The sequence below is a fragment of the Micromys minutus genome, assembly GCF_963924665.1.
Source record: "Micromys minutus genome assembly, chromosome: 2".
Classification (NCBI taxonomy): Eukaryota; Metazoa; Chordata; class Mammalia; order Rodentia; family Muridae; genus Micromys; species Micromys minutus.
In genome coordinates, this window is record NC_137971.1 from 53,039,442 (window position 1) to 53,300,014 (window position 260,573).

At 44.6% G+C, this 260,573-nt stretch overlaps 7 protein-coding genes and 2 pseudogenes across 15 annotated transcripts; 6 read left to right on the forward strand and 3 right to left on the reverse strand.

The window, feature by feature from the left end:
• Nucleotides 1-5,575: 5,575 nt before the first annotated feature.
• On the reverse strand, nucleotides 5,576-15,126 carry LOC308417214 (RNA-binding protein 4B). Of its 2 annotated transcripts, XM_080912373.1 has the most exons (4): nucleotides 15,045-15,126; nucleotides 14,010-14,433; nucleotides 8,792-9,464; nucleotides 5,576-6,159 (listed from the first exon to the last, which is right to left on the reverse strand). In XM_080912373.1, the coding sequence occupies exons 2-3, from the start codon at nucleotides 14,419-14,421 to the stop codon at nucleotides 8,803-8,805; spliced, it is 1,074 nt and encodes a 357-aa protein (XP_080768499.1). In that variant the 5' UTR covers nucleotides 14,422-14,433; nucleotides 15,045-15,126; the 3' UTR covers nucleotides 5,576-6,159; nucleotides 8,792-8,802. The 2 variants fall into 2 exon arrangements, with proteins under 2 accessions (XP_080768499.1, XP_080768498.1); XM_080912372.1 differs by lacking the exon at nucleotides 5,576-6,159 and having other exon boundaries at nucleotides 6,289-9,464.
• A 4,909-nt stretch (nucleotides 15,127-20,035) lies between these two features.
• SPTBN2 (spectrin beta, non-erythrocytic 2) lies at nucleotides 20,036-51,997 on the reverse strand (the record flags this gene model as incomplete). 2 transcript variants are annotated; one of them, XM_080912377.1, is made up of 36 exons in its annotated part: nucleotides 20,036-20,263; nucleotides 20,583-20,625; nucleotides 21,108-21,281; nucleotides 21,533-21,753; nucleotides 21,945-21,995; nucleotides 22,069-22,144; nucleotides 22,233-22,375; nucleotides 22,673-22,869; nucleotides 23,135-23,219; nucleotides 23,578-23,716; nucleotides 23,821-24,065; nucleotides 24,865-25,239; nucleotides 25,778-25,982; nucleotides 26,190-26,320; nucleotides 26,407-26,667; nucleotides 27,124-27,213; nucleotides 27,429-27,653; nucleotides 29,054-29,317; nucleotides 31,495-31,641; nucleotides 31,812-31,902; nucleotides 32,180-32,382; nucleotides 32,715-33,471; nucleotides 33,818-33,955; nucleotides 35,975-36,845; nucleotides 37,071-37,224; nucleotides 38,194-38,496; nucleotides 38,785-38,943; nucleotides 39,502-39,619; nucleotides 41,561-41,748; nucleotides 41,876-41,988; nucleotides 44,531-44,646; nucleotides 44,998-45,078; nucleotides 45,221-45,312; nucleotides 46,249-46,422; nucleotides 46,821-46,972; nucleotides 51,841-51,997. In XM_080912377.1, the coding sequence occupies 36 exons, from the start codon at nucleotides 51,995-51,997 to the stop codon at nucleotides 20,036-20,038; spliced, it is 7,167 nt and encodes a 2,388-aa protein (XP_080768503.1). The 2 variants fall into 2 exon arrangements, with proteins under 2 accessions (XP_080768503.1, XP_080768502.1); XM_080912376.1 differs by lacking the exon at nucleotides 51,841-51,997 and adding an exon at nucleotides 49,211-49,388.
• Nucleotides 51,998-70,461: 18,464 nt separating this feature from the next.
• TOP6BL (TOP6B like initiator of meiotic double strand breaks) lies at nucleotides 70,462-138,991 on the forward strand (the record flags this gene model as incomplete). Its single annotated transcript, XM_080912440.1, has 15 exons — nucleotides 70,462-70,491; nucleotides 72,355-72,493; nucleotides 78,022-78,075; nucleotides 97,714-97,823; nucleotides 106,027-106,110; nucleotides 109,200-109,255; nucleotides 109,648-109,719; nucleotides 110,246-110,435; nucleotides 117,058-117,214; nucleotides 119,192-119,338; nucleotides 123,864-123,985; nucleotides 126,362-126,472; nucleotides 130,927-131,025; nucleotides 137,616-137,697; nucleotides 138,669-138,991. The coding sequence occupies 15 exons, from the start codon at nucleotides 70,462-70,464 to the stop codon at nucleotides 138,989-138,991; spliced, it is 1,776 nt and encodes a 591-aa protein (XP_080768566.1).
• Nucleotides 95,136-95,500, forward strand: LOC308417264 (ubiquitin-like FUBI-ribosomal protein eS30 fusion protein; annotated as a pseudogene). The gene has a single exon. The product of its transcript is annotated as a ubiquitin-like FUBI-ribosomal protein eS30 fusion protein (transcript).
• Nucleotides 119,364-121,315, forward strand: LOC308416945 (ATP synthase F(0) complex subunit C2, mitochondrial-like; annotated as a pseudogene). The gene is made up of 2 exons: nucleotides 119,364-119,370; nucleotides 120,957-121,315. The product of its transcript is annotated as an ATP synthase F(0) complex subunit C2, mitochondrial-like (transcript).
• Nucleotides 138,992-139,162: 171 nt separating the features above from the next.
• RCE1 (Ras converting CAAX endopeptidase 1) lies at nucleotides 139,163-143,032 on the forward strand. Of its 2 annotated transcripts, none has more exons than XM_080912617.1 (8): nucleotides 139,163-139,429; nucleotides 139,569-139,671; nucleotides 139,764-139,847; nucleotides 140,101-140,179; nucleotides 140,674-140,841; nucleotides 140,960-141,031; nucleotides 141,295-141,357; nucleotides 141,641-143,032. In XM_080912617.1, exons 1-8 carry the CDS (start codon nucleotides 139,245-139,247, stop codon nucleotides 141,874-141,876), a joined length of 990 nt encoding a protein of 329 aa, XP_080768743.1. In that variant the 5' UTR covers nucleotides 139,163-139,244; the 3' UTR covers nucleotides 141,877-143,032. The 2 variants fall into 2 exon arrangements, with proteins under 2 accessions (XP_080768743.1, XP_080768744.1); XM_080912618.1 differs by having other exon boundaries at nucleotides 139,401-139,429; nucleotides 139,768-139,847.
• A 137-nt stretch (nucleotides 143,033-143,169) lies between these two features.
• Nucleotides 143,170-237,037, reverse strand: PC (pyruvate carboxylase). Of its 4 annotated transcripts, XM_080912613.1 has the most exons (21): nucleotides 236,943-236,992; nucleotides 233,260-233,296; nucleotides 162,730-162,865; nucleotides 162,430-162,614; nucleotides 162,101-162,266; nucleotides 161,855-162,000; nucleotides 161,612-161,729; nucleotides 161,260-161,411; nucleotides 159,789-159,907; nucleotides 157,088-157,250; nucleotides 154,674-154,856; nucleotides 147,090-147,234; nucleotides 146,754-146,843; nucleotides 146,286-146,664; nucleotides 145,619-145,859; nucleotides 145,263-145,512; nucleotides 144,808-145,052; nucleotides 144,538-144,717; nucleotides 144,220-144,468; nucleotides 143,870-144,010; nucleotides 143,170-143,790 (listed from the first exon to the last, which is right to left on the reverse strand). In XM_080912613.1, exons 2-21 carry the CDS (start codon nucleotides 233,260-233,262, stop codon nucleotides 143,542-143,544), a joined length of 3,540 nt encoding a protein of 1,179 aa, XP_080768739.1. In that variant the 5' UTR covers nucleotides 233,263-233,296; nucleotides 236,943-236,992; the 3' UTR covers nucleotides 143,170-143,541. The 4 variants fall into 4 exon arrangements, with proteins under 4 accessions (XP_080768739.1, XP_080768740.1, XP_080768742.1 ...); XM_080912614.1 differs by lacking the exon at nucleotides 233,260-233,296 and having other exon boundaries at nucleotides 236,943-237,037; XM_080912616.1 differs by lacking the exons at nucleotides 233,260-233,296; nucleotides 236,943-236,992 and adding an exon at nucleotides 222,572-222,589.
• On the forward strand, nucleotides 148,834-152,962 carry LRFN4 (leucine rich repeat and fibronectin type III domain containing 4). Its single transcript, XM_080912165.1, has 3 exons — nucleotides 148,834-149,777; nucleotides 150,219-151,577; nucleotides 152,113-152,962. Exons 2-3 carry the CDS (start codon nucleotides 150,229-150,231, stop codon nucleotides 152,672-152,674), a joined length of 1,911 nt encoding a protein of 636 aa, XP_080768291.1. The 5' UTR covers nucleotides 148,834-149,777; nucleotides 150,219-150,228; the 3' UTR covers nucleotides 152,675-152,962.
• Nucleotides 237,038-249,427: 12,390 nt separating the features above from the next.
• On the forward strand, nucleotides 249,428-250,404 carry LOC308417599 (uncharacterized protein C11orf86 homolog; the record flags this gene model as incomplete). Its single annotated transcript, XM_080912961.1, has 2 exons — nucleotides 249,428-249,700; nucleotides 250,306-250,404. The coding sequence occupies 2 exons, from the start codon at nucleotides 249,428-249,430 to the stop codon at nucleotides 250,402-250,404; spliced, it is 372 nt and encodes a 123-aa protein (XP_080769087.1).
• Between the last annotated feature and the right edge of the window lie 10,169 nt (nucleotides 250,405-260,573).

The following is a 260,573-nucleotide window of genomic DNA, read 5'->3' on the forward strand; positions in this document are numbered from 1 at the left end:
AAAGCAGCCAGTGTTCTTAACTGCCCTAGCAGCTGTCCTGTAAAAATCTGAGCGTCAGTCCAGAGATAGATTCTAAATTCTGGTGTGGTACCACAGGACTTAAGAAAGGTCACTTTGGGGCTAGAATTGTCCCAGCCAATGAATTTAAGAGTTTAGCAACTGGGGCTAGAGAAAGATAGCTCAGTGGTTAAGAGCATTGGCTGCTTTTGCAGTGGACCTTTTGCAGTGGAAACAAACTTAGGCAGACTGCTTCCCATTTGGGGGAGCCATTTTGTAGACAACCAACCTCTTTCTGTCCTTGGGGAAAGTTCCGTGCAGTGCATTGCATACTTTTCTGTTCCTGTCTTCACTTTGTAGCTGGAAATCAGAGGGAAGGAGGTCAAAGACTGTCACAGGCAGACCTAAAAGATTAAGCAAGGCTTTGTTACAGGAGCAGAGTTGAGTCTCAGTAGTTCTGTGCTTCTCCCTTTGACAAAGGCATTGCACTAGCACCAGGAAGTTTTCAAGGAGTCTGGCCACTTTTCTCCCAGCTACTGATATTTAAATCAGCATTTAAATCATAGTTAAATTTACTTCCTTTGTATTTACTTTTTTGTAATTCTATTTCACAGAATTCTGCTGTTAGGGATATTCCTTGCTTGAGCTTTGCCCAGTCCCTAGGTAGGGCTTTGCCTCACACAGGCTCACACAGCACAGGAAGAAAATCATGGAGGCAAAAGGACAGGAATATTATTTTCTCCCAATTTTCCCAAACTGGGCCAGCAACTTACCTCAGTTCTCACCATTCCCCATACTTGCTATCTCTGTAGACAACTGATAAGTGTAGGTTTGTTTGTTTGTTTTTGAGACAATCTATATTCTGGCTGGCCTGGAACCATGTAGACCGAGCTGGCTAGCTTTGAATACATAGGGACTTCACCTTCTACCACTGAGATTAAAGAAAGACATGTGCCACCACACCTGACTAGTGTAGTTCTGCCTTTAAAAAAAATAAAGTGTGTGTGTGTGTGTGTGTGTGTGTGTGTGTGTATAATGTTTTGCATGCAAGTGTGTATGTGGACCACATTTGTGCCTGGTACCTATGGAGGTCAGAAGAAGGCATTTGATCCCTGTAGATGGGAATTATAGTCATAGGCCACCATGTGTGTGCTGGGAATGGAATCTGGGCCCTCACTTCTTGAGATAAGTACTCATGTAACCCAGACTATGTAGTGGAAGATAACTTTAAAGTCGTCTTTGCTTGTGTGAGTGCTCTATTTGCAGGTACACCTGCATGCCAGAAGAGGGCATCAGATCCCATTATAAATGGTTATGAGCTTTACCACTGAGTCATCTCTCCAGCCTAACTTTAAATTCTTGATCCTCTGCCTTTACACTCTGAGTGCTAGGATTACAAGTGTGTTTCATTCACTTCATCAGGCTTTGCAGTCTTTAAATGCAAGTAAGTGGTTACAATGCAGTATATAGTCTTAACCCTACAGCTTTGATTTTAGACGTACGTTCCTAACCTACCTGTCATGTTCAGTTTTCCAAGGGACTGTGTTCTGTACTATTCAATTCAGACATGGCCTGGCCCACAGCAGGTGCTCAGCCACTGTTGAAAAGAAGAGCCAGCTTGATCAATTTCAGAGATTTAAGCCCTTCATCCAGACTGTCATTTGAATGCATCTGTGCCTATGAATCATATTATATCTACAATGTACTTTTAATCTCCATTTTACTGACTTTAGAACAGTAAGCACACTAACCTAATCTACAGTACTGTTAATACTTTTCCATCGGTGATCTTTAAAGAAAAATTGGTTTTATGAGAAACCTGTATCTTCCAAGGTGAAAGTGAAGTTCCTTCAGTTTGCTATGGTTCAGTGTGAGTGGCTCCCATATCTTAACTCTGTGGTTTTCCCCCACAGCTTTGCTCAAGCCTTAGAGCTGCCTTTTTGGCTAATGGGTGTGTCTCTCCCCCTCCATTTGGGACAGCCACCTCTGTAGACTTTTGATGTTTACATATTAGCTCTTTATAGTGCTTAGCACAGCTGGATTAAGGTTTATTTCTTTAGAAGGAATACATTGATCAGCATATTCTGGTATGTAGCAGGAGTTCAAACAGCAAAGGAGTTCAGGAACATTAGAGAAATTTCATAGGGCTCTGAAATAGTCTTAGGTAGAAGAACTTTATCTTGGTAAATGAAAGGAATTTTATACCTACAACGTGTAGCTTCTCATGTAAGAACTGAGGTTTAGAAACATACATTTTATTCTTTGGCAGTTCTAACTAGTTGAACACTTAGGTTTTTCCCAGTATTTATTTATTTTGGGCAAGTGAAAGAAAAAGAAATTCTTTATATAATATTTTCATCAAAGTTGTAGTGACTAGCCACTCAGATTATATAAAAGTTCATGCACTGGCAAAGATGGGTTAGCATGCTGCTCTTGGAAAGGATGTGAGTTTAGTTCCCTCCACCCCTGTGGTGGCGAACAACACTCTTTAACTCTAGCTTAATAGTATCAACACTGTCTTTTGGCTTCCATGGGCACTTGTCTACACGTGGCATATAACAGTTACATAGATGTACACACAAATGTGGAATGCCACCAGAGATTTCTGGGGCGGTCAATACCCGTTCATTTTATTGTTCTGTTATTTTTGAGCCAAGGTGTCTCTCTGTGTAGTACTGGCTATCCTGTAGCTCAGACAGAGATCCTCCTGCCTGTTTCTGCTTCGTGGGTCCTGTGACTTAAGGCATGCATCACCGTGATTGGTTCAGTCCCTACACATCTTAGTTTTGTCTGATGTGCATACCAGTCACAAAGAAATCTTTCTTAGTGGCTTTGTCTGAATTTCTTTTGTGGGACAACAGGGACAATCCCACTTTCTGGTGAAATGTTGGAATTAAAATGGGCCTTTTGTACTTCATTTGTTTGCTTTGTACTTCATTTGCTAGTTGGAGTGTAGGCATGGACCTCTTGTCATTCTGGCTTCTATTCAAAAAGTCAGAAAATTGTAAGGTATATGTGGAGTTGGAAGTGGTGGTACATTTCTGTAACCAAAGCATGTGAGAGGATGATACAGGACAGAGTTTGAGGACAGCCTGGATAACAAATAAGCAAGATCCTCCTATCTCAAAGGAAAGTGAAAGGGAGTGGAGGGATGGCTCAGCAGTTAGGGGCACTGGCTTCTCTTATGGAAGACTTGGGGTTTTGATTTTCCAGTACCCATGTGGTAAAAGTGTCTGTAGTATCTGTGCAATGCCCTCTTCTGGCCTCCATAGGCAAAATAACCATTCATATAAAATAAAGTCTTACAAAATGTGTTGGGTGGGGTTATATAACTTAAGGGCATTTGGCATACATAAGGTTTTGTGCTTTGTCTCCAGTACCCTCAATCCAAATGAAGAAAATTTCACATGTAATCAAATGTTCATGCCACCATTTTCAAACGGGCCAGTAAACCTTAAGTAGGGTTTAGTTCATCGTTCAATTTTATATACAGGAGCTCAAGATTTATAAAATATTAATTAAAATAATTTCTCATTGTTGGTTGAGGCTCATGCCTGCCTATAATTTTAACTTTGGGTGTAGAAGCTGGAGGATCAGAGTTCAAGGCCAGCCTTAGCTATAGCAAATTAGAAGCCAGCAAGGGATAAATGAAATATCTCAAAACAAAAAATGAAAATAGTTTTGGGTTGGGAATGTAGCTCAGTTGGTAAGGTGCTTGCATACCATACATGAAGCCTTGTGTTTGATCCACATGACATAGAACTAGACAGTTGCATGCATATAATCCCAGCACTCAGGAGGCAAGATGATCAGGAGGTGAAGGACCTATTCAGATATAAAATAAACCTGAGACCAGGTTAGGCTACATGTGACCCTGAACCAAGAACTAAAATGGTTATGGTTCAAGCATAAGACCAGAGGTCAGATTCCTAGGACTCTTGGAGAAGCTGGTTGCTTAAGTGAACACCAGAGTTGGGAAAAGTAGGACAGGGGCAGGAGGGGACACTAGGACTGGTTGGCCAGCTAGTTCAGGTGGATACCGTTATGGACATCTCAGCTTTTGCACGCACGCACACACACACACACACACACACACACACACACACTCACACTCAAAAAAATTAAAAGGGCTGAGATTTGGTTTCATAGCCCAGGCTGGCCTCTAGCTCCTGATAACCCTAACTATTGTGAGTCTTGGAATTATAGGTGTATGCCATGGACCCAGCATATTTGTTTCTCTGTACAAAGTACCTTTTTCTGACCCAGCATTACTGTGTTAGTGACTCAGGTGTGGTGCTTTATACCTGAACACTAGCACGTGAGGCATTAAAAGGGAAGGATCAGTAGGAGTTCAAGGAAAACTTCAGCTACATAATGATGTCAAGGCCAACATGAGCTATGAATGCTATCTTAAAAACTAGCTTCCCTTAAAACAAAAAGACCCATCACATTCATTTTAACCAAAGCCTAATCCTTTCAGAAATCTTAACACTGAGAAGAAATCACTTTTAAGAACTCATAAGGGAATTTTGCACTTGGGAAAAGACTAGGGAACTAACCCCAGGCTTTGTGTTCTATATGTCTAGCCTTTTTTTTTTTTTTTTTTTTTTTTTTTTTTTTTTTTTTTAAGATTTTAAAATTACGTATATGGATGTTTTGCCACATGGATGTTACACTTACCCTTGGAGATTAGAAGAGGACATCAAATCCCCTGGGCCCACCAGTATTCATACTGGGAGTTGAACCTGTCCCCTCTGGAAGAGCAGTCCATGCTCTTATCTGCTCAGTCATCTCTTCAGTGCTCTGCACCCCCACCCCTAATTAATAAAGGATAAATAAACATCTAGGAATGATGACTTATGTCTACTCCCAAGAATTGGGAGGCAGGAGTATCAGCACAAGTATGAGACTGGTCTGTTCTACATGGCATGTTCTAGGTCCAGTAGGGCTACTAGGGACAATTTGTTTGAAAATACATAGAAAAATGAAAAGGAAGCATGAATGAGAGTGTCTATCAAGTCTATCAGGGAGGGCGTTAACAAACCCTAAAATGCTTATTCTTTAAAAAATTTTTTTACCAAGTGTATGAGTACCTGATTAAGTCGGAAGAGGGCATCAGATTTCTTGTAACTGAAGTTATATAGATGGTTCTAAGTTATTGTGTGGGTTTGGGGAACTGAACTGGGTTCTCTGCTTGCTCATTGAGCCCCCAGTCCATCCCCTTAGGTTCATTCTTTACACTGGTCCAGAACAGTGTGTTAAGTCCATTTGACAGGATTTAGGAGTTACTTTATGATGCAGGATTTTCTGTAGGACTTCTATCACTAGTGCCTTGGCTCTTTGGATGGGTTAACCTTTCAGTTGTAGAATAGCTCTGGTTATTTTGGAGAAAGGAGCTTGATCAGATATACCTAAGTGTCCAGTGTTTCAAGATTCTAGCTAACCTCTGAAACCATATTGCTGTGCTCAATTTTTTCTTGTACATTTTAGGCATTCACACATTTGAATTTGTGTGCTCAAGCATAAATAGTTAAGAATCAGAAGACACTAGTGGTAAATAATGGTCACTCAGTTAAGAAAAGATTAAGTGTTAGAAACATTTATTTAAAAAAAAATGGGGAGAGTGGAATAAAACAAGGCTAAATTTCAGCAAATGCTGTACCACGATCACAGGTCAGACAAAACCTAAAACAAAATTAAACCAAAACAACAACAAAATCCCAATGGTCCTAGCAACTTTAGAAGACTAGCTTCAACGTTAAGAGTCCAGAACTAACAGAAGAGATAAAGGCTGCTTGCCACTACATGGTCATTTTAAAGGGAAAGAAGATGCTGCAGGGAGGTAGGGAGAAGGGCTCAACTCCTAAGAAAAGCAAGATTAAGAGGGGCTTCCACTGTACAGGAAAAGGGGGGATGCCAGCATAATCCTTACCTAGGGCTGTTCAGAGGCTGAGAATATAAGAGTGAAAAGCTACAGACAACTATCATCAAGGAAAGAAGTCAACTTAGAAGAATTAAATTAAGAAAGAAAAACATAGTTGGTCACAAATTCCTTTGTTTACTGAAACATGAAGCAATGGAAACATCCTGGCAAAGGGGACCGCGAGGACCAAGTTCTCATATATGACCGCAGCCCGAGGGTTCAGTCCGCAATTATCCTACCTGAAAAAAAGCAGAACACAAGAGGCTTATACAATGCCTGGAGTGCAGTCTGGTTCCGAGTACATGGACCCTGGTCCTGTCCTGTATTCCAATGGAGGTGGGGGTGGGGTATGGTGACACAAAGAACAAAACAAAATCAAGCCAGGTTTTGGGTTGAATGTATATCCCACAAAACACCCCAAAGTAATGGGTACAGCTAGGAACCTACTTAAGCTACATGCTGCATGAGATGTAAACTGCTGGTAGTATAAACCTGGCATTCTCCTTGACTCAGGGAACCCTTGTAGTAGAAGGTTTCAAAGGAAGGTGTACATTTTCAATAACTACAGATTAATTTGGGGATACAGGAAAAACAAGATTCTGAGATACCAGATAACAGTCAAGTTCTTTTTTTAAGAGATGGGATCTAAGTATGTTGTCCAATATGAGCATAAACTTCTGTTCTGAAGCAATCTTGAGTGGCTGGGACTACAGGCATCCACCACCCATGCACGCCCAGCCCAGTCTTACTATTACAGACGTTCCAAAGAAAACATTTAAAAAGCAGAGTCACAAAGAATACCATTAAAGAATAATTGTTCATTCACCCTTTAAGGTGTCTGCATGTCACACTGTCAATTGAGAACCATAGTTGCAGTAGTTTCCTAATTGACCAAATAACCCTTAACAAAGCAAAAGAAGAAACCACTGCTAAGACTGTCTAATTCCTCCATTGATGGTGGGAACTCCAGACACCAATGGCAGGGGGGAAAATTAACTCACACCAAATTCCTTTACTTAATACAGACACAGGGCCAAATCTTGGTCTTGATCTGTGCTAATCGACTTCAAAAGCTGTGATGTTCTTGCATCAGTTCTGTTAGGGTGAGACCCGAATTTGGATCCCCAATAGTTGTGTAGTATTTCATCCTGGCAGCCTCATTAACATCAGGCTCTTGGGACTGCAACCAACTCAGGGTTATTCAGTCCATTTGAGGTTCACACCTGGAAGGTAAGTTTCTTTAAAAGTCATCACTAAAAAGAGGTTAATTGAGCACCTACTGATTGAAGTTAAAATGTCCTAAAAACACCCTTAAAGGCTATAAATATACTAATTTAATGTTTAACTTTGAAACGTACTTGAGAGAAAAAAGTTATCCAGAAGATTTATACTAACTTTATCAGAGGTATCTCTCAAAGTAAACCCAGGTGTAAAATTAGCAAACTCCATTCACATGCTGAACACATGGCTGGATGATGTTTCTAAGAAATCCCAAGTCTCAGACACAACTGTATAGCATACAAACTTAAGAAAACATGCATGCCATTCTTAATACATATATAAACTCAGGGCATAAGAGGAGGAGAATATTGAAGTGTCAGTGGTAACCACACTGCTGGAGTTTTAACTCAAATGATGCTCAATTTCAATGCATAAGGAAAACCAAGAGAGAACTATAAATGATAAATGCCATTTCCATTCCAGTGAAATTTACTTGTCTTTGAATATCCCCAATTCTTACCATCCCGATTCTATACACATTTCTTGAAATAGGGAAACATTAAACTTACTGTGTTATCATCACGTATAAGATTTTGGCACATCAGAAATTATTTTATCAAATTGAATATTCCCTCAAAACATAAAACTGTCCCAGAGAAACAGGAATTTTATCATAGGCTACAAAGAAATAGGGCGTAAGTGCCTATATCAAACTGATGGACACTTTGGGCTAAAATAAGGACTTCATAGAACACAAATATGAAAGTATTCAATACTGACGTGTCTTAGACTTTCCTTTGATGAAGGCTAATAACATAAAATAGTTGGGTTTTGTTTTCTGTAAGTTGGGGTATTGCTATATTTCCTAGACTTTGCTGTGTAACCTAGGCTTTCATCTAACTGGCCATAATCCTTGCCCCTTATCCTCCCTGGTACTGAGATGAAAGATGTGCATTACTCTAAGAAGTGTTTATTAGCAAACTGGAAACCCCTGAAGTTAGTTAAAACTCTCACTATGCCGTCCATTACTAGCTCCCAAATGTACCCTTCACCTTAACCATCACAGCAGTTTAGTAGTATCATTTTATTTTGGTTTTTAAAGACAGGGATTCTCTGTGTAACCTGGCTGTCATGGAACTTTGTATATCAGTCTGTCCTCAAATTCAGAGCTCTGCCTGCCTCTGTGTCCCAAGTGCTAGGATTAGGTGTGTGCCACCACCAACTGGCCAGAATTTAGAGTCAGCTCTGAGTCCGAATTTTGGCTCTAACATGAGATACCAGATGATCATAGGCAAAGTACTGATGCTGAGCCTTAGTTTTTCCTAGATGAGAAAATAACTACTTATACAACAAAGAGCCAACATGTTAGCTTTCCCTACCTTTTTTCTTCATACCAAGCATCTTTTTGCAACTAGTCAACTGGTTAAATAAAATTCTTACTGAGCATATTCATGTTTCAGAAGTAACACATTAGAATCACAATAACCCCTTAACAGGCCAAATAAACCTGTGGCCTGGACTACAGAAAATACTTAAAACATGTAATTTTTGCTTTTTGGTATGGTCCTGTTTGGTCTGGCTCCTCAGTGAAGCAAAGGTCTCTTGTAGGGAACTAAGTGCAAATTTCAACCACATCCACCCCACTCTCACCTCCAGTTTTTTTAAAAGGCTGAGTACCGTGCTCGGTCCACATACTGCTCCCGCTCATACCGGGCCATGTCATACAGAGAATTCCGTGTAGCTGCTGAAGCCTGAGACATCTCACTCTCTGGCCCATAACCGTAGCCCTCTCCAACTGTGGGGAGCACAGCTGCATTCCGACGTAGTGGGCTCCTGTCCCTTCCATAATAGGAAGAGGAAGCAGCAGCAGCCATTGCAGCAGAGGTGGCAGCAGAGCCAGAGTTCTGCAATAGGTGTCTGTCATAAGGATCAACAGAAGTGGAGTTGAGATGACTGGGCACAGCTGAGCTCTGGACTTGAGGAAGATGAGACATGGTCTGCTCTGCATAATTATATGCGGAAGCTGCAGCTGCCGCCGCCACAGCTTCATAAGATCGGACACGGTAGCGCTTATAGTAGTCGAGTGCTCCATAGGCATCGTTGTAATACACGGACTCCCCATAACCCATAGTATAAGGTGTGCGTACTGCTCCATACTGTTCATTGTACTGCTCTGTAAAGTCTGCCACACGCCCTGTACGGTCTACTGGGCACTCTTTGGACCAGTGTCCTTCTTTACCACACCGATAGCAACCACTCTGGTCTCCCATCCCAGGGGCAGTCCGAAGCCGGCTAGTTGACAACTGTACATGCATTCGTTTGCCTTGAGGAAACAGATTAAAATTATTACTCATTAACACTCTTCACTCAAATAAAAGTAAACATAAAATACAGACATACACACTCCTGGGCCTCTTCAGCAATCCTATCCAAAAATTTTGTTTCAACAGAAGTAAAACTCAGATAGTTGGAGTCCCTGATCAGTCAGATCCTGTTTATACCCAGTAACATAGGAGACTCTCCTAGATTTTTATCTCAGTAACTTCTTTCCCCAATGCAAAGATTGCTGTCTTTTACTATGACTGTTACTACTTTCCAAATCAAACTATATATCTACCAAAACCTCACTAATAATAGAAGTTTTAGAAGACATCTTTTCTATCTATGAATTCAATTCATGTTAGATCTGAGAAAAACAAATGCCCCTTAGCATTTATGTAGGACACCATGGTCAACAGCGATCTCTTATCCACCATGTCTCCTCCAGGAATTTGTCTATGTGTTAGGTTGGATACCCAAATCATACTTATTAGCTTCATCTGTGACTGTAGAATTAAAAGACCCTCTATAGATTTCAACTCCTTTCCTCACAAGCAGAACGATTTGAACAAAGCCCCTTAGAATAGATACTAAAAATTACCAGGTTCTGGGTTGGGCTCAGTGGTTTAATTAACACTTGGTTACTGTATGAAAGGCCACGTTTGATCCCCAACAACAAACAAAAATAAAATGAAAACAGCACTAACTTAGGAACTGTGTTCTCGTGTAAAAGAATGATCATTTATCCTACCATGCAGAATATAATTCTTCATGGGGATTTCTCTACAGTTGCCTAAAGAACTCTGAGCACCCATTCAAGCAATACACATATACATACTTCTAGAAAATTACCACTGAAAAATAGCTAAGAACTCTTTTGCCCAAGAGTTTTCATGTACCACCCAATCCAGGGACCCTTGTCTCCAACATGAAACAAAGATGTTTAGTGAGAACAAAGATGCTCAACCAGACTGTGGTGGTGCATACCTTTCATCCTAGCACTCAGGGATCAAAGCAGAGTCAGGTGGATCTCTTGAGTTCAAGGATAACCGTAACTATGGAGAAACTGTCTCAAAACAAAACAATGCTCAAGCTTATGACCCCAGATGCTAGTCTTCATCATAACCACTGATGCTGTCAATGGATAGATGGTGTTGATTCTCTGAAAGCAGTATGTGCTACATGTACTTGTCAGAAACATTTCTATCCTTATTTATACCATATATGTAAAGTTCTTTATAGAGAGTATAAACCACTTGGCTTTCAAACAGACATAGTGACATTGAACTGTGTAACTGCCACATTACTCCAATTCTGAAGTCAGAATAACCATGCTAATCTAGAAAGAAAACTGTGGGTTGGCTCATACATCTAGAAGTCTACGTTTAAGGGGGAAAATGCAATTGAATTTGTTGACTTTCATGGATTCTGAGTCCATGAAATACTTTATAGATTGTATGTGATGTTTCTGCCCTCTTCATGCTTTTAGTGTGGAGGATGGAAATGCTTTAATGTGGCAGTCTGTTTCTACAATTGTGAAAAGGATTCCAGTAATTTTGACTTAGAGCTAGAACACCTGTAAAATAAATGATAGATGGCTTCCTTGTTTTGCATTCTTTCCAAAGATATGTGGGCTTTCATTTTAAAAATCTCCAAAATTCTGTGCTTTAGAAACAGGTAAAATTTTACCACTCTACTAGGTACAGGCAGACCAAATTCTTAGGATTTTGTGAAACCTCTAAGTTACTGAAATTTTCCGATATTTACCAGAAGATCAGCCAGAAAAAGCATTTTTTCCTGAAAGCTGGAACAAAAGAGACTTAAAATAAAGGTGGGAAAGCTTAATCCTAATTCTGAAATTCTGTCTTGGATCAGGGTCCACAGAAGACTGGAGACTTAGGTAACAGTAATGATCCATTGATTTGTCACTGAAACAACACCCCTAAGTTTTTGCATATCCTTCCCAATTCAGCTGCCCGGATGGTTACTTGGGAACAGCTTCTTTATGGTTTCCAATCAAATTGCATTCACTGCTGCCTGTGGAGAGGAAAAATCTTCAAAGACCCAGGTAAACTCAGTCTATGTTTAGAAGTTATACAGTGCAGAAACTTAAAACACAGATTCAAAAGATGCTCAAAATGGTACCTTTTAGATCAAAAAGGCATTAAGTTGGACAAGATGCCAAGTTGATATCTAGATTGTAATTTCTAGAAGATACATGACAGTCTTTTATGTACAACCTTAGCACCGAGAAGTCTGAAGCAAGAGGATTATGATTTTGAGGGCAGACTAAGCAAAGAAACAAAACAAACAAAAAAAAAAAAAAAACCAAAACAAACAAAAAAAAAAAAAACCCAGTTACTCAATACTAAACTTTATATTACATTCTGGAAAAAAGAATTAGTTAATTACAAAAATATCTGCATATGTATGCAAGAGTAAATCACTCTTCAGAAGAGCCAGAAACAGAATGTGATACCAATAAATGATTCTTCTTTTTCAACTCAGTTTATTGTCTGTACTTTCTATCGAAATGATTTTATATAATAAAAATATGTCCATTGCATTATTCAGTTCCCTGTTTCTTATGTAATTATATCTATTAAGCAAATACAAGGGAAAAGAAGCATAACTCGTACTGTGTACACAGCCATGTTCAAGATCCTGGGTCCAATAGTCAGCACCAAAATACAAGCAAACAAAATCCCATGTACTCATCCTCTTAACTCCCATTTCCCTTAAAAATAAGGGCATATAATAGTATACATTGAGAATTTATTTGCAGATTTAGTACTTTTTAAAATTTTGTTACCCTCTTCAGGGATGGGAACACACAGAACTCATGGTAGAGCACTTGCCTAGTATTTGTGGAGCCCTTGGATGACCCCAAAACTGAGGGGGTTGGGGCAGGAACTCCTTCCTTATTCTTTCTCCCCTGTCCATTCATGACCTTCCACATCAAGTGAAAATAATTGTTTTGAGAGTTGAAGTGTTGTTCCAAAATAAAAGAAAAATATAAATGAAAAACAAAGTTTAACTGTCACATTTTTGTTTTTTTGTTAAAGATTTGTTTACGAATGTGAGTACACTGTTACTCTTCAGATAGAAGAGGACACTGGATCCCATTACAGATGGTTGTGAGCCACCATGTGGTTGCTGAGAATTGAACTCAGGACCTCTGGAAGAGCAGCCAGTGCTCTTAACGGCTGAGCCATCTCTCCAGCCCTGTCACATTTTAAGTACTTTCCTAACCAGAGTAGAAACAATCATGGTTGCAAATAGTATTCAACTTTCATTATACATTGCTTTTATTGTCAAAAGGCACTAAATACCTTACTATCATCCTTTCATGAAAGATCATTAGTTTGTAAGAGGAAAAGCATAGTGAGTACAATTGTCAACTTGCTGGTTAAGGACAGGAATTAGCTACAACTTTTACCCTAAGTTTTCGATAACTAGAGGCCTGGGTATTAGTGAAGTAGGTACATGACAGTGAGCCTCCAGTTAGCTTCACCATTTGCATAGTTACACTTTTCTGATTAAGTTTCCCTTTTCCCACCATTGTTTTCTAGGTTTAGCAGAGGACCTTTGTATATTCAACTTTTAGGGCACAAAAAGATGTTGACTTAGGAACTAGAGAGTAGCCTTGAATTGTGGTTCAGCATGCCAGTACCACATAGAACCATGATAGCCAATGAACTTGCTGAAGTGTGGGTTTGACCTGTTTCCTAACACAGTAGCCATTCCCTCATATGACTCTTGCATTCTTGAAATGTGCCCACACTGGGAAAATCTAATTTGAAAATTTACTTCAATAAATTTAAATTTAGTAGTCATATATAACTAGTGGTTACTACAGTAACATGATTCAAGTGTTTTCAGACAAGCTCCTATGGTCTTGTTGATAATACATACACACTTAATGGTCAATATAAACAATACAGTAAGCTCTATAATGTCCTCACTGGAATTTCTCCAGAAGCAAGACCATCATTCCTATCCAATTTCTAAAGAAAAAAAAAATTAGATGGAGCAGAAGAGCCAATGACATGTTTCCTGGCTTTGCTTCTAGTCCACATACTGAACAATTTTGAACATCCCAAAGATACACATCTACCCAACCAGACTCACCATAGGTTCTCTTACAGTGCTTCCTCTAGATACCCTTTTTCCTTTTTACTACCATCATCCACCGTTGAAAGCAGCAGGGTGTAAAACTCTCAAAGGCTTCTGGGTCACAACAAAACAGAAACGAAGTCGTAACCTCTAGCCTTTCTCACACTAGCTACTTATCTGCCTAGGCAACTCCGACTTCTGACAGCACTCAAGTTAATGAAGACCAAAGAAAGGAACTCACACAGTTGTGGAGAAACATCTTGGCAAACACAATAGAAAATGTTTACTTCCCTAAGAATAAATTAAGCTCAAGAGTAGTAAACATGATCTATTCTTTTCAATTAAAAGAATGGTAGAGGCCACTCGCACAGCCTCATGGTCTTGTGTTCTTGCCTCTGCCTTGAGCTGCCACCCAAGCCCCAGAACAGTTCACCTTGAAACTCTGTGTTGTCAAGGCCCCTGATGGCCTCCACCGCATCCTCTGCCCGCTCCATGTGTACAAAGGCATAATCTTTCACGATGTCACATTCGATGACAGGGCCATACTCCTCAAACTTGGCCCGAAGCTCTTGGTTGGTACAAGTGGGGCTGATGTTGCCCACATGTAACTTGGTTGAAGCTTTGCTCTTATTCTTGCTGGCTTCCACATTGATGTTCACTCCGTGCAGCTTGTAGTGGTGCAGGTTGCGTATGGCATCCTCAGCGGCCGTCTTGTCCTCTATGTGCACAAAGCCATAGTTCTTAATGATGTCACATTCCAGCACCTTCCCGTACTGCTCGAAGAGTGAGCGGATCTCCTGCTCTGTGGCCTCCCGGGGCAGATTTCCGATGAACAGCTTCACCATCCTGACAAGAGCCTGGCAGAGAAGAAACAAGATTTCAAAAGTCAGGTGTGAAGTGAGAAACTGACTAACACTGCAGCTTTTCTTGACCCTCAGTAATTCTTTTTGAGAGAGGAACAGCAGTTTGCTCCTAAGTAGTGAAGCTGTGTGACAATGCCAGCAGAAGGTCGGGGGTCAGAATGCACAACAAAATCCAAGATATATATATATATCCGTGAGGTCAGGCACATTTAATGTACAAGGTTAGCTGCTTTTCGGTTTAGCACAGGGATGAAAAGGGCAAGCGGAAGGCATGAAGTATCTGAATGTCCCTAGTTACAGGATTTTGGAGGGAAATCTGTGTACCTATGCACAGCGCGTTATCACCTCCCACCATACTCGAAGAACGAAAGCCCACTTTCCTCCAACACCTGTACCCCTTTCCTCAGCGACCCAACCTCCGCTCCTACATCCCAACAAAGACTCGGCCCGACCCCTGCCCCGCCCCCTCCGGGGACACGGCCCCGCCTCCTTTCGTTGTCTTCCCGGGACCTTCCTCAGAAGATGAGTGGCCCCAAACCCGGCCCTCCCGAGGTCCGGCCCAGCCGCTCCTGGGTTTCCCACACACCCACAGCATCCTCTCCTACCTCCGGGTGGTGCCGGCGGTGGCGGCGGGTCCCGCGTCAGAGAGAACCCTACAAAATGGCGACGGCCGCTCGAGCCTCGGCGCGACCGGGCGCTTTCTCGCGCGCCAGCTCACGCACGCGCGAGTGCGCGCTGCCTGCCTCCCCTCCCCCTCGCAGGAGCGGGGCGACCAATCCTGCGGCCGCACACAACTGTCCGCCCCCCCCTGCGGGGGCGGGGTCACATGGTGACGGCACTGCGGAGCGAAGGTCAGCCCGCCCCCAGCCCGGGCTAGCCAATCACCGCCTTGGGAGGGGGTCGCGGCTTGCGCGTCAAAAGGGCTCAGGAAGCAACCATTGCCTTGGCAAAACTGTAAGGCCCGGGGGAGTCTCTAAGCATCACAATGGATCGTGGTGTTAGGCGCATTGTGGAAGGTGCTGATGACAAAGGGTTGTCTCACTGGGCCTGCTCGAAGGGGGGTTTCTCAACCTCCGGCTGCTGAGAGCGATACTTCAGAAATCCAGGCGCTACCACATCTTAATCTAATCTCTCCCTTGTTTGGGTGGGAAGGGGTAAGACTTCCCTTAAAAAATTTAATTTTCACTGCAATAGTGTTGTTCATTGGTGAAGAAACTGAGACTGAGAGTCGAGGAGTAGAAAGTGTTAGAACTGGTTAGGTCTGAGGGAGGCATTTATCCAAACTATACTTTGTCATGTTTATTCATGAATATACGTGGGCTGGGCTTTCCCTCTCTCTTGTGTCTATCGTGGTTCCAGAAATGTGGTGAGCATTATCGAGGAATGCGTTGTCCAGAGGTCCAGAGAGAATTTGGGGATGTGAGCGACAAGGGTTCCACATCCATTCCAAGCTGCCTAAGGTACAAGCAATTGTCAAGCTCCCGACTCTCAGTTGCGGTCCAAGGGCACCTCCTGGTGGTAAGCAGGGTACCAGCTTGATGGATTACCAGTCCTTTCAACAAAGCAGAGCTGGTTTACAGAAATTGATGGATTGAATTTATCTCCTAGTAGAGGCACCAGGATGGATGGTTGTCAGACCATCTCCATTGTTGTCAAATCAGTTCCCCATTGTGGGTAGTTCTAACACCAGCTCCTCCAGTAGTACAGAGACCAGTTCCCTACGTTGACTTCCTCCACTCAAGCTACTTGTAAACATTTCTTTGCCAAATCCATGTTTCCCACTCATTTCAGAAGCCATTGTCTAATTGTAAAAACAGAAATATTTTTAAAATTTGATTTTCTAGATGGGGTTTCTCTGGTAGCCTTGGCTGTCCTGGAATCTCCTCAGGGTCTGCTATCACCCAACCTTGTGCATTGTATTTTGGGATCTGTCCTCTTTCAAATTCCCTGAGGTCTCCACAACTAATGCTCCACTAAGAGTTTCCACCTTTCTATACAATTGCATTTCACTCCCCCACCCCCTTTTAGACATGGATTTTCTCTGTAGTCAAGGCTGTTCAAGAACTGGCTGTATAACCCAGACTAGCCTTGAACTCAACAGTCCTTCTACCTCAGCCTCCCAAGTGCTGGTAATTTCTGGTATGTGATACCATTTCCAGCCTCCAGTTTTTTCTTTTTTTAATATTAAAAAAAATGTGATCTGGGTGGTGGTGGGTACATTCCCTTAATCCCAGCACTTGGGAGGCAGAGGCAGGTGGCTCTCTGTTAGTTTGAGGTCAACCTGGTCTACAGAGCAAGTTTCAGGACAGCTAGGGCTACACAGAGAAACCCTGTCTAAAACAAACAAAACAAAAACCCACCTTCCAAAACAACCAAACCTTAACAAACCCTAACATAAGTAGTACGAAGTTCCCAGAAAAACTACTTGAATATCCTCCTACTCGAGGGACGTTTGTTTTTTTTTTTTTTTTCCCATTGCTAAGGTTTAGCATTAACTTTTCTAATTTTTGTCAATTGAAGAGATGTAAAGTTTTATTCACAACTTGCTTTGGTTTCTTTTTGTCATCTCAAATGAATTTGAAAATATCTTATCGTTTGTGCTCATGTAAATGTCCTGCCTGATCTTCTGGTATAGATTTTGTGAGCTGTAGGGTTTCCCTGCAATTTCTAATTGGTTTTTGATATCTTGTCATTGCACTAATACCTGTTTTTTGAGGGAAATACTTTTAATGTACCCAAATTAAGTATTGTTCCATGAAGCTTTCTTTTTTATGTTCTCTAAGATACCCTTTCCTACCACAACTCATGTAGGTAGTCATTCTCTTCCATTCTTTTTTAAATTTTATATATATATATATATATATATATATATGTATGTATGTATGTATGTATGTATGTATGTGTATGTATGTATGTATATATATATATATATGTATATATATATGTATATGAATACACTGTAGCTGTCTTCAGACAACACTAAAAGAGGGCATCAGGTCCCATTACAGATGGTTGTGAGCCACTATGTGGTTTCTGGGAATTAAACTCAGGACCTCTAGAAGAGCAGTCAGTGCTCTTAACCACTGAGCCATCCCTCTAGCCCTCTCTTTCATTCTTATTACCTTTCACTCTTAGAGCTGTGGTCCATTTTGAACAGTGCAATACAATGAAGATACAATAAGCCATATAAGTAATTTATGATAAACTGGGTTCAACTCAATAGTAAACATTAATCTAACATCCACAAAGCTCTGGGTTTTATAACTAGCACCACAGTGAATAAATACAAATTTCCAGAAAACATCAAATTATTAAAAACTTGAAATCTACTTTAATATTTTTGACATTTTAACATGAGATCAATATAAAATTGAGATATTAGAATTTCCCTTGAAGTCCTGAAAACCTGTTATTTCATACCTTCAGCACATTACACTTGCCACAAGTTGGGTGCTCAGTAGTCCATTGTGGCCAGTGGCCACCATGTGAGTCAGCACAAGCAAAACGCACCCTTGATGGTCAGTAAAAGTGCAAAGTATAAGCCCATTTACTTGTTTTCTGTTTCCCACCAGTTTGCAAGGCCAACACTGGTGTTATTTTTGTCCTAACCTCTTTCGTAGCCTTCAGGGCCCATCCTATAAATCTCTTCCACCAATATTCAACTTTCCTTCCTGAAGACTGGCTTCCTAGCCCTATGTTCATCCTCTTCTCCGTCCTATATGGAACCCTATCCAGAAGTGGCTTTAGCTACCACATATGTGTAGACTCTCTCACCTAATTCCTGTCCTTTCTTTTCAGTGACTTCTACACAGGGACTTAACAGTCAGTGGCAAGGTAATAATTCTCCAAGAATCCCTCTCACACATAATACATCTGCGTCTAAACCTTTCAATTACTGCTTTTTCCCCAAGCCCCATAGAATGAGCTCTCCACAATTATGCTCCCATGTGTAACAGGGCAGGTTTCACAGCTGCACTTGGATTATGAGAAAAATGTCTGTGTCCTGATGATTGTTTTGCCTATGAATGGGCTGTTGCTGTTGCATTGCTGCATGTGGGATAACTGAAACCACTTGAGAAAGGACATCCTTAGGAAAGACAACACTTATCCTGTGAATCTGCTGTGCCAGATCTGATATGTGGAGCCCACTCTGGGGCTGTGTGGTGCTAGTTCCTAGTCTGTGTACCCATGACTCTGCTTGTCTTTGTTTTGACTGATGGTAGTCAGGGCTGCTTGGGGGTCCCTGGCCAGTTATGCTGAAGACAGTTGTTTTCCTGAGTCAAACAGACCCAAGACTTCCAATTTTAATACCTTCTTTTAAAATAGTGCAAAGTTTAAGAATAAATACTTCTCTCTGTCTCTATAATATATTATGTGTTTATCTACATATTCAGGATATATACCTATGGCTTTCTAGGGTGACCTTCTAGAGTTCAGGAGGTGGGAACCTGCCCCTCCTCTGATTCTGTGTGAGCTCCCTTGATTCTACAGGAAAGACAGAAAGGTGCTCCCCTTTCCCCTGTTGGCTGAGCAGTAGTTAAGACTAGGTTGTGGTAATATCCCTCACTACTCCAAGAGTGAGGAAATTATAGGGGCTAGGAGTGTAGTTTAGTGGTAGAGTGGTTGCCCAGCATGTACAAGGCCAATGTATCACCTTCAGCACTATAAGAAATTTAACATTTTTTTTTCTAGACAAAAAAGAATAAGTGTGCACCAGGAAGAGTGACTTGCTTCCTTTTAACATGAACACTGTTAATTATCAGCAGCTCAACTCACAGTGGATATCTTTGGTTTAAACAGAGGCTTAGCGTAGGTCAACCCAGTGAAACATCACTATCATGGGGAGATTAGGTAGGGAGCTCTCAGGATCACATAGATTTGGGAAGTTCAGAAGCTGGGTGTACAGTGGGTATCTGACATGCAGGAGACCAAAGCTGGAGAGGCTATGGTTAGAAAAGCAACAACACCAAGAGGCAGTGAGAGAAGCCGAGCTGTTTAATCACCTCCTTGGATAGACTCAAGGATGTGGCTACTTCTGAACAACTCACACTTGGGAGCCACCTAAAGTGGCTGGAGACAAGCAGCCCCTTGAGTCAGAGGGTGAGGCAGGATAGGCAGGGAAGGCTTCAGTGCCTCCGACTTCATCATCTGGCGCTCCTGCCCTCAGGTCCTGCCTGCTTCAGCTCTGAGGGTCCTGACTGATCCCAGAGGCAAAAAAACTGAATGGTGGATGGCACACCCTAGCTGTGGTGGCACAATGACCCTGAGGCAGGGACAATGGTTCCCACATAGCCCACATTGAGGGTGACACTATCTGCACCATGGTTGGGGGGGGGGAGTATAAGGCTTGGGAAGAGGTGACAAAGTAGGAAAGAGCGGTATTAGGGGTTGCCTGGGTCCCACCACCAGTTGAATTAAATAGCAGAAGGTTGTGGGAACACTCATCTGTCCCCCATGACAGTTCCTGGTGATGGGTTGACCTTTGCAGCAGACCCTAGCAGCAGGCAGTTGTCCTGCCAAGAGGGTGGTCTCTGTCAACAGTCCCTGGCAATTTCCTGAACAGAGGGAAAGAGCTGGCCTGGGAGTCTTGCCCCAACTACTTGTTCTTCTTAAAGAAGCTGAATCGTTTTTCTCGCTCTCTTTCTCTGCCATCCTTGCTTCGAAGCACGACGGAACCCTCAGGCTGTGACACTGGGGGCATGGTCATGGCCCGGGTCAGACCCCGGCTGGCACTGGGCACCGCTGGCTCTTCTGGCTCTCCAGAGGCCGAGGATGCAGTGGCAATGGCTGCATTCACCACTCTCAGCCATGAGCTCATCTCTGCCTGCAGGGACAGGGAGACAGAAGCTCATACACAAGGACTTTGACTTGGGGCAGCCTGTAGCAGACAGACGGGGAAATATGATAAGAGGAGGTAGAAAAAGAAAGTGAGTTTTTCATTTTAGAAAGAGAAAAAAGACCCCATTGGGATTGGACATGGTGGCATATACCTGTGAGTCCAGACTCAAGAGGCTGAGGTAGGAGGATTGGTATGAGTTCAAGGCCACTCTTGAGTAGGAACCAAGTCTACAGAGTAAGACCCTATCTAATAAAACCCAGTGCTGGCAAAGAGAGAGAACACAGCGGGGCAGGGGAAGGCTCACCTCATCCTTGGCCTGGAATAGGTATTCTTTCCCGTCCTGTAAGCTGTTGGGAGAGAAGGCACAGGGAAAGCTAAGAACCTGAATTTGGCATGTCAGTGGTGCTGTTAGATGAGAATTCTCCCAGGACTTAAGGACTGGGAGGATGCAGCCCTCAAGGCCAGATTATATTTTATACATTCTTCATAGTTTCAGAATTCACAGCAGAAGTGCAAAAGCAAATTCTTTCTAATAGACCACAGAGAGCCATGGTAAGCTCATTTCCAGCCGAGGCTATGTAGGCTTTTGCTAAAGTGAGCCAGCATCCTGCCCTTATACTTCCCATGCAAGATAACTTGTCAGCCTTTGTTCCTTCATTCTTACTATGATTCAGGATCCAGAATCTCCACTGTCTTCTGCCTACAAATATACCCAAGCACTTATCATGACAGCTCTGTTCATGTGCTCTCTCCAAGTAACTTCCTTTCCTCTGGACTTGCTTATTTCTAACTCCTTCCATCTCAACCTGAGAGTAGCCCTGGTTCCTACCCCAGCTTGAAGACATGTTTGCGTTTCCGATAATCAAAGGCCACACTGCCCTGGGCCCTGGCCAGACTGACAGGCACTTCTCCATGGTACGGCACTCCTGTACTAGCTGCCCTGGCATCCTTGTAAAAGCCGAGGCTCCCACGCCGAAGTACACAGTACACATTCTGCCAGGACCTGGGGGAGATACGTCAGAGTCAGAAACCCGGCAGGCAAGCCTTTTTGAGACCTGTAACATGGGCACTGTGAGCCCGACAATTCCACTCTTGTCTTTGGGTCACTTGTTGCCATCCTTGGAGTCACCTTCTCAAAGGACAAACTCCTATAGAGTGCCCCCCCCCCCCCTCTGTCTAGGAAGTTTCCAAGAAACCCTCTTCAGAAGCAGAAACCTGAGAGGCCCCAGGCTCTGCACAGTCAGGGCTTGATACCTGTTGGCAGCTTTCTTGTTGAAGGCTTCCATCTCTTGTTTTCGGCACAACATCCCTTCCATCTGTTCCTGAGCAGAGAGCTCAGGCCCTCGTGTGGGCAGGGTGGCAACATGAGCTGATTCAGATGATCTGCTCTGGGGCATTGGAGAAGGGGCAGGGCCCCGGGGCAGGGTCTGCCTCTCCCCCCGGGGCCCACTAGACTCGTCTCCTTTGCCAGATCCCTGTGGGGGAAAACAATGTCATTGCTAAAAGATGACATGGATGGTACCCTTCCTTGCAGTTAGGAGGTTCTATGGTCAAGAGCTGGTTTCCCAGTCTAAGCTTCTGTTGAGTTTCATACCCAGGATCTCTACCCACTTTTGTCCCTTCATCTCCCAGGCACCCACACTTATATCCCTCTACAGAGACTCACAGGCCCTTCTGGGACATTGCTCTGTTCAAGTCTTTGCTGTTCCAACAGGGGCTGCAAAAACAAGAAGCTGTAAGGATTTGGGAGCTGGCCAGGTTGAAAGAGATGTTCAGGGACATGAATTTACCTGTGAGGACTCTGTGTCTGTGCAGACCCCATTAATACTGGGTGCTTGTGTGGATGGTGGCAATTTTGACTGGGTCCTAGAATAATCAAATGTGACACAGGATAATTAACTAGTGGCTTGCTTAGGCTTAGCTTCACATCCTGGCCCAGGTATCTAGCTCTTACCCATCCCAGGCAGTGTCAAGAACTCTCTGGCCATCTACCAGACTCCCTTCGGGCTGACCAGCCATGGACTCTGTAGTAGGAGGCTGTTTCCTCCGCTCCTCCTCCTCCCTCTTCCTTTTCCGCTCATTCTCCCGCTCTTCCAGCTGTTAAGAAATGCCAAGATCAGCAAGCATCAGGGTGAGGTGAAAAGCTGAACTGTCTCAGCTCTAGCCCAATAAAGCAGGAAAGATGAACAAGAGACTCTTAATAAGCAGGAAGCAGAAGGATCTCAGTGGCACCCAGGCTAACTGACATCTGTGGTCATGTAACAGAAGAGCACTCTAAGGTCACATGCAGAGAAGCAGTGCAGTGGGAAGGGAAGAAATGTCTTCTCAATGGGAATAAGAACAGGTGTGGGGCAGCAGTGGGGTTGGGCACCTTTGAGATCCCACAGTTCTCACCGCTGTGAGCTTCTCCAGTGCACTGAAACGCTCTTCCCAGGCCACGGCTGACTTCTGGAAGGCTTCATGCCGCTTGATGAGGCTCTCTACTTCATCCACAGTGCAACCCAGCTCTGCACTTCGCACCAATGGCTCCTGACTGCATAGCCAGGCCTCTGCCATCCCTGCATCTCTCCCAAACACAAGCACCTCCAAAACTGCCATGATTGGGGTAGGGGTCATAAAAAGACGGAAGGTTAGAATGCATAATGGCAGAGCATGGTAGCAGTGGCAACCTCAAATACAGGGACAGAGACCATCATTGTTCCAGAGCACTGTCAGGACGTACCAAGTATAGGACCCTGGGATTCCACACCCAGGGTTCCTGGTATCATCATGCACTGTGGCTACTACACTGTGGCAATGCCCAAGCTTTCCCTCACGAGCCCCCTCCCTCCTGTTGGCATTCCCACAGTGGCTCACCAAGCTGTAGCCAATCCATCTTCTCCTGCCACTTGTCAGCTGTCTCCTGGCGCCGGGACTGTAGCTGAGACAGCTTCTCCGAGATCTGGGGAATAGGAAAAGGAGGGCATGACTTAGGACCTAATAGGTGGGAGCCACCAAGATACTGCAACAATTTTTAATGTCAAGAAGCGATAAAAATACTCCTGGGAGGGGAAGTGAGATTTTTAGAAACCTATGGACAGCACTGAGAGGAGAGGGGGAAAGAATCCTTGCTAAGAGAGCATGACAAAAAGCAGAAGACAGGCAATATCAAAGACAAGCATGGTGGTGCACACCTGTAGCCCAGCACTTGGCAGGATAGAGCAAGAGAACTGTGGCCAGCCTGAGCTACGTACTGAGACCCTGTCTTAAACGAAATTGCAGGAATGATCCCTTTTGGTATAGCTCCAGGTCTCATGTACCTCCTCAGCAGCATAGTGGCTCCGGGCCAGCAGCTCCTGCCCCATGTCAATGCAGGAGGAGAACCTGTCTGCTCTGGCGTCTATCTCTGCTTTGATGCCTTGTTGGTTTTTGATGACTAAATCTGCAGAGGACACATCCCTAGGCCGAGACAAAGGTGGTATTACTGACTATCCCAACCCCACCACAGCCACCAGTAGCATCACACAACCTGTGAAGGACACCAGGCACTATATGGGTCTCACCGGGGCCGCTCCTGGGCATCCATCTGCAGGTTAATCCCATCCATCCATAGCATCAACTCCCGGACAGCCTTGAAGAATCGAAATTTGTCCGTGGTGTCTAGTAACAGCTGACGACGGGCAGCAGAACTTCCCTGTAGCTGGGCCCAGGCCTCAGCCACTGCCTGCATGTGACGGCCAATTTCCTCAGCCTTGTCTCCAGCATAGGCCTTTTGTAGCCTGAGGCCATCATCCTGAACCTGCTGGACCTGAAGGTGGGAACAAGGTCCAAGTCAGGCAAAGCTGGGAGACAGCGAAGCTGAAGACTCTCATCCCCACATCTCTTTCTACTTCCTGTCTGCTCCACCAGCCAACATTGTGGCAGGAGAAACCAAGGTTCAGAGTCCTACCTACCACCATTTGTGTTGCCGAACCTCACCTGGGGCCCAGGCCTTGCACAGGGGATCGGGTTCTAAAGCAAGTTGAGCTATTCCATCCAGGGCATAAGGGACATTGAAAATCACTAGAATGAGATGTGCAGCCTCCAGAGTAGATTTGGGTTGGAGCTGACTGGTCATGTGGGGTTGAAAGAATGATCTGTGTTAAACTTATGAATCAAGAATTCCTGCCTGAATGGCATCAAGGTTTGGGCATAGCACAAGGGATCTTGCAGCCATTGGAAGAGGTTCTCATTAAAATCGTGAACTTAGCCAGGGAGATGCCTCAGTATGTAAAAAGCACTTATTCAAGGCTGATTACTGGAACCTGAAGTGCAAGGGTAGAATCGTTAAAATGTTGCCCTCTGACCTCCGTATACAGTGTAACACGCTCTGATGCATGTGTGTGCACATACCACATGCTACCTGAATGTGATAGCTGATATCCTTCGTCTGGAGATATCTTTCTGGAGTGATTTTTAACCTCATCTCCAAATGCCCCTTTAGAGGTGCCATCTTCCCCCCAGGTTCCCAGAGACTTTCTCTAGCACACAAAATCCCTCCAGTCCTCCCACCCCCAAATAGTTTCATCTCAGCCTTTACTTCCCAACTTGTTCAGCTAGGGTCAGACCTGAGTGCTGAGGGCTTGGATGTCGTGCTCGTAGGCACAGTGCCGGCGCTGCAGAGCCTCAGCAGCATTGAGGTCGCGGCCGGTCCCATCTGGAAGCTGCTGCTGCTTCTGCTGCACCCGTGCCAGGGCTTGGCGGGCCCCATGCAGGAACCGCTGCAGCTCATAGGCAGCAGCCAGCACCTGACCTCTGGTGTCCAGCAGCTCCAACAGGTCAGCCCAGGCCTCATTGAGACTGTCCTTCCACTCAGCCACAGTGGCCCGTGCTGCGTGGCCCCCAGCAATGAGCCCATTGGCCAGTGCATTGGCACCGTGTACGCGCTCCTGGCCAATGGTGCTGGTGTCCCTGGAGAACTCTCGGAATTTGTCCCGAAGCATCTGATGGAGGAAGCATTTGCAGAGTCTGAGATGAGACCTGTATGAGGTCCCTGCCTCGAGGAGCAGTCACCTCTCTCTGAGAACCCACTGGTCGGTGAGCAGGTATAGTAGCTTGAAATTTATACTTGTGAGTTGCTTAACAGGACACAACCTGAGAAATGTCACCGGGGTGCAAATGTGAACCAAGATGGCTAGGGTAACAATACCACAGTCCTGTGTGACACCTGACATCCTACAAAAGGTATCTAGAGACACTCCAAACCTATAGCCCTTAATAAGGATACCCTAACTGTGGGCTATATTTCTGCACCAGAGGACCCAAACCTGTTTTGTTGAGGTCTGTTGGAAAAGGGTAGAAATTTCATTTTTGCCCCCACCTATGGTCATCCCTGTGCCTCTCTGCACAACTGCTCAAGTTGGATCGCTCAAAACCCACCTACTCTGGCTGTGTCCCCACCCTTATCACCCTGCCTGGGCCAACACTTTGGTCTCCCTGTGGGCCCTGATTCTTTCTGGTGCTGATCTGCATGGCACTCACAGTCACATGCTCATAGTCCTGGCCCAGTTCATGGGAGGCTGCCACGACTTCACGCTCCTGTATCCACTGTTCCAGGTCATCCAGCTCTCTGCGGAGCTGGCACAGCCGGAGGTGCTCCTGCAGACGCTCGCGCCGCTCTCCTGCCAGCTCCTTTAGGCTGGCGTACAGCTTGTCCACCTGGGCTTGGCGTATTGTTAACCTTGTGCTGCAGAGGTAGAGAAGAGCAGCTCGTTCTGTGGAGCTTTGTCATCTAACTGCTCGGTAGGCTAACTGCTTATTACGTACGTCTCTGATTCTCCCAACTTTCTATTCTGTATGCACATAGTTCAAAAGATGCCACAATCCCTTTACTTTCCAAGAACCAGCCCTCCTCTCCTCCAGGGTCTAGGCTCCTTGATACTCACACACTCACCTCTCTGGATGCTCATGGTCAATCATATCTTGACTGCTGGCTGCTAGTTGTTTGATGGTCTGGGCATAGTCAGCAAGGGCTTGTTCCAGTACCTGATGCTTCTTCACTTCTGCCTGGGCACTCAGCTCATCCTGGGAGAGGGAAATTGAGTATCAGGCAGCAGGGGCCAGGGGCAGAAGAACTGGCCACACGAACTAGCCATTGTTCTGACTCTCACCTTGGCCTTTTCCTGGCCCATCATGTGCAATTCCTGCTCACCCATCCAAGCCTCGGCCTCTGCAGCATCACGATAGAATTGCTGGGCTCGAAGGGCTTCCTCCAGTCGTTTACCCCGAAGCTCTAGCTCATGGCTCAGGCGTTTCCACATTTCCTGGAGCTCAGCCAGTTCTGGACCCGCTGCTGCTGTTCCCAGAGTGCGCTGCCTCTCTTTGAGGTCTGCAATCCGAGGCTCATGGCCCTGGATCTCCTTCTGCAGAGTCTATCCAGAGCAATAAAAGGTACACTGAAAAGATTGCCAAAGGAATGGCAAGCCTATATCCCCTGCTCCACCTTGAGCCCTCCCTATATTCTCTTTCCCGAATCCTCTCGAAGGCTCTGGATGCAATGTGATACCCTTCAATGCTTTCCTACCAACAGAGGCCACTTTCCTGTGCTAGAGAAAGGTAAATCACCAAGTCTAGGGCTCCAAGCAACAAGTTATTGCCACGGACACTCTACCGTAGGGACAAACAAAGGAGCTGGATATGGCAGCATACACACACCACTAATTCCAGCAAAGTGATCTCTTTGAGTTCAAGGCCAGCCAAAGACACATCATAAGACCTTATCTCAAAACAATAGCACTCATCTTCCATTTCCCATCATCACAAAAAAAGGGGGTGGGAGGACCAAGGTCTCTTGGAAACTTTGTTTTTACCTTTGCCCTCTGCCTCACCTGGTTTTTCTTCATGAGAAGCTGAACGCTGGGCAAGTCCTTGCCGTGTTCCAGAGAGCTGGCCATGGGAAGCCGCTCAGTCACCCACAACTGAAGAGAAAGAAAAGGTTAACAGAGATTCCAAGAGGAGCTACCTACAGCGACAACCGTGATGTAAGGAATAGCCATCTCATTCTAGGGTGGGGAACCTTGCAGAACACCCATGAACATCCTTAGAGGGGATGGGCCACTTCCTGGGCCACTTTCTCAGTGCCCAGGAGAACCACACAGCCTGAGCAGCTGGCTGTTTTATGCCCATGACTCACTATTTCATCCTCCACATCCCGGTGGAACTGGTGCTGCTCTCGGGAGGCTTGCAGGCGCTGGCAGCGTTCCTTCATGGGTTGACACAAGGCCCGGAACTTCTCCTCCACAGCCCTTGAGGTCCTTTCTACCTCTCCTGCACTCTGGTCTTCCTGGGCCAGGGCCTTCGCCTGGGCCTGGATAGCCTCTACCTCCTTCTCTCTCACAGCCATCTCTCGCTCCAGCATCTGCAAATGTAGAAGAAGAGACATCAGTGCCACATTTCTACCTTCAAACTCATAACACATAAGCCTGGATCAAACCAGCCATGATTTCTGATTCCTGGGGTCTCCCACACACACTTTTTTTCATATAAATGCCAGGACTGTGTGACAACTGTGCATATTATGAACTCACTGTGTCTCAGCCACAAATCCACTTTAGCCTCACTTCTGCAATGCTGAACTAGACCCTCTAAGCTTTATTTTCTCCCAGCTAGTACAAATGCCAGCCTTGTCAGAAGAGGGCGCTAGAGGAAAAGCATAAAACAATGGAGCAGGCATGCTCTGCTTTTTGCTTGGGCTTCAAAACCACCATCAGAATCCAAGGGATCTAGTGGCCCTTTCCCTTCATGGAAAAGAATCCTGCTATTTTGGGACTCTCAGGGTCAGGGAATCAGCAAATACAGCCTATTTCCTAAATTAAGTACATTAGCGCACAGCTCCATTCTTCATAGTATTATGCATGGCACTATTTATTTATAATGAAGCTGAATTGCTGTGACAGATCATATAACCTACAAAATGCAAAGTATTTATCATTTAGCACTGTTGAATTTTTTTTACATTTTATTAACTTGTGGATGTATGTGGGTCTCTCTCCTTCTACCATGCAGGTTCTAGGAACTGACTCAAATAGTCAGGCTTGCTGATAAGCATTTTTACACACAGCTATTTCTTTGGCCCTACTGTCTCTCTACAGAGCAAAGGTTTTCTGACACCAACTGTAAAATTCTTCTTAGAATTGCTCTGGCTTAAGTTGTAATTTGTTTTCTCCAAAACTTATGCTGAAATCTGGTCCTCAAAGTAAAGTGCTGACTGACAGTAGAGAGGCCTTTACAAGATGAGAGTAGACCATTAAAGGGAATTATGTAGTTCCCGTGGGACTGGATTAGTTACAAGAACAGGCTGTAAAGTGAGGCTGCCTCTTGGGTTTCGTCTCTTTCACACGAGCTAATTTCCCTTCTGTCATCTTACCACACGGTACAAGACTCATCAGAAACTAAGCAGATACTATACCTCCAAAACTGCAAGCCAAAATAAACTTTTTTTTAAAAAAAATAAATCACCAAGTCTCAGGTATTTTATTGTAACAACAGAAAACAGATTGAGATAACACCTTTAGTAATAACACCTTTTACTAATGAGTATCTTTTTTCAACTGAAGTTTCCCTGTCCAAGTTATTAGTGTGGCCTCTCTCCTGACTTCCCTGCCTAACTAACACACAGCCCTGTAGACTGTGATGGAGTCTCTAATTAAGCTCAGTATCAGAAATGCTAAAAGATGTCCTCTACCAGGCCTCCTGAATTTCAAAAGCACCCTCTTCCATTGTCTGGCTGTTCACTCTTCCCTAAGGTCCCTTGCATACCTGTTGCTTCTTTAGCAGAATGTTGACACTGGTGAGGTCTTTGCCATAGTCATCTGAGTGCAGCTGGGCCTGCAGGCTCTCCAGCCAGCTCTCCAGGGCAGAACAGCTTTGGGCAAATAGCTCTGCCCGGTTGGCATCAAAAAGACTGCGGGCCTTGGCTTGAGTAGTTGTCTCCAGTTCATCCCAGCGCCTGTGCAGGTCTTCCAGCTTCTCTGACACTAAGACTTTGAGTTCTGGCTTTTCAAGAGTCAGCTCCCGCCCTTCCTAGGTGACAAGCAAGACAAAGGAGGTGTAAGTGCCAAAGTCAGACTCCACTGAAGGTAGACTTCACTGAAGTAGACCCAGTGACTACAGGCCGGGGATATGAGCAGTAGAGCTGAAATGTACCAGGTAGTTCTAACGTCCTGTGTGAGACGGGCTCATGAATTGACTTTCCCAGAGGTTTTGAAAGCCTTCCATACTGCTCTTCACTCCTGACCACACCCCATTCCCTTTTCAAGATCAATAATGGCTTCCCTTAGGAAGCCACTGCAAGCTGGGCCTGGTGGCTCATGCCTGAAATTTTGCACTTGGGGAGCTGATACAGCAAGGTTGCTATGAGTTTATTGCCAGTCTGGTCTACACAGCAAGGATCCTGTCTAAATGAAACAAATTTAAAGCCATTTGGAATCTTCTAGTATTTCGTTGCACATGGACTTCGATTATCAGTATTACTCAGTAACTTGGTGCTTTGGGTTAGGTAATACTGATTCAGGCTCTAGTCTCTCAGGGTGCCCATTAGCTCTGCGTTTCAACTCTGAAAAGCCTGGCGTGATGATAGTTTATCTCCTTCTCTCCCCTGCTGTGCTACTGGGGATCAGACCTGGGCCTCACACATGCCAAGCACATGTTCTCTACATCTCTACCTAACAAGTCCTGACTACTCTCTTTTCTGTCTCATTACCCACTTCCCCTTCCTGGTGTTTTGTGGGATCACCTCTCCTGAAGTTGGGCTGCTCCAAAATTCTGGTTCGAGAGTCTGCTTCTGAGATTATGACCTCAGAGGCTTTCAGGCCCTTTATAGGACTGCTGGGTGAAAGGATCAAAGGCTGGCTTGTCATGTGTGGCTTCAAAGCTCCATGTTAGCACGCTCCTTGCACAGTGACTCATACTCTTCCTACATTTGCTTCCAGGAGCTCTGTCACACTCTGTCATACAGTGGCCTTCTGTGCTCCCAGCAGGTTGACTTCCTCCTTGCTCCAGGTCCTCCTCACACTTCTGATTTTCTGCTTATCGTTCTTTCCCTAGGACGTACTATTTCTGCTTGTTCACATTCCCTTTACCTTCCACAATGGCCCCAACACATTCCTTCATCTCTGCTCAGTGTCCAGGCTTTGTGAACTCTACATTTTGGCACCCAGTGTATTCTACTCTGGATCTTTTCACTTATTTCTGCAATCCTGGTCATTGAACAAAGAATCTTATATATGCTAGGCAAAGCTACAACCCCATTTTAACTTTTCATTTTGAGACAGAGTCTCACTAAATTATCCAGGATGGCACTGAACTTGGGATCCTCCCATGTCAACTTCCCCAGTAGCTAGTATTACAGGCCTCTGCCACCAGACTAGCCTTTTGCTCTGGATATGACATAGCTGTCTGTGTGGATCTCACATCCTGGCTACAGTGCTTTTCCTTTTTGTCTGATCCAGTGGTAGGACCACCTCCTTTCCCTCTCAGTGACTTACATGTGGGACTACTACATACATATCTCCTGAGCAGATGCAAACACCTCACACTGCTCTCCTCTCCCTAGGTACTATGCTCTTGTGGGAGAGAAAGCGTCTTCTGATATGCTATGAACCACCTAGCAACACGCTAGCTCACATCACCATCTCTAGGAATATTTGCTGAGTAGAAGTAATAGTACTTGTCCCCAGCAATTGAGACAGAGCTGTCAAGGAATGGCAAGATTAAAAATCAAGGGTTATCAAACTATGGCAGATGAACAAAATCTGCCCCTCCCCCACTGCCTGTTTTTATAAAGAAAGTTTTATTGGAGGACAGCCATGTTCACTGGTCTCTATGACAGCACAGAAGTGTTGTGACAGCAGGAGGAGCTGGAACACAAGGTCTATGGCCGACAGAGCCTAAAGCACTTCCTATCAGCCCTTTACAAATGTTTGCAGACCACAGCCAGGTGAAGAGGGCTATGGTGTTGCAGATCCAGAAACAGTTAATGACATGGAACCCAAGTCACAGCAGGCTCTCTAGTCTTCTCTCTCTCTCTCTCTTTTTTTTTTTTTTTTTTTTTTTTTTTGAAGTTCTGTCTGACAGAACTTTATCCTTAGGCCATAGTACATGTCCTGGAGTTAGGTCCTTCAGCCTATACTTTGTCCAGGATCTGCCCAGAAGCACCCCCAAAGGCTCAAGCATCGTGTGGCTCTGGCCGCACTAGTTACCTTGTCCACTTTGTCCAGCCAGTCCTTGTTGGCTGCCAGCTCAGCCATGAACGCCTGGTGTTTTTGCCACTTGGTGTGCAGGTTGCGTGCCTCGTCATAGGACACATCCTGAGCTGTCAGCATCTTCTCGTCAATCCAGAGTTTCAGCTGGCCCAAGCATAAAGTAAGAATGAAGGAGATCTTTTAGAGGAAGGGGTGCTGGGGCAGATGGTGTAGGAGATACAGAAGACTCCAGAAGAAGCCATGAAAGGCTTCTGTGTGTGTAAGGGATGAATGGCAAGGAAATGCCACAGGGGTACTAGGGAACTGAGCCTCACCTCCTGACAGTCTTGCAAGAAGTGCTGCTGCTCTCGGTTGTCCCGAAGGCGGCCTAAAAGCTGCTGCACTGCCTCCTGATTTTTTCTGTGCCTGAAATGACAGCCCAGGATGAAACCATCCCCTTAACTTATCTGGAAGGTCCAGACTTCCTCCTATGTGAATACTGTCTCTCGGGGGTCCTGAAAGGAATCTGACTTCCAGTCCTGCCATCCTAGTAGGTTCCAATTTGCCTTGATGTGACAAGACTTTTGTGAATCCTGGCCCAGCCTCTATAACTACTCTGATCTTTCTCTGTTTTGCCCATACACAGATAAGCTCTATCAGTCATCTTTCTCTAAGTTTCACGGATCCGCCATCTTTACCACACCTCTTCTCAATGGAGTCTGCCTTCTCTTGGATCTTCTCAGCATGGATATTGCCCTTGGACACCAGCTGCCGTCCAGCCTCGAGGAGTCCACGGATACGCTCTCCATTGGCATCCATGGTGCTCATGAAGTCTTCCAGCTTTTTAATGGCTGCATCCGCTGCCTGGAGTGTCCCTGGCATCTCCGTGTGAGACAGAACATATTCCTGGGTGGCAGAGAGTATGACAAGCTCACTTCTCGTAGCATGTAGCGTCTACCCTTGAGATTACCCCCTTTGTAAATATTGATTTATTTAATATTTAAAGGACTAGCCAGGCTTTCCATTTCTTTTAAAGTCAGTTCATATTTACATTTAGATTCTGTAAGAAGTATTATATACTAATAATTGCAGTCTTCAACAGTGGGTCACAACCCCTTTGTTGGGTCACGTATCAGATATCTTGCATATCAGATATTTACATTATAACTCAATAACAGTCCTTCCCCTGGTCCCCATTTCCTCTTCTTCCTAGTTGGGACTGCTTTCTGGGCTCTTACCTGGCTGCTGAGAACGCCTTCAGCCTGGCGAGCATCTCTCAAAAACCCCTGGAAACCATGGGCCTGGGCCAAGCGGCCTTGCCGGCTCTCCCACATTCGACCCAGCTCCTCCCAGCCGGTTCCAAGGGCTTCCAGCCTCTGTCTGAGGAAGAGGCACTGGGGATCAGCCTGGTCTCTGGTCACCTCCTCGCCCAAGGTCCTGAGGCGGCTGTACTCGCTCTGGGCTCTCTCCACCTCTCCCCGCAGAGCTGCATGCTGGGCTAAGAGGGCTTCTGCCTCAGGAAGCGTGGCTGGTCCTTCCTCAGAGGCCACAGCAGTCTGTGTGCGGCCTAGCCATGCCTGGAAGTCATCTAAGCTGCGCAGGAAATCCTGCAGCCGCCGAGCCTCACCCAGGGACTCTTCTCTCCGCCTCATGGTTGCCCGAAGATCCTCCCATCCAGCTTGTACCTCTCCAAGCCGGGTGTTGATGGCAGGGGCTTGGGCTGGGTGCCCAGCAGCCAAGGCATTTGCCTCTTGGGTCAGCTCACCCACCCGGGCAGAGATGGCTTCCAGATCTCGCTCAGTGCCTGCCAGCTTCCGCTGCAGGGCCAGCACACCAGCTAGATCATTGCCCAGGCCCTGGGTAGACTCAATGACCTTGGTCTTTTCCCTCATCCAGGCCTGGGTCTCTGTGCACTCTAGGTGGTAATTCTGGATGCTCAGGGCTGATGTCAGAGCAGCCTTTTTGCCATCTGCCAGGGACCTAAACTGCTGCCACCTGTAAGTAAGAAAAGGTCTACATGTGGAAGGGCTCAGCTTCCTTGCCCTGGCCAGGTACTTGGAAGCCTCTTCCTACTGCTCCTTTTTGCATACAGCTCCTGCTTCTACTTTCCCAAGGGGTTGCTCAGCCCTGCTCTTTGCTTCTTTCTCTGATAGTTCCCAGCCTTTGCAGACCGCCCTGATCTTTTACTCCTTCATAACTTTTCTCCCAATGTATTCCAGTCAGGTTTCTTTCCTCATCTTCAGTCCCCTTCCAGGCCCTGCCACATTTTTCCTCTAAGTGCCATCTGCACTGCTCTTTTTAAAAAACCAGTCCCCGGGGCTACCTCCCACCTCAAGCCCACCTTTGGTTGAGTTGCTCCTGGGTGCCAAGGATGCGGTCCTTGCCTGGTGGACTGGCCTTCAGCAACTGCTCAGCTATGTCATTGACAGCAGTAACCCGTGCAGCCAGGGCATTCATTTCAGGCTCCAAGGTCTCAAACCTGAGGCAGGGGAAGAACAGGCCCTGAATGATGTGACACACAGCAAGACACCAACCCAGGTAGCATCCCTGAGATGCCCACAGAAAAATTGTCCCTTAAACATGAAGCTCCCGTCCCAGCATCACCGTGCCTCTTGGCCTATAAGGTCTACAGTACCTGTGAGTCAGTCCCCAACTCACTCAAAATGGGGAGAAAAACTATCCACTGTAGGGTTGCTCAAAATATAGTGGAAGGCGAAAGCCAGAAATATCTACACAGTCAATTTCAACTGTAGCACAGGGGGTCCTCACCTTCACCAGAACCTCAGTGTTCCTTTTGGAGCTCTTACCTAACTACCTACCTACACCTCACCCTGCTACCGTGAGCAGAAAGACAACAAAAAAGCAAATGTCTAAGCATAAAGATGTGAAATACAATTTGGGGGGAGGAGACACCCGACATTTCTGTAAGGGCCAGGTGATTAATACTTGGCTCTATGAGTCACAGTCTGAGCCACACGTCCTCAACTCTGCTGGGGCTGGGGGTGGGGTGAGTACAACCACAAAGATCCATAAAGGAGGGAGGTGGCTCGGCTCCCTCCAATAAAACATTATTTACAAAACAAAAAGCCACCCCAGGCTGCAGGCTGCATTTAGTCCACTGGCTATAGTTTATCAAATCCACATTGTAACAGATCTTAATAACTCAAAAAACAACCAAAAAAAAAAAAAAAAAAAAAAAAAAAAAAAAAACTTATATTTCAAAAACTGCCAGGAAATTTGATTATAGATTGACAGTAGGTGACATCTAGGGGTTAACTGATTTTGTTTTATGTGGTGACGGTATTAAGTTCAATAAAAATGTCCTTTTAGCTGGACGCGATAGCACATGCCTTTAATCCAAATACTGGAGCGGCGAATCTCTTTAAGTTCAAGAGCAGCCTGGTTTACATTGCAAGTTTCAAAACAGCCAGCGCTAACAGTAAGAAGCTTTCTCAAAGGAAAAAGAAAAGAAAAAAGATGCCCTTTCCAAATGATTATAAGGTTCTTTGGCTACAGCTCTATTTTTATTTTTATTATGTGTAGGGGGGGGCAGTCTACCACTGTGTGTGTGTGTGTGTGTGTGTGTGTGTGTGTGTGTGTGTGTGTAAAAGCAGTACACTCTCTTAACTGCTGAGCCATCCCATCTTGTTCTTTTAAGTCAGGGTCTCACTATATATTCACAACTACACAGCTCAGAATGGTCTAAGACTTATAGAGACTGCCATTGCCTCTTGGATGTTGGCAATATAGGCATACTCTATGCAGCTTCCAAATATGTAGCTATTTCAAGTTCACACACAACTAATATGTATTATTAGTCTATATAAGGATGCTTCCTCATCTTTCTCAAAGGGGCCATCTTGAGGAATCGTATTAGAGAAGTCAATCAAAAAGAGCAACATATTGATAATAATGGAGTCTGGGGGATGGACACACAGATTTGTTGTGACATGTTCTCTATGTTAGAGTACACTTAACATTTTCATTAAAACTTTAAGTAGTTGGGCATGGTGGCACATGTCTGTGATCACAGTACTCAGGAAGCTAACACAAGGTGACTGTTCCACAGTCACCAAGTCTAGGCTACAGAGCAAGACCTTGTCTCAATATTCTAAAAGCCAAGGGCAAGAGAGATGACCCACTGGTTAAGAGCACTAGTTGCTCTTGGAGAGGACATAGGTTTGGTTTCCAGTACTCCCAGTACCCATGGAGTGGCTCATGCAGCCATTTGTAATTCCAGTTTCAGAAGCCCTAACGCCCTCTTCTGACTTCTGCAGGCACAGGTAGTATATAAACATACATATAGTCAAAACACTCACACAAAATATACATACATACTAACTAAAAGAAACAACAGCAGAACCTTATAAAGGGATAGTACTTATGACTCAAAGCAGTAAAGGCTCAGAGAAATGTAGCAGGCAGTTGATCGTGGTTGCACCCCTGTACCAGGCCCCCAGCTCACGTGATACACCTCAGAGAAAACAATGGATCTTACCTCTGTTGGACCACCTCCAGGTCTTCCAGGCGCTCAGGCAGGGCCAGCCCGTTGAGCCATTGCTCCTTCTCTTCTACCCAGAGCCCACAGGCCCCAGCCTCGCTGAGCATGGTATAGAATGCCAGGGCTGCCTCCAGGGCTCGTGCACGCTCACCGGCCCGGGCCTGCAGCTCCTCGTAGTGCTGCTCCAGAGTGGGCACCCTGCCCTGTACCTCTGGTGTGTGGCTCAGTGCAGGTGGCAGGGCTGCAGCCTGCTCCCTCAAGGCATCCAGTGTAGGCCGGTGGGCTCGGATCTCTTCCTCAAGGGCCCTGTGCTGCCTGGCCAGGGCCTGTGTGGAGAACTCATCGTGCCCTACCTCAGGGCTAGATACCAGGCGTAGTGCGTCCACCAACCAGGCCTCCATGTCATTTGCATCTGCCTGGAATTGGTAGAGGCTGGCAGCCTGTGCTAGCCGCTGGGCTCGCTCCTCGGCCAGGGCTTCTAGCCGCTCCCACTGGGCCTGGAGCTCTGCCGCACGTGTTGAGGCTTGGTTGGCTCCAGGGTGGCCCTCAGCAACTAACTGCTGACCTTGTTCCAGGGTGAGCTTCAGGGGCCCCAGACGGCCACTCATCTCACCCCGTAGGGCTGTGTGCTTGTTGAGCAGGCGGAGGGCACCAGTCAGGTCCCGGCCTGTGTCAGCTGAGGCCAGGAGGTGCTGCTGCTCCCGAACCCAGGCCTCGGTCTCACCCACTTCCCAGAGGAACCTCCAGAGACGACGTGACTCTTCCAGTCGGGCCCTTCGAGTTGCTGCCAACTCACACAGGGCCTCATAGCTCTGCTCCAGAGTGGCTACCCTCTCTGACACCAGCTGTGGGTCACATGGTTTATACTCTGAAAACAAAAGAAAAGCCAGAGGTCCAGGGTTTTAGTCGCTACCCAACCACCCTTGTCATGAATCACCCCAGCTCACTGTGGTAGGTCTCCCTGCAGGATTTATCACCATTATCTAACCATCAGTGATGCTGCCCCCCAAGTTTTCCCAAATGACAAGCAACAAGCCTATCTTCCCTGTTTCCTAGTCCTTCCAGATCCGGCCTCTCTCCGCCCAGTTTTCACCTTTCCCCGGGTCGCAGAAACGCAGGGCAGAGGCGCTGACTGCTCGCACTCTCTCAGCCTGAACCGCGATGTCCGCTTCCACCAGTTCGTGTAGCTGCAGTAGGTCTTCCACTCCAGCCAGGTGCTTGCCCAGGTCCTGAGACTGCAGCCGGCCCTGCCAGACACACACAGCACGTCAACCTCACTGCACTGTCCTGCCCTCTCCGGATAGGTCCATGTTACAACTGAGCATTCTTGTGAGCATGCAGACATGTGCACACACAAGCGTGCACACGCACATGCTCACACACACACACCCTGCTCCCCCTTCTGTCCTCACACTTGGGTCTTTATCCTCAATTGCCCTCCCATGCACGTTTTCTTATTAAAGCCTGCTCTGGAACTTTTGCTGTGACTCAGCTCAGCCCCAGAATCATAAGATACCCACTACTATCTCGATTCCATTCCAGCCCCCTTCAGAGTTGCCTCCCAGGCACACCCTCGAGCCCACCTCTCCCCTAGAAGATGGCAGTCTGTTTCTCTACTCCCACTCCTGCGGCCCACAGACCTTCTGCACACAGTAGCCCAAGGGACCTTCTTAAAACAGGAGGTGGAATGATACCTCTTCCTTTCTTTGAAACCCTTTAAACACTTGAAATGCTCTGTTTGAGTAAAATCCAAATTCCTTGACCAAGCCTGTGGGATTCTAATGGAGTCAGCCATTCCTCCTCTTTATGGCTCCTGGTCTGCCTTTGCAATCCCCACGTGCCCCACTTGCACAACCCAGGGCCTTAACCTCGTTATTCCTTCTGACCAGGACCTGCTCTCATCAGAGCTCTCTGGGCTAGCTCTTTGCCTCAGTTCAAAAGGCCTTCTCTCAGAAAGGCCTTGCCCACTGCCTGCTCCAGTGCCTGTAGGCCTCAGAAGCACCTGCTGTGGTATCTATGGTTGTTTTTATCAGACTCTCTCCCCCTTGGGCTGAGAGTCCCATACAGTCTGTCACCTTCGCTGATCGGAACTAGGAGGGATTGATTGGCTTTGCATTAGCACATGCTAAAAAGAGATGGACAGAACGGGTGAGTGAGGTGGACAGTCACAGCCCAGGACTCCTGCCCAGCTGAGTCACGCCACAAGCCACTACTACCTTCATCTCTGCCATCCAGTCCATGAGGTAGAGCAGGTCCTGAAACACTTTCTGCAGCTCCAGGTTGAGAAGAAGTCGCTCACGGCGGGCAGCCACCATCTGCCGTAAGAAGTCCCAGAGCCGGGCCACGTTGTTCTGCCGTGCCGCAATACGCTTAATGTCATGGTAGTGCTCCGCGGCCAGTTCTGCGGCTACAGCGTCCACCGCCTGCACCCGGCCACTGTAGGCCACGATGTCTGTCTCAATGGCCTCGTGCTTCCGTACCGCAGCCTCCACTGCTGCCAGCTCCAGCCCAAAGTTGTCCTGTGACAGAGGTGGGGAGGGTTGAGAGCCAAGGGACAAGACCTCTGCTTGCTCCCCAGAGCACACTGTCTGCCAGAGCCAACTCTAGGTAGTGACTCTGTCCCTTCTGTATCTTGCATCCTGCCTCGCCGTCTTTTCTCCTGGGCAAGCCTTAGGCCCCCGGATCCTGCGTTTCCTGCATGTCAGATACGGTATTTTATCCTCTTGCCACTCTGCAGAAACCCTTCCCTGGTACTGTCTCTCCCCCACTTCTCCTACCAGCCTGGATGTGTCTACAGTGAGTCCTACCTGGGAGACGAGGCGCTGGTTCTCGCTAAGCCAGGTCTCCCGCATGGCGGCCTTGCGGTCGAAGCGAGCAGCCAGTTGCTCCAGCTTCTCCTGGCGGATCAGCTCTGTGCGCAGGGCCAGCTCTCGCTCGTGTTCGGCTTTCTCTAGCCGCTCCCAGGCCTGTGAGGTAGAAACTGGATTAGAACAATGGGACCAGGGGAGAGGTCCGAAGGCTGTGTCATAGAAGCACAGATCTGCTAGACCCAGGTCAATGCCACAGAAGCTGGGTCTAGTGGATCCATGGAGTGGCCTCAGTGAGGCTCCTGTACCTGAAAAGGGAGAAGTTCCAGGCACATTGTGAAGCCACATAATAACTGTTTGCTTCTGGACAAGATATGAGGTCATCTATGGAAAATGTCTGATTTGTCTACAGAGGTTGAACTCTGTGGGCAAACCTTAGTTTCCCTGCATTAGTCTTATACTTCTGTTTGTGAAAAACAGAAGTAGAGACAGTGAAACGGGACATGTTGAACATGCCTTGTGGTCTGATTTATTTCTTGGCTCTGTATGGAGAGTGAGGGGAAAGAGACCACAATCGGATGAGAGGATGCCAGAGTCAGGTCTGGGCACGTGGGTAACAGGGCTTGGTGGAGGTCAAGAAGGCCCTGGGTCACAAGAGGCCTGAAAAGTACATAAGCCAAGGACGGCCGTCTGTGAATGTTAAGGGAGGCCACGGACCTTGTTGATGTCCGAGATGAGCCGGCCTTCACGTGGAGTGTAGACTTTCTGGTTGTTGGCCCGCAGCTTGCTCTGGATGGTGAAGAGCAACACCTCCAAGTTCCCTTTCTCTGTGAACCTGAAGCAGAAGCCAAGTTGAGATCAGAGGCAAAGACCACAAGGGACCCAAAGCCTCAGCTCTAGGACACAGAATATTCATGCTGCTTTTCTTCTTATCACAGTGACATGTGTTTTCTGTGTGAAAGTAAAAAAAACACTAGCAGATAAGCCGGAAGGACACACTCTAGTTTTCTTTTCTGTTTTTTTCTTGGAACTTACTATGTAGACCAGGCTAGCCTGATCTCATAAATCTGCTTCCCTCTGAGGGCTGGGATTAAAGTTGTATCCCACCCTTACTTTGCTTTTCTTTCTTTTGGGGGCAGAAGTCTTGCAATGTAGCCCAGGCTAGCCTTAAACTCATCATCCTCCTGCCTCAGCCTTTAGAGACCTGGGGTAACAAGTTAGTATCACTATGCTTGGCTTAAGAAGATTATTTATCTTTCTTTTATTTATTTATTCATTTATTCATTTACTTACTTACTTAGTATAGCTCAAGGCCTCATGCATGCTAAGCAAACGCGGAAACTTTGTTTCATCAAAGGTCTCACTAAATTATCCAGGTTGGCTTTGAACTTGTGATCATCCTGTCTCAGCTTCCTGCATAGCCTCAATCATAAGCCTGCAACTCCAGCCTCAGAGGGAATATCATTTTAAAGCAGCTAAAAGCTCTACGGAAAAGGTGACTGCTGCAACCATGCAAGTGCTAGTTTCTGCCTCCTACAGCTGGGAGCTATAGTAACCAGAGCTCAGGGACCAGCTGAGTAGCTGTGACCATGGCCTTGGCACTCGCCCCTTCTCAGTACTTCACACATGGTAACTTCCCATCACCATCTACACTCTCTGTTTTCCAGATGAGAAAACTAAACACAAACATGCTCTACAAGTTCTCCAACACTCACAACTGCAGGGTGGCAGAGCCAGGATTTGAACTCAGGCACTTGGATGCTTCTAACTTTGCTCTGGCTTATGAAGACCTCTTTCCTTTCTTTTTAAATGAAAAACTCCTGTCGTCTACTTCTTCAACTACAACTCCCGTAGCCTACTTCTTCAACTACAACTCCCGTAGCCTACATCTTCAACTACGGCAATCTTTTCATGTGTTGGGGGGGTCTATTTTCTGTTGGCTGCTTTGTGAACATGACATTATTACTATATTACAAAGGTCATGTTAGAGAGTATCCTTGAGATTTCATCTTTGCTGAATGCCCAGAAGAGTATTTTACAGGCAAAGGATAGACACACACACACACACACACACACACACACACACTCATTCACACTCATCTTTGTCTGTGCTATACAGCATTGCGAACAGCCATCTTACACATGAAGAAACAAATAATTATCTTTGTGATGCTCCTGATATCAGCCACACCATACTGCTAACTGCTGACTTGCCTGTCAGGTCCAGTCCTGTCTATTCCTACACTAAGAGTACACTGTTGCATGGCCCCTGCTTGTCTGTCTCTCTCTTTCTCTCTCTCTCTCTCTCTCTCTCTCCCTCTCTCTCTCTCTTTCTCTCTCTCTCTCTCTCTCTCTCTCTCTCTCAAACACCCCCCCACACACACACTTCCCCTCCCCAGGTTGGAATTACTCCGATGCCAGGTTGGAACTCACTATGACTGGCCTCAGAACTCAGACTCCCAAGTGCTGGAATTTGCAGGTATGAGCCACAACAGCTGGCTTACAACCAGTCATTTTTATCTGATGGATTTCACTGACTTGACATGCCGTGGCAATCATTCTTCCATGGCACGATTTTTAAAAATGGCTAGTCATTAGAAAATGTACTTTGGAACAACTGTGCTGTTTGGATGCTTTCAGCACTTTGAGAGGAGGGAAATGAGCCTTGGCTGCATTTCTGTACTGCCAAGTGTCCCTCCCAAAAAGCAGCCCTCATTTAGTGAGCACAGCTCTGGGCAGGCATGCTCTGGCAGGGAGGGGCCCAGGGGACACCTACTTGGGTGGCTTCTCCACAGTTCGATAGGAATTGAAAGACTGCAGCTGGTTCTGGACCCCACTCAGGGAGTTGGCCAGCTGCCGGTCATTGAGGGTCACGATCGTTTGCTCAATCCACTGCAGCAGTTCAGAGGCCAGGGACTCATATTTCTCTACTAGGTGTTCTGCCTCCATGGCATGGTCCAGGACCTGTGGGACAGGAAACAGGCAGGCAGCTATCTCACCAGTGTGATGGCTCTACCCAGTCCCGTTTTACGAGTAAGACCTACACAGGCCTCCTCTGGCCCTTATGCCCACTGTCTCACAGTGAGGGTACCTTGCCAATTCTTTTGCCTTCCACAGCCAGGGCCTTCATCTTAGAGAAGTAGTGGTAGTAAGTGGCCACGTAGGTGATGATGGACTTCTCATCCGGTTGGTCTACATTCACATCTGAGGAAAAGGACCACCTGGGTGAGGCAGACATCTCAAACCTGCCTTCCTTCCAGAAGTAGCCCAAAATCTGACTCACCTCATGCCAGGGGCCCCCCAGCCCTCCAAACCTAACACATCTTTTCAGATACCTTTAGAACAGTGGTTCTCAGCCTTCCTAATACTCTTTAATACAGTTCCTCAAACTGGGCAGTGGTAGCATACACCTTTAATCCCAGCACTAAGGAGGCAGAGGCAGGCAGATATCATCTGAGTTCCAGGCCAGCCAGAGCTACACAGAGAAACCTTGTTTCGAAAAACAAAAACCAAACCAAACAAACAAACAAAATATAGTTCCTCGGGTTATGGTGATCCCAAACCACAGAATAATTTTCATTGCAGCTATGAGTCATAATTACTTGTCTAATATGCAGGGTATCTGATATGTGATCCCCGTGAAAGGGTCGAACCCACAGGTTGAGATCCTGTGCTTTAAAGCTAAGAAACAATCATTCCAAATTTCGCTTGGATATGGTAAAGGGCCTGCTAATCAGAGGCGGGTAGGGGTGGGACAAAAGCCCAGGTGGCATTTTACTCAGAATACTTGATTAACAGTAAAGCTGGCTATTTATGGAAAGAAAAGCAAGCAAAGAAATACCACTCCCAGGTGATGGATCGTGGACCCCTAGGCTAGAGAAATGTCTAAAAAGTTAATGGGGTTGAGGAACATTGGTACAGCAACTGTAAGCTAAGCCTCCTGAGCCTGGGTGCAGCACAGCGGGGACAGATACCAGAGCTTAACACCATCTTGGGGTATGGTCACTCTGCTGTTGTTTTCTGGATCCCAAAGTTCAGCCATGGGTATAGCCAAGGAAGTAAGTATCCTTCAGACCCAGCATTCCCTCCACTCAACCACAGCCGACGAGGACTTGGGATCCCTGAGCTGTTGGATTTGAGCCATAGATTCCTCCTCTCAAAGGATAGACTATGGGACTAGAAGCCCCTCACAGCTTTCAGAAAACACTCAAGCAAGCTGGAGCTCCTGAAGTCGCAGAACCCTTCATTTTGCTCCTGAGTTCTGTAGAACAGTCGTGCTTTGTAAATGTTCTCCAAGTTTGCACTTAGCCTCATTCCGTGTCTAAGTAGCCAAAAACAGAGTGACACCTGGGTGTCATACCGGTCATTCTAAACTAAGGGCACAGGAGACAGGGCTATCAGGGGTTGGGAGGAGGCACAGGATAAAACTCAGGGAGAAAGAATCAAACCAGCCAGACAAGCTAAGAAGGAACGCTTCCGACAGGGGCTTGTGGGCTGGCTCTGCCCTTTTCTGGTTGCACCCAGATTGCTCTGCCCTGCAGAGGCAGCAGGGAAACAGGCTCTAGAGCTGGGCTGAACCTGAATCTTAGTTATAACAGGTCTACGACCTTCAGCAGGTCACCTGACCTATAAAAGGCCCCATCTCTTCCATAAACTGAGGATAGTAATGGCAAAGGGGTGTTGTTGGGATGGGTAAGGAATATCAAGTGTAGGGCAGCACCAGGTACAAAAGTAAGAACCCTCAAACCTTATCACCACCAGAGGCAGCCAGCAGGAGTATCTGCCCATAGTTCTTAGAACCAAAGGTCTTATAGCTTAACTAAAACCCTAGAAATTTAGAGTAAGTCATGCAAGATCATGTGAACTAAAGTCCTCTCATTTTACTTCTTAAATTTGTATGTATTTTTGTGGTGCTAGAGCATGGTGACTGCTTTACCTCTGAGTTTCATTCCCAGCCCTAGTCACTAGGCTGTGACTGGCTATAAGTCACACAGATGATCTGGGCTGAGACAGAACCTACAGCCAGAACTCTTTCTGAGCAGGATTCCCTTTGTTTTGAAGTAGAGTCTGATGTAGCCCAGGTCGGCCTCAAACTTGCTCTATAGCAAGGCTGGGCTTAAATTCCTAACCCTCCTACCTTGGCCTGCTGAGTGCTGGGATTACAGTATAAGGCACCACACAGGATCTTTTTTTTTTTTTTTTTTGAGACACAACTTTCTTACCATAAAAGTTATCCTTTAAAAGTATACAGGTCAAGCAGCTTGGAGTATATTCAAGGCTATGGAAACCATGGCTACTACCTAAATCCAGAACATCTGCATCTCTCTGCTGCTGTTGGCCTCCTCTGGCAACCACCAATCTGCCTGTCTTCCCTACACCTGTCTCCCCTGGCAACCACCAATCTGCCTGTCTTCCCTACACCTGTCTCCCCTGGCAACCACCAATCTGCCTGTCTTCCCTACACCTGTCTCCCCTGGCAACCACCAATCTGCCTGTCTTCCCTACACCTGTCTCCCCTGGCAACCACCAATCTGCCTGTCTTCCCTACACCTGTCTCCCCTGGCAACCACCAATCTGCCTGTCTTCCCTACACCTGTCTCCCCTGGCAACCACCAATCTGCCTGTCTTCCCTACACCTGTCTCCCCTGGCAACCACCAATCTGCCTGTCTTCCCTACACCTGTCTCCCCTGACAACCACCAATCTGCCTGTCTTCCCTACACCTGTCTTACAGAGCTCTAGCCCACCTTCAGGATCCAGGAGCTTTGTCAGGCCGAGTTCCTTTTCAGCCAGATTGAAAGCATTCTGCAGATTGTAGTGTGCATTACACTTCTTCAGGGACTCAAAATCCAACAGGTCTGGCCTGGGGGGGCGGGGAGGGACACAGAAAACATCAAAAGCATGTCAGAGCCTAAGGGGGGAAAAAGTGAATTTATTCCTGGTTGGAAACACCCCACCCTCTCATGGTACAGCATATATTCCTGGTTCCTCTCCTACAATCTTTTTTCCCCTTCATTCTTTTTGAGACAGGGCCCCCCTTATGTAGACCAGACTAGCATTGAATTTACTATACTTCTACTTCTGCTTCCCAAGGACTGGGATTTTCCTTTATTTTTTTTTCCCTCTATGGGTATATTATAGTTCAGCCACTCTCCTGGCCTAGCTGTGAGCCTCTGGGTCACAACCCACGAGTTCACTAACACAGCCTTCTTACCGGTGCTTGTGTACAATGGCATTAAAGGCCAGCCCATCTCTCCAACTGGTGGTAAAGTTGTGCACATTGACATTGGGATACCTATAAAGAAAGACCAGTAAAAAACAGCGAATGCTCTGTGATATACAGACAGGGCTCAGGCTGTGAATCCTAGAGCCCATCCCTCCTAGACTGTCCAGTCTGGGTGTGTCATCCCCTATGCCCATGCTCCTGGGCCTCTCACCCTGCAGTCTTCATCTGGCACCACAGCAGCAGGGCATCCTTGGCTGACTTCTTCTCCTTGTTGTCTTCTGTCTCCACACTAATATCTTGGATCTAAGAAAGTAAGCAGGGCCTTTATTCCCTAGTGGTGCCTTGGTGTTATTCTCAGAGAGAATCACGGAAAATTGGTCTTTAGGAATGCTGTATGAGGGGTCAGACCTGGGCCCTCATATCCTGGGGTAGTGACATGCATTATCAGGTCCAAGAGAGTTGAAGTGGGACATCAGTGTAGTGGAAATGCCTACAAGTGGAGGGAGTTGGTTCTGTGAAGAACACTGGAATATGAATGAGTGTTCTCTGAGAGCTGGCTTTCAAAGGTGGAGTTAAAAGAGCTCTGCTCAGAGGTAAACTAGGAAAGGAGAGGTCCCATTCAAGGAGTTGACATGACACTGGGTATAATGAAAAGTGACAAGACCTTGGGTCAGATGCATGGATATTGCTTCAAAGGCAAACTGACAGAGAAAGTTCTAGATGCTCCCTTTTTTTTTCCTTTTGTTTTTGAAACAGGGTTTCTCTGTATAGCCCTGGCTGTCCTGGAACTCCATCTATAGACCAGAATAGTCTCAGACTCACAGAGATCCACCTGCCTTTGCCTTCCAAGTGCTGGGATTAAAAGCAACACCACCACCTCCTGGTTTAGATGTACAATTTTTAAGGTTTATTTATTACTATTTTATTTTTATGTGTATGGGTATTTTGCCTCAATGTTTGCTTGTGCACCATGCATGTGCCTGGTGTTCACAGAGGCCATGAGATGGCATCAGACCCCCCTAGAACTGGAGTTATAAGTGGTTGTGAGCTGCCATATGGATACTGGGAATCGAACCCGGGTCCTCTGGAAGAGCAGCCATTACATTGCTCTTAGCTGCTGAGTCATCCCTTCAGCACCTCAGTTTTTGTTTTTATCTTGTCATGGACCAACAGTAACAGTGTGGCGGTATAACACTGGTTCATGCCCAGTTTACACCTCAGACACCACTTGGAGGATACCTGAAATCGGAGGATGATGGTCCACACTAGCCCAAGGGTCAGACGGTGGTTTCCATCCACAATGTCGTGGGAGCCCATGTTTTCCAAGTGTACCTTCTGCTCCTTCAGGAACTGCAGTGCTTTATCTACATTCTCCAGGCAGTGAATCCGCATTCGGCCCTTGGTGGGCTTTGGCTGTCAGGGGAGGGGAGTACAGTGGCATGAGACCATGACATTTCTCAGAAACCTGCTCCATACCTCCCATTATCTCCTTCAGGGATCCCAGGGCCAGCACAGAGGTCAAGGAACTCAAACAAGGTTACAGATGGGGCTTGGGCAGATTAAGATTCCCAAGGGAATTAATTGCACTCAGAATGGGTGGGAGAAGAAATGTTTTCAATAGGGTCACTGTTCCTGTTTCTGCATAGCATGGCTGTCTCCTGTGTAATCCATGTAGCAAAGCCCCTTGGAACGAGACCATCCTCTGGGCAGAGGAGACATTGTGTTTTGCTCTGCTTTCTATGGCCCCTCCTGTGATTTGTTCCCTTGGCCAGTCTCTGAGACTCCCTCTTCCATCCATTACCCCAGCTCACCAGGGTCTCTCCCGAGAGCACCTCCAGGAGCCTCAGGAGGTTGCGCCCGTCCCGCAGGTCGCTGTACAGGTCTCCCACCCGGCATGTCACCCGGGCCAGGTGGGAGTTCACCCACTTGGTGAAGGTTTTCTTCTGCACGGCTTCTCGCTCATCTGCAGTGGCAACAAGGAGTCATTTCTGTCCTTCAAGGACAGTATGTCTGCTCTGAAACACCAATAGGCAGGGTACAGGATGGGCTACTTGGGATGCCTGAGGTCAGAAGTGACACCTGGGGTCAAGCAGGGTAGGGGATGGGCAGGAAAAAAAAAAAAACAACACTAATCTATTCAATTAAGAAAAGGCAGGGATAAGCTCCAGAGCAAAGAAGTAAAGCAAGACAAACAAAAGACTGGATGAGGCTGGGCAGTGGTGGGTCACGCCTTTAATCCCAGCATTCCAGAGGCTAAGGTAGGTAAATCTCTAAATTCAAGGCCAGCCTGGTCTACAGAGTAAGTTAAAGGACAGACAGGGCTACACAGAGAAACCCTGTCTTGAAAAACCAAAAAAGGAGGAATAGGAGAAAGAAGAATAAGAGGAAAAGGAGAAGAAAGGGAGGAAGAAGAGAATAAAAAAACTGCCCAGGGGGAGGGGAGATCCGAGATTAGGATTCATGCTGTAATAATATTGAAATACTGGGCAGTTTACTCAGTGCTTCCATTTCTCCATTTGTAGGATGAGCATATTACTTCCTATTTTATTGGGTAACTGTGACAATTAAATGAGATGCATCAGGCAGGTGCCCAGTGCAACATGGCTCCCTACTGGAGAGGCTTCGATAAGGCCACATCCTCTTCCTTTCAGATGTGGACAGGAAGGTGTAGCCTGTAAATATGGCAGCATCTCTCATAGGTAGCCTCAGTGCAGAGGTTGTGTGGGTCTTTAAGGCCCTGAGTCATGTACAAAAAAGGCAAGCTACTCCTATCCTAAGGTAAGCTGTAGAGGATCTAAGTCAAGAACACCAATACCCCAAGATTAAAAAATAATGTATAAGAATTTAGACAGGGCATGGTAGCACATGCCTTTAGTCTTGGGAGGCCTAGGCAAGAAGATCTCTGAATTCCAGACCAGCTAGGGTGGATCTCATCAAAAAGTGAGATCACATCTCAAACAAAAACAGAAGATCAAAAAGAAATAAGAACTTGCAAGTTCACTGGAGCAGTTCAGGCAGAGTTGAGTGCCAGCCTTCAGGAGATGCAGGCAAGGTGGGGTAGCCTCATCCTCAGGGGAGCTCCTGACAAGGGATGCTGTCAGGTTGCACAGGAAACTGATGATTACAGACAGGGAAGCCTTGCACTGCAAACTACTTTGGAGGCCTGGAATTCTGCCAGTAGAGAGCCCCAGGTAAGAACTCAACCCAAATGGGGAGTGTGTGGAGTCCTACTTGTCTCCACCTCGGCCTGGGCACCTCAGAAATTTAGACTCATCCCTTAATTTCACATTCCCGGGCACCACCCCCATAGAACAACCACACACCCAAGTCTAACCCCGACTTTCTCATCTCCAATTCCTGTGTCGATGCCAAATCTGGGGTCCTGATTACCCATGATAATTCTGGGCCTCTTTTAGGATCTCAAGGCCCTATATGAGTTGAAGACAGCTTATGCCATCAAGCCATTACTGAACACAGGGAGACCTCCCTGATACCCAGCCCACTGGTGTGAGACACACAGGTAGAGTAAAAATAGAAATAGTACCTAGAAAGACTTAGTAAATCAAGTAAAAATAAAGTGCAGCACCACAAGACACCTACAACATCCCAAAACACACATACCATGAAATAAACTTATTTGGGCCAAGATGAACATTCCTGCTCAAGCATCTATGGAACCTGTGAGTACAAACCCTCTCTCTCCTTTGACACATGCTCTCCCATTTTCCACACATCCTCCCTTCACCCATTTAGAAGCCCAGGAAAACACATAAAAGCTCTAGGTCCTAGGCCTCTGGGCCACTGCCCTTCTCTAGTTCCTTAACAAGGCAAGCATGACCAACCTATGAGGGTGAAGTGAGCAGCCAGGGGAGACTGCTGTGGCTTCTCTAGCTGAAGACATTAACCCTCTATCCACACCACCTTTGCACCCAGCAGGGCACCTCAAGGTCACACCCCTGATAGCACCCAGTCTCCCACCCCAGTTTCACTCAGTGGGATTCCAGTTGTCCACATGCCTGGATTCTCTGGCTACTTCTAACGATTCTCTCTAAGCTTTACCACGTTGTCCCTCAACATAAACATTTGAGTCACAGAAAGTGGTAGGTAGGCATGGGTTCTGGGTCTGCTAGTTCTTCCTGCCCCACGTTGGGGGGGGGGGGGCTTTGGCACAACAGGCTCCCCTCTACCCAGGGAAACTCACCTTGAAGCTGTTTGAAGCGTCCTTCCAACACGCTGGCATACTGAGCAGGGTTGATGAAGGCAGCTGGAGAGAGCAGGACGCCCCCAGGGTTCTGAGACCCTTCCAGAGCCTCATAGTAAAATTCACCAGCCCCGTTCAGGCCATTTCCATGTGCCCTGCCCACTCCGTTTGTACTCATGGTGCCTGCTGCCTCCTACTCAGCCTGTGGCCCAGAGTCCATGCTCCCCCGCCGGGGCAGGGCCTTTAGTGTGTATCCCCTGAGCCTGCGCTGGGGGCGTCCAGAAAAAGGCTTCCTCCGTACCTGGTTGGGTGGAGTGGTTTCAAGGATGCTGGGAGTTTCAAGGAGTGGGGGAAAAGTTATGGGATGCCTCAGCTTCTGAGACAGTGAGTGGGACACACCTGGCTGTAGGGAGAGGAGACAGAGGCAGCTCCAGACAAACAGGTCGGACAGTGGCGGGGGAGGGGCAGGCTACTTAGGAGGCGGAGCCAGTTGGGGCGTGGCCAGGCCCTGCAGGGGCGGAGGAGGGAGTTGCCAGAACCCAGAGACTTGTTCGTCAGGCTACTAGTTGCCCAAGCCTAGGGAAAGCCTGCCAGAGGGGCGGCCCCAAGCAAACCACTGCTTTTAGAAGGTCTGCAGGTGGGCCAGGCACTCAGGGCATCTCTAGGTGGGCTTGTTCCGGGACGCCTGAACTTTGATTTAGCCCTGAGAGCAGAGAAACACGGAAACAAGGAGATCCTGAAAAAGAAGCCAGGTGTTGACTTCTATGGCCTCCTCTGGGGAGTAAGTACTGTGACTGTCCTCCAGTACCAGCCTTTTTCCGCTGCCCACCAGGCTCCTCAGTCAATGTCTCAGCCCCTGTACACCCTAATACTGGGTACATCTATCAGGTGCCCCCTAATACTGGGCACGCTATCAGGTGCTCCTCCTACCTCTTCTTGGGCCTCTGCTTCTGCCACTCTTAGCCTACACTTGTTCCTTCTTGTCTTTAATTACTTCGGGTTTACTTGGCACCTACTGAGTGTGTGGCACTGTACAAAGCAATGCCCATTCACAGACGCTTCTTCGGGGGATAAACTCGACGAGAGCATCAAGTGCCTGTGCTGTGACAGTTCCGATTGGCATGTGCAGAGTTTGGTAATATTGGGAAGTATGTGTTAAATGCTCAGGCACAGTAGCAGTACTGTGGTATACTCACAGACACGGTCAAAATTCTGGGTAGCACCTGTCATATGAACTAGACCTGGCAAAGTTATTGGGTGGCATGTAGCATGTGCACATAGATACCATGATCACAGTGGTTGGCATGTGACCTGTACAGACACAGTGACAGTTCTGGGAGGTATGTGTCATTGAGGATACCATGAAAGTTTTGGGTAGCATGTGCACCATAACATCAAGGATAGTTAATAGAGAATACGTGAATCTAAATTCAGGGGACCAGACACATTTCTCCACCAGAGTTGACATTTTCCATGCCCCACGTTTTCTGTCGTCCCTAAGCTACTGAAGTACTAATATGAGCATTTCATCAACCAGCCTCCAATTCCAGTCAGGAAGATGCCAAGAGAAAGTGACCCATGAACCCAACAAGCTGGAACCATTGTCTGATGCTGGGCTGGCTGACGATAACTTCCTGTGAAAGCTTTTAAGGATCCTGAGTTTCTGAACCACATGTCTAAAGATTCTAAAGTTCATCTTTCTTGAGAACTGATATTTGTAAATAACAATAATTATATAATCTAGGCCTCCAACTCTCTCCTGCTGGGAGCTGCCTCACTGGGAAATCACTCCTTAAGTGGAAGTAATGAGCTTTCCTATTGGAACTGGCTAGGCCATGGGCAGGTCAGTGGGAGGGTGGGATGAATGTGGAAGGCAGCCTGGGTGGGTGGCCTTAGGGTGTGTAGGTGACTCAATCCCAAAACAGCCACTGGCGGTTGGCGGTGTCAGGTGGCAGCTGCACTCCTGTTGCTATGACCACTACCCCTCCACCCCCACGCAGGAGGCCAGTCAGACTGGTTTATTTGTCCCAGCTCAGCCAAGGGGAGAGCCCTGGCCATAGGGGAGGGCAGGGGCTGAGGGGGTGTGGTGGAGCACAAGCCCTGAGAGAATGGGAGGGCAGCTGCTGAGAGAACTGCTTCAGGGAACGGGTAAATAAAATAACTGGAGTAACAGGCAGCAGGTAGACACAGGGGCGGGAGAGTGCGGGGAAGATAATAGGCCAGGAGGGGAACAGGTGTGGGAAATGAGGGAAGGCACTTTGGGAGGAAAGGTGAGAGAGAGGTGGATGAGGACAGAAATGACAATTAGAGTAATAAGGCAAAGCGTTGCAGCGACAGAGACCTGATGTGGGGCTAAGGTCATGAATCTAAGCTCATCTATTCAGCAGGCCTCTTCCAGGGGTTAATGTGTGTGGCATCTCTAGTTTGGAGAGAAGGAAGCTAGGGGGGTGTTATACACTGCATGAAGTTTGTCCTTGAGGCTGGATCTGGTAACCAGGGGTCTGTATCTGTTTCTTCAGTGCAGCAGCTTAGAAAACAGAAGCAAGTCTTCCCATAAAGACAAAAGGTTCTCCATCCCAAGCTCATAAACCCACCTCTACCAATCTCTTCACCTCCTGCCCCTCCCTTACCTGCCAGGGCCTTAATTCTGGACCTCTCAAAGAGGCGGGCTGAACTGCTGTCATTGTCCCAATCTGAGTCGGGCAGGTCCCAGCGGTTGTTGATGTCACTGTACTGGCCCTGAATCTCCAAGCTGTCGAAGTCAGTGGGTGACAGAGTGCTGCTCATGGTGGTGGGTGGCTTCCTGTTCCTACAAAAAAAAAAATGTGGCTGGTGAAGAGCATTTTGGGGAGGCTGAGTCGTCATTTACCAGGCCGTTCTTCTTTTTGTTTGTATTTTTCAAGACAAACCCTGTCTGTAGCTACTCCTGTCCTGGAACTTGCTTTGTAAACCAGGCTGACCTTAAGAGATTCCCCTGCCTCTGCTTCCCATGTGCTGCAATTGAAGGTGTGAGCCACCATGCCTGGGTTACCGTGCCCTTCCATCTGCTTGCTCCAGCTTTCCTTTGCTTTGCTGGGACCACCGGTTATAGCTGGGTGAAAATCAGCCCCCAGTCGTAAGCCTCCCTGAGGGAGTGGCTAGACAGGAACAAGGAGAGACAGATGCACATGAAGGAAGGCAGAAAGGACGGAAGGAAGGAAGGACATGCCAGGAAGGACTTCAAGGGCCACAGGCTAGATAGAGTTCCATAGGGCAGAGAGCAGGTATGCTGAAGGAAGCATAGGTAATGCACGCAGCAGCTATAAGTCCCCTTGGGTAGGAAACAAAAAATGATGTTTTCAGTCTCCAGCTCTACTCTTGTTCCGAGTCTTCTTTATAAGTACCTGGAGATTAGAGACCCAGATTCTGCTCTAGAGCTGAGATAACTCCACCACAGATACAGAAAGACTGCACTGAGACAGGCATGGACCAAATGTCTAGGTGTTCACAGGACACAGCATGGCTCTTCCCTCTGGGGTCCTTTGTGTTGCTTAGAAAATGCTTTCTATGTTCTTAACAAATGCCAGTCATGAGCAGAGGGCCTTCCCTGATTCAGAGATGAAGGAGCCATGTTGCTGTCGTTAACCCCCTCACTCAAGGTTATGTGGCTTGAAGCTACAGTACGAGCCTTTGAAGCAAGATTCTTTCTGACCTTTAAAAAGAGCTTCTTGCCCTGTTTTTCAGTTTTGTTTTATGGACATGGAAGTTTTGCTGCATTTGTGTGTGTGCCCATGTGTGTGCGTGTATACCATGTGCTTGCTTGGTGCCCAGAGAGGCCAAAAGAGGGTGCTGGATTCCCTGGAACTGGAGTTACAGATGGCTGTGAGCTGATATGTGGTCCTCTGAAAAAAAAAAAAAACAACCCTGCCTTTGACCACTGAGCCATCTTTCCACCCCTTTCTAATTTCATCATGGCCTCTGACTGATACAGAGACCATCTATCTCTCTGACCATCCCAGAGCCCTTTAACAATGCCCTGAGGAGCCAGCACTCCTCTTAGCCTTCTATGGCCAGGACATGGTATCTGGATCAGACATGCTTGCCTGTACTGTTTATGACCTTAGCTTTAAACAAATATGCTCTGTCCTCAAATGAGGTTCAGATTAGCTGCTGGAGATTTTTTTTTCTGAAAGTCTGTTAGGTTCAAAGTTCTTGTGTAATACAACATTTAGTAGCCAATCAAGGGAATGGGGGCAGAGAGTTGTGAACTTTAACAGAACTCTAAATCCTACATTTTTCACTTTCCTAATATCTCTTCAACATGGGCATTTTAAACTCAGAAACCACTTCCTAAGCAAGGACTATGACACTGGCAATACCTGACCTGGGAAGAAAGGAGAAAAACTTCTCAAGTGGCCTGGGGAAGGCTGGGTGCTGAGATACTTGGTGGGGAGGATAGCATCTTCACATGGGCACACAGAACTTGGCTACTATGATTAGCTGGTTCCAAAGAGCTGAGCCTGGTCTTTAAGAGCAGGGCTGTCCACCTGATTCACAGCAGGATTTCCCTGGGAGTGGCAGGAAGAATGTACATTCTAGTTTCCTTTCAGTTGTTGTGATAAAACCCTCTGACCAAAATCAATTTATGGGAGGATTTATTTGGCTTATAAATTTCAAGTCACAGTCAATCACTGAGGAAAGTCAGGGCAGCAACTCTTCCCACCCCCACCCGCTATAGTTCAGGACCAGCTGCTCAGGGAAAGGTGCTGCCCCCAGTGGACTGAGGCCTCTTACATTAATTCATACAGTCCCACACACACATACGCACAGGCCAGTCTGCTCTAGGCAATTGCTTAGTGGAGGCTTTCCTCTCACGTGACAAGGCTTTGTCATCGACAGTTAAAGCTAAGGAAGCCACGCTGTAAAGAATAAAGATCTCTAGTCCCTAGATTTGGGTCTTCCATTACCCTACAGACCGAGAGCTTAGTCTCCATTAGGCCTGGGTCTTCTTTCCCATCATTTTCTACCAATAGTCACTGGCTCTGCTCTGTAAATATTTATATAAAGCTAAATTGTAGGGCAGAGTTGAATCACCCTGAGCAAAGAACACTATGAGCCAGGTGTGACCTGAGCCAGTTACCTAATACTTCTGGTTTTGAACAAGAAACTATAGTCTGGCTCAGAAGTACTGCTGCCCTCAGCCCTACTGTGTTTGGAGTTGAAGCCTCCCAACTAGAGGCCACTCAGCTCAGCTAAGGTAGGCCTTCCAGCAAAAGCACTCCCATTAAGACACCAAGTTTTCCTCATTAGTTTTACTGTTTTCCTTTTATAGGAAGAAAGAAAAAAACCCTCCTACAAACCTACTAAAGCCAGCCCCCAGGGCTGTTTTTTGTTGTCGCTTATTTGTTGGCAGTGGATTCCTTTAGGTAGGGAATTGCTGCCAACTTCTCTGCAGACCCCACCATGCCCCTTTGCTCCTCCCAGAACCTACTAGTATTTAGGCCTAAGGTCCTGACCTTCCAGGGATATGTGGCTGGGAAAGTCAGCTGAAACCAATGCTCAGCCAAGTGCTGCTGGGTAAGGACTGCTTAGGTATGGGTTGGTCCTGCAGGCGGAGATGACCCTCTCTCACCTTCCTCCATTGACACTGGTTTGAAAAATTAGAAACCCTATTTCCTGCCCTGGCTTGCCTTCTGTAATTTTGGGGAAGAACATCTGGAGCTAGAGTCTCACTAAATGAAAAACAGAACATTAGAATGCTTTTCTTTGCAGATCAAGGTTAGGACTTTACATGCTCTGGCATCCGAATCTCCAATCATGCCATTATACAGATGAAGAGTTAACATGGCACCAGTGACCTCAAGGTCACAGATCAACCCCCAGTGCCATTATTTGTGCCTCCATAAGGGTTTATTCCAACAGATCACAAGGACAATACTAGGTGTATTCAGCACAGTGGCTCTGAGGCCCTATCCCTGTCTTGACCGTTATTTTCTAAGCAACTGCACCTCCTCATCATCCTCTTCAATATGTTTCTTGTGTTCTAACAATCACCATCTCCAGGGCCTTATGGTTTTCTGCTTGAATCTTCCTACCTAGATTGTCCCTTACATATGACCTGGATCTCCGTGCTCACACATCCAGCAAATCCCAAGTCACATAACTGTTTTCCCTCTTCAATAGGGAATCTTCAATTTTACTCTCCTCCAAGGATTCGTGAACTCCAGCAAAAGGGAGGAGCCACTGCTAATCCAGATTACAGCTCTGCATTCCCTCATTCTTAGCCACTGACCTCAGCCAGGCCCAAGAAGCTTATGTGGTCAGTGTCAGAACACTGTTAGCTCCCACAGCTCCAGGCTGGAGCTCTTTGCTGGAACCTATGCCCACCCAGTAATGCTGGGGACAGACTGCTTAGCTATGGGTTGGTCCTGCAGGCAGCAGACCCTCTCTTACTGACACTGGTTTGAAAAACCAGAAACCCTGTTTCTGCCCTGCCTTGCGCCTTCTAACCGCCCCCCTTACCTCCCTCCTCTGTGCTTCATTTAGCACTCCACGGGCCACTGTAACTGTGCTTACCACAGCTGTGGCCATTAGTTGTCCACGTGTCTCTGCTTGTTCCATGTTTAACTTCCTGAGAACTGGAGTATTAGCTGTCCATCAAAACAGGTATTCAATAAAGATGTATCACAGGAATTCCCCATAATTCTTATTCTGGTCACTGAATCAATGTCTTTCTTAGGGATGAAAAGAAGGCTCATGGGAAGAATGAAGATGGGAGGAGGAAGACCTGCTTCTCAGCCGGAGGACTTTTGGGCCTAAGCACTAGGATGGACCAAGAAGTCTCAAATACAAACCATATGACCTGACCTGAGTGCTAAGCCACTGAGACAGATCAGGTCTGGCACATCTGGAATGGGCCTGGGGTGTTCATTCCCAGGCAGCTCATGGAGGGCCATTGAGGTCCAAAGATGACAAGCAAACAGCTGGGACCACTTAGGAACTTCTGAGAGCTGAGAAGGCACAGAGTGTCTGGAGCGAGTGTGTCTGTGGTTGGCTTCTGTGCACGTGTGCAGACCCTATCCCAAGCAAAAGGAAATACCTCTTCTCACTCAGGACAGGAGCCAGAGCCCCAGGCCAGGACAGAGGAAGATGAAGTGGGCTCTAGAACTCATCAAACTGAACTGACAACTAGAGGAAGGAGTGCAGGGCTTAACAGCCTCTGGAAGTCAAAGCTGAATAAATGACCAGAGGGTGAATAATACATTAGGGCAGATGGGGACTTTGGCAAAGTAAAAATCTCATTTGACTCAAAGTATAAATGGATGGATTGGCATGGACAAAAAAGAAAGAAGGAAGGAAGGAAAGAAAGAAAGAAAGAAAGAAAGAAAGAAAGAAAGAAAGAAAGAAGAATCAGTGAAACCCAGGGTGTTTTAAAAAGCAAGAGAAAGATGCATCTGGGGGAAAAAAAAAAAAAAAAACAGGAGGGAAAAAAATCCCCAGGCAGTGAGAAATTTGGAACCTGGACTGAAGACACTGAAGATTTGCATTTTCTCCCTTAGAATTTGCTATTTAGGCTGAGCATGATGTTGCACACATGTGATCTCCATACCCAAGAAACTGGCAGGAAGATCATCTGGTCTAAAAAAATAAATAAATGAAAAATCCTTCACCGGGGGCATAATTATTCAGACTCACTTCCCCTCGCTTACCACCCCCGTCCCTAAGCTTGAGCTGACATCAGTTTCTTTACCGGAAAAGTCTAAGCTCCATCTTAACGTTTCCTTCACTCTCCCCCTCCATCCTGTGCTCCTCTCAGCATGCCGAGAGGTTGCCCCCACGCTCAAGCCGAGATACGCACGTACACATTTGAAACTCACTCTTCTCTCTTCACCTTCAAGAGAAACTGGGTTGTGGATATCGACTGACAATACCTACAAACCCAGGCTCTGAAAATTGGAATTGCAATGGGGAAGACAGCTGAGGAACAGCTCACAGAGATACATGTTAGGACGGGCAAACCTGCATCTCAGACAAGCATGCAGTGTCATGGGCTCCTGGAGTGCAGGAGGCTGGAGCCAAAGTGGATGGAATATGGAATGTGTATATGGAATGTGGAGCTTGAATTGGAACCCTAGCCAGGCAGCCTTGCTGGAGAGTTGTGTGACAGGCAGAATCCACAGGCCTGTAAATGTGCAGGGCCCCAGAAACACCTTACACAACGCTTCCTCACTGCCCGAAGAGGTTTCATCCTCTCGAACAGCTACAGCCATCTCCACCAACCCTGTCCACTTCTCTTATCAACGAGAACCCAAAAAGGCAGCATGGAGCTATAGCTACCACAGTGGAGATGAAAAGCTCACGCAGCCCCATAGCCAGCTGCCAACAAGCTGCAGAGCTGAATAAAGCTGGGTATTCACAGGCCCCAGGCAGACCAAGTGTGTCCCCAGTCCCACCACCAGCACTAGCCGGTCCGCTGCAGGAACCGACGCACCGCTAAAAACATGCGCTGCCAGAAGCGCTTCGAGCCCAGGCGACCCCGATCCATCAGCGCGTCTGTCAGCCCAACTCTTCCAGACTCTTCCATGCGCTCCATAGAGGTCCGCGTGCCCCAAGCCTCGACCCCCAGTCTTCACAGCCGTACCTGACTGGCCGGCACAGGACCCGGGCACTCGGCGTCGCGTCCCCCCTCCTGTGCTCCCCAGGACCGACCCCGCCGCCTGCACGCGGCCGCACAAAGCGCGCCTCCTCGCCGGCCGGGACAAAGCGGGCCGGGGCGCCGGCTGCACCTACCTGGGTGCGGAGCGCCTGCGGGGCAGCGGGAGCGCGGCTGGCGTGGGCGCACTGGTCACCGCCGCGCCCACAACCGGGTCGTGAAGGGTGGTTGCGGGAAGCTACTGGTGGCGGTGGCGGGGCGGCCCAGGGCGCACGGCAGGAGGGCGCTGTCACAGGGCGCGAGCGGCGCGGGGGGCGCGCGGGGCCGGCGGCCGCGGGGCGCGTGGCGGCTGCGCGCGGGCGCGAGCGACGGGACTGCGGCGCCGCGGAAGGAGGACAATAGCCTCCCCCTGCCGCAGGCCGCCGGCTCCCGCGGGAGGCCCGGGACCATCTGGAGCTCGCGGCCCCGCGGGGCTTGGGGCGGGGCGCGAGTCACCCCCTCCCCACCCGGCGCCATGGCAACCATGGCCCCTCTAGGTTCCTGCTGTAGTTCTCCGGTAGGGGGTCTCTGACCTTCCTCCGGGCAAATGCAGGACCGCCGCTCCTTCGCCAGTTCCCGACCCCCCACTGTCTTCCGCGTGGATGCCCTACTTGACCCCCACCTTCCGGTCCTGGCTAGCCCCGCGACACCCTTGGGCGCCTGGATACCAACCACAGTTAACCCGGCTTATTCTTCCCAATTTGGACATTCCACCTTTGTCTCTGTCGAGCCTTTGCCTGGATGCGCAACCCTTTAAATGTCACTTACCTCCGAGGTTTCCCCGAGATGCGGCCTCCGTTTCCTTTTCAAATGTCCCTTTTTGGGCACCTCCAGGCCATCTCGCTTAAGCGTTTCTTTCTGCCTTGCCTCCTTTCTCTCGTCCTCTTTCCGGCAGGTAGACTGGCCCGCTTTCCAAAAGCATCTCCATGGTGCTCCTGGAGATTCGCCTTCTCACAAATCAGATTCTCGGAACCGTCATCACAGCGGCTCCTCAGCTCCTCTCATTTATCAACCAGGAGAATTCTGGCCTAGTCACTGTCTTAGGGGGGTTGGGGGCAGGGATGGACATTTCTAGTCCCGGCACGGCTGGGTTTCTTCCTGGTTTATTAGCAGCTGAGTGGTCTACGGTTTAATGGCATTAACCAAGGTGAGCTGCTATCTGCTTAGGCGAGGAAGGAAATATGCCCAAATCAGAGCAAATGCACAGAGTGGGTGCTAGCAGTGGGTGCTAAAAGTGTGTTATGTCATGTGACACTCCCACCCCCACTTCAGCTCTGAAAGTACTGTTCTTCCAGATTGGAGAGCTAACTAAGCTCAGGGAGGAACCAGAAGGAAAAAAAGGATGGATTTTGTAGAGAGCTTTTAAAATATCTACTCTTGAGAAAGAGGTAGGCCCTTTCATACACTAGGAATGCCTGAAATGGACAAGTAAGGGCAACAAAAAGAATGTTCTTTCAGTGAATTATTGCGCTTAGGGTATTAAAATAGCATTTTGCTTCTTTCTGGAAAGGTGTGCATAACTAAAACAGCTACATGTAATCTTACCACTTTTCAGGTGTGTTCTTCACAAAGTGAAATCACTGTGTTTAAGGTAGTTTTGAAAATATGCAACGTAAAACAAAATCTTGCTACCACCACCAAACCGTGGTATTGTTGCATTTATCTGGCCTTGGTTTCCTCATATATAAAAAAGTTGGGGAGGGACTGGGGAGTTTTGTTAGACTGCTAATCAGATCTGAGATTCTATCATTAAACCGGAATTTAACCTTCTGTAAACTGCATCTCAGGGTGTTTGTGATTTTTAAAAAGTCATTTGTATAGAATGTGCTACACCTTTAATCCCAGAGTTCAGAAAGAAGGCAGAGGCAGGCAAAGCCCTATGAGTTCAAACCCAGCCTGCTCTCCATGGGAATTCCAGCCCAGCCAGAACTACAAACAAAACGAAAATTACCTCATTCCTTCCTGCAGTGTAAACACGCTGCTCCTGTCACCAGAATCAGAGTGTTCAGGATGTTCAGGAACAGGCCAAGGTGTGTTTCCATGAGGAGCATCTTTGCTCCTCATGAAAATATGGCCAGAAGACGTTAAAACTGATGACAAGATTGGAATCAGCTCAGCATCAAACAAACTGCAAACCAAATTCATTGCTGCTACTCACAATTCTGGGAACTGAAGGTCTCAGAGACAGCCTGTTAAACTGTGATTAGAGGAGGCAAGGGTGATATTAGGTCTTGTGTTGGACCCAAAGATTAGCTTTTATAGATTAATTCTTCACATAATCTTTCTAAAGGCCTTATAAGCATTCTAATTTCCATTATAATTTTCATTCTTATTAATAAAGTGACATTCAGACACCCAAGTGGAAATCCAAATTTACCAAATTCACCTATGGCAGACACCGTTTCTTCTGACTCCTAGTCTGTTCTAAGAAAGAGTCGGGAAGAATAATTAAAGGTGTCAGTTTGGGGTCTGGGGTAGCTCAATGGTAGATCACTTGCCTTGCACACACAAGGCCTTGCGTTCAGTCCCTAGTATCAGAGGGGTGGGGGAGGGCAGCATTGGTGTTGGAGTTGGATGCCCTGAGATTAATATCTAGCTGGGAACTGTGAGTGGTGGTTCATATATGAAGCCAAGCACTCAGTAGGGCTGAAGCTTGAAGGTTAAAGGATCAGCCTGGACTACAAAGTAAGACTTGTCTCTAAATAAATAAACAAACAAATAAAACCTGGTTTTGTAGTATGACCTTAGGTATGTACTTCTTTGCAACTGGGTTTCTTCACCCACAAGCTGAGAGGGTCAAGTGGATTATTACAAGTAAAGTAACTAGAACAGCCTTCCACCTGTAGCAGGCACTCAGTCCACGGCAGCCATTATTTTACCAGAGTCCTACTTTACTGTACTCTTTCCCAATTTGGAAAGGAAGCATGTTCAGTAAACAGAATGCTGAGATCACTTGTCTCAGCTCTGTGACTGGGTTGCTTTGGAAACTTGCTCCTTTTCACTGTAGTGAATCAGTACAGTCAATGACAGAACCTCTGCTTCCTTCTCCTGGGAGTCGCCCGAGTGAATGGAATGGTACCCACCTATCGTGCTGAGCTGCTCAAAGGATTCAAGTTTCCTACTTAGGCTAACACTGTTCATGGGAAGATCTTGGCTATACTGTCATTACTAGAGCTAGAGCTGGCATTTCAGCTCTTTCTGTACTACAGAAGAGGTGTCTCTGTTCTTCCCTCAAATGATTCTTCTGGCTCCTGCTCCAAATCTCATTCCCTCCCACACCCTCGTGGCCCCCACTCCTGGTGAGCACTTAACATGTCTGAGTGCAAGCTTAAAAAGCCAGCAGTGTTGATGGCCTGTTAGTGTTGTCATCATCCACCTTCTCCCCCTCCTTCTCCTTCCCTAGGTTGGAACTGAACCCATGGCCTTGTGCTTGCTTGGTTGGTATTATACATGGAGATAGAGCCTTCTTGAGTCAGTTTAGCAGAGAGCAGAAACCTGGTTAAAGAGGGATAAAAGAAGAAAGACTCTCATGTGACTGAGGTTGGAAATGAGGAGCACCGACAAGCCAGGGAATGGGGAACAATATTAACAGTCACAAACATAACTGAGGGCTTGAAATTTACATGACACGCACTTCTCCCTCTCCTCCCTTCCTTCTTTCTCTCAGTCTCACTGTGTTGCCCTGGGAAGCCTGGAATTAACTAAATTACTATGAAATCTAGACTTAAACTGCTCCTAACTTATTGGGAGTCTCCTGCCTCTGCCTCCTGAATACAAGCCTGTCTTATTTAATTTTTTTAAAAGATTTTTTATTTTATATGCATGGGTGTTTTGCATATATATATGTATATATATGTATATATATATATATATATATATATATATATATATATATATATATATATATATATGTCATATGTGTGCCTGGTGCCTACAGAGGCCAGAGGATATTACATTCCCTGGAACTGGAGTTCATTCTGAGCTACCAAGTTGGGGCTGGGAACCAAATCTTCATGTTCTGCAAGAGCAGCAAGTGCTCTCCTGAGCCACCACTCTAGCCCACCCCCTTTGTAAACATTTTTAGGAACATGGGGAAGTAAACAAGAAAAAGGAGATACTGATAGAACACCTTACCAAGATCACCAAAATGGGAAAGAATAGAGATGGGCCTTTAACAAAATATCTACAGCATTTAAAGAATATATATAAAACCTTCAGTGTCCTGGAGGCTTTTAAAGGGTTAAAACAAGGATATCGATTGGATGGCTTTATTTTTCCAAAAGGTTAGCTGGTATGTGGGGAAGTGAGGAAGAGGGTACCCATTTGGAAAAGAAGCCAGTTAGGATATTACACTGGTGCTGGGAAGAGAGAAACTGGAACTTGGGGTAGCAGTGGGGACGAGATTGCATAGTTAGGGAGAATTGGTCAGATGTGGATAGAAATAAATTTAATATAGCTATGTTGGAGAGGAAAGGGGCTTGCTTGTGAAGGTTGTAATGAGCAGGCAGAAGAAGGGAGGAAAAACCATGTTTAAAGGGGCGCTTCTGGTTTTGGAACATTGGATTTAAGGTGTCTTTGAGTCAAGTAGAGATATTAGCTAGTCAATTTCACACAGGTTTGGAGTAATCTGCATTTAGAAAATCCATATGAAAGACACCAGTGTAGAGATTGGTGTGACCCGTTTAATTACACACACATGCATACAGTCTTTCTCACCAAATCTAGTCATACTGCATATCAGAAAATGGCACCAGAACATGGTGGGGGCAGCACTTGGACCTGCTATTTCATCTAGATCATTCCCCATCCTTTTGGTGTTTCCTCATCCTGTAGGTCTCAACTTTGATGTCACTTTTTGGGCTTAAACAAGATCTTAGTATGTAGGCCAGGTTGGCCTAAAACTCACTGTGTAGATTGTGCTGGGATTTGAAGTTGTGATTCTCAAGCATCTGTCTCAATTCTGGAATTACAATGGTGAATCATCCAAAGCTCTATACCAGATCATCATTGCCTAATGGTCACATTCCCTTTCAAGCAGTGAGCACCATGAAGAAAGATAACACCCTCATTTCATAGGCTCATAGATATCTGTGCAACAAACTAATGCATGAGAGAGAAGACCTTGGGAGGGAAGAGGATTCTGTATTGGAACTAGATGAAACTGAATTTTTTCATATTAAATGGTATGACCCCATTGTTTGTGTTATAGTGATGGGGATGAAATTCAGGGACTCGTGCATGCTAGGCAGATGTTCTACCACTGAGCCATATCCCCAGCTTCTTTCCCAGTTATTTTATCTCCAATATATGTGCCATCATTTAAGCAGCAGAAAGCTGGGCTGCTCTCTGAATGGGCTCACTACCAAGATATCGAAATATCTGAGTTAAATTCTTAGTGTTTAAAAGCTATACCATAGCCATGTGAGTTGTGCAGTTCTAGCTGCTCAGGAAGCTCTGAGACAGAATTGCTTAAGCCTAGAAGTTTGTCTCAAATCAAATCAAACCAAATCAAATCTACAGCAGGATTATATTCTTGAGACACTTGGCTCTTCAGTTGTAAGAGCCAGGTGCTTCAGAGAGATTTTAATCATTTCCCCAGAAGCTTCCTTTAAATATCAAGAGACAGACAGATCCGGTAAGCCTAAAGTTCAGAGATTATTCCATCATCTGTTGATTGGGAAAGGCATGTGGAACCTCACATAGGAAATATGACAGTTTCTGGGAATGGAACAGCACTGGCAAAGCAAAGGACTGAAGAGCGAGAGTATCCTGATGCCCTTGGCACAGCCAAGCAGTGGACAAAAGAGTCTTGGACTCTACTTCATTCCTGGAACTCTAAGAATACACAGTCTGTCAAGATACCTGATACAGTAGTAGGCAACTGCCTCAGAGTTTCAGTAGTACTGTCTGGTAGTCCATGCAGGCAAAGGTCTGGTGGAATCCTATTGACAACCCACCCCCCCTTTCATCTCATCCTCTCTTGAGATTTGGAAGAAAATTTGAAGTTCCTTGCTACCCATCCCCTTAGAGTGTGTTGGGGCATGATGGGAACGAAAAGCCAGGATGCTTGTGGGGTTGGTGTGTGGATGGCTCAGGCCAGGGTCCAGATGGGATTTCAGCAGTGGCGGGAAGAGCTGTGGTGGCAGTTAGAAACATCACCGTGCTTCAGCTACTAAGACCACAGAAGCCACCTGGTAGGGATCTCAGCTGCAGACTCATTGGTCTCACCATCCTGTGGTCAAGCCCAACTGAAGGAAGCCACACTTTTATCCGACAAGAAAGACAGAAATGTGCTACTTGGCCTCCGTGCTCCTTCCTTGGTGCTAGAGCTACATAGAACCTCTCAAGTAGAAAAACCTCAAGAATGGAGCTGGTGAGGGGACCCTAAGAGACAGAGTTTAAAGCTCAAGACTGTGGGTTGTCTTGATTTTGTCAGCTTCATTCTTTTTCTGCCATTCATAGACATGGGGGCTGAGAAATAAAGAAAATTACATTCTTTCCCTCATGAGTCTTTGATTTGAGATTCTAAACAAGCCTGCTGCCCAAGGAAAGGTCAGGAAGGTGAGTTCCCAGGGGAGCACACACCTTCAGAGAATAGGCTTAATTAACTGTGACTAGCATATACCAGGATGCCAGCTTGCCAGCTTCAGACACAATTTGCAAAGGATCAACATGTGTTGGAAAGCAAGTTTGCAGGTAATGAATGTTTTAGTCCAATGTGCTCTTTTGATAGATAGGGGGAGTTGCCAAAGGGCACAAAGGACTGAAAAGAGTCCCACCTTAAGCTTTTTAAAAAAAACTAAGTAGTGAAGTTTGGGGTCCTAGGAACCCCAAGGCTGTGTTCTGCTCTAAGCAATGCTTTGAGTTCATGCTGGTATTGACTAAATGGAAGTAGAGGACACTGAGATATTATATCCATCTATCTCTGCCCACTTTGGATTCAAAACAGCACTTACTTATTATGTTCCATCCCTGCCAAACTATTTTTAACTCGAAAACCTAAATGCCATTAAAAACTGGGCTCACCTGAATGATCTTGACCCATCTAAGAACAGGCTGGGATCAACCATGATATCCAGCAACTTTTACCAGTCAATAGTGAACCATTTCTTCCTTCTAAAGAGCTCATGCCATTAACCCCTGGGAGTACAGAGACTGGGGTAAAGGGTCCTCTGTCAATCATATCCAGGAAATAAATTTGGCAGTATCTATTTACTAATAGTAGCTGAAGGGAAGTTGTTGATGGCTTCTCAGTTAAGCTGTACTGACTGGAATTTGTGAGTTGTTCTGGGAAACCTATAGTGCCCATATACAAGAAGAGTCAGTTTTATGTATATCTTTGAAGCTGGAAACATTTAGGTCAGTCTTCAGTATCTTAGCCCAATTCACTCACACCGTGGTATACTTAGTCATTCTGCTACCCGAATCTGAAGCTTCTCAATGGCAAGGGCAACAGCCTGTGGTCTCAAAGGCCCTATGTGACCTCTGGTCTATCACTTTCTGAGTGACATTAGAAAAGAAATGAGCTTGTCTGAGCCCGAGTTTCCTCATCTATAAACAAATTGGATAACTTTACAGAAGGATGTTGTGGTGAGAAATCAAATAAAACATGGCAGGTATGAAACGCCAGGTGCCAGATACATACTCAACAATGTTTGCCTATTATTGTTATTTTGCATATGGAGGCAAAATTTGCCTTAAGGAAAAAGTAATATATGAAAATTTAGATTTGTATGAAAGGCAAATAGGGGAGGTTTGTGTATTAGATAAAGACTGTCCAGGTATACCCTGGTGGATCTCAAGACTGTAAGACCAGCTGCTTGGGAGACTGAGGTTAGACAAGAGGCTCATGGCCGGCCCGGGGAACTTAGTAAGACAGAGCTTGTTTCAAAAATAAAAAGTGAAATGAGCAGGATGCAGCTCAGGGGTAGAGTGCTTGCCCAGCATGTACGAAGCCCCATTCAGTGCCCAGCCCCCACTTCCGTTTATGAAAGAACTGATAACAGGGTTTTTAAAGGAGTCAACTTCTCTGTCTAAAATGATTTGATTCACACAAAACTGGTTTATACAATGTTTTAGGGATGCCACATGTGTGCCAAGCTCAGGCCATCTATAATACAATCATTCGGGCCAGGTCTGAACCACTGTGACAGGTTAACAATAACCACCCCAAGTATTCCCCAGGGCCTTTTATGAAGGGATTAGATGGATTCTCTGTGATTTCAAAGGACAGATCTGTGACTAATGAGTGGAAGACATGGGGCTAGGGAAATGGGGAAAGATGGTAGCTCCTATGATGGAAAAACACTTCCAAACCACTGTTTTCCAAAGTTTTTGGTGGCAAATTCCTAACATAAGACATTCAAGTAGATACTAGATATCAACCTGAGTGAGGGATGGCTTAACTATTGTAGGAAATGGGGACATATAGTAGGTCAAGTGTTTCCCAATCTCAAGTGCACTGTACAAGCTAGCGGATCCTCTGCCTTGGATACCAGGAATAGACAGGAAAGTGTGGATGCCCAGAGGAGGGAAGGAATTAGAGCAAACATTGCTTCTCTGGCTAGGAAATACTGGACTGAATGGCCTCTAAAGTTGTTTGTAATTTGAACATCTTAACTCTCACATTGGTCATAGATGCTATTTTAACTATATTCCTTGGACATATTCCAATTTTAATTGTGGGAAATTAGAACCTAACATCTGAAGTAAGTGGTGAGATGGAGAGGAGGTAGCCATCCAGACCCTTCAGGGTTTTGATCCTGTGACCTCTTCTCAACTTGTGAAAATGACAGCTGGGAAGGGAGAAGACAGCCGTGAAAGCCAGAGAGGAGGAAATCAAGTCACTCTTAGAGTGGGTGAAAAATCAGCTCAGCTATGTTCCAACTTATCGACTTTAGATTGTGTGGGCCCGAGTTCCTGCTCAAATGTTTTGGAATGCTGGCCTCAAAGACTGACCCAAGACTGAATTTAAGGCACCAACATCTTTTTAATGAGACTCCTAGAAGATGAATCTTCGTCCCTATTTGCCTACTTGTCTTCCAAATCTAGCTCATTGTTTTACCTTTAGACCAATAGGCTTGCATGGGACCAGATTACCCAGCTATTTCCACAGGCTTGGCCACAAAGCCAGCTTCCTTTCCAGTGTGTATCAGCTGGCAGGGCAAATCCAGCTCTGTTTACAGAGGAGGTAAAATGCCAATTGTGGAGGGAGGAACCTTTTGTGCCATTGTGATTTTGTAGGTTTTGTTTTGTTTTTTGTTTGTTTGTTTGTTTTGTTTTTGTTTTTCCAGCAAAGGAGAATTGATAAAAAAAGCAAAGGCCTGAAATCTCCCAGCTGGCCTGTTACCTGCTACTGCTGCATGAGAAATCAGACTGTGTGAAGGGTGACTCAGCCGGGAAAGACAGGAAGCCATACTGTACCACAGCCAGTCATGGTAAGAAGAGGAAGAAAAGCATAGGGAATGGGGGCCAAGAGGAGACTATTTTAGTTATGTATTGCCCTTTGCCTGAAAATCTTAGAGCAGATTCCAAAGCCATGAACTGGTATGGAAGTCAGCACTGCTGTGACCGCTGGTGCTCCCTAACCTATCCCTCTGAGGGAGCATCCCTACCTGACCCCTGATGGGAAGTCAGTGGTGAGGTTGCCCCAGATTCTATGCTCCAGGTGGAGAAGGCCTCAAGAAGGTGAAGGAATGAGCTAATCTGAGCTCCTGTCCCCATTTGTAAGGATGTGATTAGTGGAGAGGCACCTGGGACCTGCTCCATTTCAGGAAACCCGGTTATGGGAACTGGTGGGGGACAGACATTTCTTAGGACCTGAGAGTAGTAGTTAACCCTTTCTCATTGTCTATATGGGAAACAGCCTCTTGTAAAAAGTTGCTTGCTTCCTATGGGAGTGTAAGTCCTCAAATGAACCCCCCCCCCCACTTTTCATGACAGTTTAACAAGGTGGGGATTCCAGGGATACTTCTCACCTAAATTCCCAATGTTGATTTCTTTCAAGGCATGTGAATGATCAGGAGGAACTTGAGAGTAAGGAACAATCTAAGAAGTGTCTGGAATACATATAGAGAACATACTGAAATGGTAAAGGCACCTTAACAGTCCCTAAAATGTCACTACCTGGCAGCATTGTTTATGATATTCTGAATCCATTCAAGCTGCCTTTTTGTCTTTTAGGGATTTCAGAGGCAATCTGGAACTCTTTGAGCAGGGTCTTTACTGTCCAGGCAAGGGTTTGTGTCTCAGAACAATCAATATCAAAAGCAGACATGAAACACAAATCCAATTTCTGAATAGGCAGAGGAATGACAACACAACCAGCCAGACAGTCTAGGTATCAGTGAGAATTGACATGAAAACATGTCAAGGAAGGCACCAAAGGTCAGGACTGTAATATTTACAGTTATATACAAAGACTTCTCAGGTGACCTTGTTGACCGTGTGACCTTGCCTTAGTCAGTCACTAATAAAGTCACATACCTTAATCTATTGATGATAAGTGGTCCCCTCAGCAGTCCCTTCTGACTGTAGCATTTACTGGCCTGAGGAAGGAATCTGAGTAGACGTGGTTCCAAAATGTGGTATCCAACAGCCTACTATGTCCGAACAGGTTGGAGACACAGACTGATGAGTAAGAAATCTCATCGGAAGCCCGGGTCTGTGGGAGATGAGGATATCACTTGCCTTAGTTCCTTGGCTCTTGTAGATGGGGATAGCATTTTATGGTAACATCAATAATCTCACACTACAGAACTGCCAGGCTGATAGGTGGATCCCATCCAGAGGGAAAGACACTGGGTAGCTGCAGAGAAGTTTGAATGGGACTTAGAAAATGCTTTTGTTTTAAGATTCTGGCTTTACGTTTATAAACTGAGTGTTAAACAGCCAGTCCCTGGAGCCTCATTTTAGTTGCTTATGATACCTGTTACATAGACGATTACTTTTAACAAGTGGAGCTAAAAAGAAGTGGAGTGTTTATAGCACAGAGTCAGGGCTCAGCAAATGTATCAAACCTTGCCTAATTATAAGAATAAAAGACAGGGAGTCCTGAAGGTAGACCCTATCATCAAAGGCTTCCCCCAACTTTGGTCTAGATTCAGTAGTGAGAGCACTTTCTCCCCAGCTACCTTTGTTAGGTATATGCCTACATACAGAATAGTGTTGGGTGTTCCCTGTACCTTTATCCCTGAGGCTCATTCCAAGGAGGAGGGCTGGAAGTCCAGGCAACCAACTCATCAGAAGTACTTTGCCATTAGCTATCGTTCCTCCGCCCTTCGTCTCCAGTGGTATTTCAAGGCGGAGCATTTCTGCTGAGCTGACATTTTCAATGGGAAATATTGAATATTAAAAGAGATGTGGAAAGGAGGGAAAGACTCCAGTGACTTTCCAAACGCTAGCTTAAAAAAAAAAAAAAATCAATTCTGATGATTAAAATGAATAGTCCAGAAGTAAAAGCCACCTCTCCAGTATGTCTAGTTGTGAATACCTAAGATGGGGACCAGGAGTGAGAGCTTTGAGTGCACTACAAAGGGATGTGCTTCGGGTCCCAAGAGACATGTTCTTTAAAGGAGCACCAAGGTTGTGTACTGGGCAGGCAGTCTGCCAGCACCACAGCCTGTTCTGCCTAATCCCAGTTTCTGCAGAGGAAGAATTTTCTCTAAAGGAAAGCGGCCAACGCCCTGTTCCACCCTTCTCCTTGGGTAACTCGTTGCCAGGCAAGAATCTCTCAAACCAGCATCTTCTTTTGGCAGCCCGAGGAACAATCTGTCAGATTCCCGATAGTTGTGAGCCTAAATCCATCTCACTAAACCCGTTCTGTGCCTGTAAGGCTATCTCTCTTCCAGCTAGAGACACAGAGCTGCTTGTCAGCCACATGTTCTGTGAAGTCAAACGTGGGGAAAGGAAGGGTCTGGTGGGGGCTGAGAAGCTCCCAGGATCCTTCTGGAATAGACTGGGGACAAGTTGCCAAATACAATAATACCTGCAGTTTTGAAGTTCAAAATAATTTTTCTTAGTATCTGTTCCAAATGTTATTGCATGGTACACATAATACGGGGTAAAAAGATCGTTCACCTAAAATTCAGTTTTAATTGGCCACCCATATTTCCCTCTGTTAGATGTGGGAAGCAGAGTCTGGTCCCAGGCACCGCCCGCAGAACAGAAGGCAAAACCATCTGGGGTCTAGAGCCAGCTTGGGAATCCTGCACTACGCAGCCGCAGCTTTCCAGGGACCAGCCCTGGAAAACGCCGAGGGCGGTCAGAGAGCTCTGAAAAGGGCCGAGGGCCGCGTCTTGGCGAGACCGTGGGAAAGTCTCAGGAGTCGCCGCCGCCCGGCCTCTTCCCGGCTCGTCTCCAACCTTGGCAGCTGCGCCACCTGTCCTTCCGCCCATCCGCCTACGGATCCGAGCCGCCTCCGGCAGCTCCGCAGTGCGCAGGCGTGAGGGCTGGGGGCGGGGCGAACGCACGGTCTGGCGGGAAGGGCCTGCCCGGCGTGGGCGCTGTCCCCACGCCCGAGCTGAGGAGGAGGTTGTGACCAACTGGCAATCCTGAGAGCTGCAGCCGCTCTCCTCACAGAATGGAGAGGACGGCTTTGGCTGTCTGCGAGGTGATTCTGGGAAGGGAGAGAAAGAGACCCTCAAAGTTTGGGCGGAGGGATCTGGCGATTCCTGAGGTAGAGGAGAAAATGCCATGAATGGCTAAGAAAAAGAAAATAAAGTCCCGCTTTCTTTGGGACTGTGGGAAGGGCTTGAGGCCTGATGTATGAGGTGCAGGACCACCCATCAGCCTCGTGGGTCCTTTGTGAGGAGCCGGTGTGTTCCGGGCTTTGCCTTTATGTCCGTTAACACCACCACCCGAAGCTGAGAACCTGGAGTCACCTACTATGGTGTTTGCCAAATCTGAGGCGTTTCTGAGAAGGGGCTCAGAGGTTGGCCAACTTGATTCTTAGCGTTTCCTACCCACCTATGATGAGAGGGGACTTGGAAAAGTGAGAAGAAAATGTGCAGTCATGAAAGGGTGGATCAGGGAGTTAGAGGGTAGACAAGGAGGCACCAATCTATAGGATAAGGTGTAATATACCCTCGGGGCAGCCACCGTGAGGTGCAAAAGGTTGAATCCAAGGGCTCATAATACATACATACATACATACATACATACATACTCCTATCCATGTGAACAGGGAACTGTTTAGCTCTGGAAGATGGCATTGAATGAACACCTGGTGCCAGCTAGCAACATGTGTTCACTCCATTGCTGAACTTGGCAGCCATTACCTAATGGAACACTTAACTCCAGGCCTTCTAAATAACACTGCATAGACGAATACAAAATCATAGGTTCTGAGATAACTTAAAATATTCCCGGTCCTTGGTGTCTTTGTCATCGTCAAAGGAAGTTGGGGGATTAGATTTTTATAAGATGACAGAACTGGGGATGGAACTCAGGGCTCTGACTCACTTGCCAGTCAGTATTCTTTTCCTAGCTGCCATCATTACATATAAAGGCACTGGAAAAATCTGAACAGAGAGAGAGCATAGGAAACCAGGCGATAACGTGAAGGAAGATGTTAGACTGTAGAAGTATCTGGAAACCATCTTTATAATTTCTGGTACAAATTGGGATCTTAGTTCCAAAGTTTGTTTATTCAGAACTCCCTGCCTTTTTTTTTTTTTTTTTAAGGGGGTGTTAGCCAAGAGAATTTTTTGTTTTGTTGCCCTTATAGAGGACCAAAGTTTGATTTCCAGCGCCCTGGTGGCAATGCACCATCTGACCTCCATGAGCAGCAAACATGTGGTATGTCAGTATATGTATGTAATATATGTATATACTGACAAAACACTTATACACATAAAAGTAAGTCTTTTAGGCCAGTATGGTAACTCATGCCTTTAATCCCAGCATTTAGGAGGCAGTGGCAGGTGGATCTGTGAGTCTGAGGCCAGCTTGGTCTATAGAGCAAAGTTGTGAGGTACCTTGTGGGTGCTAGGAACTGAACTCTGGTCTTCTGCAAGAACAGCCTATTGCTCTTAACCTTAGAGCCATTTCTCCAGCCCCTTTCCAGCATTCTCATATAACATAGTTAGGTATTTATCTTATTTTAACCTTCAAAAATGTTGATTTAATAAATACAAAGATAATTCATAACTAGATGCTACTCTTTTTATAGCTGGATTTTATTTGGGCAAGAAAATAAAAACAAACTGCTGTTAAATTTTTTTTTAATTTTCATTTCTGGGTGAACTTACCCAGCAACTTATTGTCATAATTTCCTGTCTTAATGTGCATTATGTTAAAATTTCTGTCTACTTACGTATTTTTGTGTTTCAATGCTATGATCTGAGCAAATGTAAATCTGTCATTTCATAAGCAGGAATACAGTGTTGGATAATATAATTTTAACTGTATTATACACATTTGTTAGGACCATGATTTTTAAAATTATGTTTTATTTGACTTGTACTCTTTTCAGATTTTAAGATATTTAATTATTCACTGGAAGTGTAAAGCAAGAATATCAAAGAGAGCATTGCTAGATGGGCAGCTAGTGATTTCCATAGAAGCATTATGTTCTAAGCACCTGCCAAATTCTCTACATTGTATAATAACTAGTAAGTAAATTATCTCTTTTGTTTTGCTGTGATGCATATTATAGTTTGTATAAAATTTTCTGTTTGCCACAGTCTCATTTCTAGTGCTAGTGTAGCCATAAAGTGAAATGACTTTAGCAGGTCTTCAGTAATAGATTTGTAAGTATACAATATAGGGAAGAAAAATAGGATTATTCTTATTGTGAGAATATATGGCTTTCTTTAAAATTGCTCAAAACAACTTTACTTTTGCCTTTAGTTTTATCTTTTTTACAACAAAATTATATTGATTTTACCTTTTTTTCATGTTTAGACTTTGGCAATTGCAAAAAAAAAAAGGCAAAAATTAAAAGGGGTAAAAAGAAGAGAAAAATGATGAATGATGTATATTCATTTGTATCCAGAAACCAAATTTCATGGGCATTTTGAGCATAATGGATTTCTTCAGCATGTCTGGCATAGATGTCATTTGCATCTTCATGTAGCTATGCTTGTGATCTATCAAGGAAAAAGGGGACATATACACTTGACATAGTGTCATTATAGAAGCATATTAGGGAGTGAGGCTTCTAGTTACATGACTCCTCGAAACAATTATTAACATTCAGTCTATATTCTAGATTTTTCTGTGGATGTGTACACAGTTACTGGCTTTTTAAGGAAACAGTGGCACATACCTTTAATCCCAGCATTTGTGGGGTAGAAACTTCTCTCTGAAGATCTAGGCCAACCTGGTCTATAGAGTGAGTTCCAAGACAGCCAGTGCTATGCAGAGAAACTCTGTCTGGAAAAACACTTTTAAAAGAAAAAAAAAAAAAAAAAAAAAAAAAAAAAAAAAGAAAAAAAGAAACAGAATTGCTATATTATAGTCTCATGTGCTCTTTAGTAAAAGTGGTCAGTGTTTTGTGTCAGCATGTTGAATTTTACTTCATTAACTTTTGAAACACACAGACTTTCTTTGTTTTTAGATTTTATCAGTTATATAGGCACAGAAATTTAATGGTGCAATAACTCAGTCCAGGCATGGTGGGTCACAACACTTGGGAGGCTGAGGAAGGAGGACTGCTTTGGATTTGAGGTCAGCCTGGTTTATATAATGAGGGCCAGATCAGCCTAGGCTGAGAGTGCCCATATCCAGAACTTACCTAGATGCTGGATGGGTGTGGTGAACTGCTTATAATTTGAGCCTTGGAAGGCAGAGACTAGGAGTGCCAGAAGGAAACTGGTTAGCGAGACTAGCAATATAGGTGAGCTCTGGGTTCAAAAGACCCTACTTCTTAGAATAAAATGGAAGAGCAATTGAGGAAGATTCCTAACATCAGTCTTGGTCCTTCACGCACATGCACACACATACACATACATATACACATGCTCAAATACCATATACACATGAGAAGAAGGGAAAGATAAGGTAGAGAAACAAGGAAGAAATGCAATGTCAACTTCTGGCCTCCACACAATGCATGCACACAATTTCTTGAAAACATACCCAGATGTACAGTATAGATACACAGATACCCCAAAAGGGCTATATGATGGTCCAGCCCCCTGACTTATTTCCTCCAAAAGACTAACACTTTTAACTATATTTATTGCTTTTAATTACCTGTTTCTACATTTATTTGTAATGTATTATCTTTTCCATTAAAAATGTGTATTTTCAATTTCATGTTTGCTTCTGTGTGAAGGAATGTACATGTGAATGTCATGCCTAGGGAGGCTAGAGGTGCTGGAGCCTTCTGGAGCTCAAATTGTAGAAGTTGTGAACTGCCCATTTGGGTTCTGGGGACTGAACTCTGCTTCTTTGTAAGAGCCCTAAGCACTAGATGCTGAGCCATCTCTCTAGCCCCTTACATTTCTAAACAGGCATCATTCTTACTGGCTTTTGTTTGTTTGTTTTGTTTTTTGAGACAGGGTTTCCCTATGTACCTTGGCTGTATTGGAACTCACTCTGTAGACCAAGCTAGCATTGAACTCAGAGATCTACTTGTCTCTTGAGTGCTGGGATTAAAGGCATCCACCACCACCACCACTTAGCTGTTATTATTGGCTTTTGAGGAAAGTGTCTTGTCTGGTTCAGGTTGACTTCTGACTCAACATATAGCCAAGGATAACCCTAAACTTGGGCTCCTCCTCCTGTGCTGCTGGGGGTCCACAGTTGTTGTTTGTACTAGGCATTCTACTAACTAAGCTATAGCATCAATCTCTTCTTTTGATTTTCTAAGACAGGGTGTCACTGTGTAGCCCAGATTGCCCCTGAGCTCATAGCAGTACTATTGCCGTAGCCTTCTGAGTGGTAGTTATGGGGATAAGCCACCATGCTGGCCTCCATCATGTTCCAGGTTTGGTACTTTCTGTATCTGACATATAACTCTTTATTTTGAGGCCTTCTCTCCATCATTAATCAGAGTGTGTCTTGCTTTATTTTTCTCTTGTGTTAGATTTTGTTTTCTGAGTCCCAATTTCTTTATTTCTTGGCTTACTCACTGTTGTGATGGCTGTTGGGTTTTAGCAGCTTCCTGAAAAAGAGGGTTGGGAAGGTAAATTTCTTGAGATTTTGTATTTCTGAAAATGTCTTCACTCCATACCTGTTTAATTCAGCGGTTGCTATTGGAAATTCTGAAGTCTTTATAATTATCCTTTACATGACCTACTTTTCTTTTTCTCCCTGTAAACTTATATAATACTTTTTTAAACATTTGTTTTATTAGATATAATAAATAATTTTGAAATTTCAATGAGTTAACACATTAAACGTTTGTTTTTCCTTTATTTTACCACCAGAGGGTGTGTGCATGTGTGTGTGTGTGTGTGTGTGTGTGTGTGTGTGTGTGCATTCTTTGTTTTAATGTAGAATACAAGATATTTCAGTCTTCTGGCTTCATGTTTCTCTAGACCCTCTAATATCTACCCATTCAGCTAAGAATGGGGGAAGAGTACAAGGTTTATAATTCAAATACTTTTAAGAATAGGTTTGGAAATTACATAGATTATTTCTGTTCCCATTCTTTTAGCCTAGACTTAGTCTTACCATCACAATTGTTCTGCATTTGAAAAGGAGCCTATAAAATGTAATCTAATTGTGCTTTGGAAGAGAAGAATGCTGTCTTTTTTTCCACTGGATGGTTTTAGCTCCCTTGTCAAAAGATCAAGTGACCATAGGTGTGTAGGTTCTTTTCTGGGTCTTCAATTCTATTCCATTGATCTACGCGCCAGTCTCTGTACCAATACCATACAGTTTTTATCACTATTTCTCTGTAATGCAGTTTAAGGGTGGGGATTGTGATTCCCACAGAAATTCTTTTATTGTTGAGAATGGTTTTTGATATCCTGGGTTTTTTGTTATTACAAATGAATTTGCAAATTGATTTTTCCAACTCTGTGAAGAATTGAGTTGAAAATTTGATGGGGATTGCATTGAATCTGTAGATTGCTTTTGACAAGATGGCCAATTTTACTATATCAATCCTGCCAATCCATGAATATGGGATATCTTTCCATCTTCTGAGATCTTCTTCGATTTTTTTCTTCAGAGACTTGAAGTTTTTGTCATACAGATCTTTCACTTGCTTGGTTAGAGTCACACCAAGGTATTTTATATTATTTATGACTATTGTGAAGGGTGTTGTTTCCCTAATTTTTTTCTCAGTCTGTTTATCCTTTGAGTAGAGGAAGGCTACTGATTTATTTGAGTTAATTTTGTATCCAGCCACTTTACTGAGGTTGTTTATCAGGTGTAGGAGTTCTCTAGCGGAATTTTTGGGGTCACTTAAGTATACTATCATATCATCTGTAAATAGTAATATTTTGACTTCTTCCTTTCCAATTTGTATCTCTCTGACCTCTTTTTATTGTCTAATTGCTCTGTCTAGGACTTCAAGTACCATATTGAATAGGTAGGGAAAGAGTGGGCATCCTTGTCTAGTCCCTGATTTTAGTAGGATTGCTTCAAGTCTCCATTTAGTTAGATGTTGGCTACTGGTTTGCTGCATATTTTACTATGTTTAGGTATGAACTTTGAATGCCTGATCTTTCCAAGACTTTTAATGTGAAGGGGTGTTAAATGAGATGATCATGTGTTTTCTTTTTTCCCTTTGAGTTTGTTTATATAGTAGATTAAGTTGATGGATTTCTGTGTATTGAACCATCCCTGCATCCCTGGGTTGAAGCCTATTTGATCATGATGGATGATCATTTTGAGGTGTTGTTGGATTCAGTTTGTGAGAATTTTATTGAGTATTTTTGCATTGGTGTTCATAAGGGAGATTGGTCTGAAGTTTTCTTTGTTGGGTCTTTGTGTGGTTTAGGTATAAGGGTAATGGTGGCTTCATAGAATGAATTGGGTAGTGTTCCTTCTGTTTCTATTTTGTGGAATAGTTTGAAGAGTAATGGTATTAGATCTTCTTTGAAGGTCTGATAGAATTCTGTATTAAATCCATCTGGTCCTGGACTTTTTTTGGTTGGGAGATTTTTAATGCTGCTTCTCTTTTTTAGGGGTTTTGGGACTGTTTAGATAATTTATCTGATCCTGATTTAACTTTGGTACCTGTTATCTGTCTAGAAAATTCAGCAGTCCCTGCTCTGTTCTAACAATCCACAGTGCTATACCTTGTTGCAGGTCATTTTCTTTCCATTGCGCCTGGTGCTCAGCCTTTGTCATGTAACTCAGGTTCTTTGGGTGTGGTAAATTTTGCTTTCAGTCTTCTATAGAAGTTTCTATTATTTAGATTGTAGGTTTGTGGAATTTACTTTTCTAAATTTTCTCCCTTATTTTTGTGTTTTCTATTTTCTTCCAGTTTTTTTCCAACTCTTTGTTGAGGAAACCTCAATTTTGTTCAATATCAGTCTTGTTATGTCTTTGCTTTTAGAATGGTCAGATCTTCCACCTTGATGGGTAAAGACCTAACAGCTAACATTTCTGAAGCAAAGAAGAGATGAGTGTTAGTTATCGCTGCTCTGTGTTTAGATTCACTAAGCTTCTCCCTGCATCAAGGTTAGGGAGGGCCAGCCTCTGTGATGCTGAAAAGAGAAGGGAAGTTCTAGTTAAATTCAATTTTAAAAGAGAACAAAACATTGTCTCTTCTTTGAAATTTAGGTACAAGTAATTCTTAACCCAATTGACTGGCGAAATGTCTTCTGTTTCACAGTGAAATTAGTTCAAAGAAGGTTCAATATTTTAATTAAGCCTTAAATTCAACATTAGTTACTGGCATCATGTACTCTGGTCAATAGTTGCAGTTTGGAAAGTCATGGTCTTTCATATAGAATAGCATCTAAAGGAACAGCCCTTGTGTTGATTATAATCAATTATATAGTTGATTATAGGTGAGGAGAACTGCCTGTGGCATTGCCAACCCCCACATAGTCATTGTACCTTAAAATACCTCTTCTGCCCTCTGTTTATACTGAACTCATTAACAAGATCTTCCTTTAATATTCTCTATCTAAAAGCAATGTTTTCAGAGACCCACTGATTTGTTTAAAGTCAAATCTTTGTAATTGTCTTACATTGTTTTTTTTTTGTTGTTGTTTTTTGTTTTTACTTACAGTTGCTTCTACAGGAAGTGTTTATGGTGGCTTGGACTTCAAAAAGTTTCTACAAGGTAAACAATTACCTAACTTCACTGAGACTAAATCTCTTTCTGTCAATGAGTTTGGTTTTTTCTAAAATAGATATATTCTGAAAGAGTTTTCTGGTTTAGTAAATAAAAATGTAGGATACCCACTTAAGTTTGATTTTCAGAGAAACAGTAGGTTTTTAAAGATAGTTTATTTTTCAATTATGTCTATGTTTCTATGTGTATGTATGCCACATGTGTGTGGGTACGTGCAAAGTTTGAGGAAGAAGTCAGATCTGATGCTGGTGATGAGTTGCCCAACAGAGGTGTTGAGAACTGAACTCAGGTCCTCTGAAAGAGCAGTACATGTTCTTAACCTCTGAGCCATCTCTCCAGCCCCAGACACTCATGTTTCAGTGTAAGTGCTCATGTATTAATACTTCATCCTACACTTTATCTGACTATTCCACTGAATCAATAAAATAGGATAGATGCAAGAATGGGCATGATATTCAGGTAATTGTAGCTTTTCTGACTATTCTCTGTACATCTGGGGCACATGTTTCTCAGATATTAAAGAGGATTTGTTCCCATATAATTTAGATAAGGAATGTACCATAAATGTTTTTTCCTGTTAGTAATATAGTAATATTTTTCTCTATATGTCAAGATCAGTATGTTTTAGGAACTTAAGTCTTTTTTTTTAAGTATTCTTTTTTTATTGTATATTTTCTTTACTTACATTTCAAATATTATTCCCTTTCCCAATTTCCCCTCTGGAATCCCCCTATCCCATTCCCCCTCCCCTTGCCTCCATGAGAGTACTCACCCACCTCCTCCCACCTCCCTGCCCTGGCATTCCCCTACAGTGGGACATCAAGGCCCTTCACAGGACCACGGGCCTCTCCTTCCGTTGATGCTCAGTAAAGCCATTCTCTGCCACATGTGCAGCTGGAGTCATGGGTCCCCTGTGTGTACTCTTTGGTTGGTGATTTAGTCTCAGGGAGCTCTGGGGGGTATGGTTGGTTAATATTGTTGTTCTTCCTGTGGGGTTACAAATCTTCAGTTTTTTCTCTAACTCCTCCATTGGAGACCCTGTTCTCAGTCCAGTGGTGGTTGGCCGAGAGCATCCACCTCTGTATTTGTCAGGCTCTGGCAGAGCCTCTCAGGAGACAGCTATATCAGGATCCAACTTTATTGTGGGCACACATGTATGTATGTACATTCGTGTGTGTGTGTGTGTGTGTGTGTGTGTGTGTGTGTGTGTGTGTGTGTATCAGAGAACAACTTGTTGGAGTTGGTTATTCTCTTCCACTATGCAGGTTCTGGAGACTGGACTCGGATTGTCACACTTGGTAACAAGCTCATTTATTCACTGAGTAGATTAGTCTTGCCAGCCTCAGTTTAGGAACTTTTGATGATTGTGGGTTTAATAAATTCTTCTTTCCTTTGACTTAATGAATAATCTGTATTTATTTTAAAGAGACCAAAATGATCTGAAAGCTGGTGTGCTTCTATTTTTATCCTCTGTGGTTGTCTTAAAAATATTAGTCAGTGAACATTTTTTTTTTTTTTTTTTTTTGGTTAATTGTAAAAATGTAAATTTTAGTGAGTTTGCTTTTGGTGTTGGGCATGCAAATTGTAGTGGCATACATGCTAGGCAGATGCTATTATTACTTTTTGTGGTACTAGAGATGGAACCCTAGGTTTTGCATATACTTAACAAGTATCTCACCACGAGAAGCATCACTAGCTCCTGTTAATTTGTTTGGTTTTGTATTTAATAACATACAACATTTTATCAGTTTTATTAATAATTTGATCATTATAATTAAGGTGGTTTGAGAATTTTACTTTTAAGACTGGAAAGATGGCTGAGCAGTTAAGAACATACTGCCTGCTCTTACAGAGGACGGAAGTCCAGTTCCTAGTACCCACATGATGGCTCACAACTATCTGTTATTTTAGTTCTAGGGATCTGACTCCCTCTTTTGCCCTCTGTGAGCATCAAGCATGCATGTGGTACACATACATACATGCAAACAAAACATTCAATAAAATTAAAAAGAAACTAAAAATAAAAACCCAAATCTTAACAAAATAGTTTTACTTTTAATACTCTAGTTATGTGTACACTTTAGGTGCTTTTAACTAGACACACATGTCTCATCCTGTCAGCTACATTTTGATAATTGGAACAGATAGTTGAAATGACATTAGTGAAAATATTTCTATTTGAATTACAAGTTAAATAAAAGTAAGCTTTCATTTAAAGTTCTCATGGGAACTGATCTGTGACTTTATGAGGAAAACATTAAGTTTTTTTTTTTTTTTTGTAGCTCTAGTAGTTATTTTTTAGTTCGTTATGAGTGTTATAAGGCACCTAATTTTGCCTTTCTCCTTCCCCTTTCTAACAGCTTTCTTGAGATTTGAGTTTCTTAGTGCCTGCAGTGCATACACTTTGGGGGACAACTGACCACACTTGTAGAGCCAGACCATACTTGGCCAAAGCAGCAATACCCTGGAGAGCAGTATACCTGCTTATCCTTCAAGGTTGGGTAGTAGCCAAGCACTGCTTTTAAACTTTATGTTTACACAACCCAGGTTCTGATTCTTATTTTTATTTAAATTTTTGTTTATTTTTATTTTATGTGCTTTGGTATTTTGCCTGCATGTATGTGTATGTGAGTGTGTTGGGTCCTCTGGAAATGGAGTTACAGACAGTTGTGAACTGCCATGTGGGTGTTGGGAATTGAACCTGGGGTCCCTGGTTAAAGCATTCAGTGTTCTTAATTGCTAAGCCATCTCTCCAGCCCCAAGTTCTAATTTTTAGAGAGATAATGAGGAAAAAATATTCTTATGTTAATGTGATATAACGTATTTTATTGAGGCAGGGTCTCATGAAGAAGTTGGTCTTGAAGTGATTTCTTTCCTTTAGCTCCTGAACTCTGAAAGTTTGAGAAGAATGTTCTTCCTTTAGTGATAATCATGGTAATTATTCCTCTGAGCATTTATTACACTTTAGGCCTTTGCTTATTACAAAGGAGTTTTTGTTTGTTTTTGGTTTCTTGAGACAGTCTCTTATGTAGCCCCTTACCTGCCTTTGCCCTCTGAAGGCTGGGATTAAAGTCGTGTGCCTGGCTCCCATATATTTATATTTCTTTGTTGTTGTTTTTGAGGCTCTGGGATGGGACCCATGGCCTCTTGCATGCTAAGCAAGCATGCTACCAACCAAGCTACATCTGCAGCTCAGCTCCCATTTACACTTCAGTCATTCTGTCTTGAAGCAAAAACAAAGGGCATCAACTTACTGTCCTGAAGAGCTGCTCTGCTTCCAACACTATGGGGAGTGTTGAATCCAGTTAAAAAGTTGTGGGTTATGACTGGAAATCATGGTACATGCCTGTGATCCCAGCACTTGAGAGGTAGAGACAGGAGAGTGAGAAGTCTAAAGTCGTCCTTGGCTACTAATGAATTTGAGACCAGCAAGACTACATAATATCCCATCTCAAAAACCCAATCACCGCCCCAAAAAGAATCATGGACCAGTTGCCTCAAAATCATCTCTCTTAATTATTCTTAGTTGCTTTTCTTTTGGGGATTGTTTTATGGGATGATAAAGAGTGGAAAGATCATTTTGCTCCAGTTGATATGTTATGAGCAGTGGGAAGGTGATACTGTTTCCTGTAATATTAACTCATAATATGCATGTACAAAGAGTGGTCAGATTATAGGTAAGGCTACTTCAACTAATATTTGTGAAAGTGCTTTGAAAACTGAAAAGCCCATAACAACAAAGGAGTCATTTTATTGCATTGTTATTAGTAGGGAGGAGGCATCATGTACTACTTATAAAACAATCACAGTTTTACGCTAATACAAAGTTTAGGTAGTGTCATGGTGACTTAGATTTAACCATTATTTGTAAAAGCTCAAACACCTTTGTTTAATGTATTTTATATGATTGTGATACAGAATGAATGGCTTGTTCTACAGATATGAAATATTATTGATCAAGTATACAGTAAAAATGGAGTCATTTGTTCATTGCCAGTTATATTTAGTAGCCAACTTCAACTTCATTCTTCAATTGCTAGGGTTCATAATACTAACCTCCACTCCATAATGCTATTTATTCATACTAATTAGTAGCATAAATTGCTCACTAAAGCTCACAAAGGAAATTGGCTAAGATTAAGACTTGAATCCCTTAGCTCCCTGGCTTATGTGCCATTAATTATGTCTTTATTACTATTATTATTTATTTAACATTCCTGTAACACTGTTAGCAAACTGCTTTAAATTGGTCCACTGTCCTTAAACTATTTAATTAGCTTCATCAGGGAGCTCCTGGCAAGCTGTTAATTAGTCACCAGGGTCCAGAGTTGTGCATCTTTACAAAATTAGAGGTATACCTCTGAATTCAGTGTGACCACACTGTCATCTTCATCCCTTACTTGATTTCTGTCCCTGTCCAAATAAAGCACCTCTCTTCTTTAAGGGAGCTGGACGGTTGGGAATAACGCAGCTCCCACTGTCCACTCTTGGGCTTTTATCTGGGTGTTCTCCTAGTATTTCTCCAAATAGACTCATGCTTTATTCTAGGTTAAATAGTGGACCAAGGCAACTCCTTAGTGTGCTACCTGTTTAGGCTTGTTCTTTTTATCCTTTTTTAGTTCCTAATGATTCATGCTTTAAATCAGTAAACTTTATTGACTGCCTTGCCATGAACTGATAGAAAGGAAAGACAGCTCTGAAAACAAAATGTGGTATGACAGGGCTCTAGTAGAGCTGTGTTCCCAGAGCTTTTGTGGTGACCCAGATAGTCCTCAAAGGTCAATCACAGTATGCCTTTCTTCCTTTAGTTAATATGCATCATTATTCTATGTTAATTCAGACAGCTTTCCTGATTTTTTAATGTGTGTGCGCATGCACTGAGGAAGAGATGCACATGCCATGACATACATGTGTAGGTCAGAAGATAACTAACGGGAGCTGGTTCTTCCCTTCCAGCATGTACATACTAAAATTAATCTCAGGGCTTCAGACCGAGCACAGACATCTTTACCCACTTAGCTGGCTCACTAGCTTTTGCTGTCCTGCTTTTAAACTTTTTTGTTATTTTTGTTGTTAGAGGTGGAATTATGTTTATGTGGCTATCCTCTTTTGGGTTTGTTACAAGAAGATTACTTTATTGCTTTTTCTAGGGTGTAGTTTCCCTCCTTGTGTTAGAGATTTCCATCTGTTATCCTTTGTAGGGCTGAAGACATTTTTCCTTTTTCCATCACTGGCATGTCACTAAACACCAATGGAAAAGCTTGTCAAGTAAACTACTCTGAAATATGTGTAATTTGCTTTCCTAAATTGTTATTTGATGTATTCATTCCTCTTTAGAGAAGTCAGCGCTCTTACAATTCTCCAGGGTTTTACAGATCTTGCCATTTTCCCCCAGAGGAATGAGTTTCTCAGTCTCTTTTCTTCATTATATAACAAATTAATTTTTTGTTAATCATGTCTGTAATATATTAAGTTTATTAGTGCTTTTTGTTCCTCTCTGAATGATTTGCTATTTACTCATTTAAAAAAACAAAAGAAAATCAAAGATCAGATTTAATTCCACCCATCAATTAGAATCATCTCTTTGACTTTTAAGAGTACTGGACACTCACTGTGTTGGATAGTTTTATGTTAACTTGATACAAGCTAGATTGATCAGAGAGGAGGGAGCTTACATTGAGAAAATGCCTCCATAAGACCAGGCTGTAGACAATTACTGATTTTTAAATTACTGATTGATGTGTGATAGCCAAGCTCATAGTGAGTAGAGCCACCCTTGGACAGTCCTGGGTTCTATAAGAAAGCTGGCTAAGCAAGCCATAAGGAACAAGCCAGAAAGCAGCACCCCTCCATGGCCTGCTCCCAAGTTACAACCTAGTTGAGTTCTTGCCTTGGCTTTCCTCAATGGATAGTTAACTGCATTATTTATGTAAGCCAAATAAACTCTTTCCTCCCCTTCAACAGTGTATACTTATTATAACACTTGTGTGTCATTCTGCTTTATCATTTATATATATATGCAGCTGAATTACTTCTATAATATATGTCTGTTTGGTAAAACATTATTTTTCCCAGTTTGTCCAACTTCCTAAGATCTAGAAACTCCTTCTTGTCCTGTTGTTCCTCAGATGAGAAGGAGTGGTAAAATGGTTACTGGAAGGAGCCATATTTGTAGGTCTGGTTACTTCACTGCCTGTCTCCTCATACTGTATTTCTTATCTACTTACCTATGTGTAAGAGCTTGTTTGAGGTTCTCAAACAACCTTGGCTGAAACAGTCTTGCTATATCAAGGATGCACATCAGACAGATGAACCCTGCCAGTTAGTGGCATGACAGATAGCAAAGACATTCTCACCTATATTTTGAAAATACCTTCTCCTCATTCCTATGTTTATAATTAATTTCATTTAAAATGTTTGTTGCAGTCTTGGGATGGATGGAAGGCCCTCAACATGCTAAGAGAAATACTCTTGAACTACATAGCCAGTCCTCCATTTTTTAATTGGCAGAATTTGACTATATCCAGTTTGGTTAAATATTTTAAAAGATTTATTAATTTATTATATATTAAGTACACAATAGCGGTCTTCAGACACACCAGAAGAAGGCATCATATCTCATTACAGATGGTTGTGAGCCATCACATGGTCGCTGGGATTTGAACTCAGAACCTCTGGAAGAGTAGTCAGTGCTCTTAACTGCTGAGCCATCTCTCCAGCCCCCCTTGGCTAAATATTTTAAAAATAGTTTTTTTCTAAGTGTGAAACTTTTTATCTTTTAAATTTTCCAAAAATGTAGATAAGAACACTCACCTTTCTAAGTAAAGACTGTTTTGCTCTGCCATAAATGTGACATTTTTCTCCTATTTTTGTGGTGCTCAGGATTAAATCCAGGACTTCTTATGAATGCAGCTGTAGCCTCTTCTCTCTATAACAGAAGCTCATAACTTAGGGTCTTTGATAGAATTTTAATATTTTTGCAGTTTTGTAGATATTTATTTTTCTGGTGAAAAGATGCACAATTCAATTCAATCAGATTTTAACCAAGTCTGTTACGGAAATTAAGATGATTAACTTTCTCTTGTTCCTTTTATGTTTTATTTTCTTGGGTGTCTCAGTCTTACCTGACATGAAATATACTATGTCCTGTACAGATGAGGCTGGCCTCAAATTCACAGAGCTCTATGTTTTTTCTGCCTCTCTAGTGCTGGGGTTAAAGGCAAGAGCCACCAAGCCCAGCTCTCCTATTCTTTAAGCAAGACATGACATCATTCATTTTTTGAGAGGTAGGTCAGACATGTTATCTATTTAAGAGATGAGGAAATCCAGACTTACCTCAGTGTATTACCCAAAGTTTAAAGAGAAGAACTTGTGGTTTTATAAATCACTAGTTATCCATTAAACCAGGTGAGACCAAGATTTTGATACATTCTAAAGAGTTTCTGGCTGCCTAATTTGCCTTACACTAGGGAAGATTTTATAAAGGTTGACTAAAGACCAAAGAAACTAAGATGAATAGGTTTCTGTGTTCTTTTGCTTCCCTTATTATTTTGTATATTTTGTCTGTGTATCATTTGTGTACAAGAGGAGGCTAGAAGAGGGCATTAGATTTTTTTTTTTTTTTTTAAGAGTTACAAACAGTTGTGAGTAGCCACATGGGTGCTGGGAACCAAACCCAGATCCTTTGGAAGAGCAGATAATGCTTTTAACTGCTGAGCTATCTCTCTAACATCCCCTTAATATTTCTTATTATCTCTTCATTTTTTATTTTTGCAACTCTATGTTTGTGTGTCAGGTTGACAAGGGGTCAATTATACTGGCTGGTTTTGTGTCAACTTCACACAAGCTGGAGTTATCACAGAGAAAGGAGCCTCAGTTGAGGAAATGCCTCCAAGAGATCCTGCTGTAAGGCATGTTCTCAACTTGTGATCAAGGGGAGAGGGCCCAGCCCATTGTGGGTGGTGCCATCACTGGGCTGGTAGACCTGGGTTCTATAAGAAAGCAGGCTGAGCAAGCCAGAGGAAGCAAGCCTGTAGGTAACATCCCTCCATGGCCTCTGCATCAGCTCCTGCTTCCTGACCTGCTTGGGTTCCAGTCCTGACTTCCTCTGGTGATGAACAACAATGTGGAAGCATAAGCTGAATAAACCCTTTCCTCCCCAACCTGCTTCTTGGTCATGATGTTTGTGCAGGAATAGAAACCCTGACTAGGACAATAGCTAAATGGATATTAATAGAAAAATATCTAACTCATGATAACATCTTTTTTCTTGTTTTTCTTGGTACTGGGGATTAAATACTGAGTGTGATGTTCTACTATTGAACCAGCCCATATACATCTGGTAAACAGTTTAGCTAGTAAAAATAATGACTAGATGACTATGCTATAACATGAAAAATGCATATAATATGTTAAATAAAAAACAATATTGCATACATTATGAATACAGCTGTATCAGAATACAAAAGAACGGGGATTCTAAAAAGAATACAGCAAGATGCCAAGATTTATCATGGTGGGTACACTTATAAATGATTTTGATTAATGTCTGTATGTTTGTGGCTGTGAACACATGCCATAGCATACATGTGGATGTCAGAGGACAACGTTCTGGAGACTGATTTTACCTTTCACCATAGAGCATGGAGACATACAGGTCCAGGTCATCAGACTTGTGCAGTCATGAGGTTTAACCCGCTGGGCCAGCTTGCTGCTCCCAACAAGTTTTATTGTTGTTCTTGTTTCCCTTTTCTCTATCTTCACCTTTTCCTTCTGGTTTGCTTTGAGACAGTCTTGCTATATAGTCTAGGTTGGCCTTGAGCTCTCAATTCTTCTACCTCGGCCTCCTGAGTGGGGACTACAGGTGTGAGCCATTATATCTAGCATCCTTTTCTTAATTTTCTAATTTTCCAAAATGAGCTATATTACTTCTGTAAGAAAAAGATTCAGAGCTGGGTCTGGTGGTGCATGTCATTAATCCCAACACCTAGGAGGCTGAAACTGGTGTATATTTATGAGTTCAAGGTCAACCTGGTCTACATAGAAAGTCTCAGGGTAGCATGGGCTACATAGTGAGATCTGTGATAATGGCAAAGTTGGGACCCAGTTGTTATTATGATTTGGTTTCTTCAAGAGACTCAGAAAACTAGTAACTATTGGCTTTGCTGGGGCTGACAACTGTACTTTAGCATGATACCATAATACCTGTAAAGAATGCACCAGTAAATTAAGTGGAAGTGTCCCTGCAGTTCTAAAACTGAGGCTAATTAAGACAGCACAGGAGAAACACTTTTGGTGACTGCGATTTGTGTCATTTATATTGGCTCTTGTTCTATATTGTAAAACTGTAGAAAAGGAAAAACAGCAAGAAAAGTAATTGTTCAGAAATGTTGCATCAAATTTTCATCCAAGACTTTGAAATGCATATACAAGAGCTCACCAAGCCAAGAAGCCCATTAACCATGATGTGTTCAGGTATGTTTGTGTGTGTGAGCAAGTGTATGGGTATGTGTGTACCTTAGTGTGCTTGGAGGTTGGATATTGCCATATATTTTCTCAACTTTTTAATAAGGATTTAACCTCTCCTCTAGCCCACCACCCACCAAAAGTAGTGGAAAAGTAAAGCTATTAGGACACGGGGAAAGTAGACCTTTCTAGAAATAGTTCTTTGGGAGCGAGTGCAGTCTTTGTTGTTAGGACATCAGCAGTCAGCCTTCTAGCGAACACCAATACAAATCAGCAGTGGCAGTTCAGTCCACTCAGCAGACCACACAGGAATCAGCAAAAGCTGTTCAATCCAGAAAAAACTGCAAGGCTCACCAACCAGTCTGGGTTGCAGAAGCGGCAAGAAGCTGCAGGAACCTCATGAGAAGTTCTTTGGTGAGTTTCTATCCAGTCACCACCAGCAAAGCTTAACAATGAATGCAGTGTAAGGTGGACCAGTACGTGTTGTCGTGAAGAGTATTGAAGTGAAGCAGAGCAGACCAATGCTCCTGCTCCCACTGTCTGTGGGACCATGTTTCTATTCCCTCTACATATCAAGTACGTGTCCTTTCATGTAGCTGCCTGTCACCTGTGTCTGCTTCAGCAAAACATTCTTTCATGTGTCTGCTTTAGCAAGACATCCTTTCACCCTGTATCTGGCAAAGCATCATTTAACATAACTGATTTTCCAAAGAAACCAGAAGTTTCCACTTTAGTCAGAGGATAATTTACAGGAGGAGCCCATTCTTTTTCTACTTCATTGATTCTGAGGATCCAAGTCAAGTTTTGTCAGGCTTGGCAGCAAGCACCTTTATCTACTGAGCCATCTTGCCAGCTTCCATATTCATTTATATCAAAGCTCTGAGGAATTCTTAAAGACACACACACACACAAACAACTTTCAGCCTTGTGTTATATATTTATTGTTACATACTTATCTCAGTGAATCTTTACAATACAGCATCCTTCCAGTTTCCCAGATCCTCTTGCCCACACTTTCAGGCAATGAAGTATTGCGTCATGCATGGCAGTCAGGATGCAGCTTCTGGAGCCCTTTCATTTGTTTTTCATACAGCTTTTCAAGCTGGCTCAGGCAGAATTCTCCTCTGAACAGAAGGACTACATGCTTTCCACAGAATGTTCTCTCAAATCATGCACGAGTTTTACTTGGGTTTTCTGAGATTTCTGTTGAGGAGTAAAATGATAAAATAAAAATGAATAAAATAAAATAAAATGATAGCTTTCTGACTACTCCCAGATGTGAAAACCTTGGCTGCTGTGATGTTGATGATGCTGTGATGGCTCCTGCTGGACCTTGAGGTCCAGGTGTGTCTCTAGTTTGTCATCTGGGAGATACTCAACTCAGACTTGTCTGTTTTCTCACTTGGTAGGGCTTATGATCTTGGCACTTGAGCATGACTTGGTCTTTGGAATGCTGGCTTAGGAAAAGACTCATTTGATTTTCGACAGTGTTCATTTCTCTGCTGACATTCCCTATATCAGTTCATTCCTCATTTTTGAGTGAGTAGATTTGTTTTTGTTTCCTTCTGCTCATGTAAAGTAATGAAGGAACCAAAAAGAAAAGTAGGAAATAATGACTTTGTATCTTCAGTTATTTTGGTGACATTTCTCCACCATCAGAATAACCCAGGATCCTCAAAAGTGCAGTCATAGGATAGACAAGTTTGTTAGTGTGTCACTTGAAAAGAATAGTGACAGAAGTCAAATGGTGGTGGCACACACCTTTAATCCTGGCACTCAGGAGGCAGAGGCAGGTGGAGCTCTGATTTCAAGGCCAGTATGGTCAACAGAATGAGTTCCAGGACAGCCAGACCTACACAGAGAAACCCTGTGTCAAAATAAAACCCAAAAGCATCCTTTGCTTTTGCTTCTGAGTCCATGCATTAATTAAGCTAACATTTAATTGGAAGTATCTTTTTATAAATGAACACATCTATAATAGAAGCTTTAACATCTGCCCTGAATTTAGCATGTCTTCTGAGCCAAGAACTGCTCTCTTGGAGAGTTCACCTGTCTTAGGGTTTCAATTGCTGTGAAGAGACACCACAACTAACTCTTATAAAGTTAACTCTTATGAAGTACAACATTTATTTGGAGCTGGCTTACGGTTTCAAGGGTTTAGTATATTATCATCATGATGGAAAGCATAACAGCATCCAATCAGACTGAAGGAGCCAAGAATTCTACACCTTGATCCAAAGGCAGCCAAGTGGATACAGTTTCATACTGGTTGGAGCTTAAGCACTAGGAAACCTCAAAGCACATCTCTAGAGTGACATACTTCCTCCAACAAGGGCACACCTCCTAATAGTGCTAAGCCCCATGGGCCAAGCATTCAACCTCATGAGTCTATGGGGGCCATTCCTAATCAAACCACCACATCACCTGTGCCTCATGCAAAAGGATTGATTATCACAGGTGGGCAAGTCTTTTCCTAATTGCATGAGGCCTTAGAGAAAGGCTAGAGTATATAGGAAGGAAAGACTAGAGAGAAAGAACCTCCATTCCTGCTGGGTAAATGCTTTCCAGGAGCACCCACACTCCTGTAAGTAACCCCTCATCTTTGCTTTGTAAAACAAAACAAAACCAATAAACTCATTGGTTCCCCAGAATGAACTTTGGTAGAATCATGGTTCTGTTATTCAGACCTGGGGAGAAGGGGTAGATACTGTGTAGAACAATGGTGTGTAGTCTCTGATATGATAATATGATAAATATCTAAAGGCGTGTGTGTGTGTGTGTGTGTGTGTGTGTGTGTGTGTGTGTGTGTGTGTGTAAGGGGGTTGCAGAAGGAAGTTTTATTTTTTATTTATTTTAATTTTTTTTCAAGACAGATTTTCTCTGTGTAGCTCTGGCTGTCCTGGAACTCACTTGGTAGACCGGGCTAGCCACGGAGATCTGCCTCCTTGCCTTCCTAATGCTGAGATTAAAGACATGTGCCACTATCTCCCTGAAGAGGGAATTTCAACATGGTTTGTCCCTAAAGGTTTGTGATAGTATAGATATTAGCGATATAGTTATTAGTGAGTCATGTAAATAAGGTAAGGCTGCATTTATATACCTTCTCAGAGGATATATAAATGTCAGGGCCCCAAGAGACAGTTATTGGGTTGTTGGTTGGTCGTGGTTGCACGCAAAGAAGAAACAAGAAGAAATTTGATATCCTGATGTCGAAGATTAAGCTTGCAGGTGCAGATGGTGGTAATCAGAGAATATTCAGTCCCATAGCTATGGAGCTAGGAGGAAAGTCTTCCAGACAAGCATCAAAGGAACTCATTAGGGGCATCAAGTTCTTTAGGACAATGTCTGCTCTAGTCCCTAGAATAACAAATGTCACACAATCACAAACTGTCTGCAGCTGGCAAAATCATGCTCCTGCTAGAGCACGAGACAAATCATAGTCAGTTGCTTAGGACAAGCTGAAACAACTCATATCCTACATCCATATCAAAGCAAAAACATTCTTGTAATAGTTCTGCATTTTTTAAAGCAACCAAAATTCCAGAATTCTTAGTACAGAGGTCTCTATGGATATTAGGGACTGGAAAACAAAAAAGGGTGCCACTAATGACACAGGATGTTGGAAGCAGTGTGTGACCCCCCCAGTTCTCAGGTTCAAACTGGACAGAAACTGATTCAGCAAGAACCATGAGGCTGGTGTGGAACTTTGGTAGCAATGCTGAGCCCTTGGTAGGGGCTTTGATCTATACTGTACCAAGCCCCGTTTCTGTTGGTCACCTCTTTATGTCTGAACCTGTCTCTCTGCGTGTGTCTGTGTGTCTGTCTCGCTCTCTCTCAATTACACATGTCTTGTTGATCTGAAACTCATGCAATCCTCTTGCCCCGAGGTGTGGTTACGGGTGTGTATCACCACTACTTTCTTTGACTTGTGATCACTACTGTTTTTCTCGTTTATATTTCCTTTTGTGCATATTTTTAAATTATGTATTTATTTGTTTTGTGTTAGGTAGGGTCCCACTCTACAGTCATGGCTGAGCTGGTATTTACCAAGTATGCCAGAACGTCTTCAAACCTGAACAAATGCTTTGACCTCAGCCTCTGGCGTGCTAGAGTTACAGCAGTATTTCTCAAAATTCCTAATGCTGCGACCCTTTAATACAATTCTCATGTTGTGGTGACCCCCAACTATAAAATTATTTCATTGCTACTCCATAACAGTAATTTTGCTACTACTATGAATTATAATATAAATACCTGATACTTGATCCCAGCGAGGTCTCCACTCACAGGTTGAGAACCACTGGATTACAAGCATGTGCCACCACATCTGGATTGTACAATTTTATTTTATATTAGGCTGTGCACAGCCATATTCTATATCCTGTTATCTTCCTCTAAAGGATATTGATGTTTTATTTTATCAGTCATGTCACCTTGACCTTGTTCAGTCTTGCCTTTATACATTTTAAGTCATAAGTTTAAGGAAAATCCAGACATTTTCCACAGTCATCTGACTTAGTGTCATTCTGTGCCTCCAAATTCTGTACCTTCATTGCTGGAGAGGTCCCAAGAACTTGTTTTGGTGAATGTTTATACTGGAACAGAATTAAAAATTTTCCATCAACCTTAATCATTAAGGACCTGTATGAAGAGATAGTTTAATATGAATAGTCTCATGTTCTCCCTCTATATGACCTGCAAAAGTGTCAAGTCTTTTTTAAAGGCAGGATTTCTCTATGTAGCCTTGGCTGTCCTGGAATTCACTCTGTAGACCTCTCCTCCCACGTGCTGAGATTATAGGTAAGTGAGCACCTGACACCACTGCCTGACAATATCAGTTCTTTTTAAATGGTTATGCTGGTTGGTTTGGTGTTACTTAGAATAAGGGCTTCTTAATATAAACTTTTAAAACATCTGTTTTGTGTAAGATGTACGTGTGGAAGTTAGGGGACAACTTACCAGAGTCTATATTCTCTCTATCTACCATGTGGGAATCAAATCAAGTCATCAGGCTTGGCTGCAAGTGCCTTTACCTGCTAAGCCATCTCTTTCACCCCCTGATAAATATTTAAAATCAATCTCTTCCTCTCCTCTCCCCTCTCCTCCCCCCTCCTCCCCTCTCCTCTTTTCTTCTATGCTCTTCTTTTCTTCCCCCTCTCTTACTTTCCCTTTCCCTTCCCTTCTTTCTTCCCCTCCCTATTCCCCCTTCCTTCCTCCCCTCTCTCTTTCCTTCTTTCCTTCCCCTTCTCACCCTCTCTCCCTCCCTTCCTTTTCTCTGCATGGGCTATAAACTGAACCAAGGACATTATACATGGTAATCAGGTGTTCTTCTGAGCTCTTGTTGCCAGATAAGTTTTTTTGTTAGTTGGGTTTTGTATATTTGGATGTGTGTTTACCTTTAATGGCTGACCCATCTCTCCAGCTCAAGTTTCTTATTTTTTTAATGGTAGTCACCTATCTTAAAAGTCTATATGGAGCTGGGGAACCTGCTCCATACTAAGAATACGAAGAATAAGAAGTGGAGGCTGTTGCTAGTGATAGAGAGAGCATCTGCATAGCATCTGTGAGATCCTGAGTTCGATCCACAACACTTCAAAAAAGAGGTGGGGAAGAGAAGAAGGTCCAGAATCAAAGGTAGTTTTCTTATCTTTGAGGGTGCAGGTACCAGGTCATCTCTTTGCACTAAGTCTTGCTGATAAGAAATCTAACATTCCTCTTTATCCCTGCCTCTCATATTACTGTGTCTGTTTCCAGGTGGGGTGAGCTGGTAGGGGTAGAGTATGCAATGCCATAAATACAGAGATCAGAGTACAAGGTTGTGAAATTGGCTCTCTCCTTCCACCATTCTTGATAGAACATACAGTCCTGGGATCAGACTCAGGTTACCAGGCTCGCACAGCAAGTGCCCTTATCCACTGAGCCACTGCCCTGACCCTAACTTATGTTTCTTTAATTAGTTTTATTTATTTATGGTCCCTATGGCTTTTGGGGGTTCTTTCTTTATCTTTGTTATTCTGAGTTTTGTTGTGATATGTTTAGATATGTGGCTTTTAAAACATTTTATCATATTATTGTATTTTTGTATGTGTGTATTATGACTGTTCTCCAGGCCAAGCAACTGCCATCTTGGGGGATTCAGCTGTGCCCTCTGCAAAAAGATTGTCCCAGCTGGGCTTGCTGACTGTTAACACCCCCTCACAGAGGGGTAGAGAGAGTGTCCTGAGACTCTCAGTTGAATGTCCAGCTGCTCCCACTACCCATTGTAGGTAACCCTACCTTAATGGCACTTGGCCCCAGGGAGGGGCTATAATATGTAGGTTGAGAAAGACAAGGGGAGAAGGGACCTCATCTGGGAGGACATAGAGAAGTCTTATCCTTGCTAGGTAAAAGCTTTTCCAGGTGTGGCCTGTTGGTGGAGGTCAGAGAACAACTATCTAGAGTTGGTTGTAAACTTCCAATGTCGGATCCAAGGATATAACTTCTGTGGTCAGGCTTCCAGGGCAAGCCTGTGGAACCAGTCCACCAGCCTTGTTTTGTTTGTTAGAAAATTAGATTTCTTTGTACCTGGCTAGTGTGTTAAAATAGTAACACACACATACACACACACACACACGAGTGCACACACATATTTATTTTATAATAATTTGTCAGTACTTCTTTTGGATTTTGCTGTTAATTGATATAAATTTCACAAGTCATAATATGCTCTTTTGATGCTTTGATGTTCACCCAGTTTTTTTCATACATTTCAATATTTATCTAATTCATTATCTAATCACATGCTCTCAATTATTATCTAATCATAAATATTATCTAATTCCAGTATTTTCATCACCTAAAAAAATATCCTGAATCAAGAAGTAATCATTCTTCTTGCCCTCAATTCCTGTGCCTTAGCAACATTAATTTGGTTTTTTTTCCCCCTTTATTGATTTGCCTTTTTTGAACATTATGGAGTATGATACATAACCTTTTGTGTCTGGTGTTTTACTTAAGCATTTTTTTATTACAGTGTGTCTTAGTGTTTCTATTGATGTAATGAAACTTCATGATAGTTGGTTGAAAGCAAGTTGGGGAGGAAAGGGTATATCTGTCTTACACTTGCATGTCAGTGTTATCACTGAAGGAAGTCTGGACGGCATCTCAAACAAGGCAGGAACCTGTGAGTCAGGAGCTGACATAGAAGTCATAAAGGGATGCTGTTTACTGGCTTGCTCAGCCTGCTTTCTTACAGAACCCAGAACCACCTAGTCCAGGGATGGCACCAGCCACAATGGGCTAGACTCTTGCCTATCAATAACTAAATAAGAAAATATCTTGTAGCCTGATCTTGTGGCAGCATTTTCTCAATTAGGGCTCTCTCCTTTAGATAACTCTAGTTTGTATGTCAAGTTGACTGGCCAGTGTGCACTTTAATTTCTTTTTATGGTTGAAGTGATATCTTAGATTTTGTTAAGTCCAGTATTTATCATTTGGTAGATATTTGAGTTCCATTTTATCTTATAAGTATTTGTATTTTTAAAGATTTATTTGTAGTCCTTCTTTGAGGTAACAGCAGTGGTGTCCATGGGTTAGCAGCCAACATGCAGCTCTTTGTCCAAGCCCAGGAACTATATACCCTCGAGGTGACTGGCCAGAAGCCCAGATCAAAGCTCAGATGACCTCACTGGAAGTCATTGATCTGAAGATCAAGTCATGCTCACTGCTGGAGGAAGAGGCCACCCTAAGCCAGTGTGGCATATAGGCCCCGACCACTCTGGAAGTAGCTGGCCACATGCTGGGAGGTAAAGTTCATGGTTCCCTGGCTCATGCTGGAAAAGTGAGAGGTCAGACTCCCAGGGTGGCCAAACAAGAAAAGAAGAAGACAGGCCAAGCCAAGAGTATAACCAATTTTGTCAATGTTGTGCCCACCTTTGGCAAGAAGAAGGGCCCCAATGCTAATTCCTAAGTCCTGTTGTGATCCTGCTACACTAATAAAGCCACTTTTCCCAGAAAAAAAAGGTTTATTTGTATTAAATTTATTCATTTTATGTGTAAGTGTTTTGTTTGTATGTATTATCTGTATCTCATGAGTGGCTGATGTCTGTGGATGTCAGAACGCATTGGAACCCAGGAACTGAAGTTTTAGATGGTTATGAATCATGGAGATGCTGGGAATCAAATCTAGACCCTCTGTAAGAGCAGTAAGTGCTCTTAACTGCTTAGCTATCTCTCCAGAACCCAGTTAATCGAATTAATTTAATTAATTTAATTAAATTAATTGAAATTTAATTTCAAACCTTATATCTTTAAATTCCAAGATTTCTTGGACAGTGGGTTCTTGTTTCATGGCTTCTTCTTATTCTTTGTTAAAGGTATAGATATTTATTTTGTAATGTCTCGTTATTAACTCAGGAACAGTGTTGTTTGCTGTAGCTTTGTTGCTTGGGAATTTAGAGTCAATTGCCCACTATCTGTTTACCTTAAAAACATTTCAAGTTGACAATTGGTAGGTCAGAGGTCCTCAGGTTGCTGAGCTCCAGCTTGAATGGTGTATGTCTTGAATTGTACTTTACCTTGGTAATGGCATGCACAGCTTCTACATCTCACTACCTGCATTGTATAGTTCTGAGTCCTGTGGCTGCTTACATTACACCCCTAAGGCCTTTGTCACACAGCAGTGATGTTGCTACCAGTTTCTTTTGCTCTAGCTATCCCTCAAGTGAGCAGGCAATGTTTATTCATGTCCTGGTACGTGTGTGGATGTCAGAGGGCAACTTGTAGGAGTCCATTCTCTTTTTCCACCATGTGGGGCCCAGGAATTGAACTCAGGTTGTCAGGCTTAGCAAATAAGTCTCTTTTTTTATCCATTCTGGATCATTACATGTTTTTCTTTTTTTTCCCACCATGAATGTGTCTTTATTAAATTTGAAAGTATTTGTTTTATAGTGTATGCTTGAACATGAACATGAGATTTCAACATAGGTTCAGTTTATCTTGAAATAACGTTTTTGATTCTTTCACCTTTATATACTTTACTCAGGCGTTCGATCTGTATCTTGTTTGCTTGCTCACTTCCTTTTTGGTGTGTAGATTAGGATGTTTGGAGTAGACTTTTTTAAAGTACTTAGTTTATTTTAAATGGTTATTAAGATTAATCTAAAGAATTCAGAGACATTTACAACCCCTTTTCTCCGGCATACCTGTTCCCTTACTATCTTACTGTTTTAAACAGTTGTTCCTTATTTTACAGAAGTAATTGAATCAGAAAGGCGAGGTTTCTCTAAGTAAGGCAGTCAGTACTGCACTGGTAACCTAAAGATTGATGTAAAGTTCAGTGGCAAGGTCACTGAGTTTCAATGTGGTGTGACCTTGCTGCCATTTTATTCCGGGCTTTGTGGACTGAATTACATTAGAAGAACACAATGATCCCTATTAAAATGAATGTCTAAGTTTTTATCTTGGGAAAACACTTACTTTTTTTAATAGTTTAAACATTATTATTTCAAGGTGAATTTATTGTTACTAGACTTTTAAAGTTGAATTAACTTGGTATAGTGGCTTTATTCTTTATCGTTTCTGTAGGGGACTGTTTTATTAAGAGGAAGGTTTTTGTTTTGGTTTGGTTTCGGTTTGTAACTCTAGTCAAGAAATAAAGAAGAAAGATAGTGTGTACTACATTCTCTTTGTTGTGGATAATCTATGCCCCTCCCAGCTGCTTTGTGGAAAGCTAGCTCTGAGTCAACACTTAGAAATACAAAGAAGTTAATCCTTAAATAAAAATGGTAAGAATTTGACTCTTGTTAAGGGCTACAATAGTTTAAAAAGCACATGCCTGAAACAGTCATTATTGAACTTTTCAGTTTTCAGCTCTAAATTAATTCCCTTAATGGACTTGTGTTTATTAAGCCATAAGCTAATTTGTCAAAAAATGTAGGACTATCAGCTAGAATGTCTGGCACTAGACATGACTTTATCGAAACTGAAATTTCATATTGGTTTAACTAATCTAAAATATTACAAAGAGCTATCTTTCCACTAGAAAGTAATTCTAAATGTTGGAAAACTTGCTGATGTATAACCAGTTCCCATATTTTGCTTTTTGCAGGTAATCTTTAGTCAGGTAAAGGCCTTCAAGGTTCCTGATGCTGTTCTGATTTGTTGACATTCCTTCTCATATAGAAATACAGCCTGTTCTGCCCAGGCTCTCTACAAAGCTGACTCTTACTTCAGAGCAGGAGGGCCGTCCTCAAGATACATCAGTCACAGCACCCTACCAGATGACTTTTGAGGCAAGTTTTGTTGTGGTTCTATATACTCAGATCATTTGGCTTATTTTTATGCAATTACAGGAAAGAAAGCCTGGTTCCATTATAGTGTGAAGGTAAAATAAAGAAGCTGGGCAGACATTAAATGATCCCGGAGCTCCCAAAATCCTGCTGTCTGTGTTCTCCTGAGAGACTGATAATTAGTTGACCTTGGGGGCTGCATTAGTCTAAGCTTCTATACAAATTACCATAGGCTGGGTGGCTTAAGCAACAAAGATTTATTTTCTCACAGTTTTGTAGGCTGGAAGTCCAAGATTAAAATGTCATCTGGACCAGGTGTGATGGTTTGTGTCAGGTGTGATACTTTGGAGGCTAAGACATCAGTATCAACTGAGCACTGGAGACAAGGCTGGTGGATTTTCAGTCAAATAAAACTTGAGTTCTAGAGTCAATTAGATGACTCATTGGAAAAGGCACTTGTCACCACACCTGATGACCTGAGTTTGATCCCTACGTTCTACAAGATGGAAAATGAGAACCAACAACACAGAATTATCTTCTGACCTCCACACATATGATGTGATGTGGGAACACATGCACATATGTGATAAATAAATGTAATAATGAAGTATTTTTATCAAAAATCTCATTTGAACAAATTTTTATTTAGTTGGCTTATAGATCTCTTTATAGTCCAGATTTCTGAGGCTAATTGCCTTCTATGTTATCTTTAATGATTTTCTGACCTCCCATATTTCCGTAGTTGAATGTAATAGAAATCTAAAGAATTAGAATAATTTAATCATTCTTCCTAGGCCAACCTTGGTGGCATACATTTGCAATCCCAGCATTTGGAAGGTGGAGGCAAGAGATCAGTTCAGAGGCATCCTTAGCAACATTGCAGGTTCTGGGCTAGCTTGAGCTTTGTAAGAACTGGTCTCAAAACAAACAAAAACCAAAATCTTCCAGGAAGTTCTGGGAAATATCTTTTCATGTTTGAATAACTACCTATTCCTTGGAGAAGGAACTTGCACAATATCAGGACTGCTGATACCCTGGCTGTGCCTTATCTTCTTTAGGGGAATGAAAAGTAAACAGTCTGGAGCAATTAATGGTTAGTCAGCTCTGAACTGCTGATGTCAAGAAGCAATAGCAAGGTGATTCCAGTGAACCAAGGAGAGCAATGCTAAGAAACAAGAGCACGAGAGCCATTTGGAGCAAGCAATAACTCGCATGACTAACATTTACAAATACTCAAGGCTGACACCTCTATGAAACGGGTAGAATAAGGATTATCACTCCACTTTACAGATGACAAAATTGAGATCCAGAGAATTGGGCTGACTTTTCTAGTGTCATATGAAAGTCGAAGAATTAGAGCTTAATCCGTCTGATTCATGCAGGTCAATGCTAGTTCAATATTTATTCATTAAGAAGCCAGTGTCTGTTCAAATTAGTCACACTGATCTAAGTCTCATGGGTACACATTCTTAGAATGTGGTTTTGATTCTAAGGAACTTGGAATGTAAAGGAAAGATGCACATGTCAACAGCTATTACAAAACAGTGTGATGTATGCCATAATGAGGTAAGCACTGAATGCTGCCTTGCACAGAGGAGGGACACCTAACCCAGCCAGAAGGGGTCTCAGTCTAGAGATCTTGGTGATACTGAAAAGTAGATTTGAATTTAGATCAAATAAATTTGAGACATAGGAGGTTATGACAGGTGAATGAATATTAAAGTTTCCCTTTTTTCCTATTGCAAAACTGTTTCCCTAAGAAAAATCTACATATGATTAAATCAAATATGTAAGAATACATATGTAATATTTAGAGTACATATAATTTGGTTTATCAAGGAAGCCACTGGTGATATACTGCTGTGTATATTTTCCAGTTTGAGCGAGGCATCTGGTTTAAAGCAGTGATTCTCAACCTGTGTAGAAACACATATTGGTGCCAAGCAACACTTCACAGGGGTTGCCTATCATATATTTACATTATGATTTATAAGAGTAGTAAAATTAAAGTTAGGAAGTAGCAAGAAATTGTATGGTTGGGGCATCCATAACATGAGGAACTGTATTAAAGGGTTGTAACATTAATACGGTTTAGAATCACGTTTTTTTAAAGTTTCAGAATCAGTTCTAAGATGTTACTATGGAAATAGTTAAAAATGAGTGGAAATCAGGATCATGGTCTTTGAAGAGGTCATGGGATTAAGACTAAATTGTTGCTTAATATGTTAACAGGCAAAATACTTTTTGTATGCTGGGGTTTGAACCTAGGGCCTCAGGAATGTTGGATAAACAGTCAGTCAGTGAGTTACACTCCTTGCTCCTTGGTCAGGTATTTGAATGTGAAATTCAAACTTGAAGCACAGAGGGGATCTGCAAGCTTAGTGACCAGGAGTGCGCCTGCGCTAGAGATAAGAGGTAAAATAGCATCCAGGTGGCATTTTCCTCGAAGGAGCAAGAACTTCCTAAAGCAACATTTCTATCACATCTCCATGTCTCTAATATCTTATAGCTGTTTAAAATGTATTTAAATAAAGAGAACAATTGGGAATGCTAGAGATTTCATTGTGGGATTCAAGGAATGTGTGTATGTGTTGTCAAGTACCAAAATTTACAGCAAACAGTTGAAACACTCATGAAAAAAACTACACTAAATGATCTATTTAACTTGGTCATATAAAGAAAATTAATCCCTGGGAAACGTCTCATATAATAGAGTTTGTGACTTTGAGGTTTATATGACTCTTTGCATTAGGCTAGGTAAAATATTCTTCTAATGAAGTATGATTTCATAAAACCTTCTTATAAAGAAATTTATTCAGATTTAAACCAAATATGGTAGTCTGTTCTTTTAATCCTAGCACTTGAGAGACAGAGGCAGGAAGATCTCCGAGTTCAAGGCCAGCCTAGTCTACATAGTGAGTTCCAGGACAGCTAGGACTAAACAAACAAAACCAACAAACAAAAAGGAACTTTATCCAGTTTTATACTTATTTTTTAAATAGTACTGAATGATAAAATGGATGGAGATGTATATGTGTACCTACAAGTATACAGTGGGAAAAAAGCATCTTCAACAAATGATGCTGGTCAAACTGGATGTGGCATGTAGAAGAAGGCAATATATCCATATTTATCACCCTGCACAAACTCAAGACCAAGTGGATCAAAGACCTCAACACAAAATTCAGATACATTGATTCTGACAGAAGAGAAGGTGGGGAACAGCCTTGAATGCACTGGCACAGGACACAACTTCCTGAAGAGAACACCAGTAGTACAGGCACTAAGGTCTATAATAAGTGGGACCTCATGAAACTGAAAAGCTTCTGTAAGGTAAAGGACACTGTCAAAAGGACAAAATGGCAGCCTACATAATGGGGAGATTTTTTTCACCACATCTGCTTTTAATAGAGAATAAATATTCACAAGGCATAAAAAACTCAAGAAATTAGACATTGACAAATAACCCAATTAAAAATGGGATACAGGGCTGGAGATACGGCTCAGCAGTTAAGAACACTGGCTGTTCTTCCAGAGGTCCTGAGTTCAATTCCAAGCAACCACATGGTGGCTCACAACCATCTGTAATGGGATCTGATGACCTCTTCTGGTGTGTCTGAAGACAGCTACAGCATACATGCATACATACATACATACATACATATATGTATATATAAAATAATTCTTTAAAAAAATTGGGTACAGATCTAAGCAGAATCCTCCCCCCAAAAAAAGGAATCTCAAAAAGCTGAGAAACATATAAAGAAATGTTCAATATCCTTGGCTATCAAGAAAATGCAAGATATAGAGTCCAAGGTGCATGGAAACAGGCCAGAGGGAAGCATAGATGCCACGGCCTTATGTGAAAAAATGACCCATTGGCCTACCCCAGTTGGCACCTGCACAGGGCCCGGAGTAAGGAGAAAAGGGTTGATCAACAGTTCCAAAATTAGGAGGCACCTTATCTTCTCCAATACATTCTAGGACATTCTGGTCTCTTTGGTCCGTCTTGGGTTCCCGAGAGTCTTGCCAAACACTCCCAGGTTACAAAAGTGATGGCTACATCACAGGCACCAGAAGTTGAGGAAGCAGAAGGTGATGAGTTTCAAGGCATAGCAGAGCCCAAAGCGTCCTATCCAGTCTACCCAGAAGCGTCTGCTCCAGGCTTGGAAACAGAGTAAACACTTTACTGCTAAAGGAATTTGAATGGTCAAGGACAAAGGGCAGCTAACAGTAGAAAATATGGGGGTCTATTGGGCTTAGGTACCCGATCCCACTTTGGTCTACCCAGTCACTTGGGAGGATTCAGCAACTAGGGTGTTTACTAATGATATAGTGTTTCTGACAGTCCTGATATTTCTCATGGGCTGCCTTGCACTGAGCTGTCATCCATCATTCCTATTTGTCACTGGTGGGTCACTATGGATGTGTCTCTCTAATCCAAGTTATCCAATAAACTTACGTCTTTGAGGTACAGGAGAGTTTTTTAAACACAATCAGTTTACCCATCATTTTAGCTTACCGGTCTTTAATCATCCCCAAGTTACCCCACTGGATGAATGCTTCCAAGTATGCAGTGAGAATCCTGTGCCCTGGTTTCCAGAATGGAATTCCAACTCCATGGTTCTAAAGAATTCTGTGCTTCTGAATGGATGGCCTAAGGTGCTTGTCAACTTGTCTTGGAGATGTCCACCTAGTCTGGATGAAGATAGCTTCTTAGGTGCTGAGGGCCATGCAGGAGGAATGACAAATGGCTTTAGGACTCATGGAATTTGGCCCACAGGTTACCACAGCCACATGGGTGAGCCTTAGTAAGGCACAGCCCCAAGTACCACGTGTCCTGAGGACTTTCCTGCGGTTACAGAGTTCTGCTCTTCTTGCTGCACTCACATCCCTCTTAATCTAAGAATTGTATGAAAACTCTAAGGGGGCTTCCAGCCCCTCATTGGGCAGTATCTCTGTCACTCACAATACTAATGTTTAGTCTCTTTCAGGCATTGTTGATGGAGCAAATTAATGATTCAGTAATCACCCTAGGAAAGAGTTTACAGATGTAGGTTGTCAGCAATGACCAACCACTCTTAGAAAGCATTTGGAAAAATAAAGTTGTTAGTGAAACTAGGTTGAGATATTTTTGCTAGTGGCTTTGGTGTAAAAAATTTTAGGGAACAATCTGAAGTTCAGAAAGGCCAGTTTTATTAGTTATGCTCTAGACCCTTTATGGTCAGGGAACAATGGCAGCACTGGCTAACGTGAGTCTTACTGGGGCTGGACTGACTGGGATAATTGATTTCTTATACTCATGTTTGCCCTCAGCTTCCTGATACAGTTTATTAAGAATTGCTGATGAGTAGATACACATTTTAAGGATTTAAGGTAGATATGACTTATTTTCATCTAAAAGTTTAGATTTGTGATTAAAAGATACTTACATGATTACTTTTAGAGACAAATAATAAAATAATTGCTCCTTTCTTTGTAACTGCAAATTACTGCCTGCCAGTCAGAGAAACTGGCTGAGAAAATTATCTTGTTTGCTCGCACTTTGTTAATCTATAACAAGTTGCTTAGTTAAGAATATATGTGGGTTTTGGGGAATAATTGGTTTTCTTTACCTGTACTATGTAGTGTTTCTTGTAAAGGTATTGGAAAACACACTTTTTCATAATTGTTCATCAGAAGAAAACTGAAAGGTAATCACATTGAGCTTCATACTGCTGGGATATATAAGTGGTGGAAGAAAGAATAAAGTTATTAGAGTTGGAGTACCCATAAAAAAAAGGAAATGCAAATTAAAACTACTTTGAGGTTCCATCTTACAACTGTTAGAATGGCTAAGATCAAAAACACAAGTGACAGCTCCTGCTGGTGAGGTTGTGGGCAAGGGGAACACTCCTTCACTGCTACTGTGCAGTGAGTGCAAACTTGTCAAAACACTTTGGAAATCAGTATGTCAGTTTTTCACAAAATTAGGAATTAATCTACCTTAAGACCCAGCTATACAACTTCTGGGCACACACCCAGAAGATGCTCCAGAAGAACATCAACTATGTTCAAAGCAGCCATATTCATAATGGCCAGAAACTGAAAACAACCCAGTTATCCCTAAACTGAAGAATGGATTTAAAAAATATAAATTTATATGATGGAGTCCTACTCCACTGTTAAATAATATCATGAAATTTGCAGGCAAATAGATGAAACTAGAAAAAAAAATCATCATGAATGAGGTAACCCAGACTCAGAAAGACACACATAGTATGTACTCATTTATAAGTGGATATTAGCTGTTAAGTAATGATAATCATGCTACAATCTGAAGACCCAGAGGGGCTAAGTAACAAGGAGGACTCAAGAGGGGATACATGGATCTGCTGAGAAAGGGGAGTAGAATAGATTTGGCAGGTGGACTGTGGGCAGGTGGAGTTGGGAACAAGAGGAATGAGATAGGGGTGGAGCAAGAGGGGGGAGGGAGAGAGTGAGTACTGGGAGAGAGAACTAGAAGGAGGGGGCTTTGGGGGATGAAGTAGAAACCTAGTGCAATGGAAACTCCTAGGAATCTACAGGAGTGACTCAAGCCTAAGACTCCTAGTAATGTGGGATATGGAACTGAACCAGCCATCTTCTGTAACTGGGCAAGGCTTCCAGTGGATACCTTCTACCTACAAGTCGTCCTACCTGCTGAATTTGTAGGAGTGACAAACCAATGACTGATCCAACTTGAGACCCATGCCACAAGAGGGAGCCCATGCCTGACACTGCTTGGAATGCCAGGAACCAGAAGCTAAAAAAAACATGACCTGAAAAAGAAAGTCAATGAAATGATTCCAAATGATAATCTGCTACACTTGTAGACTGGCACAATCATCATCAGGGAGGCTTCCTTCAGCAACTGATAGGAGTGCATGATGTGATATTCACAAAGAATCAATAAAACACTAATATAACTTTTTTGCATATATGGGTCTATAGAAGTCAAACCTACAAATTAGAAAGGTTTGTGGTTCAGTAGGAGAAATAAGTAATTTATATGACAATGTAAATAGTTTTATAATTTAGATATATGAGATTCTAAAGAAACATAAAACAGGTACTGCATCTAAATCAGACTATAAGCACCAAGCAAGTTATATTAGGTCAACAGAGAATAGTAAATTGCTTTCTTAAGGGCTGGTCATAGGCTGTGGACTGCACTCTGCTGTGTTGGTAAAAGATCCTAAGATGGCTGGATATACACTTTCAGGGGTATGGGTCAGGAGTTACAGGAACAAAAATGACTCAAAACAGCTGCATCAGCAAGGCCCACCTCAGCATGGGTAACAGCTCACAAAAGCTGAGAACCTGGAGCTCATTGTATAAACATGCAGGCAGCTCAACTGGTTGGAGAGTGTCTTTTTCCAGGTGGTTCAGTTATCTTAAACCTCTTCCAGGCAGCCTGGCTGGTTTACATTTTTTTCAAGTGACTGGGCTTGTCCTACAGTGACTCTCAGCAGTCTTTTCTGTTTATTCTTGGGGAAGAAGGGGCCTAGTGCATCTGATCAGTTTCAGGGACTTCCTGAAGCTATTTTGAGTTGCTTACTTCTGTCTTGAGGCTCTTCCCTGTACAGTCTTATATCCTGCAGTTTCAATCTCCAGAAAATTACTATAGAACATTCTCATGTTTACAAGGCATTCATTTTATTAACTGCTCATCTCCCCAGCTCTTTACTTCTCTTCTTAATATAGATCATTCTAAGCACATTAGACAATAACAATAGGATTACTCATCTCCAGTTTTAAATACTTCACATATGTTCCAAAAAAGCAGTTTTGACATTATAGGTTTACACTAGTCTTTTATTTCTGTGTCTCTTGAAGTTACATGAAGTAGGTTTTCTTTTGGAGGGGTGGGAGTTCGAAACAGGGTTTCTCTGTCTAACCTGGGCTATTCTGGAACTCATTCGATACTCTAGACTGGCCTCAGACTCACAGAGATTTGCCTGCCTCTGCCTCCTTAATGGTGGAACTAAAGGCATGCACTACCACTGCCCTGCGAGGTTCCTATCTGTGTCAATTCCCTATCTTCCCTTTTTTGTACATTTCTCATTTTCTAAGTTATTTGTCCATGAATATCCCAAAACTGACTTAAATATCCACTTTTATAGGAGGAAATGCCTAGTTGACTCATTTTTGCTATTGGGGTTAAAGTTGTGTTTTCTTGTTATAGGTTGATGAAAATCCTCAAAGTTTGATGACAGACTGTTTGGTTATAAAGCATTTTTTGCGGAAAATCATCATAGTTCATCACAAGGTTAAGTTATTTATTCTTTAAATGTTACCAATTTATCTATGTTTTCTTTAAAACAAAAACAAAACAAGAATCTGAGTAGCCCTGCCTAGCCTAGAACTTAGAGGTCTTGCCTGCTCTTGCCAACTAAAGGTATATGCCACCACACCAGCCTCACCTTGGTTTAATCTTGTTAGATCAGGAGCTTTAGGTGTTCTAGTTTAGAGGAACGTATATACTTTTAGATAAGACCTAATGATTACCTGAATTGCACAGGGATCTGTTGTATGGTTCACTTTTCATGTCTAGTGTTTTTAATTTGGGTCTTCTCTTTCTGTTAGTTAGTTTTGACTAGGGCTTATCTATCTTGTTTACCTTTATTTTTCTTTCCTTGTAATTAATATCTGCCCTGATTGTGAGTGACTTCTTTCTGTCAGTTCACTTGGGGCTTATTCTTTCTCTGGAGCTCTAAGATATGTTATTTGGCCACTTCATTTCTTAGCTGAAGGCACTTGGAATTTTACACTTCTCTCTGAGGGCTGTATGCATCGTACCCCATACTTGTCGGTATGCTGTGTTCATTTCAGTTTGTCTCAGGAGTGTCTTTAGCTCTTCTTGGTTTCTTCAAGGACCTTTTATTATTCTGTAGTGTGTTGTTTGCATCATGCTGTAGTTGTGTGTTCTGGAGTTTTTCTTATTGTTGGTGTGAAATGTTAGCCTATTATGATCAGATAGAACACAAAGTTACTCTGATTTCCTGTATTTGTTAAGACTTTCTTTGTGTCCTGATCTGTGTTGTATTTTAGAGAAAGTGACACAGGCTGCTCTGCACCCTGCAGGGTTCTGCAGGTTTCTGTTAAGTTCATTTGTCTATGATGTCATTTGATCCTGATTATCTACCTTTGTTGGGACTGGCTGTCAGTTGGTGAGGATATTGACAGTGCCTACCACGACTGTGCCGAAGTTATCCGTGACTTTACATCTAGTCACATTTGTTTTTGTGAGATTGTGTGTGCCTGTAGTTGGAGCACACAGGTTTTAGGATTGTTATATTCCCTTGACAGATTTCTTTCCTTAATCAGTGACTGCCTGTGTCTTTTCCCACTAGTTTTTTTGAGGTCTGTTTTGTCAGATATTAGAGCAACAGCTGCTGCTTCTTTCCTAGAATCACCTACTTGAATACCTTTTTCTGTCTTTCAACTTAAGGGTATAGTGTCTAGATTTTGTGGTGAAGTAAGTTTTTGGAGCCAACAAGTAGATGGTTTCTAGTTTTTTGTTTAATCTACTAGCATCTGCCATGTGTGGTGAAATTAAGATGATTAATATTCGTCATTATTGAAAGATGTATATTGATTCCTGCCATTTTGTTGATTTTATAGTGTTTGTCTTTCCTATTTCTTTCTTGCTTAACTGTTTTTTGGGCATGATTTCTGTCTGTCTGTCCATCTGTCTGTCCGTCTGTCTGTTTTTCTCTCTCTCTCTCTCTCTCTCTCTCTCTCTCTCTCTCTCTCTGTGTGTGTGTGTGTGTGTGTGTGTGTGTGTCTGTGTGTGTGTGTGTGTCTGTGTGTGTCTGTGTTCAACTTTATGGTCCTTTCTTTTTATTTTATCTCTGTCATTGTTGAATTGTTCCAGTTTCTCCACTTTGTCTTCAAACACAAATATTTTGTTTTCCTCTTGACCCATTTATATTGATGAGACTCTCCAGAGTTCTTTTATTTGACTCACTATGGTTTTTCCCTCCACTGCTTCAGTTTGTTTTAATTCAGTACTTCTGTCTGTGGAATTCCTCTTATAATAACCACTGCCTTCCTTATTTCATTCATTTGATTTGTGTCTTTGAAAACTCATAATCATTCTTTTGAGTTCTGTCTGGGCTTTTATCTATCACACTTTCCTTAGATAGAATTTCTATATGATTATTAATTTTGGAGGAGTTATATTGTCTTAGTCATTTCTGTTTCTTATGTTACTATACTGGGACTTACCATCTGGTGTTGTTTCATTGCTTGGTTTATTTGCTTTAATCAGCTGTATTACTTCATTTGAAGTCTTCACAATTTTCAAGTAGGACTTGGATGTGAGAGAGTTCAATGTTTAGTTCAGAAAAGAATTCTTCATTCTGGGAGCTCAGGGTGCCTGGTGTTAAGTTCTGTTTTTTTAGGAAATAACTAATGCTTGGCTGTTTTATATTGTATACAAATACAACCAAGAGTAATATGGATTCTACTCTGACTTTAGTCAATAAGATGAGGAGTTGGGAGCAAGAAAGATGGCTCAGTGGTTAAGCACACCATTGTCTTCCTTCCCATTCCTAATCTTTTGTAAAACAATGAACAATATGTACTTTTGCAAGAGTACCTGGGTTCAGTTCCCAGGACTCATGTCAGGTCCAGTTCCAAGGAATCAGATACCCTCTTCTGGGCTCTGGTGACATGCACCAATATAAACATATACAGATAATTTAAAAATGTAAAAGTCGATTTACAACAGATGAGAAACCAGAGAGAAGAGTGGGTAAGGGCAGGGGAAGTTGGGATTGTTAAATGTGTGGAAGATTAAAATTGCTATGTATAGTGAGAGGATGCAGATGAGAGGAAGAGGAAGAGAGATAAGAGAGAGAGCAGAAGAGTTGCAGGTAGAGAGTGTAGGAAAGGTACCTTGGAGTAAGCTGAGTGAGAAGCATAGTCTTAAAACCTAACTGAGTCATGCAAAGAAAAACAAAACCATCCCAAGACGTGCATGCGAGGCTGAGAAATGATAGAAAGAAGTAAGAGTCCTTATGGACTGAATTGCTCACACAACTGTGCTGAGTTGAAAATGAAGTTCTCAGATCCCTCTGACTCTAGCAATTCCGTGTGGTGCTGTAGTGTCAGGGGTAGTGTTGGTCCCAAAGACCTTTAGTGTTAGTGGGGTTCTGGCTGGTGGGGGAAGGGATGTTGTAAGTCCTTTTCTGGTAGTTCCCTGGGACCCCTGTGCACTCCACTGAGACTTCTATTCCTGCGGGTTGGGTGTGTGAGCCACAGTTCTTGCAGTTTCTACTGCTTCTACTGTGGGCATTCTGAATTTCTATCCTGACTGGTGTGAAATCTCACCCTTCATTTGTTGTTTTGCAGCTCAAGTTTAATTTCAGTGTAACAGTGAATGGAATCCTCTCTGCAGAGATTTTTAGGTCTGTAAGCAATTTTATGGCTTTGGATGATTTTTAAGCATTATTGCCCTGTGTTTCCAATAGGTTTATAATTTAAATTTTTAGCTCAAAATCTCCTTGAAACTAATCCTGAGATCCACCCCCACACACGCATACAGTTTCTTTTTCTATATCAGCTTTTAACAAATAAATATGTTCATCTAAATCTTACGTGTTTGTTCCTTACATTGGGGGAAATGAACTTAAAAGTTGTAATTTCCTTTTGGTTATGGTTGCTGAATTCCAGTTATCTCTGGGTATTTATAGTCATACATCAAATCGAGATTGATTTGAGAGATGGCTTAGATTTATTTATTTATTTATTTATTTATTTATTTATTTATTTATTTATTTGTTGTGTTGTTGGTTTTCAGGGCAGAGAATGAACCTATTTTGAGACTATCCAATGGAATCTCTCTTGTTGTGGGCTTTCAGTATTATGTGAGGTAAAGGCAAGCTTCCTGCTTTTCTCTCCTATTTTGAGCATGAATATTAGTAGAAGCTAGAAATGGTCTGCCTGCCCTTTCCTTTCCTCTTCTCCCCTTCTCCTCCCCTTCCCTTTCTCTTTTCTTTTCTTGTATATCTTCTGTTTGGAAGAGAAGTGTTGGGCAGTAAATAAGTCATCTTCTTTGTTGGGATGAGTGAGGCCTCATTGTTGCCTCAGACCCCAGGGGCCCTTTCAGACCATCTGCCCACAGTCGTTACACACAGTGCTGTTCTTTGAGTGATTTTGGAAACACATGCTTGGAACCATAGAATATAATTGTAATGAGAAAAATATAATTTGAGAGTAAGAAACTATCAGAGAGACAACAAAAACAGGAGCCAAGATATAATAATCTTTGGGATGCCCATTTTTCTGACCATATACAGATAAAACAGGCTATGTGTATACTGAGAAGGTAAGGAATTTTAAATGCCTATTAAATAACTGCTTGAAGAAAATAGTTAAATTTGTATGTTTTTAAATAGTAAACCAAAATTGAATCTGACTGAAGCACACTGCAGCAGAATCCACCCTGTGCTAGGACATCCAGCACCACTGTCCATCCCTGATGCCAAGGCTGACATGGGCCTGCTGGGTGAGCTGACACTGACTCCAGCCGCTGCTCTGTGCCCCAGCCCCAAGGGCTTCTCCAGCCAACTGAACAGGATTTCTTCCGTTTCCATATCCTTCAGCAGGTTCTAGCCAATTGCCTTTAAAGACATTTTTTAAATTTTTTTATTTTTAGCAAAGTCTTTTTTTTTTTTTACACTCAAGATTTTATTCCCCTCCTGGTCTACCCTATTACTGTTCCACATCCCATACCTTCTACCTGTCCCCCCCACCCCACCCCAGTCTCCAAGAGGATGTCCCCACCCCACTCACCCTGCCCGACCTATAAACTCCTTGGGGCCTCCAGTCTCTTGAAGGTTAAGTGCATCTTCTCTAACTGAACCCAGACCCGAGAGTTCTCTGCTGCATATATGTTTGGAGACTCATATCAGCTGGTGTATGCTGCCTGGTTGGTGATCCAGTGTCTGAGAGATCTCAGGAGTCCAGGTTAATTGAGACTGCTGGTCCTCCTACAGGGTCTCCCTCCTCCTCAGCTTCCTCCAGCTTATATATGAATTATTTATTTAGAACCCTGTATGATTTGTATAAAAGCATAACCCACTATGATTCTAGGCTTTTGAAGTATTTGCCAAGGAACTGAAAACTAACAGTGAAAGGTAGCAATGGGATCAGAAGAAATGGTTGGAGTTCAGTGTGGTAGACCTTGCATGCCTTACACGGAATGTGACCTTCATTCACTGAAGTGGGAAACTGTTGCAGTAATTATTAAAAAGGTTGCTTAACCTTTTATCCCGAGCTTTGCCGGCTCCCCCTCGGGGCCATCTGGCACTGCAGGGATCTCTATCCTGGCACTCCAGCAGGTGTGTATGTTTCTCTCGGTGCATGATGAGGTCGTTATTATTTCTAAGGGTTTCTATGGGTCTATTTATCTCATATAGATAGGCAGTTTATATCTTTATTTGTTGGTTGTAACTTTATTGTGTAGAGGGTTTGTGGATTGAGAATTTAACAGATATAAACTGATAAGTTACCGGGCTGTGGGGTCATGTTTGTACAGGGTGGTAGAGGAAAGGAACACACAGAAGCCCCAGGGGCAGTAGAGTGAGCTGCGCCTGAGTTCTAGAGGCAGCTTAAAGTGCCATGATGGAGATCCCCTCAGTGCCAGATGGCCCTGAGTGGAAGCCAGCCAAGTGCAGGATAAAAGATAAGTCACTTTTTAATATTTACTGCAACAAAAAACCACTGCATGCTTTGGCAAGAGTATCTTACAGCATGTTCAGAGTGCTAAAGGAGAAGAGTTAGTACTTACTAGATCAGCGAGTTAAGTGCAATAAGTGTAATAAGTCCTGAGTTAAAACTATGTGTATAGAAAGGCAAAAGTCATCTCTTGAAGGAATTGATATACTAAGGAAACCAATATTTGTTAGTAAAGTTGGGAGAGACCAGAGCAAGAAATGGTGTTTGTATGTTTATTTGTTCATGTGTTTTTGAGACAGGATCTCATATATACCAGGCTGGACTCAAACTCAGTATGTAGCTGAGGATGACCTTAGACTTCTGGTCCTTGTGCCTCCATCTCCCAAGTGCTGGGATTATAGATGTGAGCCACCACCCCTGGCTTATCACATTAGCAGATGTTCTGTAGTGCCATTGTGAGACTAGGACATGGGTGTGCATGCTGTGTGGTTGAAGCAACTGATTTAACCAGCCACCTCTTTGCTTCTCAACTTTAAAGTAATAGTATCTCATGGATTGATTTTCTCTTGCTGTGTTGTTGGTATTTTTTAAGAACTATAATAATTGATGTAAAGCTCCTGAAGACAGGGTGTCTAACCCACACTGTGGGCTGTTCGTGGCCTAGGGTAGCTATGAGGTGGCCTAGCACAAAGTTGTAAACTCATTTAAAATATCATTTTAAAAGTTTTTGTTTTTGTAACAATGGGAATGTTTTAGATGAATTATCTCACATGTGGTACCACACAAAATGAACATGTGTGTGCTGTGTGCATTAATGGCTTTGTTTTGTGTTGCTGTGCAGTTCCCATGTTACATCCCATCAGCAGGCAGTAATGTTGGCACCATCAGACATGACATGCTTTTGGTGAAGATATGTGGAATAAATAAATTATTGATAATGTTTTAACTTAGCATTGCAAACCACAGGTGTTGGATGTTGTTTACAAGGCGGGTAGACATTTCATTTGACATTGCATCTGTCCTCGAGTCCTTTGTGTTCATCTGTCCACTGTGCTTTACAGTCAGCCTTTCGTTCCCCATCTTATTGGCAGCCAAGACATCGATGAGCCTACTCTTTGCTCTATTGGCCTATCATCTAATTTTCATGATAAAAGTAAATGCTGTCTACTCTTTATTACCATTATTTTAATCCCAGTGTGATTTCTACAGTGACCCAAGAAAAGAGAACTTCTCCAAATTGTGGATAAGGAAAAACTGTTCAACACAAAGTAGATGACCACTTTTTTGTCCAGTCAAATATTGAGGTTGTGCATGTTCGCAGAGTTTAGTATAACAAGTTATACAGAACAGTGCTCTAAAGAGAACACTTAGATTGCCTTGCCAGACTTCGAGACCGGGGCTGGGCTGCACATGGGATACTCATCCCGAGTCTAGTGGATCCGAGGGGAGATGATGTGAGAGTCAGACAGCTAGAATGTAATAAAGAAAACAGGAGAGGAATACATAGATGCAGAGCTCCAGGGCAGTGCGGGCTCACACAAAGATGGGACAGTTGCTGTTCCCAACAGGCTAAATAAAAACTTATATTCCATGGCATCAGGTTGGAGTCCAGAAGATTTTTCCTGACTAGTGGGCAACAATAAGCTCTAGACTTCAAGCTTCCCTCTTATCCCATCTGACAAACTTTGAGGCAAGATCCCAAAGGCTTGCATTGTTTACAAGAAGTTTGGTAGTTTTCAGAAGGCGAAAAAGTGGAAATCTTTACAGGGCACAGAAAGTACCCTGTACTTAACTACATAAACATCATAACATGGTACCTAATAATTACCTTATATGGAAAGAAGAAAAATTAAGACCCCAAGTAAGGAAAAATAATTAGTGGACAAAATGATGGTTGTACAGAGAGACATTAAACACCTACAACTGGCCAGATGTGATGACCACTTCTTTAATGTTTGTACTTGTGAGGCAGGAGGATTTTCATGAGTTGAAAGCCATCTTGAATTTACATAAGTTAGGACCCTGTCTCAAAAACAAAACAAAAAATGGCTTGATCAACAAAAGTGTTGTCTGTACAAGCATGAGGAGCTGAGTTCCGTCCCGTGTCCACGAAAAGGCTACCTGTGGGGTGCATGTGTCATCCGCACTGAGGAGTTGGAGATTGGAAGCTTCTCAGTGCTGCTGGCCAGCTAAATCCCTGTTCTGGGTTCAGTAGGAAAACATGTCTTGAAAAGTAAGATGGGAGGTAATTGAAAAAGAGCCCTAATATTGAACTATGCCTCACATGTACCCACACGCATACTTATACACATGAACGTATACACACATATCATATTTATGCAGTGAGGGGAACAACTGGTCAGATTAAAGACAAGGAAAAACACACATTTTTAAAGATCCTAATTGAATGTCTAGAAATAAAAATTATGAATTTTAGATTGAAAAATACACTGGATAAGATTAATGGCAGATTTACACATTGCAAAAGAAACATCTCATGAACTTGAAGACAGCAACAGAAACTACTTAAAATGAAACCACAACAAAAGACTTGTGTCTCTTGTTTTTTGTTTATTGGATATTTTCTTAATTTATTTTTTTATTTACATTTACATGTTATCCCCTTTCCAGGTTTCCCTTCCAGAATAGCCCTATCCCATTCCCCCTCTTGGCCTCTATGAGGGTGCTCCCCCACTCACCCACTCCCTTCTGCATTCCCACCCTGGCATTCCCCCACACTGGGGCATTGAGCCTTCATAGGACCAATAAGACCATCCCATGGGTCCCTTCATGTGTACTCTTTGATTGGTGGTTTAGTCTCAGGGAGCTCTGGGGTGTCTGTTTGGTTGATATTGTTGTTCTTCCTATGGGGTTTCAAAAAAGACTTTTAAAATTTCATGAAAGAGCAGTGACCTTCAGGTGATTTCTGGAGCCTAATCTAGTGATGCATAATTGGAGACCAAAAGGGAAGAAGAGTAGAGCAAATGTGTAAACAAATACCGGCTGTCAAACTTCCAAAACTGATGGACTGTTAGTCTGCAGACCCATTGTCTGTGAACCCTTAAGTGTAAGAAATAAAGAAAATTGCCCCAAAACACATTGTACTGAAATTACTGAAAGCAGTAGACACAGTCCAGAGAAGAGAGAAAATAAGGGTGGCAGCAGCTTCTCCTTGGAAACATCTAGAAGAAAGTGGGATGGGTTTTGTTTTTGTTTTTTCCAGGTACTGAAAGGAAAGAGTAAAAGCAACCCACCTGGAATTCCATAGTTTTCAAAATAAAAGCAAGGGGCTGGGAATGTGACTGTCAGTAAATTGTTTACCTGATGACCTGTTGGTAAATTGCTTGCCTGATGGACCTGATTTCCAGCCTCATAAACCGTGTTTAAAAGCAACACACACACACATACACACACACACACACACACACACACACACACACACACACACACAGTTCAAATACTAAGAAGGCAGAGATAAGGTGGATCCTTGGGGCTCACTGGCTGTCCAGACCAGGTTAATTTGAGGTCAGTGAGATACTGTCTCAAAACAGGGTGGGTGGTATCTGAAGAATGACAGCCAAGGTGTCCTCTGACCTACACATGCACACACATAAGTGCACCTGCACACATGAACACACAAAATAAAGACAAGGTCTGGTCCTGATGGTTCATTCTTATTATCCCAGTACATGGGAGCCTGGGGCCAGAAAATGGACAGGAGTTTAAGGCCAGCCTGGGATACAGAGTGAAACTTCCTCCAAGGACACCCTCCCAAACAAAACCAGTGAATACAAGATTGAGGCTTTTCAGGCATTCAGAAAGTCAAGAATTCACTAACAAGCAGTATTATAAAAATACTAAAAAAAATCTTTATAATTTTTATTCTTTGACAATTGTATACATGCATATAATTTATCTTAATCCTATCTACCTCCAACTCCAACAAAGCTGTCAGGAAGAGATGGAAGTGTATTGTTGTATGTATGTGTGTGTGTGTGTGTGTGTATGTGTGTGTGTGTATGTGTGTCAGCTGTTAGAATATCACTTGAAGTTGTATCCTGATAAGATTTTAAAGCCTAAAGCAATGAATTGCGATTAATATGTCAGAAGGGAGATAAAATAAATATAATCCAAAAATAGTGAAGAGAACAAACAGGAAACAGATAACAAGGGGATAGATTTGTGTACAACTATGGCTGTATTTATATTAAATGTAAATGGTTTTAAGCATCCAACTAAGAGCTGGTAGTGTTCCCCAAGCCCTGCATTTGGATTTCAATACCACAAAAACTAGGTATAGAGGTGTATACCTGTAATCCCAGCACTCAGGAGGTGAAGTCAGAATCAGAAAGTTCAAGGTCACCCTTGGCTATATAGTTTGAGGCTAGCTTAAGCTAAATGAAGCCCTACCTCAAAGAGGTATGGAGTTGGAGGGATGGCTTGGTGGTTAAGACCACTGGTGGCTCTTCTAGAGGTTCTGGGTTTGATTCCTAGCACCAACATAGCAGTTTACAACTCTCTGTAACTCCAGTTCGAGAGGATTTAACATTCTTCTGGCCTTTACATGCACTGCATGGATGTGCTACACACACATGCATGCAGAAAAAACCACCTATACAAATAAAATAAAGATAGTTGTAAAAAGTAAAACCCAGCTGGGTAGTGTGGCCTTTGGTTCCAGCTCTTAGGAGGCAGGTGAATCCCTTGAGTTCAAGGCCAGCCTGGTCTACACAATGAGTTCCAAGACAGACAGAGTTCCCTCCAGACACTCTAGCCTTCACATTGTAAATCAGCTCAACAATCCTCTGACCCTGAGCAATGAGTGTGTAGGCCTCAGTTCCTGTGATAATGCCTGCTGAGGGAGACTTCTGAGAGTTTCGCCTTCCTTGTTCTGTGACTTTCCAAAACGTTTCAGTATACATATAGCCCTTTCCCCAACAAGGAACATGTGCCTCCAAGCTGATACGTATTGAGAAACCCTGCTTTTTTCATAAGAAAGCAAAAGCCAAGAGGGGAGTGATTCTTTCCAGGGCCTTTGTTTGGGTTGAAGAACAGGGCTGGATAAAGTGAGAGGAAGTTTCTCAATTACTTTCTAGCAAATACTCCTTTGAAGTCCTATCCAAGCATGCAGCATCTGATATTGAAATTTGCTAGGATTTATTGGTCCTACATACTAAGATAAGGTAAGACTTGAGCATAGATCTGAGTGCTGGTCTTCATACATCCAGAACATAGCATTGTGTTAAGCCTCTGATGCCACTCGAATCTATGATCAGATGGATAAGAGGAATCAATAAATTGTCCCAGTGCTCTACATGTAGCCCACATTCATTAACTCCCTACAAAGATCTGAGGATCCTAGTAAATTTCAGGTTCGTCATATCTGTCTCTGGTGTGAAAAAAAAAGCTAAACATGCAATTTTCTAGAATATGTATATATTCCTGGGAGTGTAAACAGGTCAGGATGTAAGTTTGTTTTATACATGTGAGTATATAGTTGAAAGAAAAGTTTGATAGTTTTCTTTAACAGTCATACATATTTCTATATGGGCCTTTGGGTCTGCCTCTGATATCATCAGATCAGGAACAGCCAAGTACTACTGTCTTCAGAGATACCTCTTATTTCATTGACTGGAAGAAACACAATTTGTTTATGGTGCCCAATTTGGATCTCAATTTGGATACACGTATGTATCTATATTTTGTATCAAAACTTAGAAACCTGAAGAATTAGAGAAATGAATATAAAGAACAGAGATATGTGAAAACAGGACCCAATAATATGCTGACCTGACAATAGGATAGGTAGGGTCTAACCATGTTAATTTGGGTAAGTTGTACTAAAACAGCATACTTATTAGAAATTAGATGGCTAATGACTAGACCAGTGAATACAACTGAGGAATGGATTGTAGCCATGGCTAAGGTCTTGGAGGGTTACAGTTCACAGTTTGACTCTTTGAGCCCTGTGGAAAAGGGCCAGTAGAGAAAGGGATAGTCTAGGATTTCCACTAGTATGAAAAGATTGCTGCACCTTGGGATAAGGCAGCATCTCTAGAGTAATCTAAGAAGTCAGTCTCAAGGGGAGCATCTTTGTTCTTGAGAACCTTATCCAGAGGACAGGATGAGAGGAAGCAGCCTGGGGCAGTACCTGGAAGTAAGTTTTGAGAAGAAATTATTTTCGGTCTTAATGTGGGGTGTCATGGGTCCTAAATAGAACTAACTGCATTTCTGGGATTTATTTTAATTGAGATTGAATTTCATCGTAGCCTAGGTTGAACTACAACTTGATATGAAGCCATGAATGATCTCTAATCCTTGAGCTTCTGCCTTTTAAGTGCTGGGTTACAGGCATGTGTCACTATGCCTGATTTATGTTAGGTAACACCTACCAGCTGGAATTGAACCCAGAGTCTCATGTATGTTAGGTAATACCTACCAGCTGAGCTACCAAACTACATCTCCCTTTCCCCTTTCTGTTTCTTTTTTCCTTGTTTCTTTTCTGTTAATTTCTTTCTTTTTTTTTTTTTTTTTTTGTTTTTTTGTTTTGTTTTTTGAGATGGGGTTTCCTTATATACCCCTGACTGTCCTGGAACTCACTTTGTAGACCATGTTGGCCTCAAGCTTGTAGGGATCTTCTTACCTCTGCCTCCCAAGTGAGTGTTGGGATTAAATTAAAGGCATATGCTTAGCCTGGCACCACCACTAGGGCCCACTTTGATTTTTATTCTCAGACTGTATTGGTTTCCATTGCTTCTACAGTTCACTGATTGGACTTTGGTCCGTTAAAGTTTTAAATGAATAATACAGGAAACACCCCTAGTTTCTCTCATTCATTTATTTTTTGCTTTTTGAGACAGGGTCTCACTGTGTCCTCAACTTGCTGTAGCGCCCCCACTTTGGTCCCCCTTTGTTTTTTAAAGGTCAGAACTAGGATCCAGAGGGAGATACTCTTCCTCATGCACCCAGGTATGGGACTACCCTATGGAACTTTAATAGGTGCAGCTAGTACTTAAAAGTATAGATTTGGAATTGATCTAGCAAGCTCTACCACTCAGTTCTACCATTTACAGGCTCAGACTGCCCCTTATTTGTAAAAGGTAAGAATAGGTCTTACTCAAGAAAGTCTTAAGTCTAAATCTCGAGATAGGACATACAAGGAATTTAAAGTGGCACCTGGCATGTAGCACAACCTACCTGGAATATCGTTCCTCAAGCTCGCCTCTGACCTGTGCCTCTTACTAGCCAAACTTGCCTTAGAAAGGTCATGCATGCCTTGATCCAGGACTCAGGGAGGCAGAGGTAGGTAAATTCTGTGAGTTCAAAGCCTGCCTGGTCTACATAACAAGTTTTAGGCCAGTGAGACCCTTTCTCAAGGAAACAAAAACATTACAGAATAAATAAATGAATGTTAAATAAATAAGTAAATAAATGTTGTGTGATACGTCCACAGTAAATGCACAAGGATGCTATTTCCTGTGTGTAGCTCATGCCTGGCTATTTTGATATTCTGCATGGAATGCTATTTGTTGCCATCGTGTGGGTGGAGAAACAAATTCAGAAATGGAACTGAATGTTTGCATTTAGACCTGTTAGTTCCTTCTTGGGTCACTTTTGTGCACGGGGCTTACCTTGCAGAATTGTTTTTTTATCTTTCCCTTTAGAGCTTGTGCTTCCAGATGTGAATTATAAAGTGGAGTCGCCTGAGGGGAGTCAGTCTCAGAATATGAACTCACAGGGGTCAGCTCTGCTACTTTTCCTATTTATGGATTTCCAACATGGAGTCCCAGTACAACAACTGGAAATCTGGGGTATGTGTAGAAAAATGCAGCAGCCATGTTGGGTATGCCAAGCACTAAATCATAAAGAAAGGGCATCTGTTTACATGTGTGATAGGTAAAGAATTAGCACTGCCTTTTCAAGTGATCAGAGGTAGCAGGGTCTGGAAGTCTTTACGTGACTTTTACTCACATGCTCTAATCCAATGAACCCTAGGAAGTGGATTTTAAAAGCTGATCAGTACATTCCTAAACTGAAGAAAGTTACAAGGAATGGAGCCTAGACATGCCTCAGGAAATCTGTAAGCCTCCTTTTGGGTGTTCCTTTTTCCGTGAGCCATGGAGGACCCTACACTGCATCGTGGGTGAAACAAGACTACTTATAACCCAGATCAGAAGCTCTGCCAGTGACTAGTGCCAGTTACTTGTGGTTGTCAGAAAAGAGATTGACCCTTCCTGCTACTTGCCTTCCAGGCCCTGCTGCTTTCCTGGTGTGTACACGCTCTGGGAGAGAAGCACAGCTTTCCTGCACTCAGGCTTCCAACTCTGAGATTCTGGGGCTTGTGCACACAAAGACAAACTAATGAGCAGAGCAGTAGAGAGAATGCAGGGTGGAATTAAACAGCTGGTTTTCCTTTTAGCTCTGATTCTAGCTTCCCCAGTGGTGTTTGAAAATCAAGTCACATACATCATCTGAGCCTCCCCTTTCAACCATTAACATGAGTTGTTAAATTAGGTAATATCAAAGGCCTTTCAGAGGCTAAATGCCATCCTGAGACTTAAGATCTGTTACTTTCTGGAATCATAAAATGCTTGCCAGAAGATAATCCTAAGATAATTTGAGTTTGACACAATCCTACTGAACATACCCAAAGAACTCAGATGTCTTGAAAGCAGTGTTACCTATTATTTTTGTTGTACTAAGATAATTTATACACTTACACTTAGCATATCTCAGAAGGCCTGCAGCTTCTCAGTAGTTATACTCAGTGTTAGATTTTTAAAAAATCAGTCAGCATACAGAAGAATGCAAATTGATCCTTTCTTATCTCCTTGTACAAAGCTCAAGTCCAAGTGGATCAAAGACCTCTGCATAAAACCAGGTATGCCAAAACTAATAGAACAGAAAGTGGGGAAGAGCTTAGAACATAAAGGCACAGGGGAAATTTTCCTGAACAGAAAACCAATGACTTATTCTCTAAGAACAAGAACCAACAAATGGGACCTCAGGAAATTAAAATCTTTCTGTAAGGCAAAGGGCACTGTCAAAAGGACAAAACAGCAACCAACGGATTGGGAAAAGATCTTTATCAATTCTACGTCTGATAGAGGGCTAGTATCCAATATATACAAAGAACTCAATAAGTTAGACTCTAGAAAATCAAATAACCTTATTAAAAATGGGGTACAGAGCTAAACAAAGAATTCTCAACTGAGGAATATCGAATGGCTGAGAAGCACCTAAAGAAATGTTCAACATCCCTAGTCATCAGGGAAATGTAAATCAAAACAACCCTGAGATTCCACCTCACACCAGTCAGAATGGCTAAGATAAAAAACTCAGGACCCTGGAAGCAGCTCTCCTGCCTTGGCCCCTCGCCCTGAAAATGTAAGCCTGCACCAAGTTCATCTCTACCGGCTCCCTGGTCAGGAGCACCTCTCAGGGCCGCTGTCTGCAGTGGAGTTGAAGCAACCACAGAGGAGGGCCTCAGCAGCTTGGGGGTCCAGAGTCCTCTGACCTCACGTATCCCTAGCCACAGCTTCCAAACCAGCACCATTTCAAGGGACATCAACACAGCTGCCATGTTCACTGGAGCTGGGGCTGCCACAGTTGGGGTGGCTGGCTCTGGGGCAGGGATTGGGACTGTTTTCTGGAGTCTCATCATTGGATATGCCCAGAACCCTTCTCCGAAGCAATAACTCTTCTACACAATTATGGGCTTTGCCCTCTCAGAGGCCACAGGGCTCTTTTACCTAACGGTGGCCCTTCTTACCCTCTCTGCCATGTGAAGCAGCTGCCTCCACTTCCACCACCCATAGTTCCTTCGTCTCTCGTCTGCCCTGTGTGTTCCTTTGCCTGTACCTCCCCACGAAGTCTGGGGAAAGTGCTTGGCTCAGGGTTTGACAGAGAGAAGACAAATAAATACTGTATTAATAAGAAAAACATCTCAGATGACAGCAGATGCTGGCGAGGATGTGGAGAAAGAGAAACACTCCTCCACTGTTGGTGGACTGTAAACTAGTACAAGCACTCTGGAAATCAGTTTGGTGGTTCCTCAGAAAATTGGACATAGTACTACCTGAGGATCCAGCTATACCACTCCTGGGCATATACCCAAAAGAAGCGCCAACATCTGACAAATACACATGCACAACCATGTTCATAGCAGCTTTATTTATAATAGCCAGAAGCTGGAAAGAACCCAGTTGTCCTTTAACAGAGGAATGGATACAGAAATTGTGGTTCATATACACAATGGAGTACTACTCAGCTATTAAAAATGACTTCATGAAATTCCTTGGCAAAAGGATGGAACTTGAAGCTGTCATCCTGAGTGAGGTAACCCAGTCACAAAAAAACACTCATGGTATGTACTCACTTATAAGTGAGGACCAGAGTTAGATTCCTAGCACCTAAGTAAAATGGCTTACAGCTGCTTGTGTCTCAAGTTCCAGGCAGGATATCTGATGCCATCTTCTAGCCTGTGCAGGCATCTGGAGGCATGTACATATATATACACATACATGCATACATGCAGATAAACATAAATAATGTTTTTTATCTTTAAAATAGTAATTAAAAACTCTACTGCTGCTTAGTAAGTAAAGCAGCCTTCTTAAAATCCTCCATGGATTAGGATAGCCTCTGAAGAATACACAATGAGGGACAGCAAGGGTAAGTTTGACTTTTCTTTCCCCAGCCTTCCTTACTGCCTTGGACACCTTCTTCAGGGCTTCTTGCTTTAGGAAACAGATTATGCAGAATTAGTCTATGTTCATGTGTCTTTAAAATCAGTTGCTGGCCTCCCGCCCACCTTGTCATGGTAACTTTCTATGATTAACTCCTTATTTTGCTACAGCATCCAAAGCATCTGGTGGTAGGAACAGTTTTAGGAATAATTTTGGTTTTTTTTTTCCTTTTAATTAAATGTCTGTTTTCAAAAACTTCTCATTTCTTGGGTTCTTCTTGAGGCCAATGTATATAAAATAGAATCTACGTGTTCCATCTCCATGGCAACAGCAGTACTTCCCCCTTTGAACACTGCATGTGTGTTTCAAAATACTTCCTTTTGCATGATCTCAGTTTATCTAGACAACATATCTGAGAGAGCAGAGAAGAAAAGCTATTTTCTGCACTGAGGTGAGATGAGTGAAGTTACCTCAGTGTCACCAACTGGTGACAAAACAACCTTCAATCTGTGTCTCTTACTTGTAGTTCACATCCCTTTGTACATCCATATATAACTTTCTCTCCCCAGGGAGCTTTGTGGTGCCCTGTGGTGGAAACTGATCCTTCTGAATTTTACTTTAAAAAATCGTGTGTGTGCGTGTGTGTGTGTGTGTGTGTGTGTGTGTGTGTCCTCTCTCTCTCTCTCTCTCTCTCTCTCTCTCTCTCTCTCTCTCTCTCTCTCGCACATATGCGATTGAATGTTTGCCTGTGTGTATGTATATGTACTGCACGGATGCTTAGCATCCTCAGGCCAGAGATCCAGCACGAGAGTCAGACTCACTGGAACTGGAGTTACAGATGCGGTGAGTCTCCATGCTGGTGCTGAGATTCAAGCCTGGTCTTCTGCAAAGGCAAGTGGTCCTAACTGCTGAGCCACTTCTCCAGCCCTACATGTCAGTCTCTGAGTAACGCTGAGAAGGAGTGACTATGGTTACCTCATCTGAGATCACCCCCAGTTTGCTTATTTTTAATTAGTTTATTTTGAGACAAAATCTCAAATCGGCTCCCCAGGCAGCCTCAAAAGCACTGTTTAGCTGAGGATGCCCTTAAACTATGTATCCTTCTGCCTCCATCCCCCAAGTACTGGATTACAGGTGTGTGCATTGCCCAGTTTATGCCATGCTGGAGATCAATCCCAGAGCTACTTACACGCTAAGCAAGCACTCCATCTGAGCAGCATCCTCAGCCTTAAGTCCATTTTAAATGGCCTTACATTAACAATTCCCAGAGTAATTCTTGTATGTCTTGGCATTTTTTTAACCACAGCATGTGGGAAATGATACATTCACTTAACAGATGTTCACGTCGGAATGGAAGAGGGTTAGACACTCCTAAGAAGTTTCCTTCTCCTTTGGAAGAGGATACCATTTTGGAAGATACCACTATTGTTGTTCATAACATGAATTAAGCATTTATTTCTTCAAAAGCAATATAACTCAATTAAATTTTCCTCAGCTTGCTTTTGCAAATGGTAATAACTAAAAAGTAGTTATTTGTGAGAGATAATAGAAGTGGCTTCTTCCAGGAGGCATTGCCCCAGCCCCAGCCCTCACACATGTGAACAGTAGACATGCTCACTTATGGGTCCTAACAGTTTTTTCCTCGTAGGACTCCATACTTTGCTCACAACTCATCTCAGTGCCATCCTCTCGGAGAGCCGCAGCACAGTACAAGATTCCATCCAGTCAGCTGTGGACCAGGTCTTGGCGCTGCACCACCAAGCTGTCAAGGTAATAAGAAAGTGACTGCCTGGGTGTGGATAGTCCAGGGGCTTTGGACTCTCTTTTCCTTTGATACCTCTTCAATACTCTGCCTCTGCTGAGGTGCTAGCCCTGCACCTGGACAGGGAGTTAAGCTTTCATTTAGGCTACAAGCAGCTAGTTTGTGTTTGAATAGCAACAGCAATAACACTAAAAACCAAACAACTATACCTCTTCCTTTTTGTTTTTTTGATTGATTGGGCTTTTTGTTTGTTTGTTTGTTTGTTTTTCAAGACAGGGTTTCTCTGTGTATCCCTGGCTATCCTGAAACTCACTCTGTAGACCAGGCTGGCCTGGAATTCAGAGATTTGCCTGCCTCTGCCTCCCAAATGCTGAGATTAAAGGCATTGGCTGCCTTTTCCTCATCTTAGAGATGTCTCCTTGATAACATGATCAGTAAACATCTCCTTTATTATATATAAAAGTTTTAGAAAAGATGATCATTTAAAAGTATAAAAAATACTTAAAAGTTTCTAAATATGTTTATTATAGGAATCTTTGCCTTTTCTAAAAGCTGTGCACTTAATTTATTGAATAACTTAATAAATATTGGGTGTACCTCTTCCTTATCTGTGCATCTTGGTCCCATACATTCTCTGGAGCGGATGCTCCAGCAAGCATCACTCTTTGCCCTCATTTCCCCAGTTCTTTCCTAATATCTCACTTGCTCTTCCCAGACTGAGTTCTATCTGTGCACTTTTGGTAATACATTTCTTAACTCCTGTGCCCACCCTTGTAGAGAAAATAGACAAATGAAGAGCAAAACTTAAAACTAAAAACAAAACCAACCAACATTAAGGTGAGCTGGGTCTGAGTAATCTGTGAGTCTTCCCAGCACTTGGCAGGCTGAGGAGGATTACTGAGGGTTCTAGGACAGCCTGAGTCATAGAATGAGCTCCAGGCCAGCCAAGGCTGTAGTTAAGACCCTGCCACAAAATAAGGGGCCACTGATAAGACGGCACAGGCAACACACCTGCCACACTAGCCTGACCAACTGAATTTGATCCCAGGAACCCACATAAAGGTGGAGTGAGGGGACCAACTTGTTATTCATTGACCTCTACACATGCACTGTGAAGTGCAAACCTGCACAGAACATACTCAAACAATAAGTTTAACACAAAATGTAAATATTTGCTTTATTTTTTAAGATTTATTTTTAGAGCTAAAGAAATGTCTCCACAATTAAAAGCATTGACAGTGCTTCCAGAAGACCCATTTTGATTCCCACTACCCACAAGGCAGCTCATGACTATTTGTAACTCTACTTCTAGGGGATCTGATGCCCTCTTCTGGCCTCTGCTGACATGCACATATTACACAATCCATGCAGAATGACCCATACACATAGAATAAACATAAAGCCCAGTGTAGTGCCACACATCTTTAATCCCAGCCCTCAGGAGGTGGAGGTTAGCACCACTCTGAAGTCAAGGCCAGCATGGACTACACAGGAAGACCCTGTCTCAATACATAGAAAAACATACAAGCAAAAATACACTTAAAGCATTGAGAACCAGCTCTGACATCCAGGAAAACGAGGAAAGCATTGGGGTCTGGCATAGGTGATTGGGATAGAACTAACAGCAGCCAGGGGAGAGGGGGATCAGGGTCAGCACTGCTAACTAACTTAGAATCTGGGGGCAACAAGATTGCCTGACAAGAAACTCTGAACTCTCATAACTATTAAGAGGCCAGCGAGAAAGAAAAGGATAAAGTCATGCGTGTGTACACACACACACACACACACACACACACACACACACACACACTGACACACTGGCTGGGCCCAACCATCTGTTTTCAATTTCACAAGTGCTCATGCATACTTATATACACACATATACCTACATACGTGTGTATGTACATATATACATCATACAGACATATGTACACATTTGGTGGATAGAGTCCAAACAACCACACTTTATTTTTTTCTCTCAGTCTTTTATACCTTCTTAGACAAAAGTTCTTTATAAAATTACATCATAGGAAATTTTACACAAAAGAAAATTTAAAAAGGATGTCAATAATAAGTTCAAAGTAGTGTTTTATTCTATAAGCTTATTATAGGTTCATAGTAACCCTTTTACATGGCCTTGTTTTATCATAGTGCACACCTGTGGCCTCATCCTTGGACCTGACCCAGAAGGAATGTTTTTCCATGATCACAACTCTGTTCTGAGCCTTTTTCTCTTCTTACTGCAATTCATGAAAGCTCACTGTATTCCTTATTATGCAGCCCTTACTTACTTGTCTGTTGATGCTCTGCCTTGACTAGAATCTTCACTCCTTTGGCATTCTGAGAGCCAGTACTTTGTGACTGATAGAGTTTCCTTACTCCAGACTCATCAGAGACTGCAGGCCTCCCTCTCCGTGGCTGTGAATTCCATCATGAGTGTGCTGACTGGAAGCACCTGCAGCAGCTTCAGGAAGACGTGCCTCCAGGCTCTTGAGGTTAGAAGATGGGGGTGGGGCCAACAGCTAAGTGACACTGCAGCAGGCCTTACAACATAATATGCAGTGCCGAGAATTTCCAGTGTGATCCTGCTTAGTACCAGGTGTTTTCAGAAGTATTTGTTGGCTCAGCAGTTAAGAGCTGCTGTTCCAGAAGTTCAATGCCCAGCTCCCACATAGCAGCCAGTTACCATGTGTATCGCTGGTTCCATGGCATCTGACACCTTCTGTCCTCTATAGGCATCAAGCATACATGTGGTACACAGACATACATGTGAGCAAAGCACCCATACACACAAAAAAAAGGTTTTTTATTGGATATTTTCTTTACTTATATTTCAAATGTTATCCCCTTTCCTGGTTTCCCCTCTGGAATCCCTCTATCCCTTCCCCTCTTCGCCTGCCTCTATGAGCGTGCTCCCCTACCTACCTACCCACTCCCTCCCACATCCCAGACCTGACATTCCCCTATTCTGGGGCATTGAGCCTTCACAGGACCAAGGGCCTCTCCTCCCATTGATACCTGATAAGGCACATCCTCTGCTATATATGCGGCTGGAGCCATGGGTCTAACCTCCTTTGGTTGGTGGTTTAGTCTCAGGGAGCTCTGGAGGATCCGGTTGGTTGATATTGTTGTTCTTCCTATGGGGTTGCAAACCCCTTCAGCTCCTTCTGTCCTTTCTGTGACTCCTCCATTGGGGACCCCATTCTTAGTCCAATGGTTGGCTGGGAGCATCCACCTCTGTATTTGTCAGACTCTGGCAGAGCCTCTTAGGAGGCAGCTATATCAGGCTTCTGTCTGCATATACTTCTTGGCATCCTCAATGTTTCAGCTGCGTGTAGTGGCACACACCCTTAGCCCCACCACTCGGGAGGCAAAGGCAAGCAGATTTCTGAGTTTGAGGCCAGCCTGGTGTACAGATTGAGTTCCAGGACAGCCAGGGCTACACAGAGAAACCCTGTCTCAGAAAAATATAGTTTGTTGAAGAATAACAATAATATATATATATTTAATTTTTATAAATGAGAAAAGTTACTTAAGCGTTATACTTTGTTTAGGTTACATACACAACTATCTGAGAGAGAACTAGAATTGGATCCTTGATTCCCAGTTCCTTGAAGAATGCTTCTTTCTCATGGTGACACAACACAATAGAAATAAGCGAGCAGGCACAGCACCATGTTTGTGTGACAAAATAGACTGAGTGACATAAATTGGAATCAGAGTTGGGGGTCAGTCAGTGTTGGACTTGTTTACTTGCTATATGGAATTAAGCTTATATTTAACTTCTCTAAAACTTGTTTAAAGTTTGAGGGAAAATATGAGCTCCTCATAGGTTGGGGCTGAATATATACTACAGTCTGAATGTTTCTACCATTCCCAACATCATATGTGGAATCCTAGCCCTCAACATGGTGTTCATGGCTACCATACCCACCTTGATATCTCATGTAAAGGCATCTGCTGTCAAAGTCCTCACCTGTCCTGGAACTCACTATGGATGCCAGGCTGGCCTTGAACTCACAGATATTCTCCTGCCTCTGCATCACAAGTGCTGGGATTAAAGGTGTGTGCTCTAAAGGAAGTTTTTAAAAGAGTTTTAGGTCATTCTCTTCATCTGGCTGTTTAGTTCTCTGAGAGGTGAGACAAAGGGGATTATATTAGGGCCCCAGATCTGAGCAGGCTTGTCACAGCAGACTCCATGATGGAAGCACCATTCGGGCTGCAAAACTCAGCACACAGACAGCACCACCTGCCAAAACTAAAACAAAGACCTAGTCCATCAAATCCATAATTTTGGGAAAGTCTCTTAATGTGTTAACCTTGGGTTTTTGGCTTTTGTAGTTCCGATTCTGACTAACTGGTCTTGTTAACTGAAGTATGTCAACCCAGAACATTGTTTTTGTGTTCACCCAGAGAAAGGCGTGGGCTACACTAGGGTCCTGAACACTCTGTGAAGTCACCACCTGGCTAATAACTTTCTATTGGTCCGAACCCATATCTGAGCAATCTTCTCTGGAGGATACCCCACAAAGGATTAGTTCCTATTTAAGTGGCCTAATGAGCTGCTGAGATGATTGTGGGTAGAGTTGCTGCCAAGCCTGACCACCTCACTGCAGTCATTGGTAGCTACATGATGGACAGAGAAAACAGACTCCCACAGATTGTGCTCTGTCCTCTACTGCCAAGACCCCACCCAGTAAATTAGAACAAAATGTGTCTTCAGAGAAAGCCTTGGCCCTGAAGTGGGCCCTTATCAGAATTTAACTGCTGGCATGTGATCTTGGTTTCTAATATTGTTGTATAAAAATATTTTAACAGAAGCAACTTAAGGGAGAAGGGTTCATTTCTACTCAATTCATCATGGAAGTCAGGACAGTAAGAGCTTGAAGCAGCTGAGCATATTTTATTTGTGTCATAATAACAGAGTATGCTGGCTGTTGTTTAGTCAGCCTGACAGAAGTTAGTCACCTAAGAGAAGGGAACCTCAATTAAGAAAGTGATCAGCTTGACAAGCTAGCCTGTGAAGCATTTACTTGATTAATGGTTGATGTATTAGGATGGCGATATCCCTGGTCCTGGTATATAAGAAAGCAGACCGAACAAGCCATGGGAAGCAAGGAAGCAGTGTTCTCTGTGGCTTCTGCTTTACTTTCTTCAAATCCCTGCCTTGAGTTCCTACCCTGGCTTCCCTCAATGATGGACTGTTACCTGAGAGTTGAAAGATGAAATAAACCCTTTCTTCCCCAAGTTGCTTTTGACATGGTGTTTTATGCAGTGACAGAAACTCTATGACAGAGAAATAGATGTATGCAATCATGCCAGCGTTCTGCCCATTCTGTTTTATACAGTCTGTGCTCTTCTGCCGAGAGCAGCTCCACCCATGTCAGTTAATGTAATTGAAATAATCCTCAACTGTGATTCTGCATTTTGTCAAGGTGACAGTTACCATTAACCGTCTGATCTCAGACATCCAAAGTTGTCACAAATACATTTGTAGCATCTGTAAACCTCTTAGTCCATGAATATGTATTATGGTGGCTGAAGAGACCAAGACTGTGAAAACAGGTTATGTATGACAGTTCCCCCCCCCCCCTCCTTTGGAGTCATATGGTAACTAGTCTGGATTGCTAGTAGACCACAGACATTGCTAGTAGTTAACAGATTCCCTATTTGTAGCTCTTTCTTTTCTTTTCTTTTTTCCTGAGACAATCTTTCCATGCTCTGGAACTCTGTGTAGGAGAAGTGGGTCTTGAACTCACAGAGCTCCACCTGTCTCTGCTTCCCATGTCTGTGTTGCTTCATCTTTGTGTACATTTTTTCTTAAATGATAATATGTCACATAGAAAAACTTAAATACTAATTTCTATTACTATAATCTTAATTTTTTCACATCTCACATTGTGTAGTTGAAACCAGGGAATTATATTTTTATATAAAATGGAATTTTACCAATTTCAAGAAGATTAGAATTTGCTTTTGTTAATAAATAGTATACTTTACTACTTAATCTAATTTAATAATTCATTCTTTGAATGTTGGGCATTTACATTGGTAACTTATTGTTGTATGTAAATGGTGCTTCAGTTAATACTTTATGTGATATCTTGTTTTGTCTAAATTTGTTTCCTAGAAAAAGTATTTTTGTATCACAAAAAACTTGCCTTTATAAGCAAGTACCTTTAAGTCATAGCTTCACCTTTGTGCATGTGGGTGATGGGGTAGGAAGAAGTGACCCTGGCTTTTGTCCTACCTGATCTTGAGTAGGTCACTTCTTTTTGAGTTTTAATGTCTCATCTGTAAATTAGCATGTTAGGAGCTACAGACATGGCTGGGTTGTTACAAGAGAACATGCTGTTATCCCAGAGGACCCACATTTAGTTCCATGAACCACATCAGGTGGCTCGCAGTCAGCTCCAGGGTATTAATGCCTCTGCTAATCTCTTCAGGAACCTGCACATGCACAGATTACAAGCATGCAAACACACACCTAAAGACAAGTCTTTTGCTAAATTAGTGTGTGGTTTTAGCTGGTTCCTTCTGTCCTTTAACTGATACCACAGTTCTGTACTGCATCAAAGGCTGAGCCCATTTGCCCTGGATGTAGACTGTGTTCTCTTCTCTTCAAAGGCTGGTCTGCCTTCCTACCTCTTCCTTAGCTTCACTGTTTCAATGAAATGACTGCTTTTTCACTCTTCTTAAGGAAGAGAGTCTTTTTCAATCCAGTCATGAGACAGAGGGGTCTCTACAATTTTCATCATCTGTAGACAAAGATCTTGGTAGAAGAATCTTGCTTAGGTGGGAAGTCATGGAATCTCAGGCCCTTCTCTGCCTCCCAAGCTCCCATAGACGGAACTGTGAATACAGTGAAGAATGCATGTTTCTTGCCTCTACAGCACTTCCTCTTCAGTTTCCAGTGAGTTCAGCACCTCCTGTTTTCTACCCATTGTAGGCAGCTGACACCCAGGAATTTGGTGCCAAACTGCACAGAATATTTTATGATATCACCCAGCACCAATTTCTGAACCACTGCTCATGTGACACAGAGCATGTAAGTATAATGGTATTCTCCCACTTTGATGTGGAACCCTGAGTACAAATGCTTCAGATCTATGGTTAGCCTTTCAGCAGGGACGCCTGTGTCTAGAGAAGCATCACAGAACCAAGTACCTTGTAGAAGCATGGCAAGACACTGAGTCCCATCTCTGCCACTGAGTCATGTTTGACATCATTACAGACTTGATTTAACATTTCCAGTTTTGAGTTCTACATTGACAAAATAATAATAATAATAATAATAATAATACATCCGTAAAATTACTGTTGCAAAGTTATTGTCTAATAAAAATCTGCCTTTAGTAGTTTGCCTTCAGCGTGCTGGAGGTCTAGAGCTGTCTGCTGAAATTTCTACTCTCAAGGAGGAGAGATAACTTTAGCACCTTTGGTGGCAGTGTCCTAAGAGGGGAGATCCTAGCTAGAAAATGCTGTGTACCTTCAGACCCCGTGTGTAGCTGATAGTAAGGTGTCTAACTGAAGCCCATCTTTCCAGCTCATACTCCCTCCCTCCCTGAAGCCCACCTTTCTGGCTCTCCCTCCCTCCCTCTTTAGATTTTTCACAAGTTTTCTCTGCATAGCCATGGCTGTCCTGGAACTCCCTCAGTAGGTCAGGTCGAACATGAACTCAAACATCTGCCGTCTCTGCTTCCTGAGTGCTGGGGTTAAAGGCGTAAGCCCTCATGCCTTGCTCCGGTCCTCTTTTGTAAAAACTGAAGCATGGGTATAATAAGCAAGTGAGACTAAAGATTAACTCGTTATACTATGGCTTCTAAGAGAGGGAGAGAGGGACGGAGGAAGGGAGTGGGGAGGGAGAAAGGGATAGTGAGGTGGGATTTAACATCAGGCAATAAATGGAATATATCTGAGAAATAGAAAACAAACCAAAAAACTAAACATTTTCTTAAGAACAGGGTCTTACTCTATACTCTTGGTTGGCCTGGAATTTTCTATGTAGACCAGGCTGGTTTTGAGTCATGAAGATCTCTGTCTGACTCTGCTTCTTGAATGCTGGGATTAAAGGTGTGTACCATCATACCCTATCGGTTCAAAAACTTTTTTTTCATTAAACAAAATGACTACCCCAACATATTGTCTATAGAAAGTATAGATGTCACCAAACATGGGAACCTAGGCAAGGCTTAGAGGTCTGCCTAATGTAAACAATGGGGCTGGAACCTCAGGGGAATTACTTTAGTCCATCTGGCATTTGCTTGAAGACAGCATCAAATCCCCGAAACTGGAGTTGTGGATGGTTGAGACCCTCCATGTGTATCCTGGGAATCAAATCTGGATCCTCTACAAAAGCAACAATAGCTTTTAATCACTGAGCTATCTCTCGAACCCCATAAATACAATATATTTAAACTATGCCATATACATTATTCTATTAAAGGTATTGATCTCAACAACCCAATTACCAAATAAGAGAAAGACAAGCTGAGCATAGTGGTTGGTACCTACCTTCACTCTAAGCTACATGGGAAGCTGAGGGAGGAAAAACTCAAAGTTCAAGACCTGACTGAGCTACATAGTGATGCTTGTCTGGCCTGTGTGGGGCCAGTCCTACAGAGAGAAAAAGACGGAAACTGGATAAAGAGGGAACTGGAGAGCATCCTCAGTGGTTAAGGGCTATGGCTGCTCTTGCAAAGAACCCGGGTTGGATTCCCAGCATCACACAGTGGCTCACAATTGTCTGTCACTCCGTCCCAAGGGATCTGACTCTCTCTTCTGGCATCCATAGGCACTGCAATAATGATGACGCAAACATGCATTATAAAATAAATAATAAAAATGAATTGGATAAAGAATCAAGGAGTTACTATATAGTTTGCAATAATCCCACTTTAACTGAGACCACCTCTAGCCTTGGATTCTGGAGTAGAATCTCATTTCAGTACAAAACAAAACAAAACGGAAAAAACAGACAAGATAAGCTGGAGAGATGGCTTAGTGGATAAAGTTCTTATTGCCTAGGCATTAGGATCTGAATTCTGGTTTTTGTGGGTGTGTTTGTTCATTTTCAGGACAGGCTCTTTGTGTAGTCCTGGCTGTCCTGGAACTTGCTGTGTAGACCAGACCCTGCTGTGTAGATCCCCTGTAGGCAGGGGCTCCTTCCTGCCTCTGTCTCTGCCTCCTAAGTGCTGCAATGAAAGGCATGTGCCACCACCAGCACTACCCAGCTGGCTCTGAATTCTGATTCCTGTCACTCACATAGAAATGGGTGCAGTTGTGTGTCTATAGCCAAGGCAGACACAGGGCTTGAACTTGGATAGTGAGGACTGGCAAACGCCTGCTCTCAGTGAGTCATCTTGCTCTGAAGTACATGGCGTGTTTGTTGACGTTTATCAGTGACACTTGCTATATTCATGTGTAGAAATCAGAGAGACAATTGGCAGGAATCTGTTCTCTCTGCCATGTGGGCTCATGATATGGAAGTAAGGCTGTTAAGCTTGGTGACAGACACTTTACCTACTGAGCCCTAAAGTATATTTTGACCACATTAGAATTACTAAAACAAAACTAGTAACAAAAAATCTGAAAGATCCTATAGTAGTTGGAAAATGAATAAGTGAGGTAAAACGTGAAATTAAAAGAAAAGTTGGAAGCATTTTAATTAAATGAAGATGCAAATGACCAAAATGTATGGACTGAAGCTAACGTTGTATTGCCTAGAGGGAAAGGACAGTCTCAGCACAGCAGCCACACCTCCCAAAGCTCTTATAGACTGAGAAGAGCAAGCTGCACAATTAGAGGAAATGAAATAACAAAGAGCCAAGTAAAAATTAATTGGAAATAAAAATAAAGACAAACCACAGAAACTAAAAGGTATAGGACATTGATCATATTAATAAAGGTGTAAACAGGCAAACCAGAATAAAGAGAGGGGTTTGTGCATGGTGCACAACAGTGATCCTAGTACTAGGGAGAGTGAGGCAGGAGCATGAAGAGTCTGAAGCAGCCTGGGCTGCACAGCAAGAATGCCTTGTCTCAGGTTTCTTTTAAAACTGTAAGATGCTACTATCACTGGTTAATGTCTCTGAGTTCGAGGCCAGCCTGGTCTATAGAGTGAGTTCCAAGATATACAGGATCTTGAAAAACCTAAAATTATTTGAGATACATATATATGTATATATGTATCATAATATATATTGGTATCAGAAGCTAAAAATGTGACATCTAATACTTGTTGAATTGCTCATCAGAAGGCCATATTTGGCAATACATTTGACAAATGATGAAACAGGCAATTGACTATAAAGTATATATATCCCTGTGACACAGGATAACCCTGTATCTATGGAAGAAACTGGATTTCTAGTTTACAAATAAGTAAAGCCCACTTGCTAAAGTTCTTTATAGAACTCTTAAAATTCAGTAAGTGAGCGCACACTCAGCAAAAGTGCTCATACAGAACCCAGAACCCACAAATAAATACATACATACACTCATTAATTGTGGTATGAAAATTCAAATAAAAAACATAGGTTTTGGGAATAAAAAGACCAGTGGGTGTGGTGGCATGTGCCTGTAGCCCCAGCTCTGGAAGCTGAGATAGGAAGATAGTTTAGCTAAGGCCCAGCCTGGGCAACATAATCATTATCTCAAAAAGAGGGTGGGGTGGATAAGGAGTCCTTTGAAAAACAACTTGACAGGTTTGGGGAGTTACATATACACCTATCTGGCCTAGCTACCACTGTGTCACACAGAACTAGTGCATCCATGTTCATAGCTTCTGACTGTGTATTTTTTGGAACTCTAACCTTGTATGCAGAGGTTTGTAGGTAAACAGCTTGATAATTCCTGTGATGGAGTACTGTTCAGCCACAAAGGGAATTGATTCCCACAAGATCTCTTGGAGCTGGAGTTGCAGGTGCTTGCAAGACCCTGGAAACCAAACTCCTGCCCTCTCCAAGAGCTGCAAGTACTCTTAACTGCTGTGCCAGCTCCCCCTCTGTACCTCTTTCTGCCTGACTGGAGGAATGCTGGTGCTCAAGCAGAACAGCCCACAAAGCAGAGCCTGTCAATGCTTCCTTTACAACTTATGTCATACCTGCGTGCAGCCCTTGATGTAAAAACTCTTTGGTTATCACCAAGTTGGAAAGCTGATGACCACACCTCAAGAAAGTAAAGCTTATAAACACTTGTGTTAGTTTCCTAGAGATGCTGTAAGACATTACCAGGAGCTTAGTGACTTAAAACCATCACTATTCTGTCATAGTTCTGGAGGACAGAAGTTCAAAATCAAGGCATGAGTGGGCCTATGCTTCCTTTACATGCACTGGGAGAGAATCCATCTGTCTCTCTGGTTTCCTAGTTTGTGGCTTACATAACTTCAGTTTCTACCCCCATCTTCACAGAGCCTTTCCCTACCCAACTGTTCTCAGATTTAGGAGGGCCTGCATGCAGGGTATTCCCCTCTCTGAATCCTTAATTATACCTACAAAGACCCCTTTTCCAAATGATCTCACATTTGCAGGGTCTTGGTGTTATGATGTTGATAAAGTGGAAGGGGTACAGCCCAGCTCATTTCAACCAAGAACATCTTGAGGGCACAGCATGAGCCATCATTAGAACCCAGGAAGACCCCTCAGGTTCTAGGGTGTTTCTGATTCTGAAGATCTATTGCTTGGACCTCTCTGCATTCCAGATCTGAAAGAACTGATCTGACCTCTTTACCATTTGGCTCTAGTGGTGGCTCAGGCCCACCATAGTTCACTTAACTTGGCAGATGGCTAGTGAACTCAAGGATGTTGAAAGAAAGGAGTATTTACAAAATACAGAATTCTGTATTTTCATTTCCATCTCAACAAAGATGTTTTGAATTAGGTCATTATCTTTTATCTTATAAATAAGGTAATGGTGAAACTTAAACCTTCCTGGTTTAAGTTACGTTACTAGTAACTGGAAGGGCTTCAAAGCCTGATCACATTGTGCCTTTGTAGGACTGAGTGGCAGGACTGGGGCATAAGAGTGTACATAGACCCACTGTCATTCCTTCCCTCTATTAGCTGCCACTTCGTGTCAGCTCGTTAGTGGCACAATAGTGGCACCCAGTGGCTTCAGCTACAAACTACATGATCTAGGTGATAGGTCATTCTTTTTTCCCTTTTACTTTGTTTCTATGGTAACTAGCCAACTCACTATTTATAGAATTAACCCTTCTATAGTTTAAGGAGAATTGGGCAGTTCTCTTAGTTTGGCTTCCTAGGGTGCAGATGAGAATTGAATGCTCCACAGTGTTAAATCCAAGGAGTTGTATCCTGAGGACTGGGCTGTTTCTCTGTTGGCCCAGGTACTGACAGGTATCTGTCCATCTCAAGTGGGTTACCTCTAAGACCAGTTTCTAAAAGGAAGAAGATGTGTCTGTTACACAAGATTTCCCAGGCAGAGTGAACTTAAACTGCGTTGTTTTTTGAGGGTGATCTTTGCCCTTGTGTGTTCCTCTGAATGTAATTACTTAGAAGTTGGAACTTGTATTAATAAGCAGTGTAGCTCAGGTCTAGTGTGTGCATCTGAGTACTTGGGTATCTTGGGAGAGACTGGGATCCCCAAGAAATGGATAACTGTAACTGCAGAGCTGCAACATAAAAATCTGTAGTGAGGATGCCAGATAGCTCTCACACTTAATCCCAGCACTTGGGAGACAGAGGCCAGCCTGACCTAGATAGTGAGTTCCAGGACAGCCAGAGCTATATAGTGAGACTGTCTTACAGGGGAAAAAGAAAAGCAGTGTATCATAGAACACATTGTACTGTGGTGTGATTCTTATGTAAGATTTCCATTTGAAAGTGTCAACTCAATGGCTTTAAGGATAGTCACTGTGCTGTGTGCTCCTCTCATCAAACTCCAGAGGTCTCCACCACACTGAAAACAAGCACTGTGCTGCTGAATTGCACATAACCCAGCTTCCCTCCCCCAAAGCCCCATCCATCTTCTATTGTTTAAGGATGTATTTTTAACTATGTGTACATGTATATAGAGGGACAGATGATCAGACATTAAAGGTCAGGTCTGGAATATATGAGACCCCATTTCAAAAGTTTTATTTTAAAATAAGATATGGCCAGGCATTGTGGTGCATGTCCTCTTTTATCCTCGAATTCATGAGGCAAAGGTAGTTCCTAATGTTCAAACCCAGTTTGGTCTACACTACATAGTAAGTTGCAGACAGCCAGGACTAAATATAAAGTGACTGAAGAAATGGCTGTGTCTAAGAGGGACTATGCTGCTATTGGTTTGGTTCCCAGTATTCACATCAGGAAGCTTGTAAAAGTGTAACTCCGGTGACAGGGTATCTGACCACCTCTCCTATAGGTATGTAATTCACATAGGTACTCACAATACATAATAAATCTTGAGTAGAAAGATGGACACACAAACACATAAAAATGATGGATAGTGCCACACTTCAGAGCCTGAGGTTCAGGGAAGACAGATGGATGTGATGGAAAGCTGGAGGCCAAGTAGAGACTGATGAGTTAGGAGGGAGTCCCAGGTGACGAACATCCCTATAAACCAAACCACATGTCTCACTGCCTTACTTAGACTTCTGAAAAATTCACTTGGACTTTCTAATTGTTAAAGCACCTGACTCCAGAGAAAAAGATTTCATCCCAGACCACCGATGACCAGCACAAGAATATTGTTGGTTCAGTGTTACCTGCAGGTAAGTCTCTAACTTTGGGGGTAAGCCCTGGACTGAAATCAGAGAAATAAAATTCATGGTGTAGAGTGGTCCAGACATCCAGTTCCACTTTAGCCACGCTGCCGCCGCCCGGGATTTGGTTGATTCCACGAGGACTGAGGGTCTTGGAGTAGCAGCAGCATGCATTCCTATTTTAGAGCTACTAGATAGGACAAGAAATATTTGTGTTGTACTTAGTATGTGCATATTAGCTTTTCCAGGGAAAAGTGCATTCATTGACTGATCTCTCAGGATGAACCTGCCAAGGAAATATTGTAGATTTGCACCTGAGGGTTGGGGATGTAGCTCAGTGAGAGTGCTTTGCTTGACTGTCAATACCCCGAATTTGATCCTCCTCCCTGTTTGTTCTGCAAGTAATTACAGATAAGCTAATGGTGGTTCCCAACCTTGCTGATGCTGCCACCCTTTAATACAGTGCCTCATGTTGTGGTGACCCTACCATAAAATTATCTTCATTGCTACTTAACTGTAATTTTGCCACTGTTAGGAAGCATAATGTAAATATCTGATATGTGACCCACAGGTTGAGAACCGCTGAGCTGAAGCACGTTTATGAGTCTCTAATCCCAGAACTTGGGTGGAAAAAGCAAGATGATCAGTTTAAGGCTAACCTGGGTTTCATGAGAGTCTGTCTAAACATCAACAAAAAGCTGTCTCTGTAGCAGCTGCCTAGAACAATACCAGAGAGAGACTGAGTTGCTTATTGCCCAAAGCAAAGCTTGGTTCGAGAGAATAGCTTGGAGTGTGTATCACCCAGTCTGTTCGGAAAGTTAAATGCCCCCTTTTATGGGGGCGGGGTGGAGGGCGCTACAGAAGGTCAGGCACTGAAGTGTTTTCATCTGGAGCGAGAGAGATAAATTAGAACTATGCCCCTGCCCCAACACTCTCCGTAGCATTGGCACGAAGGATGAAATGGGCTTGTTTTCTCCTAGAATCCAGCGGGCAAGCAGAAAACAAGAGGCTCAAGAGGAGCAGCTCCAACCAGGACAGGGAAGAATCGCGAGCTCTGGGCCCAGCCAGTGACCTAAGCTCGCCAGAATCCGCCATGCGCGACCGCGAGCCCACCGAAGCCTCCCTCACTGCTAGAGGATCGCACGCCCAAGCGGCCCACGTCAGGGTCCAGGCGGCAGACGCAATGAGCCCTCTGGGCGGCCTGGAGGTACCGCAGCCAGCGGAGGGCCGGTGCGGGCCTAAGCTACCGCCGCCAGGTCCTCACCACCGCCCCCTCTGCTCCCTCTGCAGGACTTGTGGCTAAAGGAAGTCTCCAATCTGTCCGAGTGGCTGAGTTCCTGACACGGGTCCTAAGCGCTCGCTACTGAGACTCCCAGCAAGGCAAGGAAGCCCGGGACACGTGTGTCATGCCTTCTATATTTCAATAAAGCAGCAACAAGCACTCAGTGTCAAATACAGTGTAAGGGGAGGAGCGCCCAGGGGACCAAGCAACTCGCGCCGCCGCCTGACGTCACACGCGCCGCGCGTCACTGCTGCGCGCCACGGGTCCGGGCGTGATGGCGGCGCTGGGCGGGGATGGGCTGCGTTTACTGTCGGTATCGCGGCCAGAGCGCCAGCCCGAGTCAGCCGCGTTGAGCGGCCCCGGCCCAGGGCTGTGCTGCTGGGTGTCTGTGTTCTCCTGCTTCAGCCTCGCCTGCTCCTACGTGGGCAGCCTCTACGTGTGGAAGAGCGAGCTGCCCAGGTGCGGGGGATGCGCGCGCGGTCAGAATCCGCGCCCTCGTGAGGCGGGGCTGTGGGCGGAGCTTGGGCCGGACGGGGGTGGGGCCGCGTTGGCAAGTGGTTGCTGCAGGCCCCTCGGAACTTACTGTCCCTTTTCCTAGGGACCACCCCGCTGTTATTAAGCGGCGTTTCACCAGTGTCCTGGTAGTCTCCAGCTTGTCCCCTCTTTGCGTGCTGCTCTGGAGGGAACTCACTGGCATCCAGGTGCGAAGGAGGCGGGGCACAGGGCAACTAGGGAAAGAATCCAGATTTTTGTGGGAGGGAACATCACTGATGCCCCTTTTCCTGTGGCTCAGCCAGGCACATCACTGCTTACCTTGATGGGCTTCAGACTGGAGGGCATTTTTCCAGCAGCTCTGCTGCCCCTGCTGCTAACTATGGTGAGTCCTGCTTTATTTTTCCTACTCTGTTACCACTAGTGTAATGACATACCCTTCTGTGTCCAGCTTTTGGCAGATGACAGACAGGAATTATGATGTGGCCCTTGAGCCCCTGGTGTGCATGGCTGGGAAATCCTAGAACTCAGGAAACCTGAGGTCTCATAAGACTGACCAAGGGCACAGGTGCAGGCAAGGTCATTGGATTGTGGTAAAGGCTTTCATTTGATCTGCTTTTCTCCCCCCCCCCCCCCAGATCCTTTTCCTGGGTCCACTGATGCAGCTCTCTATGGATTGCCCGTGTGACCTGACAGATGGGCTGAAGGTTGTCCTGGGTGAGTCTTCAAGACTGAGGAAAAGGTAGGCACAGGCAGTCCAGAACACTGGGGAAAGGAGTCAGTGAGATAGTGTGATCTGGACTGAAGAGGTGAGATGTCACCTCTCAGAGTGTGTTTCCTCATCAGTAAAATGGATTATATTGCTGGGTACTCTGTAAGTTTATGATACTCAATGAGGCCTTTCCGGACCCAAAACAGTACTAGATATGGGCCAGACAGCATCTTCCGCTGCTTTCCCATCATTTGGCTTCTACAAGGGTTGGTCTTGGTTAAATTTGGGTACCTCTGGAATTTACTGTGACTCCCTCATCTACTGCTGCCTTCAGTCATGGCAAGACATTGTAATTCAGTCTGATAAGGCTCGTTCCCTTTCCCATTCTGATTTTCAGGATTTCTTAAAACTGAGTTTGGCCAGACTGGATCTGTGGGAGAGGGCTCCAGAGGTCTCTAGTGACGAGGCACTCATTGCTTATCCTGAATATTTACTCTAGCCCCTCGTTCTTGGGCCCGCTGCCTCACAGACATGCGCTGGCTACGGAACCAAGTTATTGCACCCTTGACAGAGGAGCTGGTGTTCCGGGCTTGTATGCTGCCCATGCTAGCGCCATGCACAGGTCTGGGCCCTGCTGTGTTCACCTGCCCACTCTTTTTCGGAGTTGGTGAGTCTAACCTGTCCAACAACAATGTTCTCCGAGTGAGGGCTAAAAATGGGACTTTGGGTGAGGGAGACGTAGGTAGAACCAGAAGAATACGATGTGGTTTTCACCTTCCTCCCAGCCCATTTCCACCACATTATTGAGCAGCTGCGCTTCCGCCAAAGCAGTGTGGGAAGTATCTTCTTGTCTGCAGGTGAGGCCTGGAGAGCTGCCCAGGGACAGTCAAGGGTTGGGGTGTTGTGCTATCCCTCACAGACACTCTACAGAAAGGGTTGGAGACAGTTATAAGTATTGGATGGGGCCCTCAGATTATGGAAGGTGGGGTACAGAGAACAGCCACAGATAATGGGGCAGGCAGCCACTGCCAACAGGAAGGGGTGGTCTCTGGCTGTGGGATGTGCAGTACTGGGGTAGGGTGGGCATGCAGGTGTGGTCACTCGCAGCCTCCATCTCCAGCGTTCCAGTTCTCCTACACCGCTGTCTTCGGTGCTTACACGGCTTTCCTCTTCATCCGTACAGGTTGGTCCTTTCATTGGGTCTCCAGGGGCCCACAGATGTGGGTGGGCAAAGGGGGTTACTGTGGATACGACTGCTTCTTCTACCACAGTTCTAGAGACAGGCTAAGCCAGGGCCCTCAGCTTTTTAAGATCTGAGAGGTGGAAGCCGAGGTTATAACATGGGGGCAGATCAGTGTGTGGGGTAGGGGGTCATTGAGTTCCTGTTCAGGAGACAAGGGTCACTAACTTAGAAGGTCTAGTGGTGGTGGGGCTTCTTCACATGTTGCACTATCTCCCCTCTCCAGGACACCTGATAGGGCCAGTTCTCTGCCACTCCTTCTGCAACTACATGGGCTTCCCTGCTGTGTGTGCAGCCCTGGAGCATCCACAGAAGTGGCCACTGCTGGCAGGCTATGCCCTTGGTGTGGGACTCTTCCTGCTTCTGCTTCAACCCCTGACAGACCCCAAGCTCTATGGCACCCTTCCTCTTTGTATGCTTTTGGAACGAACGGGGGCCTCAGAGACCCTACTGTGCTCCTGACCATCACTCTTGTGTGTACTACAGTGAACTCTGATGGGCTCTGCAGCCCCTCCTTATCAAGGATACTGCAAGAGAGGGGCTGGCTGGGGTCCCCGAGATCTCAGGAATTTTTGTAGGGGATTGAAGCCAGAGCTAATTGAATCCCAGGGACCAAGAGAAAGGAGCAGATATCCAAAGGGTGCAGCCCCTCTCAAAGGGGGGGGGGGGGATGAGCAGCAACTGGAAGTGAGGGGACACGGGCAAATCCTAGGAGCAGTGCACTTCTTCTTTGGATTGATGCTTCTCTAGCTCCTTTGCGTCCCCCCTTCCCCCTTGAAAAGCTGCTGGGGTGGGTTTATTTATAAAACCCCTCCTCCCAACTTCCCAGGGTTTTCTCATTGTCTTTTTGCATCAAGACTTTGTATTGGGATATTAAAGAGATTTAACTTGGGTAACATGGTGTTGGATCTTTAGACCTCTGTGTACTTGGATCTTGGTAAGGACCCAAGGCCATACTTGGGAGTATGTATGCTGTCCCAACTACCTGGGCAGGTAAATCTGGCAAGCAGGTTCCAACAGGAGAGGGTAGGAAGGAGCCCTCGGCTGCTAAGGCTGAGTGGTGAAGTTAGCAGGGTCAGGTGGGGCCTATCTCATTGTGGGGCCTGCACCTTGGTTAACAAGGTCAAGGAATATCCATAGCTTTGGTCCAGCAGTGGAGCTTCCAGCCTGTGTCCTGGAAGCTGGAGGGTGGTCCCAGAGCCAAAGCCCAAGAGGAAGCTCCTCTCAGGAGCAGAGGCTTCTGGTTCTATATGGACTGCTACCCCTCTGCCTCACCTCAAAGGTCACAGCCCTCCTGAAAGTGTCAAGGACTTAAGCAACTGCACTCTAACCTGCTCACTTCTAGAATTAACCTCTAAACTTCTAGAATGGTTTGTTTTCCTTTGCCTTTTAAAAAATTTGTGAATATCCTTTTAAGTCCCCTACATTTAAGGTTATTCTGAGACCCACTCCCTGAAGCTGGTGACTGAGAAAATGGATGTGTGGTCATTTACTAGTGACACTACCCCAAGGTTGGTTATGACATAGCCGCACTCGTGAAGTATCACAGTGGAGGTGAGGGGGTTGGTAAGCATTGGCCTGCAGTAACAAGTACCCTGAGAACACCAGGCAGACAGGCTTGCAGGGTCTACGCTACGGAGGTCTAGGGAGCTTAAAAGAGAAAGAAAGAAAGAAAAGGCAGATCTGACCTAGATCCTTTGAGAGAAATACACCCACACTGCCACTAGGGTGGGGTAGACTGTACATGACCTAGTGTGGAGGGCAAGGGAAGGCCACTTTTATTGAGCAAATTTCCCAGAACCTGTGAATTAGGTCTTCCCTCTGCCCCCAGAGGTAGAACCCCTAAACCACTTCCCCCAGGTACAAGGCCACCTACTGTACACCTGTACAGTAGTCTCCCACGAGGAGCAGACCCTTATTTGGCAAGAGATGAATATGTGAGCAACTGCCTTCCAGTAAGAAAAGGACAAATAGCAGAAGGGAATGGGCGGGCCATTGCAGGTAGTGTGTGTGCTGTCCCATGGGACAGGACCTCAAGATACTGGCTGGCCTGGGCCTGCCCTGGCTGCACAGCTTCTGTTGAGAGGCTTGGGGTAGGGTTGGCCAGGCTGCCAGTCTGGAGTAAGATCACTCAATCTCTAGGATGAGGTCATCGCCTTCCAGAGTCATGTCCTTGGTCACGTGAACCTTTCGGATAGTGCCCTCTATGGGCGAAGTCACCACAGTCTCCATCTTCATGGCACTGAGCACACAGAGGGGCTGGCCCTTAACCACCTTGTCTCCTGCTGCCACCTTGATATCTATGACCTTCCCAGGCATAGGGGCTCCAATTTGGCCCTTCACATCCTTCAAAGCCTTGGGATGGAAGTGCATCTCCTGCAGACAGGACAGAGATGACATGAGACAGCAGGTCAGGCCCATCCCTACCACTGGACTGCCTCTGGGGGTACTGTACCTTCATGGCCTGGGTGTCTTTAACCAGAATGGATCGAAGCTGCCCATTGAGTTCAAAGAACACCTGCCTCTGGCCAGCACGGTTCAGGTCGCTTACCGCCAGGGCTTTGATGTGCAGGGTCTTTCCCCGTTCCAGCTCAACCTGCAGAGAAGACAGGAGACAGCTGGGGAGGAAGTCATGACTGTAGGCCCTGGATCCCATTTCTCACATGTGAAGAAAGCCCAGCTTCTGGCCTCATAGGACCATCTCTGCTCTACAGCTCACAAGGCTGTGCATACCGTCTGGGAGCTGTATGGCAAGGCTACTGTAGGCCCTGGGGCTGAATGTAGATAAACACAAGAACCACTAACCTCAAACTCCTCTGCAATTTTGGGTCCTTGAAGAAAGAGACGAGTATTAAGGCTATCCAGGGGGCCAAAGGTAGCCGTGAAGTCTTTGAATTGAGCAAAGACATCAGGGTACATGGCTGCAGAGAGAACATCCTCTGGGGTCACCTCCTCCCCATGCCGATCAATCAGGTCCTTCTCTAGCTCTTTCAGGTCCAGGGGAGGGAGGGAGGCTCCGGGTCTCCCCTCTATTCTTGGCAGGTCCTTTAGCACCTGAGGGGCAAAGCAGAGGGTCAGCAGGTTCTTGTGCTCAGTCCCTGCCTCCCTGTGTACCTTCCCTACCTTAGAGCGAAAGGGTTCAGGGAAACCTCCATGGGGAATGCCAATGTAGCCCTGCAGGAACTCCACCACAGAGCGGGGGAAGGACAGCTCTTCTGCCTGAGCTTCTGCCTCTGCTCGGCTCAACCCATTCTGCACCATAAACTGGGCCAGGTCCCCCACAATCTTGGAGGATGGTGTCACCTGAAGAGAAGAGATCTCTGGCAATAAGGATGCTTGGCCCAGAAACAGAAGTGTAACATGCAGGCCCATTAGACAAGGGGCCTTGCTCACCTTGATGAGGTCCCCCAGCATCTGGTTAGCCTCCACATAAGCCTTCTTAACCTCCTTGAACTTGGAGCCAAGTCCCATGCTGTGGGCCTGGAAGTGTAGGTTGGTGTACTGGCCCCCTGGGATCTCATTCTCATACACATCTGAGTTGCCAGACTTCATGGTAGCCGTGCAATCAAAGGCTGCATACAGTCCTCGAGCCCCTTCCCAGTACTCACTGTAGTCAAACACACACTCCAGGGGCACCTCTGTGGGGAGACTAGAGTCAGGAGAGTTTGGCAATGTGCCAGTACTCCCAGGGGTATGTTCCAGAACTCAGTGTTAGCCCAGATCCCATCTCAGATTTGGGTGGGAGGAGGAAGCGGCCAGGCCAGAGTGAGGCATCTGAATCCTGAGCTCTGCTGGGATTATTCATGACTTTGAAAGGGGCATTACCATAGGTTGTTCCTCTATTCTACCTGTGTCCAGAGGTGTCCCTTTGGTACAGGCCACCAGGGCCCCCATGCTGGGCTGTGAGGTCATCCCAGACATGGAGTCTACTGCCACATCCACAACATCAGCCCCAGCTTGTGCACATGCCAACATGGCTGCCACTCCTGACCCTGATGTGTCATGGGTATGGATGTGCAGTGGGAGGTCAGGGAACCGGTCCCGGAGGGAGCTGACCAGCATGGTGCATGCTGCAGGCTTCAGCAGGCCTGCCATGTCCTGAAAAAGAGAAGAGAAGGAATTGTGGTAAGGAGGGACTTGATGTGTTCCTGCATTTCAGCCATAGTGAGGGTGAGAGGAATAGACGGGCAAAAGGCCCTGGCACCTTAATGCACAGGATGTGAGTGCCGGCTCGCACCAGCTCCTCAGCTAAGCCCATGTAGTACTCCAGTGAGTATTTAGTGCGGCTGGGGTCAGCCACATCACCCGTGTATGAGATAGCAGCTTCCACCACACCCCCAGCACTGCCTGCAGCTTCCATGCCCAGCAGCATGTTGGGCAAGTAGTTGAGGGAGTCAAAGATTCGGAAGACGTCCATGCCATTCTCTTTGGCCACCTCACAGAACCTGGAGAGTGAGAAAATAGGTGAATCCTTTCTGACTCCCTGTGCTTCCTTCTCTAGGTTCTGGCCCCTGGAGGATGAAGTCTGGCCTGGCAGGGAAGTGGGTATTTCAAACTGTGAACAAGGCCTTTTCCAGGGCATCCTGTGCCAAGAGGTATGGCTGGCATTGCAGAGCCATCCAGCCTGACTGAGCCTGGAGGTAAGATCTTAGCAAGGGATGGTAGCTGAGGAGGAGGACACTGAGCAGAGCCCTCAGGCCCAGTTCCAGCCCCAGCTCCGTGTGAGTCCTGGGACAAGTCGTCTCCCTCAGTGTATGCTGCCACAGAGACCCGAAGCCCTAACTGCTCTGCCTCTGAGACTGTTTGTCCCCATAGGATACAGTCAGACCCGATGGAGCCCACGGCTGTGGTCCCAGCAGAGCCAGGCTTACTTGAAGACCACGTTGTCGGGGTAGTTGGTGTAGCCCACAGCATTGGCCCCCCTCAGTAGCATCTGGAATGGGATGTTGGGGATAAGCTCCCGGAGCTCTTGCAGCCGCCGCCAGGGGCACTCATACAAGAAGCGCATGGCAACGTCAAACGTGGCTCCTCCCCAGTTCTCCATGCTGAAGAGCTTGTTGAAGTTGTGGGCAACGTAGGGCGCAATCTTTTTGAGATCATGTGTGCGCACTCTGGTGGCCAGTAGTGACTGGTGGGCATCCCGGAAGGTTGTGTCCATTAGCAGCAGCCCCTGGTGATTCCTCACAGCTCGGGCAAAGCCCTCTGGCCCCTCTCGAAGAAGGATGTCTCTGAAACCAGCTGGGGGTGGGCCTAAGGTAGACAAGAAGACATTAATGCTATCCTACAGGTAGCAACCTCCCACTATCCCTTTGAGTTGTTAAAAATCGATCTCAACCTACCTATGGGCACCACAGGAACAACAGGGTCCACAGGGCTGGGACTGACCTTGACAGGGATTGGAGTGGTAGGGCCATTTACCATGACATGTCCTGGGGAGAAAGTGGGCACTGGGTCAAGACAGTGCTGGTCAGAGGAAAAGTCAAGGGCAGCAGTATGAGGAAGAAGGTTCTGGGATGGGGACTTCCTCCAGGACACCTGGGCCTCTTGGGTCTAGTCAGTGGAAACCTATTAAGGAGCATGTGGACAGAAAGGAGGGAACAGGACCTCAACAAGGGCAGGGGTACTGGGTGGGAGACAAGAAGTCAGGAGGGAGGAGAAGGGCATTGCAGGCAGACCAAGGTAATGTAGCAACTTCTGGGCCCGGTTCTGTGCAGGCCGAAGCTGGAACAGCTCAGGGTTCTCATCGATGAACTGGGTGTCCACAGCGCCCGCTAGGAATTGCTGGTTGTTGAGCACATTCTGCAGGAAGGGGATGTTGGTCTGCAAGACAGGGGCAGAGAGGTCACCATGCAGCTAAGGGAGGGAACAGAACATCCCTGACATTCCAGGGACTAGGTGCACACCCTCCATCTTTGTTCACCCAGAACACATGCCAATGCCATCCCCTCTTGATTGAGTCCACAAACTAAGATCTAACACCTCCCCATAGCCAAGAGCCTAGCTCCTGTAGCAGCATACATGCCACCCTCTAACCCCCACAGCCACGCTTCTTGAACCCATTTTCCTGAGACCACCCCTTGCTAATTTCAGAGGCATCCTCCCATCCTCTTGCTAACAGCTCCCACCTAGACACTCTTCCCTGACCTCATTTTCTTCCTCTTCTACCCTTCTACTTCTCACACTACTGTCTTTAGGATACCTGATCTGGACCTGCTGCTCCTGTGGCTTCCTCTGTCTTCAGAGGGGTAGAACTATCCCAGTATATCTGCACTCCCCATGCAGCTCATCAAGCCCTGCATCCTGTGCTCCCGGATGTTAGATGGATACCTTGTTCTCTACCCATCTTTTCCTGTGTGACTGGGCATGCTGAACCCGTCCCATGACAAATCCTGGACTATTAATCTCTTCTGCTCAGCCCACACATTTCCCCAGAGCTGCCTCAACACAGTCCCCCTTGCCCAACAGACTGGACAAGAGTGGTGCTTGCCCACCAGCTTCTGACAGGGAGTTACGAATGATTACAAAGCAGGGTGGAGCTATCGGTGCATCTGCTTGCCTCCTAGAAACTTGCCATGCACCCCCCCCCCCAAAAGGGACCAATGCAATGCCTGAAGAACCCAGGACTGCCTAAGGGTGAGAAGAATCCTCAAAGCCCCCAACCACCATGTAGATTCCTTTCCTTTGCTACTACTGGACCTACCATCACTGCCTCTACTGGAAGCTCCAGAGTGGTAGGAACAGGGCCAGGAATCACCTGGCTCCCACAAAGGGTAACATATGACAGGTACTAGAATATGTGTATATTTGGAGTGAATGGAAACTCATTAGGGGAAGAAAAAGAAGTATCTGGCACCACGTCAAATCACAGATGACCGGACTAAAGATCCAAATTATTTTTGCAACAGCTGGGTGTCTCAGCAACAAGCCAAGCACTGGCTTCCAGCTGCAAGGACTTAAGCCCCTCAAGCTGCAGGGTTTCCTTAGGTGTGAATACTACAGGCAATTACCAGCCCTAGGTCTCCATGAGAAAACCGTTTCTGTAGTTAAGTAACTTGTTCAAGGCTGTGCAGCTGTACCAGGCAGGACTAGAATCCAATCTCTTTCTCCCCCAGTTCCTGCCACCCACGCACTCCTTAGATTCAGGTATGGGGGGATGGGGTAGGAAGAAGGGGCCTAGGTAGCCTGGGACGAGGAGCTGCCCGGCAGAAGGTGGTAACTTCCCATCTCTACTAAGTGAACCACTCCTGGGCGACAAACAAGATACTCAACTTGGTTCTGAGTCCACCTCACATTTTAGACCTTTCAGACCACACTCCCTAGGAGAGGCCCCTCTAGAAGAGAGGAGGCGGAGCTATGACACCGAGAGGACCACTGACGCACAGCTTCAAACAACGTGCCACAGCCAGCCTGCTGGGAAACCGCGCAGTACAGACCAATCCAGCCAAGGCGGAGGCCGGTTGGCTGGGAAGCGCCCGGTAGGGCGGGAGGGAGACCGAGCAGAGGAAGGAGGGGCGCGGTGGGGCGGGGCACGACGCCAGTCCCGTGGCCAAGCCCTCAGGCCCCACCCGCAGAAGCCCGGTTGGGGGCGCCATCCCAGACCCCCCCCCCGGGGGGCCTGGGCCTGTGGGGGATTCTTCACGTGACGCGGTGATGCAGAACGGTTGTGACCTTCAGTGTTTGTCTGCGAACGCGAGGGTCCCAGTAACAGTGCGGGTTTGCACTCGGCCCTGCCCGTGGGTGCGGGGACGTGTGGGTGTGTGGGCATATGTGGGCGTGTTGGGGAGGGTGCCCAGAGACATGTGACAAAGACCCGTCTCTGGGAGATGGTAAAGGGGCCTAGAGCTGGCGCTTTGTCTGGTTGTCTGCAGAACCGCGGCGCCCGCCTGAGCGGTTACAGGATGCTTGGGCGCCAGGGTGGCCGAGGGCGCGCGCGCCCGTGCCAGGGTGAGTGCGCTGCGGCAGCGCCGTGGAGCAGCGCGGAGGGCCCGTCCCGGCCTCGGGCGTGACTGGGCGCCACCCGTGAGCGCTGCAGTGGCCGCCTGTCCCCGTGACCTCCGGAGCCCGGCTGGGGCCCGGGTGGATCCCTGTGCCCCTCCCGGTCCACCCTCCACGTGCGTGTTCGTGGCGCGCGCGTCCGTTAGCGCGTGCCCGCCTGCCTATCGCCGCCGCCACCACCGCGAACGGCGCGGAGAAAAGGTGCCGGGAGCCGAGAGAGCCGGGGCCGAGGGCCCGAGCGCCATGGGCCGGAGGGCGCGCGGCTGGCGGGCCGGGCCTCGCTCCCGAGAGAGAGCGGCCTGGAGTCGGCAGGGGCCGGCTGGGTCCGCCGGGAGGCCAGCCCGCGCCCCCTGAGCGACAGACACCAGGTGAGCCCCCTCCCCCGCCCCGACAGAGCTCAGAGGGAGGCCCGCCCGGGGAGGAGCCACAGTCCACGCCGGGGATTTGGGGGACGCCGTCCTCAGCCACGAAGGGGAAGGCACGGAGGGGGGAGGGGGCTGGCCATTCCAGAGGATGCCAGAAGGAAGTTCCTGGACCCTCCCTGCTCTTGGCCCTCCTCCACTTCCTGCCTCATGCCTCACCTTGTTCCCAGTACCTGGACTCCTTTCAACTGTTTGGGAAACGTGACCTTTACTGGGAGGTGGGAGGGCCTTAGTCTGCAGCCCCAACCATCTTTTCTCCCTGGGGTCCTCTGTGATCCTCTTACCCAGTTCAGACTCTGGAAACTGGTTCCTGGGACTGTGCCCTGGGCACAAGTGGGTCCTTGCCCTAGCCCCACCTGTGCCTGGGGCTGCGGCCCTTTCCCACAGGGCACTCACCATGGCCCCGCCGCTCCTATTGCTGCTGCTGGCCAGTGGAGCCGCTGCTTGCCCGCTACCCTGTGTGTGCCAGAACCTGTCGGAGTCGCTCAGCACTCTTTGTGCCCACCGAGGCCTGCTGTTTGTGCCACCCAACGTGGACAGGCGCACAGTTGAACTGCGCCTGGCTGACAACTTCATCCAGGCCCTGGGACCACCTGACTTCCGCAACATGACAGGGCTGGTAGACCTAACCTTGTCTCGAAATGCCATCACCCGCATTGGTGCCCGCTCCTTTGGGGACCTGGAGAGCCTGCGCTCCTTGCATCTGGATGGCAACAGGCTGGTGGAGCTGGGCAGCAGCAGCCTACGGGGGCCCGTCAACCTCCAGCACCTCATTCTTAGTGGCAATCAACTGGGCCGAATCGCTCCTGGTGCCTTCGATGACTTCCTTGACAGTCTCGAGGACCTGGATGTGTCCTATAACAATCTCCGGCAGGTTCCCTGGGCTGGCATAGGCTCCATGCCTGCCCTGCACACCCTTAACCTGGACCATAACCTCATCGATGCACTGCCCCCAGGTGTCTTTGCCCAGCTTAGCCAGCTCTCCCGCCTTGACCTCACCTCCAACCGCCTGGCCACCCTGGCACCTGATCCACTCTTCTCCCGGGGTCGGGATGCTGAGGCCTCACCTTCCCCCCTGGTGCTGAGTTTCAGCGGGAACCCACTGCACTGCAACTGTGAGCTGCTGTGGCTGCGGAGGCTGGCTCGGCCTGATGACCTGGAAACCTGCGCTTCTCCACCAACCCTGGCCGGCCGCTACTTCTGGGCAGTGCCCGAGGGAGAGTTCTCCTGTGAGCCTCCACTGATTGCCCGACATACACAGCGCCTGTGGGTGTTAGAGGGCCAGCGGGCTACTTTACGGTGCAGGGCCCTTGGAGACCCTGTACCTGCCATGCACTGGGTTGGCCCTGATGACAGGCTGGTTGGCAACTCTTCTCGAGCCTGGGCTTTCCCCAATGGGACCCTAGAGATTGGGGTGACAGGCGCTGGAGATGCAGGAGCCTATACCTGCATTGCCACCAACCCTGCTGGTGAGGCCACAGCCCGAGTGGAGCTCCGGGTACTGGCCTTGCCCCATGGTGGGAACACCAGTGCTGAGGGGGGCCGTCCTGGGCCCTCAGACATTGCTGCTTCTGCTAGAACTGCCGCCGAAGGCGAGGGAACTTTAGAATCTGAACCAGCCGTGCAAGTGACAGAGGTGACTGCCACCTCTGGACTGGTGAGCTGGGGCCCAGGGCGGCCAGCTGACCCAGTGTGGATGTTCCAAATCCAGTACAACAGCAGCGAGGATGAGACCCTCATCTACCGGTGAGGATGGGCCTTGCACATGCCCTTCAGCCTGCTTTGTTCACTGTGCCTCCCTTCCTGCTGACCCTGTATCCCCAAGTTCTGCCTGTTCCCCTGCAGGCCTGTGCCTGCTCCTCTACTTCTAAACTCTTGGAGCACGGCTGGGGCAGAGGAACATGTGGCTGCTATTGTAAGGGGTCTCGGGTGAGGCTGTATGTGCCAGCCTTCCTAACTGCCAGTGATAGCAGCTTGGGTGTCTGCTAAGGCACCTGACCCCCACCCCCGAGTATTTGCCTCTGCTTGGTCCCATTCCCCACCCCCAACTCCTATTACCCAAGGCCTGTGTCTGCACACACCCATCTCTGCCCTGCCCTGCCCTGGCACTATCCTGCCTATGGATGCCTGTTATTGTTTCTGTTCTCCTGAGGTAGCACAGGCCTGTGTGTGTGTTAACAGGGCCTTACAGGCCTGAGGGGGCTGATCAGGGCAAACCTGAAAGATGGGAATGGGGGCTGTACCCCACCCTGGGGCTCTGACCACCTGCCCTTGCCTGCAGGATTGTACCAGCCTCCAGCCAACACTTCCTGCTGAAGCACCTGGTTCCTGGTGCTGACTACGACCTCTGTCTGCTGGCCCTGTCACCTGCTGCTGGGCCCTCCGACCTCACGGCCACTAGACTGCTGGGCTGTGCCCACTTCTCTACACTACCAGCCACCCCCCTGTGCCATGCCCTACAGGCCCATGTGCTGGGCGGTACCCTGACTGTGGCAGTGGGGGGCGTCCTAGTGGCTGCCTTACTGGTCTTCACTGTGGCCTTGCTGGTTCGGGGCCGGGGAGCTGGGAATGGCCGCCTCCCACTCAAACTCAGCCATGTCCAATCCCAGACCAATGGTGGCACCAGCCCCATTCCCAAGAGCCACCCACCACGGAGCCCTCCACCCCGTCCCCAGCGCAGCTGCTCCCTGGACCTAGGAGACACCGGAGGATGCTACGGGTATGCCAGGCGCCTGGGAGGAGCCTGGGCCCGGCGGAGCCACTCTGTACATGGGGGGCTGCTGGGAGCCGGGTGTCGGGGTGTGGGGGGCAGTGCGGAGCGGCTGGAGGAGAGCGTGGTGTGACAGAAAGGGCAGCCTTTCTTGTGCCCTGAGGAATGAGCAGTGCCACTTGTGGGCCCAGGTGGCAGCACCCAGCCTGGGTGGGCAGCACGGCCCTGGGTCCCACTCTGCTTTTGATCCTCAGTACCTCAGGCCCCCATGTACTTGGTGGGACAGCAAACCCTTTCCTTGGTTTTGGCCTCCAGACTAAAGGGACAGGTCCCACCAACAGGTGCTCAGAGCCACCAAGGCGGGGGCTGTAGCCACCAAGAGGGAGTCTTGTTTCTATTTATAATAAAATTGTTGGGGACACTTCAGTGTTGGTCTTTGGTCTTATCCTGCTTGGTTCCTGGGGGAGGAAGGGAGGCTGTCAGGGGTACATGGATGAGAACGAGGCTAAAATTGCCAGGCCCAGCAGAGGTGGTTCTCATAGCCCAAAGCGCCCAGGTAGCAGTCAAAAGTTGGTGTCTGGTGTCTGCTGGCCCTGCCAGAAGGCAGGCATCAATCTAGGACCCTCTGGAAGGTTCTGTACTTCCCTGGGCCTGAGTAAGATGGCTTTTGTAAGACTGTGCAGCTCTCTCTGTTGGGCTTTCTGGGAAAGCCGATGAGGTGAATGCTCTGATGCCTGGTTGGGCCCCACAGCCTCTTGCTAATGATTTGAGCACACCTGTAGACCCACAGTGCTACATGGGCACCCATTGCTTACTGAAAGTGCAGAAGTAGATACTGGCAGCTAAGCAGCTTGAGCAGCATTCTGTGCTTACAGCTGCAGCCAAGCTCACACACCCAACCTCCTAGCACCCGTGTTATGTGTGACCTAGAGAATGCTTGAGGGAAATGAGCAACAGTTGGGTGACACAGAGTAGGACGTGTGCAGGAAGGGCACAGACACAGGTCCCAAATCCTGTTGCACGAACCCTGGACATGACTGGTAATGACTGGACGATGCTAGGATCTAGAACTCACTGTGATACAGGACAGGTGTGTAAGCTTGTACCTGGCACTAAGGGTGGAAAAATAATAAGTATTGGCACAACCTCAGACCAGGGCTCAGTGTAACCCATAAGTCCTCCCGGCCCTGTGCAGCCAGAGGAAAGCCAGGCCCCAGAGCATAAGGCAGTGACTCCGAGATGTTGGGAGCTGATTTTACAGCATACCTTTGTCCCCAAGGCAATGCATGGACCCCAGTAGAGCCTGTAAGCTCCAAATAGCAGAAGGCAGACCCCAGCATGTAGGAACCTACTGTCTTTCCCAAGGTGGGCTGTGGGAGACAGGCTTCTCTACCCTACCCCACAGGACAGGCTCAAAACCTTCCTCCCACAGGTTTTTACTGATAGAACCTGTGAACAGAGAAGAAAATGACTGGCCATTGTGGGGACAGCACTGGCACAGTGGGCCCATGAGCCACCAAGCTTTAACAAGACTAAAAGATTGGCAGAGGTCACCACCCAGCACTGCCCACATAGCCAGAGCTCCCCATGGAAGGCTCTGGAAGAGGAAGGAGGAACTCCTCAACAGGGGCTGTGGGCCTAAGTCTATACCCAAGTATGCCCCATAGGATACATGGGCAGGTGCTGGCTTCAAAGGGCAGAACAGCATTTTTTGGCTGTGAATTTGTCTGTAGCTGCAGAAACTAGATACAAAAGTAGCCCAACAAGGAAGCAGTAGGCACCATGAGGCTCTTGTTACCAAGGCCCAACCACTGTGGCCAGAGCCCTGACCCTCATCATATGTTGGCTACTCTGAAGCACCTGCCACTCTAGATGCCAGGAAGCCATGACAGCTGGGCACTGGCAGAGGGTCTGAACTTATTTGTCAGGGCTAGAGCTGTCACCCAGAGATCCATACTTAGAGACCCAGCAGAGCGCTGGCACCAGCAGCCTGACATTACAGTGCCACTAAGACTGAAAGCCACCTCAATAAAAGTAAAGCAAGAACAAGGTAGACACCACACTGCCCCTCAGTGACACTTAACCAAAAGGGCCCACTGTGGGCAAAGGCAGGAGAAGGTACAACCTCTCACCTTCACACCTCGGACACGGAACTCAGCAAGGGCTCTGCTCATCTTGGTGGCAGCTGTGGAGTGATCTTTACCATGGGCAATGACTTTGACGAGCAGAGAGTCGTAGTGGGGTGATATGACAGCTCCCTGGAATGCTGAGGCATTGTCCAGGCGGATGCCCATGCCCTCACCACTCCGGAAAACCTGTTACCAGAAGGAAGCAGAAGTCAGCAGCTGGGATGGAAACTGCCCCCCCCCCCCCCGAGAGCTGGGCTCAAGGGTACCAGACAGCTCATCATTGACCAGTCAAATTTCTTTCTACTTCTTTCAACAGACCCAGGTTCCACCCTTTCTGAGTCCTGTGCATTTACACTTGTACTGCAGCAAGGAGGGGACAGAGAAGGAAACGCCCCGCCAGGCTCCCAGATCATGCTTGGCCCACTTGGCAGCCCAGGTGGAAAGGACCAGAACCTGACCTTTCACTACCTGCCTGACCTCCCTCCTTATAGGCTCATTCTGTGCCCACCATCATTCCAGGAGCAGATGCACAGCTGCTCACAGGAGAAGCAGCTAGAGCTGCAAAGTCCCTGCGCAGATGGAGCTGGTCAGATACAGAAGTACACAGGTCACCAGCCATTGGCAAGGAAAGGAGATGGACAGGCTGACAGAGGAAGGATTCGGCTGGTTCTGTTTTCCTTTTGTATTTTGAGACAGACCAGCTTTTTTAAAAAAATATTTATTTATTTATTTTATGTGTGTGAATACATACAGTAACTGTCTTCAGACACAGCAGAAGAGGGCATCAGATCTCATTACAGATGGTTGTGAGCCACCATGTGGTTGCTGGGAATTGAACTCAGGACCTCTGGAAGAGCAGCCAGTGCTCTTAACCGCTGAGTCATCTCTCCAGCCCTAGACCAGCTTTTTTTGTAGCCTAGACCATCCTGTATTTACAATGTACCCTAGGCTGGCCTTGAACTCATGATGGCCCTCCTACTTCAACCATTTGAGTGCTGAAATTGCATTGCCACACCCAGCCTGGGTTTTGGTTTTGTTGTTGTTGTTGTTTTGTTTGTTTGTTTGGTGTTTGGGTTTTGGTGGTGGTGGTGGTGGTGTTTAATGTAAAGGGAAGGGGAGGCTTCAGATCTACTTATGCCCTCTTCCTGAAGGGGAGGGTGGGAGAAAGAGCAGGGGGAAGAAGGCAAGAAGATGAAACATGCAGAGTGAAGGAGATGCATCCAGCTCATCCAGGGAGCAGGAGAGGCCAACAGCAGGAGAAGTATCAGACAGAAGGACTACAGGTATGGGTTTGGGTGTCTGGGGTACACACAGGTGAGTGCTCATGACAGGCATGGAGCAGGTAGGGGATCTGAAGTTCACAGAGAGAGAAGGAAGTCAGAGGGACTGGACTGGGGGCACCCTCAGCATCTACCCGTCTGCTGCTAAGGGCACACTCTGTGTTCAGTAAAGAACTTCATGCAGTATTGAAGAGTAGACACTCAACTGTGTGCAGGAACTACCAGCTAAAAATACCCTGTGCTGACCATCTTGAAAGCCAGCCCCTAACTGTGGAGGTAGAGGTGGGGAGCAGCAGTAGCCCAGCAGCAGCTGAACCCTGGTGTGTCAGCTGCCCCGCCCAGCCAAGGGCAGAAGAGCCAGTTATAGGTGGCACCAACCCAACACTGTCCCACTTAGGGACTCAGAGATGAGTGCAGGTGGTCATCTATGGTGACCCTTGGGTCCTCAAGGTCATCAGAACTGACCTAGCGCCCCAACCCTGGACATTCTTAACCATACTACTTTTGGACATTTTTGCAATTTTGGTGTCTGGTTCATACTCTTATTTGCCATCCTTGTATCCCAGACACCAGTGCCAACGCTGGATACCTCTAACACCTGCTCTGACCAGCAGAAGTGCTACTGACAAGCAGGGTGAGTGAACAGGCTGGAGCCACAGACAGGGAATGGAAGGGACAGAGGCAGCTGAGCCCTAAGGCTCTGATACTGATGGGAAAATGGGCAGAGCCGAGGTAAACTGCTTCTTAGTCCCTCTGTGCTACCCCTAAAGAGCTCCTCTGCTTACTCCCAAGGGGCCTTCTGCTTCCCTCACTCTGACAGAAGCAGGGTAGAGATCAGCCACTCTGGGTTTGTCACAATGAGGCTTTGGGTTCCTAGGACATCAGGACCAAAGCATTACATTTGGGGCCCCATAACAATCCCCTAAGCTGATCTGTCCCCATCCCCAGGTGATCTGCTGACTTTCTGCTAGGTTCCTGTGGAATGTTCTTCCCTTACTCTAGGATAGAACTGGGTTCCCATGTGTTCTAAGCCAGCTGCAACTGGGCCCCTCAGTGAAAACCTGGGCACCATGAAGAGGCAGCGAAGAATCTCAGTCCAGGCTAGAACTACTGTCACACTTTTCAAATGTCACCTACCTCAATGCGGCCAGTGTCTGGCTGGAAGCTGCGCGCAGGGTCCTCGGTGGTGACCCGACACTGAATGGCACAACCATTGATGCGGATGTTCTCCTGCCTCAGGCCCAGGTCAGGCAAGCTCCGGCCTTCAGACACATGGATCTGAGCATGGACCAGGTCCACGCTGCAGATGAGAAAAACACCAGGGAAGGAGGAAAATGAGGTGAGGCATGGAGACAGGGTCTACGGCTCACACAGGCCAATGCTGTTGCACCCTCTTCTCCGCCCAAGCAGTCTGGATCCTCTATCTGTCTGTACTGCTTTTCCCAGGGAGTAAGGAGAAAGCACTCCCCTAAGAAGCTTCCAGAAGACAAGAATCTACCTGCCCTTCACTCTCTGATAGCACCTTCCGGTCCTCTGTTTGCCTCATCCAAAGGTCTGAAAACTCCTGACTCCCTGTGACACCAAAACTGGAAGTACAGGCAGAGGTTCCTGTCACAGGGTCGGGACACTCAGTCTTGGAGCATGGGGACTCTACACTGTGTGTGCAGGCAGGCTGCAAAGTAGAAATCACAAGGTCAGGTATGTCTTATGTGTCTGTGATCTCAGAATTGATAGATACAGGCAGGAAGATTAGGAGTTCAAGGTCACCCTTGGCTATATAACAAGCTTGAGGCCAGTGTGGGCTCCATGAGACCCTATCTAAACAAACAAACAAACCCCCCCCAAAAAAACCAAAACAGAACCTAAAACCAAACAAATGAAAACAGAGAACTATATTAGTTGGAGGCCTGCAAGGGTAGACATGTCAGGACAGTATGTTCCTCAGGCACATGCAGAGCAGAAGGCTCTTCCTGTTTGCATGGTTGTGTAAGACTAGTCTGAGCTATGGCCACTCTTAAAGATGGTGTAAAGATCAGCTAAAGAGCTGTCAGGACAGGCCTCCAGGTCTAATGCATTGTCTCTAAGGCTCATGGCTAGTACTGTGCTACAGACTGTCCTTAGTCCTCACTGTTGCCTGTAAAAGCACAGTGGTAATATGGTCACCATGGCACCCTCTCTCTAGGTCACTGGCCCTGCTTACATGGTGGATCTCCATGGTAATACTTCCCATCAGAGGAGCTGAGTGTCAGGCAGGCCACAGCTAACATAGCCTGTACATGGCACAAGGCCTGGGGACCCTGATACTGAGCAAACAAATCTTGATAAAGAAGCACCAGGGTGGAGCATCACTGTGACTCCAGCTCTGACTCTAGGGAGTCAGGAATCTGTGGGCTTTGGGAGATGTACCAGGCAAAGACAGCCGCGTGCAGGGCAGCATCATTAGCCTTGAGTTCGGCCAAGGAGAAAACTGGATCAGGAATGTCCCATGGAAAGGTGGACTGGTCCAGTGCTGAATATTAATGGCTCAAAATATGTATCTTGAAATAATGAAAACTATTTTCACAGTTTATAAAAAAGATTTTCTTTTTAAGTCCACACTCAAAGCTTGTAGGAAAATATGCTGGTACAATCTTATAGGAAGCTGTAGCTTACATTTGAACAGATGTTTATAGACATACCCTGAACCTTAAAAGCCAGAACAGTACACTGTCCAACAGAAAACAAGATGGCTGAATTATTACAGGTGCAGATACAACAGTCTACTGCCACTGAAAGTGCTCACGAAGAAGAATGTCTGGGGAATGCCTTCAACAAATAGTAAGGCTTTTGTTGTTTTGTTTTGTTTGTTTTGAGATAGGGTCTCTGGCTGTCCTGGAAATCACTAAGTAGATAAGGCTAGCCAGATGTACCTGCCTCTGCTGGGATTAAAAGTGTGAGTTACCATGCTTGACCAAATAGCAAGTTTAAACAAGAATAGGAATTCTAGAGACTGAGAGATGGCTCAGCAGCTACGAGCCCTGGCTGCTCCTGCTGAGGACCTAGGTTTTATTCCCAGCTCTGCCTGGTGGCTCACGATTCTCTGTAATTTCAGATCTGGGGATCAGGTAATCTCCTCTTGACTCTGTGGGCAAGCATACATATAAAAGTAAAATATATATATATCCTTTTTAAAAATTCTAAGGGGCTGGAGTGAGGACTCAGCAGTTAAGAGCACTGGCCACTGTTCCAGAGGATCTGAGTTCAATTCCCAACAAGCACACAGCACTCACGATCACCTCTACTTCCATCCTGAGGAATCTATCTTTCTTCTGGTCTCCATGGCACGGTATGCAATGGCACACACACACGGCGGCAAACATTCATTCACAAAAATAAAAATAAATCTCAAAACTTTTAAGTCTACCTAAAACATCAACAGCATCAAACTGTATTAAAAAACAGAGGTAGGAAAAACACCTACAGGCTGTGCAGAGGCACAGGGGATGTCACGGAGCTGCAGGCAAGGCTGGAGAGACCGAGTTCACTGTGTGGACTCGGACAGTTCTCTTAATCTCTACAAGCCTTGGATTCATCTGAAAGATGGGGTGATGGGTCCCTTCTTCACGGCCACAAGGGCTTCATGGAGTGCCTGCAGCCCCTGGAATCCTCATTATGAAGGATGGGTAAGCTCTGAGTTGTTTTTATTTTGTGTAATTTTTTTTTTTTTTACAATAACCATGTAAAACCCTCACAAGAATTTTTTTTTTTTTTTTTTAGTGAAGTCCCTAGGTCCACTGAAGTAAAAGCAAGCAAGCCTCGGCTGCTGCATCCAGAAGCCCCTTTCCAACCCTGTGCTCACTCTGTGATCTCCTCAGTGACCGTGTGCTCCACCTGCAGGCGGGAATTGACCTCGATGAAGTAGTGCTTGCCGTGCTTGTCCACCAGGAACTCCACAGTGCCTGCGTTCTCATAGCCTACCTGCAGGGGTGGTCAGTAAGCAGATTCCCAGAGTCAGGGCTGTGCCACACAAGCCTGCCCACCACCCAGCTTGTGGCAATCCAGCCACCTACCATCAGCTCCCCTGCAGAGGCCACAACCCAGAATATACCTCCACCCCACACTCTTCGGGCTCAAGGATCCCTGGAAGCTACTAAGGCCAGGCCACACCAGCAAGTCTGGGTGAAGACATCCTGGAACCACCTTCACCGCTGCTTTCCCAGCAGCCTCCTTGGCCCATGTCCAAATCTCTTCCAGCCTCTCAGACCTGCAGTCCTGGGCTTCTTAGCCCACTTCTTCACTGCAGAAGGTTTTCAGGAAGTTTCCTCCTGTGCTATTCTGCTGTCATCCTCCTTCTGGTCATCACCTCAAGCGATGTCACTTGAGGACAACACTAACATGGATTGCAGCCGTGTTTTCATTCTGCTCTGGTCCTTCCAGAGCAACACACTCATTCCCTGGAGTCTGAGCTGCTATGACTGGTCACAGAGTAAGGCCAAGGTGAGGTTGCTCCTTTGAGGCAACCCAGCTCCACCAGACCTCACACTGCTGAGCCTTGTCTCAGAACCACTCTGCTCCCACTGTCTATACCTCTTCTGATCCTTGGCTTCCTGTACTGAAGGCCATGGGGACTCAAACCTGGGACAATGTGACACACCTGGGGGTAAGAAGTCTCATGGGTGGGTGGGTATAGGAGATAACCTGCTGCCATGGCAGGAGCTAGTCATTACTCATAGATACAGCTCCCACCTCTACACCCCAGCACCCACTCCACCAGCTGATCAGAGACTGGCAGAGACACCTTGATAAGGAAATAGACTGTGCTTCAGTAGAGGTTAGAAGTCAGTGAGGAGGAAACACCTTAACTCTGCCAGAATATAAGGACTCTCTCTCTCTCTCTGTCTCTCTCTGTCTCTCTATCTCTCTCTCTCTCTCTCTCTCTCTCTCTCTCTGTCCCTCCCTCCCTCTCTCTCTCTCTCTCTCTCTCTCTCTCTCTGTCCCTCCCTCCCTCCCCCCCCCACTCTCTCTTAAACAGTGACCAGTATGAGCTGGTGCCACAAAAAAAGTTAGCCTGTATAGCAAGAGCAGAAAAAAATGGCAAGGACACCTTCCTCTTGACCAAGCATCTCTTCTATCACAGAGCATCAAATCTGCTATCACTTCTTCCAGCCTCAAGAGGATGTTTGCACCCTTCTCCCCTCTGCAAGGCCTACCTCCTTCTCTCAACAGGCTGTCCACAGGGAGTTTCCAAACCCTCAGCCATGAGACAATCTGGGCAGAGGTAATAGAAAGCTCGCAAAAATGGGTTCATGTCCCTGGGAACATGTCCTCACCTGCTTGGCAAGTTTGACAGAGTCACTGGTGAGGCGTGAGCGAAGTTGGGGGTCCAGGTGGGTAGCAGGGGCAATCTCTACCACCTTCTGGTGCCGCCGCTGGATGGAGCAGTCCCGCTCATACAAGTGCAGGATGTTCCCGTATTGGTCCCCTGGGCATACAAGAAACTAGATTCAGCCTTTCCTAGAATCCAAATGCCTCCTATATACCCACGGACCCATTGGGCATTATGGCTTTTTGGCCTCCTGATTCCTGCTCTGTCCCAAGTCCCCTGGAAAGGCTGTTCCAAAGGTTGCTCCTGTAAACCAGGGAGATCTAGACTTCTTCTGTTTCACAGAACTCCCCACTTACCTAGGATCTGCACCTCAATGTGCCTTGGCTTCTCAATAAACTTCTCCACAAATAATGCCCCATTTCCAAAGGCTGCCAAGGCCTCAGAGTAGGCCCGGGTGTAATTCTCTTCCAGCTCCTAGGAGTACAACAAGGCTGGGTAGTTATGAGACAGCTCTGTGCCCTCTGCCAACAGCTCTGTACACTTCCACAGGGGCTGGCAGCCCAGCACCGAGACCTTAGCACATGTGCTGCCCTGCTTACCTCATAGCTGTGCACAACTCTCATGCCACGGCCCCCACCTCCGTAGGCAGCTTTGAAAATAATAGGGAAGCCATAGGTGTTGGAGAACTCATGTGCCTCATGTAAGGAATTAATGGGGGAATTAGTGCCAGGGACCACTGGAACACCTGTTGGGAGAGGACAGGGCATCTCTGTAACAGGCTGAATCCTTACTACATCTTGTCACAGGTTTCTCCCTGCTAGCCCCTGGGAGGAATTGTATGTTACCTGCAGCGATGGCAATGGCCCGGGCTTCCACCTTGTCCCCCATCTTGCGAACCACCTCTGGGCTTGGACCAATGAACCGGACTCCAGCATCTTGGCAGGCCTGGGCAAAGTCTGCTCGCTCTGAGAGGAACCCATAGCCAGGGTGCACAGCATCTACACCATTCTCCTGTAAGGGGCAGGAGAAATGCCTGGGTACCTTCCTTGCTGGGGTTTACCCCCATCCCCCTTGTACACATATTCTGCTGGTGGGAGTGGGTGCAGGGCATATAGCACAAGATCCTGCCCAGCCTCAGGAAACCCTGGCATCTTCTAGGCCAAGCTGACTCTACCTTGGCCACCTTGATGATGTCTGGAATGTGCAGGTAGGCTTGCACAGGGGCTAGGCCACGACCAATAAGGTAGGCTTCATCAGCTTTCTGCCGGTGCATCTGGCCTGTGTCCTGCTCTGAGTAGACAGCCACCGTGCGGATACCCAGCTCTGTGCAGGCACGAAACACTCTGATGGCGATCTCACCTAGGACAAACGGGGTGAGCAGTTAGTCCTGGGCCTGAGACAAAGGACACCAGCAGGGCAGTGTAAGGAGAGGAGGCTAGGCTGGCCCAAGGTCCTGAATACTGGTAGTATTTACCTCTGTTGGCCACCATTACTTTCTTGATGGGCTTGTACTCCAGACGCCGGACATTTGGGGAGGCAACAGGGGCTGTGGAGGATCGGCGGACACTCAGGAGCCTCAGGCCCCCTCGAACTGTTTGGAACTTCAGCATCTGAGGAGGGGCAATCAAAGTCCAGGTTAAAGCAGGCTAGGCACAGAGCACCCCACATCAAGAGGAAAGAGAGAGGAAACAGAGGGGAAAGAGAGAGGGTCCCTTACCCACAGAAGACAACAAAGAAAACAGCCCCATCTCTGGTTCCATTTGTGGTGGAGCTGTGGAGAGCAGCTCAACATCCTCATACTCAGCACAGCGTTCCCACTGTAGAGACCACAGAGCAGCCCTCTGCAGCATGTGCACATCTTGATGCTATGCACTCAGGTTCACTATCCGCATTCTCCACTAACGTCTGCTATGGACTTCTTTCATGTGTTGATCCTGTCACCCTTCTCTCTCAGGAGTTAGCCTTGGCTCTCAGTTAAAACACTGCTGTTTTCAAACAGAGGCCTGAACCTTCCTTCTACTGAGAAATATTAAGTAAAATATTCATTACAGCCAGAAAGGGCAACTGAAGAGGCTGGTGCCAGAGACGTACATATGCTTTGGGACTCCACTGATGGGAGGTCCTAACGTGGTTAAGATGGTGGGGCGGGCTGAGGGAGAAGCTGGGAGAGGTGCTGCTCTCAGCTGACGGCAGAATGGGGAGTTGTATTTAACAAGGACCAAGTTTCGTCTGCAGAGTGACTTACTGCCATGGAACTGTGCGCTCTGCCATGGTGTACTATACAACAACTTAACTTTTAAAATCAAATGCGGACATCTTCTATATCACAAAACAGGATTCATAGCTAACTACTCACTTTATAAACTAAAGATGGAGTGGGAGATGGTGGTTCACAACTGTAATCCCAGCTATTCAGGAAGCTGAGGCAGGAGAATTGCTGACGTTGAGCCTATCCTTGGCTACATAGTGAGTTTCGGGACAGCTTGAATTACAGTGTGAATTCTATCCCTGCTCCTTCAAATAAAAATAAAAAACCTACAGAGGTGAGGAGAACGGAGAAATGGATGATATAGAAGAAAGAGAAGAAAGATCCAGGAAAAAAGAAAAAGACAAAGCAAGGTTCACATCTGCATCTGGCCTTTTAATCCACATACCTTTATCTAACAGTTCTCGGTAAAAGGTAGAAATGGTTGACTCAGACACTTTTTTTAAACATAAAAGCAAACTCAATAAATCAAACAAACATTGCAAAAACCTTGATGTCACAGGGACAACCAGCGATACAGAGAAGGAGGGAAACTATGGGCAGAAAAAGAAGGCATAAACAAGAAAGTCAAAGCACAAAGACGAGGAAGAGGAGAGGGTAGCAGCAGGCTCACTCACCCATGAGACACAGTTTGTGGCCTTAAGTCCATAAAGGGCCAGCCAGCCGAGGGAAAAGGAAAGACACAAAATCACTCTGGCCACACAGAGGACCAAGTGCCTCAAAGGTCATGTTTCATGAATGTCCTGGGGAAAGACAGTTACTGCAGCTGGATATCAGAGATGATTCTTTGGAGAGGGGACATGGGAGCTGGAACCTGAACAGGGAGAGACACTTGCTGGTCCCTGCCTCCTTCAGGCCATGAACGGGTCTACAGGGCTTTTAGAAAAGCCTATCAGACCATCTGAGGCTGGAGTTAGGGAAGATAAGGGGTAACCACAGATAACATTCACTATGAGGTCCATCGAGCTAAGGACTGATGGGCCAAGGCAGCAAGACGACAGAGAGAAAAGCAGGGTCAGGAGTGAAGGAAGCTCACGGACAAGGGGAGCAAAGGGAAAACACCTGGCATTATGATGACGGAAAATGTATAAATCCTGTAGAGTAAAAAAGGCCTGTACATTTGGGCTTGACTAAAAGGAAGAGCCAACAAAGAGCCAACATAAGAACAAGAAGGAAGGCCAGGAACACTGTGCTGAGCCAGGGTGCATGCACTGGGAAAATGGGGGGTCACCTTGCTAAGCTTAAGGCTTCAAATTTGTGTGTAGAGGAGTCATCTTGCTAGACTCCAGCTCTGGTTTTTCTAAAGCGTGTCTCAACCCTATTATAGTTGCTGTGTCTTATGTGGATAGTGATGTACTCCTATAGCAGCTATGGCTTCTTCTTCTTTTCCATCTTTAAGCTTCATGGAGCCCAGGCTGGCCTCAAACTTGAGAGCTCCCTCTTCCCAAGCTGTAATTACAGGAATACAAGACCATGTTTGATTGCAAACATGATTTTTGTTGTTATGTTGTTTTGTTTTTAGAGACAGAGTTTCCCTTTTTATCCCTGGCCATCTTAGAACTAACTGGCTCTGTAGACCAGGACCTTGAACTCAAACATCTGCCTCTCTCTGCTTCTGGAGTACTGGGATTAAAGGTGTCTGCCACCACTGACCAGTAGTATGATGTATTTTTTTTTTTTTTAAAAAAAACTGTATGTCCCATAATAAAAGTTTAACTTAGAAATCACAAACTAAGAAATTACCAGAAATTAATAATCAAACAGACCCATAACAAATGCTGAAACATAGCTATGTGAGTGTGATCTCAGGTCTTGCCTGTGGATTGTAGTAACTCTGCATATTTTCTTCTCCTTAGTAACTCAAGAACTTTCACCTTTTCACTTAAAGAAAGCAAACAGCTTCCCTGGCAAATCTTAGCAGCCAGGCTCACTTCCCTTCTGCGTTGGGGCCACTAAAGTAAAACACTGGTTACCTAGATACAAGCAGTTCCACAGTAGTCAGTGATGAGGAGATACTACTAACCAGCTAGCAAATACAGTGCAGACTCTGAACAAAGAGTTTATTATGCACCCAGAACAGCATACCACCTAAAACTTAAGACTTGTTTATTTCTGGAATTTTCCATATTACTTTGGACCATAATTTGCCATGGGTGACTGGACTGAGGATGAAGCCACACTCCTACAGGGCCCTGCCTCAGATACACAACCCAGGTTTAACTAAAGCCTAATTGCCATATTTTATCCAATGGAGGACATACACACACATTTTTATTCCTTCCAATATGTAAAATTAATGTTTCAAAATTAATGCTTCAAATATGTGAAAGATGTATTGTGAAATTAATGCTTCAAATATATGAAAGATGTATTGTGGTATAAGCCTCAATCCCAGCACTCAGAAGACAGAGGCAGGTGAATCTCTGTGAGTTTGAAGGCAGCCTGGTCTACAGAGCTAGTTCTGGAACAGCCAGAGCTATGTGAGAGACTCTGTCTCAAACAATAACAAAAAAGGTCCAAATATGTAAACGCTCATATGAGACATGGGCTGGAGAATCAGTTCAGATGAAAGGAAACCAAAAAGGCAGCTCAATGCACATAGGTTCTGGCTGGACCCAAGGACACAAAGGGACTTCGGATAAGTTTCAACAAATTCTGCAAGTGACACAGCATGGTGCTGATGTTTACTTCTGATCTTGCTGCTGGTCAGCGATAAAGAGACACACTGACAGCAACAAAAAGCCCAACACTTGAAGTTTCCCCTCCAAACATCTGGGTATTGAAAACAGAGCAAGGTGCTACCCTTCTGTGAAGTCACAGCAGCTGTGTAAAAGATAATATTTCTAACTGAGAAGACACATAGTTCCCACTCCCAGGTCCTGTCTAGTTACCCTGGAGGCCCTGCTCAAATCTATCCAGAGCCTTCAAGCCAGGCCCACTAATGCACTGAATGATCTCAGCACCTCAGCCTGACAAAGGGGGGTCAAGAGTTCAAGGCCAGTCTAGGCTAAAACTGAAAACACCTTTTCTTCATTTTTTGAGACAAAGCCTTGTTATAGCTCAGGCTCACTTGAATTTACTGTGTAATCCCCCTGCATCAAGCTCTCAAAGGCTGAGATTACAGGTGTGTACCTATCAGCTTTAAAACAAAACAAAAGCTTCTGAAGTAGAAAAAGTACATTGAAGCTGGGAGGAAACGCATTGGGGAAAATCTGAGGAGAGTGGGAGGAGGAGGGGGAGCTAGAATGGATACGATCAAGATAAGTTATATAAATATATTAAATGTCAAAAATAACGTCTCAATTCCTTTTCAAATACATGTTTCCCGTTCCTTGCTGGGTCATCTCTACTCCAGGAATCCAGAATTTCCATCTTCTGAAATAGAGACTGAGGATGTATATATGAGGTGTCAAAACACCAAACAACAGAAAGTATTTAAGTCTGACTGGAAGGTCCTGGATAGACATTACAAATCCACAAATGATAGTTTTGCATGGGTGTTTACAATATGGAAGGTGTTTAGGGTACAATGTGAAGCCAAGAAGATGAGATAAACAAGGGTGACAACAGGCAAGCTCATGCCAGTGGACCACCTCACTGCCACACATTGGTGCAGTATGTTTATTTTCCCCTTTATGCACCTATATATTTCTGTATATTTCCATATATAGAAATCTGCATGCTTTATCCAGTGTGAGCACATTATTTTCTAAGATTAAAAACTATACTGATTTTTATTGCTGCATTAGAAATGAAAGCAATCGTGAGAAGCTGTAAGGACATGCAACTTCAGAATGATGACAAAGCAATGCAGCCACCCACTGAAGGTTAAAATGGCTCCCCTGTGTGTGGGGCACACAAGGACTACAAACACAGTGGCCAGATCACAGTCAGCATCTGCCATCTGGAACTCATGCATCAACAACTGTGTCCTGATTACCACTTAACCATCAGACAGGTGAGAAGCCATTGGCAATTGGCTTAAGTCTCTATGGGCACTAATGAAAGCCTAAAGCCCAGACTGTCAGGCTGTGTTGAAGGAGATCGTACCTCACCATCCTTTAACACGCTGCTGCCTAGTTTTCTTTGACTGAGGAATATTTTTTCCTACAGTATTAGTTTTCTTCAATTTTAATTTGTCAAAATTCTCCACTTCAGACAAGTCTGGCTTATCATTCACTCATATTGACTGCCTGCCCCAAGACATGTTCCAGGACGTCAACAGGTCAGACTGCTGCTGGCTCAGGACCAGGCTGGGGGCACATTATTTATAATTAGAAAAGAAAATGAGGCTGTCAAGATAACTCTGCTGGTAAAAGTGCTTGTTGCCAAATTGGATGACCTGAATTTAATCCCAGGAACCCACATGGTGGGAGGAGAAAACCTCACAAACACAATGTGGTTACTCATGCCCACTCCTCACCAAAAATAAAAAATGTAAAAGAAGATTTTAAAATAACTTTAAATACAAGCTACATTTGTAATAGCAGTTCTTGGGAAGCTGGGGCAGGACAGTCTTAAGTTCAAGGCTGAACTACATAGAAGACTATTTCTTGATAATCACTACCAACACTACTTTAAAAAAAAAAAACAGGGAAGAAGGAAAGAAGGGTAGAGAAGAAAGGCAGACCTGTCCCCAAAGTGGGACATAATCTTTCATACTTGTTTTCAACCTACTACCCAGCGGGGTCTGTCCCATCTGTGGCAAGCCCTCTTAGCTGGCATCTAGGTTCTCAAACCTGGGAGACTCCAGGCTCTTTCTGGGGAGACTCTGCCCATTTCTTACCTGGTGGGCTTCACTTTGCCACCACTTGAGCACTTGACTCTCATCCTATAAGTAAATAAGCCATTTTGCTGCCCTGCCCTCCCCCCTCACAACACAGGCTCCCCATTCCCTTCTTCAGATAGAGTCTTCCTTAGACTGGCAGCTGTGAGGAGTTCCTGAAAGGCTGACTCTACTATCTGGAGAGAGAGAGAGAGAGAGAGAGAGAGAGAGAGACAGAGACAGAGACAGAGACAGAGAGACAGAGAGAGACAGAGAGACAGAGAGAGAGAGAGAGACAGAGAGACAGACAGAGACAGACACAGAGAGATTGAGACAGGCAGAGACTTAATGTAGTTCCCCATAAATGATATTGGTGGCCCAGTGATTCCTTGGCAAGCCCAATTCACAAAGAACCTGGGGTCAAGAGCACTCTGGAGAGAAAGAAGCCCCTCTCAGACCTCATATCCCTGCAGAGAGCGGCAAAAGCAGGTCTGAACCTAAGACCTGAGAGACCTCTCTCTACTGGAGAGCCAGGGCTGACAGCAAACCTGCACAACATTACAGGCAGAAAATGGGAAGATCCTTTTGTATGGAGTCAGAGCAGAGGCAAGTGGGAGCAGCCCCCACCCCTAGAGCTGGTGGGGGCCAGGAGACCTAAATGTTAGCCTACACTAAGCCTGCCTGGGCTAGGCCTAGCTCCCTCTTTCCTAGCACTGTGGCTTGGCAGCTCTGAAGCCCAATTTCCTCATCTGTAAATTCAGGTGCCACTTCCTTCCTGCCCAGATAGGTCATTCCAGGACCAACTGAGACAGACCTGAAAGTACCAAATCCTGGGTAACAAATGCCAGCTGTTGTCACGTTCTCACTGTCTTTTTCTCCTCCCACATGAATGCAGGGATATAGAAGAAATCCTCCCAATCTCCCCAGAGTCTATACAGATCGCACCAGCATCCCCACACATACACATACATACATATGTGTGCACACATGCATGTGTACACACCAAGGTCCTCTTGCTAACTGCTCCAAGGCCCTCCATCAGGGACTTTCTATGTAGAGGTAGCATGGAACTTGTTATATACCAATCTCTCTGAGGTTTTCTGAGTAGGATATTGATATAAAACATACGAACACACACACAGAGAGAGACAGAGACAGAGACAGAGAGACAGACAGAAAGACAGAGAGAGACAGAGAGACAGACAGAAAGACAGAGAGAGGGAGAGAGACAGAGAGACAGTCAGAAAGACAGAGAGAGGGAGAGACTGAGAGACAGACAGAAAGACAGAGAGAGACAGAGAGACAGACAGAAAGACAGAGAGAGGGAGAGAGAGACAGAGAGACAGACAGAAAGACAGAGAGAGAGAGACAGAGAGAAAGAGAAAGAAAGAGAGACACAAGTTTTCTAGCACACAACATGTTTTCCTCTCATGTAAAAACCTAGCCTGGCAGTTGATTCAGATTTATAGGCCATACCTGTTCTGGAACAATTTTACCTTGTACCAGCCAAGCACCTAGGCGTGCTGCACACAGAGAACGTGGTAGAGGATCCACAGGCAGCAAGTGCTCCACTGAGGTCACTGGCCCCAGAATACAAAGTTCTCCAGGACTAGACTGCTGGAGGCCTGGGCTGTAGCCAAGGCTGAAATCAGGGGAAGGGGCGCCGCCTCCTGAGTCCATCATGGGCCACTGGCTGCCTAGGAGGGCCGGGCCAGAGGGGCGGGGCAGTGGGTCATGCAGAAAGTAGGTGAGCAGTGGCCTAGAGTCTGTTCCCTGGGTCCTCAGGGATACACAGGATTACAAGACAATACCTGCTAGAAAGCAGCTGAAGACTTTTGTGGTGGATTTTGAATATACTGCCACTTGAAGTTCAAGGCAGAAAAATGTCACTCAGAAAGTAAAATGGTGCCTAGACAAGCTGCTGGGGAGGGACTGTGCCAGGCATGATGGAGTGCAAAGGTCATATTACCCTGAAGGCTGGTTCACTACTACAGTCACAGGAGGCTCTGCTGTGACCACCCTCTCCCCTAATTCAGTGCACTGCCAGACACAAGATGAGGCCTTGCTGTCACAGACAAGAGAACATACCACCTTGCTCAAAAAGTATCTCCATTGCTAATCTGGATTCTCCCTCACTGAATCCCACCACCCTCACAGGCCTACACTCAGGACCTCTCAAAATCATGATCAGTCAGAGAAACCAGGCTGCAGGACAGCTGTGGGTCCACTGAACAGTGTCCATTAGAGGCCCTCACAGATGCTTGTGACAGCTAACTGGAGTGTTGAGTTTGAGGGTCTGAGATAATCTCAGCAAGCAGCTGACAAGGTTGACCAAGCTGCACCTGAGTCTCGACACAGTCTCAAAGCTGAAGGAAAGAACCCTCTGTACAGCTCAGGGGGTGTCAGGTAGGAGAGAAGCAGAGTACCTAAAGTGTAAGAAGACCTTGGGTGGGCACTGAAGGGTGTGAATTCTCCCAGGCCACCCAGAATTCCTGGTTTGGGCTCTAAAGGGGACCCAACCTGTCCAAGCTCAAGTCCTGGCATCCTAATGTGACCATCCTCTTCCTTCACAACAGTGTGTCTTAGAAAGTGTTTCCAGATACAGCCCCTTCAGGCTGGCACTGTTCCAGATGTTTCCTGTCACCCTCATCCCAAATGATAGCATGCAGAGAGGGAGTAGTGGGGATGGGAGGCAGGCTTCTACTTAGCCCACAGAGTACCCTATTAGGTACTTGGTGGATGGTTATCATGAAGTCCTCATAGTTGACAATGATTGAGACTCCAATTTAAAACCTCTGAGGGAAAGCCCTCCTACTTGGTGACATCAGTAGTGCAAACCTGATGTTTGCACTAAGCCTGAAGCTTTCCTCCCACATGGGAGAGGCACCTTCTGATCCCACAGGCACAGCAACCAGCCCAGAGCACATGTCTCAGGAGACACCATACTGTCTTCCTTGCTCGAGTGACATACAAGCAGAGCTCCTTTCCTGCCCACAGAGACAGAGAAGATGGTAAAAGTACAAGCAACCCACTACTCCCCACAGACCCTTCATCCCATGGTCCTTCCAGAATGCCAGCAACCGGAAGAGGCCTGTTTGCTATTTTCTGCAAATGCTGGCTAATATCTCATTCTTGTCTCGGGTTGTGCATTAAAAACAGGGAAGTCAGACTGCTGTGACTGTCACTGAGGACATGTAAATAACTCCTCTCTGGCAAGAGTGAGCCCCAGTGAACATTCTCCCTTGCTACTCAAGGCAGCTCACTGGAAACTTTTCCTCTCTGCTTCAGTTTTCTCCAACACTGAATCTATGAACTCAGTATTCCCCCTTCCAGACAGAAAACCATGGAGCCAAGATGGTGCCTACAACAAAAATGCCAGAGGAGGCAGGGCAAAGGTCCCAGCATCACAGGCGTGAGGTTTGTTGCACTGCCCATGTGGATTCTACAGTGAGAAAAAGAAAGCCAGGCTCCCAATGTCAGCAGGTGATTCTATAGGGTCCTCTCCTTAATAGGCACCTTTACCGGTGCTTTAGGAATAACTAGAACAGCCAAGTTTAAGTACAATATTTATGCTGATAATCATTAGGTCCTCACTATGGAACTGAGCTGTTACTGTCATCAGAAATATGGGATGACAGGTACTTAAACACTGAAAATACCCAAACTAGAAAACCTACAATTAAAAAAAAAAAAAAAAAAAAAAAGAACCTCCTGACATCCATCAATGCAGGACCTCCATCAACACCCTGTGCTGAACAGCAGAGACAGCAACAGCACAAGTGGTCACATGTTCTAGATATACCAGGGAAGTTTCAATCTGCCCAATAAATCAAATGTCCCTAGAAATTCTACTCCTTCAGACTTGAACTATATCTTGCAGGCTGCCTCCTGCAACCAGAAGCAGCACAGAATTCCATGCCAGGCCAGTTTGGGTCCAGATAATATGGCTACTATACTGCCAAAGAGATGTGCTCCCTGATAGAGCAGCCTGGATGGGGAACAGCGCAGGAAGCCCCGTAAGTGCTGCAGTCAGGTGGCAGGTCCTAGAGTGTTCCTTCTAGAACATGCACAGCTTTGATCTTAAGTATATCTGCTTTCACAGAGTAGGTAGTAGAGGGGTCACAGGCAACATCCTGCCTCAGGCACTGGTAGCCAGCGGTCAAGTATGATGGAAAGCAGCCAGCTGTGCAATAAGAAGGAAGAACAGCTCAGAAATAGGCCGTAGTATCTACCAAACCAACCAACAAAACCTGTTTCATTCTTCATAGCTATTCGACCTTCTCATGTTCCACTCCCACTACGCAGAAATCGAAACCTCAGTCTGCCCTTTCCCTGGGGCTTTGGGATCAGCAGCTACTGTAGCCTAAAAAACCAGACGTGTCCTTTCATCTGTCCCTTTTGGCTGCCAGTTCCTGGGGGCTCCAGTGGTCATGTTTAGTTCACCATGAAGCATCCTGGAGAGAGCAGCACATCCACCAGATGATGGCAGCCAGGGAGGAATGCTCTGCCAAGGCTTTCTGGTCCACCCAGCCTGCAATCACTTGCAGTGGCCTAGGATGATTAGTGTGAGCTGGGGGCTGGGAAGAGGTAAATAGGCTTTGTTGTTTATTTGGATGTAGGGGTGTTGCAAGATAACAGAGAAGACAAGAGAACACCACAACAGGGACACCCAGTCTGCATGTACTCCTGGGTCTCTGAGTTTCAGCAAAATATTAGAACATTATGGCAGTTTGAGCTCCAAGGGCTCTGCATGGCCCTATGTGAAGCTGGGCCACTTATAATCACTAATGGCTACATATGGTCCCACAGTGCTCAGCAAGTCTCCATTCAGATGCTACAGGAGGAGGAAGCCCGAGTATCTGCTTTGCTACACAGAGCTTCTATGTGTGGAAAGAGACTCAGAGATAGCAAGAGGGTACCTCAACAGCCTGGAGAACAGTAGGAAGAGGATAAGGGACATGTCACAGGAACTGCTGACATGGGGATGGCTGCTTTGTCCCTTTGTCCTAGGAAGAGTAACAAACTCAAGGCCAACACTGCCCTCTGGTGCAAGAAGCCATCACTGTTAACCTGCTGCCCATACCCCACCCCCAATAGGAAAGGGCACTGGCCCTGATTTCTCCATATCCTTTGGGAATCTGAAACGAAATGTCTTCCTAAACACCCATATTCCCAGCTGGCTCTAATAGCCCTATTTGGGCAGCCATCTTCCCTTTAGCCACCTCATACTCACCCACTGAGTTCCTGTTGAGAGGCTCTTCCTGGGATGTATCTACATCCTTAGCAAGGTATATTTGATGTTATAACAACTTACTGATCCATCTATTTCCTTTTACTGGGCCCTGTGAGTACCTTAGGCACAATAACTATCTACTGTCTCTGTAACACTCTACATAATGCTTGGCACCAAATTAAACATATGCCTGAGGCAGGCAATAAAGAATGAATACATGGTGAATGAATGAATGAGTACTCCAGGCCTCAGTGAGAAGAACCGTGAGAGGCTGTTAAAATTCATTCAGAAATAATGTGGAGCATTTAGCAAAGATTAATAAGGTAATCTTATTTTACCCAAGCTAATAGTGTGTAAAGTCTTCTCTTCCCAAAGCTTAGAGCCCAGGGCAAAAGAGCAGGGCAGCAGAGAACACCTGGCAGACTAAATGTTTGCTTTTACCCCAAACTTACATGTTGAAACCCTGACCTTGGACTTCCCAGCCTCCAGACTATGAGAAATAATGAGTGTTGTTTATAAGCTTCCTGCGGCATTTCTTAAGGTAGCCCAAATGAACTTGGACACAAGCTAAAGGTGGGAACTAAAAATGTCAAGTTTCAGAGCTGAATGTGGTGGGTGTTGAGAAGCACTAAAGTCTCAGTTCTAAACATGACTGGAACATGTGTACAGTAAGGCAAAGCAGACAGCAGATATTGGCGGTGGTCCAGGAAGTTTCCAGATAGTTAGTTATGTTAGCCTGCTCTCCATTCATATACTCCTCTTTCATGGTCTAAGATGGAAGGTAAAAGCCAAGGCTGGATAAGAGCAGAACTCTCAGAAGCTTTGAGGGACTCTGGCGCCTGGTAAGTTCAGGACACATCGCCTGAATGGTGTCCCTTCAAAAAGAGTCCTATACTTCCTAGTATGACCTTATTTATAAATAGAGTCTTTACCAAGGAGCTCTGACAGTTACTGGATGGCATCCTTGACGTTCTTGTAACATAGAGAAACATGGACAGTGATAGATACACAGATGGAAGTTAATATGAAGATGCAGTCAGCCATGTGACTATAATGATAGGTCTACAAGCCTAGGAAGCCAAGGCATCAACTGCAAACATAAGAAACTGGAAGAGGTCAGAAAGGACCCAAGACCTTAAGGGCTATCGCCCTGTTTGATGCCCTCCAAAATCTCAGTTTTAAGCTGCTCAGAGTTGGTCTTTTGTTGTGATGACCCTGAAAACCAAATAACCAGAGTTCTCACAGGTGGCCAGAACTCTGTAGACACTATTATCAGGGCTAGGAACACATCCAATAGTACAATAGTACCCTTCTCTCCTCTGCTCATCCTGCTGCAAGCTGCAGCTGCAGCTGGGGTTTCAGAGCATGTAGCTATTTAGGATTGGTTCAGCTGGGGAAGGTGAGTGGGAGGCAGCAGAAAGAGAAGTGAACAGTGATGCGGTGGCACTTGAGGCTGCCGGGAAAGCTGGACTCAGCCAACAGGAAGGCCTCTGGGGGCAAAGACATCAGAGTCAAGCCATGAAAAGAAGAGAGAGGAGGAGAAAAATGGAGTGAGGAGAGAACTTCAGAGAAAGGAGGCCAGGTAGAGGAAGGGAGGCCCAGAGGTAGGGGGCAACAGGACTAAATCTCCTAGTTAGTGTCCTAGTCACAGCAGGGAACAAAGGTTAAAAAGGAGCCCAGGGACAGAAGCCTGAGCTCTGTCTAAGCCAAGAGTCTGCATGAGTTGGTTGTGCTACAACCTCAGGGGATGCTGTGGAAGAACCTCACAGGTAGGAGCAGATGTGCTACTATTGGCAGGAACCATACTACAGGGTCTGAGGAAGCTGGTTTGGGGAAGGGAAGAATGGAAGTGTTAGTAAGTCAGGAAAATGTTCTAATGCCTGTGAGACAGCTGGTGACAGGGACTAAGAACCCCACACAGGATAGGAACAGGGAGGATAGAGGCAGTGACTAGACAAGAAATAAAAGGCAAAACTGACAGTACCTGCTAGATGGGAGGCAGAGGCAGGAGGAAAGGCAGACTCTGGGTTCCAACAAGTCAAAGATCACAGAAGCAGGTGAGGGAGAAGCTAGGGGGTCCCTATGGAAATCAGAGAGCTGGTGTTAACTGCCAGTTTCAAGATGGCAACTAGATAGAAAACTCAGCTGGAGCTAGATGAGAAAGTCGGGAGATTTAGAGGGTCCTGGGCTCAGAAGGCTTTTAATTTACAATAAAACAAAAAAGATCTAGTTGAAATGTAAAAACTCAAGAAACTCAAACATAAGGTTTATTTCTCTTCCAATTTGGATGGGCTTTTCGTTGTTTGTTTGTTTAAACAGGGTCTTACTTTATACCCAAGGCTACCCTGGAACTCATTGATAGCCAAGGCTGGTATCAAACTCCTACTGCCTCGGACTCTTGAGGTATTATAGTGTAAGCCATACACCTGGTTCGAGACATCTTTCCTAAAGAGCGCAAGTCACAAAGACAGAGTAAGAAAGCTTGACAGCTGGTCACAGCAGATGACAGAGGCTGCACTCTAGGGCAGCATGTGGACTTGTGGTCATAATGCAGGTGATGGAGAAAAATGCAAGGACAGTTCCACCCAGTAAGAAAACGGTACACTCAGTTCTGGTGTTTCAGAAGGTAGGAATGACAAAGGCTGCAAACACGGGCAAACTGTAATCTGAGGAATTCAGAATACTCAAACGTCTCTCCCCTACACAGCCTGGGAAGTTCTAGTCCAGGCGTGATAGTAAGAGCACATATCTGACACATGTGCCTATGTGGCTCTGGGTGCCCTCTGCATTTACTTGTGACTCCTCCTAATAACCTTTGTGACGAGACTTGCCACTTCTCGGTCTGAAGCTATGGAGACATTCTGGCAGCATAGATTGAGCCAAAGGCCAGAGGAATGTTGCCAGGATGTCAGAGCCAGAGTGCCCAGCTTGGTCATAGGAATCCATCATTCTCCTGTTGGCCACTATAAAGATAGATAGGAGGCAAGGTCCCTGAAGCAGCTGCAACCCAAGCCAGGAGTGAGATGGAGAAAGCAGCCTCCCAGCTCCATAGAACACTCAGCAGGCTCACTCTTAGGCAGCGAGCCAGAAGAGTCCTCCCTTGGATCTTCTTTGTCCCCTTAAGGCCTATTTGTTAAAGGGTTTGACCCCCAGACTTGGCACTATGTGAAAGTGGTAGAGCAGCATCTCTTAGCCTTCCTAATGCTGCAACCCTTTAATTCAGTTCCTCATGTTGTGGTGACCCTACCATAAAATTATTTTCATTGCTATTTCATAACTGTAATTTTCCTAGTGTTGTGAATTATAATATGCAGGATCTGATATGTAACCCCTGTGATAAGGTCATTTAACCCCAAAGGGGTGGTTGAGAACTACCATGCGAGAGTCCTCAGGTGGTAAGGTCCAGTGGAAAGTCTTTGGGTCACTAGGGATGTCCTCCCTTCCTGACTTAGATAGTCTGTTCTACTCTGCCACATGTTCCCATTGCATTCAGGCCCACCAGGATGGGAACTACTTCTAAAATGAAGAGCTGAAGCTCACTGCCTTTCTAAGTTGTTACAGTGACAGAAGCCAGCCCAGTCTCACTGCTGCAGAGGTCTGGAAAAGCCTACCTACAATCCTGTCTCCCTGAGAGAAGACCACTGCCCACACCTATACAGCCTCTTCCAACCTTTACCTACCCACATCTCCCAGTGCACTTTGGAATTGCAGTCTTCCATACAAATTATCAGCCAAATGTCACTGGATACTTGAGGAAACCACCAAGACAGATTTAGGAATGTTTTAATGAACATTTTGGAGAGAAAAATAATATAAAGAGCAGACACACAGAAAAACTATAATTAATCTCCTCAGAGAAATAAAAAATGATTGCATCCATTAAGAGGCGGCTGTTATTTTAAAAAGCAACAAGAGAGAACTCTAGGAAATTAAAAATAGAGCTACAGAAAGATTTTAACGTAACAAGTATGATCACAAGACAGTTCAGGACAGCAGTACTCAGAAAGGCTAGCCTATGGAAAACAGGAGAAATTTTAAGACTCATGCAGGGAGTCCACTCTCCAGCTACTCGGAAATTCCAGGGAGAAAGAAAATGAGGGGGTGGATAACAACCTATAGCTGAAGGACCCACTTTGTTCCATGTTGAAGGGTTCTGTGATCCATGTTGTTGAAAGCCCAGCTACAAAAGGAACCCAGTGAGCTTCCTGTAGCTGTTTCCTAAGGTGTTGGTAACAAATGATCACAAACTTGATATCTGAGGACAAAAGGAATGCATCCTTTCTCACTTTGGGATTCCAGAAATTCAGCATCAGTTTTAGTTGAAATCTGCTCATGGGCAGGACCATGGGAAGGACCCATTCCTTGCTTCTCAGCTTCTAGTGGCAGCTGGTCCTCCTTGGCTTGTAGCCATATCATTTCAATGGCTGCCTGCCTCTGCCTCCACATCACTTTCATAGTGTAACTCTCTCTCCTAAGGACCCCTGAAATAGTACATAGGGACTCTCCCCTGTCAAGGTCCTGAATCAAACATATTGAGATTAGGACCTTGTAGCTCTAGGGGTGATCATAAAATACCTCTGAGCAGAGAAAAAAAGAGAGGTTACACAGAACAGGGATGCTGAAAAGCTCCTGGACCAATATCTCCAATATCCTAAGGGATCACTTTCCAACCTGGAGTGTCGTACTCAGTCAGACTACCCTATTAGTGGCTGTGGGACACAGGCAGAGCTCTATGCTGCTAGCAGCAGTAGCCTGAATGATTGCTAAGAATTCTGCTCAGGTAAAGCCAGCATGTTTGACTTCACTGCAGAGAAGAATTTCAAGATAAGCTGGTAGAAAGCAGGAAAAACAAGAAGGGATTTTAACACAAAGGAAGGGCAGTACACATTCCAATGTAGTGTGAATGTCTCAAAGAGCTACATCAAAGTATCTTAGCAACAGCCATGCATACTGCCTTAGTGGTTCTTAACATTATATTGGTTTTGTTTTTAGATTTATTTAATCTCTATTTATCTGTGTGTTTGCTTACATGTATGTATGTGCACCTTGTGTCTTGGCCCCATGGAGGGCAAAAGAGAATTCTCTAGAACTGGAGTTATAGATGGTTGTGAACCACCATATGGGCACTGGGAATAAACCTGGATTGTTGGCATTAGCAACAAGTGTTCTAAACCACCAAGATATCTTTCTAATCCCTGAAATTTCATTATTTAAAAGTTTTCTAAGAAATTCTTTCCTCTTTTTTGGAAAATGAAGCCAAAAGGTGGTTACTCGGTGCCTTAGGTGGAGTCATAATCTGATAAGGTAAAACCACGAGACTTGAGGGGTTCAGAAAGTATGACATCTTATGTTTTTTACTGTAAATAGACTTTCTAGTCTTCATTTCTATTTTTATGTGTATGCGTGTTTTGCCTGTGTATTTTATGTGTATAAGTGTACTGCATACTATGTATGTATGCAAACTATGGAGGAGAGAGGAGGCTGTCAGATCCCCTGTTGTTATAGACAGTTTATGAGTTGTGGATGCTAGGAATTGAACTCGGGTCCTTTGCAAGAGCAGCAAGTGATCTTAACCATAGAACCGTATCTAAAACCCCTTTCATTTTAATTATTATCTTTATGAAAATTTCTAGACTTGTTTGTGAATTTCTCAGAAAATGTCAGGTTTACAGCTAGGAAAGGAGAAAGGCCATCCTTAATCATATACAGTTAGGCCTTAGGTTCACTGCTACTTCAACATTCTCATTTGAAAACTCTCTCTCTCCATATGTGTGTGTATATATACATATGTATGTGTGTGTGTGTGTGTGTGTGTGTGTGTGTGTGTGTTTACGTAGGCAACCTTAACAGCAAATTATGCTGTAATTTTTTTTTTACTCTCAGTTGGGGAAAAACTTCAGCTGGCCTGTGGAATGAGAGGCTCTTTCACCTTCCAGGTCTTCTGAATTTTCCATATATTTATCTTGTCTCAATCACTCAATCAATCAATCAATCAATCAATCAATGTCTAGAAAATACAGTTCTTAGGCATGCTAAGGCCCTGGTAGCCACCAGAAGGAAAAAAAGGAACCACCTGGTGAGCCCCAAGTCATTGCCAGCAAGCCTGCTGAGCCACCTACAGATTTAACAGACTGGAAGGCTCAGGAGGTTCCAGTGGAGTAGCTGTTAGACGACAAAACAAAAAAAAAAAAAAAAACAAAAAAAACGGCAGATTAGCTAATGGGGAAGGAATGAAGCAAATACCAACTCCAGCAAGGTGGGAAGTTAGACATGGATGTCTAACTTCACACTTTCAGATGTGACTACTTGATTTGAATAATTTAAAATATGAAAAGGTATGACTACAACCATGCTACAAAGTTGTAGGGAGAGGAAAGGGTCCATATCTGGGGCTGAGGAGAGTAGAAAATGAAATAAACCTATCACAGAGATGAGGGGGGATCAATAAATACAGAACTGGATATCAAGCAAGCTCAGTTGAGAGACTGCTTGCTATGCAAGTATGAAGACCTGGGCTTGACATCTGATATCCTCTAAAAACTGGGCATAGTGGTGAGTTTGCAATCCCAGTGCAGGGGACAGGTGGATCCGGGGTGCCACAGCTGACTAGCCTAGCCTGATCAGCAAGCCTTAGCTGCCAATAAGAGATTCTGTCTCAAAAACAGGATGGATGCTCCAGAGGAATGCCATTAAAGGTTGTTCCGTGGGTAAAGTGCTTGCTGCGGGAACAGGAGAACCTGGGTTTGGATCCCCAGAACCCACATAAAAAGCCAGGCATGGTAGCATGTATCCGTAACCCCAGCACTTGGAGGGCATCTCTCTCTCTCTCTCTCTCTCTCTCTCTCTCTCTCTCTCTCTCTCTCTCTCTCTCTCTCTCTCTCTCTCACACACACACACACACACACACACACTCACATACATACATACTATGTTCTATCATTATTATTACAATATGTCTGTATTATGTGTCTGTTTTATGCTGGGATCAAACCCCTGAAGGATACCTCCAACTCTCATTTTCTTTTTTCTTGTTAATTCGTTAACTTCAGTGACTGTATGCTGCTCTATATAGCAGAATTGAGTCATGACTAAACCAAGAATCACTCACTATTCATTGACTGAATATTTCTGTCTGTCCTCCCACACTCACAAGCGATGACTCTATATGCTTCAACCTGATGGATAGTGTTAGCAAGCGTGACCTTTGGGAACCGAACAGGTCATGGAGGGACACAATTCCTGAATATAATAAGAACAATGATCTAAGAATCAAAGAAAGGCCTTATTAGATACCTTGATCTTACATTTCCAGTCTTTAGAAAGTGAGAACAAATGTCTATTGCTTACGAACCATGCTGTCTATGGTATCAATAGCATTAGAATCTCTCATACAGGCTGAGGCAGTGCTGACAGATCCTTGCTTTTTTTTTTTCTTTCTAAAGCTAAAAGAATTACAACACACAGATTGATAAAACTGTAATTGTTAATGCTAAGGTAACAGGCAAGCTGAATTTAATACACTAACTGCTCCATTTTTGTGAATGATTAAAAAGTCATAATAAAATCAATTTAAAATGTCAAAAAAAAAAAAAAAAAAGGACAGTTGTGGTGGTGTAATCACAAAGGGAAAGAGAGGCAGGAGATCAGGAGTTCAAGGTCATTCTCAGCTAAATAACAAATTTGAAGCCAGCCTAGACTACATGAGACCCTGTTTCAAAACAAACCAACCAGAAATTAAATATGAAAAGCTGGGGCTGGAGATGTGGCTCAGTGGTTAAGAACACTGGCCATTCTTTCAGAGGACCAGGTTCACTTCCCAGCATCCACCTGGCAGTAACTCTAGTTCCAAGGGATCTAACACCCTCACATAGACATACACACAGGCAAAACACCAAGGCACATAAAATTATTAAATAAATAAATGTATCTTTTTAAAAAAAAGAAGAATACTGGATATTCTTCCAGAGGATTCAGGTTCAATTCCCAGCACCGACAGTTCCAAGGGGTCACACTGCCCGTTGGGCCTCGGCAGGCAGTAGACATCCATGTGGTGTACAGACTTCCATGAAAACACCTATACTTATGAAGTAAAATAAAATTTAAAAAGAAAAGCCTCGATTCCTATCAAAGGCAAGTAAGAATTTCTCTTAGAAACAGATGTGCCATTGGGGCTGCAGCACCAGACAACACAGCACTCTCCAAAGCACCATTCTAACAATCCGTACAGCCTGTGGAGGACAGTGGACTCCTGTATATCCCCCAGAGTCATTACTGACTCCTACAAAGTCAGACTTTTGACCTCTGTCAATTCTGTATAAATCATATTTTGTTTACATTCCTTTTACTCGTGTGTGCTCAACACTAATGCAGAGTCCTGCATCTGCCAGGAAGTCCACCATCACTGAGCTAAACCCAAGCTCCTGCTTTGTTTTCACTGTCCAGTCTCTATTAAAGGAGCTGGAGATGAGTCAAGGTCATGGCTATCTTTTGAGTTTTTCTCTGTAGTGAATTGCACGTTCACTTCCCCTGCCCATTTTCCACTGACCTGGTTGTCCCTTTCTTGCTAGCCGTAATAAATGTTTATATTATTCCAGACCAAATCCATTCTCCATTGCCTATGTGGTAGACTCCCTTCTGCATGCTGAATGTCTAGCATGCTTGGGTGAGGGCTGGCCTTGAGCCAAGCAAGAACAGCTCCTTGAAAGAACAAGTGCTTGGGTTTTCTGGGACAATCCTATTGTAAAATTTCCCAGTTTCTGGCTAGGGACATTACCCAATAACTGAGACAGTTTTAAAAACTGTCTTGGCACCAGGCTAAGGCACAGATGTCACTATTCAGAAGACACAGCCTAAGGCCGACCATGAGTAGACAGCATGCCTCCTACTAACATGTAAGCTGCCCGCCTGCCACAGCTACTTCAACAACAGATGTAATGAGGTTAAGCTGTGTCAAGATTAAACTTGAAGACAACATCTGGCCCATGTGATCAACAGAAGGCTGCGATTAGAGATGCAGCAGCACTTGCCTCCGAGGGAGTTTAAGAAATTCACTTTCCAAACAAGTGGGCTGAGGTCAAGTGACTCTTATGGAAAAGCGAAGACTGGTGGCAGACACGATCTCTGCTGTGGTCACCTTCTTGCCTTGGCAAGGAACACCCAACACCTTTCTAGCTATAATCTGACATGTTTCTGTAGAGTGCTATGGTCATTGGCATTGTTGTTGCTGTTATCTTAAGACAGGGTCACAGCCTTAGCTGGTATAGAGTTTGCTATATAGATTAGATTAACTTGGAACTTGCAGTGTTCCTCCTACCTCTGCCTCCCAAGTGTTGGGATTACAGGGATGAGTTGTCACTATTTACAAACATGCCTGGCCCTAATGTTCTTTCTTTAAACGAAAACCGCAAGAGTTGGGGGGTTCAGACACTGAGTCTGTTCTAGTTTAAAATGTACCAAGAATCAGAGGTTTGAAGCCCAGTACCATTGAGCCTCAGAAACCCAACAGCATGACGTTTGCCCCCACACCTCACCAATCTTCCAGGTAAGTGGTACATGGTTGTCATCCTAGCACTGGGAAGGGATTATGCAGGAGGATCAGGAATTCAAGGTTAATTCTAGCTACTTAGCAAGTCTGAGGCCAACTGTGATACCCTATCTCAAAATAAATAAATAAATAAATAAAAGTCTGCTGGGCTCATACTACAATCAGTAAAATAAAATGTAAAAAACGCTTGGTTGACATCTGGCTTTGATGGCCTGATGTAGCCCAGTGGTAGATTACTTGTCTACCAGCAAGATCCTGGTTCAGTTATTTCCAACACTGCCAAAACAAAAATCCTAAATTTCAGACAAACAATAAAAACATTTAAATCCTATATAATACCTCGTATATTTATATTGCATAAACATTTGTTCTTTAATCATAATTTAAGTTTACCAGGGTATCCTACAGTTTATTGGCAAACAATTAGAGTTGAGATCCTACAGGGACATTGCAAGAAAAGAAACTAGTAAAGAGAATTCCCAGGGCAAAACCAGAGCCTAGGCCTTAGGAGTCAAGCTGCCTGGGTTTGAATCAGCTTCCCGGACTCTGAAAAAGCTGCTTCACCTCTGAACCTCATTTTTTTTTTTCACCTATAATGTGTGAGTTAATAGTAATTACCTCTTAGGGTTGGTAAGGAGGGATCAAATGAGTTCAGGTCGTAAAGTGCCTTGGCCTTTACTCAAATGGGGGCTGTTTGTACTTGGAGTAGTACTGAGTATTAATGGTGGATCTGTGGGTGCTGCCAAGGTGAGATGAGGCAAAGGGGAAGGAGGAAGCTGATTATATCCCCACTCACACCCTATAGGTGTATCAGAGAGGCTGGGGCTACAGCAAGAAGAAACCTTGTTTGTTGAGACAGTGCTCAGAACAAGTCAGACCATCTTAAAGACAAGGCCCTGCTGTTAACAGGGAGCCATTGGCATGGTCCACCTGACTGTGCACACCACTTTCTGGCTCCATTCTCAATGGCATCAAGTCGGTTGATGGAAAGTGGCCATAGCTGGTATATTTATTCTCTTATCAGGGCCCTTTGCTCACCTCCCTTTTCCACCACTAACAAAACACCTCTACAATGGGCCAATGAACACAGTCCCTTCTCCACCTTCATTTTAGCTACAAAATTAAAAAAAAAAAATCTTTCTCTATTAAAGGCTTAAAACACAAAGGGTTTAATTCCATCAAAGAGGGAGGAAGAGCTAAGAAAGATGGGAAACAAGGCCCTCTGCTGATGAGTAGATGTATATAGTACCCAAGAAGCCACTTAGAGCATCACAAAATGAAAATGTTTTGATGATTACTTTTAACAACTCAAAAATGTACCCTCTATCTTCTAAGGGACTGATTTCCTTGCTCCCTCCCAATCAACATAGGATTTTTGAAAGTTGAAGTATGGGGGTTTAACACTATAGTGTTTTGATGTCTGAGCCAAACATCTTATCTATTCTATAGCTGAACTTGGCCTTTCCTTCATCTTCCCCATCATGTTCACACATGCACACAAAGCCCACTCTGGTCTTTCTCAGCACCATCTCCCCAAGGCCCAAATTATAGTATCATCATCATCAGCTCTTTAGTTTCACCTGTTGAGTTTCTTACACCATCTTGTCTTCTACTTCTGAAGTGCTCCCCCGCCCCCGAATTATCCTCTTCTGATGACCTGAACTACTGTAATATCCTTGCAACTGTCACTGCAGAATCCACTAATGGATAACATGGCTTTCTGGCAGTCCTAGGCTGAGCTCATGATGACCAATCTGCCTTCCAGCCTGTCTCCATTGTCCTCCCACATCCTTGTACATCGGCTCCCCTGAATCTTTGCTCTATGTTCTAATCGTCATTCCCTTTCCCTCTAGTGTCCATCTGGAACACTCCCCTTCCCTTGTTGCATGACTGCTATTATGGGTATGATTTATGTGTCCCAATGTTTCTCCCTCCAGAAGTCCCACCATAACTTCAGAAAATAAGGTTTTTTTGTTTTTAAGACAAAGATGTACTATGTAGTTCATGATGGTTTCATTTTGAGATCCTCCTTCCCACCCTGACCCTCATGAGTGCTGAGCTCATAGGCACTGTAACTTGCAGATTTTGTTAATAATTATAGATGACCCAAGGACAGAGATAATGGGAGAGATGACACAGTAACATAACCAAGAAAGCCAGAATCAGGTCAGGCTAATGGATCTCACAGCCTCAAAGGCTGATTATATCCCCACCTCCACTTCAGACTCGTGTTAGCCAGGCAAGAAGCAGATGTTTGGAAACAATGGGTGGTGTGAAAGCTGAACAGTTAGACAACTACATCCTCCTAATCACCCTGGGGAGAGCAGAACTCACTCTCTGGAGAGGTAAAGCCTCTGAACTGAGGTAGGGCACAAGGCATAGCGTAAGACTGAAGATCTTGCAAAAATGGTGCTAGGAATTAGAGATAAATGGCTCTGTATTTTGCCCCTCCTGCACACCATTCCTAGAATACTTAGAGTAAGAGAGGGGGAAAGATTTCTGGATGTAAGATCCCACAAACAGCCCACCTCAGTAACCTAACCTAGTATAAGACAGAACTGAGTCTCATGCACTTTGGACTCAGGCAGCTTTTGAATCTCCCACTCCTAAAACATCTAGGCAAGCCAAGATCATCGGGCTGATTTATTCAAAAAAGACAGAAAGAAAGTTGCAGGGGGAAAAAGCAATTTAGAGGCAGTAGACTATGCAGGGAAAAGAAAAATTGTATCATTAAAATCCTCAGGGAAATAAGACCATATCCCCAAAACAATGGGATATTATACATGTGTTCTTAAAGAACTACTCAGGGAAAAAGGCTCTAGGATATTAAAAGTATGTTGGAAACAAACAAAAACATCAATAGAAGGGTTGGGATGCTAAGGTGAAAGAGAATCTAGAAACTGAAGCAAAAAGATAAAGAAACAGCACATAAGCGAAGAAGAGGGAATAAAATGAGAGGGTCAGTCCAAGAGATCAAAACGCTAAGCTAAATAACACGAGTTTCAGAGAGTGGTGAAAATAAAGAGTAAAAATTAATAATTCAAGTAATTCCCAGGATAGACAGGAAAGGGCTGGTTGGGGCCATCACAAACATACCAATACCAAGATGTGCTGACCAGGGAAGACAAGTTAGAGAGGTTTTGGATTTCTCAGAAAGTTGAGACACTATAAAAGTACAAAGCATAACTTCAAACTTGTCAAAGAAAAATAACTCCCAGCCTGAAATGTTTCTGTCCACCTAGTTACAGATCATGTATGAAAGTGAAACAACAGAGTAAGTCAGATGTGGTAGCAAACATCCGTATACCCCAGCACATAGGAAGCTCTGGAGAGAGGATTAAGAAACTGGAGGCATGGGTGTACAGGTGTAGGCCTTTAATCCCAGAAGTTGGGAGGCAGAAGCAGGATCTCTGAGTTCGAGGCCAGCCTGGTCTACAGAGTGAGTTCCAAACCAGCCTGTACTACACAGAGAAACCCTGTCTCAAAAAGCAAAACAACAAAACAGAAACTAGAGCTAGCATCAAGGTTTGAATAGGAATGGCACCTGTAGACTCATGTGTTTGAATGCTTGGCTATAGTGAGTGGCACTTTTAGGAGGTGTAACCTTGTTCGAGTAAGTGTGGCCTCATTGGAGGAAGTATGTCACTATGGTGGTGGGTCTAGAAGTCTCCTGTGGGGCTAGAAAGAAGGCTCAGCAGTTAAGAGCACTGACTGCTCTTCAGAGGTCCTGAGTTCAATTCCCAGCAACCACATGGTGGCTCACAACTGTCTGTAATGGGATCTGATGCCCTCTTCTGGTGTGTCTGAAGACAGCTACAGTGTACTCACATACATGAAATAAATAAATCTTTTTTTTTTAAGTCTCCTATGGTCAAGCTCTGCCCAATGTGAAATCCAGTCTCCTTTATGGCCTTAGGATCAAGATGTAGATCTAGCTCTTGGCTCTTCCAACACCATGACCACCTGCATGCTGCCATGTTTCCCTCATAATGAGAATGGACTAAACCTTTGAAGCTGTAAGCCAGCCCCATTTTTTTCTTTGTAGAAGTTGCCATGATCATGGTGTCTCTTCATAGCAATGAAACCCTAACTAAAATAGCTGGCCACTTCCCTGAAAAGTACCACATGGGCTCTACTCCAACAAAGGAGCAGTAAGAGAGTAAGCATTTGTGAGAATGTACACGAGTGCACACATGAGTGAAGTTCCTGAAGATGCTTTGTCTCTGATCACTATCACACACAGGCTGAAATTACAGGGGGTTGCAAACTGTCAGAGGTGAGGGATTTTGCAAAAGCAGTACATACACTTAGCTGCATCTCTCTAGTGCCCCTGGTTTGGTTTTGTTTGAGACAGGGTTTCTCTGTGTAGCCCTGGCTGTCCTGGAACTAACACCCTGCTTCTGCCTCACAGTTGCTGGGATTAAGAGCCTACACCACCACCACCTACAATTTTTTAAAAAGATTTATTTAATGTATGAGTACATTGTTGCTATCTTCAGACACACCAGAAGAGGGCATTAGATCCCATTACAGATGGTTGTGAGCCACCATGTGGTTGCTGGGATTTGAACTCAGGACCTCTGGGAGTGCAGTCAATGCTCTTAACCACTAAGCCATCTCTCCAGCCCGCCCACCTACAATTCTTAAGGGTTTGTTTTTTGTTTTTAAGGATTTATTTATTTGGTATATATACAGCATTCTGGCTGAATGTATGCCTGCATGGCCAGAAGAGGGCACCAGACCTCATTATAGATGGCTACGAGCCACCATGTAGTTGCTGGGAATTGAACTCAAGATCTCTGGAAACAGTCCGTGTTCTTAACCTCTAAGCCATCTCTCCAGCCTCCACAATTCTTAAGTTTTTAATCAGTGCATTCTGAATAATATGAGATTTCTCTTGGTCTTGCTCAGCCTCAGGTAGACTTGAATTATCTCCTTTTCAGCAAATCTATGCTGTATATGTTACCACCTGCTAGTCACTCGGAGTCTAAATTACCAAAAATTGTTTCAGTGATACAGCCCTTTGGTTCAAGCAACCCTCATATATTTACCAATGGTCCCATGTCTGAGAGCAGCAGGAGGCAATAATATGCTTCCTTTAAGTGACAGTTCTTGACGTAATAAGAAAAGAAAAAAGAATCATAGGCTAAGATTGCTAAGACCTTTGGCAAGAAAGATTCTGTGCGTTGTCAAGTGGTGGTGGTACATGCCTTTAATCCCAGCACTCAGGAGGCAGAGGCAGGTGGATCTCAGTAAGTTTTTAGGCAGCCTGGTCTACAGATAGAGTTCCAGGACAGCCAGAGATACACAAAGAAACTTTGTCTTGAAAAACAAACAAACAAACAAACAAAGATTGTATTTGTGAAACAATGAAGAAGAAAAAAATTAAATTTAAGAAATAGTTTTGTTGCTATACCTCAACCTGCAAAAGATCAGGGCCACTAGTACTAGGGTAAGTGCCTTGTTCATACTGTCACTAGCTCTGTGTCATCTCAGAGCACATACGTGTGTGAGTGTGTGTGTGTATGAGAGAGAGAGAGAAAGAGAGAGAGAGAGAGAAAGAGAGAGAGAGAGAGAGAGAGAGAGAGAGAGAGAGAGAGAGAGAGAGAATTCCGGCACTTTGGAGGCAGAAGCAAGAGGGCTGGAGCTCTAGGCCAGCTTGGACTATATAGACAGCCTCTGTCTTAAAACAACAACTACCACCAAAAGAGCAAAACCAAAATATTTGAGGAAGACCACACTCAGTAAGTTTCGTTATAACAAATATTGTTGATTTGTACTGTGCCTGACTTATTCAAGCACAGTGTATAGGTAAGCGTTTGGAACTATGAGAACTCAGACATCCTGGACCCTAGCTGAAGGATAATGGGTCTGCTGTACACACACACACACACACACACACACACACACACACACACACACACACATCTGCCTCACCTTTGTCATGTAAATGTGGCATACACAACTAGCTCAAGGAGCACAGTAAAAGAACTCATTTCCTGCCTATTCTATGCCAGGCACCTTTTAGCTCACTTAATTTCCCCCATAATCCCACGAGGATATAATCAACCCAAATTTTTACTGATAAGAATAATGAGGATCCTCAAGACACATAGAAAGTAGCAAACTCCAGAATTATAACTTCCATTTAATTTCAGAACCCCAGTTTTCCCTTCCAAGGAATCTGGCCTGATGCCTGCTCATAGTGTAGGCTCCACACATACTTAATTGAACCAAAATAAAATTGAATTGGAATGCAAATGTTCTCCTGGAGCCAGGGTCTTCCCACTCTATAAGGTCTAGAAAAAGAGGCCTGTGTGCCAGGACAGTGGCTATAGCTAACAAGAAAGTGAACTAAGAATCAGTTTGTTCCCCTCCTATACCCAGGAACCTCTAAAAGAGTAGGAAGTGCTCTTAACAGCTGAACTATCGCTCCAGCTGGGTTTAAAATGGCCCAGCTTTTTTATGTGGGTTCTGCACCTCAAACTCTGACCCTCATTCTTATAATAAGCACTTTACTAATTGAGACAGGCTTTCACTATGTAGCTGTGGCTTTCTTAAAACTCACTAGCTAGATGAAGCTGGCCTCAGACTCAGAGATCCTCCTTCCCCTTACTCCAAAATACTGGAAGTAAAGGCATGTGCCACCAAACACACCTAGTCCTTTATATTCTAAATATTGCACATTTTCAATAGCCTTTAAGATTTTTCCATGTTGATTTCAGAACTTTTAAAACTGTATTATAAAACTCTGAGTATATTAAAAGCATAAGATTAATAATATAATATTTTATATTATATATTATACGCAATAATATATCCAATACTGAGAATGCTGGTTCATACCCCAATTTGCTTGTTTTGTTTTGTTGAGACAGGGTATTGATGTGTAGTTCTGGCTGTCCAGGAGCTTGCTATATAGACCAGGCTGGCCTCAAACTCAGAGATCCTCCTACCTCTGCCTCTGAGTGCAGGGACTAAGATGTGTGCCACCATGACCCAGAAGTAGTTCTTCAGTCTTTAAAAATCTTCCAACACTGTTTTTCCTAATAACTGTACTAGTTTACATTCTCACCAACAGTGTGCAGGACCCCCTCTCCCCACATTCTTTACCAACACTGGTTGTTTTTGTTTTCATTGTTATTGCTCTTGTTTTTCAAGAGGGTCTCAGGTAGTCCAGGCTGGCCTGGAACTCTGTGTGCCGTGAACTGATCCTCCTGCTCTACCTTCCGATTGCTGAGACTACAGCAACTACATGTTGCTACATGAACAGCTTTATGTGTCCCTTTGATAACACTCATTCTTACTGGAGGGAGGAAGTGTCTCCTGGTTTTGATTGCATTTCCTTGGCGAATACTGGTGATAAGCATTTTCTTATAAACCTGCTGTTTGTATTTTGTCCCATCTTCCCTATCCATGTCTGTCTATCCCCTTTAACCCCAAGCTATGGACCAAATCCCAGGCCTAAATGCTCTACCACTGAGCTAAATTAAATCTCAAACCATCTGCAGTCTGTTTGTCTTATTTCTTCATTGACTATAAATGATAATTTATACCCAAAGGATGATGACTAGATGCTGTGAGATCAAAGCCATCTTATTGAGCATTTTGCTAATACCACATTTGTTGGATAGAGAATAAGACCAAGAAGCATGGCCTCTGCTTAAAATCTGCTCCCAGAAAATTAAAATCTCAAATGGTCAGGGGTTTGAAACAACTTGTATATGAGAAAGGACCTCATACATGAGAAAGTAGCAAAGGTCCCACACCATGGAAGGATCGAGAACTGGTAGAAGCTGTGATACCGCTGAGGAAACTGAAAGAAAGGGTCACAGAGGCAAAGCCACTGCAGAAAATCCTGGCTCACAGGGCTCTGACACGTGCTCAGTGAGTGTACTAGAGTGAGAAAACAACCCCCAATACCTCCTGTTACAGAGGCTCTGCTTCAGGTCAGGGTCCAGCAAATCCTAACACCCCCCCCCCCCCGTGTTTATAAACCAGTTGCCTGGGGGAAGCTCACTTGCCTGAAACTTAAAAATAAGAAAAATTCAGCCTCAGAATTCATTTGGGAAGATTAATATATGAGAATCCATGTATACTGCCCTTGGCAAGGAAGTAAGCACACGACCAAGTAATAATCACCGACATCAAGCAAAGCTTGATTTCCAAGCTGGGGTCAGACTTGAAAAAATCCTCACCTCAGTACAGAGAGTGCCACATGATTGGGGGTGATCAGCACAGAGGTGACAGGCAAAACCATAATAGAGAGTTGAATTTGGCAAGCCAGAAAGAAGCCATGTATCCTCAAGGCCCCCAACCATTCTTTCTCTATTAAAGCAGTGCTCAGGCCTACAGAGCTTAACCCAACACACCCTAGCTGTCTTCATCTCAGAACACACTTCCCAAGAGCAGCACACAAAGGCCAGAGATGGGCTGTAGAAATGTCAGGTGGAGAAACCACAGCATGAACAAAACTGGTGGAAGGGCTGGGCAGGGGCAAATGAATAGTACCAAAATGCCACTTGGCAAGAACTCAAAAACTATCTGAGGCAGGTAGCAGAATTTCCTGAAGCAATGGGAACACTTGTGCCACAGAAAGGGCAGTTCAAGGTAGATCACAAGTGGTAAGAGCCTCCAGTGGCACCAGCAGTAAGTGTACGAGGTTAAGGAAAGGACCTGCACAGAAGTGGAGGAAGAAGCATCTATTCCTTCAGTCTTGACAGAGTCTTTCACAAAACCTGAGCACTATTAGGATTGCAGATAACTGAATAGATAAAGAGGACGCTTGTGAAACTGACTCCATTCTCATCAGGATCATTTTGGCTAGGGAATGTAGCTCAGTGACAAAGCACTTAACCAACATGCATAAGGTCACTGGTTCAATTCCCAGGATCTAGGGGAAAACAAACAAACAGATCATTCCAGATTAATTCTTATTAATACAGACTAATTTTGCCTCAGACTCCCTCCTAACAATAGGTTTCCTGAACAGAGAACAAAGCCATAGGATTAAATCCATGTCCTCTCTAGCACACATTGAAAAAACATAGTCCCTATCAAGAGCTGATGTGCAGTTCGGTTAGGGGCTTGACAGAGGAAAACAACTAAAGTATGCTGACCTCTACTCTACCCTCATCTAACTCCTGAACACACATGTACACACATAGCCTCCCATCTCCTTGAGTTGCTACCCCGTGACTTGGCAGGCATCTGGGCTGTTTGCAGTTTAGATAAAGAGCCAGAAGACTTAGGGCCTTATCAGCTCTCCTCCTCCAGAACTGAGGAAAAAGTTTCCTCCCAAGTAAATATGAGAGCTCTCTGCCCCTACATGGAGCAGTGAGTGCTACTCACAGGCCAGTGGCTGCGCTCTCCCTCACTGCTATCCATAAGACCTTGAGCCTTATAAAGTTGACCTTTGCCCTACAGTGTCCACATGCCCACAGGCGGTTGGGCCTTCAGCTCCATTAGCCACAGACATCACTTCACAGCCCAGGGTGGCCCTGACTTGGAGCCAGACTAAGAACAGACCGTCCCCTGACCTATGGCAGCTGTGCCAGTTCCACAAGAGACCCTTGTTGCTCTCCTCCAACAAGCCATTACTACACAAAGACAAGCTGGCCGAGAGTTTTGGGTCTACATCCTGTATCCTACTATCCAAACTCTGAGACAGATCTGTCTTCATTATCAAGCACAGATTTGCCATCTCTAACCACAGATTTCCCACAGGCTCTTGAGCAATGATCTAGTTCACTCTATACTCGATTCCCATCTTTAACACCAGTACCAAGAATGTCTCCTCTCCTTCTCTAAGCTAACAATGGCCACCATGTGTACACTCAAACCACAAACAAAACCAGGTTTCTCCAAGAGCCTGAAAAGGGTAGTAGGAAGCCACTTGGGTTCTTATGGAAGGAGTAAACAGCAATGACATTTGAATTTCCAAAGGCAGAGGACTGGGAAAACCAGACAGGAAAAAGACGAGACAGCAGACCTAGGAGAAGCAGCAGAAGAGGCTGAGACTTAATGTCACCTCAGGTTGTCCACTAGGGAACAGATATGATGGTACTTTCTCCAGCTGGGGCAAGAGACAGAACCCTCACCAGACCACATTACCTAAGGTCTGTGTGCGTGTACTAGATTTCACTAACAAGTAGCCTTTTAAATGCTATATGCTACAAAGATTGCTTTTGTGCTATTGGCCCCAAGACAGGAAGGGCTCCTCCTGCTAGGCCCATAGCCATCATAAAAAACAAAGCACCCATCTGAGCTTTGGCGAGGTTACTTGGGACAGCACAGTCCACTCTTCTTGTGTGACCTCTTGAACTGCAGGGTAACTGCTCAAAAAGGGCTCAGCCTGGTTCTGGCCACATCCAGAGAGATGCTAATAGAAAGAGGATTTCTCTTAGCTAGGCCAGGGCCCTAGGTAGGCACAGTCAGGCTGCAACTCTTCTGAACCCTCCAGAACCTCATGGCAGTGCCAAGCCTCCATCTCTTCTCCATCTTTTGTGAGATCTGATAACATCAGCTTCCACTTCCCTTCCTGTCTACCAAGAAAGAGTGCATCCACAAAGCCAAGTAAATATTGATTCTGGAAGGCGAATCTTAGTCATTCAAACCAGAGCTAATCCCAGGAATAATGAGTTGAGAGGATCACCTAGAAAACTGCAATGAGAAGCCCTGCTCCTAATGGACTATGGAGAAACAGAAAGCAACGCTCACCACATTTAACAAATTCCCCATGTGCTGACAGAAGAAAGCACTACAAGTGTCAAATGAGTGTCCACTACCTAAGTCCTCCACCACAGGGTCATTCCACCCCCAAGAGTTTATCACCACAGGGCCATTTTGCCAAGCCTATCACAGGCCATGCCACTGACAATGGGGGCCACCGAGTTGAGGCTTCCAGGCCTCTATTGTCTCACTACCCCAGAAAGGGTGCCTCTAGTTCAGCAGCGATAGTTCTGCATCAGGTGACAACGGCTTCTGGATTGACTCAACCCAACCAGCGTTGATAGGGCTTCCTATCTCCATTAAGTCCTCAGATCTGTCTCTTACGCACAGTTTATGTGGACTCACCATCCCCTCTCCTGGCACCACAGTTTAAGATTCAGACTATTATAACTACAGTCTGGGATAGCTATTTCTTGGTTATCAACTTAACTACATCTAGAATTAACTAAAACCCAATTGGTTGGGTATACCAGTGAGGGATTTTTCTTTTTCTTTTTGGTTTTTCAAGACAGGGTTTCTCTGTGTAGCCCTGGCTGTCCTGGAACTCACTCTGTAGACCAGGCTGTCCTAGAATTCAGATTTCTGCCTGCCTTTGCCTCAAGAGTGGTAGAACTAAAGGTGTGTGCCAACAATACTTGGGGTTTTTCCCTCCTTGATTAAATCATTGAGTCAGGAAGACCTTTAATCTTAATCCTTTGAGGAAGACTTACCTTTAATCTGGGCCATGCCTTCTGGTGGCAGCTTACTCACACACACACACACACACACACACACACACACACACACACACGCGCGCGCGCGCATGCACACACGCACTCGCATACACAGGGATAGGACACTCTTGCTCTTTTTCCTTTTTGTCATTGCTTTCACTGGCAAGTTCATTCCTACACTGGCATTAGAGCCTACTCTCTTGGACTCTGGTGTACTAAAGACCAACTGAGATGTCCAGCCTCACAGACTGAACAATTATAAGATTTTTAGACTTTCCATTTGTACACAGCCATTGTTTCCAACCAATCCTATAAGTCACTCTAATAAGTTCCATAATAAGTTCCTGAGCATCATTAGAAGAGAGGCGACTTTTTCACAGAAGCAGTAGGAACAAAAATAAACTACAGACTACTTGGCTTGAGGCAGCATTCTACAAGGTCTTTTAGAGACCCAGTCCCATCCTCAGTCTAGCTGAGAGAGAGTCCAAGTGCAGAATAGGTTAAGCAGCACGAAGTAAAACCTAAACAGGGAATAACACAAGCACTGAAAATACAATGCAATACTGAGGAACAGACCTAGCAAATGAAGACTTACTCAAAGTTACAATATATTATTTAATGAAATTAAGGGTCTAAACCAAAGGAAACATGCTCATGTTTATAGGTAACTATGGAGACACACCCCAAACTGATCTACAGACTCAGCATCATGTCAATCTTTTTTATTTGAAGTTGGGGGAGCAGAGGCTCAAGACAGGCCTTTTATAGACATGGCTGTCTGGGAACTCACTCTGTAGACCAGGATGGCCTTGCCTGTCTCTGCCTCCTGAGTGCTGGGATTAAAGGCATATGCCACCATGCCCAACTGACATGCCAATCTGAACTATATACTTTGAATGATATAAACAAATGTCCAATAAACACGTGCAAGGATGTTCCACAACCCCAGCCACAGGGGGGACATAAATCAAACTAAGCAAGAGGCCAATTCACAATCATTAGAGTGTGGTAAAAATCAAGATAGTAGGTAGTGGTGAAGACCTGGAAAGACTAGAAGTCGTCTATACTGCTGGTAGGGAATGAAATGGTGTAGCCATTTGGGAAACAGTCTGGTAGCTCCTCAAACAATGAAAGCAGTTGCCATGTGAACCAACAATTCTACTCTTAGACACACAGGATATCAGGAAATATATGTCCACCTAAAAACTTGTACACACAAGTAATCATAACAGCATTGTTCACGAGAGGCAAAAGGTGGAAACCCTCCAAACATCCATCAGCTTACTTAAGGATTAACCTTATGTGGGACAGCCATACAATGAAATATTTAAGCACTTAAAAATAAAATATTGTTACAAAGTGGATGAACCCTGAGAACAACCTATATGAAAGAAGCCAGATACAAAAAAAAAAAAAGATAAAAAAAAAGAGAGATACAACCTTGTAAATATACTTAAAAAAAAAAACCTACTGAATTTTAAACTACTGAATTACACTCTGTTAAAGGGGTGAATTTTGCTAGTCAGGCCTGTAATAACAGCACCTTGGAAGACAGAGGTGGAGGTGGCAAGTTTGAGTGATATATGCCTACAGTCCCTGCAGCTTGGGAGATTGAGACAGGGTGATCACTTGAATTCCTGTTTAAGATCAGCCAGAACTACATAATGAGGCCTTGTATCAAAAGCAGGGGTGGGGTGGGGGTGTGTATGGCAGCTCATTCCTATAATCCCACAACTCAGGAGGCTGGAGCAGGAGAAGTGCTACAAATATGAGGGCAGCCTGAGTTTCATAGTAAGTTCCAGGTTAGTTTGATATACAAAGTGAGACCCTGCCTCAAAAAAGATAGCCAAGACTAAAATGCACATTCCTAGGACAACCCTAATTCTAACCCAAAAACTCACAAAACAAGTCAGTATAGTGATGATTGCAGAGATGGGAAGACCTAGGTTCAGCTCTTGTCACGTATGGAGAAGCTGTGAAGTGCTGGACATCTGTAACCAGCCCTGGGGAATCAGAAATAGAAGGATCCCTGAGGCTTTCCTAGCAGCCAGTCTAGCCGTAGTGGTAAAATCTAAGTTCAAAGATCTTGTCTCAAAAAACAAGATAGAGAACTACCAAGAAAGACAACTGATATCAACCTTTAGCTTGCATACCCACTACCATCCACAACACACACAAATACGGTTGGACACACAGTAAATCATATATGAACACATATTCATAAGGCTGTATTCTTAAAAATGCTAGGGCTCTAGTTTAATTCTGTAGTGTAGCATTCATGAAGCATACATGAGGCCCTGGGTTATACCCCAGCACTACAAAGAATTTACCAAAATTTGTCTTTTTTTAAAAATTTTGTCTTTTTTTATTTTGCCAAGAATTTAATGAAGACTGGACACCTACTTAACTTGTGTGAAGTCCAGGGTTCAATCCTCAGCACCCATCACATATGTGCCTATGGTTTAATCTACTGTGAAGCTAATTATGAGGAAGACTGAGACTTGCTCAGATATGTAGTTGCAAAAGGAAGAAAATATTTTGATAACCTCTAGATGAATGGTACTACTCCCCTTGACATTATATCTGAACTCAGCAGACAAGCAGTTCACTGACAGGGAATCTCAAACCTCAGGAACTTTTCCTACTCTGTGACTTTAAAATTCACTGGCCTTTCTCAATTTGTAAATAGGTCTTTTGACCAACATGATTTTGTAATCTCCTGTGCTAGTCATCTGGAAAATACTGGCTCCTTGCATTACACTGTTCTTCTGGAGAGGAACACGGTACAGATTGAAACGAATTAATAAAATACCACTGTATAGTATTGCCAAGGTCAATGCTGTTGGAAAAGCCTTTCAGTATTTTAATAGTACCCAGCCCAGGACAAACTCTAATTTGTTCTTTCAAACTCTAATTTCACCAAGGCCATGAATTGTTAGCTATTTCCTTTGAAGCAACAAATTCATCAATGTTCAGTTTTGGGGTGGGGGGAGTTCAGGAAGCACTCAAATCTGTGTATCCATAGTTGTGACCCCAGTTTTACAACAGTGCATTCTGAAAACCCATCAGGTTCAATGTGCAAGTCATACAACCGAATAAGAGCTTTCCCCACACAACCCCACAGCTGGTAAATAGAATGCTTAGTTCTCATTTCATCACACAGAAAGGTAAGAATTTGTGCCCCTAAGCACAGCACATTAGTGCTGATTAAATGAATCTGCTTCATTAAGACCAGTGTTAAATGAAGTGAAGGGCAAGGGCCTGGGCTGGCGGGGCAGCCTATGTGCAGCTGATTCCTGATAAAGTGTCATCAGTTTTGTCTCCAATTTTGCCCTAGTTTTACATCACCGGTGAAAAGAAAAGTCATGTGTTGGTACTGTTAGGAAAATCATTCTGCTCTGAAGACTCCCTTGGACTGAGCTTAAGGACCTGCAAATGCCTGGGGAGCCCTCTAAGAACCACTGGGTGAGGACAGCACTCCCTTCTGGACTGGAGGTGGTGAATAAAGTAAACAGCCGAGCCTGCTGTGTGGCTTATGAAGAGCAATGAGCAGATGTGACTCTCAGAGCCAGGTGAGAGCTGACCTGTGTTTGCAGGACGGGTTGCCTCCAAATATAGAGCTGACTGAACAGGCTCCTTCCTGATTACCAAACCCAGCAACACCATCCCTACACCCTGGCCTTACACCACCTTTCCCTTCCTTTGACTTCCAATTAGAAGGCCAGTATAGTCAGCGAATGGCTAGGAAAAAAGGTAGGATGACAGAGAGGGAGAGGGAAGCACAACCCACATTTCCTGCCTCCTCCCCCGCAACTCCTGCTTCCCAGCTTGGCCCACCATCCCCTTCCTGAAGATACTTCCCTCACCTAGACTTGATAGGGAAGGTGCCTTCTCTTAACCCTAAAATGGGCCCCTATGCAGCAATCACAAACATAAGACCTCTATATGGCTCAAAGTCCTATACTCCCAAAGCAAACAGTAAGCAGCATGAGGTCTGCTGGGAATGGATTTTTTACTTGAGATGAGACTGTAGCACCAGCACCCACAGCCACAGTAAAGCCACTTGGCTGGAGCCGAAGGGAGAAAACAAAGTGCCATTCAGGGCCCAGGACAAACAATAGACCCTTATCCTCTCTTCTGGTCCAGGCCCAAAGCTGCTGAGCAGAAGTAGAAGGCACAATGAGTAGCCCCTGGGCAGGGTACCCCTAGAAGTGTGTGGCCCCAGACAAACTTTTTTTTTTTTTTTTTTTTTTTTTTTGGTGATCTGTATACATGAAGAACTTGAACCGTTCAGTATTACTATGCTAGTAGCTTTCTGACAGCCCAGTGACACAGGTCCATATAGAAAATGTCACATCTGCCTCCTGGGACTGGGTTTAGATATAGACCAGAATAATTACCTGGGACAGTTAGTTATCCTTGCACAGGATACAACAGGATACAACTCAAGAGCATCCCAAAGGGCCAACGTACCCAAAGGGCACAAGATGGGAACTATGAGCATTTGGAGAAAGGAATTCCAAACTGTGCCTTGAGGCCAGGAGCCACTCTTTGCCAAATAGTGGTACTTCTAAAAATATAATCACAATCATGGGTTTGAAAAATTATGACGATTATCCTCAAAAATGAGTGAGGAATTATAAGTCTAAGTGCTTCCTGTTCCCCATCTCTGGGGTGATCAAGCCACCTAGGAAACAGTAAATCTCAGTGAACCTCTGGGTCTTCACATTCACTCCTACTGGCTGGGATATTTTGAATGTAGCACCTTACTGGGCCAGCCCCTCAGTGAGGCTCACAGGTGAAGTACCAGAAAAGGAGAGCTTAGAGAGACTACTGAGAGGCTAGGATCAGGTAGTATAAATTGAACACAAACCCAGATGACTCCCAGACTGGTAACCTCTGCTGAAGCACTGAATTCAACTCTATACAGACTCTGTCCTCTAGGGACAATTCTGTCGCCCATACCAGAGCTGATTAATGCCCTGCAAGTCCCTTAGCTGGGCCAATGAGAAGAGGCTCACCAGATCATCAGATAGCACCAACCATGGGCCTATTAGGGCAGCCAGGGGCTGCTCGGGCTCCTCTTTCACTCTCCACTTATGACAGGGAGAAACAATTCTGAGTTTGAAATGTGCCTAAGGTTCAAGCATCCTGCCAAATTACCAGTCAGAAGCTGCCAGCTGCAGGAGACAGATAGCTGCTACAGGAGAGGGAGGATCCCCCGAGGCCCTTGTGGACTTGGGGCGTGCTTATGAGCCACTGTGCTTTTCCTCTGCAGTATGATCACAGCAGTAACAGCACAGGCTCTGGCCTTCTGCTGGCTTCTTTGATGACAGAAGATATCAGGGCCTTCTTTTCCCTACTGTGTTCCCAGCAGGTATCTGAGACTTATCCTTTGCTATGAGCAGCACCCAATGCCAGGTCTATAGCACACCACTCCATGCCAGGCAGCTACACAGAAACTAAGGGTGTGGAGTGATTCAGCCCCGCCCACAAAGGGCTATGCTGGTGGCCTTCCCTCAAGGGAACTCTGGGGAAATGGGCCAGGGATCTCAGGAGGCAGGATGCCAGGCTCCAAGGTTCCCACTACACATCCCAAAGTCTCGTGCTAAAGGAGGAGAGAGGGTAACCAGGCAGCAATCCCAGCTCTGACAAGCATGCACTGGTGGGTGATGTCTGGTTCCAACCCAAGGCCCCACTTTGGTTCTGTCTCCTCTCTTCTTAGTCCAGGCGCCAGCAATTGCTCGAATCTTCCCGCACTTCAAGCTAAGTACTCTCCACGTCTAACTCTGTCTCTAACTCTCCTCAAAGCTCTTCACAGCCCGTCCTGCCTTCCGACTCCTCATCCCCAATAAACAAGCCCACCAACCTGCATTTCTTTAGCCACCGGGTCTGCTAGAACACACACTATTGTTGGCAGAACTTGGCAAAAAGAATTGACCTTTGTGCAGGGGCAGGTTCTCTTTCCTGGCTCTCCTTTCCATTCCAACTGGGTAAATAGTTATGGAAATAAACCCAAAGGGAGAATAAGATGGCACTACAGAAAGTGTACGACAGACTTGGCCCTTTGTGACTTCCAGTAAACTATTGCTGGAAAACCCGTTGTCCCCTCAGGAATGTGGGAAAGCTCTGCTTAGAAGGAGCTCTGCAAATCAGCATAGGCTTCCAGAAAAAAAAAAAAAAGAAAGAAAGAAAGAAAAGAAAAAAGAAAAAGAAAAGCCTTAGCCTTCTCCTTTTCCTACCTAAAATAAAGGAATTGATAAGCTAAGAAAAGAAGTGTGGAATTCTAGAACTAAGCTCCAAGGAAGACTAGGCCAGACCAAGCAGCCTTATTCTGGTTTACCGTAAATGAGAGCTCCTGTCAGACTTCAGTTCAGGACACTAACATGTAAATCACACAGCCCCTGCCCTAGTTGCTGTTAAAAAGAAAGGTCTGGAAATCTGGCACTTTCAACCCTGAAGGAGAGATTTGTTTGGTACTTAGGTGACCTGGGTTGACAGTCCATTTACCAGCCTTGGGGTTCCTGGCAGCACCATTCCCTGCTTGGGAAAAGCTGCAGGGAAGGTCCTCCAAGGGCTGCCTACTGTCTAAGATGGCCTAAGAGGACTTATAACAGAAAGGGAACAAAACACTCAGGTTTCTCCTGGGTTAATGTCTTCCTATCCAAGATGGAGTGGCCACAATGAATTGTAAAATCGCTAACTGTACAGTGTTAGCACACACATTTAATCCTAGAACCCAGGAGGCAGAGTCAGGGGCATCTCTGAGTTTGAGGCTAGCCTGATGTACATAGTTTCAGAACAGCCAGGGCTACACCCAGAAACCCTCTAATCTAGGATCCAAGTCCACCCTCTCACAGAAGCCTATATACTCTCTATGGTATAACAGAAACAATGAATGGGTTCGAACAAGAGAACGGCACTAGAGAGACGCTTGTCACCCCGTGTAGCTCCTGTACAGACAGGGAGGTGAACAAACCTCTATGGGTTCCCTCAGGACCAACTCCACGATTAATATTCCACTTCTAACCATTACAGAGAGAGAAATGAGAAGCAAAGGAAAAAGAAAACCTGGCAAACAAGGGTTTGATCTCCAGGAACAACATGGTTGATGGAGAGAGCCAACTTCAACAAATTGTCCTGACATGCACCCCCGACACACACACATTACTCTAATTAGAATATTTAGAAAACACCTTTCCCAGCCTCTAGCCACCTTGAGGCAATAACATCCAAATGTCTTCCTCAAGTGGGCTTCAGCAACACTAGAGCATTGGCCTGGATGTTCAGAAAGAACAATTAAAGGAGAAAACATCTGTTTGCAAATTCTCCCTTCAAAGAGTACTCTGTAGGGCCAAGGTGGGTCTGTGCTGATGCTACGCACTCTCCAAGATGTCTAGAGCGGGACAGCACAGTGACAACAGTGGAACGGGTCCCAGGCCAGAAGTGAATGAACCAATTTTGAGGATCTGTGCTAAGAACAAGTAGGCAACAATGCGGGGGGGGGGGGGGGCTTGAGGCACAGTATCCAGGGCTCTTATGTGTGAAAGTAGAACTCAAATCTAGGTCAGAATTCTTCGGAGTTACTGAAGATAAATACCTGGGTTTATGAAAATGGGCATCAGTGACAAGTGATACCAATTTAGTAATAGCAGTTTGGAGCCTTGACAGTGCAGGCTACAATGCCTGCATTTAAAAAAAAAAAAAATGCTTGTGTCAAAAGTAATAAAACAGGCAGAGATAGGCAAAAGGTGTAAGGACGACTAGAACATATCGTACTTCTTGCTGGAACAGGGGAAGGACAGAATGAAGGTTGGGTAGAATGAGAAAGAGCAATGGTATTCTCAGATTCTACAAACACTGGTGACTCAGAAGATACCTGTTGAAAGTTCTATTCCTTATAAGCTGAGTATCCATGCTACAGTGTAACAGAAGGATCTATCTTCTTTCTTGGCCATAGGCTCCTGCCGAATAACTGGGAAGAAAGGAAAACCCCAAACATAGACTCAATTTTGGAAGATAGGACATGCATAGGGAGACAAGAGAATGGGCACACCCCAGATAGAAGAGCAGTCACTGAGGCTGCCCCTGGGAAGGGATAGCACACTAGATCTAAACAGGGTCTTGCCTCAACCCTGATTCTTCAAGCCGGACTTCTCATCACAAACTCCTCCAAGTCGTCCTGCCCTTTGGCTTCTTCTTTCTACTTGACATCAGGATTCTCTCCTCTTCAGGGAATCAGAGCTGGGCCTAGATCCAGACTTAATTTGTTCAATGCACAGAGACAGTAGTGTGTAACGAAAGAAGCATGGCTCAGAAGGAAATGCCTTTCTTGGCCCTTGGCTGGGCTGCCAGTGACTGTACCCATTTATACCCTTTTCCTGTACATGTAAGGAAGAAAACCCACTCTCATTGAACATCTAGGAGTTAGCAAGCAACCTTGAGAAGAAACTCAGTCACTAGCTAAAACAAAACAAAAAAACCAAAAAACAATTCCTTTGTATTTCTTCAAACCTTCAGGCAAGATTGTCTTTATCTCTGTTGTAGTCCTTAAGAGGAGCATTTTAAATCTGGGTGAATACCATATCTCAACCCCAGCCCTCAGAAAGTACTCTGCTATACAGCAAAATAGAAGCTATCCCTGGCTACATGAGATCCTGTCTCAAACAAACAGGTAAACAAACAAAAAGCTAAATTCTAGAGAGGAAATTAAAAAAAAAAAAAGAACATGCTAAACAGGTGAAAAGTGAGGCACCCAGGCAAAAGCACTGCTCTAGATTCCAGACACAGTGTGTAGGGAGGAAAAAGAGGGAAGAATACCACATACAGGCTTTGCAAAGAACAGGAGCACAGAAACAAGAGAGAAACACTTGCCATTCAGAGACAAGAACAAGCTCAGGCCTTCAGAGATCGGAGTGTTTTGTTTTGTCTTCACTGTGGGCAGGACGGTTAGAGGGATAGCTTGGAGCCAGAAGTGTCAGAGATTCTAGGTCTAAACGCTGCCATATCTAGGACAAGAAGCTTTCCCTTGATGGGTCAGTTTCCTCAAGGTGACACCTCCAATGTGGTTGTAAGAAAGCAGAGGGCTGGGCTGTGGTTCAGTGGTAGACTTCGAGTGTGAAAAGACCCTGGGTTTGAAGTAGAAATGATATGCGCAGCAATACCAGGAAAGCTGGGTATGGTAGAGCACTCCTGAAACTCTAACACTGGAAGGCTAAGCCAGGAGAACCATTGAAGTTTATACCCAATATGGGCTGTAGAGCTGATAGAGTGCTTGCCTTGCATAAGCCTTGAGTTCAATCCCAAGCACCACAGAAATCGGCTGTGAAGGTGTACACCTGTAATTCTAAAGTTAAAGGCAGAAGGGTCAGAACTGTAAGATCATCCATGGCCACACAGAAAGCCCTACAGCAGCTTGGACTACATAAAATGTTGCCAAAAATGGGGTTGGAGGAGGAAAGGAGGAAGGGTGGACCCCAGGAGAGCAGAATGAATTTAGTCACTGATATCACATACAGCCATGATTACTGAGCATAGCTCCACTTATGTCATGATCCTTTGATTTTACTATTGCTTTTTTATATAGATTTAGTTATATAAGTTATATAGTTAGTAAGTAAGAGAAACACAGCACATAAAAATCACCAAAAAACTGGATCTTCCTTACACTATGGACGTGGCTGGGGACTTCAGATAGCAAACTTCTAGAGAGAGAAAGCCAGTTATAGTTCAGATCCTGAAATATCCTTGGTAGATCCAAAGGTTAAAGGTGTGGTCACTAGCTGCTGGACTGCAGAGAGGTGGTGGAGCCTGAGAGGGGTGGTCATCAAAGAAGGTAGGTCATCAAAGGTATATCTTTAAAGAGAATATCTTTCTTTCTCTCCTTCTTTCCTCCCCAAACCCACAACTTTCTGGCTAACACAAAGTGATCTATTTCAACTGTCACACACTACAGGAGTGATGCACTTCAATGTCACAGCTCCAGAAACAACAAAGCTAACCAACCACTGACTGAAACCTCTAAAACCACAGCCCTATAAACCTCATCTTTCTAAAACCTTCTAAACTTCTGGTTTAGAACAATAGCTAACAACTACACACCCTACATTACATACAATGCTCCTTCTCAAACTCATATTTCAGTTAGAAAAAACAAGACCCACCATCTTCCTGATTACAATGCTCTATGTTCATGAATTAGACTGGGGTCTGTTAGCCTACATGAAGCCCACCTGGCATCTATTATTCTAGAAAAAGTTTTCTGAAGAAGCCATAGAATTTCAGATGGTCTTCCTCTAAACCTAAGAGAAGAGGGTAGGAAATAGGTTTTAGGCTGGAAATCTAATAAACAGAATAATGACATGAGGATAAAGAGACAGCAGACAGATATGGTTTATCCAGAAAATAACATGTAATGGGAATAGTCTGTGGTCATCTGCAGAAGCCAACAAGAGTATCTCCAACTCAGAGCAGGCATAGTACCAGTTCTTTCTCCTTTTCCCCCTTTCACTTCCTGCTTCCTAAACGTGTTGTGGACATTACCATATACAAAAATGCCCAGAGCTATAGGACAAACAGATGGGGTAATATCACTAGGTCTGAGTGGTCTGAGTAACAATGGTTCTCCTAAGCTCATATATTTGGATATTTATTCACCAGGGATTATCACCATTTCAGAAGTATTATTAAGAGGTGTGGCCTTGTTGGAGGAGTGTATCATTTAGGGTAGGTTTTAAGATTTCAAAAAGCCCACACCAGGTCCAGAGTGTCTGTTTGTTTCTCTCTGCTTGCAGAACAGGATGAAGCTCTTAGCTACTGCTCCAATGCAGTGTGTGCTGCCATGCTCCCACCATACTAGATTAACCCTCTGAAACTGTTAGCAAGGCCCCAATTAAATACTTTTCTCTGTATAAGTATTGCCTCGGTCATAGTGTCTCTTCACAGCAAGACAAATGACAATTAACATCACCAGAGGACCATTATAAAGAGTTCATCACTTGTGCTTTCCCTCTGGCTCGGATTCATTCAAGCTTGCTATTAGCTACAAAGAAGGTTCAAACAATGATGATCATTCCTGTACAATCTAACTCCAAAATAAAAGTTAGTAGCATAAGAGCAAACATCATCACAACCATGCATGTCTTAACCAGATGTCAAATGAATACCACAGCAAAGTAAAGAGTCCTAAAATTTCATTACTTTCTTCCCAACAAGAGATGTATAATAGCTGAGTACTTTTATATTGGTCAAGGAAACACAGATGGGTTTGAATGTCAGAAAACATTGAGGCAAAAATGCAAAGAAAAAAAGTCAGAAATCAAGATACTGATTTGGTGAATCAAACATCAAATATTCTTCCAACTATTTGCAAATCAGTTAGATATGACACTTGAACAAGAGGAAAATTCCATCCTGAGCTCTTACCTCAGAAACAGCATCTCAGAAGCCAGTAGGAAGAAAATGATGAAAGCTAAGCCAATGTAAGACACCAAGAAGACAGGGACAAAAACAACAGGCAAACAGGTAAGAAGCAGGATCTGTTTAGAAACCTCTGGAAGATAAAGGCCAGTCCAGAGAGGCTAAAACTGAACATCCAAGATCACTGCCTTTGTGATAAAAAGACAAAACAAGCTATTTTACATCTAGGAAAAATATATACAGAGCTTATATGTAAAATAGAAAACTCTTATCAAAAAGCACATCACTTAAAGAATATTACCTTTTGTGAGAACAATAGGTAATTATAACTAACTTGAAATGTGTCTATACTAATGAATTGGAAATAGCAAACATAAATAACCCAATAAGTATTTATAGAATACTTCTTAAGTGCTTGGCATACAGTGACATTTTTTTAAAACCTTACTGTGGGGCAGTGCTGGTGGTGCATGGCTTTCATATCAGCACTAGTAAGGCAGAGGGAGCCAGATCTTTGTGAGTTCACTGCCAGCTTGTTCTACAGACTGAGTTATAGGATACCCAGGGCTACCCAGAGAACCTACTCTAAAAAAAAATTAAAAATGTAAAACAAAAACCAAACAGACTTAGCTCATGTTATCCGATAACTGCATTTATTCTTTTATGAGAACATACACTTACAAGGACAAGTGAGCAGGGAGGCGACCAAACTTTGAACTTGCTGCTTCTGTTGTGTGCTTTAGGTCTCCACCACTGAAACTCTAAGTACAGAGCTGAGTGGGTTTCCACAGATTTACAATACTGTGCAACATCTATTTCAGAACAAACAAAACCAGATACCCCATTCTCTGTTCCTCCTAACCCTGGAAATCACCACTCTGGCTTTCTGCCCATCCTAGTATTGCACAGAAGTGTCACCCAGCATGTGGCCTTTTGTGCCTGGTCTCTGTGACAGCAGTATTCTTAAGCTTCACCCAGGCTGCAGCAAGTTTCAGTGTTTCGTTTTTTTCTTGCAGCTGAATAAGAATCCATTCATTAGGTAATGAAACTTTGGGTTGATTCCATTTGAGAGCTATTATGAATAATAACAATGTGAATTCTCATCTGTGGCCAACTTAGTTACTTTGTGGGCTCTTTGTCCCCATCCTCTATCCCCCTGATTTCACTCCCTATCACTAGACAAAAGAGAAAGAAGGATAGAAGAAAGAGAAAGAGATTAATGAATTTAATTTCTTTGTTTCTTCTTTGAACACAACTACTCACAAACCATCATCAACCCCCTGAACAAGCAACAACAACTAACTCCACCTATTAGGGCCCTAGCATTTATATACCCTCTGAAAATTTCCCAGAATTCCAAATATCACACAATCACAGAAACTATCTACAAATGGCAAAACCATGCCTCTGCTAGAGCACAAGGCAATCAGCTGCTGTGGACAGTGCAAAGCAGCCTCATGTCCCCATATCTTTGATTAAGACAAATGCATGTTCTTATAATATTTCTGTGTTTTTTTAAAGAAACCAAAATCCCAGAGCTGTCACTTTTATACAATACATTTTAAATATCTACTTTAGTGCAAGAGCATTGAATCCAGGGTCTCATTCATACTAAGTACGTGTTTTACCTCTCAGCTACCACCCTGATGTTTAAATGTATAACTTAAATTGTCTGGGTTAGTCTTCCTCGTTATGTTTGATTGAACCCAACAAACTGACTCTATGACTCAACTATCAACCATACTGCCATAGTTTGGACCTATAATGTTCCATAAAGGTCTTGGTATTTGTGTTAACTAGGTTTCTGTTAACCTGACACAATCTAGAGTCATCAGATTGCCATGTAGCGAAGTCTGGGGCATTTTCTCGAATGATGGAACTGTGGCTACTACCAGGCCTGGCCAGATTGTATAACAAAGCAAACAAAAACAAAAATAGGAGGAGCAAGCCAGTATGCAGCAATCCTCCACGTCTTCTTTTGGTTCCTGTCCCAAGTTCCTGCCTTGATGCTTGCGCCCCAGCAACTGATTGTTAGCTTGAAGTGTAAAAACCCTTTCCTTCCTAAATTGTTTTTGGAAGTAATAAAAACCTAATTGATGCAGCGTTGACAATTGGTCCAGAGTCTATACCATTAGTAAATATTTAGACCTTTAAGAGGTGAGGCCTAATGAGAGGCGTTGGACATGGGTCCTTGAGGGGAATCGTGGTGTCCTAGCCCTTTCCTCTTGGACTGGAATATGAGGTAAACATTTTTTCCACCAGAAGTCTGGACCACAGTGCTATCTTGGCATAGTCCCAAAAGCAATGGAGTGATCAATCATCAACTGAAACTCCAAAGCTGTGAGCCAAAATAAGCCTCTTTCCTTTATGAGCAGATCTCTGGTATTTGTTACAAAAGAAAGCTGACTAACCCACAGATCTGTTCATCCCATTTTTATTCTGGGATGTAGAGGTGGGCTGGATGGTAAGAGAAGCAACAGAAAATTTAAAGTCACTGTTTAAAAATCTTGGGAGATGTTTCAGTGGGCAAAGTGCTTACATGTGAACCTGTGCTTGGATCCCCAACACTCACATAAAAACTCAAGCATGGCTGTGTATACACATAACTATAGTGCCAATGGAGAAACACAGACAGGAGGCATGTTGCAGCTTGCTAGGTGCCAGTTTAGGGGGAAAAAAAGGCAACCCCCAGGTTCAGGTAGACCCTGTCTCAAAAATAGAGAAACAATTGAGGAAGATAACAACATTTATTCCTTGCCTCTGCACCCACACATGTATACTCACATGCATGCACACACAAGGATGTGCGAAACACACACACACCTACATACACACATACATAGACACCCACATGCACACACACACACCTACATACACATATACATAGATACCCACATGCACACACACACACCTACATACACATATACATAGACACCCACATGCACACACACACACACACACCTACATACATATATACATAGATACCCACATGCACACACACACACCTACATTTACATATACATAGACACCCACATACACACACACACCTACATCCACATATACATAGACATCCATATACGAGTACACACACACATACAAATGCATAAAATGTGAGGTACTAACTTCAAAGACAGAAAACAACCTCCTCACTTTTACTCCCTCCTGTCCACACAGCCTTGTAAAAGAGTGTTCAAGAACAGTAAGTAAAAATACTACAGGTTTTGTCAATGCTTTACTATAAAGCAAGGGCTCTGATACATACACCAGGCTTTTCTTGAGAAACCAGACCAACTCCATCTTGGGTTCAGGCTCCATCTTAGAAAACCTGACCTAAGGTTGAACTCAAGCTAATCAACAAGCCTGCACCTAGAACTAGTTTCCAGGTTACTCCCCAAGTCTTCACCTAGCACTAGTTTCCAGGTCACTCCCTAACCACCAATCAGGAGGAAAGCAGAAGTTACAGACTCCCAACACCAGCCAATCATTTTAAAGGGCAGCAAATTCCATAATAACCTCCCAGTCAGATGTGTGCCACTCTGAATACCCCTTGCTTGTTTGCTTGCTTCTATAAATGCTTGCTTGGAACTGGGCTTGGGGCTTCACCCTCCTGTCCTGCATCAGGGTCAGTGGTGAGCTCAAGCTCGAGCTTGAATAAAAAGACCCTATGAGATTGCATCGCAATCAGTTCCTTGGTAGTCTTTTGGGATTTTGAGAAATGGGCACAACACTCTGAAGCTACATTAGACTAAAGGCAATGTCAGGTGGGCAAGCATGCAGAGAACCTCAGCCCACAATTAATGTACAGTGAGGTGCCCAGGAAGGCAGCAGAGCAGAACATAGAGAACAAGGAAAGTCTGTAGAACTATGGATGTACAACAATGGGGAGGGTGCTCACCTAGCATGCACAAAGCCCGGGCTTTGATAACTAGCACTGCATAAACTAGGCATTATAATTCTGGCACTCAAGAAATAGAAATGGAATGATCAGGAGCTTCAGAGGCATCCTCAGCTACATAGAAGATGCAAATCTAGCCTAGGCTAAATGAGACAGTTTCAAAAAAGTTTGTAGAATGAAGACTAACTGCAAGAAGAGAATATGAAGAAAAACTTACATGCAGAAATAGAAACAGACTACATCTAAGACCTGTAATATTGGCAAAGAGAGGGAAATATACCTAGAAGAAGAAAAAAAGTACATCAGTTCTTCTGATTCAAATGATGATGGAGATGGAAAAGGGTGTATTATGTTTGATAATAACACAGTAAGACACCTGTGATGTGTCTCTCCTTAGGCCGTCAAACCTGCTACATTCAGAAGCTGAGCTGTGGCAATCATGGCTACTCTGTCAAGTGCAAGGGAAAGTAAAAAGAGTAACTCAGCATTAAGGCCAAAAATGAAACAGGCCAGTGTATTAGTCAGGGTTCTCTGTAGAGTAACACAACTGAGAGAATGAATATATATATGGAAAGAGTATTTATTAGAGTGGCTTACAGGATGTGGTCCAGCTATTTACCTGTATTAAGTCCAAGAAGCTGTATGTCTCACTAATCTTCAATATATGCCAGAATCCTGAGGAATTGGGCTTTAATGTCTGTCAGTGAAGGAATGAACCTGCCAGCAACAGTGAGGGCAAGCAGGAAAAGAGCAGGAGCTTCTTTCTTCCATATCCTTTATATAGTCTGCCACTAGAAGGTGTGGTCCAGATTAAAGATGAATTGTTGCACTCCAAATTATTTCATTAAGAAAAATCCCTCATTGGTGCACCCAGCCATTTGGGTTTCAGTTAATTCCAGATATATTCAAGTTGACCAAGAACAGCTGTTTCAACCAGGAAATAAGGTCACCTTAAGAACTATACCCTGAGATTCCTAGATAGGTCCAGGGAGAAACAATATCTAAGCCCCAGCAGACAGCTTTGCAGCACCCAGTTCATCTTAAACACATCAATAACTCTAGCTGGTGTGGTGCTGCACACATAATTCCTGTACTCTAAAGGTTGATACAGGAAGATTACCATGAGTTCAAGGTTATCCTGAGCTAAATTGTAAAACCCTGCCTCAGAGATAACAAAAACCGGCTGGAGAGAGGCTAGGAAGACGGCTCAATAGTTAGGAGCACTGGCTTTTCGAGAGGACCCAGGTTGGATTCCCAGAGTCTCAATATCCACATGGCAGCTGTTTGTATCTCCAGCTTCAGAGGACCTAACAACCTCTGGAGGCACCATTCACACAGTGCACAGACATACATGTAAGCAAAACGCCCATACATGTAAAATAAAATAAAATAAATAAATCTGGGGGTGAGGGTGCAACACTAGAGAGACAGCTTAGTAACTAAGAGTGTTCGCTGCTCTTCCAAAGGACTCTAGCTCGGTTTCCAGCAGCCATATCAGCTCACAACCATGTTACTCCAGCTCTAAGGGTTCTAATATACTTTTCTGTCCTGCATAGACACTATGACTTTCACTTATATAGACACACACATACTTGGCCTACATCACAGAGATTCACTTGCCTCTGTGTACTAAATGCTTGAATGAAAGGCATATACCATTACACCCAGCTAAACACATACTTATAAAATGCTGTCAATTGATCATGTGGCAGTTTATTCCTGATTTAACTTGAATGACAAGATATCAAAACTAGCTCAAGACCGGGGATAGATCCTCTGAAAAGCCAGAAAAATGTGGGGCTTATCCCCCTCCCAAGGCAATTCCCTGGCAAGAGAGGGTGAGCCAGAGAACAAGGGGCCTAGGAAAGAGACCATACAGGCAGGACGAGGGAGAGCTGATGGGTGCTACACTAGACAGAGCAGCACAACAGAAAGAACATGCAAGAAGGGATGACTGCAACCGCCGGACTCAGACGGCAGTTAATAAAATGGAGCAACAAATGTTTTTGAATTCCAGCTGAGGATGGCAGCTCAGCAGTGTAGTGTTAGCCTGCTAGCCTAGCATGTGTACAAGAGGTGCCACAAAACAAAAAATAAATAAATGAAAATAAAAGACCCACAGGGAAAAGTGAAAGGGGGAAAGGAACATAAGAAAAGAATACAATGGAAATGCAGCAGGAATTCTGGGGAAAAGCAGTTTCGTTGTTTTGGAGTGATCATCAGTGTAGCAGAACTCTGTAGAAACAGGAACACTGAGAAGTAATATTTAGATCCCAAGACCAAACCAGGGGAGGTTTCCATGCCTCCTTTCCCAGGAGAAACATGAGAAACAGAAAGCTGCCCCTCCTTCTGGTATGTCTAATGAGCAGGTCTTTGAACTTCCCTGGGCTGAGGTGGCTATATTCCGTCCTATCTACAGCAGCCCAGAATCAGATGATAGGTAGGTATTTGAGAAGGCTTAAGACACCACAAAAGGATGGCTTCTGGAGGTATGCAGAAGATAGCAGGTAGCCTTTTTGATAGCAGATGTGAATACCATATACATTGTTTTAAGAAAACAAGAATGAGGCTAGTGACCAGAGTAACAACAAAGGGTTTCACAATCTACACAGGAACACACACACACACACACACACACAAAATGTGGAATTATCTTGGGAATTTCAGAAATCAAAGGCTAAGGCAGCTGGAAACAAACACTATGACTTGCAACAAAGTACAAGAAGGATCAGGGTTTGATGTGTTGGGGTAACCTTTTTCACATTGTATGATGATGCATCTCTGTGTTTTCAATATCTCATTAAACTATCTCATTAAACCAAATCCCTCAGACACTTCCCAATCATCTTGCCTGTGTGCTATCCTGCTCTGTAAGCAATCTGCCCATACTGCCCAAAGCTAGAACTGATTGAGCCCCAAGGCCAGGCCAAAGGAACATAGGCCAAATGGACCACAAATCTTTAAAACCTGAGGGGTGGATGGAACAGAAAGACTCCAACTCTCACTATAATTCAGAAATCCATGACATGTGAGAATCAGACTCCCAGCCCCACACACTGCAGTTCTGGGCAGAAACCCTTCCAGCTGCCCCACCGTATCCCTGTGAGGGGGCTGCTTCACTGTTCAGGTGTGAGCTGGAGACTCCTGGGAAGGAAAACCAGAGCTGTAAGACACAGGGTCCCATGGGCTTCAAAGGCAAGCAAGTTTCCCAGAAGGTATATAAGTGACTGTCCATCCTTCCTACTGAAAACAACATTTGTGAACAAAATATATATTGAGAGGATAAACACATCCCACATATACATACTTTTTAAAAGTATAAACAAGTCAGCAAGGAAATCCAGACTACTCAGGTGGACACCTAAGAGAAGGCAGAAATCCAGAGGCAAGTAACCATTGTAATTTGCAGAACCAGGGAAACCTGAGCTTTAGTTTTCAAAGCCTCAAAAGGGCACAGGGCACATCACCAGTGTTCAGCCAAGTGGAAAATCTAAGGAGAGCATACCCCATGTCCAGTTGGGATTTCCGAAAGATACCCACAGAATTATTTCCGAAAGATACCACAGAATACCCTCAGCTATTCCCCCTCCCCCTGGAACTATCTGCAGGAAAATCAAGTGTGATTCCTATCACAGATCGAGGTAAAAGGTAACTCACCTCAATAATTTGAGATTGCAAGGTAGCTCTCACATGAACCTGAGATCCAAATTCTGACACCTGAGAGACCACAAAATACTCAGTGCTGTGTACTGATGGTGGGAAGATGAGTCCCATATAACCTAGATTAGGTGGTCCAGCAATTCCTTTCCTAATTTATATCCTGGAGCAATGCTTGCTCAAATGTATTAGGAGCCCTGAACAAGAATTTCACAAAAGTACCATTTTTAGGAGTAAAATAAAGGTAAAAGTCAAAAAGGCTCCTCAGTAAGACCAAGAACAAATACACAGGGGTAGTAGAGCTGGAAACCCTACAACAGTGAAAAAGAGGAACTCAGTAGGTGAGTTGCAAAAATAACATGTCCAAGGTCTGGATAAAAGGGGCTTTGGCAGAAAGGAAGTGCAAGAGGAAATATGTAGGACGGCAAATGTTTTTAAGGAGTCTTTATGTATTAATATGCAAATGCCTATGTGTATGTGTGTATCTATGTATGTGTGCCACATGTATGTAGTGCCCTTGGAGACCAGAAGAGGGTATTAGATCCTCTGGAACTGTCTTTAGATGATTGTTAGATACCATGTGGGTGCTGGAAAGCAAACTGGAATCCTCCTCAAGAGCAAGTGCTCTTAACCTCTGAGCCATCTCATCAGCCACTACACTTCTATTTTAAACAGACACATGTCTCTAAAAGACTAGAGAAGATCGTTGCAGCCAGAGTGAACCTACAGAGAGAAAAGCGGAATTATTCTCTAAAGAAAACAAAAAGACTTTGATACACTGAGATGTTAATTCCAGATTTAAATATTACTCAGTTAAAAATCAGAGATTTGAAAAGTTAAATACAGTTTGGACCTCCACTTGGTAACCTATTACTAGGCAGTTAGGTCCAAAGATGTCATTGTTGAAAACTTACCTTAGTAACCCTAGTTTCTTGACCTCACAGTAAAAGCAACTTCCCTTATTGCAGGTGACTACCCAGAAAGCAAAACTCTAGTCCATCCAAGCCCAGGGTCCCTCAGAGACTTCTTGAATGGACTCAAGAAGTGATGGGTCTCTTGGGCCCCCCCTAGGTGGGTTGATCTGGATAAAAATATGTTCTTTGGGATCCATGAGTCTGTAAAGAATAACCTTACTCACCTTTATACCAGAAATGTCTTTAATCTGAGAAGCAAGTCAGCCAGAGAGGCATCAAATAGGCCAGATGCTGGTGACACAGTTTAGTTTGTCACTTTGGCCTCAAAGTGGTATCTGATATCCCCACCTGTCCTTTCAGCTGACCAACTTTGTCCCCAAGCCACACAGGAACCATGGAAACCAAAACTTGGGAGAATAATAGGAAAGAGAGTTATTTAGAAGGAAGCTGGCAAGATGGCTGTGAGAAAGAAGACTTGCCACCAAGCCTGACAATCTACATTTGATCCCTGAATCCCATGGCAGGAGAACCAGCTCCTATAAACTGACCTCCATATATGTGTGTATACACACACATATATGCACACACACGCACACAAAAATGAAGATAAAAATATTAAATCAATTTTAAAAAGTAGTGGAGTTTTATTTTGTTTTTTAATTTTTACTTCTATTTACGTTTTGTGGGGATTTTTTTGTTTTGTTGGTTTTTTTTTTTTTTTTTTTTTTTTTTTTTTTTCTGAGATAGGATTTCTCTGTAGCCTTGGCTGTCCTAGAATTCCCTCTGTAGACCAAGTTTTGAACTCAGAGATCCACCTGCCTCTGCCTCCCAATTGCTAGGAAAAAAACATGTGCTACCACATTGGACCTAATAAAAAAAGGTGTTTTGTTTTTGGTGTTTTGGGCTTTTTGTTGTTCTCTCTCTCTCTCTTCTCTCTCTCTCTCTCTCTCTCTCTCTCTCTCTCTCTCTCTCTCTCTCTCTCTCTCTCTCTCTCGTTTTTTAAGTCAGGGTTTCTCTGAGTAGCTCTGACTGTCCTGGAACTATGTAGACCAGATTGGCCAGAACTCACAAGAGATCTGCTTGCCTTTTCCTCGAGTGCTGGGATTAAAGGCACACACCATCACAACTGGCCCAACTAATTTAATATTTGTTTGGGTTTATTTTTTTTGTTTTTCCATACATGGTCTCTCTGACCATCCTAGAACTTGCTCCATAGAGCAGGCTGGGCTTAAATTCAAGAGATACACCTGTCTCTGTCTCCCTAGAGCCAGAATTAAAGGCATACACCATCACTGGCCAGCCTCTTTTAATCTTGAGCTTGTTAGACAAATGCTCTGTCACCCCTAAGATACATTTCCAGCCATCTTAAAAATGTTTTTTATTGGAGGGCTAGAGATTAGCTCAGCAGTTAGGAGCACCAGCTTCTCTTCCAGAGGTTCAATTCCCAACAACCATATGGTAGCTAAACCATCTATAATAAATTTTGATACCCTCTTCTGGCATGCAGGTGTACATGCAGAGAGCACTCATGTACATAAAATTTTAAAAACCTTTTTATTATCTTTATGTTAGGTAGAGAGACTGTGTCTCAAAGACAAAGCAAATAATAGATAGATGGATGGATGGATGGATGGATGGATGGATGGATGGATGGACGGGCGGACAGACAGACAGACAGACAGATAGAGCGCTAGAATGAAGCTCAGTGGTAGAGTGCCAAAAAACTCAAACCCCATGTTCATATTACTGGAAGAAACCTTGTATTAGTCAGGTTTTCTATTCTTGCACAAAACATCATGACCAAGAAGCAAGTTGGGTACGAAAAAGTTTATTCAACTTACACTTCCACATTGCTGTTCATCACCAAAGGAAGTCAGTACAAGAACTCACACAGGGTAGGAACTTGGAGGCAGGAGTAGATGTAGAAGCCATGGATGAATGCTGCTTACTGGCTTGCTTCCCCTGGCTTGCTCAGCCTGCTTTCTTATAGAACCCATGACTACCAGCCCAGGGATGGCACCACCCACAATGGGCTGGGCCCTCACCGCTTGATCACCAATTGAGAAAATGTCTTACAGCTGGATCTCATGGGGGCATTTCATCAAGGGAGTCTCCTATCTCTGTGATAACTCCAGTTTGTGTCAAGTTGACACACAAAACTAGCCAGTACAAAGCTGTGTCTGCAAAGGCTGACTGACAAATTAGAAACCAATGATGTGGCTTGGAACAATGGAAGGTCCAATGTTGGAACATTGCAGGTCTAGAGCCTAATTACAAATTATCTTTGACTAGTTTTAGCCCCCTAAATAGTCATTCTTTATTTACCTATGTGTCAGACCTAACATTCTGTAACTAACAGATTAAAAACCTTCTAGAATGTATTAACTTAGCAGACTACTAGCTTCCACTGACCCAAATGCTAAGAACATCATCAGATAACAACTGAGGTCTACAGATTCAATTTCTACATTTTACTGTAATGCACCTCTGTGATATTTCCACCAATGTATTTTAAAATGTCTTGATTTATGACTTTACCTGTTACTACAAAAACTTCATAAAGTTGCTTCCACATGAAAAAAGCATAGAATCTGGTATAACATAAATCTGTGTCCCTGGGACATGGTTGCTCACCCCTATTAGGCTTCAGAATAAACTTATTTTATCCTCCTTGAGGTAAGACCTGTGCTTTCACATTGACATAGAGAAGCAGGCCCAAGCTTCTTCCTCTCAGGGATTCCAGCACCTTCAGGTCCACACTTGACTCTTCTTTTTACAGGGTCTCCTGCAGCTCAGGCTGACCAACATACAGTTTGTTCTGTAACTAAAGATGACCTGAACATCTGATCCAGTTTAAAAGCCTGGCTTTTTGATAAGCATGTCTTCCCCCCAGGGTGCAACTGCCTGGGTGCCCTTCTCTCTTCTTGCTCAACCCCACTGTGACAAAAGTTCAAAGGCCTACTCCTCCTCAGTACTCCTCTTACTTACCAGATAACCCTAAGCCCATAGATCCCTGTACTCACAGCCTGCTCTCCACAGGGACTCCCATGGTAGCTTCTCCCATGGAGACCTTTCACACAGCAACCAGTTTTCCAGTAGTACAAGGGATAAATAAATTTGTGACACTTCGAATGAGTTATCACATTTGATCCTGTAAGGACAACCTTAATGCCCCTATAAACATGTGACATATTTTAAGAATCCTATGTAAAATATCAGGACTGTGTTGAAAAGACAATGGTAAAATTAAACCATTTCCTATTTTTCTCTGAATTAAGTTCCCATCTTCATATAATTCCTCTATAGCCACAGATGTCTCCTAATAAAGGATCTACTTTAATTTAATTTTTTTTTTTTCAGGACTGAGCCAAATGTAATGGTGTACACTTTAAATCCCATGACTTAGAAGCAGAGGCAAGTGGATCTCTGAGTTTGAGGCCAGGCTAATTTACAGAGAGAAATTCCAGGACAGCCAGGACTATACAGAGAAACCCTCTCTTGAAAAGCAACAACAAATCAGGACTGCTAACCAAATATGGCAGACCATGCCTGTATTCTCAGAAAATAGAAAGCTGAGGTAAGGCGATCAGGAGGTCAGGTCATCCTCAATCACATGGCAAACTGCAGGCCAGCCAAGACACTGTCTCAAGAAAAAAGAAATTTGGCTCTAGCATGTTAAATTAAATCTACAGGAGACCACTGCTTTGAACTAAGCTCCTGAACTGGGTCCCAAAAGACTATTGACTAACAATCAGAATGAAATCACTCATGCTGAGGTTCCATTAAGCTAAAACTAAGCTGTGGACCTGACAATCAGGATTAGAAAGCTAACAGCCAAATTTTGCAAACAGACCAGCTTCAACTGGTATGATAAAGAGGCACCCTCAGCCTTCAACTTCAGGAATCTAGAGGTAACCAGTCATTTATTTTTCTATTGTTCTGTCCCTAAGGTGGAGCCTTAGAAAAAAAAAAAAAAAAAAAAAACTTAAAACAACCAAATTGCCTTTTGGTTTTTGTTTCTTCTGTCTTCAGCCATTTTTCTGTCTATAAAAACAATTTCCCAAATCTGGCACATTGGAACATTTATTTTATTTTGTAGAATGAAGTGTGGCCTGGTTCCAGAATCAAAAAAATGAATCCATTTAGGAGTCTTAAGCTGACTTATAATTTTGTCCCCTGAAAATGTATTCCTACGAAATACTTATCTCTCTGAACCTGAAGTTTATCAACAACTACAGGAACTTCTGCATTCACCAGGCCCAGTGAGATCTGCTCCATGAAACATTATTAACTATAAAATCACACACAGAGAAAGAAAATAGTGCCAACGCAGGAAAAGCTACTTCCATGGGTATGTTTGGGGGTTCCAGTTATGATCAAATCCCAATATGTGGTTGAACCTGGATGGCTGATAGACAGGAAAAGCCTGCCATTATTGAATTCTTAATTTGGTCTCCTTTTTCTTGAGCAAAGAGTGAATTGCTAGCCAGACCTAACAGTACATCACTGTAATCTCAGCTGTTCTGGAGGCTGAAACAAAAGGTTCACAAGTTCAGGGCCTGTGGAGCTATATATGGTGAGTTTAAGATGAGCATAGCAAATTAGCAAAAATTTCCTGTCTCAAAATAAAAAGTGAAAGGGGGTACTGGGCATGATAGTGAGCACCTGTAATCCCAGCACTTAGGAGGTAGAAGTAGGAGGATCAAGAATTAAAGGTTAGGATAGACTCAACAGTTCATCATGTACCTGATATAGCTGTTTCCTGAGAGGCTCTGCCAGAGTCTGACAAATAGGATACTCACAGCCAACCATTGGTCTGAGCACAGGGTTCCCAACGGAGGAGTTAGAGAAAAGACTGAAGGAGCTGAAGAGGTTTGCATCCCATTCAGAACAACAATACCAATCAGACACCCCAGAGTTCCCAGGGACTAAACCACCAACCAAAGAGTACACATAGGGGGACCCATGGCTCCAGCTACATATGAAGCAGAGGATGACCTTGTTGGACATTAATGGGAGGAGAGGCCCTTGGTCCTGTGAAGGTTCAATGCCCCAGTGTAGGGGAATGCCAGGGCAGGAAGGTGGGAGAGCATCCTTATAGAAGCAGGGGAAGGGGGGATGGGATAGGGGGCTTCCGGGGTGGGGGTGGGGAACCAGAAAAGGAAATAACATTTGAAATGTCAATAAAAAATTATCCAATTAAAGAAAAGTAAAAGAATATGTCATACACTTGCAAAGGACCAGGGTTCAGTTCCCAGCACCCACATGGCAGTTTGAAACCATTTGTAATGCCGGCTTCAGGTGTTGTGATGTCCTCTTCTGGCCTCCATGAGCACTGCATATACAAAATTTACAAACATGCTGGCAAAACATTCATCTACATTAAAATATATAAGCAAAAAATCATATATATCAAAATATATAAGCAAAAGATCATAGTAGGCTACATACTGAGTTGGAGGCCAGCCCAAGTTACATGAAATTCAGTCTATAAACAACAACGTAAAAGAAGGCTAGAGGTGTAGTTCTATGCTAAAAAGCATGCCAGGCATACACACAGTCTTGGATTCAAGTCTCAGAACCACAAAAATGTAAAGGAGTTTGACCAATTGTTATTCAGAATATTAACTAACAAACCATTACTAAAGATGGGAGGTCCAGTCCATTTACAACTCAAGCAAGGAGGTAATCACAGCTGAAAGTTTTTCCTCACAAGGCACTGATGTTTATCTTCTAGCCACTTTGGCTTATGGGGAGAAAAGAGTGACTGAACTTATTGGTGGCCCCCTTGTTCATGTTTTGTTAGCACATTTTATCTCACAGTTTCAACTATGACAGACCTGAGTGGTTCTCTGAATTGATCCTAGTTGTAGTTCACTGAGGTATTTAGATATTTAGACTATTTTTTCATTAAGTTTGGAAAGTTTCTAGCTACGATTTTTTTCCGAGTCTGAGCATCTCTTTTCTTTTTAGACTAGAATCCCCACCGTGTGTGTTGATTCACTTGACTACTGCTTGTCTCTAAGATCTTGCTCCTTCCCATTCATTCTTCTTTCTGATTCTCAGGTGAGATGTGCTCCACTTGCCTGTTCTCAACTCTGCTGGTTCTTGCATCTCCTCGCTCTGTTGTTCATCTCCACTAGTGACAGCTTCAGCTCCAGAGCATCTATGTGGTTCTCTTTTGTCCTGTCTGACATATGCTGATGATCTCTTTTCAGAGGTTGGTTTTGGTTTTTGCCTTTCATATTTTCCTTTAGTTCTTTAGATTTATTTAAAATAGAACATTTAAGGAGCTGAAGAGATGGCTCAGAGGTTAAGAGCACTGGCTGCTCTTCCAGAGGTCCTGAGTTCAATCCCCAGCAACTACATGGTAGTTCACTACCATCTATAATGAGTTCTGGTACACTCTTCTGGTTTGCAGGCATACATGCAGGCAGAGTATTGTATACATAATAAATAAACCTTTAAAAGAGAAAAGAATAAAAACAATGGAACATTTAAGCCTTTGTCTAGGTGGATATCATCAGATATCCTGCTTATTAAATATTTACATTATGATTCATAACAGTAACAAAATTATGAAGTAGCAATGAAATAATTTTATAGTTGGGAGTCACTGCGACACAAGGAACTGTTTTAAAAGTCTCAGCATTAGGAAGGTTGAGAACCACTGTACTAGAGAATCTACTATCTAGGCTTCTTTGGGAACAGTTTCTACTGATGAGTTTTTTCTTTTGTGTATGACTTATTTTTTTGTTGTTGAAACAAGAATATATGTTTCAGTCACTTTTATTGGATAAATATATCTCAATTGTTGCACACTTCTGGTTAATTTCCAGAGTTCTGAACAGAAAGATTTTGACCAAATTCACCATTCTTACTCTGCTATTCCTCAGAGATCAATACCTTATGTGGCATTTAGAAAAGGGGTTGTCAGCCTCCAAAACAAACTTTCAGAGAAAACAGGTAAGAGTTAATAGTTAAGTACTTTGCATTCAACCTTAAATGCCAAGTACTATTACATAGTAATATTCTTCTCAGTCTGGCATGATGGTGCACAGCTTTAACCCCAGTGCTTGAGAGGCTGAGGCAGGTGGATCTCTGTGAGTTCAAGGACAGCCAGCACTATGTAGAGAAACCCTTTTTTAGAAAAAGAGACAGGAGAAAGGGGGTGGGGAATATTCTCTATTTAAAAATAAAAAAATTATTTGAGTAATTATTTAAATATTAAAATGGCTAGGGGTATAACTCAACAGTGAAATGCTTGCTTAGCTTGTTTAGCTTGCTTAACATATACAAGGTCCTGGGGTCAATTTCATTACCTCAAAACCAAGGCTAAACTAAACTAAAACATACTGGAAAAAAAACTGAAGTGCAAAGTTGTATTTCTAGCATCCAGAAAAACACTCAGTTTCATAGGTCTTGTTCTGTGGTAATAAAACTAGAGTGACTGTCTGATTAGGGTACAAGAGCTATTTTTAAAGGCCATATTACATTACCCCAAACAGAATACATATAGAAAACCATCTTCTATGAACATTTTGGTAACTTCCAAATTTCTGCTGTAAGAACAGTCATTTGAATACCTTCATATACTTGTTTGATCCACTATACTTCAAGTTGGACTTCTCAATAACAGTCACCCCTAGGTATATGAGGACGAATTAATTCCAGGTCTCATCTTAAATGTCAAACTCTACAGATGCTCAAGTTCCTTCTATAAAATGGCATGTGTACATGTAATCCCCACACATCCTCTTGTAACCTTCATGTCTAAATTACTTAGGATGCCTATAGCAACATCAATGCCATGAAAACAGCTACCATACTCTATAGCTTAGAGAATAATGACAAGAAAAAGAACTTGTCTGAATCCACAGATGTGGGACCCAAAATATGGAAGACCAACTGTATTCTCATATGCCTTTTAAAAAATTATTTGTTGTAATAGATATTTAATCTCACATTGGGGTTTTGATTATTCAGTTCCCAGATAAAAGACACACACTTTTATATTGATAACAAGCTTTAATCATCACTAAAGCTCGGCAGACATCTACCCTCTAAGCTATAGAATGTACTTCCCCATCAATAACCCTGAATTATAACTTGTCATGTTCCATCTGGGCAACTCTTAACTCCAAATGGCCAGCCCTAATGGCCATATTATCATGACTCACCTAGCCCATGGCATCTTCTCTTCTTCCCACACTTTCTCCTTCCTCTCTCCTCACAGTCTCTTCTCAGACCCCCAAGCCTAGGAACCAAAAAACCGTCTCTGTCCTGCCCAGCTATAGGCTGTTAGCATCTTTATTTGCCAAACAAGAATAACTTGGGGGGGGGCAAGGTTACAGAGTGTCTCTTGGGTCTACATGATGATTCTCTCATCTCTGAGGGCAACTAAGCCTTGGGAGGGGGCAGTATTTTAACATTACAGTACATAGCAAAAGACCAAACCTCAGCATTTATTGGCATGTACGTGCATCTGCTTGTCTCTATGTACACTGTGTTTACAGTGCCTGAGGAGTCCAAAGGAGGACATGAGACTCTTTGGAATTAGTTATGGTCAGTTGTGGATCAATATAGGCAAGTCTCTGCAAGAGTAGCAAATGCTCTTAACCATAGAGCCATCTCTTAAACTGCACACCCCTACACCCCCACCACCCCATGCCGCCCCCCTATTCTGTTGTTGCTGTTGCCACTGTTGTTATAAGATAGAGTCTCACTATGTAGCTTTGTCTGTCCAGGAACTCACTACATAGAACTAGCTAGTCTCAAACTCAGAGAAAGACCAATCTGCCTATGCCTCTGCCCACCATGTGCTGGGATGAAAGACATGCACCATCATTCCTGGTCCCTCCCCACACTCTCACTCATACACTTTATCACAGCATCCCTACATCAATTAAAGGAGAAGCATAGACTCATAGGTGCAGTGAGACTACATTTAAAATTCCTACAGACGTACAGTGAAGTCGGCCCTAACACTAGTCCATGTCCATGTCCTCCTTGTCCATGGAGATACATTTCAATATGTCATGGCATGATTAAAACTCCCAGTTATACTGAACCCCATGTGAACTTTTTTTCCCATATACAGTTACCTATAATAAAGTTTCATTTATAGGTTAAGCATTATAAAAAGTTAAAAGTAATAATCAGTAAAATAGAAGTTAGAACAATACACTTCTATGAAAATATTATAAATCTCTATAATAACTTACACTGTGCTTTGTAGTGACAATTTTGGATTCTTAAAAAAAACACAATAATACTATAAGAACATGTTTTTGTTTTAATCCCAGGTGTGGAATATGGGGCTACTTCAGACTGTCCACAGCAGCTGACTATGATTTGCCTCCTGCTCTGGCAGAGGCCTGATTTTGCCAGCTGCAGATACTTTCTGCAATTGTGTGACTTTGGAATTCTGGGGACTTTTCAGAGGGTATTTAAATGCTATGGCCCTGAAGGGTGTGGCAGATTGTTGGCTGGTTTTGGTTGTTGTTGGTCTTGGTTTGTAAAGTTGTCATGAGCAAAGAAGATACAAGAATAAGAACAAATTAGATATCCTGACAGTGAAGATCAAACTTGTCCCCAAAGAACTCAAAGCTCTCAATCACCAGGATGTAACTTATCGATAACATCACCCCCTTTCTTATCCCTGACTTTATTCAGTCCTCTTTCCTTTCCCCTCTATCCTTTTTTTTCTCTATCTAGTGTTAGAGGTTTGAAAGGGTGGAAGACAAAGGGTTGGAGAAGGATGGAAGAAAGATGAACATACAAAGTAGCCAAAAGAACAGGCTTCAAGTGGCACCTGGACATGGCACTAGGCAGAATAAGAAATTTGGTTTCAAATGTCATAGAGGAAATGGCAGGAGATGAAGGAATGGTTTTTTCCCCACTAGAAGCCAACAAAAAACTTATTGTGGCTGCTACTGCTGGGATGGCTTTGCTCCCAGAGGGGATTTTCTGGCATCTTCCTCTTCCTCCTCCTCCTCTCCTCTTCTTCCTATATTGTTTCAAAAAAGTTTAGGACAATGGTTGTGCAACTGGAAAGCTGGGTAGAGGTGGAAGGTTTTGGGAAGCTAGAAGCATTGCAAAAAGAGAGACAAAAAGGCTCAGTCCCAGTGACTGAGCAAGAGAACAGGAGTTTCCCACAGGTGAAAAGAGGGAAAGTGTGCCAGAAGGAGATCTGGTTCAAGAAAAGCTGAAAAGGCAGGAGGACAGGCTGAGGAAACAGTCCATTTTGAAAGAAAGGGTTAATTTCAAATCAACTTCGTTGCCAGAGTGGGAGGAGGGGCAGCCTGGGGTAAAGAAATCATCACCATCAGCTTTCCCAGTAGTCATATAGTATATGCCTGCTAATAGAGTAAAAGAAGGTTAGAATGGCATCCTATAGAAATGATAGATCTAAGGTGTTTTAAACAGGCTCCGGGTCTTATATGGGAAGCACAAGCCTTATGTAAAACAAATTCTAAATAACTGGGTCACTCAAAATAGAATTATTCCCCAAGACTGTAAGGGGACATCTGTAGTAGAGGCTAGTCCACAGTTGCAGTGGGTAACATGTCAGAGGGAAGAGCCTGGAATATTGAGGGGAATTAATATAGTTAAAAAGCAGTTAGTTGCTAGGCAAAGGGTGGTACTCTGATATACAAGATCAGACTTGATTTGAAGACACTACTATAGAACAATGTCACTTTGTGGCTTTAAGAGCTCAGGACAAAGTTGAGGAAGCCAGAAAAGGTGCACCTAATTTACAGGATTATATATAAGTCTCTGGAAAAGCCTTCACTGACTTTTTACATAGATTAGTCTCAGCTGTGAACAAAACCATATCAGACCTTGAAGCAAGACAAATGCTGATTGAGACCTTGGCATTTGAAAATTTGAATACTGAACATAACAAGTTATTAGACCATTAAAGGTGCAGGTACTGCCTATGGACAAGTGGATAAGGGATATGATCAATATTAGTTCTAACGTGTACCATGCATCAAGCTAGAGGTCTTTGATGTCAAAATGCCCAGTGCTTCAATTACAGGACACACAGTCATTTGCAAAGAGACTGACCAAGCTACTAAAGGTCTTAGATCTCAAAATGCCCAGTGTTGTTAACTTTGGGAAATATGGTACTCCACTCCAGAAAAATAAACAAGATATCTATCTCTAAGAACAATGATTTTCCTAAATATAAACCAGAAAGAAGGCCTAGGCTTCCAGGGGTTTTAGGCAATGTTGCAAAGGTTGCCACTGAACCAGTGAGTGTAAGTTCAAGAGAGACACCCAAGGCAATTTCTTACCATCAGAAAACAAACAAAAAAACAAATAAACAAAAAAAAACAGCCTTGGGGTTCTGGCTTGAGACTGCAACAAAAAGTATAAACTGTTTGCCTCTTGTCAACCAAGAAGTAAATTAAATCAGGCTGTATGCTGTACGGATGTATTAACATCAGAATGGAAACCTGCAAATGTTTTGTGTTGAGGACACAAATTTGCTTATATTTCTACAGGAAATAAAGAGCTATGGCTATCATCAAAACCAGTAAAGATTAGAACTAAGTGAGAGACATCACCTGACAATCTTGGCCAATGACCCAGAAAGCATTTGTTTCATTGAAAATGTCTCTGTTTATAAGTTTCCACTACACTCAGCACAATTAAAGGCTTAAAACAGAAGGAGGGGATATGTAGTGACAATTTTAGAATTTGGGCTTCTTTAAAAACCACAGAACTATTACAAAAATATGTTTTTGTTTTAATCCCAGGTGTGGGGATGAGGGGTTGCTTCAGATTGCCCATAGTAGCTGAGTATGATTTACCTTGTACTCTGACAGTGGTATGATTTTGCCAGCTTTACACAGTTTCTGCAATTGTGTGACTTTTGGAATTCTGGGGACACTTCAGGGGATATATAAATGCTAGGGCCCTGAGAGGCGTGGTGGGTCTTTGGTTGTTAGTTGCTGTTGTTTAAAGTTTGTTAAATAGTCATGAGCAAGAAGAAACAAGAAAAGAAGAAATTGGATATTCTGACAGTGAAGGGCAAACTTGCCCCAAGAAACTTGAAGCCCCTAATCAGCAGGAAGTAGCCTAACAAACATTGCCACCCCTTTCTGCCTGCTGACTTTATTCAGAGAGCTCTTTCCTTTTCCCTCTATCCTTTTTTTCCTCCCCTATTTAGTGTTAGGGGGTTGAAAGGGTAGAAGAAAAAGGGTGGAGAAGGGTGGATAAAAAAGGAGAACCCACAAAGTAGCAAAAGACCAGCAGCTACAGTACTCAAAATTTTTGTTTGGTTTTGTTTTGCTTTTTATGAATATTGGTAATTTGCATGTTTGTGTGTGTGTGTTTGTGTGTGTGTGTGTGTGTGTGTGTGTGTTGCACGCACATGCAACCATGTATGCACAGTGCCCTCAGAGCCATAAGAATAAGAAGGCTTTAGATACTCAGGAACTGGAGTTACAGACATTCTTAGCAACCATATGCCTCTCAAGAGCTTGGATTAAAAGTATAAACTATCACAGCTGGCTTGTTCTAACTTTTCTTGTGCTAATGTGAGATCACACAACGTCTACATGATGAGATGAAGAAAAACAGACAGCACAGGCATGGTGGCATGATGTAAAGCTTCTACACAAGGACAGATCACTTACTCAAGCCCTACACTCCAGCACAGTTGATCAACAACCAAGATGGCCATGAAACAGCTGACAGCTGGGTTTTTTAAATAGTATGGCTTTACTGAGCAAAGGGGTAATTTGTATCCTAGGCAGTAAGAAACAGGACACCCAAGAGATTTTATCATGCTACTTAGAACAATGAGTAATTTATAACATAAAATATTTGTGGAATTTTACACTTTATGTTTTTTGGAAACAGGTTAACCACAGATAACTGAAAACAGGCAAAATCAAAATGTTGGATAGCAAAAACTCATAAAACTCTTACAAAGAAAACAGGCTAAATGTCACTTGAAAATAACTTTTTAAGGTTTATTTTATATGTATGAATGTTTGCCTGCATGTATGTGTGCATATGCCTAGCTCCTCAGGCATCGGGAATGGTACATAGACAAATACAGGCAGGCAAAATACCCATATATAAATATTTCTTTAAAAATATTCAAAACAGTTATGGTGGGGGAATCCTGCTGAGGAAGAATCTATAATGTAATCCTGCCAATTTCTCTTCAACTTAAAGGTCTTTTTCTTGAGAACTCAGTAGATCTTCATACTTATCCACATGAGGTCACATAACCACCAGACATTGAGAGAGAAACAACAGCAGAAATAATTCTCAGGAGGTCTACCTTCTACCCCCACAAATTTCCTGGGACCAACCTAAGAACCAGGACAAGAATCCCACATCTATTCACCATCTCAGATTCAAGCTCTAATGAGATTTAATGGCAATGGTTCCTTCAGAAAGACTGGTAACTCTCCCCTAGGCGGTCAGGGAGAGGCCAGGTGGTCACCTGTCAGAGGAAGGACTGTATGCAGCACCAATTCCAGTTGCAGGTCTTCTTGGTAACTAAACTTGACTGAGCAAAAAGTAATTCTTACATTCCACACTCTCTTTTTGAAAAAAAGAAAGTATGAAATAGTGAGTGGAATACCAGACCTAGACTTGGAAGACAGGGACCCAAATTCTAGCCCTGCTGAGTCACTGACATGAATTTTGCAACTGGTCATTGGTCAAACAACATCTTAACAAACACAAAGGACCCAAGTTCTACTTACTTAGTATTCAAACTCTAACTATGTTGTAGGAAATAAAGCCATAAGTATATAAATCAAATCCAGTTCATGGTTTCAGCCTCTGGTAAAGAACCGGGGTTACAGGAGAAGGAATTAAGCTATGGTGTTTTTATCCAGAGCCCACGAGTTGTAAGGCCACCCTATTTAGAGGCAAAATGATAGTGAATCATGGATCTGCTTCATAGCCATATTCAAAAGCTAAGACCTAATTTCATCTGAGCCAAGTGTCCCTAAATTATGAGAAAAAAATATCCAGTTTCAGGGGAAATACCAAAAGTTTCTTAAGAAAGTAATGGGTCACATAATTGTTTCCTTATTCAGAGCTTCCAAATTCCAGAAAGATATAGAATTAAGTGCATATGTACAGAGTTAAAGAGTATTACTAATTTTGTGTTAGAAATTTTGCTAGGCAGTGGTGATACATGTCTTTAGTCCCAGCACTCAGGAAGCAGAGGCAGGTAGATCTCTAAGTTCAAGGCCATCCTCATCTACAGAGAAAGTTCCAGGACAGCTAGGGCTACACAGAGAAACCCTGTCTCGAAAGAAAGAGAGAGAGAGAGAGAGAGAGAGAGAGAGAGAGAGAGAGAGAGAAGAAGAAGAAGAAGAAGAAGAAGAAGAAGAAGAAGAAGAAGAAGAAGAGAAGAGAAGAGAAGAGAAGAGAAGAGAAAAGAAAAGAAAAGAAAAGAAAAGAAAAGAAAAGAAAAGAAAAGAAAGAAGTCTGTTGTGTTGGGCTTGGGATGTAGCCCAGTAATAGAGCACATGCCTAACATGCATAAGGCCCTGGAGTCCATCCCTAGTATCTCCCTATATCTGCACATTAGCTGGTACTCTATGTGCTTTAAGGAATGTTGGATAGGCATGGTAGAACATGCTTATAATTCTAGCACTTGGGAGGCAAAGGCAGGAGGATCACAAGTTCAAAGCCAGCCTGGGATACATAACCTGGGCTATACAGTGAGAAGAAAAGACTGATCTCATAGCACACAAACACATGAAAAAACATTCCACATCATGATAGTTATTAGGAAAATCTAAGCTGAAACCACAATGAAATGCCATAGTATACATTTTAAATTTGAAATTTTTAAATTGAAAAAATTGTTGATTTCTAATGCTGGAGAAGATGAAAAGTGACTAGAATTTTCTATTACTGACAGAAATAAAAAGCAAAATAACCACTTTAGAAGGTTTTAATAGCTACCTGTGATCCAACTATTCTACTCCTAAAAAAATATCCATTAAAACACACAAACAAACCACCCTGAACACAGACAAAGCACTGTAGATCAGTTTTAAAGTGCTTGACCAGCATTCACTCACACACACATACATACAAACCAGTAGAAATTTTAGATCTGAAGCCATAGTTCACCACTAGAGCACTTGCCAAACTAGACTTATACACCAATGATCCCAGTAGCTTTATTTGGAATTTTCAAAAACTGGAAGTGACTGAGAAGACCAAGTAAAGGGATAAGTTATATAATGTCCATGTAAGAGAATAGCTATTCAACAGTAAAAATAAATGAACTATTGATACATGGACATGTTTTAAAATGTTTATACTGAATAAAAGAAGGCAGACAAAGTAGAAATGATCCTAAGTCAGTTCCAGAAATATGCAACCCAATCTCCATAAACAGAAAGAAGTTTCGTGGTTACTTGAGAGTGAAGGAGACAGAGAGATATTCCTATCAAGCTAGCTTGGCAAAAAGCATTGCCCTTTTAGAAGACCCACATTCAGTTCCCAATACCCAGGCAGGTGGCTCACAGCTACCAGCTTTAGCTCCAGTGTGATCTGACTCCTCTGGCCTCCATGTGTCTATACCTGCACAGACACACACACACACACACACACACACACACACACACACACACACACACACACACAAATAAAATAAATCTTAAATAAACCAGTATAGGGCTGACCATGGTACTTCATGCCTATAATTCTAATACTCCTGAGGCTAAGGCCGGATTACTACAAGTCAAAGCTAGCTTGTGCTATATAGTAAGTTCTAAGCAGCAGAGTAAAATATTGTCTCAAAAACAAACCCTAAAAATTAAAAAAAAAAAAAAATAGGGCTGCAGACATGGCTCAGTGGTTAAGAGCACTGACTGCTCTTCCAGAGGTCATGAATTCAAATCCCAGCAACCACATGGTGGCTTACAACCATCTCTGAAGACAGCTACAGTGTACTCATATAAATAAAATAAGTAAATACTAAAAAAAAATTTAAAAAATAAATAAATAAAACATAACAGGAATGTTTAAGACAATTTAAGAGTTGGCTTAATATATTAGATTTATAAGAGTAATTAAAATATTAAGGGATTTTTAATCAGGCAATTGAAGAAATAATAAAATAATTAAGGGAAGGTGACTGTAATTTATAAATTCAATTTAAAACTTTCAAATGAGCTTAATCAATTATTCAAAGGAGACTAACAATCAAAAGGCCTTTCAAAGGGATTATTAAATTTTTCTAAAATCATAAACAGGATGGAAAGTTTCAGTGTTTACACTTAGAGAGTTGAACTTAAAAGTCCTTAAAGAACTAGATGTTTTAATTTTCAATTTTAATAATGCAAAACTCATACTTTTCAGTTTGGCATGGTGGTGCCTGCCTTTTTAATCCCAGTACTCAGAAGGTAGAGGGAGGCAGATCTCTGGGAGTTTGAAGCCAACCAAGACTATATAGCAAAACCATGTCTCAAAAACAAAAACAAAAACAAAAACTTTTCAAACAAAATCACTATGAATGATTTGGCATTTCTCAAAGCTCCATGGGTCAGGCTGGGGTGTGGCACCAAACATGCTACTCACCCTTCCTGGAAACTCACCTAGTCACTGAGGCTTCCAGAATCTCAGTTCTCTCATGCAGGAAAGGAATGCCTCTCAAAATAAATACATTTACTTTAATGATATATTATTAATAAATTTCTTATCAGTGGATAGCACATCAGTGGACAAAACACTCAGAAATGTAAAGCAAGTGCCAAATATAAGAAGTGACAGCCACAGTCTTACAGCTAATTGCAACAGGCCCTGGACTGACTAATGACAGACAGGGGAAAGGAGACTTAAGCATGACTCAGCACAGCCAGCTCATGGAATTTTCCCTGCAACCTCAGGTTGGAATGCCATGTTGCATGTCGGTTGGGAGAAAAGTCTGGCCTAGCCTACACTAACATAGCTAGAGCAAGGTTATTTCCAGCAGTCTTGGCATATCCCAGGCTGGGCCGGAGTCCTGATAACAAATTAACACAAGAAGTAACTAACATACAAGCTGCAGGCTAAGGTGCGTTGGGAAACCTGGGTTCTGTCTTCTAATAGGATACTTAATAACAACATCAGACACCCACTTCCTTCTGAGAGCCCCAGGAGAAAGGACACAGCTAAGATAACAGAGTCTTGGTTACTGTAACCAAGAAAAGCTCTGGGGAAATAGCAGGGCTCTGGGAACAGATGAGCAGAATAAACTTTGACAACACGAGAGTAGTCCTTTCTTGGCTACTAACTTTCTCTTCTAACTGATAGATTTGTCTTCTGTAAAAGATGACAGTCATAAAAAACAACAGCATCAGCATCCTGGATTCTGCTCATGAACCTTCTCTGGGCTTCATTTTCTTCCATACCTTGGCCCATACTAATGATTAGTGTACAGAGCCAGAAAAGAGAAGTGAGTGGGGGAAAGCATGATAGTGTCACACATCAGCAGAATAGACCATTTCCAAAAGGTGCCCATCCATGTTTTCTCCATGGACTTTGTAAGGAGACTGTGGTAGAGTTAAAAACACCTACTACTGACCCAAGGCCTAGGACAAGAGGAATGTGGAACATCTCAAAAGTGACCAACTCTAGACTGGAGAAATGAATGGGTCAGCAGCTAAGAGCACTGGGTGCTCTTCCAGAAGACTCAGGTTTGGTTCCCAATACCCAACACAACCATCTGTAGCTCTAGTTACAGAAGGATATAGCACCTTCTTCTGGACTCCTCAGGAACTGTATTCATGTAGTGCACAGGCAAAACACCCATACACATAAAATCTTGAGGGGAAGGGGAGGAATGATAACTCAAGAACTCATGAATCGAGAAGGGCATCCTGAGAAAATTCTTTGCCCAATTAGTAGAAAACAAGAAAAATCCCTGTACAAAGAGATCTCTACCCCACAATAAACATAAGCTCTGGAGAAAGGTGAACAACGAAGTCCCCAGGGTCCCAAGCTGTGAAACAAGGAGAACAGCTCAGAGAGAGGAAAAGAGTGTCTCTTCTTACAAACCAGAGACAGACATGGGCCCAAGCCATTGCATTAGAACTCAGGGTGAGCAGATGCACACATTGATTTCCCAATGACTGTAACCTAGAGAAACCCCAAGGGAGAAGCATTGAAGAATGATAGGTTTACTGGGCATGATGGTACATGCCTTTACTCAGGAGGCAGAGATAGGAAAAATTCTGAGTTCAAGGCCAGCCTGGTCTATAGAGACAGTTCCAGGACAGCCAGGACTGCACTGAGAAACCCTGTCTCAAAAACAAAACAAACGTAAGTGGCAAGTTTTAGAGGACAGTGCTGCTGAATGCTAGGTATGCAGAAAAAGGGACAATTCTGCTTTCAGGCCTTCTCCTGTGACTGCTAGACATCAGAGAAATTCATCAAGTGTTTTTTACAACTAGGTGACACAGCCTCCTCTCATGTCACAGCTGACCATGTCCAAGCCTAGTCAGTAGCCTGTGCTCTTCACAGCTGAGTGCCACTGCCGAATGCCTGTCTCTGAATATGGGGTCTTCTCAAAGGCTGCACAGAAGGGATGCTTCCTGTAAGTCAGCAGCACTATCCCCTGCCCAGCTTCCCAAGTCACACCCTTCCAGAAAAAGGACCTCCTGCTGCAGCTGGCCAGAAGCCAACTGGAGCTTGCCAGATGTCACCTTCCTGTGAAAACCCAGAAAAACACAGAGATCAAGATGAAGTGGAGACTTTCCCAAAACCAAGAGTGTGTCCTTTTGTACTGACTGAACTTAAGAGATGACATGTGCATATTAGGACTACAGTATCTTCAAGAAACTCCCATGCAACCCAATGACAGATGGGGCTCAGGCTCAGAACTCACCATTGGTGCTGTCGGCTCTCCAGAAGACAGATGCTAGCTGAAGTAAAAGAGGGGGGGGAAAGGTTATTATCCTCATTTCTCCATATACTCCCCAGAAAACCTAGGAATGTCAGGAACACTGGGAGTGTGCACACTGCTTGTTCTATAAGGGTCACCAATGCCACTACATATGCCTACACAGAGGTAGAAGAAAAATCATAAATTCAAAGCCTCTGTCTCCAAATAAAAACTAAAAGGGAGCTGGAAACATGGCTCAATGGTGTAAAAAAAAAAAAAAAAAAAAGAAAGAAAGAAAGAAAGAAAGAAAAAAAGCATTTGTTCTTTCAGAAGGCTCAGGTACAGTTCCCACAAGCACATGACAGCACAAAACCTTCCTGTAACTTCAGTTCCAGGGAATATTACACTTTCTGGGCTGCATGGGCACTAAGCACATTCATGGTACATATTCATACATGCATGCAAAACATCTATACACATAAAATAAAAAATAAATAAATAAATAAATATATATAAACAAGGCTAGGATGTAGCTCAGTAATACAGTAATACAGTAATACAAAAATACTACTATTTTTGGACCCTAGGCACCAAAAGAGGAAACAGGCATGTTCTGATGAGGGCCAACATTCAATAACCATGAAGTAAAACACTCGCCTGAAAGAACAAAACTCATACAGGTTATTTCCTCCAAAGTGTTTTTTCTTTCCTCTCTCCTCCATCCAGCTCCAGATGTACTTTCTCCAGGCAGCTGCATCTAATCCTCAAGAGCTACCTGCACTCCTAATTGATTCTCAGATGCTGGCTTATCTCACTGTGCAACTTGACACTAATGAAGCACAGGCCTACGTGACCTGCCATGCATCTTCTATCCACCACCTTACCCTATCCTCTCTTGCTGAGGCCCCTCCTTGCCGTACTTAAGAGCACACCTAAATGTTTAAGCAACCCCCCAACCCAGGAACACAAAGGAAGTGTACAGCTACTTTGAATACTCTGTAGACGTCTTCTTTTCTAAAGACCACTTGTGGGCTGCTCAGGCCACTGGTCAATAAACACCAAAGTGGGAAACAGACCAGTAAGCTCACTTGTCTACAGAAAACCAGTCACCATGATAGATTATGTCAAAATGAAATAGAATGTTTACGGCATTTAATTCAATAAAACATTTACTAAGTACTCTTTTACATAGAGAACCATGCCAAAAGGCTCTGCCCAAAAAGTGCCAATAAATTGTTATGAACCAACTTTAGAAAACAAATATGAGATGAACCATGAGAAGCAGCTAGCAAGACCTGAACCTCGGGCTAGTTTCAGCATGCCATTCATATTTGTATGACTTTGAATGAACTGTGTCGCCTCTTTGTATGCAAAGTCCCTATCACAGAGTGGCAGCACACACATACACACCAACACACACACATGTACACACAAATACACACATGTTGACTTTTATAATTAGTAACATCATCATCATACTAAAATAGAGTCATATCCAACTGAATAGATTGGCAAGCTTAATTCAGAAAAGCCACTAGTTTTGAAGAATAGTTTAAATTTTGACAGAACAAGAAGAAAGGTCCTGAAGAAAATAAGGTCATTAGAAATAAAAAGCAGAGGACAGACACCAAAAAGCAGCTTGAAGAATAGTCTCCAAAGCAGCTAAGGAAGTGGCCTTGAGTTCAAGAGGTCAGGGGTAAGACATTAAAGTCTGGTTTGGTTGAGCAAGAACCAAACAAGAAGGAAGCAGGGTCACACTGTACCATTGAGGATAGCCTGGAACTATGTGACTAGGGTTGGTCTCAGATTTTCATCCCTTCACCTTACCTCTTAAGGGCTGGAACTGCAAGCACAGGCCATTATGTCCAGTCACTTGAAAAGCCAACTGAGGCAAACTTCCCAGTCAATAAGTGAACAGTTCATTCTCTTTGCCAATTTCCTATCTTCTACTTTCAGGTCCTCCTTCATGGCATGTAGCCACTGGCTCAGGTGAGGTCCCAGTGAATGAAAAGGTGCAAGTTCTGCATATAATGCCTCTGGACAAGAAATCAGCCCCGAAGCACTTTCTCCACACAACTGCCTCTAAACCTCAGGAGCAGCCTGTACTTCAGCAGTCTCAGACATTAGTTCAATCTCACTATACAGCTCAACACTATTGTAGGAGCAGCCAGGCACTTCTAGAACACAAAAAGTAGGGACTCATTCAAAAGAGGTAACATGCTACCAAAGGCAACAAAAGAGAAGGCCCATAAGAATTTTCTAGAAATACAGTGACCTGAATAAGGCATCTGGTCTATAGAGTGAGTTCTAGGATAGCCAGAGCTACATAGAAAAAAACTTGTCTAGAAAAACCAAATATAAATAAAATAAAGAAAGACTTAGGGATGTGACTGTTGGCATGTGGTTATATCCCCAGCACTTGAGAAGGACAGGAGGGACAGGAGGATCATGAGTTCAGAGGCAGCCTGGGCTACATTGCAAGATCTTGTCTCCAAAAATGAAAAGACTTTGAGAGTTAACAGTGAAGAACAGGCAAATAACAAGCTTTAGCTGCAAGCAGGTGGAAGGCTCAGCCTGCCCACCCCCAACATGAACATTTGCATCATATACAGGGAAAGGGTGACATGCAGGAGACTAGAGCCAGGATTGCTGGAGGCAGTGGGTGAGGGAGCAACAGAAAGCACAGGACAAAGACTAGGGGCTCTTACTGTGATCTAGAGACTGAGTCTATCTAGTTGGCTCTTTGAGCTTCAGTTTTCTCAGATGAAGAATGGGAGGACCTAGTCTGGATGACCGCTTTCATAAATTTAAGAGACTTTCAGATTTTTAAGAATTTCAAAGCTGCCAGAGACCTAGGAATCTTGCTTGATTCGAAAGCTTGTGAGATGAGGAAAGAGCCCTACAAAGGTAAAACAACTCCCTCAAAGTACACAGGGCAAGTCATTCTGGGAGGAACCTGCAAATACAAGTCCTCAAAGCAAGAGCTTCTCGGAAGGGCACTTCCCAAAAGCACTTCGTAAACTCTTATAAGCTGTAGAAATAACGGGTTGTGCCTTTGGGCGATTGATTACTGAATCTTGGAAGCCTCAGAAGTCTTTCCACACCTGAACCATGGTAGAACCCATGGGTTCCCAGGAGCTTTCCCCGGAGACATAGTGTAAACATGAGGGACAAGGAAAAGTCTATCTTAACGTTCCCGGCATGGATTTCAAATTCAGTATGATGAGGACTACTAAAGCGCCCCATTCTGACAGACTGGAGTTCGAGCCTTCACAGCAAGCTGGCGCGAAGCACTTTAGGGCTTGAAGCGTCAGTTTCTCTATCTGGAAAATGGGCCCCTGAGAGCAGGATTGAGGTCAATGTGGGCCGCCAAAGGGGCGGGACAATTCGCCTGCGCCTGATGGATGCCCCGGCAGCCAGGGGCTCCTGGGAGCCCGGAGCAAAGGAGGGGGCGGGTTTGTGCTACCCGGTGCCTGAGGTGGGGGAGGGACTGTGCACGTCGTGTCGCGCCGCGTCGTGTAACACAGGCAGCCGTCTCCTCTAGGCGACACTCGCGGTACCCACGTCGCCTTGGCGCGCGCAACCCTTACATAAGCGTCCCCGGCGCCGGTGCCGGTGCAGGTGCGTTCCCACTCACAGCGACCTGCAGCAGGAAGAGTAAGGTGCAGAACGCCGCGGACACTCACCTTCGCCCCGCCGCCTCAAGCCGTGGCCACCGCCTCTGACGGCCGCTGCCTCCACTGACAGGGAACAGCTGCGGTCTCCGCGCAACCAAACTTGCTGCAGCACTGGCTCCGCCCTCAAGACTTTCCATTGGTTGATACAGCCCAACCCCTCTAAAGATTGGATGAATGGCCCTATCATTCACCGCTCCCCTTTCAGGTCTCCTCCCTGCACCCACCTACCCCTCGCGTTTAAGCGTTGGCGCCTCACGTCGGCTCCGCCCTCCGCGTCCCCGAAGGACTTTCTGATTGGTGAATAGGCGGGAAGAACCCACCCCCTACGCGCCACCGCCTACTCCCTATTCTTGTAAGCCTCACGTGGGCCTTCTGGCGCGGCCAGAGACCGCAATAGACGGAAGTGGTCCGTCTGGAAGCTCATCCTGATTGGCTGTCGGCGGGGGTGGGGACGTGCAATTCATTCACTCGGGTAGCACGTGTCTCTTCAAACCGCAACCATAACAGATGCACGGGGGTTGGAGCAATACTGCCAGACGCACATTCTCTTTAGCAGATACAGAAGAGGTCGCAGGAGAAGCGTTAGCTAAGGGCACGAGGTAGCAGAGAGCGCCGGTACCACCTAGGATTGTGTGTCTGCGTCCTTTAGAAGCCGCGTGAATGGGGATGGTGGTCAGGAGCCAGCCCCTGAGTGACCTTGGAGCATCAGCTTCATGTCTCTGAGCACAGTTTCCTGATCGGCAAATCCGGGCAGCTCGGAACCCTAAAGGTTTTCTTTCTAGAGGGTTCGGCTTAGCTAACAAAAGGGAGTCACCAAAGCAACTCCAAAGTCCTGCCTTCCAGTGATAGGAGACCAGACAGTAAACAGAGTCCATCATCATTGACCAGGCCAAGAAGAGAAAAACAGACCACTTCCTGACAGAACAATCAGGAATTATGAGAATGTGGCGTTACTTACTAACCTCCGACTCTGCTGTGTAGAGCTTGCCACTGGGCTGCTGGGCAGGGTGGCACAGGTATGTAATCAGTACTTAGAAGACTGAGACAGGAGGATTTCGAGTTCAGGGTGGGCCTCTGCAGTATGGCTCTCTCTCTCTCTCTCTCTCTCTCTCTCTCTCTCTCTCTCTCTCTCTCTCTCTCTCTGTCTCTTAAGGCAATTCCATCCTTCTGGTCCTCCCATGATCTGTCTATCAGAACCCCTACCTTGCATAAATCCAATACAATCCAATTTTCCAGATTTAGCTATCAATTTTAAACACTTCAGAGTGGTGAGCAAGACCTAGAGTCAGCCATTTTATCAAAGACTTTATTTGCCTAACAACAATGATACACACACACAAAGCCAAGTATAACTCTACAAAACTCCCATCCCAATTTTGCCTGGCCTAGAACTTCTGGATTCAAGTGCCTCTGTCTCCTGAGTGCTAGATTAAAGTCATATGCCACCACACTCAACTGAGGAGCAAGAGTTTTAGGCCTGCCTGGGCTACATAAGAATTTGTCTCAAAAACAAAAGCCAAAACCCAAATATATCATTATTTATTTATGAATTTATCTGGGTATGAGGGCAGAGATGTTAGTTTAAGTCAGGAAGAGTTCAGACTACGTGACCTTGGACAAAGGACTCTACCTCTCTAGCTGGATTTCCACATGAAAAGAGATTATACTTTATGGTGACTGAAGTCTTTCAATGACTGATCCTATTTACTCTCTTGTACTGGAATACCTGTGATTTCCTCTGGTCCTCCTGATAACTCTTCCACTATGTAGGTGTAAAACACAGATCCCAGCATCCTTCAGAAAGGGTTAGCTGGCCATGCAGAAGGGTCTTTGGGTGAGATGGTGTGACTTAATCCTTCTTGATTCTTGTAAGCATTGAGTTCCGAGCAGACGACATGCGGTTGCCTGGAGGTACACATGTCTTCACCCAGCCCAAGTGACCCAGACATGAACAAAGAAACTGATGGAGACAGAACTAGAAATGGAGAGGACAGTTGTGAACAAAGGAACTGAAGACTCCGAGCAGTACGTTCTAGCATCTGTTTCATGTAGCTCAGGTTAGATTAGGAATCAAGACACCTGTCTACCCAGGTTTTCTCTTGCTCCATGATGTTTCTCTGACGGTTGGAGATGGCTCCCATTCCAGGACCCAGAGGCCAAGTGACCAAGCTGCCTGACCTAAAGCTGGGGTGAGAAGCTTCAGCATGGCTGGAAACTACCACTCAGCCTGGGCTCAGTACTACTCATGTCAGAATCTCAGGGGTGAAGCTCTGCCTTTTAAGAGTAACCAGAAGTCAGAAACACCCATAGTGTCCCAAGCCACCTAAGCCCATCCCTGGAGACTGAGGGCCCTGTATTTCCAAGCTGTTTTTGGAAGCTTTCCAGATGGGTCTGCCTTCACACTAGGAGGCCTCAGAAGTATTTCCCAGGCTTCTATGGTGATAACCTTCCTGGTGCTCTAAAAACAAAACCAACCTGATCTCTGGGCTCACACCCACTCTTAAAGATTAAGAGTCAGGAAGTCTGGGGTGGAGCTCAGAAGTTTTTTATTGATTTTTTTTTTTTAACTGATATTGAGATCTTGGGGAACTTGGCTGGAATTCTAGGAAATTTCAACAGAAGGTGAGACCAGACAAAAAGGCTCTCAGAAGGTTTGGCCAGGAGTTTGGCTGTGATGCATGGGATATGGACCCAGGACAGGTAGGGAGGGAAGTTTATCCAGCATCTCAGGGGTTTCTCTAAGGTTGTCTTTGTGTCTTCCACTTTCTGGAGAGTGATGTCCTCTAATCCCTTGCTCACATTTCAATACAGCCATTGTAAGAGTTGAGTTTGGCCAGTTGGTGGTGGTAACATTGATTTATTTTTATTTTAAATATGATATCAAAGCCAGGCGTTACATGTCTTTAATTCCAGCACTCGGGAGGCAGAGGCAGGCAGATCTCTGAGTTCAATGCCACCCTGGTCTACAGAGTGAGTTTCAGGACAGTTAGGGCTACACAAAGAAACCTTGACTTGAAAAACCAAAAGAGAGAGAGAAACAGCAGTTCATGTAGTTGATAAATAGAAATTAGCTCATGAGAAGTGTTTAAGCAGATTGGAGTAAATGGACTGGCCCAGAGGCCAAGAGTCCTGTAGGACAGGCGACTCCAGGCCTCTGTATTTAAGGAAGGAAGGATCGACTACAACCAACAACCTATAACAGGCCAACTCAGGTTCAGGGTATGAGCAAACAAGCTGCTATGAGGGGGAGCCCTTGAGGGATAGCTCTGTCTCTCTTTTTAAGGTGTTATTTATTATTCCTGTGTATGCCTGTTCTGCCTGGTGTTCCCAGCAGCCAGAAGAGGCCATCAAACTCGCTGGAACTGAAATCACAGGTGTTTGTGGACTGCCTGGTGTTTACTGAGAACTGAACCTGGGTCTTCTGAAAGAACAGTAGGCGAGGGTCCCAGATCTTTCATTTTTAATGTTTCCATCTTGCAGGTCCTCGGAGATCCAGGCCATTCTCCTCTGGAGATTGTTTCTATCAGCACTTCCGAGCCATGCTGAGCCATGATGAGAACAAAAAGTGGCCTCCTGGAAATCACTTGGGTCCGTAGCAGTAGCAGTGTCCCACCAGTCCATGACCAAGCAGACATGGGTTAGGGTTAGGAGCATAGCACTAAGATTCTTGAGACCACAGATTTCAGAGAAAGCAGGAATGTTAAGCACACAAGATTGCCTTCCCATTGAGAAAGATGTTTAAAAAGAAGGAAGGAAGGAAGAAAAAAAAAAAGGAAAAGACCCTGTTCCTCTATCCAGGAAATTGAAGATTGGAAGTGATTAATAGCCTGGTGATCTGTGTTATCTGTTGATCCAGATCATACCAAGGCTCTACAACCAGGACTGGAGGTAGGTAGTAATCTAAATGACTCTTATAGCCAGAGACTCTCACAACCAGGAGAAGTGGCTTGTAGCCCAAATGACCTCTACAAAGGTCAGACCCTCAGGCCCTTAAGCTAGTACAGGTATCCTATCTCTAGAACCCAGCTTCTTGGAAACATGACACGTACCCTGAGTTGAGTTTCAATGAAATTATGCTTCCTTGTATAGCAAGGATTGTACTACACCAGGAAACATTTTTTCTAAATTATGCTGGTCTTAAATAAGTTGAGTCACCTTGATGAAGGCATTCTGACCCAAGTTTTCATTCTCTTCTCTCTGCCTGATGAAGGTCGAAGTTCCCACCTGTTCTACAAGTTTGGATCATTGGTGCAATGTGCAACCTGTACAGCTGTGCAAAGTTACCCTATGCCCTTGCCTGATATAGTTTTGGGGCTGGAAACACCCTAAATATCAACACCTCCCCCGTTGTGGTTTTCAAGTTCCCTTAATCCTGTTGCTCTTTCTCCTCCCCCACTCAATCTTTTAATCCTCTGCCCGTTCTAGCTTTTTGGTATGAACAGTTCCATCTCCACAAGTTCTTTCAACCCTTTCACAAGCACTGTGGAGCCTTGAGATACATCTTCCCCATACTGCTTGGTCAGAGGTCTCTGCCAGCACAGGTATCTTCTCCTTTCCTCTGAATGGCCCCCAACAAGCAGAGGTTACCTCCAAAGTGCTTCTCAATCTCATTAGGGTGACCATAACATCCCCTTAGCCACAGTGCACATGAAATTTCTGCCCTGTCAAATTGCTGTTTCAGTGCCCACAGCCCAAGTACACAAAGCCTGTGATAGACACCTCACCACAGCTAAGTCACTGCCCACAGGTTGAGACCAGAAGAGGGATGACTCTCCACAGCTCCTCTGGTTGATTTAATTTTATCAAGTCTGAAGGGATACTAGACTAGACAGGCAGGTAGATACGGAGGCTGACCTCTGATCCCACAGCCTGGAACTCCAGAGCTGTGCTTTTGTGTTATTCTGCAGGTCACCTTGGATCACCTGGGAAAACCCTAGACAAGAAAGAACAGACTTCAGATGTCAAACAAAGGGCTTTGTTTTGACATTTGCATCTTAAGGACATCTTAAATCTTGAAGCTTGAAGGACTTTGAACAATGTGTTTCCAAGATCTCCCATAAGATAAGAAATGCTTGGGACCTGGTTGTACAAATAGCTTCTTAAGCCTCTGTACAGACCTGTTTCTGCAGTGGGCTTACAATGGGGTGTACAGTTGTGCTTCTTAACAAAGGGAATTTGCACACCCAGATGAGGAAAAAGCTCAGGAGGCAGGACAAACCCACATCACTCCTGCATATCTGAACAAGTTGTGTTCTTGGCTCTGTAATTAAGCTCACCTCCCTTACAGGAAACCTTAAGCACTGAGTGCTCTTCTGCTCCCGGGAGCGTTTATGGAATTTTTTCAGTAACTGTGTGGTGGTTTACTATTCATTTTGATTCACCTAAGTGATAAGGTGAAGGGCTGTGTGAAGCTTAGTGGGTAGATGCACTTGTCACCAAGCAATAAGGTTGAATTAATTGAACCTAAGAATCATCCCAGCTTCTCTGTGACGGTCTGAAAACCAACTAAGAAAACTAGAAGCCTGGCTGGGAGGGTGGCTTATGGCTGTAATCCTATCCCTTAGGAGGCTGAGCCAGGCATGGTCACAGTTCTGTGATCTAGTTCTGTGAGATCTCTTCCTGGGAGGCAGCTTCCTCCTCTGGCCAGTTCTTGGCCCTCAGCCTTTCCTTCTGCCCAGTACGAAATTCCTGAGAAAATGCTGGGGAACTTTTCTTTCTATCTTTTCTTTCAATCTTAATTTTTGGTCTTTTTTTTTTTTTTTTTTTTTGAGATGGGGTGAAAAAGTGGGGGTGAGGGGAGTTGTCCTCTATGAGTAGCCCTGGCTGTCCTGGTACTGTAGACCAGGCTGGCCTCAAACTCGAGGAGATCTGCCTGCCTCTGCCTCCCAAGTGTGCTGCCACCCCTCCACCCCCAGCTAGGGGTCTGTCATTTCACTAGGCTGGCAGCACAAGTGTCTCTCTAGAATTGTTTCTTCCCTTCAAAAATGGTTACAGGAGGAACTGTGCAAGTCTGAAGCTAAGTAAGGCTACACAGTTAGTTTCAAACCAGCCTAGACAACATAAAAGAACAAAGCCCTGGACTTAGGCTGTGCCATGTGTTTGGAATGCTAAGCCTCTGCCATGGACTCTAATATGTCTCCAGTGACCCCCTTCCCCCCAAGCCCCTGATATTCACCAACTCTGTCCTAGTGTGCTTTCTGTTGCTGTGATAAACACCATGACCAAAGCAACTTGGGGAGAAATGGTTTATTTGACTTAAACATCCTGATTACAACCCATCGTGAAGGGAAGTCAGGGCAGGAACTCAAGCAGAGACCATGGAAGGACGCTGGTGATCTGCTTGATCTTCATAACTCACACTGCCTGCTTTTTTACAGTCCTCACTACCTGTCCTGGGATGACACCACACACCGTGGGCTGTGCCCTCCCACATTAGTCAGTAAACAAGAAGATGCCCTCTCAGGCTTGCCCACAGCCCAACCTGATGAAAGTATTTTTGTAGTTGAAGTTTCCTCTTCCCAGATGGGTCTAGCTCGGGTCACGTTGACTAAAACAACACCCCCCACCTCAAAAAAAAAAAAAAAAAAAAAAAAAAAAAACCATACCAATCACTGGGTATATCAGTCACACACTAGGGCAAGCCAAGGACCAGGAATAGTTGACCAAAACAAAACAGACCCTGTGGGATTTTTTTTTTTTTTTTGTGCACTTTTTGTTTTATATTACTGATTTTATTTTTTGGCTGTTTTGATTTTCTTTTGTTGTTTTTCTTCTTTTAAGAAAGAGAAAGAACATAATATTGAGTGGGTTGGGAGGAGCTGAGAGAGGGAAAAGAATATGCTCAAAATATGTTGCATATATATTTTAAAATGTAATAAAAATTAAAAAAAAATAATTCCCCAGCATAGTCTCCATGTACATCTCCCTGGCTCCCATCCCCCCTGAGAGCAGACTGGACGGCAACTTCCTTCTAAGAAACAGCATAGAGCAGAGAGTGATGAATGTCACCTCCAGCGTCAAAGCCCAGAGCCTGGCTTCTGTCTTGCTTCTGCTCTCCAACCCTCACCACTTGCTTACTTCGTGTATCCTGAGTGGCTCTCTGAAGAAGATCAAGTAGCAACAGCCAACAAGAAACCCTTGGTCTGATGATAATCTATGAAGAGCAGAATCCTGTAAACAGCTCCATGAATGAGTGAGGGAGCTTCATGCTTGACAACACATCCACCACCTAAGTACCTGGGGGCTCTGTGGAGTGTCCTTGGGAGCCCTTGAGAAGCCAGCACCAGGCTAAGCCACTCCCAACTCCCCACCCCCATACATACACACAGGAACAAAGAGATAATGATGGTGTGCTGTCTTAAGTCAACTAATGTTGTTTTAAGCCACTAAATTTCATTTAAGCTCTCTGGAGATTTAGACGCTATCCACAGAGGGATTAGCTCCAGGACCTGTAAAAACTGCTTGAAAGATAATGGGCAAAACTAAATGAGGACAGAGCATGGTGGCATAGGAATTTAGTCCCAACACTGGGGAGACCTTTGTGAGTCCAAGGCCAGCCTGGTCTACATAGTTACAGGCCAAACAAGGCTGTGGGGGAAAAAAATGGAGGTAGAACATTACAATGTCTCATACAAAGTCTACATTCTTTCCCTAGGTGATTTGTCATGTAGCAACAGGTAACTTAACAGCCTTCAGTATTTCGCACTATGTCTGGTTCTAAATACACAAAGATAAAAATGATGGTTTTCTAGCCTTCCAGGGATGCTTGGTCTGAAGAGTTAAGTTGGATGTGTGCAGTATATCTTATGCAGCACCATGAGGTCAAGCTGACTTGTTGGGGTATATGGCTCAGGTCTAGACATGGGAAAATAAAGGGCTAGAGAGATGCCCCCCCCTTTAAGATTTATTTATTTATGTATGTAAGTACACTTCAGGCACACCAGAAGGGGGCATCGGATCCCATTATAGGTGGTTGTGAGTTACCATGTAGATGTTGGGAATTGAACTCAAGACCTCTGAAAGAACAGTCAGTGCAAGATGGCTCTGCTTTTAAGGGCAATTGCTGCTCTTGCAGAGGACTCTTTTATTTTCCAACATCTACATGGTAGTGCACAATCATCTAACTGTAGTTCCAACAGACTGACTCCCTCTTCTGGCCTCAAGCAGGCACCAGGCACACATGTGGTGCACATACATGCCAGCAAAAAATACATAAAGTAAACCTTTAAAATATTGTAAAGAGTAAAGGGTCATAATTGCCTGGGTGAGGCATGTGCAGGCAATGGGGAAGGAAGGAAGGTTTCTTGCATTTCCTGTCTCCAGTGAATGGACAAGATGGTGTGAAGGCAGGAGTTGGGTACATAGCTCAGTTGGTAAGATGCTTGCCTAGTATGCATGAAGCGGAGGATAATTCTCCAGCTCCTCATAAAGCAGGCCATGTGGTGCAGGCCTATAATGCCAGCACTCAGGGGGTAAAGGAAGGAGTATCTCTAAGTGTGAAGCCAGGTTGGTCTACAAATCGAGTTCCAGGCCAGCCAAAGCCACATGGAGAGAGTTGGTCATGGTGTCTCTTCCCAGCAATAGAACACTGACTAAGAAACCCACTAAACTATCTCGACAGCCCCAGGGCTCCATCCAAGGTTCTCTGGGTACCTGCTGAGACTATCAGATATTAAAAGACACATCACAGAGGGAAGGCTCCAAAGCTGAAAGGAAGGAAAGAGTCAAGCCCAGGGAGAGAAGATGAGGGTGAGCCAAGAGGCACATGAAGTGCCGCCCAAATATGAAGGGGCAGTACAGGGTATCCCACCCTACCTCAGGGTCTTCTAAGGCAGGCTAACCAGGCACTACTGACCAACTCTTCCTAGCCAGATGCTAATCTCTGTAAGCTTCTGCTTCCTACTCAGTAAAATGTGATGATGAGCCAAGTATGGGGGCACCTGTAGTCCCAGGAAATCAAGAGACTGAGGCAAGAAAATCATTTGACTCTAGAAGTTCAAGGCCAGCCTGAGCAACTGAGACTCCATCTCAATCTTTAAATTGTTTTTATAGTTTTAAGTTTTATTTTGTGTATTTCTTTATGTACTTCTTTATTGGGTGGGGTTGCCAAAGAATGTGAGTGGAGGTCAGCACGTAACTTGGACGAGGTAGTTTCTTGTTTTCCACTGAGACCCGGGGATTGAACTCACATCATTAGTTGTGGTTCCTCGGAAATCTTTAACCCACTGAGCCATTTTGCTAGCTCCTATCATCAATTTCAAAAAAAAAAAAAAAAAAAAAAAGTGAAGCCTCACTGAGGGAGGGAGCTACCATGATGGTCAAATAAAATCCATAGAGAAGTTACCTATGGAGCTGGTGGAAGGACTGAGTAATTAGAGCATCACGTAGCATAACCAGGCCCTGAGCTGATCCACAAAACACACACAAATGCATGCACACGAATGCACTCCCTCTTCTCACCCCCTCAGATGCCAGGCAGGCACATAGCACACGTGCATACTTGTAGGCAAAGCGTGGAGGGGTGTGTGTGGGTAGATGTGTATAGGTCAGCTGTGGCGTGAACGTGGAGGTCAGAGGACAACTTTCAGGAGCCAGTTCTCTCCTTCCACCATGTGCATCCCGGACTGGTGATAAATGCCTTTACCCAGTGAACCAACTTTCTAGCCCCAGAAATGTGGACACTGATAATTAAAATGCTCAGAGTAATGGATAAATTTAAAAAAAAAAACTGAGTTTGTTTCAGATATGTGGAAGCCCCTTAGTCTTCAAGTTAAATAATTCTAAAGAATCTGCTGGCCCAGACCACCTTTTCCCAGTCTTGTTTTGCCATGGGTAGCCTCATTCTATGTTCATACCATTTTTTCCCATCCAACCCATTTTATAGATGAGGAAACTTACAAGAGAAGGGTTCACACACAAGAATGAGTCATTAACTTGCTTTGCACATGTATCCGAGACCCTCTGCACCCCAGTTAATTCACACAGTGGCCTGAGTTGTTGTTGTTTGGCATGCTTGTTCTTTTTTTGTTTTGTTTTTTTTCTGAAACAGGGTTTTTCTGTACAGCAGGCCTGTCCTGGACTTGTAGACCCTTCTGGCTTCAAACCAACAGAGATCTGCCTGCCCTTGCCTTCTGAGTGCTGGGGCTGAAGGTGTCCAGCCTGCCTGGCTGTAGCCTGAGTTCTTTGCCACTCTTACACTGAGGGGACCGGAGACAGAAGGATGTAACCCAAGGTCACAGAGCTTCAAGCAATGACGCGACAGTCTACTTAGAAGGCAGTGGTCCCTGGAGCCTGACCTGAGCTCTTAACCATGTGCTTTGCTAGGATATTGAGGGCAAAGCTAAAGCTGGAAAAATTTAGTTCTCCTCACACCTACCCTGGTGCTGTCCTGCTTTGTCAAACACACACACACACAATCTGAAGGCTGAGGATGTAACTTACGTGGTACAGTGCTTGCCTAGCGTGCACACGGATCTGTGTTCCATCCCCAGCACTATCTGCACAAGGCATGGTGACCCACACTTGTAACCCAGAAGGTGGAGGAGGGCAGAGATCAAGAGTTAAGGATTTAAAAAAAAAAAAAAAAAGAGTTCAAGATTAGATTATCCTCTGCCAAATAATGAGGCCCATCTGGGCAACATAAGACCCTGTCTAAAACAAAACAACAAAAGTCTGGCACTGAAATAATATTTACTATGGGCCATATTTTTTCTTTTTTTTTCCAGCAGGTAATTCGAATTCATTTTCATGTATTTGAATTACAATTTCAGTTGTAATAAAACATGATAACCAAAATCAATAACAAAATAACCAGTGTTTATTTCATCTTCCAACTTATTAAATTCTCTCTACATTTACATTTGAAATGTTATCCCCTCCCCCCACCCTGCTTTCATCCCCTCTCCCCCTCCACTTGTCTTCACGAAGGTGCACTCACCCTCTCCACCCCGTTGCCTTGGCATTCCCCTACCTTGGGAAAACACGCCCTCCCTGGACCAAAGGCCTCTTCTCACATTGATGCCAGACACTGCTATCTTCCGCTACATATGCAACTGGAGCCATTGGTCTCTCAATATGTGCTAAATGGTTGATGTTTTAGTCCATGGGAGTTTTAAAGGGTTTGGTTGGTTGATAATATTGTTCTTTCCATGAAGTTGCAACCCCTTTCAGCTCCTTCAGTCCTTCCTTTAGCACCTTCATTGGGGTCCCCGTGATCAGTCTGATGGTTAGCTGCAAGCATCCTCAACTGTATCTGTATGACTCTGGCAGAGCCTCTGAGGAGGCATCTATATCTGGTTCCTGCCAGTAAGTACTTCTTGGCATCAGCAAGAGTGCTTGGGTTTGGTGACTCTCTATGGAGGGGTTGTGTGTATGCATGCGCGTGTGTCTGTGTGTGTAGGTCAGAAGTTGACATCATGTGTCTTCTGTTATTCTCTACCTCTATTTTATTTTATTTTTGAGAGAGAGAGAGAGGAACTAGCTGTGTGGACCAAGCTGGCCTCAAAGTCACAGAGATACCCCTGACACGAGCACTGAGATAAAAGGCAGGAACCACCTCACCTGACCTCACCGTTTTACATTTCCAGATTACATGTTTGTTTTGTCTGTGGATCGTGCATTCTTGAGAGCCACAGTGCATGTGTGGCGGAGAGAGAAGAACCGGTGGAGCCAATTCTCACCACCAGGTGAATCCCGAGGACCAAACTCAGGTTGTCAGGCTTGGCAGCAAGTGCCTGTACCCAGTCAACCAGAACCAGAAGCCCACCAATGCAGCTCAAACAGGAACTACAAGTCCCAGGAGCTTCCTGTCTCTCCCTGGGTCTGGGGTGACAGATGTGTGCTGAACACCCACCTTTCCACAGGGGCACCAGGGAACCAAACTCAGATCCCGTGCAGTAAGCACTTTATGAATGAGCCATCACCCCAGCCCCTGCAGGTCATGGTTTTGGATGTGAGCCATTGACCTCCAGAGCACTTTTCACCTTGTAAAACTCAAGGTCTTGAACCATTAAAACAAGTACTGTCCACTGTCAAGCTTCTGCCTTACCCAGTTTCACTCTGGTATTTATGGTTTTGACTGTTCTAGATTGAAGCTGTTCTGTTCTCTGTTCCATTGTGGAAGTAATCTTTGCTTAATGTCAATGAAATGGGTGGCATGGCCAGCCAAGTCCAAGTCCGGAGGAGGCCAGCCAAGGTCTCCAGGGTGGGGTGGTCAGAGAAGGCTGTCTGGCAGGAGAAGGGAAGACCATAGGAGCCAGTCCAGCATTCTGATCCTAAGCTGGAAGCCAGACTGGGCTATATAGTCCCACAGGGTGAGGAGTCAGTGGGGAAAATGACTCAGAGACGTTTAACCTTTGTGACCTGCCCTTTGGTTTATGACAGCCACCTCAGCAGCACTGACCTTTGCCTTCAGGTGATCTCCCATCATATGCGTAAAGGCACCAGGCCATCTCACAAAGCCAGTGGCTTACAGACCAGTGCTAGCTTCTGGAACCATGGGGACCAGCCTTCGCAGCCAGTCCTTTCGAGAACCCCGGCCCTGCTATGGAAGGCTCCATGAACCCCAGGGGAGGACTCTGGAGGGCCGTTTCCACCGGGCACTGAGCCTCAGACAGGGCCGTGAAAAGTCCAGGTCACAGGGCCTCGATGGCACGGAAGGGCTGGAGGTCTCTGTCCAGGAGCGGCTGCCAGTGACCCTCGGAGACACAGAGCAGCTGATCCAAAGCCAGAGAGGAGGCAGCGGGAGGTGGCTGAGACAGTACCATCAGGTGAGGCTTCAAGCTGAATTATCAGTTTCAGAGGGAAGGGTGGAGGCTCAGGGCAGCAAAGGGTTAAAAGCACAGCTGACCCGAGGAAAGCCAAACAAAATACCTAAGAATTGAGCGCATTTGACTCAAAGCAGTTGTGATATTTTCCCCTGTGGGTACTGGGGATTCCCTGAAGAGTGGGCAAATGGGGCCTGGGTGGAATATGGTCAGACTGTGTCTGCTTTGAGATGGGGGGGGGGTCTCACTAAGTAGTCCAGAGTGGCCTGGAACTCTTGATCCTACTCTGCGTTCCGAGTGCTGGGAGTACAGGCGTACATTACCACACACAAGCCTTTCAGAGCTGTATTAAGATGATTAATGTAATACTATGTTGCAAGCAGGAGGCAGGGAGATTGGCCAATGCAACTTCTGGCAGGTTACTGTCAGTACCTCTCACCAGGGCTGAAGAGTAGATTCTCCCACCCCTCCTGGCCCTGCCTCCCAGGGGAAAGGTCTCCCCTCCCCCAGGAGCTTAGCGTCTCTTTCGCGGCTCTACCTCCACCTGGTGGCTGTGAATGGAACAGCACTTGGAGCCACTACAATGATGTTTCTCTTTGGTCTTCCAGCAGATGAAAAGAAGGTGGAGGAGCTTTGTCGCCAGCTTCCCCAGTGTGACCCTGAATCAAGCAGCCTCCCCAGAGACCTTGTTGGACACCAACAGCTAGAGCTGCTGTGACTGTCGCTCACTCCACTGCCTGCTTTCCTGTGTCTCCTTATCTGCCTCTACATGGCTTTTCTGGACTGGGAACTGCTCCAGCCTTCGAACTTTGTCTTGTGACCCAAGGAGGCCTCTGTCACCAGATCATTCAAGGTCCCATGTGGCTGCCCTTCTTGGTTCTGACACCTGTCTCTTAACAAAGACCTCTGCAGGCCCGAGGAGAAGGCGTTTGGCTCTCTGCCTTTTGGATTTAAAGACCCCTGGACTGACATTTATGAAGGTCTTGGGGACCTAAATAGAAATGAGGATAGCAATTATGACCCCTTGGCCCCACACAGACCAACCATCCACTTCCTGATCAGAGTTCAGTGAAGCCAAAGAAAGGCTGAGAACTTCGTGAATATCACCTGGTCTGGGGCCAAGCTCCACATGGCTTTCTGGGCAGCTGCTAGTGACTGGCCAACACTTGGGCACCCCTCATAGACTGTGAGCCTTCAAAGGCTAGGACCATGTCTGGACTGTTCTCATTGTGGCCACTGTATACCTGAGAAGCCCAACCATGCATATATCACGTTAGGACTTTATGATATCCTGATGAAGGAAGCAGGGAAGTCTTCCCTCCCTGTGTGACAGAGGGAAACTGAGGCCAAGAGTGGGGAAGAGACCCTTCCTCCTGAACACACACACACACACACACACACACACACACAAATGCCTCACACTGGGGTTGAACAGGTTAATAAAGCCATTGAGCTGAAGAAAACTATTTGCCTAGTGACTAATATGACTAATACACAAGTTCCGAGCCTCTCCCAGCTCCTGTGAGAGAGGCCAGCCCCATCCACAGTCTTACTCTGAAGGTCAGTGCAGTGATGGGCTCCTTGTTTTCTCAGAGCTCAGATACCTGGTAGAACCACTAAGGCACAAAAGAGGTCCTGGGCAGCATTGACCCTGGTGGCCATTGGGAACTTGGCCTGGAAGCTAGATTGGGAAAAGAGCAGAAACTCTTAAAAAAAAAAAAAGATTTGGGTTGGAGGGATGGCTCAGTGGTTAAGAACACTGACTGTTCTTCCAGAGGTCCTGAGTTCAATTCCCAGCAACCACATGGTGGCTCACAACCATCTGTAATGGGATCTGATGCCCTCTTCTGGTGTGTCTGAAGACAGCTACAGTGTGCTCACATACATTAAATAAATAAATAAATAAATCTTTTTTTTTTTTTTTTTGTAATGGCATCAGATCCCATTACAGATGGTTGTGAGCCACCATGTGGTTACTGGGAATTGAACTTAGGACCTCTGAAAGAACAGTCAGTGCTCTTAACTGCTGAACTGAGTCATCTCTCCAGCCCAAGAACAGAAACTTTAAAAATTACATTTTTATTTGTGTGATCACAAACCTGGGTGTGTATGTGTGTGTGTATGCACATGCATGTTTGTGTGTAGATGACACAGGGCACATGTGGAGATCAGAGGACAACTTCCAGAGTTGGTTCACTCTGCTCATTGTGTGTCCTGGGGGTGGATCTCAGGTTATCAAGGACACACAGTAAGTGATTTCCCCACTGAGCAATCTTGCCAGCTTTATCTGTTTATTTTGAGATAAGGTTTCTTGTAGCTAAAGCTAGCCTCAGATTCACCATAAAGCCAAAGCTGGTCATGTACTACTGGTCCCCCAACCTCTAACTTCCAGATGCTGGCTGGGATTACAGGGCTGTGTCAGTATGCCTGACTCTTGACCTTCTGGCATGGCCTCCAGAGTTGTGAGTCAGCTTCTCAAGTTTCTGATGTGGGGTCACTTGTGCCAGAGGACATGGGGATCTCATTTGCTTGGGGGATGTTATCTGGAGCAGAGACCACTGCCATTCAGTAGAACCACGGCATTATATCTGAATCACTGGCTAGGGAACAGAGGTCACACCCACAGCCTGTGCTGACCAAAGCTCATAGGACAAGGCTGCTGCTCCCTACACTTGCTGTGAATGTCCCTTTCAGACCGTGCTGGCTGCATTGTAGGTATTCAGGAAGTATGTATTACACATGGGTCAGCATGGACAAAGGCTAGATTTCAGACAGGCTATGGTGTGATTCAGAAGCACAAACTGCTCCAAAGGTCTCAGACCACAATGCCCTGGCTCAAAGGTCTCAGACTGCAAAGCCTGGATCAGGCACTTCATGTACTTCTGCAAATGACTCCTTTCCCTGCCCCCTGCTGCCTCCCAGGTCCCTGCTGCATACCTCGTCCATCTTTCCATTTCAATTGACTGTGTAGGCCATGAGGAATGCTTTGAGCCAGGCTCTGTAACAGGTTCCTACCCTTCCTGAACTTGGAGCTTCCGTTTCCTCTTCCATAAAAGGAGATGACAACCTTACCTTTCCAGAGCTGACAGGGGGAGGCAAGGGAACTACACTGAGTCAGACCAGAACCATAGTCAGGCTGAGCTCAAATTTAACCAGAAAGAGCTGGGGTAATATAGCTTTTGGTTAGGGGTTGGGGTAGCTCCTAGCCAATTAGCTGGCTGTTCCATGGAGGACATACTTTCCCCACCTCTAGACCTCTTTGTCAGTGTAGGTACATTCAAAGCTTGTGGTATCCAGAGGCCTTCATAGTATGGATCAACATGGCCTGTGCAGAGAGGTACATGCTAGGACTTACCCTCGCTTGCCCTCAGACAACATCTGTCCAGCTGTCTTGAGCTACATCCTCCTTTCATCCCCCACCCCCCATATTTGCTCAACTTCCTCTGGCCTCTGTGAGCAGAGCCACTCGTCCCTAGTCCAGGGGTCTTGGGTCTTATGGTTAGCAGGCCTGGGACTCACTGCACTTACTCCAGTCTGCCCTGGTCAGCTCCTGTTCCCCAAGCAGCCTCCTTTTCAAGCTGCTCATTGCTGGGGTGGGGGGCATATTCTTCCTCCAGCATAACTTATCAGCATTCCTTCTGTCCTCAAGTGTTCAGACTGCAAGGCACAAACATCTGCCTGATGCTCTGTTACAAAATGGAATAAATGTTCACTAGGGCAGCATGGGAGGCCTGATTTCCTGCACCAGGGCTGGGCTCTGGGCCTAACTGGGCATCTTCTTCATCTCTCTGAAAGGAAAACGGCTGGGAGCAGGTTGGGAGAAGAAATCCCGCTGGGGAAATAGGGCCTCATGACTGTGCCATTAAGGAAGCAGTGAGGCACACAGAAAACACTGTGTCTCTGAGTGAGGGCTGTGTATCTGGAAGAGGTCATTTATCTTACAGATGAGAACAGGGCTACAGTGAGTCAGAGACCAACTGGGATTGACAGCCAGAGCTGCTACCTACCAGGTCAGGGCTTATGCTGTGAATGTCCAAAACCCCACCCTGAGGGAGACTATAGAATGCATTATGGACAGCCAGTCGGGGGGGAGCCGAGGAAGCCAGGGCCTGAGGGTCAAAGCCTCCTCCGTACAAGTAACTTGACTTTAGGAAGGAGCTCCACTCCTGTATGCTCCTGCACTTGTGTTCTCCCTCTCTTCCCTCCCCTTCTCCCTCTTCCATCCCAGCTCTCAGTTGTGTGCACACTGTATGAGTGTGATCACGTGGCTTGATATACAAGTGGATGTCAGTGGACAACTTTGTGGAATAGTTTTTCTCCTTCCGTTTTTAGTTGGACTCCTGGGATCAAACTCTAGTCACCAAACTTGCATGTGCAGTGTACACCTCTACACACTGAGCCATCTCATTGGCCCCGCTTCTCAGGTCTTAACTGTCTCTTCTATAAAATGGGTATGCTGACCCTTTGGGGTGCTATATCCCAAAAGAAAACCCTCATACATTCCGAATTTTTCCCTTATCAAGCTAGAGAACAAAGAGTGTAAAATGTCCAAGGTCTGGGTAGATAGCTCAGACAGTTAAAGACTTGCTGCCCAAGTGTGAGGACTGGAGTTCGATCTCAAGCACCCAAATAAAAATCTAGGTATACTCTCCTGTGCTTATAATCCAAGAAATGGGAGGGGGTGTCCCAAGAGCTCATTAGCTAATCAAACTAGCCTAATGAATGAGCCATGGGTTCCAGTAAGACACCCTATATCATCTGGGTTTGGTGGTGCATACCTTTAATTGCACTTGGCAAGACAGAGGCTAGCATATATCTCTGAGTTTAAGACTGGTCTACAGAGCTACATAGTAAAACCCCACTGAAGAGAGAAGAAGGAGGAGAAGGAGGAAGAAAAAGAAGAGGAAAAGGAGGGGGGAGAAGGAAGACGCAGAAAGAAGAGGAAGAAAAGAAGAGCCCTGTGTCAGAAAAACAAAGTGTATGGCACTTAAGAAACAATGCTTGAGGTTGACCCCTGACAAATGAATGCACACACACACACACACACACACACACACACCAGCCAGACAGAAAGTAAATTCTGTTCTCATTCTTTGCTGGCTGAGTGATATCAAGCAAGTCATTCAACCTCTCTGCGCCCTGATTTCCCTGTCTATTAAATAAAAACAAGAGCTATTCCTTCTCACAGGACTGTTGGATTCCTGTAGTTAATACATGTAAAACATCAGAGCAGCTAATGAGCCCAGGATTCTTAGTCATCAGTTCTAGAGAGGTCTCCACTTGCAACTATGGGCAAGAACACTTCCTGACTCAGCACCCACCTCTGGGAAATGAGTGTTATAACAGCCCCTGGCTGGAGGCACCTGGGGATGCAATGCGCCAGGGCACATGCTGTGCCCCACAAGGCCAGTCCTTGGAAACGGCTGCCCTGGGCAAGACTTGAGGAAGTCTGGCACTCAAAGCCTGGCACGTCCTCAGTTCACCTTGGCTGTGCCTGGCCTTGGAAGTACTACCGGTGCCAGGGAGAAGCTTTCAGGATCCGGGAAAGTGGGCCCAACAGGCCGCAGACCAGATGGCAGCACTGGACCTCCCAGGAGTCTGCCCTTAGTGCATGTGCGGGAATGGCTGTGCTAGGAAGGCAGACACTGGCTCCTCTCCGCACCCTCCCCACTGGGCCTGCCGCTAACCATCTCTGCCCCACCACAGTTCCAACACAAGCAGCCAATCCACCCCTATGCTTACAAGCCTCACCCAGACAGTGAGGGTCTCAAACAGGATGACAAGCAATCCTCCACACAGTGCCTACTGAGGTCAGCTCCCTAAGGATGAAGCAAGCCAGCTGAGGGTGCAGAGGTTCCCAGAGAAGGGAGGCAAGAGAGGTCTCCCCTGAGGGCCAAAGGGGAGCTATGGCAGGCTGTTCTGGAGTGGTAGCTTGGAAAGATTCCTTGGGGCTGCCCAGCATCAAGGATGATGGGTGGAAAATCTTCTAGGAAAAATGAGAACAGCCTATATTTCTGTTTTCCAGGTTAGGGTCTCCAGTTGCTAAGGATGTAGCTCAAAAGGCTGCACCCCTCACACACAATAAACAAACAAACAAATAAATAAATAAATAAATAAATAAATAAAAACTAGCTAGAGAGATGGCTTAGTAGTTATGAGCACTTGATAATTTTTTTTCTAATAAAAAACTTGCATTTACTTATAGAAGCATTCAGAATGTCAACAAAACAGCTGCTTTTTTTTGCATTTACAGAGTGGTATTCAGTTAACATAACAACAGTTATCTTTGTATAAATTTCATCAGAGACAATTGAGGATGAAAAAATAAAAGGAAAAAACAAAACAAAACAAACAAAACAAACAAACTACTGTCCCTATATATAGCTAATTTGTGCTGTGCACCAACAAGAATGTGCTTTAAATTTCCATGCCAATTTACAACCCCCAGACTGGTTAGTTAGTGGCTATTGAAAATACCACCAGGACAGGGCTAACTAAAGACACATTCAGTATTGTGTTAACTATACAAAAAAAGACACTGTACAGTTTAAAAACAAATATTACACAACCTTACATTTTAATTTTTTTTCTTTAAAGGGAATGAGTTATGTACAGGGTGGTTAAATGCTTTATAGACAAAAAAAAAAAACTGCACTAGAACCAACTTCATCATCATCTTCTTCCTTTTCCTCATCCTCTTCACCCTCCTCATCATCTTCCCCTTCCTTCTTTTTCTTGCTCTTTTCAGCCTTGAACACCCCCTTTTTTTGCTGCATCAGGTTTTCCTTTAGCTCTGTAGGCAGCAATGTCCTTCTCATACTTCTCCTTCAGCTTGGCGGCCTTCTTCTCACAGGGCTGCTTGTCATCCTCGGCAATGTTGTTCCACATCTCCCCTGGTTTCTTTGCCACATCACCAATGGATTAGCCAGGATGCTTGCCTTTGATTTTCAGGTGGTACTCAGAACAGAACAAGTAGAAGGCCTAAGGAGGCTTCTTGGGTGCTCTCGGGTCCTTGAACTTCTTTTTGGTCTCCTCTTTTGGGGGGGGTGTAGGTTTTTATTTCTCTTTCATAATAAGCCTTGTCAGCCTTTGCCATTTCTTCAAATTTCCCCTTTTCTTTAGCAGACATGGTCTTCCACCTCTCTGAGCACTTCTTGGAGAACTCTGAGAAGTTGACAGAAGCATCCGGGTGCTTCTTCTTGTGCTCCTCCCGGCAGGTTTGCACGAAGAATCCATATGAGGACATTTTGCCTCTCAGCTTCTTAGGATCTCCTTTGCCCGTGTTTAGTTGATTTTCCTCCGCGAGGCACAGAGTCGCCCAGTGCCCGTCCGGCTCTTGCTGGCCTTGGCGCTGTCTCCATGGAGCTCAATGTACTGCAATGGCTGTACACTTGATAATTTTACAAAGAATTTTGTTCCCAGCAACCACACAGCAACTCACAACTGCCTGTATCTCTAGTCCCAGAGAATCTTGTGGACTACACACACACACATACACATCAATGAGTGATAGGACATCCATGTCTGAAAAGCCAAGAAGCTACCACACCAGCATGTTGTCTAGAACTCGGAGGCACACCTGCACAGGAAAGGTTGGGATGAGGCAAAGGTTCTCTCACAAACCATAGATCGCTTGATTTTCACGAGCATATATCATACATATACTGGGTTTTGTTTCATTGTTTGCTTTTCTAAAGCAAGGTCTCACTATGTAGCCCTGACTAGCCTGGGACTCAGAGATGTCTCTGCTTCCTAAGTGCTGAGATTAAAGGTGGGAGCCCACCGTGCTTGGCCTAAAGAAAGTAAATTTTAGTAAATGTGTCTTGTGGGCCTGAAAGCAAATGTCTGTAATCTCAGCGCTTGGGAAGTGGAGGAAGGAAAGCCAGGCACTTAAGCTACATAGTCAGTTGGAGGCCAGCCCTGATTACAAGAGCCCAGGTCTCAAAAAGAACTAGACCAAACTAACAAATGTTTCGGGGTCACAGGTGTGACTCCATGGTGGAGCAGCTAGCCTCGCATGTGTGAAGCTGGTTTGACCTCCAGTACTGCCCAAAGTTGAATCACATGGATCCAGAGCGGGCCTATGGCTGCAGCTGCAGGCTCTGAGGGCTCTGTTACTACCTCAGCTCTGTCCCACCACAGGGCAGGTTTCTCCAAGGGCTCCTGACCTAAATCCTACCACCAGGAGGATCCAAAGCAAGCTGGGACACTTAAAGTCCAGCCCTTCCCAGCTGTGGGGAGAGGAAACAGTTGCCTCTGTATATATGGAAATCCGTGGGCAAGTTTATTTGCTGGGAAGTCTGGTTCACTTCCCCTGTGGGCACCAGACACCCTGGGGGGGGGGATCAGAAATGGGCTGCCTGATGGGGAAGAAAGCTGGGAAGGAAAACCACAGCGAAACTGGTGTTAAAAGTGGCCTGGCTGGAGACGAGGCCACTAAACTGACTAAAACAAGTGTTCTGCACCAACACAGGTCGGCCCAGTGTCAGACAGACCTAGTTTGCATCTCTCCTGACTCAATCACTCTAGTGTGGTTAATGCTAGGAAATTCTACTTTTGTCTTTGAAATAAAGGCAACAGGACCCAGCTGATGGGTTATTTCAAGGAGGCATAGGAGGGACATAAAGAAGATCTGAGCATAAACTGTGTTCTAGGAATGCTGGCTTCTTAGGGCCTGACACAGCTGCAAATGGATGACAAAGGTGCAGCTGTCAAGGGAAGGAACAGAAGTATAACCACTTTAAGCTTAGCCCTGACTAGTTTACAAATAAATGAGACTCAGACCATGGCTATTTATTTGGCATTAATAATTCCTGGGGGGTCACCCCTAATCTACTCTCCTACCTGCTGGCCTGGCTACCTCCCCAGCATTATACCCCAGATACTCGCTGTTTCTCCTGGTCACATGCTCACAGTCTGTCTCCCCTCATGGATGCTTCCTCCTCTCTTCTTGTTCTTCCTCCTTCTCCATCTGGTCTAATTTTTAGTCCCAATCCCTGGGTTTCTACCCTGCCTTGATCATTCAGTTCCTGAATAAAAGACGTACAACTTTTATTATTTACAATGAGCCTTAAACAGTATAAGAGCTGGGCAGATTTTTACCCTCTGTGCTATTCAAATCTACTTTTCTATCGATAACCCCAAGTTATTACTTACTATGTCTCATCTGGGCTGCTCTTAACTCGTTGGCCAAGCCTCAGGGCCACATTTTCATGACTCACCTAACCCATGGTGGCTTCTCCCTTTATCGTCTTCTCTTTCTTTATGATTCTCCTCTGACTCCCCAGGCTCAGTAACCCTAAAACCCATCTGTCTCTCCTCAGCCCAACTATTGGCTGTCAGCATCTATATTTACCAATTTAGAAATAACTTGGGGACGAGGTCATATAGTGTCACTTGGGAGGACATGCAGACTCTCTCATCTCTGGGGCAACCAGGTCTTGGGAGTCCACACTTAGCATCGCAATACACAGCAACAGACCAAACCTCAACCAGGAACCCATCGAACTTCTGTGGAATAAACAGGAACAAAGGGCAACTTCAAAAGGCAAAGCCTGACCAATGCTTCCCCAGCCAGGAAGGGGACAATGCCAATGACAAAAATGCTTTCTGAGCTGGAGAGATGACTCAGCAGTTAAGAGCACTGACTGCTTATCCCAAGGTCCAGAGTTCAATTCCCAGCAACCACATGGTGGCTCACAACCATCTGTAATGACGCCCTCTTCTGGTGCGTCTGAAGACAAATAGTGTACTCATACATGAAATAAATATTTTTTAAAATGGTTATTTCCTTGTGGTCCTCAGCCCCAAACCTACAGCCCTGACATAGTGACTAGAAATATCTCCGGAAACTCTGAGAGACAGTCTGTAAACTCTGTGACAAAAGAAAGATTAAGTTTAAAAGTAAGGAACTAGGTAGGAATCAGTGAGCTGGCTCAGCACTTGCTCTCAAGCTCAAAGACCTGAATTCAATGCTCAGGACCCAAGTGGTAAAAAGAGAGAACCAACTTCCACCAGTTGTCCTCTGGCCTCTAAACTGTCTCAAAAAAAACAAAACAAAACAAAACAAAAACAAAACAAAACAAACAAACAAACAAACAAACACGGAGCTGGACAGTAGGCTCAGTGGTTACGAGCTCTGGCTGCTCTTACAGAGGACCCAGCACCACATGGCAGCTCATGACCATCTGTAACTCCAATTCCAAGGGATCTGATGCTCTTTTCTGGGCTCCACTGGTATAAGACTTGCACATGGTACACATATGCCCATTCAAGCAAAATACTTATATACATCAAATAAAAATAAAGTCGGGTAGTGTTGGCTTGCATCTAATCCCAGCATTCAGAGGGTAGAGGCAGGTGAACCTCTGAGTTTATAGTCAACCAGGGATACACAGAGAAACCCTGTCTCAGAAAAAAAACAAACAAACAAACAATAAAACATTAAAACAAAACACACCAACTTCAATTGTTCAAGTCCCACTTACAAGATGGTTGGCTCTTTGCTCAGTACAGACACAGGATCCCAGCCTCACCACATTGCATATATCAACAATAAGGCAAAGAGTTTGCTCTTGATTAACTGAAGCCAAGTGTGCAAGTTACAGGTGCAGAGGACTGCACACACACACACACACACACACACACACACACACACATATGAATGTCTGAAAGAGCTCCAGCCCACAACCTGGCAAACACCTTCCCTTTCCAGGGTAAAGAATAGGATAAATGGGGCATTCACCTGAGCTGTGTAGGGGAGTCTGCCTTTGACTTGTGGTTATTTTGAGATTTGCCTTTCTTTCACTCCCCTTGCACCCACTTCAGCCTGACACTCACACACTTGCCACCTGCTTGGCCTTTGCCTGCACTGTTT

Bases quoted from the DNA above. Each gene is read 5' to 3' on its own strand.
- LOC308417214 (XM_080912373.1), bottom strand. From the start codon at position 14,421: ATGGTGAAGCTGTTCATCGGAAATCTGCCCCGGGAGGCCACAGAGCAG. The intron at 9,465-14,009 runs GTGAACTGTTCT...TGTTTCCTCAAG, and splicing joins TGACAACACAGAGTTTCAAG to GCAAACGAATGCATGTACAG.
- RCE1 (XM_080912617.1), top strand. From the start codon at position 139,245: ATGGCGGCGCTGGGCGGGGATGGGCTGCGTTTACTGTCGGTATCGCGG. The intron at 139,672-139,763 runs GTGCGAAGGAGG...CCTGTGGCTCAG, and splicing joins GGGAACTCACTGGCATCCAG to CCAGGCACATCACTGCTTAC. The intron at 140,842-140,959 runs GTGAGTCTAACC...CCTTCCTCCCAG, and splicing joins CCCACTCTTTTTCGGAGTTG to CCCATTTCCACCACATTATT.
- PC (XM_080912613.1), bottom strand. The intron at 159,908-161,259 runs GTGAGGACATGT...CCACCCCTGCAG, and splicing joins CTGTCAAACTTGCCAAGCAG to GTAGGCTATGAGAACGCAGG. The intron at 143,791-143,869 runs GTACAGTACCCC...TCCTGTCTGCAG, and splicing joins AAGACACCCAGGCCATGAAG to GAGATGCACTTCCATCCCAA.
- LRFN4 (XM_080912165.1), top strand. From the start codon at position 150,229: ATGGCCCCGCCGCTCCTATTGCTGCTGCTGGCCAGTGGAGCCGCTGCT. The intron at 151,578-152,112 runs GTGAGGATGGGC...CCTTGCCTGCAG, and splicing joins GATGAGACCCTCATCTACCG to GATTGTACCAGCCTCCAGCC.